General features: G+C 41.4%; 1 protein-coding gene across 1 annotated transcript; it reads left to right on the forward strand.

Annotated features, from left to right (window-relative positions):
• The first annotated feature begins 14,937 nt into the window (after positions 1–14,937).
• Positions 14,938–229,617, forward strand: ITGA9 (integrin subunit alpha 9). The gene is made up of 28 exons (XM_042888607.1): positions 14,938–15,127; positions 22,483–22,610; positions 23,754–23,860; positions 29,209–29,332; positions 36,252–36,319; positions 39,231–39,360; positions 40,275–40,360; positions 42,735–42,803; positions 46,010–46,147; positions 48,176–48,281; positions 48,652–48,746; positions 51,367–51,457; positions 51,980–52,025; positions 54,755–54,909; positions 61,601–61,761; positions 119,113–119,268; positions 131,788–131,864; positions 148,505–148,655; positions 173,365–173,451; positions 174,875–174,954; positions 178,044–178,133; positions 180,529–180,637; positions 183,345–183,452; positions 198,536–198,661; positions 199,170–199,289; positions 200,997–201,098; positions 209,487–209,606; positions 224,695–229,617. Exons 1-28 carry the CDS (start codon positions 14,961–14,963, stop codon positions 224,791–224,793), a joined length of 3,096 nt encoding a protein of 1,031 aa, XP_042744541.1. The 5' UTR covers positions 14,938–14,960; the 3' UTR covers positions 224,794–229,617.
• Positions 229,618–254,497: the final 24,880 nt, after the last annotated feature.

A 254,497-nucleotide genomic window follows, 5' to 3' on the forward strand; every position in this document is an offset into this window, starting at 1 on the left:
TTAGATCAATAATTCCTATTTGTTACAGTGCTGAAGTCCGCAAGAAAAATTGCTGCTGTGGTTAGTGACATTATGCATCATCCAGTTTTATTGGGGTAAGGGAAGCACTTAAAAGCCTTCTAACTTGGATCAAACCATGTATCTGTTGCAAGAGAGTCGATCAAACAAAAGCAGTATGTGAAAATGTAGAAGAGGCCCCTCTGTGCAGCCAACATTTCCTATGCTCTGTGTTTCCCAAGAAAGATAACAACAACAAAAAACACAGCCAATCCAAAAATTCTTATGCGCGTGTTGTTGCGATGGTATCTGAGGTTTACAGTTTATGGAGTAGCGTGCTTGAAAAATAATAAATATTTCCTCTCCTTCTAGCTAGGACCAGAGTTATATGGCAGTGATAACAGTGGTACAATCAGTGGCAAAAATAAAAGAGGGAAGGTGATCAGAAAGACTTGGGTCTTCCTTTATGTAATGAAAATAATAATTAGGTTGGGTTATTTTCAGAAAATGAATGTTTTGCCTTCCCATGCTGAACTGTACCTTCAGCTTCCCTGAGAAGTGTTATTGCATAGAAATAACTGTCCTCACCTTGCAGCCCTGCAGCCAGGACAGGTGTTATCTGAAAATTATTTAAAGAACAACAGGCTTCAGCCCAGGATTTCAGTGCTGTTCAGCAGCAAATTAACATCTGACCCAAACATGAATTCAGTACTGGAGGTATTTTTTTTCCCATGCAAGGCCTGCTGCATACATCATTTCTAGACTGGCCTGCAGGCTCCTGTGCCAGTAGAAATTGTGTCCCACGGGGGTCAGTGCTGGGCTGATACTCTTTATTTATTTACTCTTCATTGTTTACTTTGATAGTGGGGTTGAGTGCACCCTCATCAAGTTTGCCGATGATAAGCTGTGGGGTGCGGTCAACACACTGCAGGAATGAGATGCCATCCAGAAGGACCTAGACAGGTTTGAGAAGTGGGCCCAGGTGAACCTCGTGAGGTTCAACAAATCCAAGTGCAAGGTGTTGCACCTGGGTCGAGGCGATCCTCACTACCAATACAAACTGGGGGATGAAAGGACTGAGCTCAGGCCTGCCAAAGACCTGGGGGTACTGGTGGATGGCAGGCTGGATGTGAGCCAGCACTGTGCCCTCACAGCCCAGGAAGCCAACCACATGGATGCTGTGTATGTTGGCAGATCAACCTGACACGCCAACAAGCAGTGTCAAGCACGTATTCCTTCACTGCAGCACTGGGCACGTAGGAAACAGCTCCTCCCAGCATGTGCACCTTGGCTCACGTGCAGATTGCATTGATTGCTTGTACTCATGCACACTCTTGTTTTTCCCTGGAATTTCATGCATATGCTAAATATTATTTTTGAAGTCACTGTTATTTCCTTAGACATGATTAACATAAGACCCTTCTCCTTGGAGCATGCGCAGTCACCCTTGGGGGGCTTTCTGGCAGTCATCTGAGGCTTGAAGGAAGAAGGATGATAGTCTTTGTCGCTCCTCAACTTTTGACCCCTGCTGTCAGGACAGTGCTCAGTTTGGTGTTCGCCTCCTCTGTAAATGTGTTTTCTCTGGTATGTTCCATTAGGGCCCGCCTATCTTCCGTTTGACTTTGTTTTACTTCCCTATCTTTAAGGTAGTACACATGGTTCCTCCAGATACTGATTCTTGCAGTATTACAGGTCCTCACTCCACAAGTATCCATCAAAAAAGTGTGGCCAGAAAGGTCAAGGGAGGTGATCCTGCCCCTTTACTTTGTGCTGATGAAGCTTCACCTGGAGTACTGCATCCAGATGTGGAGTCCTCAGTACAGGAGAGGCATGGACCTGTTAGAGTGTGCCCAGAGGAGGGCCACAAAAATGATCCAAGGGATGGAACACCTCTCCTATGAGAACAGGCTGAGAGAGATGGGGCTGTTCAGCCTCTAGAGAGACCTGAGAGAAACCTGTCAGTATCTAAAGGGAGCTGTAAGAAAGAAAGAAGGGACAGACTCTTTAGTACCCCTTTAGCAACTCTGTTGTGATAGCACAAGAGGAAATGGCTTCAAATAGAGGGTAGATTTAGGTTAGCTATAAGGAGGATGTTAGATACAGTGAGGATGGTGAGGCACTGAAATGGGTGCCCTATCCCTGGAGACTTTTCAGGCGAGGCTGGATCTGCCCTGGACAACCTGATGTAGCTGTGCACATCTCTGTTATTGCAGGGGAGTTGGGCTGTGTGACATTTAAAGGTCCCTTCTAACTCTAAGGATTCTACGATTCCATGAAATGTTTGTACAGATGGAGAGTGATCAGGAGAGACCCAGAGTGCCCCTACTTTTCCTCAAAAGGAGGATATCCCCATGCTACTTAAAAATACTGTGGATGTTTTGGTTTTCTTAAAGAACTCTCTGTGTTCTGCCAATGAAGAAGTACTAAAGCATTGAGGCAGTCCCTGGGAAACGGGGAAGGCCTTCATTTTTGAGCACGTCTTCCCTTTCTCTGTAGTGTTTTTCGATTCGTTTGGTTTTCCAGGTGTCGTAACCCATGTTGTAACCCACACAGGTGAAAATGGCAAATGTGAATGAGGTCTTCAAGGACAGGTGTGGTGGCTGCATGACTCTGTGCTGTGGCCTGCTTTGTTTCTCCCTGCCGTTTTGGGCAGATATAAACACCGTAGTTGTTTGTAACAGCATGCAGTTAAAAAACAAAAGAAAAAGGATTGTAAAGACAGTCTTTCTGCTTGAAGAGCTAGAGTTGACTTCGCATCTTTTGGACAGCCATGTGGAAACTGCAGTGGACCAGCTGGCCCAGTTAGGAGCCCTGCAGGCCCAGAGAGCTTTGTGTGGATACTGGCAGCCTCCTCAGCTCCTCTTTCATGCACTGCCTCTGTGCGGATCTTTATGAAATATTTCCTCTATTGCACTTGCTGACCCCTTTCAGGACTGGTGCATTGGTGTCTCCTCAGGAATGGCAGCTGCCTGGGGGTGACTTTGTGACGAGCCCCCGAAGAGCGTGGATCTGCTGTTTGCTCTGCATGGCAAGGGGAGACTGAGCTCAAAAGGCAAATGCGTTAAGTCACAGCTTTATTTTTAGGTTGAGAGTAAGGGTGTATTTCTGAGAGAGATACTGACCATAGGGTAAGCTGGAATTAACATTTACTTTAGATAAGCTTTGCTATCGACTAAAAATAGAAGTTGGTTTATGCATTGCTACAGACATCCTGCAGCAGGATCTGGATGGTTTTCAGAACGACCCTTGTGGTTGCAGTAATGGTTAGAGGAGCCAATAAATGCAGTGGGCAGAAGATAAAAATAACTTCATATCCTTTTGACAAGGTGACAGGTTCTCCTGACGTCTCGTGGCACTGCTGCTGTCAATTAATTGTGAACATATTTTGGCTAATGTATTACACTGAGATGTCTGGACTGACTTACCATGTGCTGGAGAAGGTGATTTTAATTAAATATCTCACCTGATTTCACGTGTATGGGGACCAACACGGGCTGGTCCCAGTTTTGTGAGAATGTTTCTGCAAGTCTGTATGTATGCACAAGGAGGGCAAGGAGGCATCACATATTCTCCATTTTTCTAAAGGATCTGCATTTCTCTTAAATCTGAGGTTACGTGGAGCTTGAAGTATCTCTTTCCTACGGAGGAGCCTATAACAATGCCCTAAAATTGATAATTGTAGCTGTTCAGTCCTTCTTACCCAAGCAAAGGGGCTAGGAGCATGCAGCTTTGCTTTAATAGTGATGCTACAAGAACTTGACAGCAATCATAGAATCCTAGAATGGCCTGGGTTGCAAAGGACCACAATGCTCATCCAGTTCCAACCCCCTGCTATGTTCAGGGTCACCAACCAGCAGCCCAGGCTGCCCAGAGCCACATCCAGCCTGGCCTTGAATGCCTGCAGGGATGGGGCATCCACAGCCTCCTTGGGCAACCTGTTCCAGTGCCTCACCGCCCTCTGGGTGAAAAACTTCCTCCTCATATCCAACCCAAACCTCCTCTGTCTCAGTTTAAAACCATTCCCCTTATCCTATCACCATCCACCCTCGTAAACAGCCGTTCCCCCTCCTGTTTATTCGCTTCATCATGAGGTCTCCCCGCAGCCTTCTCTTCTCCAAGCTGAACAAGCCCAGTTCCCTCAACCTTTCTTCATAGGAGAGGTGCTGCAGCCTGCAAACAAATCAGCAGGCAAACCACAAAACTCTGACGCTGACCTCCAAATCTGTCTTATTATCTTACGCTGCTGGTCTATGGGTAGCAAGGTTGTTACCACCAAATTGCTCAGAATGTCTCTTACAGCAGGACTGTTCACTGAGATGTGAGAATAATGCAAACTGGAGAGTTTGCTGTGTGATCACAACTGCTGTGCCCCTCTCTTTCTGTTGTCTGTAGTGAATGCCACTGGAGGATTGCAAAGTTCTTGCCTCAGTGCCACCGTTTTTAAATTGAATTATGTCCGTAAAAGCTTCTTCTGGGATGGGGGTTTGGCAAAGTATATTTTATATGTATATACTTAAAAAAAAAACCTGTTGGCATCAACACAGTACTCTTCTTGTTATCCAGATGCTCCAATTAATGTTTTTCACATTACTAAGCTAGATAAGTAGGCCTCTTCTGGCATATCTCATGCTGATAACAAATCCTATGTAGTCCTACAGCTTACTTTTCTGAACTACTGTCTATGTACAGCACACACCAAATTAAGCCATAGCATAGCAGGCCATTTAGGAATAACTGGGTCACAGAAGGGTCCTGCATGTCAGAAATTATTTAGTTAAGGGCTGAAACTTCAACTGCCTACGCACAAAACTGCAGAAAGTGTCATTTCTGGAGGGGTAGAATATACTTGGGTCTCTCAGAGATGATAAATAGGTTATTGTTCATCTGAACTTTTCACACAAGTATTGTATGATAGTTAACATGTGTAATAATAAACATGGAGTGGCCAGCTAATGAGAAGCAGATGTGACAGGAATTCCAAGCAAAACGTTTGAAAGCTGTGATGTAAATTGGGCTTTTTGACAAGTGGTCCAAGCTCAAGTGACCACCAGAGTTTCAGAGAAGCATATTTACAAGGAGAGGCAGCGCTTTGCTGTATAAATCTGTGAGGTTCAATATAGTACAGAAAAACGGTGAGCCATAGGACCCACTACATGGCCAGTATTCATGATTTTGTCATATCTAGTACACTTTTCCTCTTTGTACTATTTGTTGTGGTGTAGTAAAATGCTTGCAGATTTGCCCCCTTGTTATGGAGATGGATATACTGTCACCTGGCTTGCAAAACAGACACCAGCTGGGGATGCAGTTAGGCCATTTAAGAAAACTGTGATAAGAATCAGTTGTGGCTCTGCCTCCGACTCCCTGTTTCTTGGATATTGATGCAAAAACTGTCTTTTGTAGCAAGTCTGATCTCCTTGTGATGCTGGGCAAAGAAGGGTAATCCAGAGGGAGATTTGATTTATTGTTTCTCTTGGATGTATTTCTCCAGGTAGCCTAGCACTTTTCCCAGGAGCCCAGAGCAGTGAGACTTGTAGGGGTGGGGAAGAACTTCAGTGAGAAGTCACAATTTCACCATTTACCTCCTTTATTTATAATACCCGTGAGGTTATTAAGAAGATTATGGGGAAAAGATAAAGGCTGGGGCAGTGCCTTTTGAAACCTATTGGTTTGTTACATCCAACATACTAAGTCTGTGCTGTAAATTCTGCTGTGGGAGAGAGCTGGCTGATCAGCCAACCACCATCGCATCAGACAAGACTGGGATAATGCTGGCAAGCAAGTTCAGTTACAAGCGTATGCACAAAGGTATGTGTATCTATTGCATTTTGGCATCCAGCATCAAATATACTGAGGCAATGTAACGCAGGATGTTATGTGGCTGTCGTGTAAAAATAAATATTGAACTTAATGGTTGTGTTTTAAAGTACCAGACATTCATATGCTTAGGAAGGGCTTTAGTAGGAGTTGCAGGATCAGCTAGTTTTTGTTTTTGTCCTCACGGGTCTTCCACAGAAGTTTTTTTGTAGAGTAGGACTTAAATAGCATTTAAACTTGTGCTAGACCTTTACAAAGGTCACTCTGCTCCTCTGGTGAGGAGAAAATAACCTTGATCAAAGAGACAAGTTGTATGCAGAGTTTAAAGAGCAGAACAAGTATTTCATAAGCAGGTTTTACGAGGTGTGCAGAAATACTAAATTTGAAGATGTAGATAAGATGCATTATTGCTGTTTAGATTAGCAAGAACACTAAACAGAAAATGTTCACTGGGTGAGAAGATGAGGCAAGAAAAAAGAAAGCTACAAGAAGATGCTTATGAAATCTAGTACTTGAACTGTGGTGTCCTTCCTCACAGCAGGTAACAGCTCTGCACGTGAGTTGTTCTGCTGCTTTTTTTTAAGCTTTCACTCTGTAGTGAGGTGCTCAGCTTGACCTAGAAAAGGCAGTTCTGTACATTTAGGAATTTCTTTGTGTTGTGTCTTGTTCTGCTTTTATTCTAGTTTTGGGCACATCTGTAATGTACACTCAGGGTAATTTCTGGGAATCACTTTTCTCTTGGGTGAAATTCAGTAAAACAGAAAACTTTGAAAACAGGATCCTAATCCAGCTGCACACAACCCAAAGAAGATCACTGAGAAATAGATTGGTTGCTTACTCTTCATCTCCACGGATGTTCCTCAGGTAATAATGACAAATAAAATAATGATGAGCCAACCAAACTCAGGTTGGCTTCAGGTTGGAAAATTTCTTTTCAGAAAGAGTTCCAGAGGCACTGGAACATTCATCATTATCTGGATTATCATCATTATCATCATTATCTGGATTAATCTACTCTAGATGTCAGGCTAATACATAACAATAATTCATTATTTAGGTAGAATGAGGTGCTGGGCCTACATTTAAGTACTTTCAGCAAATACACCATCGTTCCTTCTGTTTTTTGCATCAAGTGTTTCTTCTGCAAAAGTTTGCCACGAGGAAGAGCTCGCTGCTTTTTCCATATCTGGTGGATCACTCCTGATCCTGGTACATCAGAAAACAAATGTCTGCTGGCTGCTCATGTGGTTTGGAGCCAGATGAAAGCAGTTCTACTGAGGTATGAAGCTCTGATCTCAAGGTACTGTCAATGCCCTTCCTGCTTGCCAGTGGCTCGTAAGGAGGTGGGTAGATTCCACTTTACTTTAGCTCAGAGATTTCAGAAAGCAACCTGAGTTCAAATGGCTTGATTACTTTTGTTGATGTTGTTTTGTTTTTCTGCTGCTGTTGTTTTCTCAGAAATACTGTCTCCTCCTCTAGTTTTCTTAAATATGTGGACCAAACTCAGGTTGGCTTCAGGTTGGAAAATTTCTTTTCAGAGAGAGTGGGGAGGCACTGGAACAGCTGCCTAGGGAGCCCAGCTGAGAGATCCAGTGTCAACGTTGTTTGAAACCATGAGAAGTGTTGGTCATCAGATTCTGGAAGCAAATGGCCTTGTGATGTGGGAGGCAAGTGAAAATTACAGCTTCCATTATGCAATTGCTAAGTGCTCAGTCAGAAAGCAGCTGCCAATGTTTCTGCACAAAACAAATAAGCTGTTTTTGGGGAGTACTAAATGGGTATTGTAAGGGTGTTCCTCGGGTGGATGGAATTGTCTCATTTGTGGATGATAGGCTTTTATGAATTCCATCTTAGAAAACTGGAAGATTAAATAATGAGTTTTCCTCTTTGTTTAGGCTCTCTTTCCTCTATGTTATATCTTGTTGATAAGAGATGTTCAACTGAAGAACTCAATTGAATTTCCTCAATACAAAACAGTGTGAATTCATACTGTAGTTGTCTTTAAAGTCTTGCCTGGGAGAGACACATTTCACACAGGCTTGTTGATGCGTATTCTTGCACAAGAACAAATTTGAAATCTTGATCGCTGTTCATTGCTTTGAGTAAGAGTCAGCCATTCTTTCTAGCCATGCTAGAGCTCTGCAATGAAAAGACATGAGGAACAGGGAAAAGAGGAGGGAATTTGTGGAAGGACATGCATGAGTCCTAAACTGGTTGCATAGAAACTCTGCTATTGAGTTTAGCTGGCTAAAAGCACTGTGTGCAGACAACAATTTGGCATTACTTGGCTATGGAGCTGTGACACTTCTGTGATAGTTCCTCTGCTCAACGCAGAGAAATTGTGAGGGAAAGAGTGAAAGTCAGTGTTGTGCCACAGAATGATCACTGAATTGTAGAATCATTTGAGTTGGAAGGGACCTTTAAAGCTCGTCTAGTCCAACTCCCCTGCAGTGAACACGGACACCTACAGCTAGATCAGGTTGCACAGAGCCCCACCATCCCTGATCTTGAATGTCCCCAGTGATGAGGTATCTACTACCTCCTTGGGCAACCTGTTGTAGTGTATCACTGTCATACTTCTCCTTATATAGAGACTAAATCTCCCCACTTTTAATTTCAAACAATTTTCCTTTTTCCTATCACAACAGACCCTGCTGAAGAGTCTATCCCCTTATTTCTTATAGCTCCCCTTTAGGTACTAAATGATCCCATAGCACGTGATCACCTTCAGCAGTACAGACAGGAAAAGGTTCAGAGAAAGCCAATAGCAATCTTATGGTTGGACTTGATATCTCCAAGGTCTTTCCAAGCCTAAATGATTCTGTGATATTTGTTAGCTGTGTTTCAGGGCTGTCATTACGTTTTTGGTTGCAATACAGTGATTTAGGAGGTACTGACAAGGGCTAGCTTTGGAGCAGTGATGTGAGTGTTTTTGGAATTTCTCTGAAGTCACAAGAGAGAGAAGTTTCCTCTCTTGACCGTTGTTTTTTTTTAACTCAGCTGCAGGTACTCCGAACTGCCTTTTTGTGGAGCTTCACTTTTCCTTAAGCACAGCTCTCCTGCTGTGCTGGTCTGTCTCCTTCCTCACAGTGGTCCTGATGGGCACCTGTCAGTGGAGGATAAGGACAAGGGGCTTCTCCATTGTATCCCTTACAGGTGAGGTCCTGAGTCATGTTGTATTTACTTTTGAATATATTGCTACATGGCTTGTTTCTGAATTTATGACATATATATACGAGTCCTCCTGTAGACACTCTAACATATATATCAGAAAAAAAAAGTAAACAGAAAGAATTTCATTGCAATATATTGCAAAATAAAAGCGTGTCTCCCCTTGTTACAGTGATAAAAGCTTTTGGTTCTGCTGATCCCTGGGTTGTGGTAATGAGGTTCAATCACCTGAGCGACCAAGGACATGGTATCACTGGTGTCAGCGTGAAATAAAAACATGCAGTGACAACTCTAGCACTGAGGCCAATGCAGGTGAACAAAAAGCATTTCAAAATAAGCCTGTGTGTGGTTCTACAGTGTGTGTGTGTGTGTGTGTGTACACATATTTAAATACATAGCATATGAATGAGTACAACGCCGTTGTAATTCTAACTATATGCAAACAAATATGTGACGGCTGTTGGAAAATGTGAGAGCTGCAAAACTTGACCACTACTTGCTGTTAGCAGTGCATCCCTCTGAGTTCCATTTCAACCCAAACACATGCTTACTTTCAGCACTGCCATCCAGTTCCCCTTAAGTCAATAAAGCATAAGCACGCACTCATGGTTAAGCAGAACCTAAATGAAGCGTGCAACACTGCTAAATAGAGGCAACTGAGTGCAGGTCTACTGTGTGACAAAGAGAATGGAGAGATCCAGATGTACAGAAGAAAGGATATTAACTGTATGAAAGGAGAAAAATGTAACTGATGTAATTCTTTTCTTGTACTTGGCTCTGATAAATGTATTCAGTTTCTGGTATAGAGAATATGATAACTGGTTTAGAAATATGTTTTGCATCACATGATGCATTTTCATTTGGTCAAATACTGACCATAAATCAGGTTGAAACATATCCCCAGTATTGAAAGCCTGGGCAAGGTTTACAACTAACGTTAGTGCAAAGTCTCCAAGGGGATAGAAGAATGGTGAATCTAAATTACTAAATTAATGGGATTGCTGCTGAAATGGTACAGTTTAAGAATTAGATATTTGAAAACAGAAAATTTATATATATATATATATATATATATATTTTTTTTTTTGCATGTGAGGCTCTGAAAATTATGGCTTTCCAATCTATTCTTCTAGCTGTCATTATGTGACAAGAATTTTGATTAAGTTCCAAGCTTCTATATCACCTAAGATTTGTACTAACACGATCCCCAGTCCAGATAAAGCTTTCTGGATTGAATCTACTTGGAAAACTCTGATAGAGCTCAACAAAAAAGGTAAGATATGGTGGCTTGAGAGCTAACAGCAGTACATGTAAGAGAACCATTTTCTTGATTCCCTGTTGATTCCTCCAGCTGAAGAACTGGCTACAGCCAAACAGAAGAATGAAGCATTAGGACTTAAGTGAGTATATAATCCAAAGTGATCACTGAAAACACCTCAGTCAAATTTACAGTGGAAACTTCACCTGATACATGCTACCTACCATAAGAAATTCCTCTTGCATTCTGGTGTAAAAATTGAGGAAGACATCTCCTCCACTTAATGGAAGTAATGATTGAATATATGGTTTAAATAACGATAATCACAGTCTAGACTTGCTGGTAAATCTAGATGCAGAAAATGATTTAATACCTGACATTCATCATCAACACTTGTAGATTCCATGAAACAAATAGGAGGCATTACTTTCAGAGCAACCTATGTATTTAAGTTTCAATGCCACACTCTTCTCTGTGACAGCTTCAGCAGCACTGAGGGCCTGGGAAGAGAAGAAAGAAGTCTTTGTGCTTCTCTTTACAGTGTAATAAAGGTGACTGTGTCCTTCGCTCCTGTTCAACGGAGATGCAACCAGGATCAATCTTTTTAATGAAGCCACAGTGAAGGAGGGATCGAAAAGTTTGCTCTCAGCATGATTTGTGAGCAGAGCTACAAAACTGTCTGGAAAATTTCTCCTCCACAGAAAGCCGGGAAGAAGCTCGGTCTCCTCAGCCTGTTACAGTGGAGTCAGAGCATGGATTAGATCATAGAGCTCTGTGGGAACGAGCTAAAAATAAACGACAGCATTATCATGAAGACTGATTTACAAACATTTACCGACTTTGTTGTACTGAGCACTGGCCAGTGAAATATGGAAAATGCCTGTGAAGAATCAGCCGGCTTCACTGCTGTGATGGGAAAGCTTTAGCACAAGTTTGCTTAAAGCCACCTCGCTAAGCACAGAGTGATGCAAATGTGTGGGTCGTGGCAAGGAGACACAGCAGCTGTTCTGTCAGTGAGCTCATGGGGTGCCTTCCCATGGCTGTGCACCCTGAATGACGGTGCTGAGGTGGGAGAAATGGATATAGCACAGGCAGACATGTTCCCCTTTTCTTTCTCCCCATGTGGGAGCACATCTGAGTTCACTGTGGAGGTGGAACAGCCTACAATTGAATGTAAAACCTGAGCACAGTAACATCACTGGGACACCACAGCACTAAATGCAAGGAGAAGCAAACAAGTAGCATAGCAAAAAGAGGTGTCCTAAAGCTAAGCAAGGTATTTGTCAAAATAATGAAAATCGAATTGAGTTGGGTTTGTGCAGCACAGGAGAAAAGCTGTATATATTTAAAATAAGAAATTATTAGATGAGAAGTTGCATTGTGGGAAGAGACCCCCAGGAGGGGAACTACCTGTTAAGAGTGAGTCTTGATGAACCACATCTATGTGCAACTGATGCTGCAAGAAATTCAGACACCACGCATTTGTTTTCTCTCTTTCCTCAGCCGGAACATCATTGTGCTTTTTTTTCTCTCCTTAGCTCTGCAATTCAAGTTATTAATGAACAAGTATTGTCAAGGGAGTTTTTGCTGTAGGTCATCATTTTACAAATAACTTTTCTAATTTAAAACCTGATCTTGAGACCAATTGCTGCCAAAATACAGCACCTTAAGTTCCAGTTAAGTACTTAATTAATATAGATATGTGTAAACTACAAATTGCCCTTATGATGCAGGTACGGAACTTCCCTAGACAACGCAAACATCAAGGTTCAAGCAGACAGAACAGGGATATAGGATTAGCTACATCTGCATTTCTAATTTGAATAGTTCATTAACAAAGAGCTGGCATATTTACTGTTCCTTGTTCTCAGTGCTTACTGCTAGCATCGCCTTCATTTGAAGTACATTATTATTACACTCGCAGCTGCAGTTGGATGCTTCCCATTGCTTTCATTTCTTCCACGGCACGCCAAGATTTTAATATTAACATTTAACATTAACATTAAGCTTCAAGGTCTAACCTTGCAGTTTCTGCTCTGCCTGACAAAATTCCCATTGGGTTAAATGTTGTGACATTACTTCAGTATTTGGATGCACAGTAAAAAAAGGAAAAAAAAAAGTGTGGAGGAGATGGGAGTATTCCTTCCCTTTCTCTTTATAATCCTGCTTGCCAGGAATGGAAGCAAAACAACCTGACACACTTCCATACCATATCAATTCCAGGTGAAACAAGCCCCCGTGGGAGCTCTGCAAGGTGAGAGACAAGCTGTGCTCATCTCATGCAGCCACTTTGCTTCCCTTGTCTCTCTGGAGATGAATGAGCCCTTCCTTCTCCCCAGCCAGTGCCAGCTCACATTTCCTTTAACTTCACTGGAGAGCTGTCTAGCATCGTTCAGTGCCTGGATAATTAACTGAAAAGCCCCATTGTTTTCTTGCTTCAAAGTGCAGAGAATTTGGCTTGGTAGTGCTAATGGGATTGCATGTCATCTGTGGAATTTGCTTAATCGCTGCATATTGACTTTCTGGCTAAATCAGATTATTTTAGCCATATTGATTGCACAGTAATAAAACTGCTGTGAAAATCTTTTCATTAAGTGTTATAAATATCCCTGCTAATTCAATGTAAATGCCCCATTGTTTCCATTTGGTTCCCTCATGATTAAACCAATTCTTTCAACTTGCTTGTACAATGATGTCTGAAAGTATTGAGAAGTAACCTCTCCATTTTATTTGATATTAAGCACGTTGCCACTTCGTTTTAAAAGTGGAGAACATTCACTGTTCATTTCTACATAACCCGTTGTGTGTGCATGCCTACAGGCAGAACTGTGTGGTTTGTGGCAGGAGCACATCCCATTCACTTGTTCAACCTCTAAAGGTGATGCGTTGCTACGTCATCCTCACTTGCACTTGTATCCCCCCAAAATTAGAAAATTGGAGAGTCAAAATGTCCCATTGCTTTCATAAACCACTGTGAGGATGAGCTTTAAAGAAATATTCTGCTAAGGTTTCTGCAGCACGTGTAAACTGCACTGATGGCTACAAACCTCCCTTCCTCTGCCGACTTTTTCAGCACCCAGTTCTGTAATTACTGCTGTTCTATTAAACTTGTCCCTGGTATATTACTCTGCTGACCTCTACTTTCTAGCATCACGGTCAACATGAAGAACGTCAGCTTCCAGGCAGTAACATCTGCACATACAAACAGCAGCAGCATGCTTGCTCCGTGGATGAGGACACCCAAGGTCAGTGCTTACAAACAATCCGGAGATGGCTTTTATCTGATGAGGATGCTTACCTGCAGGAACAAGCTACACTTTTGTAAGAGCTACATCAATAGCGTGAAACAGCTTACCACAAAATTACCTCCTTGCTGAACATGCATTCTCAGCAGGAACGCACAGTCAGCTCCATCCCACCTCAGGAAATACTGAGAGCTTCCTGAGAACTTCCTGTGCTGAAAGACTGTTCTACCTTCAATAAAGTTTTCCCACAACAGTTCTCAGCCAGCCCCAGCATCCAGAACCCACCTCTGCATCTCACTGTTGCTATCTGAAGCACATTCCCTGTGGAACACCAGGTGTCAAACACACTCAAGTTGTGCCTACGCCAGAAACTTTGCTCTGTACGTCCAGCTGCTTGCCAGATGAAGCAATCTCCAGCACATCAGAGCTCCTGGCCCCTCTCCTGAGTTTCCTGGAACCTGCTGTGCTTCTCCCAGTGCAGCTGCTCACAGATGAGAAGAGTACATGGGCTCACATAGCTACAAGAAGGGCTAACAGCAACAAGTAGAACTGCCGGTTATCTCTGAGGGAGCACTTCTCTCAGCTCCCGGGGCTGATCCTCAAGAGCACGCTTCTAAGCTCACTTCCACTGGAATCCCAAGGGGAACCTGCAGCTTTTTTTGTTGAATAACACAAGCATGGGCTCTGCAGGGCCACGAGCTGTACAACACCCTGCTTGCTCCTGCTGCAGAAGCACGTGGCTGCTGTTGTACCCGCTGGAGGTGGTCACCTTGCCTTGGCTCCTGCCAATTTACTGGGCGTTCACTCATTTTCAGTCGCAGATAGGCTATTAAAGTAATACTTTACACAATTACTTTCAGCTTAGCCATGAATGCTGCCACTTCACTTACAGCTCTGGCGGATGTTTGCTGGAAAACAGTGGTCTGGTCTTCCTTCTAGGTGCATGCTTGTCTGTTGCTCCAGTAAAAGACCCCATCTCTTCCCTTGATTTTTGTCCCAATCCCTTCGGTGTGACATGAATCGGGTCCTCATTCACTGCACCACCACACCCAACTCGTGGTGCCTCGGCGGTAAGCAGCCCTGGTCCCCCATCACCTCTCTGGGGGCTTGGGGAAGCAAGAGGGCTCACGGTGAGGAGTCAGATTGAACATCGTCGCTGAAGGACACGGTTAGTGGGTAATAGTGACTGTAGGTGGACGGTTCTTTTCCAAACTCCTTGATTCTACGAATCCGCGACAGACAGCGCCGGACAGACGCAGCCCGAGGGGATGCAGCCCGCGGCCACCAGGGGGCGCGCTGCGGCGGCGCGTTGCTGCGGGGCGGAGCGGGGCGCGCAGTCCCCGCGGGTCGCGGCGCGGGGCGCAGCTGGACCGGGCGGGCAGCGCAGAGACGCGGGGCGGGCACAAAAGCGCGGCGCTGAGCGGCGCCGTCGAGGAGTCGGCGCTGGAGCGGCTGCGTGGGGACTCGCAGGGATGCCGGCGGGGCGGCGGAGTTGGACGCGGGTGCTGAGCGCGCTGCTGTGGGTGGCCTTAGCGTGTTGCTACAACGTGGACATAGGACGTCCCGTGGTCTTCCGGGGTCCCAACGGGTCTTTCTTCGGGTACTCGGTGCTGCAGCACTACCACGACAGCACGCGGTGGTGAGTAGCGAGGCGGTGGCGCTGAGGGAAACGGGTCCGACCCGAGGAGCGGGAGCCGCGTGCCCCGAGGGCGGTGCCGGCCCGGCTGCGAGCGCGGGGTGCCTCCGGACCGCGGGACCGCGGGCGTTCGCTCGCGCCCCGACCCGCCGCGAGGGGCTTGTCGTGCCCGTGGGACTTTTAGTAGCGACGGGGGACGGAAAGTTCGCCCGCATCCGAAAGAATCGTGCCGCTGGCGTGCTTGTCCCGGTGGCTGGAAGGAGCCACAGAGCGGGCTCTGCCTCTCCCGGTCTGGTGAGAGGCTCTTTGTTAGAATTTAAGCTGCTTTCTCTTAATGGGACCTGTCCTTCTAATGTGCCGCTGCCAGAGAACGTCCACAGAGCTTCTCTTTATCTCCCGCGCCGACGGCTCAGCTGCGGTGGGGGAACTGAGGGGCACTGTGATAGACATAAGCGTATTCATGCCGCGTCCAGTTCTTTAAAAAATGGGCTTCTTTCAGCCCCCCTCCTCCCCCCAGCCCCCCCGGTTAAGACGAGTTGTGCGCTCTGCCTTTTGCATAGCGGCTTTCACGGGGCGGTCGCGGCCGGGGGCTTCTCGGGCCGCTTCACAAAGAGAGGAGCGCTCGGCTGGCAGCGCTGCTCGGCTGGGGCAGGAGCGCCGGGCTGGGGGTGCGGAAAGCGGCCTCTGACGGCGGGTGGGCGAAGGCTGGGGAGGTGGAAGGGGTTGCAGTGCGTAACGGGAGCTATCCTCGGCTGGCACCTGCTGGTGTGACCCTTTGGGGCGGGTGGAGGGGTGCAGGTACCTGCGACGTGCCGCCTGTGTGGGAATTGAGGGCACGCATATGCGACGCTCGCGTTTTGCTCCCGGTTTCCACAGTACAGCTTGTTTGCTGAGGAGCACCCAGAAACAAAAGACGTCTGAGGTGGCCGAGTGGTGTTACACGGATTAATCGGGGGTTATCCCTGACAGCTAGACGGCACCGGGCTGTCAGTGATGATGGGGAAAGCCCTTCTGTCACTGCTGAACCGGGGAGCTTGCTTTCATGGCTGCTTCAGGGTCCCGTGCCTAGAGGAGGTGATAACAGGTAGGGGAGATACAGCCAAAAATATTCTTATTTTTCACAAGCAAACGCTGGTCACAGAATCATAGAATCACTCAAGTTGAAAAAGACCTTACAGGTCATCAAGTCCAACCACAACCCAACCGTACTGCCCTAACTCTAACAACCCTCCTCTAAATCATGTCCCTGAGCATCGCATCCAAACGGATTTTAAACACATCCAGGGATGGTGACTCCACCACCTCCCTGCGGAGCCTGTTCCAGTGCTTATACACACATAGAGTATCATCCAGTGCTCGTAATACATAGATGGAGTCTGAAGATGAAGGCCCAGCACTGCGTTGTTCTGCTCTTCAAAGGATATGCAGCTGCCTTCCAGTTTTCTGAAGCTGTCACTCTGTGCTGGAGGGGCAGTGTCAGTTTTAAGTGCTTAATGAGTTTCTTCTGGAGAGCTTAAAAGATCTGAGCGTTCTTTCTGGACATTCAGGCCATTGAAGGACTGAACCCTGGTCAGTACCATTAGCTTTGTCTTCTTAACCAGAAGGGCATGAAGGCTTGTAGTGTTGTAAAGCACTTTTACAAAGCCACATTCATACTGGACAAAGCCTTACTACGGACACCACTTCAGAGCATAAAATTTCCATTGTGAAGTGATTACAAGTTGCATATAATTCAAGGACAAGATGCAATCTTAGTTTTATTGTGTGAGTGCAGAGGAAAATGGTTAGCAGGATGGGCGGCAATCTGTCGGGTTTTTGTGTGCGTAGCTTTTGTGTGCAGAGCTGTCGCATGCAAAGCTGTAGAGCTGTTTTCTTAGTTGGCCTGTAGGGTTAATGGGTGATGGTTTTTCTTTCAAAATGAGATAGGCTGGGGACAGCGTGGGGGCTGGTATACCAAATAGGTGTGTTGCTCCTAAAGTGACGTCTCATAATAACACTTTGATAAAGCAGATTCTCAGCTACAGGATGCTGTTTTTGAACACAGCCTCCACCATAAGCAATGCAGTTTTGCCAGTGATGAACAAGAGCCATCGTGCTGCATTCGTAGAAATCTGCACCAGTGGAAGTGACCTGCTGTCACTGATGCCACTGCTGAAACGCATCACCCACCACCTCACTGTGCTCATATCCATTGTTTGGTCTTCATAAATGTTCAGCAACTGTTGATGAGTGCCATTTTTTCTGCATGGAGAAATTCAGCGATCCACCTATGCTTCAGATGCACTCCCATGTCAGACAATGTTTGGTCAGACTGCTCCTCTGCTGCCATCTGTTACAGGGCAAGAACATGTACTGGAAAACTGGTGGGAAGGTTCAGCCCCTGCTGCCGTACCCCCACCATCTACCTCTGATGTTGTGGGCCAACACAATAATACAGGAGCCATTACTTTTGGAGCAGCCAGCCCTTGTATGTAGTAAAAAGGTTTGCTGTTCATCCCACTGTAACATGCAGCTGCTGTTAACAGCCATAGTGTTATCTGTGTGTGTCAGTTTTGTTCTTAGCTTTATAGCTTTTCTTTCCATGAAGAGGCATTATGGTTTGAGTTTCTCACATTTCCTCGGCCTAAGGACTGCTGTGGGAAGTTAACCTAGGTTAACTTTGAGCTGTGATACTTTGGTCATATGTGGCTTGCAGGGTCAGCTTGGCACTGTGTAAGCCTGTAAAAAATGTGATCAGTGCTATCCAGAGCCATCTTTTGCCTATGTAAATTTATTTAATGTGTTAACATGCTCCAAAGCATTGGAGTGTTATCGTGATAGCTCAGGGTTTCTTAATCTTCATTGCCCCAGGGCCCAATATTCCCTAATGATCATCAGAGCATCTTAGTTGAAACGTGTTCCTCTCAGCAGCCTGTCTGCTTTTTAATATACGTGGAACTTCACTGTCTCATAATAAAAAGGCATCTGTAATTGCCAGCTCTTCAACTTCAGTGTTTCACTCATTTTTCCACACCAGAAAAGCACTTACCTGCATTGTTTGCTACAAGCCTGTAGATTTTAAGCAAATGAGCTCAGAGTTTTTTTTTTTTTCTGAAGATTTATATGAACCAAATATTCTGCATGAGGTTTGTTTCATTTGAGATGTTGTGTCAGATGCAGACCCAGAAATTAAGATGGAATATGAGTGTTCATCCTGCTCTACAGTTGTGATGCAGGTCTGTGCCTCTGACCTGTCTGAAATAGTTAAGCCCAGCAGTCCTTCCTTCTATGAGTTATTTTTGCACAGTTTCTTTCTCAGGAGTAGCTTGTCATCACAGATGTGCTGAGGTTATTGTTTTTCTGACAATGCCCCATTTTCCTTCCTTACCCGGGTTTTGTGACTGTAAATCTAGAGACATTTACCCAGCTCCCTATCGTTCCCATTTCCAGCAAAGCAAGGATCCAGGTGGTTGCTTGCATTTGGAGCACGGACAAGCTGAAGTGCTTCTGTTCTCTGGAAATAATTTTCAAGCTTGGACTAAAGACCCAGCAGAGTGACCAAGAATGTGACTTTCTCTGCTTTTGTGAGGAGACGATTCAAGAACAAACAACGTCAATTTTGCACCAGTAGAAGACGTCAGTGATGTGACATCTCTCATCATTCTTTTATTAACTTATTAATCTCTCTCCTTTCCCCATCTTGCTGGCACTCCCCCAAATCCCTCAGCAAGTCCAGGTTAACAACTTCATCTTTTCTGGCAGCACGATCCGGCACTAAAAAGTAATGGAGTCGGTTTAGCTGCACGGCATCCTGCTGTGAGAATTACAGCAAGGAATGAGCCTGGCTGTTGTGCTGCTGCTGCACCCCTTCGGCCCCATGCTTCGCTGGATTCTGCTGCTGCTGGAACATGGGGCTTGTTTTGCATCTCAGGCTGGTGGGTGCGAGTTGTTGGGGTACAGTGAGCGTGTGGGCGACCCACACAAGACGTGGGAACAGATCAACCTGGTGAAGGATGGACGCTGTGTTAATGATGCTGTGCTGCGTTGGTGATGCTAGATAGAGTTGGAGTATTTGGAGAAGGTGGAGAGTAAGGGCTTACTGATGTTGCTTACAATCTGCCGCCCAAATAACGTTCCTCCCACTTCTAGTTCTGCACATGCTAGATGAACCACTGGGATTTTTATTCTGAGGGCTTGACGTGTGACAGAGACCCTTCTGATAGGGAAAAACCCAAGCGGGCTATGCTGGTGGGGCACTCTCTCCTGGTTCTGCCTTTGAAATCTGCTGTGGTATGTGGGGATATTTAAAGACCTTTTTCCCCTGCCACTTAACATTGCAGTGAAGTGAGGTGCCCACACTCCACAGTCCTTGAGCTGTGATTGCCTAATTGCTGCTGGCGTGCTGCGGGCTGATGTTCGGTGTGTTTGGCATCCCTCCATGCCATTGGGCAGCTCGACACTTCCCTTCACTGCTCTTTCCACTAAATGTGGCACTTAGCTTCCAAATCTATATGTGCTGAGGGTCAATCACCAGCAAAGTAACAGTTACTGTTCTGCAGGAAGTAATTTTAAGGATGCGTAATTGCCCTGTGGCCAGAAATCTCCTTGTCATCCATTAATACTGGCTGATGCGGTGCCTGTGTTGTGATTTTTGGCTGCACAGCTGCAGAGCCATCTCCATACAGATGAGGATGTTTGTCCTTGACCATGTGGGTGTAGATTCAAGAAGAGAAAGTTAAATGGCCTCTCTGCTTACTGCTTCTCACAGCAGCTTACATACCAGTACTTGGTTCACAGGGTAAGTGAGATGTGGTCAACTCTTAGAGATTCCTGTGCACATCAAGTAAAAGAGACCTTAAAATGGCCCCAAACTGCACTTCTACTGCCCTTGGTTCTTCCCCTTGGTCTTCAGGGGAAGGTGATTCCTTTCCCCTGGTTGGGTTTCCTGCTCAAGGTGTCTCCCTGCAGCTGCTCACAGATATCCCAGGGGCTTCCTGCACTGTTAGGGCTGTGGATAACCTCTGCAAAGTGTACCAGCCTCATCGTGAGCCTTTGCAAAAGGTTGCAAGGCTGCTCATGCTTGCTTTCTGACAGGACTCCTAGAGAAGTCCTGATGAGCTCTACCACAGCATTAGGGTATTTTAACCTAGGGCTGTGTTGGATGGTTGCCTGATAATAGCAAAACCCTCAGAGTAGTACTTCTGTGGCTTTTTACATATCTGTAGTGTATTATTATCCTTAGAGCATTTAGGCCGGGCAAGAATGCACAGTGCTGAATCACAAGAGTATATGAGATTCTAAGGCTTTATTTTCTAAGGTTTGTAAATGGTACCAAAGAAAAACACCTTTTCTGGCTGCAGCGTTGTTTCATAGAAATCTCAGAAGATTTCCAAGGTGCTTTAACATGTAGGGAAGACACAAAACGGACATTTGTTTTGCTCAGTGAGCTTCAGAACATCAGGATGCAGAAGAGTCTTCTTCCCAGGTCTGCTGAGGAGTCTTGTGACAGTTAAATAGGTGACCTTCTTCCAACAGGTTAAATGCTTGTGTACAGAAACTAGCTAAAGATTTAAGGGAATCTTGTATTGACAAGAGTAATAGGCTAATACTCCAGCCTCAGTTCTTTGAATAAAACTGGACTGAGTGGTACATGGTCAATGGCAACCTGAGCAGCCAAAAGCGTGTGGCCCAGCAGATGGAGACCTTTGTGCCATCTCCCCAAAGGTGACTTCCCAGGGTCTGGGCAAGCATGGATCACATCAGCCAGAGTGGGAAATCCAACGAGGCTTCAACCTCTGGAGGAAGTGCAAGAGTGAGTGAATGAAAGAAGATCCTGAGATAATACAGAGTGTGGTGCAGGTGAACTGCCAGTTTTAGGTGTCTGGTATTCAGGACAATCCAAAATAGATTTGCTTCTGGCACATGTTATTGCTGCTTCCTTGTGCTCAGTCTGTATGAAGAGATGGCAACAAACTGTTTTCTGAAAGGTGTGTTCACTCAAGACAAATTTGAGTGATGTGATGTGTGGCAGTAGCCTACTCAAATCTGTAATTGCCATTTTTTTCCCTTTTAGCTTTTTTTGTTTAACAGAACCAATGAGTCTTTGTGATTTATGCTCCTTAAGCTCTGTCTGGGGTTCCAACCCAAGGTATCTTTTGTACTAATTGCCGATTCAGATTTACTTTTTTTGGGTTAGAAGAAAGCTTTGTTTAAACTGGAGGTCAGCACAGCTTACCTTATCTTATTTTTCTAACAGTTCATAGAAACAGTTTCTTGCCGTTTGCAATTTGAACCTGTAACTCTTTAAGCTAGTAATATCCCCCCTTATTTGCTTTTGTTAGCCCTCACGAATGTCAGTAAGTGAATGACACACATTCATTGCCTGTGTAAATGAAATGACTGGCATCTGATTTTCTGCCTGCTGTCTGCGTGGTGGGGTTTCCATGTCAGGCTGTTATTTCTGGATCCTTTGCTCTGACTCCACAATGTGCTCAGGCCTTGTAGGCTTCAGCAACTCAAGCAGTTCAGCCATTAATTCATCTCACTTGTGAAAATAGGACCTGTGCTATTTAGGACAGCCCCACTGGGATACACGCATGCCCCAGGTCTCCCTGAAGAGGTGATGATGGGTGCTGGTTGGCTTTGGAACCTCAGATTGGAGGCTGCTGAGGAGGATGACGGAGGGGTCATTTAAAAGAAGGAAAGCTGCTTTTTTGGGTCTGATACTGGGCTGCTAATCTGTGCTGTGTGTGGGCTGTGTACAGAGATTGACTTTGCAGCAGTAGTTCCCTTGGCTAAACCAAGAAAGGTGCTCCACTGTAAGTAGTGGCCGATAGCAAGGCAAGGCACTGTGGAAGAAATTTGCTCCTGTGTTTTGTGTTTGTTTTCAAGCTGTAATTACATAAAATCTTCTAATAGAGTGCCTCAACTTTCTAAGCAATCATTAATCTTTAGCTGGCTGGAAACATTCAGGTTCAGGTTTTTTCCTCTCAGGGCTGTCTATTTTAGGTCTTTATTTTTTGTAATGCCAATAGAGATGTAGTTAAAACTGAGGAAAAATAGATGGGGCTGCTGTTATGTGTCTTAATACTTTCCTAAATGCTATCTGGGGTGAGAAAAGGAATTGCTTTACGAGTGTTACACTCCTAATGGAAATCTAGTTTATTAAAGTATTCATGGCTTTCCTGCCTTCACTAGTGGAAAAATGCTTTTACTGTTGGTGTTGTTGTCAGTTTGTGAATCAGTGTTATCATTTCACAAAGTTTCTAGAAAAACTGCTTTAGCTGAGGAATCCCTGGCAATGTGAACCTTGACGTTGTTTGTTATTTTTTATTTTTTTCATGCAGTTAGTAACTTGTTACTTTGTGCTTGGTTTCCAGGGTCTTGGTTGGCGCTCCCAAGGCAGACTCTAGATACAGCACCTCTATTCAGTCCCCAGGAGCAGTATTTAAATGTCGAGTCCACACCAATCCTGACAGAAGATGCACAGAGCTGGATATGGGTCGAGGTGGGTAGCAGTGATACTTTGAGGGGAGGGATCACAAAGCACCCCATGTGGCTAACAGTCCTGCCAGCCTTAATGAGGTCCCAGCTTTCTCTAAGTGAGGCCTACTTGTGCAATGCTTTATGTAGTCAGGATTGACTTTTCTCAGTCATACTGTCAGAATCAGCCTATTCCCAAAACTTTGATCTAAAAACTTCTGCTGGATTCTGATGGAGAAATTGAAGTCATTAAACATTCCAATTTTCTTGGTCATGTGATTAACATTATTTAATTCTCCACCTATAGTTAAAACTATGTTAGTATCATTTTGTAAATCTTTTCATGTTTGAGTTAAATAGGATTTGTTTTTATGAAGCTTGTGTAGATTACAGTAGTACTTTGGCTATGTTTGACTTGTCCATCTACAACAGTAAAAAGCATCTTTAGTGGATTCACAGATATTGCCAGTTGGGACTAAAAATGTTGTATAATCAAAGGATATCAAGATGTTATAATAACAATATAATCAGGAGAGTTAGGCAAAGTAGACAATGATAACAAAAGAGAATAAAATGGAAGGCTTACTCTTCGGCTGGGCTCACCACAAAACACCAATAGAAGCAATCTCCAGAAGAGATCCTTCCCCTCTGGTAGCCAGCTCTTAAATGGGTCTAAGAGAGGTAGCACAGGTGAATTGCCTTCACCTGTGCTCCTCTGGCTGGCTCATGGCTCACCTCAGGTGATCAATCAGAGGTTCAGGTCTTGACTCAGCAGTTCCCATACAAATGTAGACCTCATTAAAAAAAATAAATAAATAAAATAAATGCCCCAGATCTCATTTTCCAGGATATTTTTGCTTTGATTGCATTCTGGAAGCAGTTGCACGTGTATTCCACTAACTTCACTTGGATGGCTTATTGAAGTAAAGCTGTGGGCATGCTGCAATAGCTGCTGGCCGTTTGGAATAGAGTCTGTCATCTGCTATGGACAGTGTCTGGTAACAATGGGAGCATCACCCTGAGTAGAGCTTACAAGAAGTAACAGTTGGGATGAAAGAGAAAGGAAAAATACTGACAGGCAGATGTTTGATGGCAGTCATTTTTCCAAGAGATTTCTTTCTAGATGCTTATGTCTCCCTGCCTTGCTGCCGTTCTTTTCCTCCTGTAGGCAATTCTCGGGGCATGCTCTGTGGAAAGACGTGTAAAGAAGACAGAGACGATGAATGGATGGGCGTGAGCCTGGCTAGACAGCCTAAGGCTGGTGGAAGTGTGCTGGTAGGTCCGCTCTTCTCTTTGATCTCATTAAAATCGTCGCTGCTGTCTGACTTTAATGCTAAACACATCAGAATTAATGCGTTTGGTAGTGACTGATGGAGTCCAGCTTTATGGGCTGCAAATTCTGTAGTCCCTTCCTTCAAGCAGAAGGAAAATGAGCTCCTGCCAAAAAGCTGTATTTGTAGACGAATGACTTCAAAGCGATCACACCTGACTTGTGTCACCTAAGGGCTTCCTCCCAAATCTGGGGGATTAAATCTTCAAACAGAATGAACAGAACTTTGTCTGTGAGGTATCTGCTGTTTTGCTCTTTTTGTAGGTTGTCTGTGTTTATGTATGCATTCATTTTCCACGAGCATATGCGTTACATATCAGAACTCACCGTGAAAAATGTAAGATGAGACTTTAGGGAAATATTTTGTCTTTATGTATATGTATTTTCCATTAATGAGGCGGAAGCATTGAAAGTGAAGATGAATTAGTTGTGTGTGGGTGGCCTTGTTGTCTTTGATATGGTTACCACGCAGAGGGTCAAGGAGAGCAGATGTGGTCCTTAGGATGTGGAACTTATTTCTGCAAAGCATTTCCTGTACTGGAAAGAAAATCTTAAGAAGAACTGGACAAATATCATTTTAAAATTTATGGGTATATTATGGTCAACATTTGCCTGTGCTTGCATCTGTTGTTGAGCTCCATCTGGGAGCTTGTGAAGGAATATTAAATGAATAAGAAAAATTCTAATGGAATGTTGTGCATAATGTATGGCTGGCAAATTTCAAGCTCATGTCACAGTACCCCTAATAACAATCTAATGCTAAATGCTACCTTTTTTTTTTCAGTTGGAAATTTGCAGCATCTTTCCAGTGAGGCAGGGAATCACACTGGTGTGTGGGCACCCATGAGTCTCAAACCTGCTAGCAACAGGAGCTCTGTACAGCACCTTCTCCACTGACCACCTACTTAGTCAGGAGGAAGCTGCTTAATGTGAAAGCATTTTATTTAATATGTGATGAGACACATTAGCACCACAAGTCTTTGCACAGTGACCTCCTATAGGGGAACAGGTAGATTTTCTACCTTTCTGTGATAGTGCAGTGGTATTTTATCTGATTCTCTCTGTTGGTGCACAGCTTGCTAGTTTTTTAGAGGCTAGCTGGTTCGTCACCTTAGTTGAATGTTTTAACTACGTTCAACTGTAGAAGAAAAGGGGAAAAGCAGAATGGGATAAATAAAATACATTATACAGCAGAGCACAAAAATGAAGGCATTCCAACTAGAAGAGTGCGTAAGCAGCGTGTGTTTTCAAGGGATAACCCAATGTATATGCTTGGAAGAAGTCTGCTTGGTGACTGAGGAGTAATGTGTTCTGATCCAGGCAAACCAGCCTCATGCTATGATTCTGTGTTGGAAGTGTTCAAGGTCAGGTTGGATGTGGCTTTGAGCAACCTGATGAAAGGTGTTTCTACCCACAGCAGCGGGGTGTGGAGCTGGATGATCTTTAAAGGACCATTCCAGCACAAATCCTTGTGTGGTTCCAAGACACATAATTCTTGCCATCTTCTAGTCACTGGCCAGAGCTAGACAAATTCTTCTGTCATTTTCAGAAGCTAAGCAAAAGCAGCAGAGGAGAGGGAAGTACATGAAAAAGCCAGGCAACTGCCAGAGCTAGGGCTGGCTGCTCACTCAAAACAGAACTTTTCAAAGTGAAAAGTTGAGGAACTGTCAGGCTACTTAGCCCCAGTGTCTTCCCAGTAGTAGGAAGGCTGTGTTTTGAAAGGAGCCCTTACAGCTCTCTACAATTGTAGGAGGTTGTGGTGAGCTGGGGGTCGGTCTCTTCTTCCACATAACTAGCAATAGGGCTAGGAGGAATGGCTTCAAGTTGTGCTATGGGAGATTCAAGTTGGATATTAGGAAAAATTTCTCCAAAAGAGAGGTCGGGTGCTGGAATGGGCTGCCCAGGGAAGTGGTTGAGAGAGTACTTTCCCAAAAGATGTTGCAAGTGCAGTATTTTTGTGTTCAGTACCCTGGATTCTTTTGTTAGTTTCATAAATGTGAGCATCTCTTTTTAAACCCATGTGAACTCTTCATGCTCTTGATGTCCTATGTTAGAGCATTTAGTTCCACAGTGTAATTGTGGGTTGTAGTTGCTCCTTTTGCTTTGAGATTGCCTAGTGGCTTTGTCTTATCAGTTTCCCCAGATCAGATTCCCCTTCTTCAGATGGAAATAACAACTTCAGTGGAAAGAGGAAGGTTAGGAGTGTGCAAGAGGCTTGGCTAGTGTTAGGTAACGTGGATTATGTCAGCTCATCATGTGCCAAGATATTACTGAAACAGAGTTTCAAACTGATAATGAAGACTTTAAAAGAGGAAGAACTAAGATTATATATAAAAAATAAAGTTTGCAGTTTAGTGGCTTCCTGTCCTGGGTTATACTCAGTCAATATTTGCATTAATCAAAGTGCTACAATAATACAGCTGAGATTGCTGGCTCTTCCCAAACTGAAACGGCAAAATTCCTTCTTTTGCTTTTGTTGGGAGAGGAGCTGGGGACGGTGCATTATGATTTGGAGATAAGCCAACATGCTTTAATCTTGCTCTTTGGAAATACCTGCCACATCTGTTGTTACTCTGCTTTTTATCATGTGTTGCTGTTTTTCACTTTAAGCAGCTGACTTACTGGCACATTTAGTGATAAGCTTGCAAAGGAAGGGGTGAGGGAGGGGAACCCATCACTGTGCCAAAGCCTTCATAGTGAAGAGCAAACCAGAAGTGGTCTGACAGTGGTACACTTAAAAAGTCCCCTGTCTGGACTCTAACTTCAGGATTCAGCCCCTGAAGAGAAGTCTTGGTCTCACATTCCTTTTTCTACGATGCAAAGCCTATGACTGGCATTCAATCCTCAAGAAAGCAAAAAACATTTGCTGTTCTGAAGTGATCTGTCTGTTATATCACAGTGATGCAGTGTCTGCTAACATTAGAGACCTCTGCATGCTTAGTCCAGGAAGACTTTATTTTTCCTCAGGAATTTGCATCCTTTCTCCTGTGTTCCACATCAAATTTGAGTGATTCATCTCTGTTCCCAAAGCCTTTTCAGACATGTACTACTAAAGGAGGAAGGCTTTAACCGCCTTTGGTAGTGCATCACCTTAACTCAGCAGTGCTGAGACGTGCAAGGATCATGCATTGTAATCCAAGCAAATAATTTGGTAAAGGCAAGAGAACCAGAAGCGAATGCAGACAAGTTTTGCTGTGGCAGGGAGACAAATGTGCTGGTTGCCTGATTGCAGAGAGGTGAATTTTTGGGAGGGAGAGGAGATATTGAACTCCACTCCATTGGGAAAATATCAAATTCTGCAACTGTGGTCTGGGGGAGAGTGGGGAGAGCCATCAGCAGACTCAGGCTTACTGCTAGTTAATTGCTTTATGCTTGAGTATGTGCAGGACTGAGGGTATGGAGAAGTTTTCATTACTGAAAACAAAAACACGGAAAATATCACAAAAAAAAAAAAGCTCACAAACAAAAATCAGACAACTCCCCCCTTCACAAACAAACAAAAAAACCCACGCTGATTAAGGGATAGCACTCAATTACTGAGACATCCACAGTCTCACCTTGATTTTTTGAGTGTACTTTTGATGTAGAGGCTGCTTTCCTTTATTTTTTTTTTCTTTCTCCTCATATTATTCTCTTTCTTGGCCTCTGTGCTTCACTCCTGATTGCTTCTGAGCAAAGCCTGCTGCTTGTGATGAGATGCTGCTGCTCACCCTGTCTCTCTGTCATTTGTGCTCCATTGGGAGAGATTAGTAGGTAAATTTATGCAAGCCTCTGAGAGTTTTCAAAAGATAAAATGTCAGGGGATTTACAATATCATCATGCTTGATTTATCTTTCCATAATTAAAAAAATATATATGTATATATGTTCTTTATCATTTTTCACTTGAGTTAGTGTCTGGAGTTGAGGTTGACTTAACGCCAGCTTTATTGGTATGTGTCTTTATGGTGCTGTCTTCAGAAGGAACGTGCCTGTGCATATTTGTGCTCATGGTGCTGATCAGTCATAAGAGAAACTACTTCCTTGTTACTCAGGGAATGAGTGTTGCTTCTGGTGCTGTTGAATTTGGAATGAGTGGTGCATGGGGGATTAAAGTCATAAGCTGAGTCGCTGAAGCTGATCTGTGCTGAGCTGCTGACACGCATTTGTCTGTCAAGCCAAGTGCACTATAAGCATCCTTTGTATGATGGGTGGCAATCTATGGATTATTATTATTATTTTTTTAATTTGCCATAGAATCATAAAATTGTTTCAGATGAAAGGGACCCCTAAAGGCCTTCAACTCTCCTGCAGTGAACAGGAACACCTACAGCTAGACCAAAATCCTCGGAGCTCTTTCCAGCCTGACCTTGAATGGTTCCAGAGACAGGGCATCCACCACACCTGTGGTCAGCCTGTTCCAATGCCTCACTACTTTTATTGTAAAAAAACTTCCTTATATCCAGTCTGAATCTCTCCTCTTTTATTTTGATACCATTTTCCCCTTGTCCTATCACAACAGACCCTGCTAAAGAGTCTGTCCCCTTACTTCCTGTAGCTCTGCTTTAGATATTGAAAGGCTGCTATCATATCTCCTCGGAGAGTTTTCTTCTCCAAGCTAAACAGCTCCAGCTTTCAGCCTGTCCTTGTAGGGGAGATGTTCCCCTTAAATCATTTTTGTGGCCCTAATTTTTGCAAATATTGAGATGTTTCTATTGGCAACATGAACAGCTCTGAGGTGTTGAGGCAGGAAGGTGCTGTAGAATGAGGACAAGGGAAGAAGGTGTCCCATCTGGGGATAACAGGGTAAAACGTGGGGCTTGTGAAGGTGGCTGTTGCAGGCTTCTGTGAGATAGCAAGGCTGGTGCAAAGTTTCCAGGAAAAGTTGAAAGCATGTTAAGGAGATGATTTGTAGCAGAGAGATTGCTTCTGTGCTCATGAGACCAAGCCTTAAGTGATACAAATTGATGCATCTACACTGATGTTCCCAGCTTAAACCAGCTGGGGACATGGCTCACCATGTGCATAAATTCAAAACCCTCGCTGTTTCACATTTCATTTCTTTTGATTCTGATTAATCCTTGTGCATGAGGCAACTTGTGGCGTGTCTGGCAGCAGTGCAGTGTTATTTTTTTGGAGCAAGCTAGCTTCTGGGAAGGTGTGAAGCAGTGTGTCTCTGTGTGGCGTTTATCCTGAGCACTGTGCTCTAGTGAGGCCGGTTTAGCCTTTGTTGCTCTTACTCTGCATACTCTGCCTTGGTCAGAGGGCTCTCTTGCAGCTCTTGGTCAGTAACACGTGTGCTGTGATCTTTTGAGGCCTGTGCACACCGCTGGAAAAACATCTACTACGAGACAGAATACATTCTGCCCCATGGCTTCTGCAACATCATTCCCCCCAACCTGCAGCCCAGTGGGAAGAAACTCCTGCCCTGCTATGAAGGTAAGGATGGAGGGGTGGGAGCGGGGCTTGCCTCCATCTCTGGTCTCTTGTTTTGTAGCTTCTGTGTTTTCCCTTTGTTTCCAAGACCATTCACTTTAGCCTTCACTGCTGAGATTATTTTTATTTTATTTTCTATTTCTCCCTGTAACATACAGGCTTAGCTTAGCTGGGGTTTTGCATGGAGATGGGAGAGCAGCACAGCAACTGAACAAATCCTGAGACTTGCTGTGCATGATTGCAGTTTGCTAAAGGAGCAGAACTGTATTTGGAGGCTGTGGTTCTCTTTCCTGCGTATGAATTATCAGTAGATACAGGTCACTCATGCTTAGTTGTAGCACAGATTAATTTGGGAATACTAATTGGGAATCAATTTGCTTACGGAAATACTTTCAACTTTTTGTTTTGATTTATCAGAGGACTAGAGGGGGGGGGGGGAAGCTTGCTTAGTACTTGATTCATTCACTTCTGTGGCAGCTCAATATAACTGGTGCTGCACTTTGGGTTCTATAAAGTGTTTGGGTGTTCCAAAGGTCTGGATTTAGGGGGGCACGGCAAAAAAAGGCTCCAGCACCCTGAGCGATGGGCCTGTGTCCCTGTTGTCTTCACTGTAAACCCCAAGTGTCAGCATCATAATTTTCCAGTTTTCTGATACATTCGAAATTTTGGTATCATGTTTCCTTTCCTTAAGACTTCAGAAGACAGCATCACCTCAGCCAAAAGCAGTTAACTAAACCAGGGGCGTAGGAATGCTGTTAGAAAGAGGATAAGAGATCTCCCAAGGTTTCTCAGCTCCCAAAGCGGCAGTGGGGAAAAGGCTATCTTGGGTTTTTCCTTCCTGTCCTGGGCATCATTCTTTAGGATGCCCTTAGGAGCCTGTGTAAGCATAGGATCTGGAGGTCAAGGAACAGCATGGTTTGTTATGGGCAAAACCTCTGATTTTATTTATTTGTTTTCATTGCAAACCAATGAGATTTTTGTCTTGAATAAATATGTCTGCTTGGCAGCAGCAGCACGCAGATGTATGTAACAAGTTTACCAGCCCTGAAATTATTCATTATTTGAGATGTGAGAGGTTTTGAGTCTCTTGAACCAGCCACTCCAGCTGGTCTGTGGCAGAGTACAAGTGAACTATGTAAGCCTTCCTGTTGTGAGTGCTGTCCCATTGTATTTGTTCTTTCTTCTTCGTTCCTGTCAGCAGAACTGATCTTGTGCTTCACAGCGACGTAATGTGGTTCAAATAGTCCAGTGCGAGCTGTGGTGATCAACACGCGTGCATGGAGACGCTGCCAGGGTTTCCTCCGAGCCTTTGTCATCACTCTGATGTTTGCTTTAAAAGCTGCTTGTCTGAAGCCGTTGCAGGGAGGTGGTTTCTGGAGGAGACAAACTGCTTGTGTTTTTCTGTGCGTCATGTCTTGGGAGTAAAGCGGCTGCTAATCTGACAGGATATTTGCCAGGAATTGCTAGAAAATAGAAGTGTGTGGGCCTAGTGTATGCAAAGCAGCCAGTGGAAAATTGGCAGGGCTGGTGCAGTACAATGTTGGCTTAGCTTCAGTTCATGCTAGAATGAAAATCGGAGTTTTGGGACTGATTTATCCCTCTTCCCCCCCATCTGCCATTGTCAGACGTGAAATTGCGAAGTGTTACAAGGGATGGCTGAGCTTGTTTGCTCCTGGAACTTTTAGGTTTCAGCAAAACAAGCCTGATCCCCAGTGTGGGTGATAGCCATGTTACAGCACACAGATGGGCTCGTTGTTTGAGATCAGCCACGATCCACTCGTCTTGCAGCAATCCTTCACTTTCTGAAGGAGAAAAAACTCTGACACGCTATGGATTAAGAGAAATAGTCTGAGGGGGAGAAGCTGGGGGTTTCATAGGAGCAGTAAATGCAGTGCATAATGCTTCCAATGGGCCCCTAAAGCTGAAGCCTGTAATTGGTGCATCTAGGGTGATAAACCTGGTGAGAGGATAACGTGGCTGTCTGATCCACAACTAGAGCTGGCTCTTGCCAACTGGCAAAGCGTGCAGGCCAGCTGAGTGCACATCAGTTGCCATACATTTGTGTGTGCACACCTCAAGAAGGATTATTAGCTTGTGTAACAGAAGTCTTGTGCCTGAAGGGGAGAGGAATCTGACTGCTGGACAGGCATCCTTAATGCATGCAGTATGTTTTCCTTCCATGTAAAACAGGCTGTATAACTAAAGACAAAGAGGAAATGGAAGTTTCCTGACTGGGTGGTAATGGTGCAACAATGTGATGGTCTCAATCCATCTTATTCTTGTCCAGTTTCCCTGAAATGGCTGACAGAAATCTGGAAGCTATTGATTGCTAATGAGAACAGCAGCGAGCCTAATAGTTAAATGGAGTCTTTCTGAGTAGGAGCTAATCTGGTTTATATGAGCTGGATGTCCTTTGAGGTATAGCTGGGGTCTGGAGCCATGGTCTTCCAAGCAGAGCTTTCACTTGTTTACTTTTTTCTGTAGCTGTATCTTCATTGTCCTGATGCATTCAGTTTACAGTGAAGAAGTGTGGCTGCTTCCAGGGTGAGAGGTAGCCCAGCTGTATGGAGAGAGCTGGGGTGGTTTCCTAGTCCTGTGGTGATGGATGCAGGGAAAGCTGGTAGGCATGTGGTTAGTAAATAAGGGGAACAGCACATCCTTACGTGCCTGCCCTCCAAAGGGATGAGCAGGTTTGCCAAACCACACTTGGTTTTCTGGGAGGCATCAAAATATCCCTGTGGTGTGGTGCAAACCCAATACCACAATGCTAGGTCAAAAAAAAATTACTACTTTTTCTTCCCACTGTAGTGAAACACAGAAAGATGGGGAAAAAGAGGCTCTCAGTGCAAATGACAGTGTGTTTCAATTGCCCATTGTAATGCTATCTGAGAAGATGGTAGATGAAAGATGTTATTGCACAGTGAAGCTCATGCTGTGTGATACTGAGGTTTGCTTATAGACTTGGATTTGCTCAGAGAAGAGGCATTTGTCTTCGTAGTCATCACACATCACAGCTCATCCTTCTTGTGGATTATTTTGTCCAAATACTTAGTCAGCCTTACTGCTTTCATAAACTAAAATCATTCTGGCTATAATACACTACCCTCCCTTTTTTTTTTTTTTTCTTTCTTTTTTTTTTTCTTCCCTTTTTTAAGCAGTTATTCAAAATCACAGAGGCAACCACATCTCTCAGGCTCAGCCTCATCTTACTGTTTTGCTATCAACCATTGCCATAGCAGTTAGTGTAGTGGCTTGTGGTCTGCATAATCAGGGGTGTAGAATGGTCTGTGGGCAGATGTGAGAACAATAAAGTAGCATAAAAACAAAGGATTTGTTCATGGCAGCAGTTATTGCTTGCAGCTATGTGGAAACTACCGAGTTCACTGCATGCAATATTTAAACCTCATGCAAATGCTGCTATTCAGGTGTGCAAAAGCTGTGTACTGATGAATATTTGCACAGTTTCCTGCTGGCTGATGGCTTGAATGAATGGGTGATGATGTGAGTGACAAGTATCACAGCTATGACACCACTGGGGTGAAGGAGAGGTAGAAGCAGTCTTGTTTTTTATGCTCTTTGGGCTCATCTGCTGACTGGGAGGGGCAGGCTGGCTCTGTGAGGGCACTGAAGTCTGAGGGGCTGATATATGACCAGTCAGGATGTGAGGAGCTGCTCTGGACTGCATGAGTGAGAAGGAGACCTGCTTGTGGGGATATCCATATACTGTTGACAGTGAGGTAGGATGAAGAGAGGAGTGGGTTTTCTGCTGGAAGGATTTTGCCAGAGTCCAAGAGCATGGTGTCTGACCAAACTGGGCTACTATCCCCCATACGAAGGACTGTCTTTGTCGGCATCCTCTTGAAACATGATTTTAGTTTGCACTCCACTTCAGTGGAGTTTCAGATGCTCAAATAGCCTTAGCATCTGATGTGTTTGGGGCCCTGTGCTTCAGATATCCCTTGCAAACTGTCATTAAGTTCTACAAGACCAAGTGCTTGGTCCTGCTCTTTGGCCATGGTTATGTCCAGATTCATCATTTACTTGAAATGCTGCATTCCCTCTCTGCTATCTGCTATTACAACCACAGTGTAACTAGTTATTTAAGTGAAATGTGTGGCCATTAGTTTGAGCAGCCAGTACTGGCACCATAAATGACTTAAAAACAGAACACCACAGATAACCATGAAAAAAACTATGGAGAAAGCCACGTTGACTATTAAGTATGAGCTTCTGTGGACAACCATTTAAACCATCAGATGTTTCCCATTTGTAATGCATTATTGCAGCCAGTCACCATTCAGTTCATTTGAAAGTGAACTGTTTTTTCATTGCCTGACAATGAAAACAATGATGTGTGTTTCTATTCATTTTTTCTAATATGTATGTTGCTGATGAAGATCAGCTGTGTTGTGTTCTGTGGTGTAGGAGTGTTGGTTTTCAAGTTACTCCTAGACCTGAATTTGGTTTCTTTTGTAAAGTAGGAAAAAAGATGCTATTATAAAACAATGCTAATATGCTCAATAAATTTTTGACATCATAGGAGTAGTAGTTTAATTTTTGTTTTATTTTATGAGAAGGAAAACTGTTTATCTCCAGAAATGAAGTGATCTCACGTGTTTGTTACACACAACTGGATAAAACTCTGGACTCATCCTTGAATAGCTGTGTTGTATGGCTGAAGCTGTTACTGTTTCTTCTGTTGTCTCCTGTAGTTTTACATCCTCTTGGTTTGTATTTGCAGTTGAATTCAAGGGACACCTTGTGTGAGCTGGGCCACTTACCACAAGCATTTGCAGAGAAAGCCTTCTGTTGGCTTGAGTTCCATGGAGCTATGGTTTGGAGGATGTTCAGGGCTTGCATATGGCTAGATTCCAGCCTCTGAGGGAGTTACAGTTGTGTTTGAGGCTTTTGTTTGTGCTGTGGAGGCTGTGATGTATGGCACAACCTGGGCACTGTGTCATCAAAGCTTGGTCAAATAGCTGAGGAAGGATGGATTGGGAAAAAGTGTTGCAAAGCCTGTTTGTAAAAGGAGAAATATGAAAAAATTGAAAAAATCCCAAGAAAGAAGTTCTGTTTCTTTCATCTTGTGTTGAGCCGTTCCGTGCAATTATTTGCTAGATATAATCTATGGCAATTTCCCCCCTTGGCTTTAAAGCAAATTTAATTGATTAACTGGTTGAAGGAGATGCATGAAGAAGCTGTGAGCCAAGCGTGATGCTGTTTTTGTAGAGAAATGCACCATTTCCAGTCCATCGCTCAGTCAGTGGGGCTCAGCTGCTGAGGCTGCTTGAGGCCTAGAGCTCTGCACTGGGTTCACCTCTTGCCAAGGTTCGCAGTCAGGGGGGTGCCTTTGGACTGCCACGACTAGGGGAGAATTCAGGAGGAGGCAGGATCTGTTTTGTACCTCAGTATGTCAGGTAGAAGAAGAATACCGTGGTTGGAAGCAGAAGTGCCTGATTTGGGCAAATGCAGGGCTTGCTTGCTGCAGCGCATCCTTTGGGCTGGAAACTCAGCCATAGGGAAAGCATGAGCTTCAGGATGCTCAGGGAGTATTTCTCAGCAAATGCAAAAGGGAGAAACCACATACCCTCATCAGTCTTAATTACAAGCATTCATGTCTACAAACAAGTATTTTTTCCAGTTGGAGTGTGCCTGACTTAGCAAGAAACTGTATGTGAGCAGCCAGCAGTCCTGAGCCGTGGTGCTGCCTGAACAGCCAAGGGTGAACTCATTTCTTGGTGCTCTGCAGGCATGCTGCTGCACATTGCTGCTGTGAAAGGTGTGTGTTTGGGGACACGGCTGCTCTGGCAGTCCCTGTATCTGCCTGGGGCAGCTGTGGTGGGCACTGGGGCCTGCCAGCAGAGCGAGCCCCTGCTCTGCTTGCACTGTCCTGCTGTGCTTCCCAAGCGCCTGTGCAACTTCTGCAGATCCCTGAGGATCTGAGCTTCCTCAGGACCGCAGGAAGAGAATTCTGTTAATTTTTCTTTGTTTGTTTTTATAAAAATTAAATACAGGTATTGATTAAATACAGTAAGTAGCAACTTCCTTTCTCTCTCTTTTTCATACAATGTATAGTTTTGTATCTAGTAATGTATGTATGTATGTATTGCAAAACATATAATACAGTTTAATATATACTTTATATCAGTATACATATCTTCCTAAGATCTTAAGGATATAATGTATATATATCTGTATATAAGAAGATATAATTACCTGTTACAGGTTATGTGTGTTGTTATGTAGAATAAAGAAGCGGTGAGAAGGCAGCAGTTAATTCATTTTTGAGCCTCAGTATGATAAAATGCAGCTTGTGAGGAATTTACTCTGCTCCAAAGACACCATTTGCTCACAGATTCCCTGCTTTTTTTTTCTTTTTTTTTTTTTTTTTTATGATTTAGGAATGAGTTAATAATGCTTAACAACATTGTAAGGGAAAAAAAAAATTCCAGGCTACAGAGGGACTGCTTAGAGCCTGAATTACTTTTTCTCCTGGAGGTTTTTTTTTCTATCCTTTGGAACATACTGTAACATGCAGGAAGTGGCAGTACACTGAAGCTGTGCACTCATGGTAAATATTTCAACGCAGTGCTCAGGAAAAAAAAACCTGTGAGGTGGAACATGATTTCTTCCCCTCCAAGCCTTGAGCTTAGTGTATTTTTTTTTTTTTTTTTTTTTTAAGAGAAGTGTGGGTTTTTCTTGATGTTTTTGTTGCTGTCTCCTTTACTCCAGTGTCCCGAAGCATCTCTCCCCCAGCGATACTTGTGTGGTACCCCATCCCACCCTTAGAAGCCTCCAGGCTGCATGTAGGGTGGTACAGAAACTCAGCTGGGATCTGCCTGCTGTGCAGAGGTGGGGTAGCATCCTTGTTGCCTGCATGACCACAGACTGACAACAGTTCTTCTTTCCTTCTTTTGCCCAGAGTATAAGAAGAAGTACGGGGAGGAGCATGGCTCATGCCAGGCGGGGATTGCAGGCTTCTTCACCGAGGTGAGCAGAAGTACTGAGAGGTGGGAATTAGGTTTGTGAGTGGGCTCTCCTGGCACGTGTGTCCAGGGAAGGGAGCCTTTAAATGCAGCCATCATACAAGCCTAATTGCAGTAACACAGCAAACACTCACCTGCCTCTATGCTGTCTGTCTATCTGCTTGTCCATCCAGGGCTTCGTAATGTAAGTGAATTCATCTTGACAGGTCTGTGAACAAACATGAGTGAATAAACTCTGAAAGTTAACCTCAGAGAATACTTTTGCATGTCCATTTCAAAACCTACACCAAAATATTTCTGTGTCTAATGCTAACTGTTTTCTTTCATTGGTGACCTGAAACAATTTTCCCTGAAAGGGTTTGTTTGAACATGCGTGCATGTGGCTGTATGTGCATCTGTGGGTAACAGAGCACTGGAGCAGGTTGCCCAGAGAGATTGTGGGGTCTCTTTCTCTGGAGACATTCAAAACCTGCCTGGATGCATTCCTGTGTGACTAATCTTGGTGCTCCTGCTCTGGCAGGGGGATTGGACAAGATCTTTCAAGGTTCCTTCCAATTCTCTGACATTCTGTGATCTGTATGAATGCATAAATGTACACACGCACATATACACGTAAGGTAGGAAACATTTTTTTTTTTCCAGTTATGCTTCAGTTCTTCATTTCAAAAAGGTGGTTTAAAGAAAAAAATTTAAAAAATAGTATCCAGAGCTGGATGCTTGTATCTTTGTCAACCATATTTTAGCTAAGGCAAAGATTCCCTTATGTGAAATGTTTCAAGGTTTAAAAAACAAAAACAACGAATGCACACCTGTTTTAGTGCACATCAGGGTCTTGTTGCTGTCATGTGCAGTATACACTCACTCCTAACTATACATGTGCTGGGCTGCAGAGCTTGCTCTCCAAGCTGATACAGCCAGACTAATAATGTCCTCACTGCTCTGGCAGGAGCCGATGTCCAAGTAAACCCGAATGGCAGGTGCTGGTGCTGCAGTGGCTCTGCCTGATAACTTGATGCTCAACAGCAGCAGCTGTTTCCTGGCTTCTCTGTTCTCTCTAGCTTGCTGCTGTTCCCAAGCTTTAAACCCTTCTTTACTCCCTAGTTCAAAAGATAGCTTTGAACTTTCATTGCCTGGGGCCTTATGGTGGCTCCAGTGCTTCCAGACTGAGCAGGAAATGCAGATAAATCACTTTTTAGGTCAAAGAAGCAAGCTGCTACCATATTTTCAATGCTGCTGATGTGTGTTGTTCCCGATGGTCAGTGATCCCTTGACCTCAAGAACACGCTGCTCCCAAGGAAAAAAGCTGTGGCTGAGCATATCTCACACTTTGGCTGAGTATGTGGTCCTGTCCCTTAGGTTTATTAGGAAATTCTCTTGTTTAACATCCCTGAAACAGCAGCCACTCAGTCCAGAATCTGGGGCATGGAATTGATTTGCCACAAGTCCACCCGTGGTTTGTATTGAAGGGAACAGTCAAGCACAGCAGCTGTCTTCAGTCTTTTCTGAGGCTGGAGAACTTTCTTAAGCTTAGTGCTCTTCAGGCTTCACTAAATCTTTTGTTGTGGTATTTAAAGCCACATCTGCTGCTCTCCAGGGGTGGAGATTTGCTGTGAGGTTGCTGGATGCTTTGCTACACGAACACACCCTGCATCTTCATCTCCTCCCTTCATTTGTTTTCTGGATAAAATTATTTGGTAGTCAATAATGTCTGGCTTTTTAGGCTGAAGATATAATTCACAAAACAACAAGTAGTTGTCCTGCAACAGGATCCCCCTTTGACTGTAGCATGGTAAATGAATAAATAAACAAATCTCATGTCTTCATTTTGTCATATGCTGATTGTTCATGCTACTGCTTTGTCCTAGCAAAGGTGGGGGTGGGGGGAGGAAAAAAGTCTACCATTTTGCCAGCAGCGAGTGAGATGGTGATCTTCTGTCACTAAAAGCCAATTTGAAAAAATACCCATTCAATTTTTGCTTTCAAATTGTTGTGACAAAAATAGCAAAGAAATTCCTGGAACTGAGTTCACATGCCTGTCTAGGTTTCCACGTGTGAAAAACAGAACAAGAAGCTTTTCTCACCCTTTTGTAACTGGGAAAAGAAGAAGAAAGACTTTTTTCTTTACCGACCTCTTTTACTCTTTATAACCTGTGTCTTGGCAAGGTGAATCTAGGTTGTTTTCCAAGTATTTGGGGAAAACCTTTTTTTTTTTTGTTTTAAACCTAATGTTAGCGTTATATATACTCTCATTCAGTGAGAAAGAGCTCTGAGGGCTGAATGCTCAGGAGCTAGAAAAGTTCATTTTGGATGAACTTGAACAGGAAGGCATTGAACTGGAAGCGCTGTTTTCAACCAGTTATTCCTTTAGAGAATATAACCAGTAATTTCCTTTAGAGATGTCTGCTTCTTACAGTGGGCTGATTAAAAAGCCCTGCTCTTTCTCTTCCTGGACCAAGCTCACCTTATTTTGCTTTCCTCACCTTCCCTGTCAATGCTACTGTTTAAATATCTGCAGTGTCGTCATTGTACCTTCTCTAGCCTTGCTTATGACTTCGGGTCTTCTTGAGGGGAGCTGGGAATGTCAGCAGATGGATAAATGGTTTTGTGTTAGCAGGGGCAAATTTGATAGTTTGTAATTGCCTTTCATTGAAGTTGCAATGCAACTGAGCAAAAGCAAGCTAAAGACAAGGAGCCTTAATGTTTTCAGAACATGTGCAGTGGCCTCCATGTTTGAAAAGAAAGATATACATGCTTGCAGAATGCAGGTTCTTGTAGATAGGCTTATAATTGGTGTTTTATGTTAATATCTTGTATCCTTCCCCATTACTGCACAAAGCAGAAATTCTTGTCCAGTTTTGATTATTGCCTGTATTTTCCCTCATTCTTTTCCCATCTTGCTGTTTTTCCTGCTGCAGGAGCTGGTAATCATGGGGGCACCAGGATCTTATTACTGGACAGGAACAGTCAAAGTACTGAATCTCACTGACAACACGTACTACAAGCTGAACGACGATGCTGTGATCGCCAGGCGTTACACATACCTTGGTAAGCAGCTCTGTGCTTGCTGTGAGAGTGGATTAGCTGAGCAACACAGTTCAGACCCTATTAAAAAAGTACCACTTGGAAGATGCTGCTTAGAGATAACGAAATGAGGAGTGTATGTACACATACGTAGGTTTTGTCACTGATAGATATGAATTATCATGTTTACAATGCAGACAAGAGCCTCGTAATTTACAGAAGATCAAGTCAAATGCAAGACAGCCTTAGAAGGAAAGTACTTCACTCTTCTTTGGCTATTATATATCATTTTAATGTAACAGATTAGATAAAATCTTTGTTCTCCTGTCAGATACGCTCTTTGATCTATCCTCCCTTTTTTACTTACATAAACATAAATCTTTTATGGCCATTAACTTTTCTGACCTTTTTGTCTACTGTCCTCTGCTCTCCTCTCAACCAAAAAAGCATGTATGTAATTTTCCTGACTTTTTCTGGGCAGTCATTTTAACTAAAGGAGGAGACTTCTGTCTGGCTGATGAGGGACTGTAATGCTTCCATGCAGTGATGTGCTCCCCTTGCTCTGTTTCCTCTGTCTACATGCTCCTGTTTTTTCCCTTGTGAGACTCACGGTTTTCAAACTGTTCTCTGTAACTGCTTTGCATGCACTTCTGCATGTTTTTTGCTGACAGTACCTACATCTTTTTTTTCTGTTGACTTTTGTCACCATACCAGAGGCTGTGCTACCATTTCCCGTTGCCTTTTGCTCTGTAACTGAATATTGGTGTATTCTGCACAAAATGGTTTTGTAATGCTATGAGATACAGTTCAAGTGTAGCAATGAAACCTAATGAGGACACCCTAGATTGCTCAGTTGTTTCTCAGTCTTTTTCCTTTTGCTCTTTTCTTTTTTCTTTCTGTTTTTGTTATTTATCTTCATCCTCTCCTCTCCCACTCAGGATATGCGGTGACAGCAGGCCATTTCTCTCAGCCAACTACCACGGATGTTGTGGGAGGAGCTCCCCAGGATGGAGGCATCGGAAAGGTGTGGCTTTTTGTCCCAATAATAATGTGGTTGGATGTAACTGGGCAAACAGAGTGGTACTGGCACAGTTCCCACATGTCAGAGAAGCCAGGAGATTTTTGTCTGCAGGGTAGTTTTGGAACACTGTTCAAGGAAGAGGTGAGGTAATTTGATGAAGTCAGCAGATTTTCTCCACCTGTGCCCTCTGGTGCTTAACGTCCCTCCTCCCTCCCTTTCTCTCCCACTCAATCCTTGCTTTCTTCATACATTTGATAGTGCTCTGCATTCTGATGGGCTCCATATTTTCTTCAGGATAGCACCTGTGATAGCATGAAATGCCATTTACTAGCCTTTTTGATGTCTCCTTAGTAGGTTAGCATATTGGTTTCTGCCAGCTGCGTTCAGAAGTCTTGGTGACAGGCTCTTGTAAAAACAAAAAATAAAAAGGTTTTCCTGTAGGTATACATATGTACAATCTCAAGGATGTAAGCATGTGAGTGGTCAGGAGGTGTTGTGCCTGCAATTCCTGTGCAGGACACGTGGCTGCTGTAGGGAGCAGGGTGAGGCTGTGCCAGGACCCCGCTGACACTTCTGAACCAAAGGTGGAGGAGGAAGAGTAGGGAAGGGGAGGGAGGGATGCAAAGAATCAGCTTTCCCCACTCTTTAAAGTCCTTTGGGGGCTTACTGCCACCATGTGTTTCAGCAGAGATGTCCTGTCTTTCCGTCTTCTTCCCTCTTCTGTTCCATAGGGGCATCAGCTGAGCTGTAACAATATGGAGTGGGTGGCGTCCATTAGCAGGAACACTGTCCCTTGGCTTAGATTGTTTTTGGCAGTAACAGTGTCCTGAGAGTAGCAGATAAACAGGGAAAACGAAATAAAAGTAGAGGATGAATTTGGTACGTACATCTTACCTGGTATGCCTAGGACATAGGGGACGTACAGTTAGGTTACTGTTGAGGAGACGTTCACAGGAAAGCCACAGATTCCTTATCCTGGGTGTTCTGTTGCAATGGCTCCAGTGCATTTCCCTTCCAGTCTCAGTGGAGAAACATTTAAATTCCGTACAAGGAAGAGGCTAAAAACCCAGCTGCTAACATGAGTTCCATGAGGAAGCAGCTGGCTCTGTAGGTTAATGACTGTTGCTCTGGTTGCAGGGGCTTCTGTTACTATCCTTTGCATGGGATATGGGTAGCAGGGACAAACGATGAAGGCGGCAGTAAGAGGTGTTGAATACAGAACATTATGCTGAGCAGTCCTGTTGTGCTTTCCACGCTCTTGAATGAGCTAATCCTTGCCACTTTCCTGAGAGAAAGTGATTATCATTGTCACACCCTTTCCATTGAGGAGGAAGCCAAGACACTTAGTGGGATGGAGTCATTTCCCAAATGGTACTGGGAGTGTCATTAAAACTGGGTTTGGAGATGTGACACCTGGCACCATGTACTTGCTGCTAAACTTGCTGCTGCAAAAACTGGGGAGTTCTTTATATCTAAAGCAACTATCTGCAGTAAATGCATGTTGTGTTCTCAGTCGAGAATGGCTTTGAACTCTCGTGTCTCACCACCTACTAATAACTCACCACATACTCAATTATGTCAAGTGCTTGGCTGTGCTGCATGGCCTTGGACATAAGAAATCCTCTGTCCCAAAGACATCCTAAGGACTGTTGGGAAATGGCCTGTCCACTGCTGGAGGAGTCTCAAATGCTGACTAAGCCAGCCTTTCTGCTAAAGGGAATCCCTTTCTACACGCCATGTGCTCTGGTTCTTAATTTTTTTGGTAAAAGATTCAAGATTGGACTTGTATTAATATTTTTATCCCTAAGAGTTCGTGGTTAAGCAGTTTCTTCTACAGAAACGAGCAACAAGTGGAATGTGTTTGAGAAGTTTGGTGATTTACAGATTTTCAGGCAAAGCAGTGCAAATGCACTGAGTGGTCCTACTGGGATTTTGCAATGATGCACATGCAGGCACTTGTGCTGGGGAAGGGAAGGATTGGCAGGAGAAGGGGAACAGCCTCATGCCTTTTCAGCACTTTGCCCTGCTCGTTCCCTAGTAGTCTACAAATATATCTTGTTTGTGACATGGAGTGCTCCTTTATGGGGTGCTTTTAAATACTCATGTGTGCACATACGCGTGTACTCACAAAAAAGCAGGTGACAAGATACTGTACAAGCATCTCTGATGAAAGGAGGCCTGTGATTCCTCAGGAAAGTGGAGAAGTCAATACTTTGCCTTTTAAAAGAAGAATGAGTAATAAATAGTCTTGAAATTGGATCTTGATGGTAGCCATGGTTATGGTCATGATGCATATGCACTGAGCAAGCATCAGTGGTGTACTATTATGTGCTTGTATTTCAGCATTGGTTAACCTTTTTCTTCTTTCGCTTTTCAGGTTTATATTTTCAGAACAGACAGACGATCAGGCTCTTTAGTAAAAATATTTCAGGCTTCAGGAAAAAAGGTGAGCTTTTTTATTTGTATGCTATCATGTAAGGGTGGAGGAAGGGGAAATAATGGCAGGATCATCTCAGAGCATCACTTTCTATTCATGGCTCCATGAGTTTTCAAGCAAATGCTGTTTCTCCTCATCCTTCCCGAACACGTAAGTCTGTACAGACCAAGTGTATTCCCTTTTTTGTGTAATGGTGGTAACTGCAGTGTCTGTTCAGTGGCCATGGGACTGAAATTGAGTGTCTCGATGAATATTTTACTTGTTTCTTTAGCCTCACACAGATGTAGCGGCAGCTTCGGCTTTTGCTTTCTCAGGCGTGGCACAGCCCAGAGGGAGAGATTTTCTCTGACTGGGTGTTACCAGTGGCTCTGGGTAGCCTGGAACTTGGGATTATTGCACAAAGCCACACACTGTTTTTCTGTGCCCCAGTGAGACATGGCAGTGACATGAGAATTATGCTATTGTGTGGAGGAGCTGTTTCATTACTTCAAAGAGCCATTGATTTTTCCCGTATCTGCCATTAATCTGTCTTGAGTATTGCTATTAGTATTAGTGCTCTCTGCTCTTCCTTAGAAGTGTAGTGAATGCTAGTGGGATCCAGCTCCCCTGTGCAGTGTTGTGTTTGAGTGGGAAACAGCCTGCATTCTTTGCTGGAGATGTGTCACATGGAGAATGAAGCAGACAGTACATCCAGCTGTAGGTAAAAACAGAATAAGTTGGTTTATTTGGGAATAATATACTGAGGACAAGATACCCTTGACATGGAGTTGTCTGTATTCTCCTGGGATGAGAGGAAATACAGAAGAAAAGGTTGCTGGTGGTGCCTTGCTCTGGAAAGACCTTCCAAAAAGATCTCGAGCATTTGACCGTATCGAGTTAGAAGTATTGCCATGTTTCATTTCATCTTTTTTTCCCCACTGAAACACTTTTGCAGTCTTCAAAGGCATGCCTGGAATAGGTAAAAACTGCAGTGATGTGTGGGTGGATGCTGAAGCCTGTGTTTGAGAGTCTCCAAAGTTTGTCTTTCTCTACTCTGTAGCAGAATTGCCAGCATCATGAAAGGAAAAGCTCTCCCAGTTCATGGAGGGCAACTCCTGTGCTTGATTGCTTCCTGTTCATTTTTATCCCTTTTAACTTTTAAATGTCCCTAGGGATCTGCTCCTGAGATCCTGGAGATCTGTTCTTCAGCCAAATAAACAGAGCTATCAGGAAGTTTCTAGATCTCAGCCAAAACTTTCTTTTTTTGAGTTTAATGGCATTATTCTTAACTTATCAAGTATTTACGTCCTTCAAGTACTTCTAGGCTGTCGTTGCCTTATTTCCTGGTAGTAAGTTTGCTACAAATTCTGTGAAATCAAAATGAAAATTGTATTTTAAGAGCAGCCCACCTTAAATCTCTGTTTTGTGACTGAGATATAACCAGCCGTGCTCAGCACTGAGCACTGAACAACGGTTGGAAAAAAAACTCTCACCAAGTGCTGTGTCCTTCGCAGTGGTGTGAAAGTTCATTGCTCTGCCATTCCTGTTGGACAGACTTTAACAGCGGGCAGTTTCTTCTTTCCCTTTTTTTTTTGTTTTTTTCCTGTGGGAGGCTGAACAGGGAAATCAGATGCAGAGAGGAAGAGAGAAAAGGCAGTGTCTTGTTACAGATGTTAAGTGTACAAATGTCAGGTTCTCACAGCGCTGTGAACTCACCCACATTGCAGACGTACCACATTGCAGTTAAGTAAATAACAGCCTTCCCCTGAAAACTGTCTAAACACATAGTGAAATGCTTTGCATAAGTTTCACTCCTTACCCATGAGAAATTTGTTTAAAAACCTTAGTGGATTAAAAAAAAAATAAATAAAAATCCACAAGGGAACTTAAACTAGAAAATAGCTGGAATCAAATTAGGTTTGAGGTCTGACCTTAAACCCACTCAAACACAGAAATCTGACTTACAGACTGAAACTCTATCCTTAACTCACCCCATTATATACGTGTAGCAGCTTTTAAATCTCACAGACTGTAAGGAGTAGAGTTGCTGCTGCGCATCTCCTGTTGTGCCCGGTAGCTCTGGCTTATGCCTCAGAAACCATCAGCTGTGAAGGCTGTGGGGTCAGGAATCCGCAGTGATGAACATGAGAATATAGAAGAGCTGCATTCTTTTTAATCTCAGTAATTATTTTTGTAACCTCAGTTTTCCCTGGTATGTTAACAGCTCTCAAGTTCAAATATGAAGTGATACCTTTTTAATTTTCCTTCAGAAGTTGCTTTTAATTTAGTGAGTGTTATTTAGCTGATCTCAAAGAGTATGCCTTGTGGTACCTTAGCAGAAGTGGATGAACTAAGAGCAGAATATCATTCTTGCTTTTGGTTTCCATTTTGTGTGCTTTTAAATTCACAGTGTTGGTTCTGGTTGGAAGATTGTCAACGTCTCGTATTCACCTGTGTTGAAAATGATGTAATGAAAGTGATCAATTTCTTAAACTTAAGCAAATTAGTTTTATCAAGCAAGAATAATTAGAGATAGAAAGTGACTTGTTTTCTCTGTATCAACTGGAAACTTTCTGATGACAATTTACTGACAATGTCAACTCACCTGTCTGCATGAGAGAGAAGGCTATAAGTGAAACCCACAGCCAGCACTGCTAATTGAAGGGGACTGATTTAAGCAGAGCAGGGGGAAGTATTCCAGAAATGAGTGGTAATTTCAGATGCCTCTTCTCATTGGCTTTTCCCCTTATTTTCCTTTTCTTTTTCTTTTTTTTTAGTTTTTTTTCAGAAGATTTCTTGTGTGGAAAGTTCAGCTCTTTAGGAAGTGTAGTACTAGGTGTGAGTGATCACTAGTAAGGTCTTTGTTTAGGAAACTTGTTTCACCCTATTGCTGGTTTTAAGCATTTGACCAGCGAAAGCTAGGCTAGGAAGGCCTGGGTGTCTCATTTAAACACATGCCAAAGTTAAAGAAAGAAAAAAGAAAAAAAGTGTATTTTTCTGATAGAGGATGCAAGATGATGCACAGTTACAGTAAAGTGTTAAATTCTTGCCAGTTATTCCCTGAGTATCCCCTCGGGTTTCTCTGTAGGAGTATTTGTGAGTGATAAAGCAGCAGGTCATCATTTGAAATGAAAATGAAAAATTAAAAAAGAAGCAAACAAAAAACACGCCTAAATGATTTCCTCCTGTGTGTGGGCAGATACTGAATGCTTTGTTGTGACTCGGCTTGGTTACAGATGGGCTCTTACTTTGGCTCCTCCTTATGTGCAGTTGATCTGAATTCTGACGGGTTGTCAGACCTGCTGGTCGGAGCACCTATGTTTTCTGAGATCAGAGATGAGGGTCAAGTCACAGTCTATATCAACAGAGGAAACGTGAGTATGTCCAGGAACTACTTGGTAAGGGATTTTATGGGTGTGGGTCTGGGCAGGGTAAAGCTGATGTCCCCTCCAGCTCCGCACGCTGAAACTCTGTAACATGCAGTCATGGAAAACTCATCTGGTATCATGGTTTCCCAGAGACCAGCCCACATTCATCACAGAGTTGTGAATCTTTCAAGGAGGTCTGGGAAAGTTTCTGGTTTTACGTTGAAACTTTGCGGCACTTGTGGCTGTGCATGATTTCGGTGCCAAAACCAAGTGAAGTCAGCTGCTTTGACTGAGTTTTACTTTGTCTTTTGGGTGGTCGCTGGGACCTACAAATGGGAACAGAAACGGCTGGGGATTTAGGATTCCTTATGCGAGGAGAGCAGAGACTGAATTCACGTTATCTTCACACCGTGGCCTGTGGTGGGAAGGTCCTATCAGCTGATACTGTTGGATTTCTTGTGTGCCAACAGCAGTTTTGGAAATGTCTGAACTTTCTTCTGTCACTAAAACAACATCATTAGTATGTTCTATTTATAGGAAAACAATGAATGCTTGCTTATTACACAAGTAACATTCAGGTCCAAAACCTGCTGTCTCAGAGGGGAACTTGTTACATACTAAAACTAAATTGATTTGCTTCAACAGAATTTTAACAGCTCTAAAGTTTGTGTGAGACACAGCAGTCAGTGCAAGCCTTATAGGAAACATTTGAGAGACTTGCGAGTTGTCTTTGGTGTAGTTTTATTTTGTGTTAGTGCTTCTCCTTTAAATGAGCTTTACTTTTTCAGTTTGATGCCCAGATTGCCCAATATATATATTGGAGTATGGCTGCTAGATCATCCAGCAGAAAAAGTCCCCAATGCTGAGCCAATTTATACCTAATACTTCTTGCTAACAGTGAGAGCATACATGGATTCACTTTATAAAAGATAAAAGTTAAATAATAAAACACCTTCAACAAGAACTACTTGAAAGAGTAGTGGCTTCCAGGACTGTGGACTTTCTTTTGGGATGTGGCCATTAAAGCTTGCAGTTTCATTCTGCAGGCACCAGTGCTTAAGAGTTCGTTGCAGTGAATCAGAGAACACTGCGTTGTACTACAAGCATGCATAGTGATGCTGGGTATAGCATACTTACATTTTTCCCTTTCTTAGGAAGACTGCAGAGAAATGAGTTGCACATATGCACCCAAGTATCTCTTCTCTTGTGTTTCAATTTCATTATGTGGGATTTTCTTAAAGTCAGCAACTCCCTGCAGCCAAGAAAAAGATTTTATTGCATATTCCAGAGGGCAGTTTACCCTCATTCACAAAGGAAGCAAAAACAAAACAAAACAAAAGCCAACAACCCTTGAGGTGGATACAGAGCTGGATTGTGTAACTAAATCTTGTTTTCTTGTTCCTTTCCCCTTGAGGGAGGACTGCAAAAAACTGAGGCTTATGTATGTGACCAGAAAGTGGGTGGCAAGAAATACCAGATCCATATATGGCTTCTCATGGCATGTGAATACAAAGTTGATTTATTCTGATGTTTTCTCTGTCTCTTTATTTCATTAAAGCTTTTTCCTTGTTCTTCAATTCAGAAAGCTTTTTGGGGAGTTTGCTTTAATCCTTCCATCCAATACTTGAAAAAGTTTCAAATCCAGTTGCCCAAGTGTTCTCTGCGTAAGGAAGAATTCTCTTTGATTCACTGAGGTTTAGCTGAGTAAGCCTGGATGGAGGCTTTTACTCCTCAGATGAAGTCTGCCAGTGGAGCAAAATCTGAGCTGTTACATTTTAGATGTCTGAAATCTTCATGAGCTCAGTCTGTGCGATTTAGATTTATCATTTAGTTAACTTAGCGGTTTGTTTTTATCTTACCGTTTGCCTGCTCTCTGTTTTTTGGTTTTGTTATTAACCCTTTCAATTTTTAGCACCCAGCTGACCTACACTGAAAGGGGACTCCTTGGCAATGAGGGCGACAGTCATCTCACAGCTCTGCCCCTGCTTCCTGTGGCAGGGTTCCCCTGAGCCTGCTTTATTTCCTGTTTGCTAGGGCGTGCTGGATGAGCAGCTTGTCCTGGCTGGTGATGGGGCCTACAACGCACACTTTGGGGAGAGCATTGCTGCCCTTGGTGATATCGATGACGATGGGTTCCCAGGTTGGTGCCTTTTCCCAAGAGATGTCGGTGGGGCTGGTCGTGCTGCTCAACTCCTCCCTGGGCTCATGCTAAGGACAGGTTGCTTGCTTAGGATTTGCCTGCTGAAGTCCTTGGCATCTGGCTGTATTTGATAACAGTAGATGAGAGCGAAGCCGTTGGTGCTGGTGCCTTACTTTTGGCAGCGCGTATTAAGGGCTGACCTGGAGACTGACCTGCTCTCTGTACGCCTGAATTTATTTCTTCCAGGCCACTCAGGGCATGCTGTTCCATTAAGGCTGAGCTGGTGTTGCTGCAGGTTGTCATCACAAGAGATGGGGGTATTATCCCTTTGCATGGAGATGGAACGTTTGTCATGTGAATTGTTTTACAGATGTTGCCATCGGGGCACCTAAGGAGGATAACTACATAGGAGCAGTGTATATTTATCATGGAGATGCCAACGGGATTGTACCTCAGTACTCAATGGTACGTGGCACCTGCTCTCTTTTACAGTATCTGACTGAAATCTTTTTCCTGGGACCTGCAGAAATTAGCTATACTTAGGGGTCCCCTTATAGGTAGCCTCATGCAGTTCAAGCTCTGCATTGTTTTCTCAGTCCCAGTTTGATGCTATCTTCTGCCGATGTTTGTCTGTATCTATGCTGTGAGGTAAAATACTGTTAGTCAGGAGATATTTTTCTCTGTCATTTGTTACAGTCTTACTTCTTGTAGCTTTCTGCTTGAAACAGATGAAGTCTTGGGATTTCAGTGTCAGTTTTTAGAAGTAATAGCTCTATTTGAAGTGAAAATTTTGCAGAGATCGAGCATATATAAATGATGGAATGGCCAGTGAGAGTCAGGAGGCTGTGCTTTCTTCCCACGAAGGCAGACCATGAGAAGGAAGAGGACCTAAGTTCTCTTTCATTCTCCCCAGAATTGCCTTTACAGAGCTTGTTGACTTTCTGCTTTGGATATGAGAATACATGACAGTGGTGGATTAAGGTTACCACCTTTCTGGCCACTATTAGGAAGTTAAAGTTAGGCTGGAATAGGCTCACACTGCCCAGTGTGTCCCCTTGTCTCTGTCTAGCACATTTCTTTTTTCCCAGAGCCTAAGTCTTCCCTCCCTTTGTCCATGTGTTTGAAGTTCTGGCTGTTTTGTTTTGTTGCTGGGTGGGATCCTCCACAGTAAATCAGTTTAAGCAGAATTAAAAGAATTTAGTGGTTATAGTGGAGGCTTTTCTGACAGACCATCGAAGTGCAGTCCTTCCTTTTAGCATGTGTATGTCATGCACTGCTTTTTCAAAAAGGAAGTTGAATGTTTCTTTATGGATACTTATAAAATGCACTGATTTGTGGCATTTGGACATCTCTGAGAGCTGCTGGTTGTGGGGTTCTCAGGCTGTTCAAAGGCTGGAGCATTTCAGCTGAAGAGAGTCAGGAACTTGATATGGGTTTGGGGTTTTTTGGGGGGGCCGTTCATAGGGAAATGCAACATTTTTGGAAGAGACCAGATCAGCAGGGTGATAAGGAAAACATCCCTCTTGCTATCTCGCCCTCCTAATTGGAGCAGCAAAGGCAGCAGACACAGTGCATGCCTCTCCACTTGCCCTGGAGGGACAGAGCCCAGCTCCAGAAGGTGGCAGGGTGCCTTGACACTGTTTCCCTGAGAAGGCACTATTTTTGTGCCATTTTCCAGGACCAGCAAACCACCAATTCACTTCCTGCATGCAACACCAAAAACTTGGTAACAGCTTCACTTTTTTACCTGTCTGCCCTGGATCTGAACCTAAAGGTGAAAGGGTTTGTATCCTATTACTCTACCCCTGAGCCGTCTTAATGTTCTGGATTTCCTTGATTAAATCAGCCAAGAGAGGTGCATGATGGTGGCTGCAGGGTATGCATTTTCACTCATTTATTTTTGTTAGCTTTTCCCCCACCTTTCTTCATTCCCATTGCTGATCATTGGTGCTGCCTTAGGTTACTGTCGTACTTCTGTACTGTAACAACCTGCAGATGGCTGTTGGGATGTGATAGGCAGGATGTACCACGCTAACTAGGAACTCCTGCCCCAGAATGTGATGTAATATGGGGAGGAAGTGCCCTCCAGTTGCCTTATCTACCCGTGGGTGGGAGACCAGGGGGATCTGAACATGACAGAGCACTGGGATCCTTTAAGCTGGCTGTCAGGGTGCAGATGCCAGAATGTCTTTCTTCCCCTCACCTTGGTGTCCTTTTTTCCCACAAAGTTCCTGTCTGACCTTTTGTCAGATACTGTGCAGGAAGATCCCATGGGCCACATGTCCCAAGCTGTGAAGAGCCACCAGCAGCCTCACAACTGCTTGGTGGGATGGGTTTCTTCAGTCTGCAGCTTCTGTAATCAGACGCTGGTTTGAATTCAGGTCTTGCATTGGTGGCCCAGCATAATGAGTAAGAGCTGTGAGACGTTGAATTGCCACAGAGAAAGAGATTTTGGTGTATTAATTTGCTTTAGAAAAAGGCATTTGCAATTCAAGCTGTTTAGAGAAAGTTTTTTGTTAGTAATTAAAAGAAAGAAGTGATGTTAGGAGCTAATTAATCTCTGCGCTGGGGAGGCAGAAATGAGGTACAGCTTCTAAACTGACACAAAATACTGCATAATAATTGATGAAAAACAAATTTTCAAGTGGGGTGAAAATTAATCATTTTGACTTGGAGTATGCTAGCAAACTTTGTGAAAAGAAATGGTTGCACAGGGTTTTCTGTTTCTCTTAATCATTAATTTTGCAAAGATGCTGCTTCAAACTTTTATTTACATAAATGAAAGTAATGAGAAAAAAAACCAACAAGGAAGAAAGGAAAATCTCTGGGGCACAGTTGAACTTCCTCCTTTCCCCCATGAAACGTGTTTGATGTACTCTTTATTTGTCTTGGGTCTGCATGAGGGTTGCAATGCAGGTGTGTAAGCCAATGCTGGCCTCTCCTAGCCCTGAGCAGAAGGGCTTCCTGCAGATGTGTGGCACTCCCAGCCCATGAAAATCAGGCTCCAAGGTTTTTCTTTTTTTATCAGAGGCATCTCTGTGTTACTGACTGTGAGTGATTTCACTTGGTATGTTTTCCACTGCAGAAGCTGTCTGGGCAGACGATAAACCCAACGCTGCGGATGTTTGGGCAGTCCATATCAGGGGGCGTTGATATGGATGGCAATGGTTATCCAGGTATGTGTGCTACTTCACAGCAACAGGATGGAGAACAGTGGAGCTGGTAGCTTCCAGGTTGCTAGTTCTCACAGCTATGGGAGGCTGTTGATGCTCCCTGTGTTCCTGCCTACTCTCTGTGTTATCTAAAGCTCCTGATAAAAATTCAACTTATTTCTTAGTTCAGATGTTTGGGCAGTCATGGTAACGAACTCAGGTATTAAAGTAGGGAGTGCTTGGTATCCTGACAGGCGTCATAAGTTGTGGGGAAGCTGCTCAGTCATGATGATAAACTTACAAAAATGTAGTAATAATGATAATAATAGACAAATTCTGAAGTAGAAGTGAAGTGTCGTTGCAGATTTAATCCTGTAATTATGTTTTGGACATAATAAGGGAGTAGCTGGTTGATTCTAGCCATGAAAGCACTTATTTTCTAATGCATGCTTTGTAATTTACCAACTGACTTGGTGGTGAGAAGTGAATTCTGCATCTCTCTTGTCTGAATTGCCTCTAATTGTCTAAACATTACAAACATTTCAGATATGACTGTTGGAGCCTTCTTGTCAGACCATGTTGTACTACTAAGGTGAGATCGATGTCTTTTTTGCTCCATTGCTGTTTTAATGTTGTTTCTGCTTTCTGTTTATATCTAATGTGGTCTATGTCCTCTACCCCACAGATTTTCTCCTTAATTTATTGGAGTCAGAAAGCAAACTGGATTGTTTTTCAAGCATAGCATTACAGCTGGTTAGCACTGAAGAACATGCATTTTAATTTAAGCAGAATTCTGAGGGATAACCGTAGGCTTCTCAAGGCTGCGAAGAAACTAATGGGTTAAGGAGATATGTTGCATCTCTGCCTTTTGAGAAAGGTCACTCCAAGTTTGTGAGAAGTTTTTTTTATTGTTCTTATATGTACATAAAGTACATAAACTATGATTTAAGGAAACAGAGCGTAGCAAAAAGCCAGCTGCATATGATGCCAGAATTTAATTCTGCGAGTTAGAGTGAGACGCAGGATGAAGTAAGACTCTTCAAGGAAATTAAATATAGAGAAGTGAATACACACAGCATTTGGGTTACTATTCAGTTATAGGCATTAAATGAAATGGCTTGTTTCATCAGGTGGAGAGAGATGTGACAACTTGGTTCAGCAAATTACTCCAGTGGGAGCAGACTGTATGAGCAGGCTCGAGGCCCACAGACCTAGGGAAAGGAATGGGAAGTTTTAATTTTGCCAATGACTCCATTATTTCACTTGTAAATATTTAATAGAAAATTTCTGCCAGTAACAAGGTGTCATTAGAAGTGGAAATACCTGCGTCTTAACGGAAGATACAGGGGTGTGGTAAGGCTGTCCAGACAAATGCTTGAACTGCTGAACAGCTGTGCCAGCTTACCTGCTGTTAAAAGCAGGGAAATCGTGGCTCTCTTTCCATTTGAGAAAGAGCAAGATAGAGAGACAGGGAGAATGAAATGACAGGTGTAGCAAGTGGTCAAGTCTTTTGAAGGGCTTTCTATGCTATCATCATGCAAGCAGAGGCAGCCAATTGCCTCTCTGTAAAATGCTGTGTGAAGGCCTGAAACAGGACCTCACAGCCCTGCTTCTGTGAAACTGCTTAAAGAACAGCTGTGTCAGGTTCTCCTGCACTGTTGTTCCTTGCAGAATGGAGAAAGGCAATCAGAAAGATAAGGCAGTGTGCATTGCAGCAGGGTAGTGATCTCCATCAAAGTGTTCAGTTGCTGCCTGTACCTTTCTGGGGAGAACTGAGTGTTACTGACTAATTATGTGGACAGATTGATTAATGGCCCCTGCTGCCAGTTCAGAGTGTGTCTCTTTAGAGGAATCTGTTTAGATTGAGATTAGGATGAAGAAATCAACTTTTTCTTCTTTCAGAAGCCTTTGTAAAGTCTGTTGGCCAAAACCAACAAACATTTTGCCAAGTGATATTAAAGGCTTTTGTGGAAGGCGTGGGGCTTGGGGCAGATTGCAGTTACTGTGTTGCTTGGGTGTGCATTTGGCCATTTAATGGATGTGTTGTGTTTTGTTTGGTTTGTTTTTTCCAATGAATAACCAAGTGAGTTCACCTTAAGGAAAAATCAAACAGTGCATCATGACTGGATAAATTTCTTCGGCAAACTTAGGCTTTTATTTCAGGCTGTGGTAAAGGAGTCTGAGCAGCTGTCTCAGAGATTGCTGTGAAGCTTGCTCCAGTCAGTATGAGTTAGGTGTAACTACAATCCCTGCTCACTACTCCCCCCTTTCCCACACCCCCAAATTAAGTGCCTTGTTGTGTGAGAGCCCTGAAGTGGTTTGCTCATGGCCTTGTGGAGTGCAGGGACTGTGCCAGAAGTGCCTCTACTGCTTGCTGCAATTTTGTTCATTTATGTATTTATTTCTAATTACTGGATTTGGTTTTGGAGAAGCATGTTCATGATGAACACACAAAGAAACTGAAACACAGAGAATAACAGTTCTTGGGATGAAGTCTTTCCTTGGAGCAGCTCTGTAGAACCTGAATTTCTGAGCTGCTTTTCCCTACCAAGCTGGCAGCATCTCTGTGCCTTGTGAGAGGGTGTATGTAAGCCCTGGTTGCCCTCAGCTTGATCTGCTTGATCTCTTCAGCCAAGAGTACCTGTAGCAAAAGCTTGGTGCAGGACTTAAGGGCTGGAAAGCTTTCATTCTCAGTGCACCAGATGATTCCCGAAACTGAGTTCTGCAATGTGAAAAAGTATGTATACAGTCCTTAGCACCTGCTGGGTGAGAGTTGCCCAAATGTTCCCTTTTCTAGAAAATGTGAATGTGGTGTCTGTTGACCTTCTTATGGTGGAAGAAAGAAACATGCATAGATCCATATCCCACTTCATGCTCCCACCTCAACTTTTGAGTCACAGATTTTACTGTAGATCATTCTGTGGAAACCTAAGGCCTTTGCTTATCCTGTATTCACCATGCTCCTTCAATAATAGATAAAATGGGCTTATTATCCTTTATTGCTAATTTTGTCACTTTTTTTTCATCATCAGGAAGACTTTATGCAACTTTTGATAGAGATAATTGTTACAATTTCCCCTCCTGCCTGTTTGGAGTGTCATGTGGGTATTAAACCTCAATCTCATGCCTTGATTTTCCTTCAGAACCTAGTTGTCTTTGCCATCTATGTCAAGGGCTAATTCATTTTAGAGTTCAAATGCGATCTTCTGTTTCTCATGGTTACTTGAAATGGTGCACGTTACCAAATGTACTGTATTTTCCTTTGATTGAGCAACTTATCTCTGAATGATTCTTCAATTCAGCTTCTGTATTGATCTTTAGATCCAGACCTGTCATTACCATGGATGTGTCCATTTTCCTGCCAGCGTCCATCAATATCACAGCTCCTCAGTGCCATGACAGCTTGCAGCCTGTTAACTGCCTCAATGTCACAGCGTGCTTTCGTTTCAGTGGCAAGCATGTTCCTGGAGAAATAGGTAAGGTACCTGTGCCAGCACTCTTAGGCTGACATGGAATTGAAGGTTACCTTTGGATCAGTTACAGAACTTTTCCATTAAAGAATTATTTTTTGTGATGACGTGAGGTATGCTGTTACAGGAAGTTGGAGGCTTCTGAGGTGCTTTCTTTGGCATTTGTCTTAATTTCAGCTGGGACAGAATTGTTTTCTTTAGAGTGTCTGGTATGGTGCTACGTTTTGGTTCTAGGGGAGAAACAATGTTGATAGGACAGTGATGGTTATGGTTGCTGCTAAGCCGTGTATACAGTGCCAAGGCCATTCTCAGTGAAGGGCCCAAGGAACAGGGAGGGAACAGGATTAGGACAGGTGACTTAAACTGAGCAAAGATATCCCATACTGTACTGTACTGTCATCATGCAGAAGGTGCCTGTTGATAATGCATTTTTGTGTACATATCCTCTATCATTGTTATCAGAAAGCAACTGATTTGCTCTGGATGAATAGTCTTTGAAAATCTACAAGGAGCTCTTGAAATGGAGCACTGTAAATCCAAACTACGGGTGTTCAGATTCATATTTGTTCACTGCCAGATGTGAACAAATCCTTTTCAGTGCATCAGTTTACCCATCTGTAAAATGATTATAAATATCCCAGAATTCTACTGACTGTAAGAATATCTTCCAGGTTACTTAGTTACTGTCAACCACACTGAGTTTTTTGGGTGAATGGAATTGTATAAGGTATGTAATTGTGCCAACCATTACATCTTGACTGCATTAATTTATTGCCTATGTCTTTTACATTGCAATGTTTATAAGTCTTAGGTATTGTCTTAAGTTTTATGGAATAGATACAGCGTTTCTAAATACCGTAAAGTCTGGATTTATTTAGCTTAGCCACGCTGTTTTAACTTGGCCATGCTTTAGGAATGGTAGTGGTCTTGTTCTCCTACCGTTCACATGGAATAAGAACTAGAAGCAGCTTGTTGGAGTCGCTCTTTGCAGCTCAGCACTCTATCACCTGAAAGCCCAAGAAACAGTTATTGAAGATACCTCTGGATTCTAACAGACAGATACAACTGCAACATCATTTTTTATTTCTGCACCTTTTCCTTCCCTGTAAATGATGGCAGACTCTTTGCAGACAAATGCCTGCTTTGAAACAGTGATGTTTTTGTTTGCTTGCTTTTTAGATATTCTCATCTTCTGTCAGTTAGAAACAACTTGTCCTTGGGTGCTCTAGGGGTGTTTATTTGTGTCTTTAAATTCATGAGTAGAAGTACTTAATATCTCAGTTTTTTGGTGTTTTTTTTTTAAATAATATTTCTAGGGATACTGTTGAAAATGTGTCCTTTTGCTTTAATGTCACATCACCTGCAGCTCATAAATGGTCCATCTTTGTCTCATTTTAAATCCACGTTCCCCTTTTTCACAAAAGGGCTATCTTCTGCTTCGCTGCGTCTTGTAAAAGCCAATTGAATTCCTCTGCATGGTCATACAAACTGTACTCTTGATTTTTATTGTGGTGAAAGTACATGTGCATCTTCTCTGGTGGCTAACATCTGCCTCATTGCGAGGAATTTTTACTCTATTAAGTAGATGATTATAATACTTCCAACCATTGTCTTTTTATACAATGCTTCTTGTAAAGTGAATAGTCTTGAAAACATTGCAGGCAGAACAATCTGAATGGATAAAAGCCCTCAGGGATATGAGTATCTCAAACAAGCTTTCAGTTTGTAATCTAACAGGCCATTTTAATTATGTTGTAGTTGAAGAGTATCAACTAACAAAGGGTGGAACAATTCATGGAACTATTACAACTGTTCATCTCTGTGGCTAAATATGGGGAAAAAATTATTCCTCTAAGTACATCACTGTCCAGTTTGGACTCTAAAAGGCACGCAGACATTTTGAAATGCTATGGTTAAGTTCTGTGGCAGAGGCACTGAGATGGTCTCAGCTTCACATGTCTGGGAACTGTCTGATAAGTCAGGCAGTGAGAGTACAGTGCTCACTGAAAGTGCTGCTCTGCTAAGGGAGGAATATTGTATTAAAGGAGGAATATTATGTTAAAGGAATACTGTCTTTGTCAGTGTGGACTCTCAAAACTGCAGGTTGGGCAGTTTTGAGGCTTTTCTCTGACTTTTGGGCAGCTAATGTTGGTTACTTACTACAGAATGTTTAGAAAGTCAAGGTGTATGTGCAGGTAGCATTCTTTTGTCTGCAGTGCTTATGTGAATTTGTGATTGTGTCATTAACAGTCTTGGGAAGAAAAGCTATCTTCTCCTAGCAGTGTCTCACACTTGCATGTAAACCATTCCCACTCTTATTTTTCTCCCCCAACAGCAGTTGCAGCACTATTGGTCATGTAATAGCTATCTGGGAGTTGATGTTTACTAATCCAGTGACTGTATATTTCCTATCCCTTTTGTGTATACTACTTGCAGACCGTGGTCTTCAGAAGTATGAACTTGTAGTAGAAATGATTTTGCCTGAACAAACAGCCATGCCCAATTGAATCATGTGCTTTGCTGTAAATGCCAAGCATTGTCCATCCCTCATTCTCCCTCAGTGCTAGCTGGAGGGCTGAGCATCCGCCAACAAACACAGCCAGCCACTGGTATGTCTTGGATTTGTGAGAAATACAGTGATTTGTCTGTCCCCCCCAGACTTTCAGTATTTGTAGAATAATTCTCTCCTCCTGCGTCAGCTGCTCTCACAGGGTGAGAAAGAAAGGAAGTAGCTTTGCTGGATTAGGTAGATGTATGTACTACACACAGTTTAATAAAAGAAAAGGAAGAAAAAAAAATCCCGTAGGCATCTTAAAGTGACAGAAAGTATTCTGTCCTCCTCTGTTAGCTTCTACGCTAGGATGCAGGTTGAGTTTAGATCTGATACAGCTATTGGCATGTAACATGGCTGCATAGCAGGGTGGCTGTGGGGCTACAGGAGGCATGAGCAGTACTGATGAAGACAAGAGGGACTCTGTCATGCCCTGGAAATAACGGTCAAAGGCTCCTGGGGGGTTCTGCACTGCACAGTCACTGTTATTCATGTCATCTTTTATGGGCTATACTGAGAGTTTGTATGCTCAGAATTGCCATGGTTGTTTTGTTCAGTGATGTTTCATGCTTTGCCTGGCCACAGCTACATCTCACGAACCTGAGCATCAGGCTGAATTGCAGTTCAGAAAAGGCAAGAGTGAGAAGTTCTCTTTTAGCCTGGATGAGCAGGATCCAGCAGCCTCTTCAGGCTTCACACTTCTGAGTGACCAGAACAAGAAACAGAAGCTGCTGGTATCTCCATGCATCAGTTCCTTTTATTGCATTCAGTCCTTCTAGAGAATGGATTTTAAGTTGTGGCCATGATCTAGATAATTTCCTGTGCAACATTAAAATCTAAAAAACCAGCACCAGTAGATGGATTAGATGAATTTTAGTGGCTGTGAAAACAAAAGTTTTTGGGTATTTGGCTATAGTTAAATACCTTAGGTAATTCTTCAAACTTTCTCCTTACTTTTTGCTTCAGATGTGCATTGCTTGTGTGTTGATACATTTCTGGGGCAGTTCTCATATGCACCAAATGTTGTTATCTGAGAGTCTAGATTGAGATTTAGTTCAGAATAATGGATTATTTCATATTTTTGCTCTGCTTTGACATGTTTCTAGGATTGAAGAAACATGCCTGATCCAAAACCTGACAAAAGTAGGCGCTCCTTATCTGTATCCTGCTGTAGTTTGGTGCAGCAATGTTATTTGTCTCTTTTTTCCCATCCACTTGGATGCAGGCCTGAATCACTGCTACCCTCTGAATCCCTCAGCAGCATTGCTGGATGTGTTTTTCAGTGCATGCTCAGGGCAGCTTAGCTAACTTCCTACTTAGAAGCTAGGAATGACACAGAAAATTTGAAAGAAGATAAGAAGGCTTTCTGGGAAAGGATGGAAGGCAATGTCCTGTGCGTGCTGTCATTTGCCAGAGCAAACCTTCTAAATAGCTGTTTCGTATTTAAGAGTTTTCTCTGTGAGCAAGGTTCATGAATAATTTTATTCTCACAATTATTGGTATAGAAGATGAAGAAACGCGTTCCTCTTCCAAGGACTTTTCATTCTTATTTAAGCAGTTCTTTAATTTCTCCATGTGCTCTCCAGCCCCAGGTCAGTGCCAGTCTGACAGGACGTTATGGGTGTGCTTATTCCTGCAGAGCATTTTGAACCCTGCTTTTTGTGCACCATAGTATCCTCTGAGTGGGCCGTGAAGGGTTTTGCCTACTGGCTGGGGATTTACAGGCCCTCCTTTGCTCAGCCTGTGGCGTTCTTGTTTCAAACCATAGGATGCTGCTGCCTTGTTTCCCCTCTCTCCTCACTTGTGTCTTCTTCAGGCTGCCTGCTTGTGTGCTGTGCTACCTAAGAGTGGAAATCCACTATAAAAATGCTGTTTACTCAGCAGGTATGTTGCTGTGGTGGCCAGGCACCAGTTGGAGTAACTCTCTTGCCCTGCTGGCTGGGGTTTGTCTTGCAGATGTGACCCGCAGTTTCCCAGAGGAGCTGTTATCGACACCTCTTAGGCATATGGGAAAGGAATAGTTACTAGAAAAATGAATCTGTTTGTCTAAGCTCATCAAATCCATGTTAGAGTTTTACTTTAATTGCCTGAAGTGAACAGGCAGATCCCCAGAAGCATTGCTAGCTATGTTTAAAGCAGCCAGAGGGGGACTTGAGAGCATTACCTGCAAGAGTTAAATCTCCTGCTGGGTGAGAAGGAAGAACTTAAACCACCAGGAGGGATGAGTCTGCCAGTTATTCCCCCCCTCCATTGGCTTTTTGGAAGCAATGAGGATGGAGAAGGGGGTGAGGGGAAAAAAGCCTTACTCATGATAATTCAGTTTTTCCACCGATGTGTCATCATTGGATATAACATAGAAACAAGTTGTCAAAATAAAGGGGAGGTGGTGGCCAGGCAGGGGGGGGGGATGGGAATGGCGCGGTTTGATTGAAAACATCCACTGCTGCTGTGGTAGCTGGAAACGTTCTGCTTGAGGCCTGCTATGGGGCTGGTGGCGGGATGCAGCCTTTCTCAGGGCCTCTGTCCCTCTGGCCACAGCCTGTCCCTTTCTGGAGGGATGTGTGACCTTGCAGATGCAGGCTGCTCCGGGTCTGCTGGCAGAATTCCTCGGTGTCGCCGAGAGGAGGGAGGCACAGCTTTCAGCCTGCACGCCTCAATGTGGGGTCTTGGAAGCAGACAAGGGAAAATCGGGGATGGGTGTGGGATGTGAACACTTCAAAGGGAAAGACTGCTGGGATTTCAACCAGGCCAAACCCTGAGCTTCTGATCAGAAAGCATCATGTAGCGCAGTGAGGCAGGCAGGGTGTGACTTACAGAAATGACAGTTGCCCACACAGGCTTTTGCACCAAGTTTATGCTATTGTTAAATGAATTCTTCAAAGTAATGAGACGTTAGTGAATAATAGGGATTAGTGGTGATTGCATGGACGGCAGCATTGATTTTGAGAAACCAATTCTCAGTGATTTTAAAGAAACAACACAATAACAACACAAAACAAGCAGCAAACAACAACAAAGAGCCCTTCCTGAACTCAGGTAGAAGTCCTCACTGAGTCTAGTCATATATTACATTCATGCTGGTTTTTGTATAGAATTCTAGATTAAAAAAAAATTATATATAAATGGAGCACTTTATCTAGCATCAATCACCAGGAATTTAAAACATGAATAAAAAAGTAATAATATCACAAACACTCTACTTATGTAATTAATCAGCACCAAAGCTGTTGTGAGCTGTGGTGTACAAAGATAATTAACTAATTAAGCTTATAGTGGATCGATCTCATGGTACTGCCCTTATTGCCTTGATGGTGGCTGAAACCGGTACGGACTATTGCCTGCCTTTCCCCTGTCTGCAGCCAGCAGAGCAAGCTTTCATACTTCTATTGTAGTTTCCCTGCTCTTGTTGTTGACAGAAAAGGTACAGTTTGATTATTTCACTGCTATACTGCTCCTTGATACAGCAAGTTTTCTTTTGGACACAGATACATCCAGCTGCAAATCCATCCGTTGTGTTAAGCTACCTGTGCTGTAGAGCAGCAGGAAACAGGATTTAGGGAGATACAGCTGGTTAGTCTCTGAGGATGTCTTTTATAAGCTGCCAGGGATCTGTACTGTCTGAAAGGAGGATACCAAGTGCAAGGCAGTGATCTCTAGTTAAGGGCTAAATGCAAAGATGACTGTAAGTGAACAAAAGTAACTGTTGGGAAATTCTGCATCCTGTCTGGCTCGTATCTAGTTTGTCCTTTTGTATGAGGAAAGCAAAGCTTGAGGCTTTTGTTGTTTGTATCGTGTTTTTGCTTTTTCTGTTAACAGCATAGTTAATGCTTTTTTTTTCTTCTTCTTTTTTTTCTTTCTTTATTAAAGTGTGCTTGTCTAGGTATGTTTTTACATGACTTCCTACTTCTGCTCAGCATCCTTCAGGAAGGGCTGGGAAGCCAGTGGCACAAATCCTGGGAGTATGTCAGTAATTAGATTTGGTTTTGCACAGCCACAGGAAACTTCGTGATTGATTGAGGGCCTGCAAGGCCTGACCTTTATTTAAGTGTGCATGCCTCAGGGGCAACAGGATCCATTGATAGGGGCTGAAATATAGCTATTGTTCACTTACATCCTTTGTTTTCTTCTTTTTCTTTTTTGAAACAGGTTTGAATTATAACCTGACTGCAGATGTAGCAAAGAAGGAAAAGAGCCAACAACCCAGAGTTTACTTTGTGACTTCTGGAGAGACGGTGGGACAGATCACAGAGAAGTTAGAACTGTCATACATGCAGGAAAAATGCAGGCATTTCCTAGCATATGTCAAGGTCAGTTCATTCCTATCTTTATCTGCGTTGGCCTAACTGCAGTTACACCTATTTTTATTTTTATTTTTTTCCCCAAATAGCCAGACAATTAAAGTGTGCAGCGTGGCTCCATACGCACTTAGTTTTTCTACCAAGTGGATGAAGTTTTTCAAGTGGGACATTTGAACTTCTTGTTTGGCATGGCTTGTCATCATGAGCATACGCTGTTGGGCTTTTGAGACTTAATGAGGAATATGTAATTGCCTTACTTTTCATCTGGTACGTTTGTGGGGGAGTTATTCCTTTGTCTTGCTTTGTTGTTACCATCATTTTACTCAAAATAAGGAAGCAAAGTTTTATTTTGGCAAGAGCAGCAAATTTGATGTATTAGTTTTGTGAGGTGTTTTCCTTTGAACCTGGGGCTGATACTGGGATCTGCACGGGAATGACAGGATTATGTAGGATTTTTCCTGAAGCTGTTGCACTCTCAGGTTTGAAAAGCACACCAGTTTTCATTTGGGCTTAAAATTACCATTGGGATAACTGAATTTCATCTACATCGTGAACCGAGAGAATATAGAAAGCACTTCCCAGCGGTGGTGGGACAGAGAGGGTGTCTGTTCTTCATGTGACAAAACTCTTCCAGGCCTGCTAGATAAGACCTCATGACTTGTGCTATCTTTGCTCATAAGCAGCTGTTGAAGAAATGCTGTACAAATGCCATTTTATTTCCCAAGTAAACAGATTTATTTTCTTTTTAGCGTGTTCTCTCAATATCTAGAATGGATTTGAAAATTACATAGAAAGGAGATTTACCTTTTAAACTGCCTCAGTCTTGGAAGCACTAATCTGTACCACCACCCTAAAGAGCAGTATGAGGTAGTATGATTGTGTGGGTGAGTTTCATATCCTTCTTGCTGAGGGACAGATTCCCATCGAAATGTATGACCTAACCTCAGAGGATGTCAGTTGGTACTGCCTTATTTTTGAGAAACCAGTGGGTCCAAACATCCCTAAATGTATAAACTTTTCCAGGAAACTTCTATGTACCTAAAATATCATGAGAACGGGAGATAAGGTTCATCCTTTGACTTTATCAACATTTTATGCATGGTTGTTGAGGGAAAATCAAATAAATAAAGGGACCACCACTAAGGAAATGATGTCATCTTAAGTTTATGGATCTCTGAGAAGTGACTAGATATCTTCCATGGTTGTTTTTTTTTTCCTGTTTGTTTCTGGAGCAAACTTTGGTTTTTGCTGAGGAAAAGCTTGTGATGTGAAATGTAGACACAAGATTACATTTTCTTAGTAAGAGTAGCTGTGAATTTAATAATTCTGATCTTTCTCAAATAAGCACATCTGTTCAGGCTTCCATGTATTGAGTTTAGGTGAAAAGGAGCATGACCCTTTCTATCTTAAGCCAATAATGATTTCTTTCACACTAGTCCTATTGAAGTTTTTGGCTACTGTACAGAATATATTAAAAGGCAACATATGCCCAAAAACTGTTACATTTATTGTAGCATTTGCAGCTGATCTTGGGATTGCAAAGGTAAGAACTATTTTTTCTGGACAGTTTCTGGAAAAATTGACTTTTATAGTTAAGAGAAACATTTATAAATGTTTGGATGTGTTAACTTAAAACAGCTGGTTTAAAAAACAAGGCTGGTGGCTTTGTATTTTATTTAAGTGGCTATTTTTCACAGTTGGAAGAATCGCAGGAAGTGTCATTTCTGTGTATAAGGGAGAATGCAAATAGTGGAGAGGGACAATCTGTGTAATTTCATGGGAAAGGTGATATCCTGAGACTATGTGACATTAGAAACATCAAAGAGAGACCTACAGACTCTGGAGGAGTGGAAATAATGAGGTCATGATCTCGCACTGATATCCTTAAGTAACAGCTAGTTTAAAAACAGCAAAAACAAGACGAAAACTCCAGACTTGAAACATAAAGAAGTGTCCAAAATTCTGACCGAAACTTTCCTTGATCACATAGTTTTATGATGGAATTGATGATTAAAGGCCTGGGCTTCAAGTATTTTTTAGTAAGTACTCTGCTTAAGCGTTCCTCTGCCCTTTGGTTTACTGTCGCCTCCATGGCTGATGAAGTTGTTTGCAGTTGCATCCTTAATCTATTCACTTTATTCTGTGTTTGAGTCCCTGGTGATAAGTAGACTCGTAGGTTAATATGAAGCTGTCAGTTGTGTAATGCCTGTGATGAGGGATAGAGATCCTGTCTGGATTTGTGCATGACCTCATGTGCCAGCTTGACAAACCATCCTAGGTAGGCAAGGCACCCAGTCCAATTGACATACAGCACAGATCTGTACATTGCTTTAGTTAAATGAAAGCCTGTGCCAAGCCTTGCGGGGTGGTATGGTCTTAGCAACAAGTAGTTATTGCATGCTGGTGATGTAAAACTGGAGGACTGAAGAAACTCATGGAAGAACTAGGTTTGTACAAGCTCGCTATGATCTCTTTTGAGATCTGAGGAGACATCAATGAAACCAAGCACTAAAGAATTGAAGGCCGCAGATGAACTGGCAAGGATAATGGTTAAATCATTCTGCAGTTAAGAATCCTCACTGTTCTGATCACGACTTGTTTTCTATTTGTGCTCTCTCAGGACAGGAGCTACTGTCCTTCTGCTACTGAATTTGAGTGCTAAAATCTGTCTTTTCTCGTAACTGCGCGGCTGATATAAATGGTTATCAAAGCTGTCCAGCTCAGAACTTGATCTTGTACAAGACAGGCTACTGAATTACAGTTCAAATTGGTAGAGTTGTGGTGGTTCCTGAGAAAATGTACTTTTTCTGGCTGGGGTCAGAGGATGTGGAAATTCTTTTTGAATTGATGAAAATGCTTTGAGTATGTTTCAGCACTGGGTGTGGGGAAGTAGAGGAGAGCCTCAGTTTCTTCCCCCCTCTGTCTGTTGGAAACTGCTTGTTGATTTCTAGTTCAGAAAACCCTAACTTTTTAGTATGCATTGACAGTAATTTCCAATACTCACAGTGCCTCCTTTGTCGTCTGCAAGGGCTGCGTTTAATTTAAACAACCTTTGGAGGTTTGACTGGTAGTAGAAAATGAAGAGTTGGTACAAGTGGCCGTTAATTATGACCTTCAGAAGTATTGCTGATTTTCTCGTGATCCTGTGTGGATGCTGCTTATACCCCCTCAGGAGATGCTTTGTTGCTGGGTGGTAACTCCTCTGTCTGTGATGCCGATACAAACCTTCTACTTCAACTGTGGTGAATCCAGCACCAGCTTTTGTGGGTTCCCTTATATTAAGGGTAGATTTGTCTATGTACTGGGCAAGAGAACTTGATTCAGACAGCAAGGTAAGCTAGCTGTATGTGCAGGTTTACATGCAGCCAAATATTGTTGTCCTTGATTTATCACAAAAATCACAGTGAGGATGCTGGTGAAAGCCCCATGTATGATTCGTACATGTATTAAAGAAGCTCTTTGTGGTTTCCTAGCTCACTGTATGCCAGCCAGCTAAGCTGTCTCTTGCTACCACTCTGTTGTCTGTGTGCAGAGTGAAGGCTGTAAGAGCTTCAAACACCATGAGCAGTCCTGGCACAGGATTAAACCGGACACAGCATTTATATTTTCCAGAGATCTTTATCTTCATTGGCTGTCTGGTTGTTGCAAGCAGTCTCTAGTTGCTTGTCATATTAACTCTTACTGGATCCAGTCATAGCTGGTAGGGACGATGGAGCTGAGAAGTGGTGAGACTTTTCATAGCAGCATGTAAGTGAGAAGCTCATGCTGTTTGTACAGCCAGGGTTGGAATAAAATGTTACCTGTTGAGCAAAAACTGTACAACTGTGTGTTTTGTTCACTGCTGAGCTCTGTAGCCAAAGGTTTTCCTTTCTACATATCTCACCTCTGTCTGCTGTGTACAGCTGTTATATCAGGTCCCTGAAGATACTCTGAGCTGCTGATCTCACACAACTCAGTCTGTAGTACTCACGAAATTGAGTCACTGTATGTGATTGTGATTGCTTTTCTCTGTGTAGCTCTTTCATCTGTCTGAGAGGGATGCACGTGTTTTATTCTTTTATTCTTAATCCACCATACTCTGCTCTTTCCTGGAGTCTGGCTGGCACAGCATTCTGCCCCACTGTCGTGTGTCATGTTGAGATGACTTCACCTTGATCATTTGCCAGGCATCTTCCTGAAAGCTGCCTGACAGGGATTAACATCTCCGTGTTAAGGTTTGACAAGCATTGTTACAGCATGAAGGGAAATGCCCGCAGACATTTAAGCTTATTTTGAAGTATTTATTTATTTTTAATAGAGAAGCACTCTCATTGGATTTGGTGGCTGCAGGCTGAGCCTCGTTGCCCGCGTGTGTTGAGACCTTCTCTGAGAATCTGGTGTTGTGAGAGATTGTGTGTTGGCCATGGATGATAACCATGCTTTGCAGGGGAGGAGGTGAAAAACAGTGCCTCGTGAAGTACAGCTCCCCTGGGTAGTGACCCAGCTGTCCTGCTTGCTTCTCTGTGGGAGAGGAGAGAAGCTGGAGCAAGTCAGGGAGATAATGCTTGAGGCACAGACTCATTTCACAGCAGCAGCTATGAAAACCTAGTCATAATTATCTAGAATTTCACAGGATTTGAACGACTGGGCAAGCAAGGGGAGCAGTGACCTATTCCAGCCTTTAGCAGGAAGTTTAAAGTCACTAAGAGAGACGAAAGCTGCTTTGTAGCATTGCCAGGAATGATGACTGCAGTGAAATAGAGCACTAAGACCAATACCGGAGTTGATATCTTACGACTCATTCCTTTTTGTTTTATTTATATTTTTTCCTCCATTGCTGAGCCAGTGGGGAAAAACTGTCAGGCATATCCAGATGTAGCCATAGCGTATGTTCAGTATTAAAGGCTGTGGGATAGGTAAGTTGATCACAAAATGCAGAAGCTTATTTACAGGAGCACGTCTTCTGGGACAGTTTTGTTTTCCAAAACTGTGCAAAGTGTGCTTGTAATCTGTTAACAGCCTGGCTTCCCTCCGGCAGAATGAAATACATACTGTCTTGGCAACGTGAATATGGTGTGTTTTGTCACCTTGCTCTGATGTGATCAAAACTCTCCTTTTGGGGACCAAGCAGAGGAGAAATTGCGTGCTTGTTCTGAGAAACCCACGCGGGTGAGGGAAGAACAATTAGCTGCATTACTTTGGGTTCCTTTTCATTGCCTCGTAAATGCAGGGATTTAGATGCACCAGAAAGAGTGTTAGGAGTTGGCAAGAAGGCTGACACCTTTAAGCATTAGCAATATCAAAATTTAAATACTATTAATTATCATGGGGTTGGCTTTTCCAGCAGCTTTTTGCAGGATTCATCAAAAGCAAGTTCCAGACCAAATTCAAAACTGTTCCATGCAATGTGGCCAAACTGAAGCAGCCAAATTTTCCTGGCGCTAATGTCGTTTCAGAGGAGACCCATGCTGCAAGTGGTGAAGCGCTGCAATAACTGCTAGGGCTGGTAGAGCCGTTGTGTGGGCGAGCAGATCGTGTCAGATACTGTGCTATAAGCTGTTTGGGGCCTTTCAGCCACTGGGCAGTGTAGCCAGTAAGGCTGTTTGGTCTTGTGTCCTGAGGCCAGTGGGAGGTGTTCAGCTTTGAGCTTGATGGTGGGGGTTTTGTCCAGATGCTCTCTTCTTGCTCCGTTTTCCCAATTTTAAAGAATTCACTGTGTTTTTATTTGCTTCGTCACACTGATTGGTGATGTGATTCGATGGCAGATCACTTGTGCCTGGATGGAGAGTGGCTGTACAAGGCTTGTTGATGACAAAATCAATGAACAAGCAGAAAATAAATCCCTATCTTGTTTCAAATTGTAGCAAAGTAACTAATTTTCCTTTAGTTCACTTTTCTGCTTCAACTTCAGTCAGCATTTACGAAAAAGGCCAAATGCTTTGTTTATGACCCAAGTGGAAATTTGTTGTCACGTGTAGCTGCTGTCAGATAAATTGCATATAATAAATTAATATTAAAACATTAATAAATCCAAGTGGTAAGATGTTATGCTCCTGGAATGAAGTAGGTATCATATTGAACGAGGCTCAGTCAGCACTTAAAGCACAGCTTTGTTTTCCTTCTGTTTCTTTTTTACCCACCTTTGTTCATCTGCTGTGTCCCTTGCTAGTCCCTAATGGGATCCAGATCTTCAGTCTTGAGCCCTTTGACATTCTCGTTCCTTTGATATGTTCTACAGAGGGAGAAAAAATTGTATTTTTTTATGGACTCAACCTGCAAAAAATCACATTTCTTTAATTTTAATGGAGATTTATTTCTGAGGTGTGTACAAAGCATGACACTTTGTTATTGCTCTTAAACACTTAATTGCAGACTTATGCCTGGCTGTACGTTTTGCCCACCGATGCCTTTTTGTCCGATACAGTAGTGACTCAAAAGAAATTTCATTTGGAAATTAAACCTTCTGGAGGAGCAGGAGGGACAGATGTAGGCCTGGACAGAGGACAGCTCTTTTAGAGAGGGGAATACAAGAGATCATAATTTGGGAGAGGTCTTCCATGGAGCTCCTCTGAGAGGGTTCTTTGTGTTTCCCAGTGACAGCTCTTCTAGGAAGTGAGCAGCCAAACAGATTAAAGAGGTGCTATGCTTTGTTTTAGCAAAAGTCATTCCAAAAGCCAGGTGATGATGGAAAGAAATATTTTTTTTCTGCTTTTTCTGGCAGTCCTGGTTAACCAAACAGCTTGTTTTCTCAGGTGGAAGGAAAGAACAAAGGTGGCAATGCTACTGTTTTAGAAACATTCTAAGCTTGTTTTTCATACAGAGTTACACAAACTTAAGATGTGATGGCTCATTCTACTCTAAAAGTTTATTAGTACTTCTTTGGGACAAATTTACACTTGTGAGGTGGGGAGAGGGGATATGCTTAATCCTAAATGCTAGGCTCTTGCTACAGAAAATTACAATAGGGGACAGCTTGTTTGTCTTAGTGGTTTTCCTGTTTATAACACATGGAGCAGTATCAGTCTGTGCCATGATCTTGGACACACATCTACATGATCAGCCTATCCTGTCCAAACTGGGGAGTGCCTAAAATTATCACCTTTTCATTTTGCTGCCCTTAGGAAGGAATGAGCAAGGCACTTCATCAGGAAACACTGAAGGCATCTTCCAACAGAAAACTCCTCTGGGCTAGAAGGAAAGCAATCCCTTTTGATGGCTGTGGATTCTGGGTGTGTTCCAAATCTATAACCTTCTGATGGTCAGAATAGACATCAGTCTCCTGGGAGACTCTTAGAGATGCTAGGTTTGGTTTGGTTGGCAACAAGTTATGCTAATCCGGTGCCTTAATTCATATTGAAAGTACCTGATAATGTGCTTGAAGAAAGGTGGAAATAATATGTTACAGGCATAGACTTTTTTTGGCAGAAAATGTCTCCGTTCTGTTCTCCCTCCAACTTGTACCTTCGGTTGTGGAACTAAATTCATCTTGAACTCCCGAGGTTCAGAAGCAGTTGAGGTAAGGCCACCTGAGGTAAGCTCAACTGCTCACCTCTGTGCCACCAACCTCACTTCATGCACCCATCTGCATTTCTGTATCTAATGGGATAGTTATAGCTGGTATGGCTGTGCTGCTGATAAAAAGTTGCATCCCTGGCCATACACTTCCAGTCTGTTGCAAAGTTTTCATCACTGATTCTCTTTGTACAACTCCGTGACATCTCCTAGAGTCTGAGTTATCTCAGGGAATGTTTAGTGTTCCATATCTGGAACCTGCAAGTTGTCCTGTTCTACTTCTGCTCCTCCAGATATTTGAAATTGGAAGCTTTCTGGGAGTTAGAACTATTTTCCAGTTGTCTACAATGTCTTTGACTTGTTGGCATATGCTTCAGCTTGTTCCCTGAGTTTATATTCAACATGTTCTTAAGAACTGGATGCATTAGATAGGCTTTTTGATCTGCAATGAATGTACCTGATTGTGTAAGGCTAAGACTGGATAATAGCTATATTGTAATAACAAGTAATAATGAAAAGGAGTAGAATCCTTTAATAGCTTACACTGCATTTATTTTGTCCTGGGAGAAGACCCAGGCCTGGTGCTAAATTCTAGACTGAAGTATAAACAGTTAGCTCTAAATCTAAAAGAATCTAATGTGAGAGTAAAGTAAATTTACTACTTCCTTCTTTTGGCCCATGCTCTGCACTACTTAAGACTTCCTTAGTTGAGAAAATAAATTAGAAATAAAACTGATTAAACTTGTCATGACTTAGTAATTTTCATCCTATTAGCAGTCATCTAGAGGCAGCTCCTTGTTTGGCAGGAATGGATGTAAGGGAAGTGACATTAAAGTCACAGAAAAGAGTGTAAAAATAGAAACAACAACAAAAAAAGCAAGTTAAAATAGGCTATGTCATATAAATTTGTACATTCTTTCACATGTTTTTGACCTGCTAGGATCTAGCAAGCATGAAGTGAAACATATCTCTAGCCATGAAAAGGGGGCTTCAGTGAACCTTGAGTGTATGTGGACAATCATCCAATGGAAAGGCTTTTAAAATCCATTCCAAGTAAGAAATGAAGCCCTGTCACTGGGCAAATTTGGTTCATGCATTTTTGCTCTAGAGTCTGGAAAGACTGGAAAAATTGTGGGTAAAAGATGTCAAAATATGTGCAAGGTTTTTACCCTCTTCCATCTTCCCCTCTCGCCAAAAACAGGCTGTGGATCATAGATGTTTTAACAATGGACTAGATAGCTGAGGTTGTCTCTGAGATGTCCTGAATGTTTTTAGGTTTTCAGTCCCCAGATAGGAAATTTGGAGACAAAAGTCCCTACAAGTGCAGCGTTGAAGCAGCATAACCTGGAAACTTTGATTTTGTTCTTCGGGTTGCATTCTGTCTTTTAGGTACTAACTCTTTGAAACAAGAGTGAAAAATTGTCAATCAGAATATATATATAGTTTTCTCAAATAAAGCTTTCTATATTCAGAGAAAGCAGGTGGGTTCATGCAATTGTAATAGCTACAAACTACTCCTTTTAAATGATTGAGCAGTCTGTTATGGGAGGAACAACTGCTTCTTGCCCTGGTCAAGTGCCTGATAAATTCACAGAGTACAAATCCAATTTGATATGAGAAATATTACCCCTGTGAAAGTGAGTTTAGTTTCCATTTGTGCTAGGTGACACCCAAGCAAAGCCAGGGGGACAGGACTATGAGCAACCTAGTCTAGCTGTAGATGTCCCTTTCATTGCAGAGGAGCTGGACTAGATGATCTTCAAAGGTTCCCTCCAACTTAAACCTTTCTGTGATTCTGAGATGCCTGTTGCCCCAGAAGAAGCTTGCCTGGGAACTGCTGCTGTTTTGTCCCTGTTCAGCGAGCTGCGCTGCTTGCGGTGAAGAGGAGATGTCAGCTGTGCAGCTGTCACTGGCATCTCGTGAGCAATCCCCTGCCACTTGGAGATGTTGGTGGAGGCCCTGGCACACGCAGGCTTTCAACCCATCTACTGCTCAGCTGCAGGAAGGGAGCTGGAGGAGGAAGTTTCCATTTTCTTGTGTTTCCCGCAGCATTGTTTCCATAAAAGCTGCCCTGGTTTGCTCTCGGATAGCAGCAGCAAAAACCATGAGCTTGCTTTGGAAGGCTGAGCTCTGGATCGCAGCCAGGTTTGGAAGCTCTGTCCACAGCCTCTGCCAAGATAGCACAAGCAGTGCAACCCTGGCAATAGAAATCCATTGCAAAAACTATCCCCAGTTTTAGCCCGGGGTGAGATTTTGCCTGGAGACCAGAGGAGACTTTTCTCCCTGAAAAAAGCATTACCAAAGCCTTCCTGAACACACTGAATATTTCTAGAATGGGGGGCATGGATCAGCGTTAAAGCTGTAACTGGGCAGTAATTCCACATCTGGCATTTCTGTTCCTGCTACATGCACAGGAGGAGGTTGTGCTGTGCATCTCTGCTTGGCTGCTGCATGGTCACACAGCTGTGGCAAGTGCATTCTTCACATGGCGATACTGCATGATGCTCTGCTGTGATGCTATAGCCAATGTAGGCAATAAATATTATCTGGAGAGGCTCTTTTTTTTTCATTTGCCCCTTTCAAGAACTTGAATGAGTGCCCGAATTTATTTTTAAACTTTATATAAACAATTTAAATATTTGTGATGGTTCATTTTTCTTTTCTTACTACTTTGGGAACAGGCTTTATTTTGCTTTGCATTGTTTCTGATCACTTTCGACATTGGTTTTATTTCTTCCCTTCTGTAAGAAAATGATCTGATGTCCTGTGTTTACCAGAACTGATGGGTTCAGTACGAAGATGCTTGCCTTGGGGAATGATCAGTATTTGCAGAACTTCTGCTGTGCCTTTCTTCTGCCTCCTGAGACAGCTACCTAAAAATGTAATGTTTCTGACTGGACGATCTGTGCATACCTTGGTAGTGGTGTTCATGTTATCTCTTTTGTCTTGACTGAAAACTTCTGAGTGTGGCTCAAGAGACTGAATAGCAGGCAGGTAGTTTAACATGTTGTATGGGAACTGCTGAATCACAGCCTGAACCTCTGATTGATCACTTGAGGTGAGCAATGAGTCAGCCCTGGGAGCACAAGTGAAGGCAATTTGCTGCTGGAAGGGATGGAGCCTGGCTGCACCTCTCCTAGACCCCATTTAAGAGCTGACTGCCAGTGGGGAAGGATCTCTTTTTGGAGATACCTCCTGTTGGAGTTTTCCAGTGAGCCCAGCACAAGGGTAAGCCTTTTATCTATTCTTTTTGGTGTCATAACCTGTTTAGCCAAACTCTCTTGTGTATAATCAATGATTATACAGGTGTTACAATTAAGAAATACACATGTACTTACATATTATTGTGTTAGTCTCTCACTGTTGTAAATATTTACTTTATATCTGTCCCCACTTCCTTAATGCACTGGTTGTTCTATTGTCAGCCTTGAGAATGTTGTAAAGGCAAAAAGGATAAGATGTTGCTTGATGGGGTTCTGTTGGTCTCTTGTAGTTGTTCTTCTGACTGCTAAACCTGTTTAAGAGTCACTGCTCCCACCTGTGCCAGAGCACAGAAGCTGCCACAATTCCTCATCGTTGCACCACAAAGTCAGTGGGATTATTAAGTTACAGCAGTGCATCTAACTTTAATGATTATGTTGCCTAAGACCTGTTTGTCTCTTTTGTGACTGGTTGCATCAGGTCACGATTTTGATTGTGAGCTGTTGGGATTGGGGGTCTGCCTTTGGTACAAACCCCTGTGTAAACAACAGCAGTGCTAGTGGCTGAAAACACAGCAAGGCAATTACCAGCATGGAGGAGGAACTTGTAAGGCTTGGATGTTTGAGGGGTGATTTTCTTAAAGTAGACCCCCTGAAAATAATCCAAAAGGGTATACAGATTATCTATCTCTTTTGGGAAGACAAAGTTTAGGCTGGAAGTCCTACAGCAAGTTTTCCTTTTCTATATTTTTTGTTCTGGATTGTCTGTGTTGCAGAGGTGTTTCTAAAATGGATGCGCTCTCATCCGTCTAGTTCCATTCAGAACTAGAAAGAAAATAAAGTCAGAACCAGTTCAGAGGTGTATTAAGGAAAAAAAAAAAAACCTAAAGCTTGTGAAAAGTCAGTCCTCAGTTCATGTAAAGCTTTGTGCGTGGTTTGTTTGTTTGTTTTTTCATTTAGCTGCAGTCTTTGCCACGTGAACAGTGCAGTGTTCTGCTGGTAGTTGGGAAGCAGCAAGTGAAATTAAATTAAGTAGGTATAAAGAGAAAATCAGGAGCATCTCTGATAAAACTGTGGGTATATGTTTCTATATATTGCTCTGAATGCGTTAGGTATCATTCTAGTATCAACACTGAAGAACTCTTTAAACGATACTCTTCTAATTGTCATGTTTTCCCAGTATTCCTATATAGCTTTTTAATTTTTCCTCCAATCCTGTGAGTGTGTAGGGTTGGAGAATTTCTTAGAGACCTGTATATGGGCATGTAGTGACAGGACAAGGGAAAATGGCTTTAAACTGGAAAAGGGTAGATTTGGGCTAGATATTGGGAAGAAATTCTTTTCTGTGAGGGTGGTGATGCACTGGAACAGGTTGCCCAGTGATGCTGTGGATGCTCTGACCCTGGAAGCTTTCAAGGCCAGGCTGGATGGGGCTGTGAGCAACCTGGTCTAGTGGGAGGCATCTCTGTCTACAGCAGGGGTTGGAAGTAGATGATCTTAAAGATCCTTCCAACCCAAACCATTCTGTGTTTCATGTGAGGTAAAAGGTAATCAAATCAGCTGGATGAATGCTTACGCTTTGCCATGTATTTTGCAAGGAGCTTGCTATAAAGCAGGTTAGGTCAGTATCTGGGAATCTTCTTTGTAACAGCATTGACATTATTCCTAGAGGGCTGCTTTTCCTGCTACTGCCTCTCATTGCATTCTGCTGAATACATTCCTCCAGTGCCAGGCTGGATGGTAGGCGCAGGCCAGGAGACAAAAACCGATGTATTGCAGTTTACTCTTGCCAACAGCTCATTATTACCCTCAAAAAGCTTGATTTATGACCCCTGGAGAGCACGGTGTGTAGGTTGGCTTCGGTTACCAAGGAGCGTTCTGCCAAACTTACGCTCCACCAGGAGCTCACTGGTCCGTGCTGGACCCATGGCTGACTAGAGGCTTTGACAGAGGAACTCAGTGCACCTCTCTTGCGAACTACTCCTTGCATTCATTCGCATACAAACTTTGAGTGGGTCAAATATTCATCTTTTTCCTCACCATTTGGTCTGCGCTTCGTGCTCAAAAAAGATTTTCATTCTGAGAAGTTGCAAGAAGTGATTTATTTATTTATTTTTCTTCTTGATGCATATTACCATATCTGGGTATGAAAGACAAGTCTATATCAAGCTGTGGTCTGCAGATGATTATCTTATGTACATAGTAAACACAGATGATAGAGGTCTTGGCCCATGGGACTGCTTCACTAGACAGATGGATGGAAATAACTTAAAATATGCAAGTTTTTCATTCCCTTAGGAAAGGCCCTGAGGTCAAAAAGTGTCTATACAAACAAATCTTTATTATTAAATCTGTGTTATTACCATTAATTTACTAATATTTTGACTAATATTTACATCTTCTCAGTATACACTTTCGGTTTATCCTCTATTTTATACAAGTCACACATTTCTGAGAAACAAGCTAGAATAAACTGTAGTCTTTTGTCTAACAAACCCTTATGCTGCTCCTGATTTCTGTTACTTTGGAGTTGGAATGATGTTGTTTTTTATGGTAATTATATTTACAAAGATTGTCCCTAAACGAAACTTGTTTGAAATGAAAACATATTTAGAAGTAAGCTTATGAAACATCTTCTTGAGGAAAAAGGAAAAACACTAAGGGTGTATTATACAAAATACATTAACTTGTAGTGTGACTTGAACTTGTACTGTGCTACAGCATGTTCACAAAGTCATAGAATCATCAAATCACAGCATGGCTTGAGTTGGAAGGGACATTAAAGCCCATCCAGTTCCAACTTCCCTGCCTTGGGCAGGGACACCTCTCTCTAGATCAGGTTGCCTGTGGCCCCATCAAGCCTGGCCTTGAGCTCATCCAGGGATGGAGTATCCATAGCTTTTATGGTCGAAAAAAAGCAGAATTAGGAGCAGTCCTTTGCCCTTCAGCTCTGTTTACCAGGTCTACTCTTACCCTCTTTGCACTGGGACCTCCGCTGCCTAATGCAGGCAGGAAGATCCCTGCTGGGAATGAGAGACGGCTGCAGCGTATTTTATTCTGTAGTTATCTCAAATAGATCCCTTTCCAGACTGCATTTTATGGATGTAACTACAGGGGTAAAAGGTATTTGTGATAAGCCACATGCAGCATATGCAAAAATGCTCCATCGAGCAGGGCTAAGGTACCCTGGTGAGTGGGAAGGTGAATATGGCTTTAAGTAGACAACACATGCAGATCAATTTTGTTTGATGAAGTCTATACCTACAGCTCATTGAAACTTTCTTCCGCCATTTTATTTGTAACTGTTAATGTATTGATACTTAAATCAACATTTGCATTTGTATCTTTTCAGCAGATACTCTTTAGGTTTTGTTGAAAGACTAAAAACAAGTGTAACTTTTGTTTCTGCATGAAGAAAGCTTTTTTTTTTTTCCCCCTGTACAGCCTTTCCTAAGTAATACGTGACGGAGCACTGGAACAGGCTGCCCAGGGAGGTGGTGGAGTCTCCTTCTCTGGAGATGTTCAAGACCTGCCTGGATGCCTACCTGTGCTACCTGGTGTAGGGAACTGCTTTGGCAGGGGGTTGGACTCGATGATCTCAGGAGGTCCCTTCCAACCCCTACAATTCTGTGATTCTGTGATACAAAGGGACTGAGCCATGATGCTGAGCATATTTCATTCCAAATGAACTATTAAAGTTCGTTACCCCATAGTTTCCCTAGGGAGGAACAAATGATTCTGTTGCAGGGGAAAATAGCATGACTTTAAGGTGTGGGTTTCTTGGTTTGTTTTGTTTTCTCCTGGAACAAGATACCAACAGTGCTCATTTATGCCAGCACTGCTTGCAATTTCTCTCTTAAATGATAGTTCCAAGCATGACAGGGTGATACTCATCTCCCTGCTTTCTGTCTAGAGCTATTCACTTCTGGTTGTCCTTATGATTACTGGTAAGAAATATTTCTAGGGCACGAATCCCCTGGCTTGCTCCTCATGGGTGTTAGGGGAAGGGCAGTTGTACTCATTGACTGCATCTCCACTGGCTCTCACAGAAGCCAAGGGCAACTCATTGGAGGTAGCATCTGGAACATACTTGTCTACGTTTAACTAAATGAATCCCACTCAGTCCAGTCTGGTGTTGTCTGACATTATTTGCTAGGTAAGAAGGGGAAATGAGCAGTTGGTAACGATCTACTCATCTGTTTCCAGCATTCTATTTATTAAGGGAATTGAATTCCTTTTTAGCTGGAGAGCTGGGATAGAGAAGTGGTACAGTGAAAGACCTGCTTTTTCCCCCATTCTCTGCAGTCATATAACAAGGCAAACATTAGACTTTTAGCTATAAATTTCAACTCAACGTGGGATACACAAAGTCTAGTTGAGTGAAAAGGAATGAAAGCCAGCACAGCACAATGCTGTCATGTGTTCCTCTTCTTGTTTGCTGGCTGTGGGTTATAAAGTTATAGGAGTCTTTTATGCAAGCAAATCCTGCTAATTTTCTTCATCTTCACTGAAATGTGATGTGATGGCTATTTATAATTAGTGAATGTGTACCCCTGTATTATGTCTCATTATGCTACATGTATCCCTGCCTTGCATTTAAAACAGCAACCAATATCATGTGGGAGTTGGTTGCGACCTGTCTGTTGGTAGCTGGATTAGTAGTTGGATTAAGACTCAGAGAACAACCCGACAGCTGTGAAAGGTGCTGGTGAAGTGGTTTTAAATGATGTTACTCTCACTGGAGAGTTTGAAGTAGCATTACAGCTTATTTTTTTGTGTTTGAAATGACTGTAAAGCTACCTTGCTTTTGAAACCTAATCTTTTGAAAATTAAGTGGGTGTAAGGCTAGAATCACAGAATCACCCGGGTTGGAAGGGACCCCAAGGATCATGTAGTTCCAACCCCCCTGCCTAGCAGGGCTAGAAATTGCTTTGTTGGAAACGGAGTGCATGTAAATGAGTTGTACGGCTGCATTCACAGTATTTACTCATTTGTGGGTTTGAGGAGCAGGCTGCAACGTAGAGAGCAGAAAATGGGAACTTTAATACAGGGGGTTGGTGGGGACTCTGCCAGGATCAGGTACTGTAAGATTTTGCTGCTCCCTTGTAATGCCCACAGCTGCTTTAAACATTTCTGCGAGCAAGCAGGCACAATTAAATTCAGATATGACTTCTACATTAAGCATTCAGAGCACTTCTACCTTGATGTGAAGAAGAGTACTTCTCCTTATTGTTCTGTGAAAGCATTTTTTCCCTCATGGATAGGAATAATAACTTTTTATTTTTTTTGTGGAGGGCTGGGGAATGGATGTAAATCTTAACAACTGAAAATATGCTTGACGTGTTTTGGCTTTTAATAACTGATATGATTTGGCTGTGAGAGCTTATAGACTTGTGTCTTCACTTGCTTTGTGCTTAGCTGTATCACCAGAAAGTTGCATTACGCTTTCTTGGCTCCTCCCAGTCCCATCAAGGAGTAAGGTGTTGATGAAACACTTCTCCTGTTGTTCCCATGTTGAGCAGTGGAGCTGGAATTTCGTCAAGGTTTTGCTGATTCATGTGCTTTATGAGAGTTACCATGAAGACCTTTTATGTTTTTGTCTCTAGTGACAGAAAAATAGGAAAGAGAAATAAAACATGTGGATGAGACTATAAGGAAAAGCCAGAAGAAAATTGTATTCTCCTCTCCACTTTGTTCTGTTGTGTTTTTGTTTTTTTTTTTTTTTTTAATTTATTTTGTTTTGAGTTCCAATTAGATCTAATTTTTTGGAGTTGTTTTCACTGCCTGGTAATTAACTTGATTTACTGCAAAGTAAACAGAAAGACTCACTTAATCCATCTCCAAACAATTTACCATCTATTTTTAGGTCTGCTGTTAGACTGGAACGTAGCATCAGCATCCGTCTGACAGACTGAATTTCAGCTAGTTTCAGAGAGAGAGGTTACTGGAATGGAAGAAACAGTAAAGTATCTTTCATGTAGTGTGGTAGGAAATAGCTGAGCCATTGTCACCTCCTCTTCTAAGTTGAAGTAAGTAGCTGTTGAAACCACACAGTGAGACCTAAGTAATGTCAGTGATACCTGTGAAAGCCAGAGAATGCATAGGGCTTGCCTCCTTATGTGAAGCTGCTACACTGAATGTGGTCTGAACTGCAGCAAAATCAATGGAAAGTGTAGTGCTGATCTGAAAGGGATTTCATGAAATAAATATAGTGACAGTGGTGGTACTTGGCTGGGGAAGAACGTTATGGACGGTAATCAGATGTCATCACCTTTCTATAGCAGGCAGCATTTTTGCTGAGACATAGCAATGGATGTACTTTAGTCTCTTTTGAGTTTTTAACCCCATGGATGAAGGGTTTTTTTTGTTTGTTTGTTTGTTTTTTTTTTTTTTTGATACCATGGGAAGAGAAGAGAGCTGCAGGAGAGCACTTGTTCTTGCTGTCACCGGGTTAAAAAAACAATAATAAAATATGCATCATTGCTGCTGTGGGCAAGCTTGCCTCTACCACAGCAGTCATCATCCCATGCTCCCTGGCCCAACCTGCATAGCAGCAGCCTGAATTTTGGATTCTCAGCAAAGGAGAGGGATCTGTTGCCTTGGTGGTTAGTGATCTGCTTGTGAGTACCGTCTGCCTTCTGTTAGGGCTTGCAGAGAGGAGCTGTGCATGTGCAGCCCTGCACTGCTCACATGCATTTGTAAGTTCTCTTGCCTTCTCAGGAGATGAGAGCATCCCCTCTCACCAGAACCCTGGGAGGAGTGGTCAGATCCCAAAGGGTCACACTGTGTCTGTGGCTCATGGACCTGGCGTTTCCACTGATGGACAGCAGGTGTGAAAACAGCATCTGAAAAGGTTTGCTCAACTTTGACTAACTCCATTTTCTTAACTTCTTAAATGCATGGCAAGGAAGTAGTTAAAAGATGTTGCATCTTTCTTTCCCAACCATGTTCATCTTAAAAGCTTTGGAAGAGATGGAGTTTCTCACCTTTTGTGCCACCTTCTCTGAAGCCTAGGCTTCTAGGACAAAAAATGGTCTATTTCTGCCAGTGGGGCACTGCTTTTGTGGAAGATGATGGTACTTTTGTTTTTTATTTCTGTAACTGTTTCCTGGTTTCTGTAATAAATGTAAAACTTTCTCCATGTCTTTGGCTTCTGCTTTTGCTGAGTTTAGTGCATTTCCTGCCTTAAAAGAATAGTGAGGAAAACTTCAAAGGAAACAACTGGACGGGCATGCATGGGCAGTTAAAAGAAGTTTATTAGTGAAAGGGCACTTTAATCAGCAGGGCCTTTGCTGCAGGGGTGGGATAATGGTGACAAGGTGAAACAGAGCTTTGTGCCAGCTCCTCCCTGTAGCAGCAAAGCATGCTCTGTATTTATATGGTCACCACTGCATGCTTGACTGATATAATTTGCTCTCCCATGAATGGAAAAGTTAATCTCAGTAAAGTGGCTTATTTTTTGTAAAGCTATAAGAAATTAAAATGAAAGAGAGGCAGAGTTGGCCCCACGATATGCTGGATTAAAAAAGTCTAAATCAATATTCAATGCAGAAACTTTATTTTCTGTAGCATACCGCTGCTGTATTTAATGTAAAAGCAATTCCTTTCTGAGTACTGAAACTAAGAAAGGGGAAAAACTAATCTTTTGGGCTTTCTCAAGATTTATATTTGTTTCATTTTAACATGTACTTTGCCACACTGCGACTTCTTTCCTTTTGAACTCGCTTGCTCATCTCTGGGTGAGAAAAGATAACAAAAATTGTGGGCTGCAGCATGTTGCCAAGCGAATGAATAGTGAGTTTGAACATCGTCCTTGGGGAATGTAAAGAAGCTCGTGGTAACTTCACTTCAAGCTTTATATTATAAGCAAGTGCCTGGTGTTTTCTTTTTGGAAAATCTTATGCCTTCGTCTTGTCTGCAAACCAGGTACAGTAAATAATCGTCTTCTACATAGCTGCCTTGGATAGCAGCTTTTGCTGCTGGCTTTTTAGAGAGCATTCCTCTTCTCTAACTCTCATGCCCACTTGCAGTCATCTTCTGTGACATGGACTTCATCCAGCTACGTGCAGGGACAGTGCTGAAGATGCTGTTCATGCCTGTGTTTCTCTGATCTGTTCCAGAGATACCACTTTTTCCCCATGCTAGCTGGCGCGGTCATTGATATCTACGCCAGGATCCACAAGAGTGGAAGCTCAGGCAATAGTGTGCAAGTGGTGTTTAAAAATTCAAAATGTAAACATGTAAAATAATCTAAGTGCTCTAGCTCAAGCTGAGATTGTGACAGGGAGTTTGTTAACTTAAACAAATTACCTTTTGGGCACAGGAGTGCTGTTGCTACAAATGCTGTTGACTAAAATGATGTGCACCCTGCTCTTTACTACTTTTGCACGTAACCTTTCTGCAGCTAATGAAGCTGTCTGTATCAGCAAGCCTTGTCTCATGGCTTCTACGCAGGAAGTTCATGTTTTTTCTGTGAAGATTTATGGCTGTATAATAAACATTCTCCCAGATTAGCACAATGATATTTTAGGTATCAGAGGTGAATCAATCAGTATGTGAAGGAAGCCTTGGCAGGGCAGGAAGCTAACAAAACCACAGCGCTCGGAGTCTCCTGGCTTTGTTTTTCAGTTGCACGCATGGCATAAGGCAATTTGTAAAAGGCAGAAGTGTCCCTGAAGGCTTCTGATGGCTGAACTGCCGTTGCTCTGTGCTCAGAGGGGAAGAAAATAGACTGCTTTTGTATTTGTTCATAAAGCAACATTGTGGGTTGCACTGCTTGAACCCAGCTGAATCTACCTACCAGTATCAACCAGAGTATGAAAAGGATGTTGCACGGAATCTGGTCTCTCTAAGATGCCTGAACATGCAGTATTTTGCTGTATTTTTACTCCCATGTATTAGGAGAGAAGCTCACAGTATGCAATAGATGCTGCTCTCCTAGCTCCATCTTCCTCTGCTTTCTGTTGTCAGGTCTGTCTCTGCAGCCTTCTCCCAGCCCTTCTTTTTGTTGCCCTCTTCCTCCACAGGAGCCAGATTGAATCTGTTTTTTGATGTTTTTATGGCCCTGCTGCCTTCTGACTGCGTGTGGCTGCCATGCCTGCTCTGTCACCAGTCTTCCTAGAGAGTAACTTACAAAATGCCTTTCTTAATGAACAACCTCAAACTGTACTGTGATTTCCAGACATTCACTAACCATTTTGTGCTCCCACGTTAACATTAATAATAGTTTCTTTTGCCTTGTTGTCTGGGAGTGCAGGTGTGGTTATATCCAATGATAAAGACATCTGAGTTGAACCACTGTTCCTTATAAAGCTATGTTAGCAATAGATTTAGCCAGCAGGTCAACTGAGGAGACTATAAAGTCAGTATCTTTCATAAAGACATACGCACAGTGCTTCTGTTCTGCTCTTTCGTGTATGCATTCATCTATGTATGTGTTTTCTTCAGTTAAACGTTATACTTTTGGCACAAGTGCTTTCTTTCTGGTTTGTGTTTGGACAGCAGCCTGGTAATCTACCATAACCAATATTTTGTCTTGTGGTATTATTTGGTTTTTTTTTTTTTTTTTTTTTTTTTGCACAGCCAAAAATTGATTTTTGTTGTTGTTGACATATTCAGGAACAGTGATTTTTATTTTTTTTTTTCCTTCTCATTTTTCTAGGAGTGTCCCCAAGAGCCTATAGTAGTAAAGAAATGGTTAGAAATATGAGAAAGTAGATCAGTCTCCTCTTGTTCCACTGCTACCCCACCTGCTCTGTTTTTGGTTCCAGTAATTACATAATGTGCCTTACTTTCTAGTAACAGAGAGAGTTTTTAGTTGATTCTCTACAAAGGTGAAAGCTTTCCAATGTTTCCATTTGTGTTAGTACGTGAAGAGAAAAAACGATGCTCTCAAAAGGAAGCTATCATTCTCATTTTGGTAAGTAGAGATTTAATCCTGTACATGCATGTGCCTGTATAGATGTCTTCTGAGCCACCAGTGACTGGGAATGCAGTTGCTTCTTCATTTTCATCAGAGTTCACTTTGTCAAGCTCAAAATTGTTCCAGGATGTAAGTACAGAGTGTGTTTGCCTGAGGATCCCATGAGCTTATTGCATACGTAATTATATGCCACTGTGTTTCAACACAGTGTAAACAGCATGACTCAGGACATGAAATAACAGTGAGCCTCGGCCAGGCAGCTCTTCAGACAGTCCTTCACTAACATGATTTCTTCAACAACAAAAAAATCCCTTGTTTTTTGAAGTCAGCCAGAGCAGTTCCTTTGAAGGGATGGGTGTCTGAAACTTCAAAAATCAAGCTGCAGGTTCAGGTGTCTGTGTTATGCCTACCACTCACTTCTAGATGTACAAAAAATGCCTTTTTTTGTCAAAAGTTAAGCTGACACACAACTTCCAGATGTCATTGACGTGTGATGATCCTTCCCCATGGGATTTTTGTGAGAAGCTGAACTTTCCTTTAGGTAGGAAGTTGAAGTCCAAGGAAAGGTCAGGGAAGAAGCCAGCCTGCCATTTTCTTTTACAGGCTTAGCCTACAAAATGAGAATGTATGTGGAATTCTGTATGAGAATCAATGGGCAGGGTTGTGTTTCTGCCAGGAGCTTGTTCTAGGCTTGGTTTTAGTGGGTTGGGCTCTGTGTGACCAGGGCAAACTGAAGTGAGTCTATCTCCACTGCACTATAATTTGTGTTTGTGTAAGTCATGCCACGCTGAACACCATCAGTATTTTCACATCAGTAACTCAGTGGCATAGAAATGTAGCAGTGGTGTTTGTCTTTAGTGTATCTTTGATCAGAAGCAGCACAAGCAATGTGTCTGTAAGCACCACTGAAAACTGTGCTGTGTTATTAGTTTAGAATGCCTTTTCATCAAGGAAACACATTTTGTCTGTTCAGGAATTGAAGCTTTAGAGCATGTGGAACTATAAAAATGTGGTGGTGGTGTTGCCTCTCCTCTCTTTTTTTTTTTTTTTTTTTTTAAACAAATCTTAAATGCAGATAAAAGCTCTCCAGAGCTTTAAAATGACTTTTATTTGTATCTCGGTGTGTGGTGGGTAAAAAAAGATACCCGAACTTGACTTCATTGTTCATCTAACCCAAAGAAACAACTCTAATTCCTTGTAATAAATCTTCCACTACCTTGGGCAAGGGTGGGTGTTACTGTAATTCTGAGAATCCCAAGTCAGTATATTCATACTCAGCAGGCACACTGTTGTATTTTTTTTCTACCAGGCTTTCCAATACTCTCTTGGTGTGATCTACAGTCCTTAAAAATGAATGTTTTCTGTGGCTGAGATTTTGAAGCAAGGACTATATGGAAGGTCATAAACACTCTCATACAAGAAGACTTTACCAAATGGTGCAGGAAACCTTGCAAACATTCTGAATGATGTCTGACTCAAAACTTCCCCCAGCACTGACATCTGAGGCAGGACTGCTGCTCTGTTTCAGAGGCAGATCTGTAATGCACTGTTCACTGATGAAGCCTCAGCCAGCTCTTCAGCTGGAAGGCCATATTTTACTCAGTTTTTGGACTCAGTGAGAGAATCATTACAGATAGCAGAGTGAACTGGTTTATGTTAGATAAAGCATCTGTGCTCTTCATTTCCAGCAGAAGCTCCACGTGCTTTTAAATGTACTTTTTTCAGGCTACTGTCAGACAGGAAGCAGGAGGTGGTTCTTCCTGATCTGTTCATACTGCTACTCACTTTTCTTCTTGTGAGTGGTACCCAATAGTATAAACTAAGTTATTTCTCTAAAGTGCCTGTTACATTGGATTTATCAAAATTAGATTTTGTTTGCCCTGGCCTACTATTTATTTCAATTTTCTATATGCTTCTGAATTTCATCAAAGTCTTTTCTAGTTTTGGTTAAACTTAATTTGGCATCGCTTGCCGCTTCAGTGCTTGTCTATTTTTTTTTCCAATCACTTAAAATTACATTAAGCAGTGATCCTCACTTTTTTAATGTCAGATTGCCCTCTTAACCTCTAGCCATGTCTCTCCTATTAATGGTTTAACGTGATGAAAATTCTGACATGAATCACTTGGAGAAGGAAAAACATTCATGTGAAAAAGAATGCCTGAAGCTTGGACCTGAGGACCTTAGAAATAAAAGCTTTTAGAGACAACACCACATCAGTAGTAAAATGGCCTCTTAAAAGCACACGCACATACAAACTATTAGCAGTTTAACATGATAAAAATTCTGACATGAATGACCCGGAGAAGGACAGATGTTCATGTGGAAAAAAAAAAATGCCTGGAGCTCAGATTTTGGAATCTTAGAAATAAAAGCTGTTACAATCAATACCACATCAGTAGGAGTATTACCTCTTAAAAAAACACATGCACGCACAAAGCAAATGGTGAAATAATTACTTTTCTCCTCTCAAATGTACTCCATGTTTTATAAATTACTTTGGAAGCAGTGAAGTATCATCTGGACTCGATGATCTCTGGAGGTCCCTTCCAACCTCTGTGATTCTGTGATCACTGAACTAAAGATGTAAAGATAGGAAGTGTCTGCTCATCTCCATGCTTTGGGTGATTTCAGGTCTGGACTGCCCTGGTCTCTGCTCTGGTCTGGTCCTGTGTTTGATCTTTCTCAGAATAAGAACAGGCCCTAGAATGTTGCTGGTCCCTCTTTGGTTCACTGTGAGACATCCAGTAGCTTTCTAAGTGTCCGTAGTTTGACAAATGTGATGCTAAACATACTTGGAGTTACTGCCTCTAGCAAAGAAGAAATCCCAACACTTCATCTTCAAGGCACAAATCCCTACTGTTTGAACTTGAAGGAATAAGGGAATCACTTTATTAGCTGCTACCACAAGCTGTCACCATCTACTTTGTGAACCAGCCAGTATTTAACAAGTGCTCCTGACCACCCAGGCTCCTGTTTAAATCATCCAAAGTTAAGAAAGGAAAAAAAGCAATAACAAAAAACACACAAGCTCTTACACCACCGCCACCAAACTTGGCAGGTCCTAGAGAGCTTTGTTTGGAGCTGGCATTTCTCTAAGAGGAAATCTTATGTATTTGAAGTCCTGAGGTCTGAGTTCGATTCTCTGCTGTAAAGCAGTAATCTGGTGTGAGGTTGGGAGGTATTTATGATTTTTCTTTTTTTCCACCCTCTGCCTTGCCGTGGTCTCTTGCCCTTGTGTTGTGATGCCTGTTTTCTTCCCAGGCTTTTTGCACTTTGAGTGTAGTCTCTAACTTGCTTGCAGTTCCTATGGTGATCACTTGCTTTACGTACTTGAATATTAGAGGAATGATGTTTCTCTGAATCCAGCTTGGAATTCAGTGTAGTTCTGCCAAACAAATTAATTCGCTTTTTTTTTTCCCTTACACTCCATTTTTTCCCCTTACTTTGGGTGTTTTGGCAAACACAGACATTACCAAATCTCAGTGCCATATCTTGGGTGAAACTGTGCAGATTGTTTACGTGCTGCTGCCAATGGTGTTCTAAGAGACTGAGCACTCCAGGGTCAGGGGCCAAGGTGATAGATCACAGAGATGCTTTTAAGTTGGAGGCATTGATTGTTTGCTTTAAAATTCTTCTCATCTTCCACACGCTTTGTGTGTACACAGATCTGCCAGCTGGGCTACATCAGCCTCATTCTGTAAATGTATTTTTAACTGTGCTTTCAATCATGTTCTCTATTTGAGACCTTCTGTTGGATTGTTCCACCCAAGTCTATTTTAGTGCATTGTCCAGCCAATGGTTTGAACTACGTACTCTCTGCTGTAGCTATCTGTTGATATTTTTCAACAAAAGCAGAGCAAGCTTTTCCTTGGTTGGCTGGTAGCAATGAAGTGTATTGAATGCCTCAAGCTGTTACACCTCGAGTTGTGAGCTTGCTGGATTTCTTAATAAAAATAAGGTCTAGCTAGTGGGAAACTTTGTGGGAATACTTGAAATGAAGACCAAAAAGCGGTAGCAAAGCTGATGTGGGGCTTTGTGTTTTGGCATTTCTTCCTCTGACTTAGCAATGAGCCAGTTTCCCAGCATGACAGTACTCTGCTATGGTAGGTGCTTTTATTTCAAGTGGACCGAAAGATTTGAGGCTTGGATCGTGCCTTCTGACTTAACTGTGGCAAAGTGAGAGCTTTGCTGCCACTGTCTATCTGAGCTGCTGAATGAAGGAGGCAGGGGAGGAAGGTAATTTTGGGGCTAGAGAGTGAGGGAGAGAAAGAGAAAACACCTAAGTATCTGCTCACAGGTTTCAGTTGAGAAGCTGGTCACAAGATATCTCAAGCTTAGTTTTCAGGTAGTATCGGTATTACAGATATTACAGGTGAATTGGAGCCAATATTTCATCCTTCTTCACCTCCAGGAGCTTCAGCTTATCTGCAGAGAACTACCAAGGGAGGCAGAGGTGAGGATTTGGTTAAAAGAGAAACCTGGGAGGCTGCGTATTGCTCAGGTCTTTATCTGAATGACTATCAGTAAACTGAGAGATGTGCTTGTGGAAAATCAGAGCTCCTAGTACTGCATGGTAGAGGTCGACTGGTTGGAATTGAGTTCCTCGTGGATGCTAAAAATTTACTTTGGTTGAAAAAGTGGTTGCGTGGCATGAGACTCAAAAGATAAACACAAAGATGTGGTTCTGGATGCCTTTACAGATTACTGGAAGCTGGGACAGCGCATGGAGGGTATATAAGTATCACCGTATTTGATCTCTGCTTATTTTTCTCTGAAAAGATTTGCTATTTGTCATGGTTGAGAATGGGCGCAGATTGAGATCATGCCCTGGTTTTATCCAGCGCTCTCACTCTGTATTCTAAGCCTCATGAATATTGAGGAATGAATAATAAGTTATTTATAGTTGAAACCACAAGCTCGTTGGAGATACTCACACAGCATTTGAATGAAAGCCTGCTCATGCTTTGGTTGGAATCAAGCTGGCTGAGCAGCCATCAGTGACTGGATGTACAAACAGTACTTCTCATCCACAGCTGCACCCATAGCATTTTACAGGGACAGACACCTGCAGGCATGTTACTGGCAGGATGGTCCCTAAAGCTGGCTCTGACATCGCAAGGGGTGAGAGGGTGGGCTGGGAGGAGAGATGGAGACTGAGCCTATGGCTGAGAAAGGGATGATTTAAAAGGAGAGTATTTCCTCTTGCAGTAGTTGTTCCTCCCAGTTTTCTATGAATGTTTCAGTTGATGAAAAGAGGATAGCAGCAAACTTACTTCTTCACTGTTTTTCTTTTAGCGGGTGTGTATTTGTTTCCAGATAATGAAAGCGAGGGGGGAAAGGTTCTGGAGTGACCATATTGTTATTAAACAATCCTAATTTTTGTCAGTATGTGCTTTTAAGAAATCAACTTTTTGCACTGCTTCCTGTTCCTACAAACAGCTGACAGTGCTCCCATTAACTGAATAGGAAGCAAGTATTTTGCTAGATTGCAAGTGACATGAAAGTGAACCTAGCTTGAAAACCTCCTTCCTCTCTGCCACCTCTTGTTTAACATCTGCTTTCTTCTCCAAGATACTGTTGCAGAGGCCCAGGATGAATATCTTGGCAATTGGCACAGGAACACAAAATACCCAAGCAGGTTTCTGATTTTATCCTTAGTTGTAAAAATAGCAGTTTTATTTGGGTCTGGTCAACAGGCTGCATGACAACCCAAACAAGTTCTTTTGCTGATTCTAAGAGTGCTCCTTGGATATCTAGTGAAAGGGAAAAAACAACTTTTCAAAGTTGAACCAGCTTTGGAAACCTCGTGTGTTTTAACATTTTAAAAATGAGGGGAAAACCTGAACTCTAATGACTAGACTGGAGAAAGATAACGTGATTTCAGACAATATTGTTAAGCCCTGGCAGATGTGTCGTATGCTGGGACGGGCGGCTGAGAAATGCTCCAGAAAATGTGATTTCTTTTACACGAGATAGCATAGAGCAGCTACAGCTAATGGCTCTGAAAGGGAAGAAACAGTGACAGTTGGCAACGCTCAGATGTCTTGGTGTGTTTGGCCCCCTCCTGCTAAAATTATTAATGTTCCTTTTTCCTCATGTACACAGAAACACTGACGACAGCGTCTCAGGGATTCAGACTGTTTTGATTGTTTTTATCTGTGGAGCCCTGGGAGGTTCTGTGCAGGATTTTTTGCACATGTAACATGCAAGCCGTTCACCTACCATTTTGTAGACCTGACTCAATCCAATTCAAGGGACATGTTTCCCCTATAACTCAGGGACAAATGCTCCTTACAGCAGATAAGCACTATCTTGATATGGCATGGTAACTTGAGGAGGAGAGTCATGAATGAGCAAAGAGGTGTGGTTAATCTTCTAGAGATTGTCGTTTTATACACTGGAGTCATCTGTGTTGTATTCTTCCATGTTTCAGAAACTGCACTTTCCAAAATAAAATGGTGTCCTATGGAACGATGGTGTCTACTGTATGTATTCCCTGTATGGGATTTGAGTCCATAGGACAGCCAACTGATTTTTGCAACTGTATGTGAAGTATAGGAGCTGAAAGAGGAATATTTCTCCTATGAAAAGAGCCAGCTAACACTTAGTAGGCTTGAAGATCTGTGACTGGGAACACATCAATGCGAAAAGGCAGAGATGGAGCCTGGTTGGAATTTGGATAGCCCATTAGGACTGATTGAGGAACAGAGGAAGCACTCTGTGGCTTTAATACTTGGGTTTTCTGATTTGCTTCCAAAAGATTATGTAAGTGATTTTCTTATCTCGTAAGCATCAGTTATTTGGGGACTGCATGAAGTCTGAAGTCACAACTCTGACATGGAAAAGTGTGAGGAAAAGGAGAAAGAGCTGAAAGGGAGGACAAAGATTGGATTGAACAGAAGTGGTTTTCTCATATTTCTAGACAAATCTATAGGGGAAGAAAAAACCCTAAGCCTTAGATACTTTCAAATTATTTCCTTCTGTCGAAAACAAATTGTGTCCAGCTGAATAGCAGTGGAAGAAGCTATATGGTAAATTGGTGGAATGAGTAATTCCTGTTTCCTGTTCCCAAGCAGATCAGTGCTCCCACTCAACTCAGCTCAACTCAACTCAGTGTCGTCTTCTGTGTTGCCTGTCCTGGTCCTGGCTGAATGTGCTGTGCAACTTTGGTTCATTTCTGCTCTTAAAGAGAAGAGGGAGGGACAGGAAAGCCAAACTGGTAATGTGTTCTTAAAGTACTTGGAGTTCCAAAATGAAACCAGTTAGCAAACTAGCAGAAAGCCACGTTTTGTTTACTCAAAACAAACAATGTGCGTGTGCAATGGAACAGTGAATGTGTGAGTGAAGACTCATGCCTTATTTCAGCTTTCTGTTGACACTCTGGGGATGAAGTACAGTTGTTTATAGTATTTGACAGGGGATTTCAGAGTAGATTCTTTGCTTTTATCTAGCAGAGTAAGAAGTGCTCAGGTCATCATTCGACGCAGTTGTAAATATTAACTTTATAAAACCAGTGTTGAAACTCTGTGGAAGCCTTTAGAGCCAAAGTACTCGTTTGTACAGACATTTGGGAACTAGTGGAGCTGTCTAGAGATGAAAGGAAAAAGAAGGAGCCTGAGGGCTTCATTCATTGCTTGTCCATGGTGAAGCCTTCCGGGGCTGGGCACTGCTGTGACCTCGTGCTTCGATTCCAGCTATTCTTATAGGTTGCACTCCTATATCTGATAATGGCACTGAATTAAACTCTCATAAATGTGTGGGCATCAAAATAGTTGCTGTCATATTTGCTACCTTCTAGGGATGTTAAATTCAGGAAAACACTATGAGAGAGAGGGAATGCACCCAGCTGCCTGCTAGTTTGCAGATACTTTGTGCATTTTGTTTCTGTACCAGGATGATTTGCAGAATGTAATGTTGGGTTAAAGAGTACCGGCTATTTGCATCATTATGAGATAACGTAATGACTAAGTTTTACTGAAAGGAACAAAGTTTTAGTGGCTGAACAAATCCTCTGGCAGCAGGGGAATTTTCCATTCCAAACACTTTTCCCACTCAAACTGTGAGGAAACCTTGTGATGCTGCTTGTAAAAGTAACACTGGTGAGTTGACACTATTTGTAGGACAGGAGGTCACACAGCTTCTCTTCAGAGAGTGCACCAGATGTTCCTTCCTAAAAAGGACATGCTGTATTCTTTCCCCGGTGTTCTGGAGTCTCCAAAATTCTGTATATCAAGGGCTGCAGCTTTTGTGCAGAAGTCTTGGCATTAGGTATTTATAGTTACTCCTACACAGAATGACTCAGCCTCTCTTCTACGTGAAAGAACACGACTGGTTCAAGTGTTCCAAAAATTGTCAAGTGGGGAAACTTTGTGACTGAAATGGATTGTGCCCTATGCGTTTCACTACTGTGTGTATTTTGATTCACAAATGAAGTCCTGTGGTAGTCTAGTGCCTGGGTTCTTTTCCGTGGAAACAAAAAATAAGGGTGAGGATACACTTTCTTTCATTTTCACTACTGAAAAAGCCTCAGTGTGATGTGAGGATACACCAGGTTGTTTTCAGGGTGCCACTGGTTCATGTCCACTGCTTCTGATAAAACACAGTGAGTCCACTGTGAGAAGGAAAGATGTTGTCAATGTACTCAAGGCAATGCATAGTGTTTAACTTCAGTTTTGCATTTTTACTGGCATTATAGGTGGCCACTGTTCTTGCTGCTGTGCTGGGATTCCACCTGCTGTGCCATGTGATACATTCTCATCCATTTGCTTTAATAAATGAACTATCAACGTGTATTCTTTAGATGAAGGTTGGTTCGTTTGGTGCTCAGCACTGATTTTGGCCAGCTGTTGAATGAGGATAACGCTGAGAAACTGTCAGGCTACTGAGCAAAAAGGGTGGTCGCTTCTAACTTACTCCCCCTACACTTCCTCTGAGACTTGGGCTAGGACTTGCTGTTTGCAGTCCAAACCAATTACCATCCAAGTAATAATACCTTGATTTACTGGAAGTCAGAGATAATGGAAAGGTAGTGTCTTCTTTGTGCCAGGAATTAAAAATGCCAAATCTTTGGTTAAAAGACCCAAAGCGAAGGGTGATGGAACAGACATTTGGATGCATTCTAAAATGAAGCCAGTAGATTTTCATCTGCTAATTCTGGAGTTAATCTACTTCCTATTCTTTTCTCTCTCTCCTTTTATTTTTATTCTAAAAGTACTGCAGAGATTATGCAGTCCTATTACACCGTTCAGTCACCAGCTTACATGTTTCTGTACTTCCTGAGACTAAAGCAGATGCCAGCTCTGCAGGATGTGGATGCAACATGTAGCCCCTTTCTCACCTGAGCTTCACTTCATGCACAGGTTTTATAGTTCACAAAATGCTGTAAATAAGTAAATTAAAGCAACATAAGATTCCAGCATTACATAACTGAATAGTCCACAGCACTCAGTTATGTCAACCTGAGTTCACTCTACACAGTCGTATCTGTGTTTAACTATGTCAGTTCATAGAGGATGCTAGAGATGATTTTCTTGTTCTTTCAGGGGGCGCTGGGACAAGTCTAACTACTCTTCACTGTTGAAATTGCTTCTTGTTTAGATGAAATGAAGTCAGTGAAAGCTATGTGGCTTCTAGAACGAAAAATATTTAAAGCATTACTTTTTTATTTTATAAATATACTATTTTGGTAGCTAGTCAAAACATTTCTTAAACCTTGCTGTTGACATTTTGTATATGTGTGTGTATGTATTTGTATACATTTATATAAAAGTAAGGTGCTCTGCAAGTAATGCCTCCTTATTATTTCCATGGAAACTACAACTGTTACAAAGACCACAATAACACTGTTTGGTAAAGCAAATTCTCATCTGCAAGGCACTCTTTTTCAACACTCTCACCACTATTAGCTATGCATTTTCACCAGTGATGAACAAGAGCCTGCATGTCACAGTCATAAAAATCTGCATGGGCATCCAGAATACGGCTTTGTGTTTCAGCTGCTGTCACCACTCCTGAAATGCACTGCCCATCTCGTACTGGAATCCAGTGACACACATTTGCTTCATCCACACTTCCACATCAGATACTCTACTCAGACTGCCCCTCTACTGCTATCTGTCACATAGCAACAAAATAGAATGGAATATTGGTGGAAAGGTTCAAGCTCTGCTGCCATACCACCAACATCCACATCTGATGTTGTGGGCCATCGTAATAAAATAGGAGGCATTACTTTCAGAGTAGCCCTCGTATGTATTTATATATTTACAAATATGTATAATTACGTATATGTGTATATATACACACACATCTATATATGTATGTAATTTTAAAAGGAATGCAGATACACTGTTTCCACTCATGACTCATGTAATAGTGCTGAGCATCTGGTAAAAAAAAAAAAAAGAAGCCAACACAAAACCCTGTATTTCTTTCTGATCTTACGTCCCTTTGCAGTTCTAATTCTGAATTGGTTTGCCTTATTTAGTAACCCTTCTAGTTTTCTTGCTCCTTCTTGTCTCATTGATTATTCTGCACTCTGGAGCAGCGCTCAAAACTCGTGCCAGCATTGCATCATCTATTATGCAGCTGAATCTGAAAGCAGCATCATTAGACTTTTCCTCTTTCTTGTTTCTTTCCAATGGTAGCTGCAATGGTTCTGGAAATTCTTGATCTGGGAGATCCTTCAAGGTGAATCTTTCAGCACTACACAAGTTATGGAAGCACAGTATGTTCTCCTGTGCCTTGTTTCTGTCTCATCATTGACCACCCTGTTGGCTGCCACTGGCATAGATGAATTTCAAATTTGTACCATGAATTCAAATGGCTGTAAATTAGGAGTAAGCCCTAATTAACCTTCTCCCCACTTCCCCAGGCTTGCTGTGAAATGACAGGATGTTTCACAGGGGGGAAAAAAAAGCCAAACACCAAACCCTATGCCCCATATCCTATTTTCCACCTCTTGAAACAGCCTGCAGCTGGGTTTTAGTCCTTCAGCTGTGCTAGTTGTTATGCCATTGGTGTGCAGGGGCTTGACTTTAGCCCAAGTGCAGAGCATTTTTCTCCTGGTCAGATGTTGCCTCTGAACCATGTGGCACTGAATACACAGTGGGTTGTGTTGTTTGTCTGATTGCTGTGTTTGTATTAGCATGGTTTAATCTGAGCCTGGTTTTCTTTTGTGATATGAGTTAAATGGTGTGCAATTACACTGGGGGTAATGTATTTCTGCGAGCCTTGTGGGGAAACAATAGCTCAATGCCTTGTTTTATCTCAAATGTTCTCCCCTTGTTAATAAACAGGACGACAATAGGAATTTAGGCTGACAAATATTTTGCTTAGCACTTGTAGAGCACGTTTCTTTAGAGACTTCTTTTGTTTTGCAGGCATTAAGTAATAAATCCCCAAAAAGTTCCTCCAATATAAGTGAACAGTATGATTTTTATTTTACAAATGGGAAAGTGAGACAAAGTGTGCTCAAAACCACATAGGAAGTAACTGACAAAATGCTAGGATTAGAACTTTGGCTCCGTTTCAGGTAAGGTTCAACAGAGGTTGGCCATGTTGTGCCTTATGCAAGCCATATCCAGCCTTAGAGGTCCTCCTCCCACTCCCCCCTACTGCAGTAAGGTCATTGAGGGTAATTTGTATGGAAATCGTTTTCATTTATTTACTTAAAACGTTTGTTGGTTGGATGTAGTGGAACTTCTTTGTTGCAGTTTTCTGTTCAGCATCCATCTTAGCTGTTAGATGTGGCTAAGAGGCTGCGTAACCTCCAGTATTGCACAGATCTCTTTAGGGAAGTCATTTTTTATAACAAACTGCAGTGGGAAATGACCTTTCTTCTCAGTAGTCTTCTTTTATAGTGCGCTGAAGAAATCCCAGTCTAGATTTGAAAGCAAAACCAGACCAGCAGAGAATGCGATGAAATGCTTCAAACTGGCTTGAGAGCTTCCTGTGACTGCATTTCTCCTTGATGTAGGTTGTTTTCAGCCTATAGATTTTAGTGGATTTTGGTAGAGAAATGTAACTTTATTTCACATATGGTGGCTTTAGTGTTTAAAAACTTTGGGTTTTTTGTTTGTTTTCCAGTTTGGCAGTTCTAGCAGAATGGCTCATATTTACATGGGAAAAGTGGGCTTTGCTCTTTTTGCTAAAAAAAACATTGCTGGGAAGCACTGCTAGGCTCTGTGATTTAATCTCCTGTGGCACCGCGTTGTGCATCACACGTTGGGTGGATTTGGTCCAGAACAGCTGTCTTGGATGATTCCTGGGCAGGCTTTAGGAGCTGCTATGGGCTATCCATGGCTCTGCATGGGGAAAAGTTGACAAGTGTCTCTGTGATCTGATTGCTACTGGGGATGCTCAGCCTACTAGGGATTTTTAAAGCGATTAAAAGCTGTTCTGTTACTGATTTTTTTTAAAAATATCTCTTTCAAAGATTAAGTGCACATTTTGAAACCTTCTTATTGCACATCAAGTTATAACCATGTCATTGTCATACGTCTGCTGGTGACATCTCTGTTGGATTAGCTGCGTCTCCCTGTGAGACATTTCACATGTGGAACAGCATAAGCAGGCATGCGGCCATCTCCTCATTGCAGAGCTCCCCTGAGATCCTGTGCGGCCCTGACAGAGTTACTCAGAGGCTTTGAGAGTCCCCTTCATTCGCCTGCCCTTGTAGTTAAAAGAGAGACATGAAGGTAAAAGGAGGAACAGCCCATACTTTCCACAAGCCAAAACATATCCCTGTGCTGATGCTGCAGCTTGTGCAGGACTTGCCGTGATGTTGGGGTGAATTGAACTGCTTGCCACACAAGTTTGGCATGGCTGCTGTGGAACGGGGTTGTGAAGGATGTACAGGGGAAGCAGGGAGCCTGTGGTGTCCTGACTTTCCCTCCATCCCTTCTTCTTCCAGCACGGGAGAACCTCTGTTCCTTCAGGGGAAGCTGAATTTCCACCTCCAGCAGTGTTTGGGTTGGTTTATTTATAACACAGTAGGTGAGGCCCATCATTAAAGCAGCACCATGTTACCAAGGTGCTGTGTTTCCATGCGGGGGAAGGCTCACTGGAGCAGCTCCAGCTCACGAGTGAAAGCATTTTTTCCACTTTTGCCACCCTGTTTCTCCACAGGCAGTTCCACCCAGCCTACATTAGCCATCACAGTGAGGGGAAAGGAACTGGGTGTCCCCTCTGAGGGCTGGCACAGCACTCCAGGCCTCACTTCTCTCTGCTGCGAGACCTCCAGCAGCTACGCCATCAATGGAGCTGCACCTGGGATCATCAAACTTCCAGCTGCAGCAGTTATCCTTAGGGGACAGATAGGTGGTGGCCAGGCCACGGAGACTTGTGGGTTTGGGACTGAAGCACAGATACCATCGTTCATACTTAGGCAGAAAGTGAGTCCTCGGGAAGCTCTGGGTCTGTACGTTTCTAAACGTTCATGTTCTTGTGAGGCTTTCATGGTGGAAGAGTACAATGTTTTTAGATGAGAGTGAGAGTAGCAGAGAATATAGTGGTACAAGCATGTCTGTGCAGCATAGAGCATTGCTTAGCGGGAGCATATACGATTCTGATTATTAATCGAGGTTTCTTCATCCCCTCTGGACTCAATCTCGACTACTGCTAATTTCTAGGAATGTTTTCAGAGAATTAAAAGTAGATCAGATAAAGAAGTATAAATCCCACAGCAAACTTCACCAGCAGTTCTTTTCCACTCCCAAACATCCAGGAGTCCCTGAAAAGCAAAGCTGCAGCTACGTAGTTATCAGTAATTCAGTTTAAGTAATTTAGTTTGGATATCACTACACAGTCTTTGGATATGACACAGATCATTAGGTTAAGTCTCTCCCAACTCCTACTGAGTGTTCCCTTTTCTTTTTTGTTCTGAATGTTATTTGCTTTATTGGCCCATTTGAGGAAGTCCACTTTCCAAAATAATGACAATATAAGAAGTTTAAGAATAAATGAAACATGAATAAACTTTTTTTTTTTTTTTTGAAGTTGTCTTTACCATGGATTGGCAAATAAACTACTTTTATGGAGGTAGTTTATTTACATCTTTTATTTCCCTTTCCTGTGTTTTTTGATATGAAATACAATGATTCTGAAGTCTGTTACTTGGAATAGTTTGAAAGCCTATGTAGTCTTTATACTCTGAAGAAGCTTCCATTTGTTAACATCATGCCCAGGAGGGAAATGTTTCTTTGTTATTGTATTGTTCTCAAGGGTTTTGTATTATCAAGTCAGTGGGAAGTTGACAGCTTGCAGATTGTACCTGGTTGCAGGGTATTTTCCATAACACAAACAGTGAGATGCAAGAGCAAGAAATGGCTCTGCCTGACGCAATATCCAAATTTGAAACAGTCTTTCTGTGCAGACCCTAGGGAAATCGAGGATCTATCCTAAATCCTTTTGTGCGGCCATCTGACTTTGGGAGCATTGTTTGTCAGCTGAATCGATCCACACTGGATGTTTGAATTACTTCTGTCGGGACAGCATTGTGTTTCAAACACAAAAGCATTGGTGGCAAACATACAGGCTTTTAGCGTATGAAACTGGTGTCCCATCGTGGTCAGCTTGGCACAAACAAAGAGGAAAATACTTTCTTTCTCGTTGTGCTGTGCAAGATGCATTGTGCGGCAACTCTCTTTCTGGGGTGAGAACAGTCAAATGTGTAGAGAAGACATTCATATGGCTTAAAATAATCTTGTGTAAATGGGTGTTCATGAAAAAGAGATGTAAAGAAACTAATCTTATTTTCTACTGAGATTTTGTTTGAGTAAATATGAGCTTAACTTGATATGAGAACAAGTTTCTGTAATTAAAATATATGGGTTTTTTTTCCATCTTTCAAACACTTGGAAGGTGGAATTTCACAGTCTAGTAAAACTACGTAAGCTTTAAATGACTGCTAGTAAGCAGTCAGTTGGTCTGCTAGTAAGCAGTAGTGCTTTTCCATATTAAATTATGCTTTGAAATTTAACAGTTCCTGAAACATACCTTAGAAATATTTATCCATTGTTGCATTTATTTTGGGATTTGATTTTTTTTTTTCTGTGTTTTTCAGAAGTGGAAGCTGAGTCAAGTTGTAGTCTCTGTGATGAATTGATGGTTGCAAGTGAAAGTTGTAAAGCAGGAAAATTAAAAGATATAATGCCTAAAAAACAGAGGTCATGTGGAGCACACGGGGCTTCAGGAAAGAGCAAATTATATGTAGGTTTTCAATCAGCACTGAGAAAAGAAACTTTGTAAAAGTGAAAAAAGATAAAGACTTGAAATTGACGTAAATACTCAAATTTTTTGCACGAAGATCAGAAAAGCTGGTATTTGTATATTTCTTGGTAAAGTATTGGAAATCATATAGATATTCTGTATCATACTAGAAATCGTTATTTTGGTCAGACACCTGTGTGGGAAGGGACAGCCTGGAGCAAGAGACATCTTTTTTGATCTTGTGATTGCTTTCTGGCACGTATCTCCTTAGTTAAGAGCAGTGAAAATCATCGTCATCTCTATAAGCCAGCACAAGCTTTGTCTAACTCTACCTCCCGAAGCAAAATGCAGGTACCTAGAAAAAGTGTAGCACCTATATAAAACACAACTGTGTATGTTCTCATGTATGCATTTCTCCTCTATGTGGAATTCACAGATATCTGAACTTACAGCTTTGTGTTGTCGAGATCTGTTGCTGCGTTGGATGTTACAGGAGTGAGAAGCAGCCTGGGTTAGTGCCATACTGGTTGGGACAGTTTGATTAATGGCTTAATGTAGCCTTCTCCTCCATTTATGGTTGGTTCAGTTTTCTTCATCAGCTTTGTACTCAAAGCTTTTGTGATTTGGGACAGTAATTTTCTTGATAAACGGATGTAAATTTTTCTCTCATTTTCATTTTGACTTTTTTTTCCCCGCCAAATTCAGAATCAGTTATTCCTGAATAGAGAATTCCTGAGTATGAGATTCTTCCTAGAGATTCCTGAATAGAGTTAGTTTTGAACTGTTTCTTTCAAACTTCTCCTTACAGAGTTAAAAGTTTTCGGATAGTTTCTTGTCACCAGAACAACTCACAGTTTTTCTTCTTCTGCTTAGAAGGCTTCCTGAACCTTGAATATAATTTCTTTAATCCTTCTATCAGAAGAGAAGGAACAGCAGGCTCTGGAGTCTTCCTTATCTTTAATTACAACTGTAATATGCATTAAGCTTTTATCTCAAAGAAAATTGGTTTAAGAAGGAAAATGAGAGGCCTTGTAGATGCAAGGAATATAGACTTTGTATTAAAGTAGATGGCTGATAATTAAATGGCTTGAAAGAGTTCAACTGGTTCTCTGCAGCAATATTTTAAAGCTCAGGTGACTAGAAATAGTACCGTGTGTTCTCTTCCAAACGTGGTCAAACTGTTAATTTGTACTTCGCTGCTTTTTCAGAATGGATGCTTAGCCATGCTACAGAGCAATGGATGAATGCTTTTCCTTGGCTAAAAAAGCAATTCGTCTCAAATGTAGGAAAAATATAAAAAAAAAAAAAAGCTTTTATTTGGAGAATTTTTATAGCTCAGGAAAAAATACAACCTGATCTTGCAGCAGTGCTGAATTCTGTTTAAACAGTTGATCATAATCGCGCTGCAAACAGGAACGTGGGACCAAATCAACCCTTGACTGTACTGCAGCTGCTTGGGCTGAGCACACTGATGTGTTTCAACAGGTAGTACAAGGGCTGGAACATATTCTTTAGCAAACTGGGAAGTAAAGAATGGATAAAACATTCAATCCAGAAATTCTTGGATTGCTAGTGGGCCCTCACCCTAAAGAAGACTGGAACCGTATCAGGTTATTCTCAGGAATTTTCTTTGGTATTTATTGTGCTGAAAAACAACAAAGTCTGAGGGGGGGAAAAAAAGCAGAGCAGTTTAAATTAAAAAATAAAATAAAGCAAATTTTGTTTTCTGTTCCGAAGATCAGTTTTTTAGATGGTAACTGGGTTTCTAGGATGTGGTGGAAGTCTGGGAAATGAGGGTGGGTGATTGCTTCATTCAGGCTGCATTTTTCAATGAGGATGTTCCCTTGCAGTCTGCTTGTTTGTCTTGGGTAGAATTTATGCATCTGCCTCTTTCTGATTAGTTTGCTACACTGTCTTGATAAACTCTGTGCAAATTAATAGCTTCTCTGGAGCAGTGACAGCGTAAGCCATTATGGGGCCTATTATTGGATTTGGGGCTTTTAAAAAAACAAACAAAACAACTAAAAAACTCATTGATTACTTAAATAGAAAGAAGGAGGATTCAATTTGGGTAATGTTCCAGGTCATTTTCGAATATCCCCATATGCTCTGGTTGGAGCTGGTTGCAAAAGTACTGAGGAGCTTGGATCTCAGCAGAGAGTATTAATACATCTTTCATGTGTCTTCACAGCCCCACCCTTTGCTACTTTGATTGAACAGCAGGGGAGGAAAGAGCCTCCCTCGTAGCTTTCCAAAACAATTACAATACTTTTGTTCCTTTTCCTTTAGTTTGGCTTGCAAAAATTACAGCCTTGGCTTCATAGCAACTGCTGTAATTACAGCTGTGAGTGAATTTCAGTTATAGCACTCTTTTTTCACACTAACGTGCCTCTTCAGCAGATTGTTTTTTGGGGAATGAAATGTTCCATGCAGTGTGGCTGTGGGAGGAAATGGGACTTTCTCCACATGTCCTTAGGTTTGGGCAAAGTCGGAAAAACACACTTGAGCCTTCTTGTTTCTTTTTTCTTTCTTTTAACATCTACACATCTTGCATTTGACATGATGTGTAGATGTAATTTGTGAAGATGAAATGGTCATCCTCAAGGAATATATTGTAAAAGTTGGAAAACTGAAGTACTTCCTGGTAAGCTCATGATAACAAAATTAATGTCTAAAAGCTCTGTGAGTGCTTTCGAAGTAAGTGCTTTTAGAGAGCCTGAAAAATGTGCTTTTTGTGGCAAGCATCAGATAATGCAGACTCCCCACGGACAGTGGGGGGAAGATATGACATACATCTTCCTCTAAAAGTGGTGGAGAGCAGCCATTCTTTTGGGATTCGGGGAGTATCCATGAAAGAGATGGATATGCTGCAGTAGAGTAAAATCCTTCAGTCCTTAAACAGGGGCTGCAATAAGAACCCGTTCTTGCTGTGGGGTTGGGCAACATGGCAGACAAGTAACATTTTGAAAGGAAAAAATATCTGAGAAAAAAGCAAGGGTTGACATCTCTGTGCTTAATTCCTAGGTAAGCCATCCTTCTCTCCTGCTTAATATAAACTACTACTTAGGAATTGCTTTGGGCAATAAGGATTTGCCTCTGGCAAATAGTGTTTCCATACTGTCGGGGATTCGTTGCATGCTAGTGGGGCAGGGTCAGACATCTGGGGAAACATCTCCTTGGAAATCCTACACCAAAGTCAAAGGGAGCCCCAAGACCAAGCCCACCATTGTAGTGTGCTTGGAGCTTAAACTGAGAACCAAGTACTCAGTGCTTCTTCGGTGGATTTGATGGGGAAGAAGAGAGTGTATATGGTGGCATGTATGAGCCCTTGTTGACCTACAGTGCATTTATATGAGATCAGTGCTGGATTTTTTTTTTTTTCCTTGAATTAAAATTGTCATTGCCCTGCTAAGAAGGTGGAGTACTGGTAGAGGGTTGTTTTTTTTTTTGTTTTTTTTTGTTTTTTTTTTTTTTTTTTTAAATGGAGGTTTTTAAACTGGCTCTTAATAAGATAGGGAATCCACTTTGAGATTCATGACAAACCATATATGTTCAGTGTGGACTAAAATGTGTATTTGGAGATGCAAGCCTGTCCTTCAAAGTGGCTTAATAACGTTATGGCTTCCATTATGCATGCTGACTTGCTCACAATTGAGGGTTGGGTTCCTACAAGCATTACCTGGTTGACATACGCTTTCAGGCCGTTTATAGGAAAGCCTACCAAAATTTTAATCTGCATTTAATGCCTAGATTGGAATCATCAGGTGCTAACAGGAAAGCATGGTGAAGTAGATGCACTTTATAACAACAACAAAAGCAGAACAAGGCAGTTATCGAGAATGTTTCTAGAAAAAGCATCCCATTTATATATTTGCTTAGGCAGGAGATGGAGGTAAGGGGAACAATTCACGAAACCTTTTGCTAAGCAGGAAGTGTTTTGATTCCTTATTCAGATTGCTGGGATTATATGGCATCATCTGCTGCTCAACTCGTGTAGGTTTTCCACATGTTTTTTTCCAAAAACATTGCTTCCTCCATTGCACAGTTGTATTTATTTGCTATCTGGATGTCCAGATATTTATACCATATTATTAGAAAGAGGTGTTTTCAAGAAAGCAAAGATAAGCCTCACAAATTCTTCAGCTGAGAGAGCAGTGATCCAATTTTATATTGCTTTTTTTTTTTTTTTTACGGTAGAAACTAAGGAGAGTTCAGTACCACCCGAGGAGTTTTTAGAGGAATTTTTAACACTAACTTTGGAAATGAGAGTGCATGGTATCTCCCTTTTTTGGTTTAAAAGATACAGAGTGCATAACTTGGTATATGCATGACTCCTGACAGCTCTACAGAAGTGTTCTTTAGGTTGACCAAAGGCCAAGTGCTTCCATTAAGAAAGAGATGCCACAGAAATTTTACAAAGCAGAAATGTGATTTGCTTTTCTCTGTGCTGCTTTCCCTCCCATGGCACATCTCCTCAAGGTCTTCCAAGCACTTCCTGGTATCTTTTTGCCTTGTTAAAATCAGTACTTTTGTGCAGAGTGTAAAGAAGAGCCTCTGTTACAGGCCCAGCTGGTAACAAATCTGAGCAGATCCAAGGGGCTGGCAGTGGTCTTGGAGCAGGGAAGCACTCCACAGATCACTGGAAAGCAGAAGGTGAGCATTAGGAGAAGCTGACAGCCTGTAGGATCTGTGAATAGTAGCTGAAAATGGTCTCTTGCATTATGTTACTGCTGAGTTCACAGAAATGGGACTTTGCCTGTGCTCCTCCTGAATAAGCAGGAGATATTGACAGCATCTGACCTCATCTTCAGTCTTAGCTTCTAACAGATGTGCAACAGGAGTTTATTTTTAGGAGTATATAATTTGGAAAGCACGTCCAGTCTTCAGGATCACTGACTAAGGTATTCTTCTTTCCCGTCCCATCCTATTCAGGTGCTCTGTATTTTTAGATTGTCATATATTTGGGAATTTGTTTGTTAACGTGCTGTTTAGTCTCTGTGGGAATTGCCCAAAGCAATTCCTAAGTAGTAGTTTATATTCAAGCTATACTTTGTCTTGATAGACAGCCAACTTTAATTGTAGGTAGGATTTTTGTGTGTCTAAGAAGCAGACTTAAAGTGAGCCCTAATGGTGCTACACTTGAATTTTGAAAATGACTGATCATCAAGTAGAGGTCTCCCAGAATCTTTCAGCTGTCATATTTTATGATGTCTGTTATGTTGTAGTACAGTAAAAGCTCAAAGAAGAGAGAGAGAATATGTTAAAGTTTTACTAAATGGAAAGAAAACCAGGAGCCTCTGTTGATCTGATACACTCTGTATAGCTCTTGCTGTTGGCTGAAAGCTGTCTGGCAGCTCGTGAGGCTACCCAGAGTTTTTTGTTTCAGGGAAATGATCAGACCAAGGGCAAATTTTCAAAAATAAGCACTTAAACGGCATCAAAAATAAGCATCCACGTGGTCAGTTGAAAAGATAGTCAGTTGATTCCCATGTAAAGCGGCAGTGCCATGAGGTCTAAAGAGAATGTAAGTGTGCAGGTTGCAGTTAGATGGGATTTTCAGAGAGCTCATTTTGGCTAGTGGATGGGCTTGATGCTTGAGTGTGACAGTTCTCCTTTGGAAGTGGTAGGTTACAACATCAGGTTACAAATTCTTGGTCATGCAGGTTATTTATTAACTCATTATTTAATGAGTTCAGTAAGTTTCTACCCATTGGGTTGTGTAGTATCAGAATGCTTCCTTTGAGCCAGGGTTTTAAAGTTAGATATAAGGTGAATGGGGACGAAGGATGTGTCATGTACCACTTGCAGAGTGGTTTTGGCACATCACAGGTATGTTTCAGGGCTGCACAGCTGCAGTGGGGCTTTGTATTCACTTGCACTTCACTGCTGAGGCAGAGGTTTCCATCAGTTAGGTGCCCAGGTCTGTATTTCTTCCTTAGCATTTCATTCAACATAAACTTTTGACATGGAGTTACTGAGGTATTTCTTAAAAGGGACTGCTTTTCCTGTTGGGTTTCGAAGGAAGAAGATGAGCAAGTTTTCAGCACTATTATTGCAAATCCTAGGGCTAGCATCTCCTAGGCAGCCAGTTCTCATTTTAAATTGCATTGACATTTTGCTGTGGGGAAAAAAGTGGCAGACCTTCACTCTTTGTAATGGCATTTTTGCAAAGTTGATAGCGGTTGTGTCACATACACAGAACACACCAAACATCTCAATGATTGTTTCCTAAAGCATTAAGGTGTAACAGCACATTGTGTGTTTTTCTTGCCCACGTATTGAAGTTTTAGTAAAATGTTTCATCTCTCTACGGTAAGCTGGGAAACTGCTGGCAGAGGAGGCTTGTTCCGTTAGGATCCTAGAGAAGATCCGTAATGGTTTTTTTCTGTTTTGTTAGTTTATTTTAAATGCCCTTTCCAAAGAAAAGATGCGGTTGTTAATTTGGTCAGCTCTAAAGGTAGATCTGGAGATTATATGTGCTGCACACTGGCAGTTAAAGGAGTGGAAAAGTCAATTGAGGCTATTTCTACACAACGGAAAGGGTTTTCCTCTCAGAGGCCTTGGAAAATCTTGCTGGAGGTGGATACCTACTACCGTAACATAATCTGTATTTTTCCCTTTTTGTTTCCTTTTTAAATGTCATACGCTGAGAGAAGTCTCCTCTTTACTGATGGGTAGATGTAAAAACAGGAGTTTTTTGTGTGTGTGCATGGAAAGAGAATTCCACCCACTTCAAACAGAAAGAAAACCTAAAAATCATTTTATATTTTTAATGGAAGAGTAAGTAAAGCTAAGTAAACCTTTTTGTCCTGACACTTATGATGTATCAGTTTATTCCTCCCTGCTTGCCTGAGGGCTTTTAAGAAGAAATCAGATCACCTGTGGGTGGTTGTGAGCCATTTACACCTAGTGTGCTGCGTGGGAGCTTTTTAAAGGATTTTTTTCCATTCTTAATTAACAAATAAGGATAAAATAGAAGTAGGATTCTATGATTCTATAATAAAACACTGTTTCTATTGAGCTGCACTATAGCAGTAAGATTAGGATCTAAATTTGCCTTCAAGCTCTTGTTGTTATTATTTTCACAATTTTGGATTATGGAGATTTGAAGCTGTTAATCTGGATAAAAACAGGGCAGTTGGTTTCTTCCATTTATCCTTACAGAGCAAAGGAAAAGGGGCAGAGCATTTTTAGAGGTTTTTCAACTCACATCAGTTCTTACTGATGTTGTTCCCAGAGATGTTAAAGCATTTATGGAATATTGCCCTGCTATTCCATGGGATCCATAATGGGAGCATCAGTACTTGTGGGACAGCAGCTGTGCTGCTTGCCCTTGGGGTTTGTAGAATACTTTTCCTTTATGATTGTAGCCTATTGAGAATGAAGTTGATGCATTAATGAAATAAATCCTAGCAATAATACTGGGACATCATTTGATGATGGTTATAAAACCGTTCATACAGGTGAAAGGAGAAGCGTTTTCATGAAATGCTTACGCTTCTGGAAAGAGCAGGAAAATGCACTCATTTCATTAAGATTATTTTGTTCCTTTAATGCATTTGTAAATATGGAAAAATTCAAATAATGTTTACCAGAAGTCGTCGTGTTAAAATGGTCTGGAGAGTTAAGGATCCCAAGGACTGGCTGAAGAGCTCTCTGGCTCCATATTGCTAACTTTCCCTAATACTTGAAATTCAAGGGCAATTCCAGTAGGCATTACAGGTTCTGAAGTATCAGTATACCAAATAAGGGTAGGAAAGCAGATCTGAAGTGAGTTGACATCACTGCACAGACAATGTAATGGAAATGCCATTGTGTTGTGTGATTGTTCAAGAAAATTACAGGAAAAAAAACATCGTAAAGAAAAAGAAAAAGAAATTGCTCAAAGGAGTGAAGGACTGGTAGGGGTTCTGGGGCTTGCAGTTCTTAACATCTTAGCTGCCATTATTTAGAAAAAAATAGTACAAAATCTGTAAATATAAAAATGAACAGTTGCACAGCAAGCTGATGTAAAAAGAGATGTCACCGTAGGGTTAGGTTGTTAGCTCTGACATTCTTCAGGGAAAGTTTAGTATTTATCAGTACAGTATATACGTGTCTGAAAATAAATACAAAATGACTTCCAGACCTTGCATATAAAAAACCCCCACAGTCGTTTAAAGGGGAGAATGGGGAATATTTTTATGAAGTGCTTCAAACGAGTTGAGTTACTTCAAGGCCAGGCTGGATGTGGCTCTGGGCAGCCTGGGCTGCTGGTTGGCGACCCTGCAAACAGCGGGGGGTTGGAACTGGATGTGCATTGTGGTCCTTTGCAACGCAGGCCATTCTAGGATTCTATGGTTCTATGACTTGATCCAAATGTATTTCAGTGTAGTGAGGTCATATATCCACCTATGGAGGTGGAAGAGGCTTGTTATGTGGAGCAGGGTCTCTGTAGGTGATTTCAGAGGCATAGCAGACCAATAATTAACATGGCTTGTCATTTGTAATGATTGGTAAAAAGGAATCAGTTATTTGGGTTAGCATAGGGAATAGTAACTTGAGGTGATTCTTATTCCATAAAGAACATTGCTTGGGCCAGTGCATTCACTGACAAGCTGCTTTCCATCTAAAGGAGGTTGTAAGGAACTATAAAATGGCATTCAGGCATCAAAGGGAAGGGTTCGCTTAGAAATTTGAAGTGGTCACAGCATTTATTTTAATGAAGACCAAGAGATACTTAAGAAGGTATTTGTGAACAGTAAAGAGGTCTTTAATCTAGCACAGAAGCGTGACAAAAATCTGTGACTGAAAGGTGATGCCACATACACGTTTAGAAGGCACACCTTGGGTTTGCTGTAGGACTAAACTATATGCATTTCTGGAAAATAAACTGTAATTGAACAAATGGTTTAATGTAATGGAGGCTTAATGAATGAAATGTAATATCTGGAATAAACAAGTAGGCAGACTAAATAATGCAGTCTGTTGCTACCTCTTGGGATCATTTATTTTTACAAAAAGGAGAATTTCAAGGAGCATCATTAATATCTCAGTGTTTGTTTTTAAGGATTTCCTGTTGATAAAGCATGGACAAATTATAACAGAGCAGTATCAGTTTTTGTGCACTGGATTTTTGAAGCAGTTCCAAAGCAGATAAATAGACAAAATCCCATAGCCAGTAGGACTGGGAAAAAAATATATATATCTGTATCTATATATATAGATATAGGTATATATTTTTATATAGTTTGTGTCTGAGGCTGAAGATACGATTTCTTAACAAGTAATGTAAAAATAAAGATAAGGTAAAAATATTACAACTTGCCAGTACCAGTGGGTATATATTCAACACATTCACAGCATAGTTGTTTGAATATGGTGCTGGTAAACATCCAAGCCTAGGCAAAGCAGTGCAAAATAGGCTGGTGCTTGAGCAGGCTGTTCTTGGGAGTCTGATGTGTACTTCTGACCTGTGACTGTGCCATGAAAGACTGTCTCAAATTCGACCACTGAAGCTTCCCACACAGATATTTCCTTGTTTTTTCTTCAGCTATTAGTAAACATATGCAGGTTGCTATTTGTTATTTTCAGGATTTGTTACAAGCTGCTTGTAGGATCAGAAAGCATTGCCATCCTGTTCAGTGGCTTTGTTTTCCTTCTTCTCCTATCCCTTTCCCTTTGTCCTTTCCCAAGCTCTATGTCACAGTTATGATGCACTTGCAGCATCATCCAACTGCTCCCTAACCTCTAGCTTCTCCTTGTGCTGTCTGAAGCTTTTCCTCTGACACATGCACCATTCTCCAGTCTGCTCTTACTTTGGCCCAGCCAATTTGGAAATGAGCAAACCCTGGAAAAATACATTCCAAAAGATCACAGAGTAAGAAGACTAAAAGAAAGCTTCACCCCTTAAAATGCAACAGCCTATTTTAACCTAATTTCACAGCTATGTCAAGTTATTTCTTGCTGTTGGTATTTTCAAGTCCAGTGCTGCTGAGTTTGCAGCCTTCGAAAGCAGCTTTGTTGTCCTTGGAATCGTGTTTTTGGTTGTCTGATAAAGGTGCCATTTCAGCCTGTCCCCATTCTGGCATTTGTACGTAATCGTGTGACTCAGCCTAACAGACTGAACACACAAAAAAAACCCAGCTCTTGAGGTGAGCTTGGTTGGCTTTGCATCCATTAGGTAAGAGGAAGCTCCTTCATAGAAGAATAAAGGGGACAGATTATTTTATAGATCTACTGCAAATAAATATGCTTATCTGGGGATTTTTGTTATAATTTTTTCTTCCTGAAAACCAGAAAAAGCCAATCTACAACCTGCCAACCCCCCTTTACCTCCAGTACTATCTTTCTTATTTATCTGACTGCTTCAGACCTCTTCCCATGGATATGTGTGTATGAGCTGGCATCACTTACAGTTGGGTCAGGGCTGACTTTGCCCTTTCCCAGCTCCCCTGGCATCTATTCCTTTGCACCACACCTCAGCATATTCCAGTTACCATGGGAGTGCTGCTGTTAGAATGAGAACTGTATAAAATAACCAAAAGCTGGCGCATGTCAGCTACGGATGTATAAAGTGGCAATACATTAACTTAACCATCTCTGCTTAAAATCCTTGTAGAGTCCACATAATATCACAGTTCTAAAGGGCCTTTTTTTTCCCCTGGAGAATACTCCATGAATATGCCTTCAGCTTCAGAGCTCTCAGCTTTTATCTGGAGAAGTGTATGATTAGCTCTTATTTGTGGAAACATTGAGCTTGTTTATGTTTAAAGCCTGCGGAATGCAAAGGGAAACGTGTTTTTCCTCGGTTGCCCTGAGAAACATTCATTCATCCCGCACTCATCCCACCTGATAATCATCCTTTGTCACCCTACAACACCCTTGGTTCTTCTCCCAGCCCCAGGCGGCCATATCCTCTTGTGTGGGGTGGATTGCGAGGCTGCTGGAGCTGCAGAACAAGGGGAAGAGCCTTGCTTTTGCTGCAGCAAATGGCAAGTTTTCCATCTGATCACAGTTCCAATGTGCTAAATGTGCTGAAATGCCAGCGAGATTCCTTGTACGTGTCTGTCTTCTAGTTTTGTGTGGTGAGCACAGCCTGGGAAACTGAAGAGGGGGTTGTTAGCAGAGCCGTGTCCGAATGATGAGAGGGGAAGAGGATGGGAGGAAAGTGATGGGGGAGGAGGTGACACAGGCAGCGTGTTTCTGAGGTGGTTGTCAGTAAGCTGAGATTTAGGTATGTGCAGAACAGGAGAGCTGGAAGCTAATGAAATACCCTTGGAGTCATCCATAATGCTTGTGCTACGTAATGGATAAGTTTCCTTCAGCTCATCCCTATTACTTGATTAATAACGGTGCTTCCTAGTAATTAATAATTGGGATAATTATGTTGCTTTACAGAATGATGGATGGGAATTTGTCATCCTCAGAGGTTTCACAGTATCCAGCACAATACAGTCTCCTCACTGTCTTCAGAAATTGCTGCAGTCATGTATAAGGAAGATGTAGCAGAGCTTTGGGTTCCGTTTGATAGTGCTAGGAGCTTTGTATGTCTTCTGCAATGTTTCTGTTGTATGCTCTTGTCTAGTTGGAACAGCACATTTAAATTGGGCGATTAGTTTTCTTATTCAATTCTATGCTTAAATGTTTGCATTTGTAAAAACCACATTGAAATAATGGAATTCCTTTTTATTGAAAAGCAGCAATTCATTAGTGATGTCAAGATACAGTGAGAGACTGAATGATTTCTTTCTCATTCCCATTTATACATGCACAAATGCTTTAATAATAACTGAACAAGTTATCTTTTTTACTTATCCATACTTGTCTAATTGGCCTGAACTGTTCCAATCATCAGTTTCTTTTAAGTTTTTTTTTAATTTTACTCTCTTAAATTTTCTGATTTTTTTTTTTCAGAATGAAAGTACGTAGATAAATACATAGAATTCCTTGACAACTTATGGGAAAAGATATCCCCAGATTAAAGTGAAGAAACATTGGTGGGTTTTGGTTTGGAACAACTAAAGAATTTAAGTTTATAATTACAAGCTTATTATAGATTCGCTCTATTAAAAGCGGAAATAGCAGGACTACATAAAACAATCTTCTGTTACGATGCACTTAAGATTCAGGTTTTAAATCTGATCTGAAACACTTTAAACTGGTTAGAAGGGAATTCTGCTTTGTGTTTGTGGTGTGGGTTTTTTGTTTTTTATTTTATTTCAAAGCCTGTTTTAATGCATAGTAACTCCATGTGGATGGCAGCATGAAGAGTCTTCATAACCACCAAGACAGTAAATCATCTGTTGCTGATTTCATACTTCTGTGTGAGAATTGAGGCCAGAAATTGTACGTGGGTCATAGGGTTATATCACAGAATCATAGTATGGCTTGGAGTGCACCTTAAAGGCCATCCAGTTCCTACCCCCCTGCCATGGGTAGGGACACCTCCCATTAGATCAGATTGTCCAGGGCTGCATCCAACCTGGATTTGAACACCTCCAGGGATGGAGCATCCACAGCTTCTCTAGGCAGCCTGAGCCTGTGCCTCACCACTCTCATATGGGAAAAATTTCTTCCTTACATGTAATGTAAGTCTCCCCTCTTTTAATTTAAAGTCTTTGGCCTTTGTCCTAACGCTGCACTCTCTGATAAAGAGCCCCTCTCCAGTCTTTTCTGTGGACTCTTGAGGACAGGCTGAGGGAGTTGGGCTTGTTCAGCCTGGAGAAGAGAAGGCTGCGGGGTGACCTCATTGCAGCCTATCAATACCTGAAGGGAACCTACACCCAGGAGGGGAGTAAACTCTTCAAAAGGGCTGACAACAGCAGGACTAGGGGAAATGGTTTTAAGTTGAAGGAGGGAAGATTTAGGTTGGATGTTAGGGGGAAGTTCTTTACTAGGAGAGTGGTTAGGCCCTGGAACGGGCTGCCCAGGGAGGTTGTGGATGCCCCGTCCTTGGACGTGTTTAAGGCCAGGCTGGACGGGGTCCTGGGCAACCTGATCTGAAGGTGTATGTTTGGTGGCCCTGCTAGGCAGGGGGGTTGGAACTACATGATCCTTGGGGTCCCTTCCAACCCGGGTGATTCTGTGATTTTGTGATCTGTGATTCTGTGACTCTTTTAGGTCTCTGCAGTGAGGTATCCTAGAACCTTCTCCAGGCTAAACAAGCCCAGCTCTCTCTTCTTTTTTTTAGATAGGAGAGATACTCCAGCCTTCTGATCATCCTCGTGGCCCTGGTCATATCAAAGCAGTCAATCAGTCGCAAATATTTATATATGATGTATGAAGGCTGCTCCAAAAATAATGCCTCCTATTTTATTATGTTGGCCCACTTTGTCAGAGGCAGATGCTGGTAGTATGGTGGTAGGGGTTGACCCTTCCCACCAGTGTTCCATTACATTTTGTTGCCGCATGACAGATGGCAGCAGAGGGACAGTAAGAAAATGGCATCTGAAGCAAAGGTGTGCAACTGAATTCCTCTACGAGGAAGAAATTTACATTTACACTTGCTGAACGTTTATGGAGACCAAATAGTGGGTGGATAGTAAAGGAGTGGGTGGTGCACTTCAGCAGTGGCAACAGTGATGTGAAAGACAAGCCATGTTCTGGGTGGCCAGATCTCTATGAGCTCAGCAAGCCAGCTTTTGTTCATCTCTGGAAAAAAAATACATAACTCATAGTGGTGACTGTGTTGAAAAACAGTGTTTTGTAGCTAAGAATTTGCTCTGTCAGGTAGTGTTACTGTGCTCCTTGTAGTTTCTGTGGAACTAAGTAGGAGGCATTACTTTCAGAACAACCAGATATGTATCTGCATATGTGTTTATGTAAAAGCAACTATACGTACACATATGTATATTTGTAGAAACATCTGTGTGTGTGTATGTATGCACCTACGCTATGTAAGTGTGTAAGTGCATAGACGTGCACAGCACACACTCGTGCTATTGGCAGCAGTACATTTCCTCAGGATTTGCAAAGCATGATTTAATGCTCCTGGAGATCTCCTGCTCAAGATTTCAGTTGTTTACATTTTAAAATTCATGTGGCAAAGTATACAATCACGGCACTTTTTTCTTTTACCCAGATTGATTTTAAATCCTGCTCTCAAGAGATCTATGCTAATAAATAATACCTCTTCCATTAGATTAGATCACGTTTCCTCTCAGGCCTCTGTTGTTGAGCTGTCTATTCTCCTGTGATTGAAAGAAGGATTCATATTTTTGTGTCTAAACATCTCTAGTTTTTTTAAAGTAAATTATTCTCCTCTCAGTAGTATGTTTTCTTACGCACTCAGCCTCACTCTGACTCAGGCAGGTTGAGAACTGCATTGCATTTATTGCAAGACTTCCAAGGACCTTTTCTATCAGATCTTCTCAATTAAAAATACTGTCAGCAAAATGTTGATGATAACCTTCTTTCATCTCTATCTTCTGCAGGAGATTATTCTGCTTCCTTCCAATCCTGACAGAATGCTACTAATTCGTTCCTTTTGCTGTTGATTACTGGATTCTTTGTCTCATACATGTGTTTCTTATAAAGCCACTGATGAAATGCTTTTTGACACAACAGTGTTGAAAGGATCATAGCAACACAGTGTTAGGCCTTCAAATCAAGTCGGCTTTAAATGAAGTGTTCATTAAAACATTTCTTCCATGGCTGTTGTGATTTTTGATAGTCAGACACATTTTCTGTCACTTCTAGCAGGTATTCAGACACTCAGAGCATTTGAGATACCAGGATTGCAATTGAGCCCAAAGATGTTTGACCTATTGAGGTACTTCCTAGTGTCTTGCTAGATATTAGGGACATACTGTATGAGATGAAATGTACCCTAAGACCCACATTCAAGAAGGTGTATGGAATCTCAATCTATTTGCACAAACCTCTTAGACCATTTATCCTACTGAGAAGGTGTAGGTAGCTACAAATGGGAACAGGCATTTAGAGTCAGGCATTTAGTGGGGTGGTCACTGGGAAGAGTGGAGGAATGTGTCTTGTATCCTCGCTCTTCCTACAGCTCTGGAATCTTTTACAGACATTTGGGAGGAGCCTTTTGATGATTCCCAAGAGGCATTGTTTTAATGGAGGTGCTTATTCCCTTTCTTTAAAAAAAAAAAAAAAAAAAAAAACGAAAAAAAAATCCATCTGGAGAGTGAGGTAACAAGGGAGCTTCATACAGAGACCTCCATGCTTAGCTTGTGCATCCATCAGGGTTGGAGGGATATCTTGCACAAAGAGAAACTGGTAGGTGGATTAACTCAGACTGTGGAACTGATGTATTTTAAGGCAGTGTTAGAGGAAATCTCTGAAGCTAGGTTTTAGATAAAAGCTTGTATCAGCAGAATATGAAATGTAGTAAATCCAGTGGAAAAGACAAGTGACTGGTAGGGTTACATATGTGCAAGAGAAGTGTGGGTTTACTTACTGTCTCAATTCGGTGTGTAATTCCCTACCGAATACGAATGGTTCAGTATTTTCAGAAAGAGTAACATAAGTGCTTTAATTGTTACCCCTGTTATTCTTTCTTATATTCTTTTTTGTGAAATGAATCTCTCAGCTTAGGTGAGCAGTGAGCTCACCATCAGTTTTCAGACGTTTTTTCCAATTGTTAGTATGGCAGATAGCCAGGCATATGTTATAGAGATGGCTGTACCAGGCAAAAAGCTAGCTGTCTACGTGTTCTAGTTTAACCTGTTTCAGTCTTCAATCAGTCAATCAAAAAATAAGAAAATGATCCTTAGAGACAGAAATGGATGATTTAAACAAACAAACATACAAACAAAAACCCATCCTGGAAGAGTTAGACCCAATAAAAGAAGCAGCATTCAACTTTACAAATAAGCCATGGGAAAACAAAGCTATTTGAAACTATATGGTCATAATGCATGTTAGTATTGAGCTGGAAATTGAAGCCTGGGCTCAGTAATACATGATATTGTATTCAGGTCACGTATGATTACTCTTCCTACTGATTACCATGAAAGGATTATCAGCAATATATTACTGTTAAGTCTCTGTAACCTTTGACATGGAATGTTTACAGCACTGATCTCAGTCTCTCTCATGCCGACATCAGTGATACCTTTATCATCCCTGGCTGATAGCGGGAAGCCAGATGTGCAGAGACACACTTTAACTCAATGTGAGCCTGTATCCAGCTGGGGTTTGGACTTGCAGCTCAGCCCCTGCCATCTCAAGGTGTCCTTTCCATGCGTGCAGGCTGCTTGACGCCTGGTGTTTGTTCAGCATCAGATCCCTTCAAGATTTGCTTTTTCCTCCCTTACGTTTTTCCCATTATCAGGGTTTGAGGAGGGTTGCTGGCCTGCTTGAAACAATTGTGTGCTAGACTAACACAGCTGGGAAAAGGACAGAGGGAGCATTCCCATTCTTTCCAGCAGTAAATAATGCTCAAGTGTGTGACGCCCTGCAAGTCCTTTGCTCCTTTTTGCTGCTCTGAATTTTGGGATTCTTCAGAAGCCATGTAATGTTTGAAGTTTAGCAACAAAGACAGTCTGCCTACTTTTTGAGTTATAGCTGTCACAAGATCTTAAAAGAAGACAGAAGCATGGATTATTGAAGCGTTAGGCCTCTAATTGCCTTCATATGCTATTAATTTCACAAAATTTCACCAGTGATGTTGTAAACGAGCTTTTACCAACCAAGTAATCTTCTAGTTCTGTCTCATCTCTGAAATAGACTTGGCAATTGTGATTTTCCTCCTTTAACTACAGGCAATGACTAAAATATACTCTGTGTGTGCATGTTGTGTACAGAATGGAAACTAGATCTCTTCAAGATTACTTTCACATGACCATTTTCTGTTTGACTTTGCAATGGGGAGATACAAATGCTAAAATTACATCAATCTGAAACAAATTATTTCAAGTCCTAGAATGTCTTTATCGAAGTAAATGCAGGAAGGCTCTCCTGAGAACAGAGGCGGGTTTTGTGTTGCACAGGATTAGTAACAGGTTGAGAGTAGAAACTTGGCTCATGCACTAGAAATTGGTAACCTGAGGGGTCTAAAACTTGGCCACAGTTTAGATTTGTTTTAAGTATTGTGAGGAACAGGATGAGCAAGTTACTCCTCATTCATGTTCAGGTACAAGAATGAGACCTACGCTTTCATTTGTCTGGAATGAATGGAAGCCTGTCTTCCAGTTTAAAGCCAATTTGTCTGCTGTTTTTATTGTATTGCATAGCTCCAAAATCTCGTCTCCTATATGACTCACAACTTAGAGAGGGAGGCTGAGATAATAGGAGAATGTAATTCATTTGGAAGTCACGCACTATAATCTTGATTGGTTAATGAACCATTGTGTATAGTTATTAAGATCTACAGCTGATATTCCATATGATAAATTGTGAAAGTAGTGGCCTTTAGTTCCAAAGACTGGTGGGGGCTTGAGTCATTGTTAAAGTCACTGAGCAGGGAACAATTTATCCCTTGGCATTGAGTTGAGGACATGGGTGTTAGTGACCTGTGACTTGACTGAAGTGTGATTAGCTATCATGCTAATGCTAGCCCAGCATTAGCATGATGGCTTTATATATTTTATGGCATTAATATGTTATCTACTAAACTAGGTTTTTTAAAATCTATTTTGTATGTTTTAAGCCTTTAAAAATGCTTACGGTTTACTATTAGTGCTTGTTTAAAACTTGAACGTGTTTAGACTATAATGTTCAAGTTGAGTATTTTAAAAGACACACTCAAATTTGTTCTTAGTCATTAAGCTAAACAAAGCTGAATTCTCAGAATACTGAAAAGCTGTACAGATTTAACTGAAAGCTCTGAAACTTTACATGGGTTGATGTCCTCAAGATCATGTCAGAGTAGAAAAAAGGCCTGATAGAATGTAACTTTCCCAAGAAGAATAAGAATTGAAGCCCTCAAAACATGCAAACCAGGATAAGTCAGGGGCAATCACGGAAACCATCCTATTGACTACATATATTTTCTCATTCAACACTGTTGAAAATGACTTCATTCTCACTTAATGTTTTGCTGCTGTAAAAGGGCCATGTTTCAACCTTTCATCCTGCAGGACTCTTGCGGTAGATTGTAAAGATTATTTACATCTCAATTTGTTTTTCAGCCCATTGGCCATAATTAAAAATGGAATTTGGCAGTCTCCAGAGCCCCTGCTGGAGACTTTTACCTTGTAGGAGAAAAGGGGATTAGATGTGATGATTTACTGGGCTCGTGCGTAGTCCCCTGGCTGTACTGTGGCATTGAGCCTAAAGAAAGCTGAAATGGTATCCAGTCTTCTCTGGCAGCTGCTCACACCGTGAGAAGAGCAAATCCTATCCGCCATAACAAAGCCCTGTCCTGTTCCATCCACGTTTTCCTGACTTTCTGATGCGTGTGGGCTCTTGGTAGCACAAAGTTAAGGTTGGAGAAGACGGCCTTTAGGAGGCTGGAATCAGTGCCTGTGTTTGTGTTGTCACTGTGTGCCTTATTCTGTGCCCACAAACTGTGCAGAAATTTCCTACAGTCATCATCCTCCGCTGTAGAGAGGGAATCAGAAATGCTGTTCAGGATCAGAACTATGATATTTGATAGTTGCACTGTGATTCTTTTTCAGATTTTTCAGACTTGTTACTAAAGCCAGACAGAAATGCAGTCAGAAATCTGGCAGCGGCTGGTTTGCTTGGTTGCTTTTTTCTCCCCTGCTAAGCCAGAAGAGAAAATGAAGATGCTGTGCCCAGCTTCTAGCCTAGCATTATAAAAAAAAAAAAGTGTCTTTATTCTGGGTGGTGAGATGGCAGGCCTGCTCTTTGTTAGGGTGAGTGCCCAGGACCACAGTGTCTTTTGCAATTTCTGTAAGCAACTTACTGCTGTTGTACATGCTCTTGAGTGTTCCTTTCTTAGGGTTACATCCTCGCTTGGTAATAACGAGGAAGCACCCTGGTTAAAAAAACCAACAGTTCATACCTAAACACTTTTTTCATCACCTCAGGGTGATGTCATGCAACCTCAGAGGGGAAGGTAGAGCATCCAGAGGAAGGAATACAGCCTTCCAGAGGAAGGCTGGCTAGGGACATTTGCATTGCAGGAAGTTGCACTGGACAGGACAGTTTGCTGAGAGAGGAAAATAGCAACACCCTAGAGAAATGGCTTTGTGAGAACAGGAAAGCTACATGGCATAACTGATGGCTTGTAGAAAACCCACCTTCAGGCCCCTGATCCAATTCAAGTACCATGAAAAAACTTGCAGCAGTTCAGTGACATCTAGTTATTTGTTACTGTTAGGCATTGAACACTTGTTACATGGCTGCTTCTGTTGATAATATGAACTCCTCGAGTAGCATGCTAGTTTTGATGTGCTCCAGGCATCTTTGCTGCTAAAAAAAAAAAGCTGTGCTGTCCATGTGCTGTGATTTGCCAGGGATTCTTTTTCACGTTGCAGAAATGTCATTAACCTTCAACACTTTCTCAGCCTAGTGAAAAAGTGTAAATATATGTAAAAGCTGCTTGTAGAAATTATCCCCCTTGGCAAATCCACTCAAATAGGGCTTTTTCGATAGAAAAAGCAAGTTATACTTTCCTTGATTGGAAGAATTTTTCAGTTTATCTCGAAACTGTTTGTCATTGCATCTTTTACCTTCTAGAAATCAGAAATACCTGAAGGTGATACATGGGCAGCACCACCTGGTTTGACTGCTGGAAGTAGTACATTCGGGTAGGCTGTATGAGGAAGAAACAGTGTGTATTTCCAGCTTAAAATAATGCTTCTCCAGATTGCATTTGGGCAAATATTCAGTGTTCTCATTTTGTACTTGCTTCCCAGATGGTCTGTGGTGTACCTGCGAGACAGAACTGTCTGTGTCTGTCTTACTGAGGAGAAATCCCACGTAATGTTGTCTTCATGTTTTAAGATTGTGAGCAGAAGAAACTGAACATGTGGCACAATTAGTAACTGGGCAGCATTCATACTTTCATCCTTAATTAAAGACAAGTGTGGTGAAGGAATATCCACACATGTAATTAATCTAGCTGCTGGAAGTCACAATTTCAGCACTAAAATGAAAAGGCAAGAGACACCAGCAAACAATATGGGCACGCTCCTGCATTCATTGAAGTCAATGGGAAACTTGTCTTTTGACTTCAAAGGGGATTGGACTGAGCCCTCCCAGGTCGTGTTAAAACACTTAGGAATTGTAAGCACTTATTGTTGCCATACTGCAGTACCAGAGCTAGAAAAAAAACTGTAGGTGGGTTTTAATTGCACCCACTTTCAGTTGTTCTTCGCAGACATAGTTGGCTGCAAACAGTTGGATTGGGTGGTGATCTGCCCGATGATTTGTTGTTTCACTGCTGCCTCATGCTATGCTTTTAGTGGTCTTGTTTTTGAGTATCCTTGTATGCTGATACTGTTCTCGCTGAAGTCATTGCACGTGATTTTCTGTGAGACAAAGCTAGTAGCTTATGTGAATTTTAGCATTGCTATTTCTGTGTTACACCTCCTGCCCCAGGAAGGGGCTGAAGAAGTGGATGTCCCATCCCCTGGTGCAGTACAGAGTCTAGTTGAGTGCTGGTCCATTTGAAGATCTGTTGTCTTTGGTTATCTTCTTATCTTCTCAGTTTCATCTGCATTGAATTCACACACAATTTTTTAAGTAGATAAAATTTGAGAGGGATGTTTGCTTGTGGAAAAGTAGGATGTCTGCCACTTCCATTTTCTGGTAAATTGGATTTTGGAAGTCAAGTCTAAAAAGAACACAGTGAGCATTTTATCCTCTCACAGAAGACAGGCTTCAGGCTTCGCTTGTGTTAATAAATGGTATGAGTTTTGTGGCTTGGGCTCAAGCAACAAGAGAAGGTAATAATAATAATCAAGATTCATCCTATCAAACAAATAATGCGGCACTATCTAGTACATCTGATGTTAAGCCTACAATATAGTGATTAAAAAGGTAGAAAAGCTTTATTTTATGCAGGTGTTACTGCTCTTAGGGTGGTGGGTGCTATGAGTTTTGCTTTCAGAACAGCGCTGGCAGGTGGCTTTCCTCGCCCCTGCATGTCTGTAGCCTTGTTTTTACAGCCACGCTGGTAACTTTATCCATTCATTCATTTAATTGATAATAATATTTTTAACAAGTGCAACACTCGAGATGGAGTTTTGACTTCTTTTTTTTTTTTTTTAAGTAGGTGGAACACACTGGAAGTGACCTGAATCAAAGCCTAGAATTTAGAAACCCTAGAGAAAATACACCCTTTGCTTCCAATTTTGTACTCCTAATGGAAAATATTCGGGTTTTAATTAGAAAGATTTGGTTTACAGGTATGGAAAATGTGCCAAGGATTCCAGTGAAACCAAGAGTGCTAGAAGAATAACTCACTTCTTGTTAACTGTTTTTTGATCTGACTTCTTTTGCTGTGACAAAAGTTTTTTTCCAGTTCAGCAGTAAGAAGACCAAAGGGAATATAGAGGCCTGCTTCATGTCTGCAGTGTTGAAAACAACTTATGCTTTAATTGTGCTTACCACTGTTGTGTATAAATACCTGCCTACCTGTATGTAACGGTAGTATCTCTGTTTGTTTCCTTTTACAGAGGAGAGTCAAAGATGTCATATCTCCAATTGTATTTGAAGCTTCATACAGCCTTGGGGAACATGTAATAGAAAGAGGAAAAGAGGACAAGGAGCTGCCTCCTCTGAAGCCCGTTCTCCGTTGGAAGAAAGGACAGAAGATTGCACAAAGGAATCAGGTCAGGTTTGGCTTATTTTATTTCCTTGTGGCTCTCTCATCTTGAACTGGCAACAGAAGTGGCTGTAAGAAGTGATTGCAAAGCTTAGAGTTATTTGTGCACGGTATTATCCTTCCTGTCATCGATATTAGTGTCTCTGAGAGGCAGTAAAGAATTGTGCTGGCAGTGTTGGGCAGCAAAAGAGAAGGTCACTTGCTTGTTTCAAAGTGTTTGTACTGGGCAGAAAAAGACTGAATGAGGAAAAGGAGGAAAAATCCTGCTCCTCCTAGCCCTTCCCTTTCTGAGGGCGGTTCTCAAGACAGACTTGACCCAGCTCTTCTTTCAGGTTAAAGCTTAGTCTTGGAGGGACAGAACTGAGTTCAGGAGGGGATGCAGGGACTTGTACCTCTGCTGGAGGGAAGAGTGGTGGGTGAAATGAAGAGAACTTTGCCTGGCACACAGCCTTCATTTATCAAGGGCTTCTCACATTCAGCAATGTGGCAGGGGAAATCCCCTCTGCTGTTGTAATTATGGAAAATGCCTTGCTGAAGTAGAATGTTTCTTTTTTAAAGAAAGTGAAGTATAGGCTCAGCACTGTGTGTATATAGGATCCTATTTTACTCCTGCATTTTCAGAAAACTCCTTCTTCATTATTTTTGCTCAGAACAAGAGAATTCCTTTGGTTTTCAAGCACTTGTCACTTAGAGAATGGGGATCCCAAATGTTCCCTAAGGAAATGAAGTGTACGTGGCTGGGCTGCCTATCTGTTTGTCTGACATGGCCTCACTAGTATCTTTGGAAAATACTGACTGATTTTGAGAGCTTTTTTTTACAAGGGTCATCAAGACAGTTCTTATGAAGGTACTAAATATTAGGGTTAATGAAAGCAGGCAATAACGTTAAGAAAAGAGGCTGCTGGTGATCTTTTGAAAAACTCTAGTTTGAGTGTGGTCATTGTAGATGTAGGACAGAGTGCCAAGGAAGGAGCCTGCAGGACAATGCCACTTCCTGCTGCGCTGACACTGGAGCATCCAGCCATGAGGCTACAGGCTCTGAATGCAAGTATGACTTCTGTGGCTTGCAGCACCGATTTGAAGAATCACTTCAGGCTGAAAAGGACCCGTGGAGGTCCAGTCCCTTGATCAGAGCAGATCCATCTTCAAAGTTAGATCAAGTGTCTTGAAGTTGCATCCAGACAAGTTTGATTTCCAAAGCGTGCTTACAGAGTTACAAGCTGGCATTGCTTGTGAAATGGAAACCATTTCTTCCTTAAACACTGAAAAGCCCGTCTGGAGTTTAAGACTTTCAACAGTGGATTATTAGGTCTGTTTTTTAACCAGATAGCTGATCTGGCATCATTATCTGTAGCACTGCTTTCTGGTGCTGCCTGTAATTATGTTTTGTTGTTCTGAAATCCGCAGATCCCCAAATACTCCTTAAAGAAGGAGCAACTGAAATGCTTGTGGAAGTTTGCTTTGCCACATACATTGGAGTTGTTTTTTTTTGTTTTGCTATAACCCTTTTACTTAGAGAAAAGAGTATTTAAGAATGTTTTATAAGTGAGTGAATGAAGATTAAGTACAATAATTACTTATTTTTATGAAGAAGGATGGCGTTGCTCTTAAATATCTAAATGTTACCTTTCTGCAAACATACAATGGGAATTTCTAAAGAACTCTGGAATAAGAACAGTGTGATGAAAACTTGGATGTTACATAAACTAAACCGCTTGGACGCTTTACTACAAGGTTTAAACTCCAAAGAGCACATCTTACCCTGCAGGCATACTCTCTGATCAATATTAAAATACCTAAATGCTGAGATTATAAGCAGAAACAAAAATATGTTGGGAATTTCCCTGGCTTGTTTTCTTGTATAGTTTGGGTGAGGGAGAGCCAGTTTAACGCTGCTTTTTCATTTGCTTTCCAGATGTTGTTCACTGAGCTTAGTAAGAAAAGGACTATGACACGGGGTGTGCCTTTGAGTGCACTTTCAGCTAAGGAAGTGGGCAGAACTTCAGATTAATTGTGGCAGTCATGGTGAGAAAGCCTTGACTGAGCAGCCTCGAGGTACTGACAGGCTCCTCAAAGGCCAATTGCATGGAAAAATCAAGACTTAGTGTTCTCTTTTAGAACTTTTTTTCATCTTGCAAGTAGAAATTGTTTTTCAAGGGGAAGAGGAATAGTAGGGACAAAACTTTACCTAACAAAGGATTTACGTTTCCAGTGAAAACAGGGGTTTTGGAAAAGCCTTACAGTTTGGAAATCCAACTTGATCTAGTGGACACTGTTTTCAGTGTTTCAATGCCCTCTAAATACTGGGTCTGGTTGGCATTAAGATGAGTACTCAGCAAGAGAAGCGGAGGTACCACTTTTTGCTTTAGCAAACGGCACCATTTCAGAAGGGTGGAGAGAGAGACGGATCAGTTCAGTTTTACTTCCAGTAGTGAAGTCTTTCTATGGAGCTACTGGAGTGGGTTTTTTGGAGGTTCTGGACCCTGTATATCCAATAATTGGTGGTGTTGTGAAATCTAAAATGCTCTATCTACTGCTTAAAGGTACTGTTCGAGGTTGGCATTTTGCTAATAGTCTCGGGTGGCTAATTTCTGTGAATGGAAGTAGTGCACAGATGGTGGAATGGAAGGGAGCTGTGGAGAGAGGGTGAGCCTTTCATTTGTCAAGATCCTACTTCAGCTCTGCTTGACCTATTTGAAAAGCCAGTCGTGCAGATGATCACCTAGCTATGAACTAAAGTGATGTCAAAGCTGAAATGATCACTTTCACTGGAATCTCTGTTTTTCATGACCCAGATGTTCCCTGTACGTGTGTATGGCTTCCCACAAGGAGAGGACAGCTTTGTGGCTCGCAAACAAAAGGCAGGAAAGCTACCAAGTGGCCTCTTGATGTGAGAGTTAAAGATAATATTGAGTGTACAAACTTTTTTGTGGCACTTTGCTTCCAGCGCATTAAGGAGTCAGCCTGGAAACAGAGTACATGGGCATGCACCAGAGGGATGGTGTATCCTTTCCTGATGACATAATCACTAAAGAGGATTATGCTGGATACGCATTCTTTAAATCAGTATTACTTTGTATATAAGAAAAAAGTTTAGTCTTGAACAAGAGAACAAAACAGAGTTAAGTACTTGCAGTAAATGAGTGCATTGACGTGGAGTTTTCACTCAAAATTCATTTACTTATTGATCCCATTTATTTTAAGAGAGCAACTTTAAGTGCAAAAAAAAAAAGTTTATATGTAAAAATGAGCATATTATTGACTGATCATTGAAGGGAGTTTCCTTCTGTTCCTAAAACTACTGGCCTTGAAGCAATCAAAATACAAGTAACAATTTGAACTTCTGGTTGGTGAGAGGAAAAGGATCTTCATGGAAATTTCCTAATAAACATTATGCAGTTGTGAGGTTTTATACATTGGTCATTTCTGTAAGCAAAGAGGCTGTAACGCTTCAAAATGAAGTAATAATGCAGTAGAAGTGGCCTGAGGACTCTGTGGCCTGGGATACAGCAACAGCTGTTTCCTCACAAACTTATTTTCTTGGTTCTTGCATATGCTTACCAGAAACTGTGGTTGCTATAGGTTGGTGTAATAGTCTGTGGTAGCAAAAGCAAATCCTTGGAGTTATGTGTACATGTCTATTGATAGATGTCTCGGCAACTTCTGTACAATAGTTAGGTGGAGACCAATTACATGAAGAGGGTGACAGCTGTCCAAGTTGTCAGAGGCTAGGAAGCTTTTGTTCAAACTGAAAACCTCTGATGGGTCAAGAATGGGTGGAGAAACAAAGCTTTTACTGTGAGCGTGTGTTACGAACTTTAATAAAACTTCCCACCCCAAGGATGACTTTCCGTTAGCTTTCTCATTGCTTCCCAATCCATTTGCTACCTCTGTCCACTGGAAAAAAATAATAAATCTTCCTACTTCAGGGAAATTAATGTGTATTTAGAACTTGGTTTGGCTTAGTTCATTGTAAGTGGTTTGTACTATAGCATTTATTTTTGTATACCCACTGTATAAATACATGTCAACCAGGAAAGAGGGAGCTCTCCTGCCAAATACAGTGGGGATTTATTCTCTAGTATCCAGTAACGTATCTTAGAGCTTAAAATGCGGTATGCTAGAACTCGGTCTGTTTTGAATACTGTAATAAAATCACCTGCTGTTATGTGGATGGAGACACCATTTTGTTATAGGAAAATATTCTCAGTAGGTTTAATTGCGTCAGCGTCTTCAGGATTTCGGGAACAGTCTGTCATAAAACTGCTTATAAGTTGTAAGAGAAAATGTTTAGGACATTCTGTTCCCAGCTATGTCAGACTTGCAGTGAGAGTCTGGGTATAGTGCAGTATCTTTGGTGTCTGTGCGGCCGCTCGTCTCTGGGATAAACTTCACCTTTTTAAAGCAAAGTGCTATTTTTGGAAATATTTGTCTTTGAGCAGCTAACTTAAAGCTGACTAATTAGTTACACGCAGATTAGCAAACTTGACAGGTATGAGAAAATTTAGAAGGACTTTGGTGCAGCTGAGTTATGAACACCTTTAGTAATTCTGACTTTCTGCATAAATATTGGCTTTTTCGTACTTGTAAGACATCCCCCCACTCCCAGCATCTCACACTGAGCACAAAGCAACAGTGGGTTTGCACAGACTGAAATGTGGTGTGGTCCAGGTTTGTCAGTGGTACCTTCTCCAAAACAGAGATGCCTGTGTGCTTGGATCAGGCTTCATCTCTGCCAGCAAACTGGGCTGTTTCTGGTGTTTCTCAGTGCAGGAATGACATCTCTGTCCTGCTTAGCTGCTGGAACGCCTTCCATATCAGCTACCACGTTCCCCAGGCAAGGCTCATGAGCTTGGGTGCTTCAAGGGCATTTTCCTGTCTTGGAGGCCAGGACAGTCTAAATTACTGGTACACTGAAGCCCCAATGGCTCAGCATATCCATCAGGGTGAATGGAAAGAGTGGAGACTGTTTCACACCTGGGCACACAGGAGGTCTTTGGGAGACTGCAGAGTCAGCCAAATTGCTGTGCTCCAGATGAAGCCTCTTGGCACTAAATTCCCTTTCCTCCTTGGGTTTCCAAATTCTCTTTTGCCTTTATTCTCGCAGTCTGTGCCACCGTTACTGCTTAATCACCACTGTTCTTCCATCAGTTGAGGTGGTTTTGCTACAAGTGCTGATTCCTACTCCTTCCTATGCCCTCCCTTAATTAGTGCCTTTCTTTTGCTCTGACCAAATTTGTCTCGAGTCAGTTCTGAACTGGCAGGGATTGGGTGCTGTTCGTGCCAGGACATCTGGGAAGGATGGGGGGAAGGACCCACCCTGAGCATGTGCTGGATTAAGCTGAGCATTGCATTTGCCTGCTCTCTTTTGTTGAATGGTGATAATGAGGAAAGATTTACAAGTCTGGATGAAATTCAGTACTGAGTGAGAACAGCAGGTGTCCAGATGTGTTACTGTACCTCCGAGGTGTTTATAAGCAAACCTGCTGAAGTAAGAATTAGTGGAAATTGACATCTCTGCTGGTATCCATGTTTCTATAAGCTTGTTCTTGAGCAATGACAGGCTTGGTCAGTAATGGTCCAACTTGTTTACATTGCTGTTTGAAAGTACAGGCCAAACAGCGTAATGCATGGGACATAGCCTAGATCTCATGGGCTTCCTAAAGAACAACAGCCAGTATCACACACGTGTGTGTGTGTGTGTGTGTGTGTGTGTGCATATATACATACACACAGATAGACACCTTCACATGTAAGCTGGCTGTACTTGCCGGGGAGAATCACACTACAAGGTGCTCTTGTCTGAGATCTGAGCACAAGCATTATCTGATTTAGCTTATAGATTCTCCAAATACATAGACAAGGCAGTGAGAGATGATCACATGAACTGAAATTCCTATGGGGTAATTTCTGCAGCTCCCTGGAACAGCGTGCATTTCATTCCCATACCTCTCTGCGGATGGAGAATTCTAAGTGGAAGAGATGGAGATCTTCTAGTTCTGTGTGGAATGTTAAAAACAAAAATCATAATATACTTGAAAAGACACACAGACAGGTGACAACCTTCAGGAGGCTAGGCTTCATTAGCTCTCTTCAGACTTTTTCAGCACTTAGATGAAAGATCAGTGGAACTTGGAATACCCAACATCTGGAGAATAGTTGATACGGTAGTGTTAATTCTTTCAGCTCAGAATGCCTCAGTGCCACAGAACTGCTGGCAGCTTAGAGCAGCATTCATAAAAACAAAAGCACTGAAGGGCAGGTGGATTATAGAAGATGACTTCTCTGTATCCTTGGGCGTGTAAGTGAGCTGAAAGTAGACAAAAATTGCTTTATCTGATCATTTCAAAACACTTTTTTTTTTTTTTCAAACTATCATTACTTACCACTTTTTTGTTGTATTTTTATTTATTTTATCTTTTCAATTATTCCATTGCATCATCAGCATACTTTTAAATCATATGTGAAAATGTTAAGAGTATAGGAGCATACTTATAGTGGAAATAACAAGACTTTGGAATAGAAAATGTTCTCATTAAAAACCCTCCTGAGATGATATAATTGAATTACTCTGTAGTCATTGAAAATAAATGGAAGATTATTTAGGATGAGTCAGGAAATATATTGAGACATGTACTACAGAAGTCCATCCTATAATGGTATTGGGAGATGGAACAATAATTAACCCAATCAGTCTTTCTCATCTATTGTTCTGTGGATTTATAAGGTCTGAAATCCTGTGAAATGAGAACACTTTTTGGCTGATTTGAACTGCTAATAATTTCAGAAAGAAAAAAATTGCCTCAGCCTGAAAAATGAGTGAGTCAGACTAGAAATCTAATACAGCTCCAAAAGGCTGGGAGTGTATTTCTATTGCCACCAATTGTAATTCTTCACCCCAGGAGAATACGAGAACAAAAAATTGCATTATTAAAATTCACTCACTGCTGTGAGGAATAACTAATACATAGGTTCATCAGTACATGCTTGTGTTTGATAGCTAACAGGTTTCATGCCTGATCTTTTCTGAACAGCTGATTCAATTTGGGAGTAATTGTAAGTAATAACACTTCTTGCACTTGAGTGTTCTCTCTCCTTTTTATCTTAGTGCTCCAGCTCGGTTTTCAACACTTAGTGAAAGGTGTAAATAGCAGGATATAGCTGGAATAGAGGAGAAATTATTGTATTTGGCCTTAGATGGATTTACAAACGTCAGTCACAAGTTGTGAGCCTTAGGCCTGGAGTCCTCTGCTGTGTAGAGTGGATGAATTTCTCTGCCACCTTCCTCAGCTGCAGAAGTTCCACTTGTGTTGTGCATCCCTGTTAGTACAATACAATGGTTATTATCAGTCAGTTTCTGCTTTCTGATACTAATGCATTAGAAGTGAGCCAGGAAACTCCCCAAGCTCCACATACACTTCATCAGAGCACGCTTTCCCACCAAGAAAACTGATGCTCACCTCCATCCAGTGCCCCACACAGCACCAGCACGACTCTGGTTTTGTGATACCATTCTTCTACATGCTTACAACTCCCCTCATACTCCTGCCTTTGCCCTGTGATTCTCTGCCACTCGTTACAGGCATTGGATGCATTGTATATTCTTTTTTTAGCTTGCACTCCTGGTGAAATCCTAGAGAGCTTTTCGGAGTATTAATTACTTTTCTACTGAGAATTTAAATCAGCTTGTTTGCACATGGCTTAGCAGGATATTTGAGTGGATCATTCCATGTATACTAAAGCGTAAGATGTCTGAGAAGAAGCAGTAACTATTTTTTTATTTGAGGTCAATAGATACATAGATAATGGCTCTATTTGTCAGGCAGCTGGAAAATGGAAAGACAAAATAAAGCTCTGAAGTCTGAAGTCAGGCTTCTGTATTTGTGCAAGCACATTAATATCCCAAGTCATAGGTTTGTAAAGCCGTAACATAGGAAGTAGTTCCTGGAGAAAGCAGAGAGATCTGCTTACTGGTCAGTACTTTTGAAATCCAATCACACTACCTGCTCCTTAAATAAGTAACTTCATCACATAACATGGTAATAGCCATTGCATTAGGATGTAAAATGTAAAAAGTTATTAGCCTAACAAGCCCTCTCATTCTGCATCCCTGAAGTAGCAGAGCTTTTGTGTTACTGATGTGATACAGTTGTTAAGTCATCCCTACACATAACCTGAGTTATCCTGAAGTATGTGGCACAGGTCATGCAGTTAAAGGGGTTGATCCTCAAGTTACTGAAGACCAATTCTGCCATGTTGTAAGGGATGCATTACAAACTTGTTGTGGACTGATTTGTGATGAAGCAGTTAAAGATCTAATCTAGAGTGAATTCTGTCATCTAAACTGCAAATCATCGTGCTTTCAAGAGTTCTTTTGAAAATCTCATTTCTCCCCCTTCTCATCAAGCGTTGTCCTTTACCTGTCGCTTTCCCTCATCTCTGAAAAGCTGGGTGCAACGCCTACAGAATACAATACAATGGCAGCCTCTCAGAGTGTGATGGCGTGTTTTGGCTGAGACTTGAAATTTTCACGTGCTTCCTTAAATTTTGGAGGGTTGAATGTCTTGAAATGCTTTTTTCTCTGCTTATTGGATAACTTCCAGTACCTTCTGTGGGCCGGAGCACCGTAAACACAGGTTTTTTCGCTTTCCTATGTCCAGTTCTTTACTCTGCTCCCAAAAACTTAGGTTTAGATAGCATTTAAAGAATCCGAAGGAATTTAGCAAGTCAGGTTTGAAACCCCACATCATGTTCCTCTGAGCAGAGCTCTCAGCACTGGGCTGAAATTGGGCTCACAGAATCACAGAATGGCCAGGGTTGGAAGGGACCTCAAGAATCATTAATCTCCAACCCCCCTGCCACATGCAGGGCCACCAACCTCCCCATTTAATACCAGACCAGGGCTTCTTTTCATTTGTTTTCCTGTTGTCATTCCTCATCAGTCCAGTATCAGCAATAAGGAGGATATCTTCCTGCCAGCTTTGTGCTTAAGGATGTTTAGGATGTATGGATTCATCCTATTATTTTGTGTGGCTAAGGACTGTAGATTTGGCCTGGCCCCCGGACCACAAGAAGTAGCATTTAATCCACCACCTCTCTTCAAGAGGCAGACTGGACATGAAGATACCTGTTAGGAGGCTCTGAATGCCTGTCTACACACATCTTCTTCCCTGTCAGTTTGCTCTAGGTCTCTCCTTACTGTCCATTTATTGTGTATATATGCCTGTATTCGCACTTGATAACAAGCATGCTTTAATGTAGTACCCTCTGGAAGACTTGGGCAGCAGCTGTCTCTGCTGATCTTTCAAGATTAGCAAAGATCTGTCACACTCCTTGATGATGAACAGTTTTCCACCCAGAAAAGCAGCCAGGCAGAATATCAGAACACCATGTTTGTTTGGGATGTCTGATGACTTGCTGAAACTGCTATAGAGCAGTTCCCTGTAGTTGTTGGGTTCTGAGCAGCAAGGGAGAATACAGGGAAGAATCACTGGATCTGCTGTGTGCTGTGCTGGGATTGCAGGAAGGCTGACAGACTTGCTGTGCACACAAATAGCTTTAGCTCTATGTTTACTAGTAAAGTCATATCCCAGAAGCACTGATATTATTCAGCTTGTCCTACTGAGCACTCGCACACCTTTTTGGCTTTTGGAAATGGCAGACAGAAGTTTGATGACATTCAGATAAGAAATGCAGCTGCGTTTCTGATTCAGGACAACGAATGTGAGCTTTTCCGGGAGCTTTTCACAACCTTCCCACCAAACATAAAAATCTTCTTGAATAAAGAATCTTCCTGACCATCTTTGATCTATGAGATGCTTGGTACAACTAAAGTGGAATCTGGTAAGAATCATTTGAGTTTGAACTTCTATAAAACCACTGCTCCTCTTCACCTTAGGTAACAGCAGCTACAGAAATTATGTAGTGTTTCTATTGCAGAATGGCTGTATTTTCTTCTACTTCCCTCTTGCCTGTTCGGAATAATATGTATGAAAGTTGATTATCTTCAGCATTTTGAATATGTGAAGACCTCAGTAAATCCCTAAAATTGTTATTTTAAAGTCAAGGCCACTTCAAAAATTATTTAGAGCTAAAAATAGTGATTGTATTGTAATAGAGCTTATGCATATCCTAACTCCAGATTCCTGCTCCTACAGTGTACAGTGTTGAGTTAGGTATGGTTTCTAGTCTGAAGAGATCACATCACAAACAGACCAACTGAGAGTACAATAACAGAATATATGAGCACTGTTTGCAAGCATTATGATAACTTAATGTGTTTACCCCTTAATTCTTTAGGAAGTATTCAAGCAGGCAGGAATCAGTCACCTGGAATGGCAGAAGAAACAACAGACTGGGGAAGGAAAGGCTCAAGTTAGCAGAGAAAGGAAGTGGAGGAAACAGGACTGAGGAGCTACTGGGCTGAGGCTCTGGCAGGCACACAAAAAACAAGAGGTGGAATAGAGGCATGACAAGATCTATTCAAACCAGGGAAATACTGCAGAATGGCAGTATAATCCAGAGATATCATTAGCTTCTATGGAGGCTGAACAAGCAATAGCTGCCCAGCTGGGTCCTAGCAGCTGAATGGACTGGAGATCTTTTCTCCCCGTCTCCCCAAACCAGAATGAGCCCAAGATTTTCCATAGAGGCAGAGAATTCACTGCTAGTCATTCACAAAACTGGGGACTCTTCTTTTTTTCTTTCTATCTATCATCACAGTGCTATATAGGAACTCGAGTTTTATGATGTAAGATACGCCTGATGTTTTACAGAGAAGCTTGCTGTCCAGTGCATGGTGTGTTGGAAGAGATACATGCTCAGTGGTTTCAGAAAAATGAGATGTTTGTTCATTCTTTCTGAAAAAGCACTACTATAGATTTAGTAATAAAATTCCAAGATTGTTAGGTAGTTACTTCAGTATATTTACAGTACTTGGTTCTTTTAAAAGTGCAGATCGTATCTCTGATCACTCTGTTCTGTTTGCCAGGATTTCTGCAGTGCAAATAGGGAAACTGTCAGGCAAGAATATTTTTACAGTTTATTTTTCTTCGTCCTCTGAAGGTCAAAAAGTGTTTCCTATATATAGGTACTAAAATTGTTGAGGATTGGCTCTGAGGACTTTTGAAACTGTACCTCTGAAACATGCCATGTTTTGAGAGGGATGCTTTGAGCCAGTTCCTGACCCCAGGCTATTGGGATTCTTGTTCTCTGACCCCAAATAAAGTCTCTTATTAAGGAGGAAGAATAAGTTCACCCTTGTGTTTCAGTGGTCGCTGATTTCCATATCTGAGGTTTTGAGAAAGTAAAAGATGGGAAAGTAAAACTAAAGGACAGAGTAAACCACTCCAAATGTACTGGCCCCTCTCAGATGTCTTTGTTCTGTTTGTGATTTAGCATAACATACAGAGTAGTTTGATATCTTCCAGTCCAACACTGACTGCCTGTTCACACCTATGTGGAGGACTCTACCCATGCAGAAAAAGCGAAACAAGCTGCATCCTTACACAAGAGTCTTCCTGAGAGAATGAAGACTAAAACATCTTCATGCTGTCCAGACTTAAGATTCAGAGTCTTTCTCCAGTGCTGATCTAGTCAGGAAGAGATTGTCAAACACGTATTATCTCCATCTTCTTTTAAACGCGTCTGACCGTTGTCTGTGTCATGCATAAATTTGCTGTCTCTTTGCATTTATGTTTGAAATGTATTTACTTCGGTGATAAGCCAAAGCCTGTAGATGGGAATATTCATACTAAAGGAAGAAACCAATTGGGTCTCAGGTTTGTGTTGGCAATGCTCATTTAAGGTATTGGTCCCTTAAATACTTGCTAAACTGAAGAGCATTACATATTGGACAGAATGAATCCACCAGCCTAAAAAGTCTGCTCAAATGCTCAGGAAGATATCACTCTCTGTTCCTAGCAGCATGGGAAAATAGCCATGATCTTGACATCATTTCTTGGATGGATTTCATCATTTCTTGGATGCTAGGAGCATGTTCCCATTCTTTAATTTCACTAACTAGTGGCTGCCTTAGTTAACCATGGCAAACTGCTGTAGATAGATCCTAGAGTATTGCTGGTATGTAACTGTCTGTATTTTTTTGTTGCTTGCAGGATAGCAGAACAAATTGCAACAGATCACGTGAGCTTAAAGCATTTCTAAATAAATCCTTATCTTTAATGTAGGCCAGTGAATGTTTGAATTACTTCCTTTCTTCCTTTCTGGGACCGAGAGCAGTTTAATCAGTAACTCTTTCATTTTCATGCATATGTTTTGGAAGGAGAAAACAGGGTGCCAGAAATACCTTCTTTTCCTTTGGACCTTCTTTTTCATCTACAAGAGAAGGGAGGCAGTTCTGATAAAGATGAGATTTGGCTCCCCTTGAGTTTCATTGGCACTCACACCGTATGTTCCCATATCACAATTTTGGTGGGTTTTGAGTTCATCCAAACATGTTGCCGTTTTGTGGGTGTTTCAGTCTTATTCTTTTCAAGCTGTAACAGTTCTTTTCTGTTTTCCACAGACTGTTTTTGAGAGGAATTGTCAATCTGAGGACTGTGCTGCTGATCTGAAACTTCAGGGCAAATTACTGCTATCTAGGTGAGTAGGTGAACTTTTTCTTTTTCTTCTTTCTTAGATGCTGGTACACCATTTATTTATGTAAGATGTGTTCAAAACTCAAACTACAAATGCAGACATCTTATTCCAGACTAGGGTGTTGGTGATGATATCATGTCTAGTGCAGTACGTGTGCACAGAATCAGAACTGTGGTATTGGGTTGGGTGCATGCACAGGGCAAGACCTGTTCTCAAAGAGTTTGCAGTTGCAACAGACAAAACCAGTGATAGCGTAGTGGAGAGGGAGAGGGAAGGTTAATTCCGTCCAAATAAAACACCAACGTGGACCATATCATTTTTAAAAGATGATAAAATACTGTTTGTGACATGGTAGAAGTAATCTGCATGGAGAAAAGCATTTTTGTTTAGAAAAAGTGTCATGGAGCCTTTGTAAAAATTATGTTTAAGGGTGTGATTTTTTTTTTTGCCCTTTTTAATTTCTGAGCTTGTATTTTTCCTAACTAATTCTGCTCCTGTCTTTTTGTGAGTACCTCGGAGGTGTCTGATTTCACTTTCTTCTGAGATAATAAACCTAGTCAAATAGACCAGAGGTAAAATTTATGTTCTGTCCCTTGAGACTGGTGATCCTAGGAAAACGCCTATTGTTTTGCCAGGACAGTTATTCAATTTCTGGATAAATCAGGCTAAAGGTGAACTACAAGCACCGTTTCTGTTTCCTTTTTTTTCCAGCTTTTTAGCACATTTTTAGAAATGGGAAATGCTGATGTAAGTGATTTAATTGTGTTCTAGAGGTTTTACTGTTTGCAGATGCTTGCTTTGCTTCAGGTCAGGAAAGAGAGGGGAAGAAATTCTGGTTGTTAAAAAAAAAAGAAAAAAAAAAAGTAATAGGAGATGTGCACACTTTATGAAAGTGTACAGCATGCTGTAACTGTAGTTGGAGAAGAAACTGAACCAAAGTCAAATCCATGAAGTTATGGACTTAGCCAGACACGACTGAAGTCCACAGGAATGTTTTGGGGGATTGGCTGGGAGCAAGGTTAGGTCTCAGGTTGCAGTGTACAAGCTTTGTCTGTGGTTAGTCTGGGTTTTTGACCTTTCATTAGGTCTTTGTAGTGAGAAAAATGTGTTTAGAGTAGAGGTGGAAACCTGTCTGTGTGTACTGGGGAAGCGAGTGAGGGGGTTTGTCCTGCAATTGATGAATAATCAATTAAAAGCGCATTATAAAAACTTGTCAGCCACTGTGCGGGAATCAGTAAGAGCTGTACTTGTGACTGGAGTATCAGACTGTTTACTTTCATGGCTGTTATTTATGTTATCCTGACAATATAAAAGCCACAACTGTCAAAAAAGCTGAGGATATTCAAATGCAGCTTCTGTGATCGTATAGCGAAACGTCGAACGAGCGCTCTCAAGCTGACTTTGTTCAGTGACATTCTGAAGTTCTGTTTGAAGTAAACAGGATGTCATAAAATCTATCACGTCCACACAGAATGGGTTTTCTTTAGGTGAAGAGCTGCATGAACTCCAGCTGTTAAGAATCATAACACAGTGAGTTATGTCTGAAGAAAAGAGATTTTTTTTTAGCGGTCTGTAAAAATTCAAAAGCATGCGTAGATTCTGATTGTAGAGGACTGGTCCTCTTGAAGACTGTGCTCATCTTTTCAGCGCCATTGATCTCATGCTAGAGACCTCAGACTTTTTTCAGGTACTTTGTGTTTATGCTAATTGTGTGTAAAAAGGTTTGTTTTAATGTGTTTGTTTTTGGAAGAGCGTAAAAGGTGAGTCTTACTATTGGCAGCTGGGAATTGAGTGACTTTATTAGCAAAATTTTCACAACGCCTTATTTTACACAGTTGTGTCAGACTGAAATTGGTTAAGAATGAAATAAATGGAATGTAGCTAAAACAGGTGCTCCAGTAGATTGAGGTGAACAGGATGTCTATGGGAAGACAGTATGTGCAGTGTGTCAGGTATACAGCAGCTCTTTGAAGGTCTTTGCTGGACGCGTGGATAGGGTGATGTGGTTGAGATCACTTACCTGACCTTCAAAAAACTTTCATTAGGATTTATCCCCAAAGATCCATGAAGAAAGTAAGTTGCCCAGGCTAAGAGGAGTGGTGGTTAAGTGTTACGACCTAATTAAAAAGCAGTCAGCAACGGGAAATATAAGCAGTCTGTTTTCCTGTAGGGGAAGCTTCCACAAGTGTTTGAGTTGTGGCCAGAGGTATTCATGCTACTCAGAAATGATTGGGGAAATCTGCTAAAAATGAGTAGCAAGGTGGTAAAGTTTGCAAACCATATCGAGCTGTTGGGGTAATGAAAGAAAAAATGAGGAATGTTTTTAAGCAACCTGTGGCTAATCTGTGGAGTTTGCTGTTGAGGATGTTGTAGAAGTTGAGAATTTAAATGGTAGAGAAATGACTAATTTAAATGCTGGAAGCTGCAGAAATATATCAGGGGAATAACATGATATGCTGTCCTTGTTCTTCTATGGGCCTCTGTTTTAGACATGGTTGGGTATAGAATCACAGAATCACAGAATCGTAGGGGTTGGAAGGGACCTCCAGAGATCATCGAGTCCAACCCCCTGCCAAAGCAGGTTCCCTACAGCAGGTTGCACAGGTCGGCATCCAGGCAGGTCTTGAGGGTTCTCTGCTGGGTGGACGGACTTATTCTGGCTGTTCTCACAATTTTTTTCATTAATTTGTAGTGTGTTCGAGCCAAAAGCTGTACAGAATGCTATATACTGTAAGGCATAGTTTTGTCCATCCCAAGCTGTCAAATGTGTGCTGTTCAGAGCATTTGAGCTCATATTACGTTATCGTCAAGAGAACTGCTTGCTGAGGTCACGCTCAGGAAGTCAGGAACTACACAAGCTCCACCAATTTCCAGTTCACCTGGGCTATATTTCAATCACTAGGCTTACCCAGTGGATTAGGACTGCACGTGGCTTTGAAGATACTGAGCATACTGAATGACAGATCTAATGTGGCATTTCTTGGGACACTCCTTCTCTCCCTAAATTTTAACCAGCCACCTCAAATGGGGGCCAGTTACTCTGAGAAATAACAGACAGCATGACCAGGTGACAAAAGTGGTCAAACCAAGCAGATATATGTGTGAGTTGGAAACTGCTGTTCTGACCAGATACAGCTGGGTTTGCCTCGTTGTTTCCTGTTGTTTCTTGTTGGAGCTGCTGCAAGTGGAAACTGTGCTGCTGGGTGAGCTGAAATCCTTCCCTGTGCTGCTGGTAGTGGGGAGGAGAGGAGCAAAGGGCATCAGAGTGGAAAATAATGAAGCCCTAATAAAAAATTTAGAGATGATTTGGGTGGGTGATAAGCTTATGATTCCAATGTTCTGTGTTTTTTAAAGTATTTCTACTAGAGTGAAAATTGTCCTTGGAAGTGTGAGCTGAAGACTGAGGTTCCATGCTGCAGTGGAATAAAGACAAGCTCATAGAATTGCACTTATTTTGAGTAGAAAAGGGCATGTTTTCAGTTATCAAAGGAATCCTATTAAGGCTCAATTTCAGTTTACAGATGGATCTCTTTAGGGCTTGTCCTCTTTCATTAGCATACGTTTGTATGTCAACCCACCACAATTCGTTGTAAGTATTGTGGGATGATGTAACCAGCCTCTTCTTGCTTGTGGCAGATGACATGAAGGGCAGGTCACAGAGTGCGGTTTGGCAGACTCAGACTGGAGAATGTGAAGAGCTTCCTTGCATGGGTGGTTTGTGCTGCACTGGGGAGAGGTGTGCAGAGATACTAGATTCTGGCATTCTGGATTCCAGGACTTGGAGAGTCTGGCCTCATCTGCGGCTGAGAATAGTTCTGTGTCGAAGAGCAGGATGGCTGCTATGGCCTAAAAAGCACTAAAAAGCAATCAAAGAGTGTTCTGTTGGCTGTTATTTTTAAATACATTGTTTAATTTTATGAATATATTTATTGCATATCATACTTGACTTGAATGCCTCACTCTGTTTTCTCAACACAGCAGATGTCTTCTCCATCAGGCTTCTGTAGCAAATACCATGTTTTTATTGAGACGGTCCGTAGCTGCTTGTTTAGAAGCTGAACTGCATCTGTTTCCTCAAGATGTGTTGGGGAAAACTATGAAATGTGTGTTTTGTGAAGGATTAGGCTTCCCTAGCCTTTAAAGTCTGTTAATCCATTCCTCTGGTTCTTTATATGGAAGGCAAGCACTCTGATCTTTTAAGAGTAATTACTTAAAAGGGCTGAGAGAACAGAGTTCATGTGGACACAAATCTGGTTTTGCTCCAGTGTCTCATTTGTGCAGACAACTAGCTACAGAGGTAATAGCAGTTTTCAAGACCTGTTTATACCTCTGTGGGAACCAAGTGAAAATCATGGAGAAGACATCCAGGTGACAGTAAGGCTGTTTGGAAAAACAGACTTTCTTCCTGCTGTAATAAAGCAGCTTAAAGAACAGAGCAGAATGGCAGGTTCCTGATTTAGGGAGGAAATCCTGTCTCAATGTGTACATGACACTGACGGCTCACGTGCTGCAATGAGTAGAGCAGCTTCACAGAAAACAAACAGCAGCAGCAGAAAGATGCTGCAGCATGGTAGGGAGCTGCTGCATTCCAGCCTGAGCTGTGTGCGTGGTGTGTAAATTAAGGTTGTAAGGGATGGGTCAGTCAGCCTCCTGGATGGAAAAAGATGTAATCAGTATTGCTGAGCGATTTCAGGAGAAAGTTGGTCTTCCATATATTTACGTGATGTGAGGTTGTCCTCATCTGTCATTAGAAACAGCTTTACTCACCCATTGGAACACTTATTCTTACGTTTGGAATATGCAGCCTTTTAAACACATTGGCTTTGGAACTTCTTCAGATGTTCTAGATCACTTGTTAGATTCAAATTTATCTTACTTCCCTACAGACTAGTTGGGATTCATATCTGTACTTCTGCAAACTGTTTATTTTGGAAAAGTCAAATTGGAAGTAAAAGCTGTTGAAAGCCAAAGAGGCAACAGGTGCATTTGCAGAGATTTTTAAGGTTTTGCAAATTGGTTTTATTTTGCATTGGAGTGAAGGCTTTTTTGTGTGCAGTGGAATTTTGGGGAAATGTCCTTTTCCAGCTAAAGGTCAGGCTTTTGATTTGGGCCATCTCTGCTTCTGCCAGTCCCTCTGGAATTAGACAGAGGAGAGGCAGAAACTCGGTGTGTCAAAAATTTCATCTAGCTTGAATTGTTTCCATTTTAATAAAACAATGATTTATGAAGAAAAGATATTTTCCAGATATCTCCTAGTTAGCTCCATAGAAGCTTATTTTTTCCCTTTCAAGTAAATTCCTTCCGTGGCTTACTAAAATATTAACATGTTTTCTGCCAGTACTTCTTTTGCTTATATGATATGCTTTATCTATCCTGCATATGTCTCTGCTTGAGTGATCTTCTGAGGTGTAACCTCAGAGCTAACCCAGGCCTCGCTGAAGACACCTGCGTCACTGTTTAAGGACTTGTTGGATGAGATCTCCTGGGAAGCTGTCCTTAGAGACAAAGGAGTGGAAGAAAGATGGCTACTCTTCAAGGCTGCCTTTCTGGGAGCACAAGAGCTCTCTGTCCGTCAGAATAAGAAGGCAGGGGAGGCAGGAAAGCAACATGGCTTGGCAAGGACCTGCTGATCAAACTGAGGGGAAAGGAAGAGATTGTACCAGCTGTGGAATCACAGAATGGCAGGGATTGGAAGGGACCTTGAGAGATCATTTTGTCCAGTCCCCCTGCCAGAGCAGGAACACCAAGATTAGTCACACAGGAATGCATCCAGGTGGGTTTTGAATGTCTCCAGAGAAGGAGACCCCACAGCACCTGTGGGCAGCCTGCTCCAGTGTTCTTTTACCCTCGCCGTGAAGAAGATTTTCTAGTGTTTATGTGAAACCTCTTATGCTCCAGCTTGTACCCATTGCACCTTGTCCTGTCATTGGATGTCACTGTCGCTGTCAGGAAACAAGGGTATGTCAACTGGGGAGAATATGGGGATGCTGTCCGAATTTGGAGAGTGGGGATTAGGAAAGCCAAGGTAAAGTAAAGAACTGAACTTGGTGAGGTATGTTAAAAAAGCAAGATGGGATTCTATAGTTACATTGGCCAGAAGAGGCAGGCCAAAGAGAATGTACCTCCTATGGTAAATGAGACGGGGGAACTGACTGACAGATATGGAGAAAGCTGGGGTACTAAATGAGTTTTTTGCCTTGATCTTCACTGGCAGCCAGGATTCTTATATTTCTCTTGTCTCTGAAGCTCGCATCACTGTGCTTCTAGGTGGGAACTGGGGGAGTAAATCCCTGCCACTGTAAGGGCAGGGCAAGTCTGAGACTGCTTCGTGAGACTGAATGTACACACATATATGGAGCTGGGGCTCCCAGGGTCCTAAGGAGCTGACTGATGTGGTTGCTGAGCCACACTCCATCATATTTGAAAAGTTGTGGCTATCAGGCCAAGTCCCCAGGGACTGGAAAAAAGTAAACATCATTCACATTTGCAAGAAAGGGGAGAAGAAGGACCTGGGGAACATTTGGTGGGTACGAGGGGGAGCAAGCAGCTTGGAAGGCCAGTGGTATCCTTGGCTCCATCAGAAGAGGGGTGAAACAGGGGTGGCCAGCAGGGACAGGGAAATGATTGTCCCTCTCTCCTCTGCCCTTGCCCCATCTTGAGTACCACATCCAAGCGGGAGGAAAGATGTGGAGCTGTTGGAAAGGGTCCAGAGGAGGGCCATGTAGATGATCAGAGGGCTGGAGCGCCTCTCCTATGAAGACAGAGGGAGCTGGGCTTGTTCAGCCTGGAGAAGAGGAGGCTGTGAGGAGACCTCATTGCAGCCTTCCAGTATTTTAAGGTATTATAGAAAGGATAGGAATCAACTTTTTACTTGGGTGAATAGTAGAACAAGGAGGAATGGTTTTAAATTCAAGGAGGGAAGGTTTAGATTGGATGTCAGGGGGAAGTTCTTCGCAGAGAGAGTAGAGAGGTGCTGGAACAGGCTGCCCTGGGAAACCTGACCTAACACCAGATTTGGAGCTTGGTGTCCCTGTCTGTGGGAGGGGGGTTAGAACTTGCTGATCCTTGGGGTCCCTTCCAACCCAAGCCATTCTGTGTTTCTATGACTACCCTGCCAGTTTACTGAGCTTTGGAACAATTCCAAAGTTTATAAGCATAAGCATGATTTGTATTAGTGGATAAAGAATAATTTCATATAAGTAACTAGATATGCAACTGATAGAGGCATGTGGTTATTTTGCAAATATTATGCATGGCCACAATAAAGAATATTTTCATGAACCTGTTAAAATCAGAGGTCCTCCTTATGGTTCACTAGACAGATGATCAGACTCTAAGCACCTAGATTTAAAGAATGAATCTCAGCAATTTCATATTCGCTTGTCAAATTATTGCAGAACCTGAACTGAAGGAATCCAGAAGCTGTAGGAAAAAAAGCATGTGTTACGACAGCTTTGTCCAATTTGTTTTTCACCAGCACAAGATGTGACAGCGTAGACCATAACTGAGTGCAGTAACAATGCGAATGTTCAGTGCCTTCTAAAGGAAGGAGAAGTAACATCAAATTCTGGTCAGAAGGATTAAAACTGCTCAAGTGTATCTCATGAATACAGTAGACTTTCAAAGAACTTTTTTTAAACAAAAAGGTTTTCACAGGTCAGAGGCTTTCTAAACCCATGGAGAAAAGCTGCAGGATTGTGATTTAATGTGGGAAGCAAAGTTGTTTCATAAATTTGACCAGACTCACGCCTCAGCACTTATCTTCCTTAGATCACACAACGGGATTTTGTTTCCAGAGAGGCATCACATTTCATGGCCTGCCCCTTGTGGTTTTGTGCCTCTGAAGTGCATCTTAACAAAATAGTCGTGATGAGGAAAAACAATATCCTTTCATTTGGAGCTTAATTACACATTCTGATAATATCTGCTTTTCCCTTCCTCTTCATTCTTTGCAGATTAATTTGTTTTCGCTTATCTTTCATTGCACAAACACTTTCAATAATATTTTTAACAATCTATTTACCCTCGACAAGCTACTTTAAATAGCAGAGCTGGTCAAATGGAGCTAGTTTGCTGCCTTGTGAAGAACAAGAAAAGAAAAACGAGCAAATTTAGCATGTCTATTGCTGGAAAAGTGCTCATAAGCTTTCAGTCCAGACCACATGTGCATAAGGCTGTGTACTGGCATGGATATTCCCAACTTTTGGGATGCAGATACCAAGCTTTAACCCAATCCCTTTGCAGTCATGTACTGCCCAAAGGTTATTTGGTCTTGCCTGAGTACTGAGCCAACTCCAGATATTTTAAAGTGCCAAAAGAGTGATTACAAGGGAGGAGGAATGGAAAAATTGGAAGAATGGAGTGGTTGTGAGTAGGTTGCTTCCTGCTTTCTCAAGAAATCTTCTTTCACTCTTTGATTTTAAGTGATTTCATACAATGTAATTTAATACTACCTCAAAGTAATTTGGTGCTCTGTGAAGGTTGCTATGAAAATGCTTATACCATTATATCAAACAATAGATACAGGCCACAATGTCCCTACCTGTGTGACCTGATGCAGGCTACCTGCTTTAGCAGGGAGTTTGGACTCAATATCTCTTGAGATCTCTTCCAATCCCTGCAGTTCTGTGCTTCTGTGAAAACATCATCATGACACACTGTGCTTCACCCAACACAGTGCCATCAGGGTGCGAAATTTCAGGTGTAGCATCTCATGAGTGCTTGATTTCTACAGAGCTGCCAGATGAAAGCCACGTAGGAGTGGAGAGAGCCTGCACCCAGCCTCTGTGCACGTCACATTTGAAGTGCAAGTTTACATCTGTATTAATGATAATTTCATTTTTTTGTTGTTGTTATTTTTTTTCCTTTTGTTTTTGATTATTTAAAAAACAAAAACAAAAAATTAAAAAGAAAAGATCTTCTGCCTTATTTGTAATTCCTTAACTGATATTTTATTCTGTGGCCCATTGAGAATGAAGGGAGCTTCAGACACTATCGCTCAGCTGTGATGCTCAATCCCACCGCCCAACATTCAGGAGACTTTTCACTAGGAATCACCTAGTAAATCGGAGAGGCCTCTGTAAGCAAATGCCAGGGCCGAATCCAGAGAGGTTCAAGTTGGATATCAGGAAAAATTTCTTCTCAGAAAGATGGGTGACGTATTGGAAGAGACTGCCCAGGGACATGGTGGAGTTGCTGTCCCTGTTCAATAAATGTGTAGATGTGGCATGAGGGATGTGGTTAGTGGGCATGGTGCTGTTGCGTTGGTGGTCTTCTGAGGTACTAGATGACCTTAGTGGTCTTTTCCAACCTTAATTATTCTGTGATTAGCACATTAGCGTAGATTAGTGTGTTTGTAATTCTGTTTGGATGTAGGTCTATTTGATGAATCCAGGAAAGAGAGATCTAGTTTCTAACTTAAACTTTTATCTTTTACCTACAGACAGTTGCTAGCGAATTGAATGCTGCATTTGCAAGGCACGTGGAAAACTTTGCTGTAGCAAGCACTTCCAGCATCTGATTTGCAGTTTCCTGAAAGGGGAACCCAGAAGAGCCTGCAATTAATCAAGATGTAGTACAAGTTGCATAGGGAGCACCATCTCAGGAACAAGTGAATGTTTCCACTGTTGAGGGTGAAAGGGGATGAAGGAATGGAATTTTGGTTTCCGTTTAGCTGGTTACATGCAGAGCTTCATAAATCTCTCCCAGAATTAATAAATAAGGCCAGTTTGATAGCTCTGGGCAGTCCCTTCCCATAGCACTTGGTAATACCTTACCATGTGGTTGGTAATAGAGCCTTCAAATGATGAATGGTAGTGAACTACAGTAGTGCACTGCTAACACAGATTCCTAAGTTGTTGTTTTAATAACAGGATACTGACTGCCAGTTAGGGACACCGTACAAGCCAATCATATAACTCCTTAAATGCTGCTGTATGTTCATTTTTGCTTGTTTGTTAAGAATCACTTGAGTTTACCCATTGGAATAGAATTTTTCTGTTTGTTCTCTAAACTAGACCCTAAAAAGTTGTGATTTTGCACAGTTTACATTGATTGTTTAACTAATGTATAGCCTGGCCTTCTTTGTGAACATCCCAACATCAGTGTTTTATGGATCTAAGATGGTTCTTGCTCCAGCAACCAGAGTATAAAGCTAACAAAACAAAAACTTAACATCTAGCAGTTCCGTCTTATATGAGCTTCCTCCAGTGGTGGATGGCCTTGATACACTACAGACCACAGTGCAAAGCAGATGCATTGTTGTTTTGGATTTACAGAATATTTCTTGACTGATAGTTAGCTGCGTGCATGCACACACATTTGTTGTAAAGCTAGCTATGTTAACTTTTTCTGTAGCGTATCCTGCAACTACAAAATCTGTTAAAGCTGATTTTTGTTTCAGATCACCAGGAAGATCCTCTTGCTGGTTCTGCCTGAGCTGTTGGCTTAAAATGAAGGAAATGGGATGGTGTAGATTTATGCTGGTTATCATGTTCGAGGTTGAGATGTAATTTACTCTTGACATATAACACCTGCTACTGCAAAAAAAAAAACTTCCTAGAATAACAAACCTGTGCTGCTTCTAAATTTTCCTCTCTAATTAGCTGCCTTTCATTGACCTCTGAAGGTGACTGATGGATGGGGCACTGGTCTTTTTCTCTCTTGTCAATGCTCAGCTGACTATTTTTTTTTAAATTACATATTAAACCCCAGCATTCCAGGAATGAGGCAAGTAATCAAACCTGTCTCATCAGATTTTAATAGGCCTGTTTCTGAAGGCATGAGTTCTATGATAAAACTGTGGTTTGCGTGATGACTTTGATTTTCTGATTCCTAGAAACAATATTTTGCAAAGTGCTGCTTGACTCATTCTCAAACTGCACTTCCTTTCTATGGCTTCTGGAAATCAATCTTCATTTCTATTAATATTTCTACTCTGGAACAGCCTGCTCAGAGAGGTTGTAGGGTCTGCTTCTCTGGAGACATTCAAATCCCACTGGACACGTTCCTGGATGACCCAATCTTGGTTTTCCTGCTCCAGCAGGACACGATGATCTTTTGAGATCGTTTCCAATCCCCGACATTCTGTGATTCAACATTACTCTTCCATTGGAAAAATACATCGATTTTGGGTTTGTTGTTTTTTGTTTTGTTGTTTTTCCACATCAGGCTGATGTATGCAACTTCCAGCTACATGCCAGGCACCATTTATCTTCTCCATTTGTTTCTGCCGCTAGTTACTAGCTTTTGTTTGTGCTCTCACCTTAGGACACATATGCTCACACATGCACAGACAGCTGTCTCAGGAGCATAGTGTCATTGGTTTGCCGGACACAACTTGTTCTAACAAAAGATGTTGGTGTGTTTGCATTTCTTCAAGGGTGAAAGATTAGATTAGAAGTTCTGGAGATGTTCGGCCTGATCTTGCTTTCATGTGACAGTTCCATAAACCAGGGTAGCTTCACTCAAACCAAAAGCTACTTGCTAGAATAAACACAGAAAACGGAGTTGGCTTCTTCCCCATTGTCTCTTAAGTTCTGTTTATAAAGGGTTTTGAACATCTGGGTACAATTGAAATTACTGATAATAAAAAAGAGAGGCAACGGATTTCTGCAGTGCAATAAGATAAGCAGTGTTTTGATGTGGATGCTGTGCCCTGCTCTGTACTTTCTACTTAAATTGGAAGACACTGGTGGCGGTAGTTGTATCTGTGGTGTAGTTACAGGGGATTCATCTGGATGAATTACATTTGAGGAAGAGAATTTCCAAAGGAGCCTTCAAAACGTGATAACCAGTTGTAACTGTAAAGCACTCTGTTTCAAGACTCATGAGAAGAAAAAATAACTTCCTAGAGTGTTGTTTTTGTTGTTTGTTTTTTTTTGCAGTTGTTCACTGCTTAAATTTATCTATTTGCTTACGTTAAGATGTAGGAAAGGTGGAAAAGATAGCGTTCTTTGTCACATCCTTGAATTGCAATGTGAGACCTAAAGAGCTGGAGGGAGGAGCTGTGCCCCACAGCACAAACAGCTCTACCTCCTCAGCTCTGGACTTGCTGCAGCAGGTGCCTTTTTCATACAGGGTGTTTGATCCCTTCCTATGGGGAAGCATTGGCCTGTGTTATTTCATCATCCCAGAGAGCAGTGTTGGTGCCGTTTTAGTGCCATGCTCTGCCAATGCAGGCCCTCTCTTCAAATTCTGTTAAGTTTTTCCCATCATTTGGACTATCTGCTATTCAGAGCAGACTGGGAAAGCAGAATTCAACTCTGGAAGCAGAAATGGTCATTAATGAAACAGGCTGCTGGGCCCAGAACTAGCTTACCATAGCTGGCTCCCTGCATCTCAGCTTGACTGCAGGAATCGGCTCTGTGAGGTCTCCTGCAGCACGTGGTAGCTGAAGTTTCTGTGCAAGAGGGGCAAGGCAGCAGTTCAGCTAACACCAAATTAACCACGGCATACAGAGTGTTTGCCTGAGTTCTTGCCTGGATCGCTTTGAGCTTTGCACAAAATGGAATGCACAGGTGATAGTGAGGCGGTGTAAGCAGGTAGCATAAAATCCAATAGCACTTCCTTCCTGTGGGGTTGTTTCACGTGGGTTGGCTCTGCTTGTGGGGCCGTTACCTCTCAGTTTTGCTTTAAGACTTAGAATGGATTCTCAGAAGATGAGCTGAGAGTTTGAGCTTTTCATTGGCTGTTGAGGTCAAAGTGTTTACAGAGCTCAAAGTTCAGCTGGCCCTTGGGTCTGTGACAAAACTCCCGAAGGAGAAAGGTTTTCAGAATTTAAACAAATATACTGAAGAAATATTTGTCAGGGAGACAAAATACAGATTCAGTATCATAGTGAATGCAAAAAACAACTATGATGCTGATTGGTGACACTAAATGTTTGGATCTGTCAGTGTTGTTCTCTCAGATCTATTATTGATCTAAAAGAAAGATGAGACTTCTTCGGCAGTTTAACTTCATCTGTTGGAGATAGGGGACAGACATGTTAGCCTTCAGTCACCTCAAGCCCTTCACCTTCATGCGGTCTGCCCCCAGCTGTGGCTTCCCCTGGCCATTGGGCAATAGCAGTGATTCATCATTCATTCAGATTTGCTGTAAGAAGAAAAAACCTCATAATATTAAAGGGAAAGTCAGTGGCCCAGACCAACAGGGTAAGTACAACCCCACTACATTCCTTGACCTATGTATGAGCTGCTTAGGCTAAGGGGAAGTGCTAAATGCTTTTTAAATTCTTTAAAAAATGTTCTCAACTACAGGAAATAGAGAAATATGTCCCTGCATACCTTTTGGAATGCAGATTATGTGTCCCTTGACCCACGTTAATAAAAACACTAGCATCTTGCAGGGTGGGGAAATGAAAAACTGCAGATCTTTTCTATTTGTTTTTCGCAGCTGGTCATCCTTCCCCCACTGGCCTTAGCACAAGGCCTTGGGATGAGCACTGACAAGGAATGTTAAAGTGCATTTAAAAAGAAATTGTTTTATCCTGGATCTTGAAAATTGAGTTTCTTTTTTTTTTTCTTTCCAGCGAAAAGCTGAATGAAGATTTTTGTTTACATTTGATGCATAGTAGCACAGCCAGTAGATTTAAAACCATGGTAGAATTGTCATCTGTGTAGCATAAAATTGGATCCTGATTTCCAGATTTTTTTATCACCTGCAGTCTCACTCGTGTGAAAGCTGCAGGTATGTCAAATTTATCTCCCTGTCCATGCTAATAATAGGTAGCGTGATGTTTTGTGTGCATCTGTGTCCATGGACGCAAAAAGGGTTGCCTGTATTTAATCTACAGATTAACCAGAACATCTATGAATTTCATGTTTAATGCACACTACCTGGCACCAAGCTGGCAGCAGAGCTGCTCCCACACTGCAATAGGTTGTGCTATGAGCAGCGAATGGGGCCTCGGAGCTCCCCTGTGAGCAGAGAGATTCTAATCCTTTCCTTACAGCAAGTGAGCCTGATTTGTTCCAGATGCATGCAGATTTAGTTACTTGCAAGTCTACCCTTGAAATGTGACTTACAGCACAAAGAATCACTAGCGTGCCCTCAGAAAGTGGGTTTTCTGTTTCTGCTTAGGAAATTGTTGTTATAAACATCATCATTTAGTTATGATGCACTTTTAATGGGTGATTAATAGCTTTGCCAAGGAGTATGACACCATAATGGTGTTTAAAATTATGTCTGTGTGGTTACTTTTGATCAGGATTTCATCTGAGCGTTTTCTTCATTATTCAGTAGGAAGGACAGGATATCTGGGTCCCTTCCAACTTGGGATATTCTGTGATTATCTCTAAGTTAAATCTCAAATTGCTGCTGCCACCAATTCGCAATGGATTCTTTCCTCCTTTGCATATAATTCTCTTAAATATAAAGTTACTTCAGAAGGGAAAAAAGTAGTGGCAATGTCTATGTTAAATTGTAATTGTTGGACACTAATGTATAGAGTGCGTAACATGTAGTGCATAACATAAGTATCATGTAACTTTCCTTCGCTTACTGAAGTGATGCCTCCAGATTTTGCTAACAGGTTTGGTAGATGTTGACTCAGTTTTTGAAGAGACTACCAGAAGTGAGATTATAAAGTTCATGGCAAATAATTCACAGTTATAAGTGGTTGTCTTTATTTATTGCCTTGCAAATATGTGCTTTTGATTATTAATGAATCCCAGCTGATCATTTTGTATATCTTCATCATTTGCATGCTTTTCAACACTAAATGTTGGCATAGGGGCCAAAAACATTAATTGCTTCCAAGTACTCTCATATAGTTGTCTCTTTCATTTGGTGCATAGTAAGTAAAGATTCCGAGTATTTTGACCTCTCAAAAGAGTTTTTCAGTGGATCTTGTGAAGTGTACACTTTTGCAAATGTTTATTTGCACTGATAGCTGATTGCAAGAATGTACCAAAATGTTTAGAAAGCAAAGTGTCCAATTATAGGTAGGATTGATTGCTGTCTGCAGTTCAGTGAAAGCAGGAGAAAGCAGGCATGTTTCCCGAAGGTTTAGACTTGCTTTTTAAGAACTTCTGATTGAACTGTAAGCCATAGTTTTGGGCTGTAATAAATGAAGATCATCATAAATAAGTACAGGAAACCAATGGCATAAGTATTGCCTGCATTATGTGGAAAAGTTGCACTCAGAATCCACTAGCATCAACTTCAAAGCCTGAGTCTGCACCATCTTGCTCCAGACTTCCTCCACATCAGAGCCTTGGTTACTTCAGCCTGTCCTTTTGGAAACCCAGGTCTGGAAACTTTTTGCAAATGCAGAGACAGCTCAGTTTGCTCTGCTGTTGGAGTTTTGGTAGGGCTGCAGCTGGCAGAGTAAGGTTTGTAAGTGCCGTTATCTATGGAAACACCTTACTGATGCAGATGCTCCAGTTGCAACCCCATGAGTTCAGCTGGAGGCTGCCTTAAACATGTTCACATCCAGCACCTATGCCAGTTTCACACAATCTCTGACATACCAAGGTGTGGTGTGCGCCAGTGCTACCGTCCCTGGTCAGTCCTTCGAGAGATGTGTGAATGGCAGGCTGCGTGGCCACCTCTGGATTGCTGCGTGATTGCTGCATGCTACAGCCTGGATGTTGTGCAACAGCTTCTGCTAGGGTGGTGGTGTGGGGCCTGCAGGGCTCTGCCCTTTTCTGACCAGCTACTTGATGGTTTCCCTGTGATGCTGCCTCAATTTCTTCAGGGTATATGAATGATTTTACATTCCAGTTACGATCACTGTAGCCAATTTGATATATATATCTTCCCTCTCCCTTTCCCTTTTCCTTTCCATTTTTGAATGTATACCTGGTATATTGAATAAAATCTTTCAGTATATTTTTAATTCTTAGACCTGGAAGCCTGATACTGTATTTTCCTGTCGTTTATCTTAAGCCTGTGTTCTTGTGAGCTCATCTTTTGGGGAGACTAACGTGATTAAGTGTATACCAAGTAAAATGTGTGTATTTGTGATCTGTGATGCCTTACTACAGTAGTGTACCGATTCAGGATGTATGGCTGTTACCTTAATTCAACCATTCTCTTGATTTTTCCATTTGCAGAGCATGACTCCATCACGTTAAGTCCAGCAAAAACATCCAATGAAAGATTGGTTGCATTCAGTAGATGGTTATTATAACTTTCATATATTTTTCCATTTGTACTAATTTCTGGATTTCACTTAACCCTCTTTTCCTTGTTTTTCACTGCTTATACTGTAGTTCTAAGATATTCAGAAAGTTACTAGAATGTTTCAGTAACATTGAAAGACAAAATCAAAATAGATTTTGTGTTTGGATGGGAGCATAATGTACATAATGTTTTGTACTTGTTGCTCTTCACCCATCCTATGACTACAGTCTTCAGCCGTTTTATTCCCATTAAAACCATATCAACCATGAAATGGTTTTACATGAAAGTCGTGGGGTTTTCTTAAAATCACAAAAGGCAGTGTAAGAACTGCCATTCATGAGCTGCTCGTTTTCCACACATCTGCCCATGCCATGCACTGGCTGTACAGTATGTTGCCGAATTACTGATCACAGTTGTATTGAGACCCTTCTGTGGGAGGAAGTAATTGTGTGAAAAGATCTGTGAAAAGATTGTGTGAGCTGCTGAAAATTAAACTGATGTAATTGTTTTTGCAGTGTTGATGACAGGACAGCCTACCTGGCTCTGGGAGCAGTGAGGAACATCTCTCTTAACATTTCCATCTCTAACATTGGAGATGACGCCTACGACACCAATGTTTTCTTCAACTTTTCTGGGGAGCTCTTCTTCATCAAAATGTGGCAGAAGGTAAGAAAGGCCAGCGTTGCTGTGAGCAAATCTCTTCACGTTGAACCGGCTTACTTGCAAGATGTTGGAACATGGGTGGCCTTGTCCCCAGTGCTGAGACATTTCAGAGTTGTTTCTGGTTATGCTGGGCTTGAATTTCTTCCAGGCTCTTTATGGAGGTTTTCTCTTTTGTGGGTTTGAGCTGTGTAAATGATACCCTTTGTGCTTCTACAGAAAAGAGCACTGTTATTTGGGGCAAGTTAATGAAATAGAAAGGTTGTTTGCTTGAAGTATTAAGGTATTAAGAGGCAGACCTGTAGGATAGCAGAGGTCACTGATATGCGAAGGCCACAATGCATTTGGCCATCTTGTTCATCTCCTGACCTGGATTCTTCTGTTTTCGCCTTGCAGAAACCAAAATGCAAGGCTGTTCTTTGCTCATGTTTCAGTGCAAGTTTGGTTTTGGCCAGGGCACATCATTAGTTCCAAGAGCTCAAAAATACTTTTTATTTCACCTGCGTGGGCTCACATGAAGATTTTGAGCTTTAGTCTCTCCACATTTAGATTAAAATGCTCAAGTATTGTCATCAGTTTATCTAGTTTGAGTTTATCTAGGGTTGTCATATAAACACTGAATTGAGGTTTTTACGAACTGGCTATGATAGCTGTCTGGTTGAGTAATGTGAAAATAATTGTGCACAACAATAGATTTACAATAACAACATTTTGTTCCTGCTTTCTGTTGTGATTTCTGTCTCTTGGAGCTTTGCTATGCTTTGTAATAAGCATAATAACTGCCATAAGAGCAGTATTAAAAACAGTGGCACAACTGTCACAGAGTATGGGATTAACATGACCCTTTGGAACGATATTTTGCCATTATTCATCAAATTTTATAGAGGAAAACTGATAGATTTCGCCTATTATATACCTCTTAAACTGTCCTGTTACATTAAAGTATGAGAAATTCTGACATAAGTTAATTCTGTTGGTTTTCAGATTAGGCTGTGACCCTACACACAGTTACAAACCTGAGAAAGTTTTCTTTGCATTACAAGCTTCCATTATGGATATTATGTACTTGCAAGCGTGCAGTTTATCAGGAGAAAGAAAAAAACAAACAACACAAGGAATAAACCAGAAATGCCTTATCCCAGTATGCAGCTTCTCCTTGATGGAATTTTACTTGAAGACTTCCAGGGTGGCCCAGCTCCTGTTGAAGTCAGTGACAGGGTTTCCATTGCTCCACACTAAAGAGGAAGCCATTTGATGTATGTTTTTAAAATACAGTTTGTTTTTCAATTCTGTGCTTACATATTGTGTATTTTACATGCAGATGAACTGCAACACTAGTTGCTTTCGTTGGCCTTCTTGGCCAATGCTGCCAGGGAACAAGCTGAAGATAATGTGCTGTTCCCGCTGTTCCCCTTGGTGTTTTACCTTGAGCTGAGATCTAAAGCAGACTTGAAACAGCTGTGCTGAAAGCTGTCTAGAAGGAGCAGTTTCTGGAAGCAGATGACATTGCTGTAGGGTTATCTCACCACTCATTGTCTTCTGCTAATCGAAGCCAGCATTCTTTAAGAAATACAGAATAATAAAAAGCAGCACATATCAAAGCAATATATAGGCTTCTTTCTTCCTCAGGTCTTACAAGCAGTAGGAAGACATGTTATTCCTGTTATTCCACTGTTTGTGTGATTGATTTGATAAGGTGTTTTTGTTTTGGGGGCTTTTTTGATAGCTTAGTAACGGTTTTCTTGGGCAACTTTGCTTCCTCTCAATGAGCTTTTGCTTCAAGACATGCTAATGGATTGTTGGCCACACCATGCGTCCAGATGGGAAACTGGATTACAATTCATAACCTCAATTAGTGTTATATTTTCCGTAAGCTCCCTGAACAATGCTTCTCTAAAATAAAAATATAATGGATTGTGTTTTTCATAAACTACTCCCATCCCTTGACATCTATGCATAATATGTACTGTGCATGTACTTTAAATAGATTTTGTTCCTGGTTGAACACTGCCCAGGCAAAAATCCAGAATATAAAGTTGGAGTAAAAATGATGACTCATAAGATTTCCCTTAGTGGAGCAATTTCAGAATCAAAATTGCTGTTTGATGTTGGAAGCTTCTCGCTGCAGTGCTTTCTAACAAGTAACACTGGGGTGGAAGAGAAGGGTATCTTGACACTTTTCCTGAGAAGGGACCCCGGAGCACTGCGTGATGAGCTATTTAACCAATCCTTTTGAAAGCATGTCAGTCTTCTGTTTAGCTTACTTGTGTCTGCAGTGGAGATTCTGGCAGATTCAGTCTGGCTGTTTCTTGCTATAGACTGGTTATGATGAAAACTTGACTGTGCAAATCTAATGCTGTTGTCCCCATGGAGTTACAAGATGCCACAGTTCGTGTTTGATAAGAAAAGGATGAACAAGCCCACTGCTGGTTATGGTACACTCCCTGAAGTGTGTTAGCAGGGATAGCTCTTTGCTCTGTGGAGGCTGAGAGTTCATGAGCCATGATGGGCAGAGCATCTGGCAGAGCTTTGCTGCTTCTCTGCAAGGTGAAAAAGTGTTTGCTGACTGACGTTGAAAAGGCTCAGTTTATTCCACTGTCTGATTTTCCTGCTGTGCTGCTGCCAGTCCTCTCTGCTCCATGGATGGAGCCCAGCATTTTCTTTCCATAGCATCTGACAGGCAGCCCTCCTCCCGTGGCTCAGTACGTGGTGTGGGCTCCAGAGGACAGCTTCTCATCCCTGCCCACCCTGTGGTGGTCTCACTTGTGTTGTCACTGCTGCCCTCCTTAAGGAGCTGTTATCACAGGAGCGTTACCATCCTGCACTCGAGGCACCCCTCACCCTTTTTGAATACAGGAAGAGACTGTTCTGGAGAAATGAGCACCTAACGACAGAGCAGCAAAGTGGTGAAATTCCTGAATTCTTAACGTACAGTGTGGGTTTAACCTCCAGTAGCTAAATGTGCAAACTATTTTCCATTCAGTGTGGTTTCATTAAACATGTAGTGTCGTATGAAAGTAACAACATCCATGTAATTTTTCAATTCTTTCTAATGCAGTGGAATTAAACTGAGATTTTAGAAGCCAGATATAATATTTTTTTTTCTTTTTTTTTTCTTTTTATTAAATGATGTCAGGAAAAAAAAAAAAAAAAAGTTCTCTCAAGGCTGAGCAAAGCCTGGGTTTCTTTTCAGGAGTCTGCCAAAGTTTGACCATCAGCGTAACTCCTCCTGTGCAAGATTTACAGTTCAGATACAGCAAGAAGTGGTGTTTCTTACAGGTGCATGGGAGGATTGCAGTGTAGTCAATTTCAGGAGGTGTCCACTAAAATAAATGTTCCTTTTGAAATACGAAGACATGTAATTGCTTTCCCCACCCCCCCCTCTTTTTTTTTTTGGTATTAAAAGGGAAGGAGTTGGACATCTCACCTGTTCCCTTTGGCTTTTTTTAAGCAATGTTGATGCAGATTGGCCATCTCTTCTGTGTACAGTAGATTTGCTAATTAATTTTTTTTTTTAATCTTAAAGTTCATTGTCCCATAATCACAATTCAACTCCAAGAATGCTACTTCAGAGCCTGAAAAACCCACTTAACAGATGTGTTGTTGCCACTTCTGTGTAGAATGCAGAATTCTGTTTGTGTGCTATGGAGTCTGGGAAAGGAATAACAAGCTATCACTTCTGATTTTGACATCATTTTGCATCTATTGGAATTGCCATCTGACTTGTGAAGTTTTGCTGGAAATGCTCAGAAATAAGCTCCTTATTAACCATTTATTAGCTGCTGCTTGGAGCAGAAGGGTATTTTTAGTATAGTTGCAGAGAAAACACCATAAGCTTTCTGGCAGCTGGCCCTTGTCAGAGATTTCCCAGGTAGGCTGATATAGCAGCCACCACTGAAAGGCAAAATTCCATTCTTCTGCACCTGCTCTCATGATACAGCCTTTTCCCCTCCTTTTTAGGGAGTGGATATTCTTCAGGTTCAGCGTGATGAATGGGCTTCCCAAGGGTATCAGGTGAGTGCAGGGAGAGCAATGGAAGCACATCATCAAGGAGCTGAGTTTGGGTGTGAATGTAGGCAGGGCCTTATCTTTATGAAATCAGTTCAGGAGGTTGTATCCCAATGGTATAAAAACAATGTATGTAACATAATAATAATAATAATATAACCAACAAATATAACCCAGTATCTGTGGCATTAATCTCTGGCTGCTCCTGAAGTTCTCTATGAGAGCCAGAGGGAACATCTCAGGGTTAAAGAGAGAGGAGGTCAGGAAGTCCTGCTGCTGACTGTCATTCCCAACCATGGTTTATTTCTGTTTTCAGGCATGCTCCCAGCATCCAGAGCCAGCTGTGTTAGCACTCCTGCTGCTTCTCACAACAGCTTTCACCAGCAACAGCTGGATGAAATTTGTGGGGCTGGGCCCAGGGCAGAGAGAGCTGCAAGGTTATGGCTTCCTAGAATGTATGAATTTCTTGTAATTCCTCTGTGTGCATCTGAAACCTTGGTGCTCATTATGAATACAGTGATAACCCGAGTCACGCTGCTGATGGGCTCTGTGGTTTCTCTTCTGACAAGTAGTGCGGTGCCTTGTCTGGGTTAGCAGGCAGGTCAGGTACAATCCTAATCTGGCTGTTTGAGCGCTTGCTTCCATCTCCTGACAAAGAGAGCCCAGAAAAGCTGTGCACGCAGGAAGAATTTAATTTTTTTCCAATTTGGAAATTCTCTTACACTAGTTGCCCATGCTGCTCATACTTTCTAAGGGTCCTGTCAGAGTAGGATTCTGATAGAGCCCAAAAGCCTAGGACTCATGCTTTCTTTTAGATCCACTTGTGCCAGTGGAAGACACCACAGATCCTGGGTATTCTTAATATCTCTTTTCCAGTGGTTATTGCTCCTTTAGGTCCACTGGCACAGAAGCTAGCTGGTTAGCAGTAACCTCTTAAATTAGTGGTTTGAGTTAAGCTAGTTGATGTTGTATGGAGTGAGCTGGAGTTGCTCTTGTCATCCCCTCTGCTGGGGTGTCAGGAGAGCAATCCCAAGTGGTGTGGAAACTGTAAGCTCTGCGCTGACACAAGCATGCCTGTAAGGCTGTCCAAGCAATACATCACATATGTGAAGGGATGGTAACCCTTTGGCCAGGAGAGCTTTTATTGCCAGAATTCAGAAGTGTGAGCAGAATAGCAGTCATCTTCACGTGGTGCTTCCATGCTCCTGTGAATCTAATGCTTACTTGTTGTGCTGGGGTGCATCCTTGAGTACAACTGTCTAATTTCTTGACTGAGAAGAAAAAATGCTCGCAATTCAAGCTGTCTGACTTCATTGCTTATTTTACATAGGTTGCTTTGGAAGTAATGCCTCATGTATTGCCTCTCACTATGAGGAGGACATCAAGGCCTTGGAGCATGTCCAGAGAAGGGCAGTGGAGCTGGTGGGGGTCTGGAACACGGGTCTTATGAGGTGCATTTAGGGAGCTGGGATTGTTTAGTCTAGAGAAGAGGAGGCTCAGGGGAGCTCTCTACAACTACCTGAAAGGAGACTGTGGCATGGTGGGGTTCAGCATCTTCTCCCATGTAAGTGATAGAAGGAGGGAGGTTGTGGAGTCTCCTTCTCTGGAGATGTCCAAGACCTGCCTGGATGCCGACCTGTGCGACCTGCTGTAGGGAACCTGCTTTGGCAGGGGGTTGGACACGATGAGCTCTGGAGGTCCCTTCCAACCCCTACAATTCTGTGATTCTGTGAATTAGGAAAAATTTCTTCTCTGAAAGAAAGCATGGTCAGGCACTGGAACTGGCTGCCCAGGGAAGTGGTTGAGTCACTGTTTCTGGAGGTGTTCAAGAAATATTTAGATGTTGTACCAGGGGACATGTTTTAGTGGGAAAACATTGGAAGGGAAGTGGATGGTTGGACTAGATGGTCTTGGAGACCTTTTCCAACCTTGGTGATTCTGTGATTCTACAGTTCTGTGATTTATTTCCACTGAAACTGTAGCAGGTACAAAGAGCACAATAGCACTGTTTGGTAGAGCCTGTTCTCAGCACTATTTCTCAGTGCTGTCACTGCCATTAGCTATGTATTTTTTCCAGTGAGGAACAAGGTCCCACACAGAACGTGAATGTGGCACTGGAGAAGGTTGTCCAAAAATGCCCCATCCCTGGAGGCATCCAAGATTTGGGCCCTGGGCAACCTGAGCTAGTGGTTGGCACCCCAGTCCACATTGCAGGAGTTGGAAATAGATGACCTTTAAGGTCCCTTCCATCCTAAGCCATTCTATGATTCTAAGATTCTTTGCTGTGCTTATAAATGTCTGAGTCAGTGGAGGTCATCGACTGTTTCACAGCTACTGTGATGATGTTGTTAGGAAAATGTTGCCCATACAGCCCCAGCTTTCATCATCCCAACCAGATGGAAATCAGAATGTGCCAAATCCAGACAGTATAGTGGGTGTGGTAGGGCAGTCCAGCCAAGACTGGCAATGTGCTCCACGGTCTTTAGAATGATATGGGGCCTGGCATTATCGTGTTGGCCTGAGTGGAAATTTGAGTCTTCAGCTTAGTCACTGGCACGAAGTAGCTCTTTATTTTGTGGTGTGACAGCTGTGCGTGGTTGTCTGGAATGTGACTGGTCTTTCATATCATTGCCTGCACTGCTGAAATGAACCACCTACCACCTCACTGTGCTGACACCCACTGTTTGGTCCCCATGAATGTTCAGCAAGCATCAATCAATGCCAATGGAGGAAATCAGTTCTATACCTTTGCTTCATACACAGTTCCGTGTTAGACACCTTTTTGTCAAACTGCCCCTCTGTTGCTGTCTGTCACGCAACAACAGAATGTAAAGGAATGTTGGTGGGAAGGTTCAACCTTTACTGCTGTACTACCAACATCCACCTCTGACATCTTGTGCCAACATAATAAAACAGGAGGCATTACTTTCGGAACAACCCTTGTAATTTTCTTTTTTCTATGAATATGTATTGAAAACTTTAGAATCATAGAATGGCTTGAGTTGGAAGGGCTCTCAGTGATCATCTAGTTCCAACCTCCCTGCTGCGTGTAGGGTTGCCAACCACTAGGTCAGCTTACCCAGAGCCCCATCCATCCTGGCCTTGAACACCTACAGGGATGGGACACCCACAGCTTTTCTGGGCAGCTCTTCCAGCTCCTCGCCACACTCTCAATGAAAAATTTGCCCATCATCTGATCTAAAAGCTTAACTTTCATGCTTTGTTAAGGCTAACTAAGAAGTAACATTTTTATCAGGGCAGAGATTACTGGATGTGTTTGCTATCCCCTAGTCTTAGCAGGTAAGAATTGAAGGCTAAGCTTCTGATCCAGACTTTCCTTTAGAGATTCACATATCACTCGCATAGTGACTGAAGACATTTGCTGCACTGGATTTAGTTGTGTAACTAGTACTGATAGTCCTGTAAATTTTCCTCTTACTGTGTGTATTTGAAATAAATCTTAGTTATTTTTTCCCAACAAATTAGCTCAATGAATAGAATACAAAATCCCCCAAGTCTGTTAGCACAATCCCTATTGGAATGATTCAGAAGTCATGATTTTGCAGGAATGTAGATCTTGTTCTGTTTAGTGCTGGAAGAACCAATGTGAGTTTGATCGTTTAAATCCTATTTTCAGGAGCAGCTTAACACTTAAAAATCAGATTAAAGGTTGATAACATGTACATTTCCAAAACCCTCAGGCCTTGCAAAACTGGATGTGACTAACTCCAGCTGGCTTTGAAGATCCGAGTTTTTGCAGTCTTAAGCTATTTGTCTTGAAAAATGACTTGATGTAGAGAATCATCAAATACGTATCCGCAGGAAGCAGCAGAAGTTCCAAATTCAAGAATAGAATACCTTTCATGACGTGTGTGTTTCTTTTGGGTGAGGTTAGAGTGAAAAATTGTTCTGTGATATCAAAAGGTGGCGTTAATGTATGTGAGAATAGGGGAGGTTTATTCGTTTTAAAACACCTTGTAGCACCTTAAAACAGTAGGCTGTAGTCAGACATTTGCTTCTGAAGACTCAGTGGTGCTGGAGTAACATGCCAGATACACTGGGAAGTTTTCTGCTGATCAAATTGGGCTGTGCTCTGGGTTTTGTGATGAGGAAAGTGATTACCCTGGAAGTAGCTCATCATGACTGTTAATGTGACTATTTCCGTATATAATTGGATGTAAAAGTAGGGGTTTGGGGGAATAGCCTGGGATAATCTGTGTGGTTCCAATTAAGGGAGGTTTTATTTGACTGCCTAGCCCTGTTCTCCCCATGAACCTAGAAGGGGAATGGTTTTCTGAAGGAAGAAGAGCGATGTGGATGAATACACTTCTGTGAATTCACTTTTTTTAGAGGCCGGAAGGCAGCCTGCTGCCTCTGCTATAGCAGAGCCTGCTGATGATAAATAAGGTCCCACAAGCTGGAGTGCCACATACAAAAGTAAGGAAGAATTTCCTCAGCTTTTAGTGGCTGTAATTGCAGAATGAGGTTGTTGAGCATGGGAGTTGTTTTTGTTGTAACTTGAAGTTTCAGTCTATTGATTTTCTGGTATGAGAGGTCAATTCTGTTCCTCTAGGAGTTTCCTTTCATCACTTCTGAGACAGGCGGATCAAGATGGTGCCAGAAGATAACTGATACCCTGAGCAGAAAATCCCATAGAATTGTGTAAATATATACATTCAAGTTGCCAAGTTCTGTGGCAGGAAGTGGTGGTGATTGCTGTCTTTAATCTAGTTGTTCAGATTTCTCCCGTGATGCTAAGAGGATCTATTGAAAAAACCCCTCTTGAATTATTCTCAATAAGCACAAGGCATGATACTGCAGTCAGTTTTTCTAAAGATGTGCAAAGAACGACTTTAAAGAAAAAAAACAAAACACCCATGCAACAACAGCACAAACAAAACTACCAACAACCAGCCAAACAAACGAAAAACAACTTTATTTTATTTGCAGTCAAAAAGATTAGTAAGGTGTAAAGGCTTCTAAGCTGAAAATCTTCTAAGCTGAGGGATTTGTGTTTGCACCTAAGCAGTGAGCAGCTTTGGCTTGGTGCCAGTGCTATGTTTTTCTGACTCTCCTATGAATTGATGGAATCTCCTGATTGATTCCGGTGTAAAAGGCAAGTTCCAGCCGTTATTTGTTTTTAATTTTTTTTTTTTTTTTTGCATTGTTTCCTTTCCCTCTTTCTGTTCATTCTTTTTTCTTCCTTCAAATACACTCAGAAGAGCTTGATTTCTTTTAAAGAATGAGGCAAGGTTGGCTCCCTCCTCTCAGCATGTCCCTCCTTGAGCAGCATTTGCTCGGTCTTGTGTTCAGCCAGGATCATCCTGATCTCAGCCTTACTGCTAAGCTTTTGTTTTTTCCTAAAACAAGCAAACAAACAACAACAAAGACAATTCTACAACTTTTCAATGTCCCAGTGCAGAAGGTAATGATTTATATCTTTGCATTTCATCAGTGCCACTAGATAATACAGTATTTATCATGTCATCAGTTTCTTCTGTGGAAAAAGTCCTGGTGTGCCTTGCATTTGGGTTTCTGCGTGACCAAAGCCCTGTGTGTGTTTTCAAAAGGCATTTGGTTTGGCATTGCATTTTGGTGACTGAGGTAGGCTGAGGTAAGGTTTATTAATTCCAGTAAAATGCTCAAATGCCAAACTCATTATTACTGTTATTACCTTAACAGTATTTTTTGCACTAGAGAATTACCACCAAAGAAGGGGAAAAAAGCTTTTTTTATTATTACAACTTGTTTTTAATCTATTTTTTTTTTTTAGTAGTAAGCTTTTCCACTTGCTTTTTTGTTGAACTGTGTTTAATTGATGACATTTGAATTTATTTCCTGACCTTGCTCTCAATTTAAGCTTTTCATTATAACTCCAAGAGGGAATAGCTGTATTGCAGTTGAATACGCTAATATTCAGTATAATTGATGGCCTACACACAGGAGATTCCTCATGTGGGCATATATTATCTGTGCTTTCAAAAATACCTCTAGGAAATGAATGTTCATTCTGTGGTTTCTGCCACCTTGTGTTTTTTTTCTGTTTCTCATTTTGAGAAGCATGTTTTTAAATATTTGTTTTTGTTACTGAAAAATAATAATGTTACAACCCACGAGTTATCTGTAGTATTGGAAAAAACAACTCTCCTGCTGCTGTTGCCAGGCAACTGTGATTCCATAGTGTGAGATGCATGTGTGTGCACATGTAACATCTAGCTGTGTAGTCAGGATGGAGGAAAGCTTACTCCAGGGTCCTTTCTCCTCCTAATGACTTTCCTGTCCCTGTGTTTTGCTTGGGCTGTTGAAGAGTACGCGCTCATGTACATGAGAATGTGTTACTGATATGAAGCTTATTTCAGTGTTATTATGCACAGGTCATGAAGGAATAATCTAATCCACAACAAGACAGGTTGTCATCCACAATTATTCAAAATAAATGTGTAATCAAATGAAGTGCACTGCTGGCAGGTTAAAAAGCATATGTAGATTGGTTATGCATGTAATGATATGAATAACATAAAGTCATGCCAGTGTGTAATTCTGGGCGTGCCTTCTTTTGGACACTAAGGAGAACTTCATTTGCTAGATAACTGCCTTGTATCTACATATTTAATCCTACAAATTTTCTGTAGTTCTTCTCTCTAAATTGGAAAGGTATGGATTTGAAGGATGGGCTGTTTGATGGATTAATAATTGGCTGGCTGGATGCAGCCAAAGGGTTGTGATCCATGGTTCTGTGTCAGGGTGGAGGCCGGTCACAAGCGGTGTCCCACAGGGGTCGGTCTTGGACCGGTGCTCTTCAACATCTTCATCAGTGACACAGATGATGACATCGAGTGCAACCTCACCAAGTCTGCAGGTGACACCATGCTGAGGGGTGCAGTCGATACATTGGATGGAAGGGAAGCATCCAGAGGAACCGGGGCAGGCTGGAGAAGTGGGCCCATGTGAATTTAATGAGATTCAGCAAGGCCAAGTGCAGGGTGCTGCACTTCGGTTGGGGCAGTTCCAGGCATATGTGCAAACTAGGAGAAGAACTCCTTGGGAGCAGCCCTGCGCAGAAGGACTTGGGGTCCTGGTGGGCGAGAATCTGGCCATGAGGCAGCAGTGTGCGCCTGCAGCCCGGAAGGCCAGCTGTGTTCTGGGCTGCATGAAAAAGGGGCGGCCAGCAGGAGAGGGAGGTGATCGTCCCCCTCTGCTCGGCTCTTGTGAGGCCCCATCTGCAGCGCTGCGTCCAGGCCTGGGGCCCCCAGCACAGGAAGGATGTGGAGCTCTGGGAGCGGGGCCAGAGGAGGCACTGAGATGAGCAGAGGGCTGGAGCAGCTCTGTGTGAGGAAAGGTTGAGGGAACTGGGCTTGTTCAGCTTGGAGAAGAGAAGGCTGCGGGGAGACCTCATGGTGGCCTTCAGTGCTTGGAGGGAGCGGATAAACAGGAGGGGGAACGGCTGTTTGTGAGGGTGGATGGTGACAGGACAAGGGGAATGGTCAAAAGCTGCATCTTCACATTTTTATAAGCAAAGGTTTTATGTTGGTTTGAAAACTGGTTATGAAATGGGCACTGTTTTGTAACAATTCTGTACACAAAGATTTGAGTGTTTTGGAGATCAGGGAATTTTTCCTGCATCGAAGTCTCCATTTTTCATGTGTTTCCTGGCATCTAAGTCTCATTTTCACAGGATCATAGAATGGTTTGGGTTGGAAGGGACCTTAAAGATCGTCCAGTTCCAATACCCCTGCTGTGGGCAGGAATTAGACCAGGTTGCCTGAAGCCACATCTAACCTGGCCTTGAACACTTCCTTGAATAGGGCGCCCACAGCTAGTCTGGGAATCTGTTTCAATGCCTCACCATCCTTATAGTGAAAAATTTCTTCCTGATATAAACTTATCCTCTAAAAGAAAATTAAAAACAAATTAAAAAAAAAACAAACAAACAACCAGCCATTATCTTTCATCCTATCACTGCACTCCCTGATAAGGGTTATCACAGTTTTATGATTTTTGCTATTAGTATTTCGCATCATAACATCATGTAAAGCTTGGGGAATTAGAGTTAATACTCCAGTTCTGTGGACTGACAGCTTTCCAAATATCTGGTTCTCAGAAGAGAGGAAGAACTGCATATCCCAGACTTTGCATTCAGAGGGGAAGACCCACGAGCCATGGGACTCTGTAGGTGTCCCACATGGCACTGTGTAGGTGTGCTACCCAGCTCTTTTGTCTTCAGTTCAGAGTAAGGCCTTAGGTTTCAGACAGTCTCTCTCTCTCTCATTTTGTTTGATTTATTAGCCTCAATTCCAATTATGTTGTTATTATAGTATGTTACCTTGCATTCCGATATCATATTTAGTAAATTGAGCTTCCTCCTCAGATCATTGCCGCTGTTCTGTTCTTGGGTCCAGCTCTCATCTCTGTACCCTTCCCGTTTCTCTTTTGGGCTGGTGGGCTTGCTGCTCCTCTGTCACAGACACAGATAGATTCAGATAATTCCATGACAGGGGTGCATTTCCAGCTTTCTTATGGGCCCCATATAAGAACTGGAAGGTTGCTAAAAGGTCCTCCTAGAACCTTCTCTTCTCCAGGTGGAACAGCCCCAACTGTCAGCCTATCTTCATAAGAAGTGCTCCAGTCCTCTGGTCATCTTCGTGGCCTTCCTCTACACCTGTTCCAATGTGTTCATGGCCTTGGTACTTCAGGTGGCACCTTGTGAGGGCAGAGTAGAGGAAGACAGTCACATCCATCACCCTGCTGGCCACCCCTTTTGTAGCAGCCCATGATATGGCTGGCTTTCTGAACTGCTGGTGTGTTACCAACTACTGACTTTTCATCAGCCAGCACTCTGTAGAGTTCTCAGGTCTGCTCTCAATCCATTCTCTGCCTAGCCTGTATTCATGTTTGGGATTGCCATAACCCAGCTGCAGGGCATTGTGCTTGATCTTGATTAACTTCCTTATGTTTGCATGGACCCACCTCTCAAGCCTGTCCAGGACTCTTTGGATGGCATCCCTTCCCTTCATTGTGTCGACCACACCATGCAGAGTGGTACTGTCTGCAAATTTGCTGAGGGTGCACTCAGATCCATGGTAACATGTCCATGTTACCACAAAGCTGTTAAGTGGTATCAGTCCCAATGCCAGCAGCTGAGGAATACTACTCGTCACTGGTCTCTGCCTGGACATCAAGTTACTGACAACAAGTCTGAGTATGACAAGCCAGTTAGTTCTGATCTGCAGATCAGATCCACATCTTTCCTGTTTAGAGATGTCAGCAGGACAGCATTGAATGCTTTGCCCAAGTCCAGATGATATCACTTGCTCTGTGTTTTTTTTTTCTTTTCACAAAATCTTTAACTTGAAGAAATGATTCTTAACACTGGCAGTCGTGCACTAGATTACCTTTTGCAAGTTTATTTTTTAAGATGAGAGGAAGCAAACATATCTTGAATTCATCCTTGTAAAATCTTATCTGTATCTTCCAAGTAGTAGTATATACTGAAGTTCCAGTCACAGTTGGCTTACAGTTTAGAATTGTCTACATATCAGCCTCTGGTTGCTTCAGAGAATTGTTGTGTAAAGGTACCAATTATAAAATAAAGTGCAAGTACATGGAGCAGATTGAGATGGGATGAGGTTTAGGCTGTTTCCAGCTTTGCATTTGTCTGTATTGATATCTCAAGGATTGTTCTTGATACTGGAGCACCTGTAGCCTGCACTGGTATCTTGCTTGACAACAGCACCCAAAGCAGTGCTCCAAATGGAGAGGAGGTTGCTCAGCCCATTTTCCATTCGCCTTTCATATGGTGGAGGTACAGCTGGCCAGGGTGCTTTCCTGCCAATTTATTCCTGTTTTTTCATTGTCCTTTAGTTGCTGCTCGCATCATAGAAGTCTGTGATGCCAGGTGCTCTCAAAAGGGACAACTCTGCTTCTCTTGGAATAAAAGAAAAACATTATTTCAAGAGAAGGCAACAAAAGATTTGTCTGCCAGGCTAGCTACATAAGACAGCAGCTAGTGAATCAAGCACTAGTTGAACTGACTATGGCTTCATCTGCTCCCATCCTTATTCCCCTGTTGCTAATCTTGGACACCCATTTGCAGTGCTGCTCCCTTTGTCATTTCCCTTTTCTATGAGGGCTCTATAGCAGAGATGGGCCTGGTCAGTTGTCTCTGTAATTCAGGTGCACTGAGGAGAGAGCAGTGGCCCCTTTGTCTGCAGCTAAGCAAAACTGGCTGTGCAGCCCATGTCCCTGAGCCTGAAAGATAAGAATATTAAATGATCTGTGTGATTAGAATTCACATGAGAAGTGATGTTTGCCGTCCCCTCCAATGCCAAATTGGAAAACTCATGCAGAAGTAAACAGTGTGTATCACAGTCTTCTGAAAGACCCCTGCAAATGTACACATTATATGCACGTGTTTGGCCCTTCAACGATGATATCTATTGATGGTAATAAGGTGTGGGTACAAAATACCTGTGGTGAAGTGTCTGGGTCTGGGTTATTTGTGGATTGTGTGTATTATTGGCTTTGGCTGTAGGAAATAGTTTCTTTTGCTTGGCTGCAAGTACACAATGTTTTATTTCACCTTGTGCCTTCCTAATAAATGGAGCAATGTGTATGTGCATGTATGTGTGAGTGTGTATGGAAAATTGAAGTTGAATTTGTATAAAAAACGGTACAATATGAATAAGTTGTTAGTATAAATACTTGTAACAGCACTTGATCAAGTTTGGAATCCTGTAGTCCCTAATCCTTCTCCAGCTAGGGCAGAATAGCTTAGCAGGTCTTACCTAAAGATGACGGTTTCCCCTTTAAATCACTGTCCCCTTATCTCTTTGGATGTGTTCATTGGTTGCATCCTCAGGCTTTCAGGTGTATGGGGGATGTTTTTGTGGGGAACAGCTTAAATGTTTTGTTTTGTTTTGTTTACTTTTGTAGAAAATGAATGAACTGCCACCAGGTACTGACCTTACTCCAATGTTTCTCTGATCCTTCTTTCACAGATTACATCCCAAAGCCACCCCTTGAGCTGAGCATTAAAAGCAAGGAGCTTTTGCATGAAATAGCTAGGTGAAGCTCTCAAAACTGCATGGTCCTACAGATCAGCAGAGTGCCTGGGAAATGGCACAGTGGGAGGCTTCCTCTTGGCAGTTCCAGTACCTCCAGTCTGGTAACTGCTGGCCACTACACATCTGTCTCCCTTGCACCTTTTCAGCTCCGGTGGTTCCTTTTCCAACAGGAAAGTGAGCCACATGGAGATGGGGAGGAAAGGCAGCTCTAACTTTCTGGCCCTGGGAAAACATTTGTTTTGGGTCATGTTCAGGAGTTAGAAAGGCTTAATCAGGAGCCTGAGATTATCCTGACTGAACCAGCAGACCCTGTGCTGAGAAATTCAGTGGGGATGCCAAGTGTGAGGTAACTCATGGTCCTTGGGGCATGGATATGGCTGCAGGGGCCGGAGCCCCAGCACAAGTTCCTAGACTGATGATGTCAGCAATGATGTAACTTCTAAGATACTAATTGCTGCTGGGGAGAGGAGAAATGCAATCTTGTCATTAACGGCCATATTCCAACAAAGACATATTTGCTGTGGTGAGAACTATTTTCTGTTACTGCTACTTTTCTGCCACTGTCTGAAAGGCTATAAAGGCAAGAATTAGGCTCTCATCTCTATCCTGAAACACAGTAAGGAGATTGCAGGGAAGGTGTGGTGTCTCCAGCCTTTACTCATCTGGGCAGTTCCACAGTGGGCACTGTGGGCAATTCACCTGCTGCTGTAGAAATAGGCTACCATCTTCTCCTTCCAGGGCATGCACTCAGTTTATCCTAAATAACAGTCTCTATATCCCTTAGTCTTTTGTGCCCAAATTGAACTAGCATTCTTCATATTGCTAATATTCTCTGGCATGAGCTGGGTATCGCTTGATGGGATGAAAGTTGCTGTGTGGGCAGGTGGAAGCCTGACCTTTAAGCTGTTCCTGGTTGCTTCCTGAGTAAGTGTGGCTGGACATCAGCACATGGGAAAAAGGGTAAGGAGCAGCTTGGCTGAAATATAGTCAACCTCATAATGGATGCATGACAACTGACCTAATAGTTACAGGGGACAGTAGGTCTTGGCGATGTACCTTATTATTTTTCCCTCTGTAGAAGTGAAGATTAGCAGTTCTCACCTGTTATGGGGAAGAGAACGGTAGAGCTTGTGTAGTGGAAGCCGATGCAGCGTGAGAGCAAAGGAGATGAAACTTCTCAGGTTGGCAATAAATCCCCCTTTCTCCTTACAGCTTCACCACCTGCCCTGCAGGTCCTATAAAGAGAAAAGCTGCAAAACCACAACCAGTTTTATTGACTTGTTCAAAAACCTCTGAGATGGCGTGCTTTAAAAATCTGCTGTAGTATCTGTTCTCCAGTTAATATGTATGCCATGTGAGAGAAGGAGGAAAGATGAGAATGCTGGGAATATCCAGCAAATAGAAAAGCTTTTGTTTTTCTCTCCTTTTTTTCCTCAAAGATTTTCTGTACTGGTTGGGATTGGTGATCTCATGGTCTATAAATAGGTTCCATCCAGGGAGGAGAGGAAAGAGGAGGGAGGCTCTAATTAATTATATAGAAATAGTTGTTTTTGCAAAATAAGCAGCAAATCCAAGATGTTTCAAGCCAGGCTTTCTGTGCTTGGGGGTGGGGTGTGCCTGCATCATTCACTAATGAGATCATGGAATAGGGCAGGAAATCTCTCTCTGAAGCCAAAGCAAACTGTTTTTTCCCCTCTTGTTCTTCTTCCTGAAACAACTGAAGAGGTTCCTCCATCACCTTTCAAACTTGTTTTCTGTTAATGAATCAAAGAATTGATTCACTATCGGAATTAGAGGTCTAGACACCCTGGTCTTCCAGCTTTGTGTGTGTGTGTTTGGTTGTGTGCCCGTCAGCGTAGTTGGGGTAATGTAATTTTGCTTGCTCATGCAAGCACGAGCATGACAAGGGTCTCTGCCAATGAAACAGCAGTTTGTACAGCTGCAGAATTTCTGTACATCACATTTGCTGACTTAATTTACTGGGGAATATCCGTGTGTTGGAAGTATCTGTGTGAAGGAAAACTCGGAGTCCCCGTGGTGCCTTTAAAACAGACCCTTGCAACACACAAAAAAATCTTTTCATTCTGTTGTATAATTAGATTGCCTGTCCGGTGTTCTTCAGTCATTACAGTCAGGGGAGTAAATAGATGTCAGGTTCATGACATACACTCAGAGTAAGTACACAGAGACATACACAGAGTAAGTCTGTGTTTAATCTCTATTTTCTTTTCTGTAATATTTTTCCTAACATGCAATGATTAACAGTAACTTACATATAATAGCTGCCACTGCCCCTGATTTGATGTTGAATTGTCCTTCACATTATTCACATTGTTGCTTGCATTCCACCAATATTTGGAAATAATTTAAAACAGAATAATCTTATGAAGCTTGGAAAACAGAGCTTAAAAACAAAATTAATGATAGAAATAAATCTTATTTCTGTGGCTCCTTGTTGCACATTTTGCTTTGGTGAGTGAAGAAGTGCACATAGAAGAGTTTCTGAAGACGAGGCTCAGAAGTTGCTTGAAGCTATTGAATTAACCATGCACCAAAAAATGGAATAAAACTCAAGAGGCTTTTGCTCTGAGAGCAAAACTCACAGAAGTGCATGTGAGAATTTTGTTTTTGATGGCTTTTAAAGCAGTGACCACCTGTACTGGACTGCTGCCAACCATTCTGAAAGCTGCTGCCAGTAATAGGGTCTTTTTCCCAGGCCAAATTATATGCTTGGAGCTCATGAGAAGCCTCATGGCCTTCCCATGGGAATAGGGACTCAAACTCCAAAACTTCTGACCTCGGTCTGTTAGGTAGTGAGACTTTTAAATGTGAGTTACTGATGCTTTCAGCATCCACTAGGACCTGAGTGAGTTGGGGAAGGTCAGTACGTGGCAGTCAGGCCCAGGAATCATAAATGAAATATTCGTTTTAAATTCAGAAAGTCTAAGACAACGAAGAGGCAAAAGCAGGCACTAGCTGCTAGTTGTACAAATGGGACAGAGACACAAAGAGCATTTAGGAACCATAATGAGTAACTTCTAAGAGGAATTTGCTGTAAATCAGACCATCGTGGCAGGAATCTTCTGCTTAAATTATGATGCAGTGCCAGGAAGAGTTATATGAACAATACCAGTAAAAACCACCTTCTGTTCCTGCAGTTTTAAAATCATAGAATCACAGAACGGCCTGGGTTGCAAAGGAGCACAATGCTCATCCAGTTCCAACCCCTGCTGTGTGCACGTCGCCAACCAGCAGCCCAGGCTGCCCAGAGCCACATCCAGCCTGGCCTTGAATGCCTGCAGGGATGGGGCATCCACAGCCTCCTTGGGCAACCTGTTCCAGTGCCTCACCAACCTCTGGGGGAAAAACTTCCTCCTTATATCCAACCTAAACCTTCCCTGTCTCAGTTTAAAACCATTCCCCCTTGTCCTATCACCATTCACCCTCACGAACCACCAAGACAAGGTTACCAAAATTGGTAACATTCACAGGGAAATTCAGCCTGGGCCAGTCTTTTTATTGAGAAAATCCCGAAGGTTTCAGGAACAGAGACTTTCCTAATTGCTTTGTACATGTGGGTAGCTGTGACCCACATTATTTGGTGACCTTTGTTGCTATGGAAAGAAAGTGCATCAGTGTACTCATGTGGCTGTTAAATGAATTTACAAATATTTATATCCTTGAAGCCGCAGTGAAGGCGTTAAGAGGATTGGGAAGCAGGGAGAGCTAAGGGCAGGATCAAAATAAAAATTATGCTCTCATAACCTTTGGGAAACACACAGGGAGCAAGGGGGAAGGTTACTGAAGTGCAACCGAAGGACTTAACCCAAGATTTGGAAGGGTTATTAGAAAAAGTCACCTCAAGTATCATAGGAGAGGTGATCTTTATTTTAGGTTCCTCACCTTAGAGATGTTTGTTTTAAAATCACAGAATCATAGAATGGCCTGGGTTGAAAAGGACCACAATGATCATCCAGTTCCAACCCCCTGCTGTGTGCAGGGTCACCAAGCAGCAGCCCAGGCTGGCTCAATGTGCAGCAACCAGCTGTGATCAGACACAGACATATGTTCAGTGATATCTCCTGAAAGTGAGAAGCTTTTAAAATGCAGTTCAGGTCTATGTAATTGTCCTCTTCAGTGGAACAGAAGGTTCAGATTTCATCTAAACTTTTACTTGGAAAAATGTCAGTGTTCACCGAAATTCCAATCTGTAAGTTGAAATTATTGAGACATGAGTATGTTCTTCAAGACGGAGTCCATGTTGATTATACATATAAAAAAAAGTACAGATTTAGCAAAACGTTTTTCCTAGTGTCTGCTGTAAGCTTCTAACTGGTGCACAAGTCAGGTTACTTATGTTTTCACATAACTAGTGTGGAGAGTGAACTGTAAAATGTGTACTGGAGAGTACATACTGAGTATGTAGTATCTAACTTTGGAGGTTTAGCATACTGTAGGAGAGCAGGTAGCCCTCCTTAGTGCTGTTTCCTTCAATACTTGTTGTAGGACCTCTCAGATGAGGATGCTCTTTGTGGTCCCCTGTGGGGTCAGCTATGATGATTCTCAGACAGGTGTCACAGAACAGGTAAAGTAATAACAAGAGCATGCGCCCTGGCAACAAGAGCAGGATTTCTCAGTATGTACTTTTGTGCTCTTTGGAAAAGCTGCAGCAGCATCGCAAAACAGAACGAGTTAAACAAATTCTCAGCATCTTCAAAATGAGTGTTCTGTCAACATGTTATCAAAGCTTCCAGGACAGTTTCTCCACCCTTCCGGAGTAATGGTAGCTAGGATCTATAGAAGCATTTTTCCAACTAAACAACAACAAAACAGGTTTTTATTTGAGTATTTCTGAGGAAACAGAAAGATAAACTGCTCTTAGGTATGTTATATAGCAAATTTTTCTTTTTTTTTCCTTTCTCCTAAGAATGTATACAAATTATCCTAACAATTTGCAACAAGGATATTTTCAGTATCTTTCATTAGTGATTTTAACCCATTTTAACCATAACAGCTCATCAGAGGGCAGAATAAGAGGATTGGGTCATCTCTGGCACAGATAATCAACAGTGTTCAGAATAGTACTAAACTTCCCAAAAGTGCATAAATGCATACAACTTTAAAAAATAAAAATAAAATCAGAGCCATATCCAGGACATCATTTTGCCAGGTTCTCCAAGTTGAGTATTTTTCTGGTGCAGCTTCATGCTGACATGGAAGTTGTAATATCTACCAGTATCTTGTATGCTTAGGAGAGTGGAGAGCTGGCAGGCAATAAAGGAACGTTAGAAAGCTCTAAGTGCAAAATACAACACAAGTGACCCATACTTTTACACTTGTTTGCTTTTGCTGATAGTCATAATCTGGTAGAAGAGCTGTCAAATAAATCAAGGTCTGGGTGCTGAAGGGGAGTTAACAGGCTGGGGGAGATTAGATGAGGAGTCGCTTGAGGTGTCAGGCTTGCAGCAAGTCTTGGATGGGGGTGGGAACAGGTTGGAGAGTGTGTGATTGACTCTGGGCTGGGGATGATGATGTGAAGTCAGAGAAGAGTTGCTTTTTCATTGAGAAGAGATGAATAACCCTAAGGATGGGAAAAAATGGAAACAGATGGGAGTACAGGAACTGCTAGGTCAGAAAGGCAGAAATATTTTTCCTTTAAGACTGGAGGTTTTTGTTTGGACATGACATGAATGATGTGGAAGAGGGTTTTATCAGCTGATGAATAAGTCATCATTGCCGGCTATGTGAGATTCTTAAGGGAAAAATGCATGTGCATTCTGGTATGAAAACTGCTTATCAAGATGCAGCTGAGGATGTCTCAGCACCCTTTGTGCCGTTTAATGTGTGCTTTCTGCATCTGGCCATCCATCCTCAGGAAGGGGAAGCATAACAAGTGTACTATGTTGGTATGTCACTGTGAAGACTCCCTAGAGGCAGTCTTCATCTTTTTTTCACCAGCATTTCTTTTTCTTTTCTTTTTCATAGGACATTCCCTTTGTCTTAAATCTTAGATTTGGCAGTTAATGAAGTTGAAAATTACCCTTTAAAGTCAGAGTAAACAGTATATAAGAAATCTTGTTTAAAAAAGTCTGTTTCAGGAAGAGGGGGCACAAATGGCTGCTGTCTTTGAGCAAGATTTGGTTCTAATAAATGATCTGTAGGATCATCCCTAAAATATTTGAGTCCTGTGCTCAAACTGGCACTGGTCCCACCTTTATACCAGAACATTGGGCCCATCAAGTACTAAGGAAAAACAATCTTTCCAAATGCCAGAATGCATGTAATCAAAGACTTGCTTGGTACAATCTGTTCTAGTACTGACAAGCTATTTCCTTAGTGACAGCCTACCTTTTGCAGCCTGAAAAGCATGTAGTTCTCATGCAGTCCAGTAATGATCTCTGATGGGGAAAGAGCAAAATCTGGAGTTGTTCTGTGTGTTAAATCCCCGGATGATCAGCTAGGTGAAGTCAGCAAAAGGACAGTGTCCAGCATCCCGTCTGTGTGGTCAAAACAATTTGCTCGTGTTGAAATGTTTTTTGTTCACCTTTCTCAAGCAAATGAGTCTCTGAGCTTTTTTTCTGGTTAAGTATCTGAGTTGTTTGAGGCAATAAGAACTGCATGCAGTGTTAAGGGCAAGGATATAAGGAGATATTGCTCCAGTGCATATCCTGTGTTGTCAGACAATAGTCAGAGGTACTCTGAACTCCCATGTTCAGTAGCTGCCCACTTCTACCAAAATATGTACTGTCAAAGATGCCAATGGAGAAAATAGCTGGTGTCCCTTGGTGCAGGCAGCGTGGTGCACCAAATTGATATCTGAAAAAGCTGAGAGTTGGATCTGAGGCAGGAATAACACAAGCATTGTAGAACTTCTTTCATTTTCAAGTTTTAAATTTAACAACATTTCTGAGTTGCTATTTCTACCATACTATCTTAATATGATCATTATTGCCTCCCTGCACTACTCAGTCAGATGAAGCCACACAGAATATTTACTCTTCAAAACAAGAACCTCCCGAAATAAAGCCGTTTACATTTCCGAGCACCCTCTGATTAAATGCCCCAGCACATGACAGCATTATGCTACAGAATTTCCATGATTTCCATTGGGTTGCTCCTTCCTCGTGTGCCTCTTTCAGTACCATTAGAACTCAGCTGTTTCATTGTTCTTGTTACAGTCATCAAGAACTTTTCTTTCTGTTTGGAGGAACAGACTGTTAGTCATCCTAAGCTGTGTGTTTCTTCATTTGTTATGCAGTAGTACTACAGCTCTTTAGCTAATTAGCTCGCTGTTTAGCTGATTGACTCTTCTGAAAACATGAAATGCTGTCAGATGTTTCAGAAGGAAGACAGAGTTGTCTGGATAATTCATGTTCTGTAACCAGCAGAGAAGCTTCCATCCGCTTTGGCTGCATTTTCTAAGCAAATTAGAAACTCTGCTAGGTAGTATAGAAATAGTGAAGAATACCAATCCAGTGATTCAGCAAACTTCTTTATGCTATTTCCTAGCTCTGAGCAGTTTGACTTTGCAGCGTGCATAGTGTTTTATTAATCATTAAACTGGATGGTATGCTAATGAAGTCAGAAGGTCCTTCTAGTCAATCTCAGCACATCTATTAAGCTGTTGCAAGCAGCGACAATAGAAATGGTCAATGCAGTTTTATCTGTCATTTCCTTAACTGACTGTTATAAACAACTGGCATCTGCCTGCCTGTTGTCAGGACTGCAGAGGCAGGCAGCCTCCAATTTGCAAAATGAAGAAGAATTGCACTTCTTCCATGATCAAGATGACTGTTCTTTCTGTTATCGTGTTCTTTGACATCTCTGAAGCGATACAGACATGGGGAGAGGAGGCAGCCTCTTGGGTCTGTCTGGTCACTGTCACCACCAGACAGCTATGTAAATAGAAATCTCTCTTGACTGAGCAGAAACAGAGAGATGATGAAAGAGAGTTCATAGGTTGCTACAGTCAGACAGCTAGGGATGTTGGAACAACACAGAACCAAGAATGTTCCCAGAGAAAACAACTGTGAAACTTTTCATTTGGTTGCGCAGCTGCTCAGAGTGTGTATTCACCGGATCATCCACATAAAACTAGAAGAGTTCCCAGATCGCTGAGTGGAAAAGGCAAGTGAAGGAGATGCTTCACCTATAAAGCACTTTCTCTACTCTTTTTTGTTAAATGGAGGAGAAGATCTGACCTAGAATAGGAAGATGACAGCTTTGTACAGCTGAATCTAGATAGCTGATTTGCTGGGCAGTGCCATCTTTTGTAATGTTGGAAATAGAATCATACAGAGGACTGCAAGGAAATAAATCCATAGAGAAAATGAACATGGAGCCCACTGCTCTGGCAGTTGGGTACTACTGAAGTGATTTCATGCCGTCTCAAAGCATGCATGGATTTTCCCCTTAGATTATTTTCTTTACACATGAAACCAGTCAAATAACTAAATCAGGGTAGAAAAATGACATTAGGGATATAATCATCTATTGACATGTGCTATGAATTGAACCATGATTTTGAAGATAGAGGGGAAACAAAAGGAAACAGCTGAAAGATCAAGAATCTGGATGCAGTCAGAGTAACGGGTAATGGTCTGACAGTCAGACAGGGTAATGTCTGTAGACCACTAATGCAGTGCTCAGATCAAAACATGAAACCAAGAGAGACGTTTCCCCGAGATGCTTATAGTCTGGGTCCATGTTTTGGGAAGCCACTTCAACATGTGCTTGTTCCATTCGAGAATGGTACTCATGCAAATGCTTAAATTGAAGTACATATTTAAAGCAAAACTCATGAGTGATTTGGGAAATGTGCCAAGAGGAGACTGAGCTTGGGTTTCACAAACTATTGTGGATTCCTAAAATAGATTGAATAAATGATATATCCTGTATCTAAGAGATTTCCAGATAGATGTCCATAATTGGGTTAATTTTCAGATTCATATCTCTCAATTCAGGCATTCATATTACAGTTGGATACTTCAATACCACTGCTCCAGTGTTGATCTATTCAGTAGCAGGGCCTCGTCACTTCCTTGGCTCACTTGGGAATGAACACCTACATTTGCTCTGCTTAGCAGTTTTCTAGCTCTGCTAGGATGGGAGCACCTGGATCATTTAGCAGAACTCTTCTGGGTAGTCACCTGAAGGTGTGCATCCAGATTCTGGAGCTGAATCTCACTCTGAAAATTTTATGTTATGAACTTTTCCATAGAGACAAGGCATGCAACTGTCTTCTGATGATCTGGAGATGAGAATGTCCTAACCTGGAGCTAGACTCCTATTTTATGGAGCAATGAAAGGCTTTCTATTCAACAGATTCATTTCTGTTGTTTTAATGGACTGGCTTTTATGTTAGTGCTCTGAACTTTTCAGTTTGTATTACTGACAGTGCTCATAGGCCATCATGGTTCAGCGTGAGGAGGGGATCATCCCCTAATTTACTCTACACCACCACTGTGTCATTAAAGAAGAGCTGGTACCCTTATCATTGTAGTTCATCCCAAGAGACTAAGAGATCAGGACCATGAGTAACAGCGTTATGATGGGAAATGTTTTATTTTCTGAGATGCTTTATCTCAATGACATCTCTTGGTAGTCTTTCTCCATCATTTTGTGGTCTTTTTATTTTCTTACAGGAGGAGCTGGGAATTTCCTGTGAGTTGCTGGAGTCAGACTTCCTCAAGTGCAGTGTGGAATTTCCTTTCATGAGATCAAAATCTAGGGTAATGTCATGATATTTTCATCTGCAGTGATGGTTTCTTCCCCTGTTTTTCTCCAAAGAGTGTTGGGAAGAATAACTGCTCTGTTAAATGCCTGTGGCTGATACCTTATGTAGCTTTCTAACACAGATATCCAGGCCTTGTATGGCTGTGGGAGGGCAAACGTACTCACCAGATACAGCCAATAGCGATAACTTGTGCGTTGCAATTAAATACTCTTGAAAAAATGTTGCAACAGTTGTAGCAAGCGAAACCTTAGTGGAATATTAGAAAAAGACCCTGTCTCCTTTGTGTTGCCTTATTGTATTTTTATTTTTGCCTACTCTCAATTTAAATTGTGACTGCTTTCGTATGAACAACAATGAAAGTTTTGTAATAAATTTTTCATATTATGGTTTTCTGATAGCTCTGAAAGAAGGTTTTGTTTGGATAGTAGTAGATGAACTCTCTTATACTTAGAAATCCAGCCAGGTTCTTTCTGTCACTAATCAAAATATGCAGTGACCAACCCAGGAACTGAGAATAGACATAATTTTAGGATGATCTGAACAAAATGTATCTGAATTTTCTTACAAAATTTAAATTCTAAAAATTAATCCTTTCTGTTTGAATTGCCACATTTGACCTCATGTTTTCGTTGCTTTCTTTCTTAACATATTATTTGTTGCTTGCAATATGCTCTTTTGAAACACTTAAAAAGATATACAACGTAATGGAAAAAATGCAATAGCAAGTGGAAAAAATTGCAATAGCAAAATATCACCTGGAATTTAAGAATTTCAATATTTCACTTCAGAGTGACGTAGTTCCTTCCCTTCCCTTCCCTTCCCTTCCCTTCCCTTCCCTTCCCTTCCCCATTGAAATTAGCATGAATTTGGAAACCATTTCACCTGGGCTTTGGAGTTAAACAGAAATGTTGCTGTGTGGAATATTTAATGTAGTGCTACAGTGATCAACCCAGTAGATTCTCAACTCAAAATTAACACCTGATTATGTCCAGCTTGGTTAGTGGCCTGGATGGTGCTTTAGCTACTGCTGGTTGTTCCCGGTGTCTGTGCATGCCTGTGCATGAGAGATTCATGGAAGATTTCTTGGCAGCAGTTAGTGCGTGCAATGGTGCTGAGGTAATTTCAGTAATGATCTCTTAATGCTAGAAGGCTCTTCCACTGGCAGATAATTTGCTCCCAAAATATCTTTGAGTGGCAATTCTAATAAAGGCCTTCTCACAATGAAAAATCAGATTCAGTAGTATTTGAACAACCTAGCAATTGTATAGTTAAACCTTCACTACTATGCAGTAGAGGGGGCTCTATTAAGAATATCAAAATATGCTACTTGTTTTTAGCTAGACCAGTAGGATATAGGTGAAGCTTCAGAATAAATGTGTTTTGAAACAGTCTCTAAATGCCACTTTTTCTTTGTGCAGTATGAGTTCAGTGTAATCTTTGACACAAGCCACCTGTCTGGACAAGAGGAAACACTTACCTTCCTTGTCACTGCCCAAAGGTAAGAGAACTTTTCCGTGTCTTGATGACTTAGATCTTCTTCGTTGCATGATGTGTGCACTGCCTATGCTTAGCAATTGTGTGGTAGCAGTCATCAGCATATGCATGTATAGTAAATGAGGTTGAATGACTGAAGCTAAATGCTTGTTCTTTGATAACACAGAGGAAACATGTGGCTTACCTTCACTGAGAAGTGAGGTGGAATTGTGTGTAAGCTCTGTTTGCCAGGCAGTTGTGATTCTGAAGGAGCATTTTGTGTTCTTTCAGTTGGAAGGCCCTTGTGTTTCTCTGCTCATCCCTTTGGGCTGTGTATCAAACTCAGCTCAGCTGTGCTTGACGATCAGCACCAGACAGACCCATTTGTTCCAGCATTTAAATGAAATAAGTATGCTTGGATGCAAACCAGAAAAGAAAAATGCTTTCATCAGATGCTCAGAGATCTTACTGACAGTTTCCAAAGCTACATGTCTATTTTTTCCCCACTCTGGATCTTCAGTAAGGTTTGACAGATGCGTGGAACAGTTGAAGGGGACACTGTCCCAAGGGCATTTGCATCAGGCACTGCAGTAGGATGATGCCAAATGCTAGCCAGTGACCTTATAATGTAAACACAATCACTTTATCTGGAATGAAATAAAAGATGTGGCACCCAGGATGATCTGCTACAAAAGAGGTAGTCTCCATGGGTGTTTAAGGCAAGGCAATGTCTGGGTGTTTATTTGGAGACTGTAGCACAGCTTCATTAACCTAGGCCATAAATTGCTGCTCTGGCATGCTGAGTAGGGAACCGGTTGCTGCTTCCACAGGCCATCTTCATACCTTACAACATCAAAAATGGCATTTCAATGGCATTTCCAAACAGCTCGCCTCCCCATTCTGATGCCTCACAGGCTTACTCGGAATGAGAGACAAGATCTTGCAGTTGCTGAGTGACTGCTCCTATAACAGCTGTAGGTGGGGAACAAGATCCTGCAGCACGTGGGGCTGCTATGAAGCACTGACAGTGAGACCTCACATCAAGTGGGCAAGGCCATGGCTTGCACATTATGCAAGTTTTACTCTGTAGCTGATCACGTGTTTAAATGACCCCATAATATTTCTAGGGCAGGAGATGAATCAGGATCTGCTGGGTGAATGCCAGCCGTTGCAAAGATAGGTCACGGCTGCTTTAAATTTGCCCAGGCAGCATTTTCCAGCTTGTACCTCTCATTTCCATGCCTTGGATAGCACAGGGCTCTCCTCAGTCACCTCACTCCTTGAGATTACTGTGCCTCACCAGTGAGGAGGGTTGGCTGGTGCCTTTAGATGGGGTGAAGTTATAGATAGCAGCTTGTGCACATAGTGCAAATGCTCTGAGAGCTTAAGAGAATGTCTTTCATTTCGGAAGGGTGGACTGGAGGACAGTTGTTTTGTGAAGGATTCAGCTGAACCTCCAGAGACAGCAATGCACTTCCCAGTGCAGAACTACCCTTCTTTCCTCCCTGTCTTTGGGCAAATTACTCAATTCCCTCGCTGTCAAATAATAGTAATATTTTCTACCACAAGAGTTGCTGGTCTGCAGCAGGGAGCCATTGATTGAAGTCAGCAATAAGGAAATGGATAGGAAAATTATGTGCTGTGGATAGACAACAAGTATGGACTTAATTCCCACACAAAACTGGAGCTAGTCCTCCATAATTGTCTAGGGATAGAGAAGCTGTTAGCTGTACTATGCTGTCATGGGAATGTAAGTATTGCTCTTCAGGTAGCCACTTAGCTTGTTCCTTGTAGCTGCAAATTCCATATAAGCGCCTATAGCAAAAGAGAGTGAGAGACTGGTTCAGTAGTGAGACAGCATAGGAGAAACTAAGCACCAACAAAACTCTTCCACTGCTTCCCGGAGTGAACTATTTTGCTAGAATCAGACTCAGTGAGTGATGTTCTCCTTTTGTACAGGAACTTTGAAATGTATTAGCTGCATACATTTGAAATCTGTATGGAATTCTGCAAGCATGTTCTACTTGCCACCAGAGTATCTCAGTATCTGAGATGAAAAATGCCTCCATTTCAGACTCTTATGAGTCCATCCAGTTTTTGTTAAGTCTTTTTTTTTTCTTCTTTTTTCCTGGGACCGAATTAAGCAACTCATCATATAAATGGTGTATCATTTGGGATGTTACAGCTTGCTTCTTTTCCCTCAGTGATATTGTCCTAAAGTAAATGGGAGCATATCTTTTCCCAGTTTGATTCGTGAGTAAATCCAGTGAACAGCAAGGCAGAAAGCAATTAGTCACTGCTAGAGAGTCTGGAAATATATGCAACATATCTTCTGAGCTGTTACCCACCAAGCAGGCTCACCTCCAGGATTAGAATATTTACAAGTTTGCATGCTGTGCTTGCATTTCAGCCTTTCCTGGATTTAATATATAAATGTTCACACTGAAATAAAATGACTGAAATAAGAGATGATTACTTACTGTTCTTTCCTTCTGCTTTTGACCAGTGGTGGCAGCTGACTATAATATAAAGATAGAAAGTAGTACTTTCATTTTGACAACTAATTACATGCGAAGGGAGTAGAACAGTGAAGAGTTTATGGCTAGTTCTGTATGAGGATGTAGCCTGCAAGGTTGCTCATAGCTGTGAAACAGTGCTGTGAAGCAATTCAGGTATTTAAAAGTGAAATTTAATTTACTGAGTCAGGAACCCTCTGTGAGATGTATGTGATCCTCCCAAACTGATGTACAGTCAGGCTGGGAAAAATGAGTCCTTGCATTTATGCCTAGATGTCCTTGTATATCTCCACTGTGAATGATGACAGCACTTCCCTTTGGATTGACTGCTTTTCTCAAATATGGTTTCTCAGCTTGTGCTTGTTCATGTCCCATCCAGAGGGGTAACCACAAAGTATATACTGTGTACATGCTGTGCCCCCTCCAAAGTGGGGTGAAGAAATGTAACTCCTACCCGCTGAAAGGCTTCCTGAGGAGAGGTGACATCGCTCAGCAAGAGGAGTTCAGAGCACAAAACATAGGGATAGTAGCTGTGTAACTGTGAGATAATACAAAGGCTGGGGATTTACAGTATGTTTATGTTTTCTTTCTGGCACAGTGGAAACATAGAGCGCGTGGAGTCCTTGCATGATAATACTCTGACCCTGTCAGTGCCCCTGATGCATGAAGTGGACTCATCTATCAATGGGTAAGTACCAGTCATCAAATGAAAACAAAAAAATGCCAGTAATCCTAACAATAACATTTAAACCTCTTGGAGTGAAAAACGGAATTTTTCTCTTTGTTTACAAGTAGTGGAATGTTGATTTTTTTTTTTTTTCTTGTTTCCCAGACTCTGGAAATAAGGACAATCTCATTCCCTATCTGGGAATTTTATTTGTCATTCTTTACATTCCAGCACTGTAACTCTTTCTCACTCCTTTCTAACAATACTAAGTCATTAAAATCAAATTTATTGTAGATATTTTAGTGATCATATTTGAATTCACGTGATTCTGTGGATACGATGGAACTTCAAATAAAATAAAAATAGGAAAAGTAAATCCTATCTTGTTCTGTAAGGCATGCCTTTAAAGATATGATTGAGAATCACCAGGCCAAAGGTTAGGGTCGAATGTTATGGGATTTTAAAGATCTTGGTAGAGTCTAGTTGTTTGCCTTTCTGTTTAATTTCACAGTCAGAATTTGTTTCTGCTTCTATCTCCTTTCCCACTAGCTCTGCTTCTTAGTCTGCAGAACATCCAAATACGAACTGTGGAACATCACTCACCCTTTGACTGATATACAATACATAGGGACTGGACGTGTGCTGGTTCCTGCCTTTGTACTCAGAGGTCTCCTCTTCCTCTTAAAATTACCATTGTACATCTTGAGTGAATAATTTGGGATTAGTCCAAATAAACTGACCCCTAACATAGACAGTGTTCAAGTTGGAGTTGAGTGACGTGGTCACTGGGGGTGAAGTAGCATCAGTGTGGGCTGTGGAAGTTGACATTCATTTCCAAATTTGGGAAGTAAAAACTCATGAGTATTGTCCCCAAGAGGCAAAGGTCTTTTTAGCCACCATGAGGACTACCAGACCCCACAAGATGGCAAGCAAGGACAAAGTTCTTCTCTATATTGAGAAGCAACATATTCTGGAAATTTTTGAGCATTTTAAGAGTTAAAGACTGTGTAGAAATGTATCTCTGGATCCCTTAGTTGGCACTGCTTTTACACAGATTTTGTACAGCTTTACAGATACAAAAGAAATAACGTGCCTTTAGATCCCTGTTCCCCACCAACAGAATGCTACAAACCAAAAGCCTGGTATAAATTAGGCTTCTTTTTCTTCACAACATACTTTTTTTTTTTTTAATGCTTCTGAAGTTGTAGCCCCACCTGACTATTTGGATGATTTCTTCCACTCACACATACAAAGTTTAGTTGACTCCAGCTCATAGGAATGTCCAGCTGCCAGGGAAAAGTTTGATTTATTGGCAGCTGCACCATTCCCAATTAATATAAATAATATTAGGAATACTCTTCTTCAGACAGTATGTCTTTAAAACCTAATTTAATTAGTTATCATTGTGTGGGTCTGTGAGAGCAAATTCTTGTGATAAATATCCCAAAGGGCTTGTAACATGCTTGGAAGGAGCCTACTGGCACAGCACTGTGGATGGGAGGAGTCAAGTTTGTCTCCTGCTGTTTGCCCTAGTTGATCCCTGCCATAAGAGGCAGGTCAACAGACCTGAAAAAAAAGGAAATGTACCTAAACAGGCTTAAAATCCTGCCTCAGAAACCTCTGATCAAAAGAACAGCCTGGGAAAGAAATAGAGTTTTAGACAGATTCTTACTACAGTCTATACAAAATTACATCAGGACCATTTCCATCCAGTGGTGCAGTCTGACATTAGGAAGCACAAAGAATGCTTAAAGCACTCCTAGTCCTCCTGCCTAGGATTTCTAGGTACTACCATGCTTCAGAGTCTTTTCTGATAGAACCTTACTGCATTTTACTTTGTAATAAGATGCTAAGAATGGCTGAGGGAACTTGGCCTCTGTGACTAGCTTAAAGCAGGTCATATCCCCCTCTTTTCTTCCCTTTAACCATCTGCAAATCACAAACCTAGTGATAACTGATGGGGTGTTTATTGATGAAATGCTCTGTAAATGGTAGACCAAATTGGGGCGTTATTTTAGTGAGTAAGTAACTGAAAATAATCCCGTTTGTTAGTACTTCAGATGAACTCAGTAGTGCGGTGATTTCACATGTTACACGTGCTAAAGAACTTCCACAGATCATCCACAGGAAGGGCCACAGACCAGGAGGAGGTGTTTTGTGATAGGAAAGGAGAAAAAGTAATCCAAGTAAGTCTGCTTCCTTCTACGATAGGATGTTAAGCCAGATCACTTGAGATGCTGGTTGTGTAACCTACTGTTGTCAAGAGGAAATCAAATAAAAAATACTGCATTAGTGCAGAATGGCTCCATAGGACTTCCCATGGCCAGAAAGCAAGCACTGAGATTTAAGCATACCACAAATATATTTAATTTTGGTGGCAATCAAAACTTACTAAATCTGTGTCTTGATCTTTCAGGGAAGTCTTCCCTACTTCCTTTTTCTATGGTGACTCTGTGGAAGCATCCAATTTCGTTCAGCTGGAAAGCCATGAATGCCGTTTCCAGTCTCTTAACTTCACACTGCAGGTAAAACTGAAATTCTTGCTTGACAGTACATTCTAACTTTGTATCTCTTTTATTCTCAGTGCATTTAAGGGCTTTGGTGCTTGCTTCTATAACACAGTATGCTGTGTATTGCATTTTTGATTGGATGCCATATTTACAGGGATTCATGTGTACAGGGATGGTGTATTTCCTTGTCTGAAAATACTAGTACAATAATTACAAACAGGACATCTCACTGTCATAGTTTCATACTGCTACTATTTGTTTGTGTTTTACTTTTCATAGTGTGCCAAGTACAAAATTACCCAAGTGCCACATCTTGAATGCAGTCTCAGGATCAAATGGGAGAAATAATTCTTTTCAGTGTCATGGTCATTGAGCAGAGGTGTGGGCAGTCTTCATCCATGAGAACAAGCACGTACCTGTGAAATGGATTCTGACTAAGCCAAATACCTCTAATACAAAAATATGTATAACGTTACTGATGAGAGTCTAGTGCAGGAAAGAGAATGTAAAACCAGAAATATGGTGTGAGAAGGTTTCATTGCATGTCTCATAGCACATCAGTGTTATTCAGACGTTATCTATAAATTTAAAAGCACATGTCAGTTGGGATCCCGATCTTGTAAAGTGTATGGAACAGTTATTACAACAAGCTCTTGTGACAGGACCAAAATAAACTTGTCTCGTGGCCTTGACTGTCTCTATTACAAGCACTTCAAATCATTTTTGACCGCTAGATGGAACTAGGGAATGATAAATCCGGCAGAGGTGGGTGAATCGTTGATCGTGAAAAATAGTCTTTCACCTTTTTTCCCCTTTCTGTTCTCCTAGGCATGAATGCCACTCAGCTCATAATGAATAACACATGTCAGCCTCTGTGGACAGACTGTGGGCCAGAGCAATTAAACCCCCACTGTCATGCAGTGCCCTTAGCTATTTACTGAAAAGGACTGAAAGCAGAATTCCAGGACATTAAAGCTTTTGTGAACTAGGCTATTAATTCTTATGATACTGATTCCATTCTTGAGGTTTTCTAGGTCTTTACTTCTCCCCAGCCAGATATTGGTTAGAAACAGATAAGGAACATATGTACTGATGCTTTAACTGGATGATTATTTTCAATAAAATGAAGTGATAGTAGGTAATGAAGAGAGAGTCTATATATTGGCCACCATTTATCCTCTCCTACCCTCTTGCCTTTCGTACACACACTTGTGAGTTGCAATATTAATAAGGTTGCTACCCATATGAGAGTGGAAAACAACACAGTAACAAGTTACAGATCTGCTCACCAATAACATGGTAAACCTCGTAACTGTTTGTCAGAGAGAAAGGGTAGAGTTTCATAATGGGCAGAGCATGGTTTATATCACTGTTTGCTTGTATTTAATGATTTGCCTGCCATTTATTAATCTTCTCCAGATGGAGAAAAGTAATAGTTTGTTAACCGAAAGAAGAGATGACTTACAAAATTACAGAGCTTTGTAGAGTTTTTTTATACATATGAAAATCTTTACCATGTAGGATATTAATAAGGAAAGAGATCTATACATCAATGTTTGGGGGTAACGGGATGTGCAATGAAAATGCCTTTTCTGCATTAACTCTTGTGTCTGATCACAGTGATGTAACCAGCATTTTCTAAAACGTCTTACATGAAACATTATATTTGTATTTCATGCAGTTGTTGCCATGCTCTGTTGTAGTGGGATTTCCCCCCTGCTTGGAGCCTCGGGGTTTTTGTGAGGATTTGACATTGTGAACTGATTCTCTTTATCAGTCAGGCATTTCTTCAAATACAAACAGTGTTTGAAGAATGAATATCTGTTGTTTTTAATATTGGTACTTTACATTGTTAAGAGACCAATTACTTCATCTTGTACTGTCTTAGAGCAGATAAATATTCTATTAGCTTAATATTTGTGCTGTTTGCATTTATACATGTGTTGCTAGAAACAAATGTTGCTAGAAACATTTTTCCCTGATAAAAGGAAAATGCAGGTAGTCATGAAAACTTACTTTAATAGACATTTGTCCATAGATTTTTTTTCTCTTCAGCAAGAAGCCTCAAATTTAGCAGTTTTCATTGGATACATTTCAGTGGTGTACTGAAAATTCTTTGACTTTTGGTTGAGAAGTTGTGGGGGATTTGATAGAAAGCCAACGTTTTTCCACTAAGAGTTTCATTTAATTGGAAACTCCAGATCTTGGTTGGAAGTTGTTCACGTGCATTTCTTGGCAACTCAGTTCATCATGCCTACAGTTCAGTAGTCACAATCATCATTACTCTTCCCTGTAAGAAAAACACAGGCAGAATATAATGCAGAGGTTACCTGATGGAAATTAGGATGTTGATAGAAATAGCAATATGTTTTACAGTAACAGGTGGTGTTACCAAAACACTTCAGTGTACTAGCAGAGTCTCTGTATGAAAGATAGAAGTCCTATGCTATTTGTATTGATGACTGCTAATTATCCTCCAAATCTGCATCTCACTTGTTGTGTGAGCTATCATGAAAGACTTTCAGGCAAAGTATTCCTTTGATTTCATCTGATACTGAAAGGAGAAGGTGCTATCTGAAAAGGTTATAAAACTGGCATAGTATGAGAATTTTTTCAAATGTACCTACGCTCCCAGCTCTGGTTATACAATTATTTCCTACTTATGAGCAGTTATGTTTATTCAGGACTTTTTAATACATCTATATGCCTGTTTTTCTTACAGGTTTACAATGCTGGACCAAGCACTCTTCCTGGCGCTTTTCTTGATATTTCATTTCCAAACCGCCTCTCTGCTACTGGAGCTGAAATATTTCACGTTCAGCAGATGATGGTGAGTACATCACCATGTATTCAATTGCTCAGAGAGGTAGTGAAATGTCTGCAGGTTTTGCTGAACACTACATGCAGGTTCTTACTGACTGCTGGTGAATATGCGCAGGTAATGGTGGTGATAGTGTTGAAAAGTAGTGTTTTGTAGCTGAGAATTTGCTCTATCAAATAATTCTCTTGTGTTCTTTGTTGCAGTTTTCATGGAAATAAGTAGGAGGCATTACTTTTGGAGTCACTTGCTTATATTTTCCTGTATTCCATGCTATAAGTTATCCTTTCTGACCTTTAAACAAATGTAAATAGCAGTGAAATTTATTCTTTCAACATAAGATTTTTCAAAGGCTGATTTTACGTCAGCTACAAAGAAAACCAAAGTAATTTGTGGTAAATAAGACACATTCTTAGATTTCATCTTTAATATATTTTTATTATTTTCAAAGCTTTTGTTAAACCACTGAAATATCATCATTTATACTGCGGTGGCCAATACTGGGAAGCCTCATTACTGAGGTAAATTCAGAGTAGTCTGTTCTTACAAGAAAAAAAAACATCTCATTCCATCAGCTCATGGTTTTCTTGAATAGAAGTATTCTACTTGCTTTGTGGTTAGGTTCTTTTCTGGCCCTTTGGCTGAAAAGTGTTACCATCCCTCATACACAGGTAAATGTGTCACTGAATCACTGTCAATGAGGATCCAATAAAACAACACTCCAGAGGTTTCCAAGATTTGTGCTATAGAAGGGTATGATTGAGATATATATATCCACAAGGGTGGATGGTGATAGGACAGGGGGGAATGGTTTTAAAGTGAGACAGGGGAGGTTTAGGTTGGATATGAGGAGGAAGTTTTTCCCCCAGAGGCTGGTGAGGCACTGGCACAGGTTGCCCAAGGAGGCTGTGGATGCCCCATCCCTGCAGGCATTCAAGGCCAGGCTGGATGTGGCTCTGGGCAGCCTGGGCTGCTGGTTGGTGACCCTGCACATAGCAGGGGGTTGGAACTGGATGAGCACTGTGCTCCTTTCCAACCCAGGCCATTCTATGATTCTCATCTAAACCTTGCTTTCCCTTCCCTGTGTGGTCCCTTCTAGTTTCCCAAGCAATGTTAACAAAAGAAAATAGCAATCACTCCCCGGTTTGTCACCATTTATTGCAAATATTCCATTATTTCAACAGTATAACTCCTGCAAGGCAGTAGCTGTGTACTCAGGTGGTGCTTCTCCAACTAGGCTGCAGTAATTCCCCATCTTGCTTTCCATCACATCACATTGTTATGTTTTGTTTAGTCCATCCCTGTATGTGGATAACCACCTTCTCTTGGACACATTGCAGGACAGTGGATCCTGACCCATGTCCTTGACTGTTCCCATCTCTCCATGCTGTGTGAATATGTGTGTTCACAGCCCCACCAGAGATGAGGAAGTCATCCTAACAGATTTTCTCTGCTGGTGTCTTCTTTGAAGTGGCACTGCTTGTTTCTTGATGCTGACTCTTCCAGAAATCTGCGCAAATTGTCTTAGACAAGACACCTGTTTTGCATACTTAAATTAGCTGGTGTGCATATTACATGGTGTATAAGGGCTAATTTCCAGACATAATTTGTCGTCATTTCTACTTAAAACTCAAATTTGCACTGACAAGGTTATGCGGTCTATATGGTACTGGAAGGCTGCTCCTCAGAGCCTTCCCTTCTGCAGGCTGAAAAGCCCTAGCTCTCTTAGCCTGTCCTCTTAGAGGAGATGCTGCAGCTCTCTGATCATCTAGTGTTGGGGGCTCCAGAACTGTACACAGTACTGCAGGTGGGGTCTCATGGGAGCAGAGTAGAGGGGCAGAATCACCTTCCTCAACCTGCTGGCCGTGTTTCTCTTGATGCAACCCAGCATACAGTTGACAAGATTTCTTGAGCACCTCTGACTTGCTAATAAATATTATCCAAGCAAATCATGTCTGGGATAGTGCTTATCCCTGCTTTGCAGATAAGTAATTGAAACACCAAATGTTTTGCTGTAGGTAACACAAGAAATTTGTGTAATTTGTCCTATTTGTGATAGGCTCTGAACCCATGTCTCCCAAGTTGTGGTATGATAACAGAAAAATCGTTTTGCTCTCTTTCCTCATACTTCTCCCACACTGAGTTTTTATTGACTGAAAAAGGAGCTAAAATTATTCAGTTTTTCATCTTTTCTCAGACTAAATATACTTAAGCAAATAACCTAAAAGCTGCAGGTTGAAATGATCTACGAAAAGGCAAGGAAAGATGACATTCAGAAGTGTTTGTGTATATTAATTCAAGATTTCAAGCATTTGCTTGTTTTGAACTTCGTAGGAACTAGAGTGTAGTAGAGGTGATTGTATTCTTTCTGTAATTACACCTTTTTCCAGCAGTCCTAGCTGTCAGCGTTGCTGGACCTTTCAGAATAGCTGATAATACAGAGGGTCAGGAATTGTTGTTTATCTGTAACTTAAACTGTTTTCTTTTTTTGAAAGCTCACAGTATTTTTGGCCCTTCTCTGGTGTACAGTACAGCAGGGAAATTTATGGGTGAAAAAGCATAGTAAAAACACTGGAGTGTGTGTTTCACATATACACAAACTAAGCAAACTAGTGCCAAGAGCTAAGTCCTTCATAGTGTGTTGACTGACCTAGAATTTCATTCAGTCACAAAAATAATTAAAGGAAGAGAGTCACATATGGCCCACTGGAATGGTCTTCGTTTCTGGGAGGTGTTAATGGGAGTTATTACCTCGCTGCTCCTGGAGGAAATGACAGCCCTCACGCTTCCTCTTTTGCCGTTGCTCTAAGCTTTTTGGCTTTATTGCAGAAACTGTTTTAAGGTTTTCTTCCAGAAACATTCAGGTCACAAAGATGTTTTGACATTCAGAGTTCTGCTTTGGAGATGGTCACATTCTTTTGGAGGGGTCTTGGGAGTTTATGCAACACAAAACCGCAGAAAAGTCAACAGTAGAAGCCAGACGTAAAAGAGAATGGATAATTGAAAGAAAATGACAGAAGAAGTGAACAGCCTCCCTGTCAGAAAGTTTAAAGAGAATGGAAATGCTAGAAATTTTACAAGTGATTTTAACTAGGGGATTTCACCACTAATATTGACTTTACATAGTAGATATTTAAAGCCTGCAGTGGTAAAGGATATTTTAGAAGCAAATAAGAAAAACTTTCCTTCTGTGTATTTTTCTATTTGCTTTCTTGCAGAGGTTTTAAGGCAGGTTAAAAGAGCGGTCTCTCAGCTTGCTGGTAAGATTGTCCTGCTCCAGGTGATGGCAAAGAAAGCTTCACTCAGAATTAAGGAGGGTTAGCATTAACAGAAATGTAGATTTTCCACTCTTCAAGGCATTGATTATCTGTTCGTTCACAGAGGAAAACAGGACTCATTATACTTGTCTGTGTTTTGCTTTCAAACTGAAAGATTAGTAATTTCCTTTGGGTATCCAGCTAATTTGGAGGGCAAGGGAATCACTGCTTCACTTGCCAGCCAAGAAGCTGCTTTCCAGGGCATCCAAAAAGATTTTCACAATGGGAGCTTCTGCCAAATTAGCCAGGGTATTTCCTGAAGCTGATAATAAATTAGCAAGGAGTCTGGGATTACACCAGTGTTGGCTTTACAGAACTGGATCAGATTGTTGCCTTCCTGTTTATTTAATTTCCAGCTAAGGTAAACGCCATTATGAGGAGCAAGAGACTAACAGCTGGAAACCACATTTTTCTTTTTGCACCTGGAGCCAGCTGCAGCGCACATGGATGATCCTCACTCCTCATCTGGAAGAAACAAGCTGTACAGGGCTGCTGGTTGTCACCAGAATTAAACAGTTGCATGGTACTAACCAGGGCAAGTGCCCTGTTCACTTGTGGGTTTTTGGAAGGAGCTGGCTAGTGTTGCAAACGTTCCTTCACTGTGTTATGCACTGGTGCAGCCTCACCTTGAATAGTGTGTGCAGTTCTGTCCTCCGCTATATAAAAAGGATATTAAGGTGCCTGAGAGGGTCCAGAGGAAAGCAACAAAGCTGGTGACGGAGCTGGTAGACATGCAGTGTGAGGAGAGACTGAGACACTTGGGCTGCTCAGCATGGAGAAGAGGAGGCTGGAGGTGACCTCACTGCTCTGTGCATCACCTGGAGGAGATGCTGGGCTCTGCTCCTGGGCACCGATGGCAAGGTGGGAACAGCACAAAGCTGTACTAGAGGAGGGTAATGCTGGGCATTGGGAAACATTTCTGTGCCAGAAGGGTGGTCAGACACTGGAGCAGGCTTCCTAGAGAGTTGGTTGGTGCCCTGTACCACTCAGTGTTCAAGGAGCATTTGGAAAATGTCCTCATTAATGTGCTTTAGCTGTTGGTTAGCCCTGAAGCAGTAAGGTAGTTGGACTTCACATCTGAAGTACTCTTCCAACTGAGATACTCTGTGTTCTAAGCATCGTGCGGGCCAGCAAGCACTGATTTTTAAGATCCTGCTTAGGCAAATCAACACCATGGGTATGAAAAACAGTGTTTATATCATTAGTGAGGTAAGAATCTTGTTAAAAGTGAGATGCATACATTGAAGGTTATTCTCTTCAAAGACATGAAATAAAAGGGAATTTTGAGCAAGAAGGTAGAAGGCAAGACATACTGTCCTCATTTTCTGATGAGAAAGACAGTCCCAGCATGTAACTTTTGGTATCTAAGTATAGTAATTACTGTTGTATTAATTGCTAATAATAGCATACTTTTAATTATAATGTTTTATTACTCTTATAATTCCTGGAGAGAGATAGGCAAAGGAGCAACTTTGTAGAAGCATCTACCTGTTTCCACTGGCAATATAAAATCTATCTGTTCTTCTTGAATTTCCAAAAGACTTTGCTAATTATCTCCAGAGAGAAAAACGTGTTAAACTTTTGTTTTGTGAATCCTACTTCTGTTCACCTTGAAAGTTCCAGTTATCTCACATCCCTTGTTCCTGGTTCAGAGTTCCCATCACTCCTTGTTTAGAAAGCGAAGGAAGAATTTCTTTATTTTGGAAGGACAAAGAAATGTAACCTAGTTGTCCTATTATGCTTTACATATTCATTTCACCCTTCTCCATTCCTTCTTTCTCATCAGGTAAGGCCTGAATTGTGCATTTTTAAAAACCGGGTATTAGTAAGATTTGAATGGTAAAGAAAAGCTAGGCTGGAAATTAATAGAATTGGATTTGGAAAGCATTTTCCAGGATGTCTTTGAAATTAATGGTTGCCCGAGCATGGGATTACAGTACAGACTGTCGTGTTCAATAAGGATAACTGTTGAAATAAACATCATTTTCTTCATGAGAATGTTGAAAGAAAGAGTAAAATGGAATCTGTTCCAGAGTCAGGAGTCTTTTTGCCTGATGGCAGGTCACATTTTTAAGGCTGGTTTTGGGTAGCACTCATGTCATTTTTCTTCCTGGCACTTGCACAGTAATATCTGTAAGGAGCAGGAAGATTTGAAAGAGAAGAGTCAGTACTTGCTGTCTTGTTTAATGAAGATTCCCAGGCTGCTTGTGGCTTTGTTTTGGTTGTAGCTTTAGGATCTTTGCAATTTTAAAACTTCAAATCTAACATGTGCTTATTACCTGTATGTTGCTGTTCTCCAGGATAAGAATAAGATGCTTTCACAACTGCACTGCTGATGTTTAAAGCCATTTGCAAAGGGAGACTGTCAGAACTCTCTGAAGTGGTAACAGCGTGTGAGTGCTCTTTGAAGTGTCTGATGGGATTGTCAAGCTCACCGCTGCATGCTCCACCTAAAGAGACAAACCTTTGTATCATTATGTAGAAAACCCCTTTTTTTTCTTGAAAGCCAGTTTAAAATTGTTTAGTTTCTGTCTTTTGAAGTGTCAGGCTCTCAAAACATCTATAGGCAGTCCCAGCATGCGAGGGTATAAATATTTGCTGATAGTATTTATGTAGCAAAATGCTGTTTGTGCAGTTATGCTGCTGGTGGTTGCTACCACTGATACTAGATTTGTGTAGGGAGGTTTCAGACTTACAGAAAAAAAGTATTTTATCCCTTTCTGTTAGTCATTCCCCCCTGCAGACACTCGCATGCACGTATTTTGGCACCATGTTTAAAAAGCATAACTAGATTGCAGGAAATTATTCATTTCAGAGTGTGTTGTACAAAACTTGGTGACCTTCTTGCCTCTTCACTTTGATAGCTTCTTTAAATGACTGTTCCAAAACATTTTGTGTAGGTAGCTGAAGGTTTTTTTTCCCTGCCATGTAGAGCATCTCTCTCATAGCGATTAAATCAGCCTTGGGAGCCCTGTCACTCTCAGGAGAAACTGGCACCAGCATGGCTGCAAGGAAGGGCAGTGGTGTATGCTGCAGTCCAACATGGCACAGTCATCTGCAGGCATGGGAAATGAGACCTCAGAGCAGCTCAGAAAGAGCTCCCATAAGCACCTTCCTAACATCAGCACGATAAACTGAAGCTCCTTAAGTAGAGAGGAACTTAGTTCTTATTTAAGCTGTCATTGTTATTCAGGAGAAGGTGCCTAGCCATAACATTATTTCCTGAGCTAGGGCCTTAAAATAAGTCCTAAACGGGAAAAAAAAATCATTAGAGTTTGCTTTTCTGGAGCCATCTGACTGCTATACAAAATCTATGCTTTGGTGTGAGTTCATTGCATTCACACTGTTTGAAAGTAATCTTTTCATGCCTTGCTGGATATTGCCTTCCAGGTATTGTAAAACAGTGTAGCAGGAAAAGCATTCCATGACTGACTTACTAGTTTGGATTTTAGATGAAACCAGATTTGAACAAATTTTATGACATTTTGTCCAAATCTTTTAGCAGTGATAATCCTGTCGTATTTACTTACATAAGCAGTGAATTTTGCAGGTGCTCCTTAAAGTTCAGGGAAATTACAATTTGAATTTAAAAATACAAATCCCTGAAGAGAATTACTATAAAAATGAAAGCCATCCAAAGGAGGGACAAGAATGCACTGTGATCAATGTATTAGATCAGACCATGGTAACGACTGTCAACAACAATTTTCTTATGACTTTCTCATTAATACTTTCTAAGCCAAATAAGTGGAATTTATCAAATTACTTCATCGTTGAAATTTTGCAACACTGTGCTCCCCCCAAACTCATTAGCTGTCAGTGTAATGTGGGAATCTGGTATTTCGAGTCAATTTAAAGAGTTGCTAGCTTGCAAGGTGCCCATAGTTCCTATTTTCATGACTGAATATATGTAAAAAGATGAATGATTTGCCTTTTCACACAGCTGAATTTAAGGTAAAGAATTTGTCTTTTGAATAATTGGTTAAATATGCCAGCTGTCAAGAGATTCATAAAGGAAGCAGGAAGTTTGGTAGATACCACAGCAATCAGGAGTTTTGCTGAAGTATGGGAAAAAAAAATACAATAAGTTTTCTTTAAGCTTCCCAGCCAGAGAATCCCCTTGTGGAGGAACTACTGAGTAACAAGGACTGAGTCAACACAATCTGAATTTCATTTTATTTTATTTTTGAAGGAGTATGAGACTTGCATCCTTTCACTGTTTCCCAGTGTTTGCAAAGATGTTCCTGCCAAAAAAACATAGGAGGAGAAATTCCAGGAAAGAGCTTTTTAATTCTTTTATAACATACAGGTCTTTCTTAAACACTGAATCATAAACTAGCCTTGTAATTTTATAAATAACATACCGAATTTTTGGTTTAGATGGTAATTCTGGAAACTTGAGATTTGAAAACAGTGCCGTTTGTGTGTATAAGATGTCATAACTGAGAATGATAAAAGAAGGGTTTACCCTTCTGCTGTTGATATATCTGAGTGTAAAAAAGCATTGTGTGGTGCTTCTCTCCTGACTAGAAGTGTTAGTCCAGTGTTGTGTGAGGTAACGGGTAATATCAATAAACCATTCTTTAGGGGAAGGAGAACCTGAGGATGTCCTGGAAAGAAAGGACATAACTTGAAATACTAAATCTTTAATCTTCAAGGGTTTACTACAGATCTGCAAGATTGTCCTCTGAAGCTTCTATCTTCTCTCCAGAGTCTCTAAAGAGACTCTCTGTATTTTTGCAATGCATTCAAACATCTGCTGTGGTGGAATGTCCAAACAAATTCTTGCTCTGCAGGGAATGTATTTATCTGCTTGCTCTTTAGAGATTTTTGTCCTAAGCTTAACACAGCCACGAAGGAAAGTCCAATAAGTAGGTAAAGAAAAAAACACGCATTTAATGATGTTTTGTGCATTGGGTAAAATAGAAAGTCTGTAGAAAGAAATGTAGCTAAAACCTTGGTAAAAGCACTGAACTCCAAGTGATCTCAGCGTCTTTTTAAAAAAGAGGTGTACCTGGAGATTTATTGGATGCCTCATGTGTTGATTAAGCAGCTCACAGTTCACAACAGGGAGAGGGATTGTATGTGTCAGTGGATTCTGGAATTTAAGCTGTTGAAGACATATATCATAAAGAGCTCATGAACATTAGAGGTAAACTGTCCCTTCAGTGTCCATGTAAGGTGGTGTTCATTCTTATGCCTGAACCTTCTGTGTGGAAAGTGCAGATAAATCACGCGAGTGCTCAGTCTTGCTTCCAACCGTGTTCATCTCCAGCCAGGGAAGAAGCCACTGTCTCGCAAGTTATGTACTTTAAATCAGAAAAATCTTATTACTGAATCCTGTAAGTAGTATTAGGTCTTGAGAATAGCACTTGTGTGCATTGCTGCTGAGTCTGTGCAGAGTGCTTGCAGTGCCAGTGCCTGTCTGGTGATGGCAAATGTTGCCACATTGCGCTGATTGAAATCATTTACTTAATTAAAGTGCACAGTTGAGTGTGTCAAAAGAACATCTGCAAGTTGCTGCAGATTTAGGCCAAACATGTATCTGGTGTTCTTACTGCTGAAGAAGCAGGAACCAGAGCTGCATTGTAATACTCCTCTGTCATGATTTAATGCTTTAGCATCCCCACTTTGCTGTTTACATCTTGTAGCTCCTCATGGCCATGTGGGTTTATGTTATGGATTATCTGTGTAGTACTGTTTTTCCTTACCAGCACTACCATTTTCAGTCAAAATCTTTTTAGGCGTTGTCTAAAACGGGTTAATCAAAAAAATAATCATTAAAAAAAAAATTCCTTCCTGTTGTTTCAGTGCCTCTCAAATTTATTTCCAGAATCAACAAAACTGTTCTGAATCAAACATATTTCATTATCTGTGAATATTAAACATTTTTGGCATATGGAGCAAGTGCTCAGATAACATATTTACATAACTTATTTGTCTACTGTTGAAAGTCTGACCTTGTCTGGAATTTCTTGTCAGAGCCCTTATTTCTCCTCAGTATGTGTGACATGTGAGATTATGATGTCTATCAATTCATCTCCATTGCATTTGCCTACTATGGAGCGAATCAGCCTTTGAATCAAGTCATACATATACAGTTCCTCCCTAATACTAGAGTGAATATGCTACAGTTAGCAACTAAGTAAACAAAAGAGGGTCTGTTATTTATTATCCAATTTGCAAATGTGAACCACTGATTAAGCATGTGTACATAAATAAAACCATAAAAACAAACAAACAAAAACAACAACTAGTAAGAGACAAGAAATATGTAGAAACTCTGACAGCAATCTCAGGAAGCCTACAGCCAAACCATCCTTTGGAGCCCACATACTCCAAGGCTGATGTGAAAAGCATCCGTTTCAGGGAAGAACAATGCAAACAACTTTGCGAAACAGCTGACCTCTGTTCAGGCTTTGATTGTGTTTCTTGCAGCTAAAATTACAGTTTCAAGTATCTTGTGTCTCACAGTGTTTTCTGTGAGCTTGCCCCTGTGTTTTTTCCATGTTCCAAGTTGGGTTTGTTCGAATTTATCACGTGCCTTCATGGCTAGATTCAGCCTTCTGATTTGTTTTGTGTCAACTTAGTTCTCTTGGTTTCCAGGCTGTCACTAACAACTAATGATGATTTATCTCAGGAGGGGAAACGGGCTTATTGGAAAAGCCTGAAAATTTTAAGACTTATTACCATAGTAAATTCCTTTGCATTAGTGCAAATCTAGTATTGTCTGTGAGGAATGGGCTGAAGACATCTTCTTGCCTGTTTCTCGTAAAATGCTAAACATTAAATATGAGGTTAGTGCTCAGCTTCTTATATGCAGCAACACATTGGGGAGATTGTATTAATGCATCATTGGAAGCGACAGCCGTTTTCCTCTTATTTTTCTGTCTCACTCCTCCAAAAAACTCCTTTCGTATGCACATACTTAACCCCATACTGGCTGCCAATTTCCACTTTCCTGTGCGTGGTCCTCAGCTGACCTCTCTAGTCCCCTGTTTTGAAACTGTATTTCACTTTCCTCTCCTGGATTGCCATGTTGTGCATGATATGAGGGCCTGAATTAAAAAAAAAAAAAGTCTTATTTTTGATGCATGTCAAACAGGGTTCAGATCAAGTCTAAAAACGTTCACTGGCTTTCAGATCAGCAATGAAATTTGTTGCTGCCAAATATGGCCAGAAACCTTAAAATGTGTGATAAAATAGCCCAGCATCCTCATAAACACCCCCAAAGACTTAGAATCGTAGAATCGTAGAATGTCTTTGGTTGGAAAGGACCTCAAAGATTGTGTAGTTCCAACTTCTCTGCTGTGAGAAGGCTGGCCAATAACTAAATCAGGCACTAGACCAGCTTGCCCAAGGCCCCTTGCTAGACTTGCTAGAAATGCTGTGAGTGTAGATAGATATTAGCAGAAAGGGTGTTAGGTGTGCCCTGAAGGTGAAGTACTGAGGCTGCGGGTGCATTATTCCTGCCAGAAACCCTAAACCCATTAAACCCACATCTGACGTGGTTTAGAAATGCAGATGGTGTTGCATTGATTTTGGGTTACCCTCTGTGTTCCTTGGGGACAGTATGGTGGTTGTCCTCCTTGCACTAGTGCCATCTTGCTGGAGTGCGAAGCCCAGCCCAAGTATTCTTATAAAACTACGTACAGAAGGTCAGAGAGGATGATAGCTGTGGTTCACAACAAGACCCATCCAGCTCTATTAAATATCCTATGCTTTTCTGGATATGTAATGCATATGGAATATAACTGGTATGCCTTACCTACAATTTTCACTCTGAAATGTCCTCCCACCTCTTTCTTTTCAGGGTAGTGCAAGCTGATATACTTAAAAATCATTATTATGTTAGCGGGTTTTCTTCTGCTCTGCTAGGCCTCTTAAATATTCAGCATCCACAGAAGTCCTATGGGAATTTCTTCTTTTTTGCAGATACAGCATTCCTAAAACATGAAGTAATGCACATGCTTTCTCAGTGGTTACGTCTTGTCTCTGAGAAGCAAAAAGTTGGCAGAGTAACCCGTCGTGTAGGCTGTTGTATTTAAATGTTGTCTCTCAGTCACGTTAGTGAGCCTTTTAATGGGACAGCAAGTTTCAGTAAATTTAATAAAGTTGGAGTGTGACCTGGCTCTGAACGTGTGGCTGTTGATGAGTAGGGAAGGTGACACAAGGCATGGTTTGCTTTTCTATATGGTTATGGAATAGGAATAATACTAGCCACTGGAGACATGTGGTGAATTTTAGAGGCCTGTTATGCAAGACACTGTTTACAGAGTTCAGGCTTTTATCTGCTCATGTTTATGCACATTACATTGAATAGAACAGCGGAATACACATATATGTATGTTTGTCAGCAAATAGTCATTAAATTTTGGATATATAGGTAAAACCTATATACACCTTCTTAAAAACCTTCTTAAAAATCACCACTGCTGAAATTGGACCTAATTGGGTGTTGAAAGGTGCTGAGGGACTCCGAATAACCTCTCCCTCTTGAAAATTACAGGTGGGTTTCTGGCATCTACAGCTATGCAGGAATGCAAGTGGGATCTGAGTGAAGTCTGTGCATTTTATCACTCTGCTGTTCTGTCAGGCTTCCCTTTACCTTGAAGCTGAGCAGTTTGACAAAAGTGCCTCTTGGCTTGACATAAAGCTAGAAAAAAAGTAACATATAAGATGCGCTTATGTTAGGGTGTTTTGTAGCATATGACAAGTTAAGAATAAGAAGAATGGCCTGGCATAAGAAGAACCTGGTTAAAAAAAAAAAAAAAAAAAAAAAAAAAAGAAAGAAAAAAAAGAAAAGAAAAATTTTAAGAAAAATCTTGTAGGGGAAAATTTTACTTTTGTTGTTGATGCTGGAGATGTGGCTGTACTGCCAGTGTACCAGGCTGCAAATGGTTTTATAGAGGATTTAAAACAGATGAATGCTTTCTGGAAAACAGAATGTAACAGCCTGCAGCAAAGACTGTTCTGACACAGCTCCTTGGAAATCCCTCCTTGGGAAGCAGCAGGGGATTCCTGCCGGGTACCCCACTCAGGGCAAGGCTTTTATTTCCCAAGCAGCCATGTCAGTGCAGGATTTAGGACAGTCTCCATTCTGTCCTTGTTTATTGCTGCTTGTTTGTGTTAGGAGTTGAACGTTGATTTTTCTCTGTCACTACTGTAGAGTACTTGCACTGAATGCAAACGGAACATGCATCCCACTTCTGCTGTTTCTATGAAATATTATATCCCAGGGAAGATCATTTTGGTGGTAGTCCTCTTCTGCTTTTAGACTGCTAAGTTTACATGAAAGTTTCTAAAAAGCCCTAGTATATCACATACCTAGTAACTCCAAGACTTCGTCAGAGACTGGATATGCACTCTAAGACTTGCACAGTTCTTGCTTCTATCAATGATAAGCATTTGCTCACACAAAGCCTTTAGAAGAAAATTTCTGATTTTTTTTTAATGTGTATTAGATTATGAAATTGGTCACAAGAATTAAAACAGGTGTGTAGGGTAGTATCTTGTTTGGACGAGGAGAAGCTCAAACATGGGCATTCCAGTGTGTATTTTAAAGCTCAATCTCAGCATAATGGGAGCAGGAGCTTTGTGCAGAACTTCTGTCCAATAGTCTGGTTTCCTGGAGCTGAATCTTTCACTGGTGATAGAGTTTAATGAAAAGTTACCAGGCTTACCTTTGTCTGACTGCTTGGCTGAACCTTCCCTTTATTCAGATAAAAATTGAGGAAAATAAGAGCTGATATGAAATGTGACTGACAGCCATCCTAAGAAAAACAAACAAATGCCTGTTGTTTGAGCAGGCTAGATTTCACCCTAGCTCACATGATCCACTCGTTTCAAAGAGTTTTGTTATTTTTTTCCTTATTCAGTGACTCTGATATTTCTAAGTATCCTTAAAGGTACAGAGAATTTCTCAGCTGCATTGGATCATTTCCTGCCCACTGAGATGCTGATAGATTGCAGATACACACGTTGCACCTGAATACAGAATTGCTGCCCAGTGGAATTCACCCAAATTCTGGAAGCGGATTAGTGTCTACCTCATTCTCTGGAGTTGATGCCTATCTTTGGTTACTAAAGCAGGCTGTTAGTGAGCCCCTGCTCTGTCCCAGAGCAGCACAGGTGACAGGAGATGTTTGGTTCTGAACGTGTCCCTCCTAATATGGTCCGAGATGCTGAATTTAATAGCTGCCTTGAGCAGGATTACTGCATAATTGGCAGACAGGAAGGATACTTCCATTTTCAGATTTAGTCCTCTGGAGAGGAGGCTTCCTCTGTGTCAAGTAAAGTGTGTTAAAAAGAATGAGGTTGTCCAAGCTTCAGTTTTAGAAAATATAATCATTTACAGAAGAAAGGACCAGATATACGTTGCTTCATGCCAGATCATGCCTTTCTGTCTTCTGAGCTATTTCTGCTTTAATTTGTTCTTACATTTTGTTTATACAAGATGTAAAGCAGGACTGTTTAGAGACTGGGATAGTGTAGAAGCTCATACTGTTCTCTCCATATCTCTTACGTGAATCTGTCCAAATCTCTGGTAATTCCAGCTTTCAGGAAGAAGGAGCAGGTACTGAGCAGGTCTGGACTCTTTGCTGTTCTTGATTTAACATAAACTTTCTGGTTGATCTGAATCCAATTCCCACGTGAAAGTTCAAAGAAAATAAAAGTCAGTGTGCTTTGTGCATCTCTTATGTACAATAAATAAAGAAATCTTATTCCAGATGACTTGGACAAGTGGAGAACATTGTAGTCTTAATTTTCAGTCGATCCCAAGAAACTATAAACACTGGATAGTTCCTTGTGTATGTATCTAATGGGAACGTAAGAACAGATTATTTAAAGCCAGGATGTGAATACATAGTTCAAAGAACAGATTATGAAGTATTTGTGGGCCAGAGGAGCAGAAAAGCTCTACCCTACTATGGGACTTGGCCATCACTTGTCTGGTAGACAGTGTTTAAAATGTAGATAAGGCTTTGTTTATCTTTTGGCAACACTTTGGCTAACGGCTGAAAAGCGCCCATGCAGAATGTGACACAGAGCATGCAGCAACTTAAAAACATAATAATAAAATCTTTTTTATTTCTAAAACATTTATGATTTAAGTAAGGTAAAAGTTTTCATCCTCAGAGTGGAGGATGTGGAGAAGTTAGCAACAGGATATGCAGGAATATCACTTGGTGTCTTTTAGAAAAATCTCACACAGCTTTTAAAGATGGAGGCAGGGGGCATTTGCTGATATTTTATTGTCACAGGTTGTATTAAACTCCAATTGATTTTCTCCAGTGAATATTCATAATTAGCAGAAAGGAAGAATGTTTTTCTTATGCAAGGTTATCTTGATTGAAGATCATTTTTTTACATTATTGCACTGCGCTTGCTTCATCTCTTTTTCTGGATAAGTGAATATGTTAAAGATGCAATATACAAACAGACTTTCATTATTTTTGTGCTATTTATGTTGAAGGTAGGGGTGCAGATTTGGTGGCCACGATTGTGTGTTTACACAATGATTTCCTTTAGCTTATTTGTTCAGATGAAAACTGTGAAACAGTCCAGGTGGCCAAGCACCAATAATACAAGAAATGTAATACACAGAGTAACACAGTTGACTTAAAATGGTACGTGGCTTATTTCTCTCTTTTGCCTCTCAATAGGAGTCCAGACATCCAGCTCAGATGGAGGCACCTTCTTTGGGCAGGTTAACTCCACCTTCTTGTGGCATTTATTTTAATTCAGAATAATAACTGAGTACGTTTGTGCTTGCAGGTTGGTCAGGACAAAGGCAGCTGCTCTTTTCACCGGAACCGCAACCCGTGTGTTGTTCCTCAAGAGAAGGAAAATATTTTCCACACTATATTTGCTTTTTTCACAAAGTCTGGCAGAAAAGTATTGGTAAGAAAGTCCACGTGAAATATACAAACGTACAGTGCTTATTACTAAAAGCTTTGCATGGATCAGCCTGAGGAACTCGAGCAGAGAGCTGACCATCAAGCAGCTGTTTGATGTATGTAGACTAATACTGATACAGGGATATCTAGTAAACCTGCGGAGATACTTCACAAGTCCAGTTTTCTGATTTTCAAATGGCTACAATTAAGGGAGCTACCTGAAGTGGCAGCATGCACTTGGTAACCAGAGTCTTTGCTCACATTGCTGAAGGTGGGTGGAAAGGCCAACAGAGCCCACCCTGAATTTTGGACGCTGAATTTCACTTGTCTTGCTTTAATTCAGGCCTTACTACCTTGTTGTCTTCGGGTCTTGAAAACTGCTATTTCAGCACAGCAGAGCTGGCTTTTTGCAACTTACCGTGCCTCTTAGTCAGCAGGAGTGTTTACAGTTGCACAGTTTTCAGTGAATTACCTCCTCCTTTGCCTAACAGCTTTTTCCATATTTTCTGTAGGACTGTGAAAGACCAGGCAGGTCCTGCTTAATTATACGCTGCAACTTAAGTTCACTAGCAAAAGCAGAGTCCAGTGAAATAAGTATTTACACACTGCTGAACACTGAAATACTGAAGAAGGTAAGTGCTGCCTTTGTCACCTGTTCTAAACAGCCATGCTTACATGCATTAACAGACACAGAACTCACATTATTCCCTCTGTTTACTAGTGTGTTATAAAAAAAAAAATCACGGTGTCAAAGAAAACAGATCTATTTATCAACAGCATGTATGGAGGTGTTAATCCTAGTTCTTATGCATTTCCCATTAAGACAGAAATAAATGAAGTTTAGAAATTTATACATTGAGAAACAGCAAGTGAAGCTCCCTAATTGTATGCATGGTGGTAAGGCAGGAGACTTCTGAAAGTGGAATTGATTTCTGAAAGTTCTCAGTCAGAAAGCTGAGAAATAGACTAAGTGCTTGTAAACTGTGACACATCATCATTCCTTCCATGTAAACAGAGACGTGGCAGTTTATTGTAATTTTTTACTTCAAATGATTATTATTCAAAGAAGATGCACTGCAACCATATTAATGCTGAGCCTGACATTTGTGACAAGAAACGAATGGTTGCAAGCTGACTCTTCTCTTCTCTGAAGTCACTGGATGAAATAGCAAATCTATAACATTTCTACATTTTTTCCTAGTTTCCTACACTTTAAAAAAAATAATGCCTGTGTAGTTATGGCAAGATGCTGTAAGGTTGTAAATGTATAAGATAATCAGAGGAGAAAATTGATAACACAAGCCTATTAAAATAAACCTGCATTTAAGAAGTGCTGGATTAAAAATATTGGAGAGAGCCCTTATTAGGGATAAGTTCCTAAAGTAATATGTAGCTCTGAGCCTTTCCAGCTGAAATCAACTGTATCTGCTAATGTATGTATTTGAAAACAGAAGTTACTAGGAAGTCCAGAAGCTTCAGGTGTTTGTTACTTGTAGATAGAAAAGCTAAAATGTGTTAGCACTTAACTGAGTGCCTTGAAATGTGCTTCTGAGGAATTCTGTCCTGGGAATAGCCAGGATTCATCCCACATGTAGAACTTACCCAAGTCTCTGGGTCAGTATCACTAATACTTGACATTTGCTACCTATGCTTATGTTTCCCAGTGCAAATGGCTTAAGAATGATTAAGATATGAATTAAGATTGCTTATTAGAATGTGCCTGTTATAATGCAATTCATAAAATATAGGAGAAATAATATATTAGTAAGGGAAGATGTACAATAAATATTAAAGATATTTGAAGTGCACACATTCAATTAATTATGCAGTCTTCTTTGTGGCTTATACTTGAGCGTGCCCCAGCTTTCCTGTGGTTTTTTTTCTGTTCATTTGAAAAATAAGAAGTTTTCTCCTGTAATGGTTAATATTGGGATTGTCTGCAGTGATTGGTAAGGTTCTCAGTCTTTGGCTTTTGTGGTAAATGTGGTAAACAAAGAAAAAAACAACACAATAACATAAAACAAACAGCTAAATAGAAATTGTGTTCCAAGTTCAAATGCGAACGAATGCTGTTTGAACTCCAACATAGTTGATTTTATTTTAGTGTGATGGAATGTGCTTGCTTTTATCAATGTTGAGTGTAAAGTATATTTTTTTTCAAAGCAGGCTTTTAACCAGGATAGTACTTAGCTCTCAACCTAACCTACACTAAGCATTATCCAGATGTATTTATCACAGTACCAAGCGTTTCAAATGTTTGATGTTTTGTTTTGAGGACTTTTGATGTTTTGTTTATTTTCCCACCCATGAATCCAGTTCTTTATCTTTTTATTTTTCAGGACATTTCATCAGTTATCCAGTTTGTCACAAGGGCGAGGGTGCAGGTGGACCCTGACCTCCGGGTTGTAGAGGTGCCCAATGGGAGTCCAGAAGAAAAGACAGTAAGTAAATGAACACAAAGAGAAATGCTTCCTGTTCCCCATGGGCTAGAGTCCATTAAGAGAGCAATGCAGATTGGAATTTGTGGCTGGACTTGGGCTTGGCTGGCTGGTGAGAGTGCCCAGACTGTCTGGCTAGACTAGCAGTGCAGTTAACCTTGCTTCTGTGGTTTTGCTCACTGTGATAACCATGCTATTGTGAATGGTTTTTTGTGGTGCAGGAGAATCTGTGTTGTATTAGCCGAAGTTGTAATAGGCTTTGAGGAATTCATGCCAAAACTAGGTTTAGCTTCCTACTCTGAGGTTGATATCTGCTCTCATTCATTTTCCTTGAAAAACTAAAAGTGTCTTGAAGCTCCAGCAGAGTCTTTTCAGGTGTGGAATTCATGTGCAACCTGAAACTGCATTTTCTGTTGATCTTCATGAAGCTGGATGGAAAATTGAAGGGGGAATATTAAGGTTCAAGTGAATTCACAGTATAGATTCAGCTGTAGGTCAAGTTCTGTAGGACCAAAACCTACAGGGCCAAAACTTCCTGAAAAAGGAAGGTGCTGAGTTTGGTTTCCAACTACCAAGTTCTCTAATGCTTATGCAAGAAGATTGGACAGGATGCCATACCCAAATTCAGCTTGCTCTTTGCCTAGTGAAATTTTGTAGTGTCATTTCCTATTTCTATCTCACATGAAGATCAATCTCTGTTTCTCCTCTTGCTGTGTATCCTTGGAACACAATCTAGATCCTTTTTCTCAGTTATCCTCTTACTCTCAGCCACCGTAACATCACCAATCCACGCAACCATTCTCTTATTGGCTTCATTTCAGTGAGTGCTGTTGGGGTTTTAGTGAAGAATACTGAGGTCAAAGCACTCAAATCACACATTAAAGCAGTCTTCTAGGAGTTACTGGATTTAAAACACCAAAGGCAAAGAAACACTTGAATCTGCATCTACTATCTTCATCTGGAGAGCAGAGATCTGCTATAGTGTCCACTTTCCCCATCATCATTTAATTTTATTAGAACTGTCAAGAAGAGAAAGTCATTTACATGACAGGACCCATTTTGCCTTTTTGTTTTATTTTCTATGTCATTTTTCTGGACCATCCTAAAGAACATTAGAAAAAATAGACTTGGCAGCTGAACTGAAAAATACAGCCAGTCTTGCCTGGGAATGTGCCTTACAAATGACCTGCAGCCCTGACTGTTAATACGTTGCTAGATCTCTCTAATTCTGCAGTTAGCATGGAGTTAATCTTGAAAATTTATGGCAAAAAATCATTGGTAACTGAAGTAACACTTGACTATGATATTCATGCCCCAGCTGCACTAGGAGAAGTTAGGATCTCTCTGCCAGGTATCTAGACCCCCAAATGATTTCAGAATGTCGAAATGATAAGCATAGTGTCAAATATATAGGATTACTATTTAATGCTCCAAATTTAGAAATGCTTATATCCAGGAATGCAGGCTCCACTGTATTTTGCTGTTATTTAATGATTGAATGAAAAAAAAAACAAAAAACAACAGCAACAAAAAGCCCTAACAACACTACAAAGCAACACTGTCCTTTTCTTGTTCCTGGAAAGCCTTTCATTAAGCCTTTGCAGTGATTGTGAAGTATAGCATGTGTGCTGGGAAGCGATGTTAATCTTCAAACAAGAGCTTGCTCCTCGTTCCTGGGAAGCCCAAGCTACAAAGGAGCCTGACTTACATGTTGTAGCTATGTAACATCGATTTATAACTTCAAGTCTTTTCTATTGTGAGTGCTGTTTGCTTTCTCCTTTGTGCTATTTCCATGTCTGTTGGCTTCTCTGTTGCTGTATGTTTTGCATAGGGTCATGTTAAGGGAAAAAAAAATTAGACATGTGGTTTGGCTCAAGGTATTCATTTTTTCCTGCTCTCTTTTCTTGTGGAATGCAGAAGGGAACAACAGTTATTACAAGCCACAACTATTCTGCTGGAAGTAGAGACAGAAGAGATAAAATATCTTTGTTCGTACTCCTCCCCTCCATTTTAAAATCCCAATATATTTTCTTTTCATTGACCACAGACTGCTGTACCATATCCGTTTGCAGAGTAGCTCCTGAAGAGTTGGTTATGGACTACCTTTGAGTCTATTTATTAAAGTGTTCACCAACAGTGAAACACATTTTCTTCGACATTTTATCATGGTAAATCTGAAAAGGTCTTCGCAGTCTACAGCTAAATACAGACTTATTAAACCCTTATAAACTACTCTTTAAGACCAGCTACCCTTACTTCACTAAGCACTTTTACAATTGAGTCTGTAATATCAGAGTACAAAATGTCTGTAAAGGAGAAAAGAGTGACTAATGTTTGCAGTGCAAGTTTATGATATTTCAGCTGTGTTATGTTTCAGCTGTGACAACAGTGGCAGTGGGTCTCCTCTACTGGATTTTTACGGACTCTCTTATTCACTGCTGGCAGAAACACATAGATAATGGTGATGACTATATTAAAAAAGAGTGTTTTGTAGCTGAGAATTTGCTCTATTCAATAGTGTTGTGCTCTTTGTATCTGTTGTAGTTTCCATTAAAGTAAATGGGAGGTAATGCTTTCAGAGTGACCTACATTTCTGTAGGACCAAGCAGTCCTTGAAATTTGATTTTCAGAAATGATTTCTGTTGACTTGGATACGTTTTGATATGATTTGGGATGATGGATTTTCTTTCTCTAGTCACAACAGCCGATAGGGAGACAATTAGATATGGAGGTTGGCAGCCCTTCTTGCAGCAGGAGGGTTGGAGCTTGATGATCTCTTGAGGTTCTTTCCAACCCAAGCTGTCCTATGATTCTGCCTGGACTTCTATCAGACAAATCACATGAAGGTGAACAATTTCGATCTCTGTCTTTGATGACTATTGGATCAACATAATGGCTGAAGGCGATATGTGGAGTTTTCAGGAAGCATGCTTTCCTTTCTTGAGCATGTGGATTACCATGAAGGTTTAGCTTCCTTCTTTCATGCATGTGAGGCAAAACCAAAAAATGAGTTCCTTGAGACTGCAGTGGTCAAATAGTAGATAAGAGAGTTCACCTTGTGTATGCTCAGCATGGCTTTTATGATTCTGGGCCTCATGATACAATTAAAATTAATAAATAAAAAAAGAAAATTAATTTAGTTTGGATAAGCAAAGAGAAATGCATTACTAATTTCTAACCAAATATTGCTGAGCTATATTTCTTGTCTTTCTGAGTCCCAGTGCATCAGCATGTCCCTGTTCTTCTAAGGACTTCAGCACTGTATGAAGTTGAGGCATTTGTGGAGTTCCTGCTCAATTGTTTTTAAATTCTTACCTACATACTTTATGGAAATAGGGCACCAAAACCAAAAAAATCTAATCATTTTAAATTTGTTCATTAAGATTGGAATATAACATTCAGAACATAACAAATGGCTGACACAAGTAGAAGTTGCCCTTGTCCATACTCATCCAACGTGTCAGAGGTTAATGGTGGGGTGCAGCTCACTGTTAATGTAGAGCAGGCCAATTGCATTCCATAAAACGTGTTTGACAATTGAGCTACTTATGCTGTATGGCAAACTAAACTACCTCCCAGACTTCCCATAAGTACAGCAGGAAGTGCGAAAGATAAATATGAAACTAAAGCTCCTCATACATCGTCAAGTGAGCTGTGTTTTTCGTGGCCTTTTCCTGGCATCTGGTCAGTCTGAAAACAAGTCTGTAATCCTCTCCGTGTTTTATGACCATTGCACATGTTCTCCTCAGACCAGACGTCTGCTGCCCCATCACGCTCTCTCAGCTGCTGCCAGGCCTATTAATCTACTTGTGCACAGATTTCTTTAATTGCATGTAACTGTATGCTTCCAAGGTTTAATTTTGGGGTGTTTTTTCCCTTTGTGTTTTCATTGAGTTCACCCTCAGTCTTTTCTTTTTATCATTTTCCATATGTCCCCATTGCTGAAACTGCTGTCATTTCCTAATTAACAATTCACTATTGTTTTACAAAATCAGTAGGGTAGCAGCGGTGGCACTCTACTTTTATTTTATTTTTTTTAATTGGGAATGACCTGCACCTCCAGCTTCTGCCTCCAGTAGAGAAAAAATGAAGTTATTGAAGTGTAGTTACAGCTTTTGGGGTTTTTTTTCTGTTGTTTCAGTTTTGTTTTTTGGGGGGGAAAAATGTGCAAATCATCTTATTCCAACAGTAAGATCTTGTTACTGCATTTTATTAAGAGAACTTAAGATTCAATCTGTGATTTCACTATTAAATACATAAATGAGTGAAGGAATGACTAAAGGACATGATAACTGAAAAGCTTTACTATTAAAACATTTTATTTCCAGAGTCATTAAAAAAATAAATAGATAAAAGGACAAATAAATAAAAGGACATGAGAATGGAGAACGTTTTATCACTCCAACACCTTTCCAGAGCTTTCTGTCTATGAGCTCTCAATTTATGAACCTGTAACAGGTGCTGCAGTCCCTGCTGTCTGCAGTGGTCTCACACTAAGGTGCCAGCCCATCTCCTCCATGTGCCTGGTGAGCTGCAGGTGCAACTGGGGCAGGATGGGGCTGCCTGTGAGGAGGCATCAGCATGGCTGCTGTCAGCATGGCCATGGGATGAGGTAAGGAGAGCCCAAGGAGCCTGCTGCTCAGGTGTCTGTGGGTGCCGAGGAAGCTCGTGCTGCAGTGGGCCAGCTGAAAACCTGGGTCCCATATAAGATGAAGGGGCAGAGGTGGCAGCCATGGTTTGGCTGCTGCTCGGTGGCAGCAGGGAGGAGGCCAGAGGCTGGCACGTTTCCCTACGTGCAGCTGCAGCAGGGTCTGGTAGGGCTGGAGCAGCACTGGTTTGGGTGGTGGCTTTCTTCAAGCACTTGAATGGTGGGGCCCATGGGTGCCACTTTCTGTGTGCCTTCTTCCTTTGGCGCTGCCAGCAGGCTCCTGTCTTGCCCAGCAGCCGCTCCCTGCATGGGCTGGAACCTGGTCTGCTCCTCAGGTGGTTCTCCTTCAGGTCTCCCTGCAGGGCAGGTGGCCACCTCTTATGCCCTCAGCGCATCTCTTCGCTGGCAGTGTTCAAGCAGTTGTGAATCATCTCTCTGGAAACACGGGTGATAGTAGAAGAGTAAGTGGAAAATTTGTAGGAGAAGAATTAGTTACTATCTATTTGGGACTGAAAGACAGCAAGATACAGGAAGTGAGACTTAACTGCTGAAGATGAACATGGGTATTTAAAAGGTCATTCAGTCAGTTTAATCCTATAGCTTAGGCTGACTAAAACAAGGTATGTTGCAAATGCTTAATCTGTCACAGGCTCAAGCTGCAAGGAGTTCAAGCAGCCTTTGGACACTGTTCTCAGACATAGGGTTTGAAATTTGTGTGGTCCTGTGTGGAACAAGAAATTGGATTTGATGATTCTTGTGGGTTCCTTCCACCTCAGGATATCTTGTGATTCTAAAGTGATTCTTCTGCATCAGTCACTTTCATTACTCCTGCCTTCTCCATCAGCTGTGGCTCTGGGAGGTGCACTAGGACAAGGGCTGCCTTGTGCTCTGCACCTTGTTGGCTGCCCCACAGAGGCTGTGCTGCTGAGGAGGCCAAGATTCACTCAGGGTTTACTTTCCTGAGTTGTGTGGCGGTCCACAGGTCCAATGGCAGACAGTGGCTGTTAAGTTTCTGTTTGGAGACATCACCTTCTGCCTTCAGCTTCCCAGCTGGGATGTCTTGCTTCCCTCCCTTCCACTGCTTGCTGTCCTGATTTCCCACTGACACTTCCAGCGTGTGTTGTACACTGTTTGCCCAGTATAGTTTGTTTGGGGCTTGAATTTTGTGGGTTTTCTCTCTCTTTTTTTTTTTATCCCCAGTAGTTTTGTTTTGTTTGTATCTTAACCAAAACTCATGGCTGTGTCTGCATATTAATGCAGTTTCTGAAGGCCTGAGTTGGATTAGGACATAACATATGCAACATCCCTGCTCCTTTCCAAACCACAAAGCTGTGAACAGAGTATTTTTTTCTATGCTTGCCAATTGATTCCAGACTAATAGAAGAAATTAAATTGATAAGAAGGAGTGTGAACTGTGAATACAGCCAAGCTATTCTACCTTCAAACTGTAGGGATGATGTATGATTTGACCTCTGCAGCTATTCCTTACTCTGTGTTTTGGCAGCATGAAGTACAGTTCTGCTGTGCTGGAGATTATTTCAAATTAACATTATTCTCCAAGTAGTGAAGAGAAGGCACCACCTCATCTTGCATCCAGTAATTGCTATCTCCTTTCATTAAAGATGGCAATACCTACTATGTTAAGAGGTTTTTCTCTACCTTTTAGAATCCTAGGGAAAATAACATTAATGCTTTATCATCTAAAAATTAGTCATCTGACTTGTCTCTGGAAGATGGATGCTACCCATAGCTTCTATGAGAAATGCTCTGCCACTGCAGATCGTCTTTCCAGGCTGGCTCAGAAATCCAAGGAAGGCACAAGACTTGTCTTTGATCTCTCTGTCTGGTATTTCCCTTGCATGAGTCTTGGCTCTGAGGGAAACTCTGCTTCCCAGGAAACTTTCTGAGATATCTTAAAAGCCCTGACAGAGGCTTTGTGCTGATGTATGAAGTGCTGAAATGATTCTTTTTCTTGGAGAACTAGTCCGTGTTCAAGAGCTATTTTGAGCTGTTTTGACACTAGTTATGGGAACATATTTGAAAAGTACTATCTTTGTATACTATCATTCCTGACTGTTCATTACGTTTTCATGTCTTGTTGTCATCAAATGCCTGATAGTATCTCTTTGGTACAAAAAAAACCAGTGCATGTGAATCAGCTGTATTCAAATTCCACCTCCAGAAATGTTGTGGCATTAATCAAAATTAGTCTGTGAGACTGAGATGAAGGAGTATTTATTTATTTATGGGAGCACCGTGACAAAATATAGACCTATGCACTTGTGGTTTTCTCTCATCTGTGCCTTCAGTTTTTGTGGATGTTCACTGAAACTGGCTATCCTTGCGAAAACAAAGAAATGTCTGTTAGAAGGATCATCCTGTCCCGCTCCCCTGTCAAATCATGGCTGTTTCCCACACCAGTTCAAGACTTCCTTGGTTTTGCATGAGACTTGGGAGCCTTCATGGATGGAGAACTCAGGGCTGTGTTGCTGCCTTTTCTTAATGCTTGGGTGGAGCATGCATATGGCTTGAATATTCTCTTTGCTGTCTCCTATGCAATGTTGTTTGAACAGCATCACCAGTGAGCAGTTACATTTCGTAGATCATTCACGGGTCTTTTATGATGAGTGAACTGGGGTTGCATAAGCATGTCTAATTCTAATTTCTTGATTTTCACACATTTTTAACTAGAGGGTTTTTTTTAATTTTGTTTTGTTTTTGTTTGATTATCAGTTTTTAACTATGAAAGATTGATTTAGTAGTGACTACCTGTGAAAGGGTTTGGTGTTTTTAAGCGAAGATAATGAAAGTGGTTTGTGAAGAAGGAAAGAGAATTCACTTATTTACTTTCCAAGCCAAACCAAACTAAACCAAAGCCAGATTAAGCAAACATGCTACCTTTAAAAAAGGCTGCCTCTCTGTGTTTGCTGGATATTAAATTGCAAAATTTAACAAAGAAGCAGCCATCACTGAAGAGAACCGCTTTGGAGTTTTCCACTGGTAAACTGGTTTTGACTGAAACAAGAGATTGAAAATTCCTGTTGTGTTTACATTTGATGCCATTCATTCCCATTTTCTTCTTAAAGCAGGCAGTTAAGGAAAGCACTTTATAGGATCTATTTCTGTGCTGTGTATGCTGTACGAAAGGAGAGAACAGCAGGTGTTCCCAGAAAAGACTGTGATTGCAGATGCCCTTCTCTCATTCCAGCAGTGTATTTTTGTGAAGCACAGCAGAAACTGTCCATATTCAATAGCAATATATGCGAGTAGTCCCATTTTTTTGGTGAAAAAAAGTTAAGAAACTCAGCGTATCGTTGAAGTATTGCAGTGTCCTGTGGAGCTGGGAGCATGCCAAGTAAGCAGGATGTCAGCTCAGTTCCTGCCACTCCAAGGACTGCTGATTCTCACCTCTGGTGGCTTAGCACCAGAAGAAGCTTGCTGTCTGGAGTGGGATGGAGGAGCTGGCAAAATAAGGGTTATTTTTGAGTGGGAGCAGATATGCTTTATCCTTAGTGGGAGCTGATGTCACATGACTGCTCAGATTCTGTTTGAAGCTTCCAATCCCTCAAAAAAAAGAAAAAAATAAAAGCATGAAATTAAGAGCACATTCCGTATTTGTTTGATGGATAAATGGATGAAAGACGATCGGTCAGGCCACCATGCAGTGTATTTCATAACTTGAGTACAAGAGAAAGCAATACAGCTTCCAATCATAAAAAGATCTTTTTCTAATTGCTTTGTAGGTGGTCTTTGAAGCTTTACACAATCTGGAGCCTCGTGGCTATGTTGTCGGGTGGATCATTGCCATCAGTTTGCTGGTGGGAATTCTCATCTTCCTGTTGCTGGCTGTGCTCTTATGGAAGGTAAGGCAACAGATGCAACATAAACACTGAGGATGGTCCCAGGAAAAAAAGCTTTAATTTTTCTGTGCATATAATGTCCATTTGCTCAAGGAATTAAATAATTGTCCACTCCATTACTGTTGTTGTTCAGCCAACAGGAATGCTTTCATATCCAGGTTTTTGTGAGGAACAGGGAAAGACCTCTGATGTAGAGAAGTAGAAAAATGGATTCTGTGGGCTTAACTATTAAAAAATAAAACCTTCACTACTGTTTCAGGATGAAGGAGGATCCCTCACAAAACCTACTCTCTCTCACTTAGATACTTGGCACATTTTTCTGATGCCTGAGAATTGCTGATTTCGTAAAGGATCCTTTGAAAATTAGGTCAGTTTTTCTGGACCAGCTAAAAGATGGGGTGCACGCATCACAAAAGCCACTTGGTAGCTACTGTTTTCAAGAAGTAAAGGCCTGGGAAAGAGCAGTATTCAGGTTTAAAAATTGTAGATCCCTCGGAATTCCAGATGAGTAAAATGTGCTATCTGAACAGAAGGCACCAGGACCTGTTAAAAGCCAACCTTCACACCATCTTTGATAAGATATAATTCTTGTACCCAGACACTGTTATGTGGTAACACTGGGCTGCTGCTGACAGTCAGCAGCAGCCATCTGGTGTGGGTAAGTAAGAAGGTTAGGAACTTCAAGTGTTTTCATTCCTCTGTTCCCTTTTACCAACCCATAAATTTCAAAGGCCACGGTCAAGGTCAGGAACAGTCTTTGAGAGAAGTAAATCTTGAATGCACACATGGGAACTGGTCCAACCTGAAGGACCAGCAGCCTGCCTCATGTTCTGCAGGCTCTGCTCAGTGGCTGTGTGGGGACTGAAGGCCACAGCCACGCTGGGCTGTACAAGGACATGTCTCTTTTGCAAGCCTGTAAAAGGGTTTCACAGACCTGGGCCAAAAACTGGCAATGAGATTCCAGCAGTAGATTATACAAGTGCTTGTGTAGCTATGTTTTAGATTGTACTTCACAGCACTGTATAGATTTTATGTGGATTATAGATTTTAAGCATTTTTATGGTCAGCTTTGAAGATTTTTATGCTAATAATGGCCTGGTCAAAATAGGCTGCGCTTTTCATTTGGGAAACAGTGTTTGACCATATTGTTGAATACCTTAAAACTTCTGTTCTTCTGATACATGGGAAATGCTTTTGCTTTCTGTGGCTAAAACTGAAGATAAGAAAAAAATTGAGTTAAGATGTCAGAATAGTAATGAGAATGGGAAAATGTGGAATTGAATGAGGTTCAGGGTTTACATCCTTGTGACATTTTTGTAAAAGGACTTACTGCTGATGATACCTCTTTGACTCATTTTGTATTGCTGGTTTCATGAAGATAGAAAGGTACTTAGTGAGCTGTTACAGAATGTGCAAGGTGAGAGGAGAAGCAGCTCACACCTTGAGGCTTCACAAGAATCTGACACAAGTTTGCTTGCTGGTCTATACTAGAATGTATACACTGCTTTGTTTTCTGGCATAGTCTTGAAACTTGAGCCTTCTTGTGTGTTACTGGGATCACTCATGAACACATGAAGAAAGGGCCATTTTGCTACATGAAAGCTGTGAGGGAAGTTCTGAATAGCAGCAACAAATAATTATAACTAATTACAGGCTTATATACAGCCCTTTCTGCATGCAGAAAGCAATGGTGGAGCAAAGCAAGGTGAGATTATATACCCACAGTCCTACAGCAGAGATGGAAGTCATAGCAAGGCTTCATCAACTACATACCAGTGTTTTATCCACTGAATTTTATGATTGCTTAAGAAATCAATAACTGCAGTTTTGTCTTAATGGGAAGTGATTGAAAATTTGGGGTTTCTGGTACCAGGCCAGTATTTTCATTTAAATCTTTTTTTGGATCTTTGGATCCTAGAATATATAGAAGTAATACTTTACAGTCACTGATTTCTATATTTACTAAAGTTACTGACAGTTTTAAAGTTGTCTGAGATAAAACTGACATGGGAAAGTTGCCGTCCTACAAAGGAATCTTAATTGCTTGACTGTAAATCTTTGTTGGGCAAAACGGACCAAGCATATCCTTGAGTCGTGCCTAAATTTTGCATGTGAAAAAGTCCATGTTTTTATATATGTGTGTAAAATATTAGAAGTGAAGTTTTTGTTCGTTTGCTTTTGCTTTAACTGTGGGGTGAAAGAATAGCTATGAGTTAGTTGGCGATTTGGACACTGCAGAATTGCTAGCAAGAACTAGAAATGACACAAGCTTTAGGACTACAGCATAAATTTTCTATTTTTTTTGTTAAGAAGATAGCTAGAGTTAAGCTGTGGTCCTGGAATGTGACTTTTCACACCAAACAGAGCCAGAGCAACCCCTTTATCATGGAGCTGTGTGCTGGAGCAGTGCCTGTGTCATGGCCTGGCAGGGAAGGGACGTTCTTGTTGTGTGTTTGGTCAGACCTCAAGTGTCACAACAGGCAAGTTCTTGAACACAACAACGTTTTGCAGACAGATTGAGGAGCTACTTTCTGTTGCAGAAAAATATTGCAATGCATGTAAGCATTTCACATTATATGTTGCTTGAATTAATGGCATTAGCAGGAATGAGCTCTCAGAGAAATTTCAGCCCTAAATCCTGATTTGAATCAGAATGAAGTTAACTGTGAGTACAGTAAGATGAGATGGTAATCATTTCATTATTTGCAGATCAGAAATTGCACAGTCTAGAGACCCATGTCAATGGAATTAATGTTCAATGCTTGCTTATTTTACTTCACTGAAAGCTTATTTATCCATATGCATAGCATGAACTTGATTGGTGTTTGACTGGTGTTGCTTCTCTGCTTGTCTATTTTAATACTTCATGTAGACTCCACATTTCCTCTGGTTTAAGTGCAAACAGATTCAGATGGACTGAGCAGCTTTCTCTGTCTTCCAGGAGATGCCATGCATAACGCAGACTGGCAAGAGTTACCTCATTTTTGCATATTTTGTTGAATAGCACGATTTTACTCCCAACCCTTTTTGCTATTCATATCCTGTTCATCTGCTCTGGATGCTTTTGTACTGGCATCCATGGGAATGAGTTCCTGCTCCTGCTGCTTTGTCCTCAGCACATCTCACGCTCCCTGCTCATGTCTTGCCCTTGGTCTCCCATATATGAGAGGAGCTGGAGGGATTCTTATGCCGATGCCAACAATAATACATTTTGCTTTTTACCCACAGAGGTTGGCTTGCACCTCTTTGGTGGCTTCTGGATGCTTGTGGAGAGTAGAGGCTGCTTTGCTTCAGGACAGCTACCCATGTGCTGAATGAACCCAGGGTTTCATAAGCACTGGCAGTTTCAGAAGGGAAAAATGATCATGGCTGGATTATTCTGGGGACTGCTATCTCATGCACTGCTCGCTCAACAGTTAGGACTGCAGCCATACATGGGAACAAGAAACTCTTCAGAGCTGATAGATTTATGCACCTGTAAATCAGAGGAGAACTGGCAAATGAAAAACCAAAGCGTAATATATTATGACACAATAAATATTACACTATAACACAAATACAAAAATAGGAGTGCTACCTTGGAAGTGGCTTGAATAATGGAGTGAGTCATTCAATCCATATTGCTTTAGACAAAGTGCACAGAAAGGAAAGAAATGATCTGTGCTCAGAGGATGTCAAGGGGGGGGAAGTGTTACAGAGCACCAGAATGGATGCCTGGGCAGCAGTCATATGTGGAGCCAGTGGTGTAAGTGATTTGCAAAACAGAGATTTTGTATTCACTGCAGTAATGCTGTCTTTTTCTCTGTGTTTAGTACAGGAGATGGACTTCTATCTAAACTGATTCATATAGAAATTAAGTTTATTTCTGAACTGAGCCTGCACCTGTTGTATACAGCTTCAATTTGTAGAAGAGGAGGTACTAGAATTGTTCTACAGCTTTTGGGCTCCTGGGGTAGAGAGCTAATCTAGCTGTCCCTTGCATTATAAGACATTCTTCTGCTCTAAACCTTGGATTTTTTGGCAGGATTGCAAACAGGAGAAAGACCAGCAGAATAGTACCCATATGCATGTGTTGTTTTTTGTTTATCAAAGGGATTACTACTCTTCAGGATGTCTGCCTATGTGCTAGACCTATGTCTATTTGCTCTTTGCCTTTAAATTAGAGTTTGAAGACTTCCTGTAACTTGTAGGAGAAATATTCTGAAGACAGTTTTTCACTCAGTGTGCTTACAGTTTGTCCAGGCTTCTAACAGGCTTGTTCCATTGAGGAACTTAAATCCTGATCTATGCTGATCTTAGGAAATCCTCACTTAAGCAGAGGCTGTATGTGTGGATGGCACTGTCTCCTGGCACAGCTTTAAGGGGAGAAGCTTTGAAATACAAAGGTGGTTGGTTTTGTTTGTGAAGTTCCTTTGTTTTTTGTTCTTATTTTTAAGAAAAAAAGGCCAGGCAAACCTAAGAAGTTTTTTTGAAGGTCTATTTGGATTTGATTATCTGCTTTGATAAGCTATTTAGACTCTTTTTTTTCTGGGACTGCACAAGTGACTTTGAAGGAACACTTGCATTCCGCTGCATGCAGTGTTTGTCATTACCTCACATGTTGTTGGAGCATTTTTCTCTTTCCCCTTTTTGGAAGGAGACACTTTCCCTTTCTTAGGGCCTCAAACATTTTGCCAAAACATACAGTTTGCTGTTTTCCAACAGAGGGGAAAAAAGAATGGCTAAACCTGCTCTTACTCTTTGCCATTCTATGTATCTCGTGTTACAAGCCTGAAGACCTTTTCTTTCCCTTTTATCTACAGCTCAGGTGGCAGAGGCTCATTGCTACTTCCTGTCCTGTCCTTGTGCCAACCCCTATCCTGGTTCCTGGAGATCAGGTTTTAGAACTGTGACTCTGTAATGAAATAAAACTTTTTTTTCTTTTTTTTTCTTTTTTTTTTTTCTTCAGACCATACGCACATATCATTATGGCACAAAACCTCCTTGGATTTTAGTATAGGGGCGAAGTCAAGCTTTCTGTGAGGGGAAATACATATTTCCATATATATGTACGTATAAATATGTCTTTCCATGTAATCTTTCCAGGAAGAACCCTTTTCACTACAAAAAGCCTCCTGGCTGGGTGGTGTAACCCAACCATTATCACATCTGTCTAGCATCAAATGTAGGTTGTGGAGCTGGGGACAGGAGAAGCCTGGTGACACTTAGTGGCATTCCGTATCTTTGATGCAAGTTGCTTGTATTCGTAACTTGCATTCCTCTTCCTTTCTGTACATGGAATTCCAAGAATAAAGCAGTATGTACTGTGGTGATACTTCACTTTTAAGAATCATAATCATTCAGATAAACAAGGCAGTTGGCTCAGATTGCTATTGCACTTACTAGGGTCTAGTTACGGGAAGGGTGCATTTCAAAATGCCCAGAAGTTGTTTCTGTCAAGATGTGGATGTTTCTATCAGCTGCCTAAGAACTCATTAAAGAAAGGATATCTATGTTTCTCTTTTTTATTTCCCTTTCTCATGCTTTCTTCCATGTTCCGGTACTGTTTCTTTCTCATTTTTCGCATTATCTCACTTATGAAAGTGTAAATCCTACCTGCAGGAGCTATATACCACAGACCAAACTCAACTGTCAACTCAAAATGCAAAACTTTGTATGTATTTCATTCATGTTCTCTGACATTTGTCTTTCTGTACTTCTCAAATTGCTGCTCCAATTCTGTGGAGTTTTTGTGGTAAACTTTTAATTTTGGTGGTTGTGCTCCACAACTTACCTGTTTACGTGTTTGCTTCATGGAAACTGTTACCTGCTATAATAAGTAATCTTTTGTCAAGGGTAAAACATGCATTTTTTATACATATTGTTGGCTCAGTCCTTCCAGAATTTGGCTTTTTTTGGTATTGTCCTGTTACTGCAGTACTAATTCAGTCGCGTGATGATTAGGTTCTGTCACTGAAGGCCAAACCCATATTACATCCCAAACATGGATGAATCTTCAGTGTTTGTAACACCTTGAAAACCTTGAGGGAACTGGGCAGTGGAAATGTTTGGTTATCTCTACAAATAACATCTTCCAGGGCAGATGTTCTCAAAGAACACTCAGAGCTGTGTTTTATATAGTTTCCTTTTTCAAGACCAAAGTGAGTATTACTAAATATTTGTAGACCCCCCCAAGAGCAAAAGGGGTTCTATTTGGTGGCAGTGACTGAAATGCTTCTTTTGTTTTGTTCTTGAAGTAGGTTATTCGGATGATTTGCTTTGCTTTTTGAAATTTGACTAGATGTTACATGATGATTGGTTATAGACATCCTTGCATTTTACTTATTCTTAGCCAAATAAACGGTTAATGCTACTGTTGTAGCTGAAACACTGCCTTTCCCAGTGGGTTTGCTGGCTACCATGTAGTGTTTGTTCACCTCCCACAAGAGTAGGGCTGGCAACATTTCAGTGGTAATGTGTCCAGTACTTGTGAAATGCCTTTGTTATCTTTGTGGATAAAATGAGCTATGTAAATGTACAACAGTAATAATACTGTGGCTGAGCATTCTCTGGTCTCAATGTCCTCCAAATGGGAGCAGTGCTTGCCAGGTCACTTTGAGAACATCCCAGCCGTTGCAGCTAAGTAGCTCTCACCACAAGAATAAATTGAACTCACTAGCAAGAGAGAGGTTGGGTTGTGGTTTGAATTGTCTTTCCAAAAAGAAGAAATATAGCCGTCATTTTCAGGAGCCCAGACCATCAGAAGAATATGCGTGTAGACTGAAAAGTTGCAAATAAGTACCTAAAGTTCCAAGGTTCCCTGCTGCTGGAATACAGCATGTGTGTTTATTGGAAGCTGTTAGCATCCCTCAGATCCAAACACCAAGAGCAGAGAAAATGTGACCTGCATAGTCTGAATTCTCTCTTCAGGCTTGGTGTCAGAGTGGGAAATGCTGTGTTATGACTTACACCAGCCGTAGCCATTTCCTCCTAGTTCAGCTAAAGCCATGCAAATAATTTATTCAGATAATTATGGACATCGTACAGCTTTAATTCATACACTTTTGGCAAGTCAGGGCTATCGAAATATGATTGTAAAGCTACAGTTTATTGATTCCAGAAGTAGTCTTTAACTTTTAGTCCTTGGATATCAAAGAAACCCAGAAGTATTTCAGTAGTTTGTCTTTTCTTCTTTGGAGAGGAAATAGAAAATATGGATTGATGGATATCTTAAATTAATTGCACTTTCAGGAATGATTTGTTTAATTGCTGTCCTGTTCCCTGCTGAGATAAAGAAATCAGTATATAATAACTTGTCCAGACATATCTGCAGCAAACGCTGTATTCTTTCCAGTTCTTGAGACTGATAATCACAGATGAACTTTGGATGATGGCTGTGTTCATTCTGTGACTTTTTAAAAATAAACTACTCAGTAAAATTTTGCAATAGGAAAAAAAAATCTTCAAACCATGTGGAAGTGTTTATGGATTTTAATGTTGGTTAGTTTGCTTTTTGATTAAACTTACAAGTATGCTTGCAACATCTGTCATGCAAGTTACTGTACACAGTTGCTATCCTGCAAGAAGTTCATGCTTTCATTAAAGTGGAGTTGCCAGAACTCAGTGCTGAAGGAGCTTTCAAAGTCCAGTCACAGGAATTCTCTTTGTTTCCACAGACCAGAGCCTCCTTAGCAAAATACATAAGTCTCTCTGAAAGTAACACCTTCTATTTATTTCCATGGAAACTACAACAGATACAAAGAGCACAATAACAATAAAATTTGTTTTATCAGACATATCAGAGCCTGCATGCTGCATTTGTAAAAATCTGCACCAGTGGAGGTGACCCACCGTCACTGTCACCACTGCTGAATACACCATTCACCACCTCACTGTGCTCACATCCAATGTTTGGCCTCTGTAGACACTCAGCAAGCATCAGTGAATGACAGTGGAAGCCATTTTTTCAGCATGGAGGAGTTCAGTGGCACACATTTGCTTCAGGTGCTCTTTAATGCTGCCAACTTTATTCTGCACCTCTTTAGCAAGCAGGTCCATTGAAAATAATGAACAGCTCCTGGGAGAAAAGTTGCGTGAGTGGTGGTTAGAAGAACACATCCTTGTGTTCTGGACAGTGTGTTTAGAATGGGGCAAGCACTGCAGGGTATGACTTGTCACATGGTGAATTCCAAATCATATGCATGAGTGACAGCAGCAGGACACGCTGTATTGGAAAAATACTGAAATACTGTGTCAGACTGACTGAACTGGTATCTGTCTCTAAGTGCAGTTATCTCATTTGCACACCTGAATGGGTCTTTTTCGTTATATGGCTCTTCTGAATTTGCATTACCTACTCGGAGTACTCAGCCTTCCTTATGTTCTTTGAAAACTTGGCTTTTGAGACAGACATAAAGCATTTAGTTAAATAAGTAGTTTATTTAATGACTGCATGGGCTCAGTTTAGCAAAAAAAGAGCACGTTATTTTTTCATTATTACTTCAGCCTCACAAGATTACTGTCTGAGAAAAAAACATGTTTAAAAACTATGCTTGTTTTACTACTAAACCATATAAAATAGATTTCCTTTTAAAATCTATGGAGTCTTACAGGTCTTCACTCCAAGTACTAGCAGTAATATCTTGAGTTAATTTGCCAGTCTGCATGAACTTAGGAGTTATGTTGTACTTTTTTGTTCATTTTTTCTGCATAGCAACATGTATAGCAATAAGTTGGGATTAGATACAGGTGTTAGATGTCAGATTCTTCCATGGTAGCTGAATGAAGTGTTTGTAAAGAGGGCTTACCATTGAGCAAACTGCTCAGCTTTTCTTTACCTTGTTTTCCCAGCTACAAAGCTCTGTTTGTCATTTTGTATATACGCACCAACTCACTCACATAGCAACTGCTTATGAAATGGTGATGTTTGAAGCATATGTATTTATCTTCTTGCATGTTTAATTGAGCAAATGAGGACCTACGTTACTGAAAAGCAAAGAGATTCACCTCCCAGAAAGTCAGTGGAAGACTGAATAATCAAGCCAGACCACCGGAGTCCTCATGTTACCTTAACCACAATACCATCCTTCCTCCCAAATATACAGTTTCTCCTTAAACTCCAGCCAGTACTTATGGCTGCTTTCCAAAAAGGCCTTTTCCTCACAGGGAGGCCCAGGCACTGGCAGTTTGCCAGTCCCCAGTGGAAAAGCTGATCCACAGTATCTGTTCATGACCCCTCTGTACTGTGGCAAGGGTACTTTAATTGGGAGGAAGGAAATGGTGCATCCTCTTGGAGCTGGCCACATGCCAGAATGATCCAGGGCCACGTGAACCCAAGTGCAAAGTGTTGGTTTTTTTTTTTTTTCTTTTTTCCCCTGCCTTCTTGGCAGTAAAATGAGATTCATGTTAATAAGCAACAATTGATCTCTGCAAGAGGAAACGCTCAGTGCTTCCAGTCCCAGCAGCGCCAGTCTGCTGTGCAGAAATTCGGGGTGCTGGTGGCACCTTGCTGGGGATGAAGCTCCTGGTTCTCCCTTTGGGTATGATTAGCTGTACATTTTTTGATCTGCTTAGTTCTTTCAGAAGGGCCACCAGGTAAATGGCTTTGGACCTCTGCCTAGGTTAGAGAGATGGGGCAGTAAATCATTTCTGATGTAAATCCAGACTGTGGCTGTTCAGATATGACTGGATTGTGCTTACTGTAGTGGAGTAACTGTATAATAAAGATGGCTTGTGAATAAGGCACTAAACTCAAAGAATCCAGGTGTTGTTCAGTGGGAGATTTCTTCAGTGGCTCTTAAATTTTGTTTCATTTCTGAGTTGCAAGTATATCAGTACTTATTTCGCTCTCTTTTTACTTGTTAGTTTACACTCTGGTCAATATAATCCATTAGAAGACATTTATCAGAAGCTCTGTACTGATAGAAGTCAATACTTCCTCGTGTGCAGCTTAGTATATCAGGATATGGTAGAAATGTAGTTAAAAATTTATACCTTGCTGATTGTCATTAGTGGCAAAAGTCTCTGGTAATGTTACAGATTCTGTGTGAACATTGTTCACAAACCTGTATTCCTTCTTCAGTTACAGTCTGCAAATACCAGTGTACTAAAGTCGGGTTAAAATATTATTTTGAAGGAGGATCTAGCTGCTCTTATCTTGTTTCTTAACGCGTGACAATAATGAGAAAAAGACTAGTTTAAAGAAATATGTGATCTTACCATTCTTCTGTAGCCCACACTTATTTCACTCTTCATTAGGTTGGGACAGTGGCTGGCCTGTGGAGGCACAGATGGGAGGGCAGAAAGTAGCAGCAGAAAAAAAAGGCAGTAATTTGTGATGATGTTAACACTTCAGAATTACTTTGGCTTGGATGTTCAGTTTGTGTGAGTGCTTGACGAATGCATCTTTGTGCAAGTGTTACGGGTGATTTTAAATGATTTAGAACTGACATGGCAGCAGAATGCGAGTGAAAGGGACTTTGAATACTCAAGATTTGAATACTCAGGACTTGACAGTGCTGTCGCGTGACAAGATATAACTTCACGCTAACAGGTGTAATTCCCCAGACAACAAGAAACACAGATTTTCTGTTGCTTTGTTACTCTGTTTTGCCAGAAACATGCTTTCTGCTCAGATTATACTGTAGATGGCAGTAAGGTTTTGCTAGAAAAAGGTGCACGGGCTGGAACAGCTCAGTTAAGAATAAGTGTAAGATCTATGGGTGGTTTTAGGTTTTGAATCTAAGTTCCGTATTTACAGAGCTCTAATACTTATTTGAAGCATCTCCAGAAGGGACTGGCCATTGTTTGTCTATTCTGATAAAGACCGTATCAACTTTTTATTTCCATTTTATTTGTTTCTGCCTGAATTTGTGTGAATTTGTTTAAAAGCAAGGACACGCTCCTTTGCCATTTATCATGACATGTAAACCGTGGCAGTTTGTAGGTTTGCAGGCAGTTCAGTCCATCTCTCTCTTCCTGGGATGTCACTTCCATTGGGAGTGACAATGATAGCCCCAGGATTTTGGGACTATCCCTATATTTCAGAAGACTTTGATCTCCCTCAGAGAAAATGTACTGGGACTTGGTGCCCCAGCATAGCTGTTCCCCTCTGGTGAGCCCTGTCAGGGTTAAGAATAAAGGATGAGGCAAGCTGAGTAGTGTCCCACTGTTGATGACTTTTTCTTGGCCACGCTGACCCAGAAGGCCCAAAACTGAGGTCCTCTTCAGCTTTCTCAGATAATTTTCACCCATTTCTGACTAGGGTTTGCTTTTTTCCTGCATTGCCTTTGGTAGCTGATTGCTCTTCTTCCATTATATCCCTTTGTCTTCCCATGTACTCTCTCCTTGCCTCCCGCAATAAGGTTCTCCTATTGCTCTTCGTCTGACGAGTTCCTTCCCCAGGCACAAGTTTATTGATCAGAGTACTGCCATCAGTCCTTTCCTTGCCTGTGGTGGTATGCACTTGCACATTGCATGGTGGGCTCACAGGTCTGGACTTGACTGGTCCTTTGCCATATTCATCCATGCATATGTACACACATGCATGCGCCTCTATGGAAAGCAAAAAGTGGGAGAATTGAACAATAGGAGAGAATCATGGACCATGAATCAGGCTGGAGGCCACTGCACCGGTCCATTGAAAATGCCACTTCTACAAATGCCTTTACAGCAGTGCTCCTGCTGTAGCTGGCGATCTCTCCTCTTTACCCTGTTTGAAATTCAGCACTGAGTCCCAGTTATCCTCCCTGGAATTTCTGAGTTCTCTTAAGGGCCTTACATTAGTAGAAAAAATACTGGAGGCAAAAAGTCTCTGATGTCACTCTTGCCCCAGTGAACTGAAACAGCATAAACTCTGTATCCACGTTGCACCATTTCTCTGGCTTTTATCCATGTGTCATCCTCCTTATTACCCCTTCTCCAGCATGTTAAACTCACTTGTTCTTTCCAGCTTGCCACAGGCACTTATCTGCCATTGCCATATGGGTTAATATTGCTGTCATTTTTAATGAAATCTGTTTGTTGTAAGAAGACGGATATGTGCACTGTGTGGTCTCTTGTGAAGCCATGATAAGTTGTGATTACTTTGCAGCCATCAAAAGAAAATCTTTCTGATGATCAGAAGGACTCTGTCTCATTAAGTGGAAGCATGCTATGTTGACCCTAAGAAGCAGTGTCCCATAACAAAGCATGCCTTTTCCTTTTAGGGAGGGCAAATGTAACCAATCCCAAACGCTGCTTTTAAAATGTCCAATAAAAAAATCTTAAGGTCCAGTTTCTAATTTATGTTGCATTTAAATTAAGCTCTCTACTTAATTTCGAATTATTCACAACACTGACAGCAAGTGAACATACATAGCTTCACAGTGAAATCACCTGTAGATGCTGGATCTCATGCTTCACTAATATTTATTCATATCTTCAGCTCACTTTTTTTGCCCTACTGAAAAGCTATACAAAAGCATTCTGTATCCAGTAATGAAATAGTAAAATACCAAAACTATCATAACCAACTTTTAAAGATAATTCCTGAAGCAGATGTTCACAAACAGACAATTTTTATTAAAATAACAGTGGGAGTTTGCTTTTGTTTGTTTGGCCCTAGAGGAAATTAAAAAGCCTTTCTATAATTTTGATTATAACTTCAAGTGAGGATTTTATTGAACCAAGGATGTTGTAGCATGAAGGATGGAAACCTTAGGGGTTTAAAACCTGTTTTCAAAAGCTACAAATTGAACTTCTCTTGTTAATCTTAGGAAACCAAGTCCCCTGGCAGTTCTATTTTCAATGTGCAGAACTTGTCGGTCTGTTACAAAACCTGGTAATACAAAAATGGCACCCACTTCTTCGACACATCTGCTCCCTGAGCATATGTAAGGTGTATCTGCAGGTTCCCAAGACTAAAATAAGTACCTACGATGAATCCCACTGGTAGAAACATGGCGACGACAGAGGAGGAAGGAGGTTCTAACTTATTAATTTTGTTACCAATAAAATAATTCACTAAAGCTTCCATGTTGGAGCATGAAAATCTAAGGACAAAGTCTGCTGTCAGCTTTAAGTCTCCATTGATCCAAAGTACACTGGCATCGGTAAGGTTTCACTAAGATTTTATGATCATAGAACTGTTTAGTTTGGAGGAGGCCTTAAAGATCATCTAGTTCCAGCCCTCCTGTAATGTGTGGGGTTGCCAACCACAAGATCAGCCTTCCCAGGGTCTCATTCAACCCAGCCTTGAATGCCTCCGGGGCAGCATGTTCCAGCACTTCACCACCCTCTGCAGAAAGAATTTATTAATTACATCTAACTTAAATGTCCCCTCTTAATTGAAAGACATCCCCCTCTTGTCCGATCAAGATGTTGCCATCTTGAGGTTTTATTCTCAGAATACATCCTTTGCACTGGTAGAGCTGTAGATAGAAGTGAAAAAAAATCAGTGTGATGTTATTTTTTTGCTACAGGAGATGGAAGTTTACCTGGTTTTTTTTTGTTGTTTTGTTTGTTTGTTTGTTTGTTTTTGAGCAAGTTTAAAGAACAGAAAACTAGTTAAACTCTTCTTTAATTCCTTTTCTTCCCCCGTGTTCCTGCGAACACTATTCTTAAAGACACTGGGAGGCGAGGGAGTCATGGCTCTTCAAAATTTGACAGCATCCTTTTTGTGAGGACCTGAAACAGAAAGACCATTATCAGCGTGTTTGCATGTACTGAGTAGCAGATATGGAGGTTGAAGCTTGATGATCTTTAAGGTCCCTTCCAATGCAAGCCATTCTGTGGTTCTACGATTTAGGAAGCTGTGCTGGATGAGCACACTCATCAGTTTGAACAAGTAGTCTTCCAGAGCCCCATGAGTTAAAATATACTTGAAGAAAATTAAAGTTGCTGAAGAACTGAAAATAGAAAGCCTGACTTAATAGAACCATACCAGTGATAAAACAGCACAAAATATTCCTACATATGGCCAGTTTGGGAATAAAGGATGGTAATAACTGACTGATAGAGGCAGTCTAACGCATTGTGTTTTACTCAGCAGGAGTTAAGAAAACAGGTTTGGAGTGGTAGGAGTTATATAAATGTTTAATTATGATGAACAAAATATTGATTCAGTTGTCTACATGGTGCGCTGCTAAGTTTGAGGAGTTATTTGTGAATACTTACCAAGGTCTATTATTAAAATCATTTTTGTTAATCTGAAAGGGAAAAAAAAAACCACCAAAAAACAGAAATGTAAGAGGTTTATATACAAACTGAAATGAAAACTGCTAGCTTTTTTTTTTATTTTTTTTTTTAATCACGAGAGTCTAGGAATTAAAAAGAATAGTTATTGTTACTGCTCTGCATCTTGTAGGATCAAACTTCTGGTTTGCCTTCTGACTTCACACAGCTGTTTGCAAAAAGACAAGGGAAATCATTTAGCAAAAAGAAGAATCTGAAGCTATCTGTTTGTTCCAAAGCATCTGAACACAGATTATCATTAAATAGAAAACTTGAGCTCTAAATTTAGATTCCTGGTAGGAAGAGGAGAGTAATTTCTATGGCTGATACTTCTGGAAACACAGGAGCTAAAATAACATCTCACAACCATGATGAAGCACCAGTGACAGCATGTACTGGCTTTTCTCAAAGAGTTTAAAAAAAGGCAGGTATGTGAAGGTGGTCTCACTGAATTCCTCTGATCTCTTTTGTTTCATGCGTTTGTGGACAATGGGAGCACAGTTCATAAAACTCCAGTATCCTGGACCTGGCACCCAAGTGCTAGCTTGTACTTTAGGATTACATCCAAAGTTTACATTAGTCTTTATTTGGTAGCAATAACCCTGTATCTGCCATTCCTGGTCTATGTTTATTAGAAATATTTGGGTTTGGTTTTGTTTAGTAGTTTTGTTTCATATAGGAAGACTTACAGTAGTTGAACTATAGTGTGCAAAGGACTCGTGAAGATTTGGGACACAGTTTGATCTCATATTGATGTAAACAAGGAGTTATGACTCCAGGCTCAGAAATTAGACATTCACATTGGTGCTGTTTTCTTTCTTTTTCACAATATTTTCTGACAACATAAGTTTCAATCTAATGATGCTGTTACTTACCACCATAATTTCTTTTTAATTTGCAGATGGGTTTCTTCCGCCGGAGGTACAAAGAAATTATTGAGGCTGAAAAGAACAGAAAGGAGACCGAAGATAGTTGGGACTGGGTCCAGAAAAATCAGTGAACTGCCCTTGAGAAGGGAAAGCCCAGTCATATGACACGTGCTTGCTTGCCCATAGGTCCTGCTCTCGTATCTTCCATATGTGGAAGAAGGAATCTTCTCCAGATTTTTCGGAGGCCCTGTTGATGCTGTGTCTTTATCACTCTAACAAGCTAGGGAACATATCCTGAGGCAACCACTGTGGCCATGTCAGGTGACTGGAGCTATTTACACTTCATTTTAGAGCTGAACTTTGAACTTTGGTAACCAAGCTGCAGTGCAGAGCAATATTTATGAATCCAACTATGTGGTATACCCTCAGGGGAAGACTGTTACCTAAAAATATTTTTTATAAATACAAGCTTTTTATATTGATCATGTCTTTATATTTGTATCGATGTTTTATAGTTTCTATTGAATAGCTATATAGTTCACTCAAGCACTGATATCTGGCTAAATCATTGGGAATGCGTACATGTATATATAAATCCTATTGTACTTTTAAACTTCAATGGAAGAGAGAAGATTTGCAGATCAAAGTAGCTGAAAACCTCATATGCTTAATTCACAATGCTTGGTAATATTGTATATAGACCATTTAATGGCAGTAAGCCAAAATCTTTTAATTGTCTCTTTTTTTGAGTTGAATTTGGTGTCTGATTTATAAACTGAAGAACCTAAAGTGTTATACATATGTGATGTTTTGTATATGAGTCTATCCTTCACTGACCTGAATGGGAAAGAATGAAAATGCTTCCTCAGTGACATGTAGCAAGACTTGTAGCTCACCTTCTATTGCTGAAGAAAGCATGACATGTTTCTATTGGGGAATTTTTCTCTTGCAGTCTCTAGTATTTTAAGAGTGGTCCAGGATTTGACAGTTGAGATACCAAAAGGGTAAAATTTGGCCAACTACCATGGCATTGACAAATTCCTTGGAATTTAAATTATTTTTTTTTAAATGGAGCCATATTAATATTTAATGTTAAGAAGAATGGCTTTTAAGCTACTGGTAAGAGTTGTGAGCTGTTGCTGTAAAAGCAAGTGATCAGTTGATGTATGCTGTATCTATTATACCTGCCTTGTGAGTTTTCTACTTGAGTCACAATGTTTATAGCATAGCTTTAGGAGAGATAAGTAGATGCACGCATTAAAATGTTCTTTGGATCCTGAGATTGCCTTTCTGCGTGTTCCTAGAATAGAATGTGCAAGGGGAAATGGCTTTAAACTGGAAGATGGAAAAATGAGGTTAAATGTTAGGAAAAAATTCTTTACTCAGTGTGTGGTGAATTGATGAAACAAGCTGCCCATTGAAGTTGTAGATGCCCCATCCCTGGAGGCATTCAAAACCACATTGAATGAGGCCCTGGGCAGCCTGACCTAGTAGTTGGCAACCCTGCACGTTGAAGGGCAGTAGAGCTCATTGATCTTTAAGGCCCCTTCCAACCTAAGCCATTTTGTGATTCTGTGAGTGCCATTCTTCATCAGGCGTTTTAAGGAAGTTTAGTCAAGATGCAGATGTTACTGAATCTCAGGTTGCCACTTTATTCATTAGCAGTTCCTTATAAAATCAGTTGTTGAATTGGAAAACACGGAATTGTAATTAATTCAGCCATGTATCTTCAAAAAAAAAAACAAAAACTCTTGGGTTTCTGAGTAGAAACAGTGAGTCTCTATGGGGCTTGGTTTTAGATTCTACTTGTGCTTTGCACCTTGTGTAAATAAAAATTATAGTGTTGGTATAAAATTAATATAAGGGAAAGAATGATGAAGCTGTATAGTAGTAGATGAGAGAATAAAAGGAATGAATGGTAGCAGGATCTGTCTCCTTGCATTAGGGTAATGTAAGAGAACTGCTGGAAGTTTGGAAACCTGAATGCAGAAGACACGCAAGAAGTCTGTTTGAGAACATGCCTTATCCTTGCTCTTCCTTGTAAATTCATTATAGTTTCATATTTAAAAAAATTAACCTGTTTCCTGTTTGTTCCTCCCACTCTCCTAGTGGCATTAAGTGCCTGCTATTACTGCAGTATTGATCAGTGTTTGTTAATTTAACTATCTGCACCAATTAGGCAGGAAATGGTTTTTGAGTGAATGAAGAGTATTGATTCAGTGTTTGGGAAAAAAAACCAACAACTGTTAGTCTATTTGATTATCTTCCCTAAAAAATCATTGTTGATTTGAAAGATTGGGTCTTGCAAGTTATCACTTAAGATAGCATCTGAAAACAATCCAGCCATGACCACATGTAGTAGATTGCATCAGAGTGCAGAAACAGAAGGCTGAAGTCCTTTGACAGCCCTATTACATTAGTGACTGTTGAATTCCTTCCAGTACGACTCTTCTGACATCATTTAGATTTACTGGGTGTATTTAAGCCTAATACATCTATTTTTCTGCTGTTAAAATACCTAGCAATGCCAGATAAAAGTTAGACATGAAATTCATTAATTAGTATGAATTAAGTAAGCAGTTGCTTAAATATATACAGAAGAGCAAATAATGAGTCCATTTATTTAGCTGTAAGAATTTTTTCTATCTGTCCTCTCTAAAACTGAGTTTAAAAAAAAAAAAACACGGCAGATGTAAAAGTAGATTTGTTGAGAACAGAGTGAAAGGGACAAGAAAAACAAATAATGAATTTAAACTGATTTTGAAGAGGTTTTACCCAAAGAATGAGGAAATTGCCTTGGAAAAGTTGAAAATCCTCCATTGCATTTTCACTTTTTAAACAACAACTGAACAATAGAAATGCCAAACAACAGACATGCCGAAAATATTTCATTTTTATATTTTAAGAGTCAAGAGTAGCTTTTTCTTTGAAAGATCTTTTGACCATATATGAAGTATATGAAGAAGACAGTTAAAAACGGTGCAGTATCTGTTATTGATCCAACACAAGTCCCCACTAGATGAAAATCAAGACACTGGCCTAATTAGTGAAATAATCCACAAATTCTTATTATCATCGCTGTTAGCTTCCCAGTAGTTTTGTTGACACAGTTGCTTTTGGTTTTGTATGTATAATCTTTATGATAATTCTTTCATTTTTCAAATTCCAGCGTAGCTCTTTGCTTTGTTCCAGTTAAGATAGATTTGACAATGAAACATATCAATACTGATATTAAAATCCCGTAGATAGACCTTTCCACTCCTAAAAGAAACAGAGAAAAACACAAACAAACCAAAGAACCCACTAATAGTTGGTTGCAATTCCAGAAATCTTACAAAAATGGAGTGTAATTCAAGAATGTATAGAAAATTGTTGTGCTATGGTTCAGCTGGTTTTGTTTTGTTTTTTTTTTTAATCTTTGGAAATAGCTTGTAGGGCTCTGGAAGTTGCCATGTGTCAGCCACTGGTTGAGTCCCTTTGTGCTGTGATGCTCGCCTGGCAGAGCTGGTGGAAGTCATTGTTGAGGTTCTCTCCAGTTAATTCAGTTAGGGACTGAGTCATCAGTTGTCTTGGACAACTTCATTTGAAGGTTTGCTGAGTAGTCATTAGTTTTGGTTTTGTTCTTGTCCTACTAAGAGTTCACTTTGTGCTGGCTCTAAGCTGCACAGGTGGAAGCTCATTTCAAACATGTAAGCTAGCACCTGAGAGATCTTTAGTTTAAGCTCTAAAGCCATGGGTAGAATGTTTTCTTACCAACAGTAATCTTGATGTTCTCCTAGGGCAGGAAGAAAGTAATGTCAGAAAAATACGATTAGGAAGAACAAAAAAAAAAATGTTAAGGAAGAATTCACTTAACGCAAAGCTGTTGCAAGTCCATTCACTTTCCATCTTGCAAGATGGAATTCAAAAAGGAAGTTACAATTCTTGCAGAGTCTTGGTCATCCACAGCACCAGGATGAATTTTATTTCCCAAGAGCTGAGATTTTACACAGCATGCTTTGTGAGCATTTCATTTGGAAACCGAGGGTCTTCTCTTGGAGGTTTTTACTCCTGGAGGTGAATTCCCATCAGTTCCTCCCAAGCAACAAAAGGGCTCATGTGTTCTGAGGCAGCCGTTGATATGCCATGGTACCTGGCCATTATTGCTAATACAAGTAGTAGGTATGGTTTTCTGAATAAACCTTGGTTTTAATTTACTCAAATGCAATTAGGAAATCACTTGTGTTATCTGAGAGAGAAATTGGGACTGTTGTGAACTCAATGCCCGTTACCCGGTCCTTTCAGAGTGAAAAACTCTTTTTTGCAAAGCCTAAAATACCAGATAAGAACAACCCTTTCTAACGTGTTGCATGAATAGGATGGAAGCTCCCTTCATGTCAGTGAAGTGCAAGTAATTTAGCTTGCTGAAAGCAACAGTTGCACGAAGATTGTGTTTGGCAATATTTAGTACTGACTTTCTTGAATGTCTTCTCTTTATAGGCACATTTTGGAGTCTTGCACAAGTTTCAAGCCTAATATCCATGTGATGTGGGAATGTGTAACATTGCTTTCTCTAAAGGATTAACAGAGTCATAGAACTAATTTCTATGTTTGTCCAAATCCATGCAGATGCTACAGTGTCTTGAATATAAGTAAAAGCAGGATTTGGTTCACATGCTGTACATTGATTAAACTGGGGTGAAGACTGTAACGACTTCTGGAGTGTGGTCTGCATATGCAGTAGGGTACCCACATCATCGTCACTCCTTTTTCTTAGAATGTCACTCCTTATATATTGTAAAATTCTGTATTTCTTTTTTTGTGAGCTTGTGGTTGGAAGAATGTGTTCACTCTTATTGATGTCACCTGTATTTAGAAGCTCGGGATCACCTGTATTCGAATTCACTTGCACTGTTTTGGAAATGTCAGGTTTACGGAAATACAACTTTTTGGAATAAAAAGTGGCTGCAAAATTATCCTGATAATGCCATCTTGTCACTTACTGTCCTTGTCCAGCTCAAGTATTTTTTCTGTCAGTAGGGTGTGACATTTTCACGTGTACGTTTGCATTAAATGCTATGCACATGTGCTCATCTGCTTGTGGTTAATGGGCATCTTCTGTCATTCAAAAACTTGCATCAAAGCAAGGTGTGTGGAAACAAAGAATCCATCTGTGTGACTTGGAATTCTGTTTCTACCTGTGTGAAATAGGATGAACACAAAGTTACTTCTTTAGAGGTATTTCTTTCTGCGAGGATTTGTGTTTCACAAGCAGCTAAGTCATACATTTGAAAGATTTTCTTCCACACCATTCATCCCCATGCTTACCCTATCAAAGGGGTGAGGAGCTGGTGAGAAGCTATACAAACAAGCTGATCTTTTTTCTGTGGCTGTAAGGTCTCCCTGACAGTAGGTATTTCTAACACCGGTTGAGAGGTTCTATCAGTGTTTTCTCACCATTCTCATTCATCATTCACCATTGTTGGTTTTTTTTTCTGTGGAGTCTCTCTACATAAGTTCCTAGATGTTCTCCAGCCATAGAGAAACCACTTGTTTCCTCAGCATTATGCTGACAGCCAAGTAACCGAGAACAGACAGAGCAAGGCTGGGCCCTAACCTGTGGTTCAGCACATAGGTGCTAGTGATCTCACTAACATCTGTCAACCTATCTGGTACAGCTACAGATGGTTCCCTGGTGAGGGTTGGTAAAAAAGAGGGACTTATAAAATTAACAGAAGATGATGCAGCTGCCACTGGTAACTGACATCTGAGGAAATATCACTGCATAGGATTAAAAAAAAAAAAAAAAAATTGACGTGCAAAAGCTTTAAAAATGCACAACGACGTGGAAATTGTCATCAAAGCTGGGAGTTTCCTGAAGTCTGTGGGACTGAATCATCACCAATTCTAGGAGTTCCTTAAAAGTCCGCATGCTGGTTAAGGGGATGCGTTTACTCTTCCGAAGGAAGGTAGCTAAGTTGGGGTAAAATACTAAAAAGAGTTCATGATTTGCAATGTGAAATCAAGTCCTCTATGGAATGAAAAGGAAATACTGAGCCAGAAGGTGAATATTAGAAATGGTTCACAGATGCAGCATTTTGGGTGAATTTGACCGTTCATTTAAACAAGTTAAACATGCATCTTCAAGGTGTCAATGTCTCATTGCCAGACCTTTATAAGCTCTATGTGACCAGACAGAAATACCCCTCCGTTCAAAGTCACGCTTTATTCATGTCATCACTTCTTGACAGTACATGCATTTGTGAACAATTACTGTCAAGGATGAAGAACAGAAAGAATAATATTCCATCAAAAATCTCTGACGAACTCCTTGAGAGCTCTCTGAGAATGGCAGGCACTGCCACTGAAACATGGTGATGCACTAGTTTGGCAAAAAACAGCGTCAAACTTCTCACTAGTTCTATGCTTTTGTTGCTCCTTCTTTTTATGCTTTAATAAAAAATACATACAAAATAAGTCGTGTTTTAGTGGCATTAGTGCCTTTTTGTTACAGTGCAGCCCCTGTGCTGTGGAAGCATGGAAGCAAGCAATAACTACCTCGTCTGAGGAAAGAGCATTGCAGAGGTGATGCTGCCCTCTGTGGGGCTCATTCGCCTTTTTGCTTCGCAGTGAGCAGAGAACACTGGTCTGGTGCATTGCATGATTCTGTGTGCTGCTGAGGACCCAAGTGGCTTTCAGGAACCTATTAGGACTTCCATGGCATAGTAGCTTTGCTTTAGAAAATGATGATGTTTCAAAACCAAAAGCTTTTCCTGATTTATTTCTGCAAGTTTTGCCAAGAAGGAAGAAACTAGACCAAAACTAGATCAAACTCAAGGAAAGGAGAATGTTCTTTTGGCACGGAAAAAAAAAAAGCTCATTTGGTTTGTGCTGCTCAGCCAGGGCCTGGAGCTGGAGCAACGTTTTGCTGCCTGCCGTGCTGGCCGTTGGCCTGCTCTAGGACTGGGGTAACAGGGGCTCCTCTGAGAGAGCTTCTCCATTTAATATATACACCCAAAGTGAAAGGAACACGTGTCATTTCCCCAAATCTTTTGTGTCTGTTGGGATGGATAGTTGCCTAGGTAATGTGCTTTGCTTTTGATTAAAATTTTTAGTGCCAGAATGAGAAAAGGAAACGTTGTGAGGGTCATTAAATATGCAAACCAGATCTCACGCTCCCCTCACCCTGGTTGATTTGCTACTAGAATTAAAATGCTAAGACAAAAGCACCTAGGTTGTGAAGACTGAGCTGCACAAATGGATTTATAGTTATATGGCTGCCCACTCCTGTACATACCAAGAGAAAACACATCTGAGGTTCAGTTTAAATAGCTGCAAATGGAGATATTTCTTCCTAAGTATTTTTGACAGAAGAGAAGTGAAATAGTAGGGGAAAAATGAATCATCTTAACAAAGCAGTGATGGAAATTAGTTTTTCATAGCCATGCTATAATTTCCTGTGACTACCTAAAAAGATCTATTCATGAATTTCCAGTACATTTCTTCTTTGTTTTTTGTGTAGTTACTGCCATTTTAATGTTTGAACTTGTAGATGTGCAATGCCTTCATAAGTTAACCAGCAGCTCAACTGCTGTGAAGAATCAGAAATTAATGAAGTATGTAGAAACCCTGAGCAGAAAGTTCCCTGCTGCAGACATATTCAGATGCTATGAACTGACTTTCATGAAATTATTCTAGATTTATACTAACACAAGTGAGAAGGGACTCAAACAGCCTCCCTTGAAGCTGAAGGACACACATCATGAGACAAGCTTTGCACTAATCTGTGAAAGTGGTAATGTACAGTAATTTCTGTCATTGAAACGGTATTCCTCTGGGTTTGATGTCTGAGAGCTGTGTAATTCAATCCTAATGATGCTGCTCCGTGCCATATTCAGGAAGAGAAAAAGAACTGTAACAAAAATAGCGATCACTTCATCCAGCAGAGAGAGCACTTCATGGAGAGGATGTGCCCTGTCCTATACCACATGCTCAACGGAGATGAGGTAGCTGAGAATTAAACAGGATTTGCCCCCTTACCTTTATTGAACTTGAGAGCTCAGGCTGACGACTGGAATTCCTACTGCAAATTTAGGCAGATTTTACTTCTAGGAAAATGACACCTGCTCAGTGTTAAGTCCAGGAAGCTAATGTACAGTCTTTGTTGGAAGATGAATGAGAGGTGCTGCGAGAGTGAATCATAGAAGCACGGGACAGAGTTTTTTTCTCAACCCACTGCTGCTGGGTCAAACCACAACAGCTTCATAAGTGTTAATTATCCTTTTCTCTCATTCTGTCTGAATAGGAAGGCTAACTTCAATTTAATTCATTTTTTTCCCAATTAGTTTGAAATGTGTCATTTTTCTTTCAGACCTGGAGAAAGGTTTGGCCTTCTGAAAACACAGCAGTTTCTCCAATTGTGTACAAGGTTTTAAGGACTGCAGGAGGGTATTGGGCACTGTGGTCCTTTACTCAGTTTCCTTTTTGTCCAGCTCAACCACCAGTTGAAATGCACCCTATGAAATCACTAATAAATGTGAAATATGAAGAAGATAGATACAAATAGACATGTGCATATGGCTGAGGCTTTTTCTGAAAGCAGACAGATCGTGCAGAAAGGCAAAGACTGCCAATGCCTCAACCCTTCAGAATAATGTAAACATTTTGTTTGGAAATTCTGAAATGTAATTAGGAGCATGGGATTGGAAGGACCTCAAGTTCAGTCTCCTATTTTCATTGGCGAATATTCCATATATTTCTTTTCATAAACTAACTGAACCAGATCCAGTCAAACCACTTACATTTCTTTTTCTTGTTATTCTTGCTAAAGAACTCTTCTAGCACCTCATTTTGATGCTGCTGTTAATAGTCATTTTCATCCCAATTTGTTCCCAAGCTAACAGTCTTTTAACTTAATTGTTCTCTTCCCTCCTTTCTCTTCTGAGTTGATCTTTCTTGCTCATGGGTGATCATAAGAAGACACCATTTTCTAGGTAGGATATTAGATGCATTGTCCATTGCTTGGCTTCAGAGTGGCTGCTCTCTATGAGGTGTCTTGATCAACAAGGGACACTGAAGACTCAAGCACAAGAGGCCTTTCTCAAGAGATTTGTTTTGAAGAGTCTGGAACTCAAGCATATTGATTTAAATAAGTATTTTCATCAGAGGATTCCCACCTAGCGCTGGTCACTTGCAAGGTCACCAAAGCATTCATTGGTCTTAGTTATGCTTTCTATCTTTCTGTAGCTGTGCTCTTAAAGCATTATTAATTATTGATTAGTTACTTAAGCAATGCGTATAGATTGCAAAAAATGCTCTGAGATGGTGTAGACATCTGACAATTAAGGGGCCAGGTCGGTGTTCAGATGTTGAGTATCTTTAAGTTCATACCCACACAGCTCTATGGTACTGATGTGCCAAAATCATGCTTAGTAGGTATTCATTTAAGATCTGCTTTTGTGTGATAGGATTGAGACATGAGCACATCACCTGTATGACCTCTCTTTGTCTCTCTGAGTGCAGGGCTTATTTGCCTTCACTAAGCACTGCAAGTGTTATTTTAGATGATTTATTTGGTTATTTTTTTTTTACTAGAATAGCTGTCATGTACTTCTGAGTGCTGACATACCACACAGATAACATAGTCTTGCAAGAGGATAATAAAACCTTACCGGTGTTTGCAAAAATGATGACTTATTTTGATTACAGGTAGCAACAGCTGACACATTATGAAAGGGACAACTTATGGAGACCAAACAGTGGATGTTGGCACAGTGAGGTGGTGGGTGGTTTGTTTCAGCAGTGATGACAGCAGCAGTAGGTGATCTCCACTGGTGCAGATTTTTACAAGTGCAGCATGCAGGCTCGTGTTCATCAGTGGTGAAAATGTGTAGCTAATGGTGCTGACTACACTGAAAAACAGTTATGTAGCTGAGAATTTGCTCTATCAAATAGTGCTGTTTTAGTTTTAGTGTTTAGTGCTCTTAGTATCTGTTGTAGTTTCCATGCAGATAAATAGCAGGCACTATTCTCAGAGCAACCTATGTATTTATTATGTTTATAGCTGTACAATTTTGGAGAAATGGCTGTAAAGCCTGGCAGAGTGAATTCTAGATGGGTTAAGTTTTTGGTTTTTTTTTTCTAATGATATAGCATCCTACTTCTCTCATGAAAACATGATGAATGCACCTTTATTTTGGCTGAATGTATCCAGTGTATATATTCATAAATTGGGAAAATTTTGGGGTGTTGCTAATACATAGGAAAATACTCAGACTTTACCTCAGTGATTTTGCTTTCAATGGCATATGAACTTCCACAGAGAAGAAAAATCCCCAAATGATTATTGAAAGAAAGTATAGAAAACTTATCACATCTCAATCAGGAACTCACAGTGACTTACACAGCGGAGGCAGGACATCTGGGGAAATGCTACTCCCCATACCACCTCCTCTTTTTCCTTAGTGTCTGCCCCCCAGAGAATGTTGAGGGCAGGCACTTGTATATCCTCGCGGCTTTCCAGGCGCCTCCATCAGCAAAGGAATCCTCCAGTTGAGCTATGCACCAAAGAACTGCTTTGGCTTCCTGAAGGAGTTCTTGTTGCTGTTTCAATGGTTGAAATAAACAAAAACAAGTAAGTAAGTAAATAAATCTACACTTCCTTATAAGTAGAAAAGAAATCCCCACAAAATTCAAATGTCATTTCAGGCAGAATGATAGGATGGGAGCGATGTTAATCCCTAATAAGAAGAGCCCTAATAAGAAGAAGGAAAACCAGTTTTATGTATACATTCATGTTTTAATTTTGACCTTTGTGTCTTACCTTTTCCAGCTGAAGAGTAAATTATTCTAACAGTTCTTCCACCTCCCCCCAGAATATTTGCAAAGAAAATCTTTATTTCATACTAAAGATCTGAAAGCCTCCCAAAATCTAAAAGGTATTCCATATAGATACTGTCAATACCCAACTTCCCAATACCATCTCAAAGCTCACACAGATGATGCCAAAACATTCTGTTTCTGTCATTTAAAGGTTTTGCTCCTTCTGGCATAGATCTTTATAGTTTGTTTTACTGTCTAACATCCTCCCATCATACAGCAGAAAGAAAATACCTCCTGCCTGCCACCCCTACCATATGTTACTGCTACAAAGCATTTCAGGTTGTTCCTAGAGGAAAATTGTCCTTCAGACACCAATCAACAATATTAATAACCAAAACACAACAAATTGTACTTCGCTTAGCTCATCCTGAAAGCTAAAAGGCCAATTGGGAATGTGACTGTGTGTGTACCTAATGAACACCTAAGAACTGTAATTCAAAATTGTAATTTGAATCTCAAAATAGCAGGTGGTGGCCTCTTCTTCCATACCTTGCACCAACCACATCATGTGAAGTGCAAACAAATGTTTACACTTTGTTTTCCCATTTGTTCTGTGCTGGAATGAAAGCTCTGCAGGATTAAGTCCTCTCACCCAGGAGACTCTAAAAGCACTGCCAGTCTTTGGTTGGGTGTTGCTAGAGCAAGCATTTGAGCACTGAAATAATGAGAGGTGCTATGAGAATGTAAAGCCAGATCCTACTTTTACATGTGAGTAGAATTTCAGCAGGACTGTCAGCATTGCAGTGGATACATATGGACTGTTGCAATGCACAAGACAAGTTATGGCTCAAGCGATGATAAATTTAGTGCTGGTGATTTTTTTCCAGGAACAGTCATCAACTTGTTTCTTGTGGACCACCAATAAATGTTCCATTAAATTAATTACTGATACTGGGAAATTTGAATATGTATGAACATATTAAAGCTGAAGGGCTATCTGTCTTCTGAACTGTCATTTACGTGTTAATAGAATAACAGAATCATGGAATATTATGCAGTTGCCTAGCTGTTCCAAGATCTAAACCCTATTGTGTGAAATAAAATACAAGCTACAAAGCTTCTATAGCATTAGAAGATCCAATAGGATTTTTATCCTTATCCTACCAACTGATCCCAATGATGTAAAACTTTGCCAGTCCAGAGAAATGTGAAAGTAGAATGAAGAACCAAATTTTGGTTTGGGAAAAGTGACATTTGTCTGCAATTTATTTCAGTATGATAGAGCATCCTCTTTGTCATTCACTTCTGAACACACCCGGAATGATAGCTGCACTTTTAAAGGAGCATAAATTTTGACATCAGACAAGTTTTCATTGCAACTCATATTTATGAGACTGGCCTAAATTGCTCAGTAATCAACTACGTAACTTTGCCAAACAGTGAGCCCTGTTCAGACAGTGAGGTGCTGTAATAGCTTTAAAATTATAAGCTGGTTTAATATCATATCTTCTAATGTAATGTTCTCCTCATTTGTCCTGAATTTGAATCCCTAGAGTATTCAAAGCCACCTTGGATAATTAGGATAATCTCCTTAAGTTACTCGTCTCCCACTATGCCTACAGTAATACCACAGAAGTATATTGCTGTATCACTTAGTGCCATGCCCCTTGTCTTACTGTTTCATTTCCTTCTGTTTTCCTCTATCTGTTTGCTTTATTAACCCAGTGCCCGGGACTACAGAAATCACAGAATCTTTGGGACAGGGATTCCTTCTCCTCTATTTTGGCACATCATCAGGTCAGTCTGTGACTTTGCACACTGAATTATGGATTCAGAAAACCTCATGCTACTTGAAATATGGATAGACCTTAAATCATAGATACAAGAAAAAATAATAAAAAAAAAAGAAAATTAAACACTTCTGTTTTCTGAAAAAAAATAACAACCAGCCAAGCAAACAAACAAAAAGAAAACCAAACCCCAAAACAACCAACAAACCAACACCTTGTTTAATTTAGGTGCTTTTCCTTTAGGATGGACACTTCCAACTCACCCATAGTGAAGGTAACCGGAGCAGCCCAGAGATTGTAACTGAGCAGGATTAAGCCCGCTGCCTATAAAGCTCATGTAGCTTCCAAGCAATCAAGTAGTGATCAGTTCATCATCATTACAAGCAGTCTGCCTAAGAAAACATGCAGGCTACTGAGGGCAAGATGACTGTAAAATTTTAGATCAGACCAAGTCTAATGTTCACTAATGGACATGAACCATTAGCCTTGCAGCTTCAGCCAACTGTGCTGAAAGAGATCCTGGTGACATTTTTGGATAAAGTACATTTGGGACCAAAGATTTGCTTTTGATTTAATGTATTGATTTTTTTTTTTTACTTTTTTCTTCTAATTGGGAACTAAAGTAGCTGAGGAAAGAAAGAATTTGGAAAGGCTACTGGCAGTGGAAAGGAATGGAGATTGCCCACTGACTTGTCTCAAATACTCCTTTCCTAGTTTTTTTGCAATGTTCAGCAGCGGAATCTCTGAGTGAACATTTTCTCCCCACAAAACTTTATTTGTCTACTTCACAGTCCAGTGCTAGTGCTGTCAGGCACTACATGCCAAATGAAACATCAAAACTAAATCCGACACCGTATGAACTCCAAAAAAGCCAAGTTTATCTGTACAGACAGCTACTCACTGCTGGTCAGCAGAATAAACAGGAGGCAAAACAAAACATTTTTCTTGCTTTGACTGTTGTATTGTTAAAAAGTGTGATAACATCTTAACAGGGGAAAAAATTTACAATGTTTTCTACCTGTAGGAAGCAAGTAACCTCTGCACCATCGTTACGAGAGGTGACTTGAAAGATACCTGAATGTGCAGAGCAGTGCTCCAGTTCTGCTATTAGATTTAGCATCACATCACGGCAGTAACTCCTTTGATTAATTCTTTCACATGGGAGTGACCTTGGGACAAAAACTTACTACAACTTCATTATTTAACTATGTTGCAATCACTATTCTGAGCAAATGCCTGTTGTGCTACTGGCTGCCTTGGGGTTAGTCCTGCCTTTTTTAGTTCTTTTAAACACCACTTTATCATGTTGACTTGCAACAGGCTCCATTATATAAACCAGCTTGGCCAGCACTGAAAGTTACACGCAAAAGCCTGGAAAGAACTTCTTCACTGGCAGCCACTGTGATTTTGGACATTGCAAGCATTTATTGTCTTTGTGTAGACTTCAAAAAGTGCATTAAGAGAAACCCAAGGACGTTGAAAAGCTGTCTGCTCACTGAATTTTCTGAAGTCTTTAAACAGAATTTTCTTTTATTTGTGCCAGACTTCTGTGTCATTAGATACTACCACAGAACGTTTTGCATCTTCCTCATAGCATTTTGGTGAAAGTACCCCATGCAGCCAGAGGGGACACGCTGCTCTGCTTTCTGTAGTTGGTCCAGGGATGATTCCTCAGGCAATTCCCCACCTTTGTAGCCCAATGAGAAATGGTCGTGCTCACATGTGCAAAGCATAGGGTTACGGGGTGAAATCTGAATCAGCCTCCCTGCCTTTGCAAAGATCTGCTTGGAAAACAAGCTCAGAGATTTTGGGATAGGAGACTCAGGCAGAGAGCCAGAAGATGCTGCTTCTCAAAAAGTACGCGCCTATAGGAGGGCTGCATGAGCTCGCTGGGGAGCTGAATGCAACAGAGACATATGAAGGGGGGGATTTAACAACATTCTGAATGCAGTAATGAAAAACTGAGAAAATTAAAGGAGTGCTTGAGAAATTTCCTTGAGAAATTTTACCAAAAGTCATGAATGATTCTCAGAATGGATGTGGGATTGAATCTGGCCTTCTCCTGTGTCTACCGTACTCTGCTCAGCTTTACGAGCTATCGCTATCGATGGATACTCCTTACTTTAGGGGAAGAGGGGAAAAAGCCAGTCCTGTGTTTGTGTAGCCAAAAGCAGAAAATGCTTGCATTGAAAAGCAGCCAAAAGCTGGGAAAAAAAATCAGTGAGAGGACAGTGCACTATCTGTACAAGGCTGCATGAATGAAAGCTCGGAACCACGGTACCAAACTGCCCCCAGGACTTGAGCTTAAATAATTCCCCCATAATTAGGGGACCTAGGTACTCCCAGAGCTGCACTGCAGGCAGGTGCGTGTTTCAGGGTGAGCTCCTATTCTCCTGAGATCAGAGATTCTTTGTTGTTGACTTTGGCAGGAGCAGGGACTTAAGCTAAATATTTTATGGTACCATCACATACTATAACATCTTATAATTCTTGGGGGAAAAATAAGATATTCATTTGTGATGCCATGTGGCAAAGGATATGTCCATATGGCCGTGTTCACAGCAATCAAACAGATAATGCCACTGAATTCAGCAGGCACCATCGCGGCACAGCCCTGCGGAGGCTGCAAGGAAAAAAAATCGTTGATTCAAATGAGGCCAAGATTTCACCTCATGTTTTTAGTGTAGCAAATGTTATTGCAAGCCCACACAGAGCCAGCGTGAAGTGCAAATTACCACAGGAATTTGTCATATTCATTACCAACCTAGCATCATTAGTTTATGTGAGTGCAGACAATTAGAAAAGAGGTTTGGGTTTCTTCCTTTGAAAATGTGAATTTTATTAACAAAACGACAAGCTTTCTTTCAATGAAAGAGAGTCGTATGCTGCAGGAAGAGTCATCAATTTTGGGAAAGAGCATAGAGCCAGTGCTGAACAGCAGCACAGCTCCACAGACCAGACAGCAGCAACTCAATTGCCCGTGTACTTGGGAATCGGGTGGAAGAAACATAAATGTGGCTACAGAGATTTTGTCTGCAAAGATGGATTTGCTCATACTTTTACAGATGGTTACTGAAGACAGTATGTAGATATTTAGGGGGCAGTGGCCATTGTTGTCCATAGATTTGGTTATTTTCATGGAATCATGTCATAGAATCACAGAATGGCCTGGGTTGCAAAGGAGCACAATGCTCATCCAGTTCCAACCCCCTGCTGTGTGCAGGGTTGCGAACCAGCAGCCCAGGCTGCCCAGAGCCACATCCAGCCTGGCCTTGAATGCCTGCAGGGATGGGGCATCCACAGCCTCCTTGGGCAACCTGTGCCAGTGCCTCACCACCCTCTGGGTGAAAAACTTCCTCCTCATATCCAACCTAAACCTTCCCTGTCTCAGTTTAAAACCATTCCCCTTGCCCTATTACTGTCCACTCTCACAAACAGCCGTTCCCCTTCCTGTTTATACGCTCCCTTCAAGCACTGGAAGGCCACCATGAGGTCTCCATGGTGCCCACCATTGATTGCTTTTCATTTCTTTGGTTATATGATCACCTCCACATTTGACAACTGCTCTGATTGAAGTGAAGCTACGCTGCTTACAGCAGGCAGTAGCATTTCTCACAGCAAATGAGTATAGCTGCTAGAGATAACTCCCTTCCCTTCCTTCACAGGATTCATTTCCACTCTGGCACATTGCTTGGAGCTTGAGTTTGTGTCCGTCTGATTTTTCTGAGTATCAGAAGAGAAATGGTGCAAGCAGTTTTGCACGTGGATATGTAAACACTGTGTGAGCTTGGCAAAACGACACAGGGACAAAACAGCCCCACAAGCACGTAACGCCTGGCTGGCCTCCTGCTGTCCCACCCTTGCACCGTTGGGTCTCGGGTTTTGGCTCAGGTTTTGGCCACACGCAGGGTTAGCAGGAGCTGTCAGTGCGGGTAATCCTATTCTAGAGCGACCTCTCGTGTTATTTTGGCTAACTTCTGTTCATTTTGTTGGTCGTCCAGTTTCCTCGAAGACTAAGGAAACTGCACGGACTTGTTCTGGATGCAGGTTTTGCTCAGTCCCTCCCATTTGCTTGTTGCTCGCTCAACGTGCTGCAGTGCACTGACTCCCTTTCTTCCTGAAATCATCCCAACAGCACTAGCGAGAGGATTTCCCCCCTCTTTTAAATTAATTTTCATGTATATTCACTTCTGTTCGGAGTCTTCACCTTTCAGTGAAATGACCAGATGTCTCAGAAAGCCTGGAGCGATGCTGGCATCAGGAGACTTCGCCCCCATCCTGAGTGACTGCCGACTGAGATGCCAATATGTTCTGGTTTGTAATGGATGATTGATTTGCAAGGCTGTTTTGCTCTGATTCTCCCTTGCTTAAAGAAGCATTGGGCCATGCTTTTTATACCAAGCCAGTCTGCAGCCCTGTGTCCAATAAATCCAGTCATATCCTTCTTCTAACTGCTGTTTTGTTCATGATTGGTATTTTATATTTTTTTTTGTCTTTTTTTTTTTCTTCCCCAGAATAACACGAAGCTTTAACAGCAGTAAAATTACACAGGGAAAAGTCACCTCAATAGCACTGAATGTAGAGGGACTGCTCATGCTGAAGCAGGTGAACATGGACAGGGCACCACAATTTGTCCTCTGTGCCAACCGTTCTCCTCTCCTCTCACACTTTGTATCCAGGCATCTGACACCCAAACCTCACGAGGTTCCGTGAGTCCTGCCTTCAGGCATGCACTGTGGGCAACGCAGTGGGTGAGACGCCTCAGAGCTGGTCCTGCTGGGCTTTAAAAGTGGGCAGCCTCCATGTGTGCTCAAGCATCCATTGCCACATCCAGACAACTGTTTCCCTGTGTATAACCCCTTACCCTGAGAACATTCCCTGCTGAAATACCAGCACACACCTGATCACCTTGGGGAGAAGCCTTCAAGTAACCAGAAAGCCAGAGCCTGGGCTGTAGGGATGGCTGCATTAAGACCGTATGTGGGACTTGGAGCTGTAACTTCCCATTCCCAGTCCCTTGTCCTTTCACTGAGGATTGAAGTGTAGCTTGGTTGAACAACAGGAAAATCAGTAATTTAATCCTTTCCAGTTCCCGGGAGTTTTCTTAATGCCTGCTACAAATTAATTATGCAACTTTTACAAATATCAGGGACTGAGCTCTTAATATCTCATGCAGAGGAGACTGTGCTAAAACATAACCCACCAGCACACATGGTATTCAGCCTTAAAGACTAATATGCTGCTCTGGGGAAAGAAAGGACTCTCAGGACAAACAGGCATCAGATTCTCAATATTTTAGACAGCAAACAGGCTCTTGCTTGAACAACACTCATGAGCAGTTGGCTTTTAGGTGCCAAGGCTATGAATGTTGGATTGCTATTTTGTTTTTCTCTGGAAGGAAATCCTTTGGGAAGCAATAGCATATTGCTATTATATTGCTATATGCAGTGACCTACTGTGTCCTTCATACACTAAGGTGAGTTTGAATTTTACCACTGTTTTCAAGGCAAATAGAGTCTGCCTTAATCTTTTTTTTTTTTTCCCCCCCTTCACTCTGGGATCATCTTCTCACTCAGCTTTTTGAGGAACAAGCCTTTTGTGTCAGGTTCATATTTGGAAAGATATACCCAGTTTCAAGTATCCGGATGCACTGGGAAGCTCCTCAAAGAGGATTTCAGATGGATCCTCCATAAAATCCTCCACGAGACTCCTTTTGTGTAGAAGAAATAACGCTTTTCATCCAGAACGAGGGAATCCTGCAGATGAACAGCTTACCCCTAGAGGTCACTGCGATCCAGGGATTTCAGTGAGTATCCACAACACGGAGCGGAGCTGGGGCCTGGATCCTGCCAAAGGAGAGTTTGTCTTCACGCTGGCTTGGGTGCTTGGGAAGTCTGCTGGCATTTCATGGCCCTCGTGGCCCTCCTCTCTTTTTCCTCTTTCCATTGCTCTCTCTTGCTCGGAGTTTTAAAGCTTACCAATGAGAATCCTGGAATTCACTGGCACAGGTTGCCCAAGGAGGCTGTGGATGCCCCATCCCTGCAGGCATTCAAGGCCAGGCTGGATGTGGCTCTGGGCAGCCTGGGCTGCTGGTTGGTGACCCTGCACACAGCAAGGGGTTGGAACTGGGTGAGCATTGTGCTCCTTTGCAACCCAGGCCATTCTGTGATTCTATAAGAGCCAGCCGGTAAACCAACAGAGCTCTTCCTTTCCCACCCCCTTTCCCCTCCCCAGTTATTATTATTATTATTATTACCATGACAGTTTCCTTTTCACTTGGAAAAAAGCAAAAAAAAAAAAAAAAAAAGACTAATTTTTTTTACAATTATTTTAAATTCAGGACAGAATTCACCTTCAGAAAGCAAAGACAACTTCTAGGTTTCTTCAGAGCAAATTCTTCATAGGAGTGAATTTTACTGTGCTGGTCAATTTGGGCTGTGTTTGATTTATCTCCCTGTCATGATTTACCACTATCTCTGTATTTTTCGGCATATGATTTGAGATTTTTTTTTGAGTTAACTCTTCCATTTCAGTGCAGCTCTGTGGTAGATGTCAGTGGTAGGTGTATATTGGAAGCAAGCTGGTTCAGAAGCGTCGTGGTGCCTGATGAACTGCAGTCTAGCATTTTGATTTTGAAGGGGAGTAGAGTGGGCCGGTATCGAAATGCCCCGATTGCAGAAAGTCTTTTTCAGGGTTTTCCAAGTCTGGTACACATTTTGAAACACCTGTGAAATGTGATCTTCTTTGTCTCGACTCTAGGAAAACAGATATATTTCAAAACAGAAAGAAAAAAAAAAAAGCTAAAAAAATACTCTTTTCTGACTCCCGCTTTTCACAATATTTTGATCATATTCTGCCCACTGCCCGCTGAATTTTCTCTAAGCAAGTTCTGCTGTAACACAAGTGCATGCAGTCAGAGTAAGTGAAAGAAGAGTTGGACGAAACTTCCTCCATAAAAAAACCTTAGAACTTGGAAAAAGATCCGTGGCTTGAAATAAGTGGAGCTGGATAGTCCACGGTCCCTTCTGTATGACATCCACCATCACTGAATAGTGCAGGATTCCACCTTTGCATCATATGGCAAAATATGCAAATTTCTATGAATAATGGATTTAATCCTATTAGAAAAGAGATTAAAAGTAGTTAAACATGTCAACCTTGATTCTGTTCTATGACTTGTTAGCAGAGACAGAAGTATATGCTTATCCAGCTGATGAACTATTGTGGCATCAGCAGCCACGACCCTCCCTTGGGAACCTGCCATATTTGCAAAACCTGGCTGTCGTGCTTTTCCTTATCTCAAATGACTTTCAGTATAGCATCAGCTATCTCATGCTATACACATGGCCACATGTTTTGGACTGGCCTAGCACTTGGAGGAGAAAACACAAGTGCAGAAAGGATGTGGTGTGCTTTTTGTGCACTGCTTTGCAACTGCTTCTTGGTAAGTCCTTTAGCAAATACAAACTCTCTTAATTTCCTAATTGCACGAGATTCAGGCAGCTATGCCTGTAAGCATTGTGTATATGATGTGAGAATGACCAATTACTAACAGAAATTTAAAGATCCTGTTAGGACAGCATAAAAATTATCAAAATTGCAGGCGCTGAATTCCTAAAATATCTACTATCTGACCAAATAGTTGAAATATCACAGTGGTGTGAAATAGGGCATACTGTGGAGCACTGCACAGTTGTATGAAAAAAAAACAGAAGAAATGCCACTGCCATAGTTCACAAAATAAAGATAAAAATACAGAAATGAACCAATTATAGGTTTCCTAAATGAGTGGTATATGTTAGTGGAGGGTGGGATATGTGCATAACACTTAAAGGAGTGCAAGGACTTAGCTGAGGGATAGAAAGATATGATAATATACAGCTCTGATCTCCTTCTGTTTCTTGCAAGAAAAGAAAAAGGGAAAAAATGTTATTTTTTCAGGTCAAGTGAGGCAAATTGAATGTAGGGCCTGCTCAGAAGAAGGATTTGCAGGCAGCTCGAGCACACAGCATGTGAGGTGCTCAGGTGGCTACAGTGAAAGTGCTCCCTCTGAAAAGGCTGCAGCTGGTCTGGAGTCCTTCTGAACTGCTTCGTGAGCTCCCCTCTGCTATGTGACGTGACATCAGCATGAGGGAGAGTGGAAAAAACTAAAAATGTGTGTATTGGCGTATTGTGTGTGCGAACCTACATGAGTAGTTTGATAATGCATGAATTTACCCCACAGTCAATTATCTAACTATGTAAAAGTTGTTTTATCCTTTTTTTTTTTTTCATTATCTTTTTTTATTTTAATTAAAAAATATACATATATCTTTAGTTCAGCTGCTTAAGTGGTTGGCGCTTACGGCCCTCCGAAAGATCACTGTTATACTGCAGAAATACCAAATTACTAAAAAGCTACTACCACTCAACCTCAGCTCTTCCTGCCTTTTTCTTTCAATCTTTCCTTCAGCACGGAGTGCTTCACTTTTTGGGAGCTGGGTTTTCTCTGCATGACAGAAATGCTCTTTCCACAGTGTGGGTTTGTCAGTTGTCTTCACTGCTTTGCAACCGGTTTTGCTCTCAGCTCTCAAAGGAGGTGAGGACCATAACCATTTTTAAAGAGGCCATGGCACAGGTCCTCCTGCAGCCCACCTTGCCTCTGGCTAAGAGGTGTATAACTCAGGAGAACTCTGTGTCCTACTTTCTGGATTTTTCCACTGCTATTTAGTGAGAGAACAGTGTGTTTTATCATTTAGCCATGACATATGATGGGGCGAGGAGATCCAGAGAGATTTCTCAAGGCTGCCAAATTTCATGCAGTTCTGAGAAGGATATTTCTTACCAGTGAGAAGCCCTCCCATTTCTTGCTCCCTTCTCAACACCAAAAATGTATCTGTTCCTCTCTCTAGGTCAGCCTACTTCCTGGCAGCATCACCACAGTCCAGAAGAAATAGGATGTTAAAGGGAAGAAAAAGCACCAAACAGGACAATTTCATCAGTCCTCAGCAAGCTCCCCACCAAAAAGGCCAGCAGCACCAGCTTCTCTGCTGCTTTGCCCTAAACTATGCTTTCTCATGGATCCATGGGGTTCCTGCTGCAAGCAAGACCCTATTTATACTACACTACACTGCCATCAGCCCAGGGGTCTATTTAAAAGGGCTTTGTTTTTTGTTTGTTTGTTTGTTTTTCCTAATGTGGGGCAGGGAGGAGGAGGAAGAATCCTCTTTAAGGAGAGAGAGCTGTACCTAAGTAACAACAGGTTGGAGCTTCAGTAGTCATCTGCTGCTGCAGGGAAGGGGGCTCACCAGGTGCCAGGGTAGGCTCCCTAAATGCTCTTGATGTCATATCTTCTCTTACCACTGGGCAGGAGGGCAGAAGATTACTGAGTGGAAATGCCTGTGTTTCATGCTAGAGATATAATCCAGGCAAGAATTGTTTTCTCCCCTATATGTCTACCATGCTAGACTTAAATTCACCTTGTCAAAGAGTGAGCACCTGCCACTTCTTGAGAAAACATCATCTCTCTGATGGTCCCTGGGGGACCAGGGGAAACAAACAGTGTGGCAGCTTGCTGGGGCACTTGCTGTTAGCAGGATAAAAATGCAGCAAAGGAGGCCTATTGAAGTCCCACAACAATAGAAGCCAACTGCTGCAGTGAGAAAGCAGCCATTTGCTGTGCCAGCTGCAGCCAGGGACAGCAGAGGGAAGGAACAAGGGAGCAAGTGTGGATGAAGGTGAGTGGCCTTCAGCTGTGCTACATCCTAATGTAACTCACCTTTTTGCCATATTTCAATAGCAAAAAATGGGGAAAAAGGCAGGGAAAGGTAAAGAAATGAATGTTAACCTTCTTTTGTGTGTACCTCTTGAAATCCATACTGATGTCACTGCTGCTTGCTGAAGATTTGAAATGTCCTCTCAGAAGCTGGTGCCAAATGCGTGCTGTCCCGTATGTTCATTTTGTTTTTGTGTGCTATCACACAGTGCCTTTTCTTTCTCTTCTTGGGCATAGATATTATTTTCCTGCTACTGGTAAAGTCAGATGTGGCCCCTTCTTGTTCCAGTTCTGGGGGAAAACCTGGCCCTAAAACAGCATTTGCTGAGGAACACACCAGCTGAGTCATGAGCTTTTATTTTCTGAGTGTTCTGTGCAGCCAGAGAGAGAGGCCTTATTTTGCCTCTAAATTTTACTGTGGTGGACTTCCTGTTCTTCATGGGAAGATTTCAGCTTCTTGGACAAAGGCTGACATTTTCTAGGTCATAGCTCTGACTGGATGATAGATTGGCTTCTCTCCAAGAAGTCCTTGCCCCTGCTGTGGACTTTTGTGTATGAAGCTGAATATTCGTTCTGTCTCTCTAAATGGAATTTTCAGACTTACAAAAAAATTCCCTTCAATTTCATTTCAGTACTTTACAGGTTGTGCAGGATGCATCTCTGTTGGACAGTGACATCAAGTCCAAGGATCATGTACCAGAGTGCACTTTTCTCTCAGCTCTTGCCAAACTGATGTGCAAATTCTGCTTTAGTGACTAAACAGTGGAATCTCTATGCCCAGGCTTTTCCCCAGAGCTTTACCTCATTAGGCTTCAAGCCTCAATCAAGATTTGCTAACCAGATCTATTCCTAAAGTGGAGTAGTGACAGGAACATGGGATTGCCACTCCTGAGTTGGTCAGATTGTGTGAAGGATGCAGCACTGATAGGGAGCTTCATGTATCTTAAGACAACACAAAATCCTCCTGAGATATAATGAAAAAGCAGAGTGGTAGATACCTAACAGTCATGAAAATAATACATCTTTGAAGGGGAAAATGAAAGGTTTGAGGGGCTGGTCCTTACAACGGGTATTGCTAGGCAAGGTTCTCAGAGGACTGTAAAGAGTTGACTGTGGTCTACTTTGTTCATAACTGGCCAGTCACCATTACTTCAATGGGAGAAGGGTAAAAAAATAAAAAGTTTTGGAAACTATGCTATATGTCAGAAAAATTGGATGGGAACAATTGAGAAAACTGCATTTCTTCTGGTCTGCTTAGGTGACCATAAAAAGCACTGAAATATGCAGATAATGAAACTACTGCAGATCACTGATGGGTGAAGGTCTTCTTCCAAATACTTTGGAGAAATTGTCACGTCAAGAATCTAGGGATTTTGACTGGAAGCTCTATTATCTGTTACATCATTCCTTCCATAAATCCACGGGGCAAATTAAATGAGAGAGTAGAAATACAGGTTGAGGAGATGGATAGTATAAGACATAGCTAGAGAAAAATAAAATAAGAACTTCCAGACATACGGGGAGAAATTCTGATGTCTTCTCCTCCGCTATGATGGACAGTGCATACAGTTGGAAAAATGAAGCAAAACAAAGCAAAACCAAACCAAATAGATGTCTTAGTCCTAGCCCCTACAGCAGCCATTCTGTAAGGATCAGTGCTAGATAACCGCATCAAGATTGTGAAGCCCTGTGGTCCAATCTTCAGAGTCATAAGATGAGCTGTAAAACTGTGTGAGGGCATTGCATCAAGCATTATCCAGTTAGCTTGGAGATAACAGCCAGAAAATCAAGCATCATAGCTGATAGGCTGAGCCTGTTCCTTTGTTGCACCGCATATGGTGTTACAGGGAAAATTGAGTTAGCATCAAGATGATCTTACTGGTTATTTACTTATTCTTACTTAGATTTCATGTATGAGTTTCTTTTCAGGTATATTTATAGGAACAGCAAATTTGAAATGAATGTTAAGAGGAAAAATAAAACTTAAAAATACAATTATTTATAAGCATCCTTTTTCTGAGAGCCACCCTGGGTAAGGAGACATGAAACAAATAACTTGTGTTTCAGTGACAACAAGTTGAACCTGCTCAAAGTGACAGATCAGATGGCTGTTCAAAATTGCTTATGAACCATAGTCTGGTGGGCATAAAATGGTAGCCAAATTCCTTCAGTATTTGCACATTTAAAAAAATGTGGTATTGACCGAAAAGAGGGGAAAAACTGTACAGCTTTGTTTCCTAATTCTTTGAAAAGAATAACAGTAACAACAACAAAATTGTTGCTTGGGGACAGGCTATGGACAGAACACGTCAATAAATTAGGAACCATGACTTGCTTAGCTTTATTAACTACTCTACTGCGTAAGAAAACAGCAGGTGAATATACTTGATTTCTTCCACCAGTTTACTTCTTCAACAGATTCATGCATGTAGTGAAACCTTTCTTTTGCTAGGGGAATAGATGGAGACAGGAAGAGGAAATGTCTTGTTGATACATCAGGTTTTCTATCTGATTTGCTCCCAGTACATGGGAACAACATAGCAGATTGCATGTTGTGTTTAGTAGAGAACATACACATGCATTTAAATCACTTACAGCTTCCTTTTTTATGATGCAATTGTGAATTATGTTCATCTTGCATTTGTAATTAGAGGGCAGAACAGATGTGAAAGCTTAGTTTAAAGTGATGTGTCCATTAAAATAACCTAGACTGCTGAGTAATTGTTCACTGTAACGGGGGAATGTGCCCATTGTTTTTATTCCAGTGAAATGTATGGAAAGGACACGAGCCTTCAGCAAATGTTGCTCAGATGGTGGAAGTTCCTGAAGCAGGGTTGTACGAGAGCAGGTTTTTGTTTGTTTTGGAGGAGAAAAGTGATGCCAGCAGCACTGTATCTTATTCTGGTACAAAGCATCTGACCGACAATTTAGATTTGTAATAAGTTCGATGCTTTTCCCACAAGAAAGGTTTTATTTTCCCAAGCAGGACTTCTACTGGCTACAGCACTTAGGCTACAAAATATTTTAAATTGTTAACTATTAGGCTTTTCATTTTGAACTGAGACTAAACAAGGAGTCGGATTTTGATCAAAGACAGCTGCCCTGTAATCTGTAGTTATGCTTGATCGAGATAGGCTCTGACAGCCAACATAACAATAGACAGACCATTCTTTAACGTATTAACCCTTGTGACCTAATTAGCCATCCAAAAAATGCAAATAAGATCCTCAGCAACCTTTTTAACCATTCGCTTCTCAGTGACGTTGGATTTTCTTTTTTCCTTTTGCAGTGCCACTGCACTTGTGTTAAAATTTTAAAGATGTTCAGCCTTTCTGCAGAACAGATGCGCGCATTAAGCGCTTGCTCGACTCTAATTGAAAACCTCTGTCTTTAGCCACCAGCGCTCACAGCAACATTCGCAAGCTCAAGGTTGAAGATCTTGGCTAAACAGAATGTTAACCATCCCGACCACATCGTTTGCACATTTGCTGATGATCACTAAAAACAGCTGAAATTGTAAACAGGGAATAGGGGGTGGGGGTGAGGGAGCGGAGGAAGAAAGGCTGAAATCACGATGCCCTGTTTGCTGCCACAAGGAGCTCTGTCTTTCTTTGAGTCATTCCAAAAAAAGCTTAGAAGGGATAATTCACATAATGCAATAGTAAACACAATAATGAGAATAAATCCCTACCAGCACGTTGTTGTTTTTAAGTGGCGGTAGGCTATTTGTGCATGCTGCTGGTACTACTATAGCCTCAGCATGCCTCTTCTTCATTTTTCCCCTCTGAAAGTGAAGTTGAAACACCCTCTGAAAGTAAACCATGGGGTTCCAGTCAAGGAAGTTCAGATCAATGTCTGTACTGGAAGGTCTGAATTCAGTTTGCAGTAAATCCCAGTGTTTGCATAGTCAATTTTTGTCCCTAATTTTTTTCTGGTTATGTGCTCATATGCAAAGGCTGTAACAGCCCTTCCAGTTCTGTCATATAGTTACACCGAGTGAAATCAGTGTATGGCTGCCTGTCTCCCTGTGGAGGCCCTTTCCTTTTTCCTTCTTGTCAGTTCCCCATTCAGTGCCTCCCACTGACACTTCTGCTCTGAGTGCACCCTGTTCTGCCACAGGATGAACAGAAAGCCTTCTGCCCCAGCGTGTCTGCGATTTCTTCATCTCATAAGCTCAGATACCTCGTGTCCCTGTTTCTCTGACCTTTATAATGGAGTCACAGAGTGAAGAGTTGTGGGATAAGAGCCTGATGTTCGCTCAGCATGTGTTGGTTTAAAGTGCTCTGTCACTGAAGTAAACATGAAGAGCTCTGCAGTCTAAATTGTTGATGTGTCTGTTTTCAGACTCACAGAGGCATGCATTTCTTCAAATTTCTTATGTATGGAAAAGCTTACATATTGCAGGCACAGAGCATGACGACGCTTCACTGGTGTTCACTGTAGACAACAGCAGAGGAAGTCTTGTAAGAAGTACAGAACAAATGAAGGCATGATCAGCAGCAGCTTGTGTGTGCGACCCTCACACATATCTCCAGAGATGCTTGTCTTTTTTTTTTTTTTTTTTTTTTTTTGCTTTTTGAGAGAGAAAACATTCACCTTTGTATGTTTTTTTCAAGGAGGGAGGTCTCGCTTGGTCGTTTTTTTCCTGGCTAAAGATTTATTTTTCCTTTCCTTTTTATGAACCAGTGGCTGAAAACGCTGATAAAACGGCATGATTTGAAAGGACTCCGAGATCTCATCTCTGGCAAGAAAATCACCGGAGTGTCTTCAGCTGAAGGCATCTGTGATTTCCACCATGAGGTTCGTGACACCCGTGTGTACCCATTGGGCAGTCGCTGCTGCCATCACAGTTCCTGGGCTCCTTTCTCCTGCTCTCCAGGAGCAGTGGCAGCAGGGAGCTCAGCGGGAGCTCATCTGCCTGGCTGTCTGCGGGGTGGCTCTGCCTCCGCGCTGCTGCTGGTTTAAAACCGGCTTGGGCTGTGGGCAGAACTCGCAGTCTTTGTTGTGACTGCAGCTCAGACACATATTGTGTTTCTTTGCCTAAAAGAACAGAAGACAAATGGGGGATTTGCTGCAAATCTGCATTAAGAGGTTTATTCACTCTAAGTGTTAATGATAACTGGAGAAAAATAACGTGCCAGAGTGTGGTTGCAGCTTACGCTGTCAGAGAACACATCTTATCGCACCTCTGACCAACACAGCTGTGCTGTCAGAACAGGATGGAGTTGGCCTTCATATGGAGATGAATGAAAAAAGAGGTAGCAACCATTGGCAAACACAGGCAGCAGTGCTGAGTTCCTGCCTGATCACGGCTGTGGCATTACAGCTGATGTCCCACTGACAAAGTTCTGCTCCTGTCACGAGAGCATTTCACCTGCTCAGCTACTTGGGCATTTCAGGCTGCAGTCCCACAGAGTGCTCAGACCACCTGTGTGCTCCTTTGCTTGTGCAGATTTAAGTTTAGTACAATATTTCCCACAGAAGGAAGATGATAACTTGCTCGTTCTGTGCGACAGTGCACAGAAGGTGAGTGGACTACAACATTAATTTTTAGACTGCAACAGGGTTAGGTGTAGCTCTGTAGCTCTGCCAGCCTTAGAAGAGCCAAAATCTGCCAAGACATTCACTGTTGCCATTTCATTTCCCCCTTTCATTTTTTTATAGGCTGAACTGGATTAAAGAAAAATGAAAATGAATTGCTGCAGTAGTGTGCCGAGTCAACTCTTCTTACAAGTTTCTTTTGTAATCAAAGGCTCGAACTTAGCAGCATGTTCCTAAGGTTTCGTTGTTGCTGTTGCTACTTCCATGTCATAGCCACAATTAACTGTAGAGATAGTTAATTATGGAAAAGGCAGCAGAGGAGGCAAGAGCACAAGGGCTGTGTGCATCTCTAGGGGGAAACACCCTGAGGAAAATAGCAGTAATAAGTGGTAGGGAGCCACTGTCTGTTTAAAGATACTGTTGGAGGTCAATAGCACTTCCACTTGGGACCCTCAATGCATGATTTCAGATTGCTCAAGAAGCAAATGGAAATATTCTTTATTCTCGCTACTTTGATGGCTTGTAAAGAATGCCAGTGCTCAACATCAGCTCCATCTTATGGTCAGTCTACTTCTGGTGACCCTGGCCTCCCCCAGGAGCTACTCCAGATCCCAAGGAGATGCTGCAGCTCTGCCACAGAGTGGGTCAGTCCTCACAGACCTGACAAGGTGCTTGCAGGTAAAAAAGGATTGCCAACTGTCCCCCTGCGATGAGTTTGTGGGCCCTGATTGCCCATGTATGGGGAGTGCTGCTGCAATCACAAGGGGAAAATGAAGTTTGTGGTAAGCTGGTTTTCGTATCGGGAAAAGAAACAGCACTGGAGCTGTTCCTTGCAACAGATGGGGAGAGACCTTTTTGCCTCTCCTCACCATTGCAGAAGGCGAGCTGTCCTGTTCCCCTTGCCTATAGGGCTGACTGGCAGCTGAGCCTTGGGGCCACCAGACAGCAGGGAGGCTGCCAGTGTAGAGCTGCCTATGACTCCTCTGCAGAAGATGACAGATTGAATGCCCAGCACTAAGCATTAGGCATCTCATTGGCCTCTAATTCCACTGGCAATGCCTATGGGGAGATGCAACTTGGGGCTTTCTGAACTGCATGCTTTTGCAGGGAAATTTAGTCATTGTGGGGGAGTAGTGTTCTGCTGTAATAATGTTGAATATGTATTTATCTTTAGTTATTTCCTTTTTGTTCCTGGATTTTCTAATCTTCTCTATTTTATCTCTGCTTTGTCCTGGACTAAATGTTTATCTTGTTTTTCAGTTGCTCCTGAATTACCTAACAATGTCTGTATGGCAAATCCTCAGTTCTCTTACAGTGAAATCTTGGAGTGCAAAGAGCAGAGAGACAACTAATTCCAAAATGGTGAGGTCCAGAGTAGAAGAACTATGAAGCAAGAGCACATGAACCTTTCCAGCCCAGTGGAAGGAAGCTCTCGACCATCAAATAATGGTGTTTTCTTACAGCAGTGTATTCATGGCTCACCCAAATTTTCTCATGTAATACAACCACAAATATATTTCCCAAAAGAGAATACTCAAACTACAGATGCTCTTGGAATTTAGTGGAGTTTTTCTGTATTATTATCCATGGTGTGCCAGCTTTACACTTCATGTGTAATGGAGGCAGTACTGAAAGATTCAGCAACGTTGAAAGCTAACTCAGCCCACTCCCCTTATCAGTGGCCTGTGAGCTGGGAGGAAAGGTGTATGTTCCTGACACACCGACAGTGACAATTGCCAGCTGTCTCAAGGATGATCAGATGCCATTTTCAGGCTGTGGAAAGGAAAGCAATCTGGTTGCCTGCATAATACAGAGCAAGAGTCAAATAACTGGTAATCCCAGGAGCAAGAGATGTCCATCTTTACAGCTGTTTCTGATGTGATTTAGGTTTTGGATGGGAAAACTTCTCCTTCCCTTCTCCTTCCCTTCTCCTTCCCTTCTCCTTCCCTT

The sequence above is a fragment of the Lagopus leucura genome, unplaced genomic scaffold, assembly GCF_019238085.1.
Source record: "Lagopus leucura isolate 7727_CA_CO unplaced genomic scaffold, USGS_WTPT01 Super-Scaffold_100157, whole genome shotgun sequence".
Classification (NCBI taxonomy): Eukaryota; Metazoa; Chordata; class Aves; order Galliformes; family Phasianidae; genus Lagopus; species Lagopus leucura.

Excerpts from the sequence above, each read along its gene's own strand:
- ITGA9 (XM_042888607.1), top strand. The coding sequence starts at position 14,961 with ATGCCGGCGGGGCGGCGGAGTTGGACGCGGGTGCTGAGCGCGCTGCTG. Across the intron at positions 183,453-198,535 it reads TTCACGTTCAGCAGATGATG|GTTGGTCAGGACAAAGGCAG; the intron begins GTGAGTACATCA and ends TTGTGCTTGCAG. Across the intron at positions 201,099-209,486 it reads GGAGTCCAGAAGAAAAGACA|GTGGTCTTTGAAGCTTTACA; the intron begins GTAAGTAAATGA and ends ATTGCTTTGTAG.